Genomic DNA, 208,362 nt, shown 5'->3' on the forward strand with positions numbered 1-208,362 from the left:
GGATTTAAGTAGTCCATTTTTGCAAGGGATCCACTTAATGCAATATTTTGCTGCAAGGATTTGGTGTATTTTTCCCAAACATTCTAGATAGGATAATTTTTTTTCAGGCTTTGGGGCAGAGTAATCTCAAATTATATGGTGATCTTGAACAGCGAGGCCTTGTACAGGCCCATTCAACAATGTGAATTTAGATTTGTGGCAATTTCCTTTCTGCATTGCTTTCTCAAGGCATTTGCATCCTTGGCAAGCATTTCAACAAGTGTACTTAGAAGTTTAACTTTAGTTTTAGGGGTTATTTATAATCTCATGTCTGAGTAAAACGGTAAATCTTGATGAGCAGACATTAATGACTGCTGATTGCTGATTAAGATCTTGTACTTTCTATATCACCTCAAGTGCCTAAAACATTTGTTACTTGCTGTTGTTGTTCTTCTTATTTTATTCGGATTTTGTTTCTGATTCTCTGGTATTTATTGCCACTATCTCTGGATAGCTGTGTATTACTTTAAACCCTAGTTCTCCTTTTCTTTCTCAGATTAACACAGGAATCCCTAACAAGGCATCAGAGTTGCTGTTGAGGCAGTGCTCAGAATTTTGTGCTGTTTCTGGAGGAAGAAGAGTGCTGCACTTCATGGGAACAGTAAGGAAGCAGCAGGTCTCTGCTACTCCTACGTGCTGTCTTAGATCCATTGCAGCATCTTCCTACCTCAGAGCAGCTCTGGGTCCAACACTGCCAAGATCTAGAACTAGAAAATAGACTGCAAATCCAAAAATAGTAGGATTTGATCTAAAACAAAGTAACATAATCAGCATATTTGTCACTACTTTTCTTACTGTATTATTTCTGACTTCCTAGGTTGCCTAACTACTTTGAAGAGCAAAAGGCAGAGACCTTGGAAACTGCTTTTTATTTGTTCTGACTTGTGTGAGATACATACAGAAGACAAGTGTCCATTTGAAAAGTTAGAATTTACATTTTAAAAGTTACACAGGTGACACACTATTTTTACTGACATTTATTTTTAGATGATTTCAAATTACCTTAGAAATTGATAGGTTGGTGCAGTCCTATATCTTATAAAAAACTAAAAGACAGAGACAAAAGTTTACTAATGATTGCTATTTATTTTGTTAAGTCAATAAAAAGTGCATAGTACAAGCCCTTTATCCCAATCCAAGTACTCAGTAAAAGATTACTAGGAAACTGCAAATGGCACAGATGATTTTTTGTTTGGCATATTCAGATATTTTAAACCACCGATTTACATCAAGTACATGACATCATCACTCTTCCTTTTTCAATCATGAATATTACAAGGCTAAGTGATCTGCAGACAGTGCATGAATACATATGACTTCTCCTTTCAGAGTATAGTAATTGTGTTAAGCAGACTCTAAAAAGACTATTGTTTTAACAAAGTTAAGGTATAATTGTAAAATTCCCTCCCTATTTCCCAAGTTGCTACGACTTGCATCTCTTACTAACCAAGCTTAAAACCATCACTACAGAAAGGATCATATCCTGGAGCTTCGCATACCACTAATCTCTTCCACACCTCGAAATTTACCATAAACATCTGTAACCATGATACAATTATTTAATCACAAATTACATCACTAAAGGCCAGATTTCTGCCACCCTTACTAAAGCTGCTACTAGTACATTATCTCAGAGTAGTTCCACAAACTTCAGTGCAACTACTTGATGAGTAAGGCACTATTTAACACAAATAAGAGTGGCAAAATACAGTCCTATGGTTAGTTACTTTTATTTTAATTAATAGTGCTAATCTGAAGGTTATATCTTGGAGAGAGTATCTGAATTTAAAAAGCATACATTTTGATGTGGGATAGCGGCCTGGCTCTTTAGTAAAACGTTTTACAATAAAATATTTCCGATGTTTTTTTCTTTTACATAGAAAATTTAAAATAGCAATTTACATGAGGAAAGCATACATGTATAAAATCACTGGGACAATTAGAGGAATTTCAAGCAAAGACAGTTCATTTATAGGTAAACCACAACATTCCTCTGAACAAAAAGTTCATTTGCCAAGACTCTTAGAGCTGGGTGCACATGGTAAGTTTCATAAATGCATAAACAGACATTTAAGTGAAACTGCTCCTCACAAGTGAAAGTGCTCCTGTAAATCTCACCAACTTCCAACAGGATGAGGAGTAGTGCTCTGTCTGAATAGAAGCCTGTTTCAGCTGGCTTTTTAATCAATTGGAAGCTTGTTTCATGCCTCCACTAGTGAAGAATTCTGGCCAAAAATCCTTGGAGAAAAAAGGTCAGTGTGGGAGATTATATATGTTTCCTTGTGGGTTCAACAAAATGATGTTGTATTACTTGTTCTGAACGGTATCCCAAACATAAATGTACATGGAAGGCAAAAAGCAAGCCCAGGCAAAGTGCTTGTCCCAGTGACATCTTTACACAGTGTTTGTGGCCTGTACATTATTAGATGTAATGGGACAAATTCTCTCAGCTTCTCTCCTGTAGTTTCATTGCTTTACCTGGCACTGCACTGATGTCACTGAGAGCACCTGGCCCAATCTTCTTCTTCTTCTTTTTTTTTTTTTTAATTTGATTTTTTTACACATGCTCCCATGCTTGGGAGCATACTATTCCATAGAAATTCAAAGGTCAATTACATCAAATTACAGAAGCCTTTCTTCAGGTCTACACTGTACCTTTCCAAGGAGGCTTAGCTGGCTCACCATTTACCCTGAAGAGCAAAACGCTGCGTCTGTCAACCATGGGATCTGATGTGAGATTTTTGTTAGAGCCCGTTAATACAAACCTTTTTGAACTTTAACAGTTAGTTCCTTCATCTCCATAACTAAAGTCCTCATGAAATAAAGGTTCATACAGTAAGGCTTTGAATTCCCGTATGTCTGTTCTACTGACCTTTAACAAAAGAAGCTTCATGTTGGTAACATAAAAATGTTCTTTACATCATTCTCATCAATTTTTCAAATTGAACAAGAAAAATATACAGTGTTGCTTTTCTGTACATCTTTAAAATGTTCTTAAATTAATGTACATAAAAAAGTAATTCCCATTTGCCATAATGGGAGTTGTGCACAGGTGCGTGCATAGCCACACATACACACACTTAAACATACCACACATACACACAAATATTAGAGGGAGGAGACATGCCATATGTAGTCACCTGCAAGTTTGTTATTCTACAATTACAACTAGTAGATAAGGATGAAATGTTAAGAATTGCTGATAACATACAGGTGAATAAACCTGAATACTCCAATACATGTTGTATACCAAAAGTTGATAACCACGGTAACTTCTTGGTATGACTTCATCCTGTCCAATATACATTACATCATAGCCAAAAACTTAAGGTACCAATTACGAAAAGAGTATACCAGGACAGAAAATTCTAGCAAGTTTTTCTTACTAAATTTCTCTTTTGATAAAGTCTATAAGTAAGCACATCTGGGTTTCGAATATGTTTTTTTGACAACATATTGAATAAGACATACAATTTATTAATGAACAAGGCTAAATTAACTTCTTTTTTGGTGGTATAATCTTTTGTACAAAGTTCCCAATATATAAATCAAAGCTTTGACAGTGGCAATCGTCATATTCACTTACATGTGCACGCACACACACAGAGTACAATTCTAGTGGACAATCCATGCTTTTGCCAGCAACCCTGAAAACTGTGTTAGTGGTCCAAAGACCAGAATAAAAGCTGCTCTGAACCCAGGGCAAATATAAAACAATTTCTGTTTTTCAGCACATAACTAAGTTAATACTTCCAACCATAATACAACTCTCAAAATCATACTGGAGAAGAAATATGAATTAATCTGAAGAAAGGTCAGTAACCTTCCATTATTATAGATGGAGTGGGATTTTCTTTTTCTTTCAATGCATATCAGAAATCACAGCAAAGAAATTAAGATCACTGTAACAGAAAGAGACTGAGTGGAATGTCCACAGTAACAGCAACAACCAAAAAACCCCTGCAATGCCTTACCATTATTCAAATTACAATGTAATAGGAATTGTAACAATATACAAAGCAAAAATTAACTTAAAATTGAAGTCACTAAAAGCAGTTCATGAAAATTACTGCTGAATGATAATTCTGCTCTATATAAATGAGAAAACAAAAGCGTATTGAGTGAGGTTTAGGAGTAATCTGGTCACTTCGTTCATTTGGTCATGCAACGTTTTAGCTGCTGAACTTTTCCAATACTGAATGCTCTAGTCTACTGGTGGGGCTGGTGGTTCTTGTCCCTTGGGAGAAGAAAGAAAGAAAAGATTAAAAAAAAGCAGGTACAGAATTAGAAACAGTGCTTCACATATGAGGATTTAGCAATGAAAGAACTCAGAAGCATTACATTGTGTTTTCTTTTATAGCTTTTCAATATCTCTTAAATGATTAGAGTAAATGAGCATCAAAAAACTATACTTTTTCCTGTATTGATTGAGATTTTTCCATAATCTCACATCTAGGACAGAGATCACCATTCTCAGTATCATGCTGTAATTTTGTTTACTGACTTCTCTTAAAGCTGTGCTTGTCCCCTTTCACCTAAAAAGGCAGGAGGCAGTTTCAACCAGGGACTGACAATGTCCAGAGGACATTATGGCCCATACTTAGTCACCTGTAACTGCTCCATCCCACAGCAGGCCTCACACTTACAACCTTCATGATTCTACTTTCACTTTGGTTTAACTCAGTCTAATTTTCAATGGAGTTCCAAGAAAATATAGGGAAAAAATAGAAGAAAAAAATTACTTTGAGAAAGTCTGTATTAAACCAAAATAGATTTAAGTTATTACAGAATCTCCCTGCAGGGCACTTGAAGATGCACTTACATTGTGTTGGCTGGTTGGCTTTCCGGCTGTGTTTGATCCTCTTAGATTACTAGGTCTCAGTAAGAACAAGACAAGTGCAATCACCACCCAGGCCATCATTATCATGGCAAAGCTGATGCCATTGTCACCGGAGGAGTTTGGTCCTGGCACTACAGACAAGGCAAACTCAAGTTATAATAGAGTAACAGCAGAGTTCTTTTCGCCAAGTGAAAACAAAAATTCAATCTCAGAAAAAATCCCAGAAATATTTTTCAATGGAGTGTTCTGATTAGTCCCTCATTTTGGCTTTGAGACAGTAATACGGTTTTTTATCACATTTCTTATCCATTTGAAAAGAGAATCATCTATTTCATAATATTTCACTGGCATTCTCAGAATTATCATGAATATTTCTTAGTTCATATTAACTCCTAAGGAACTGGAGATGATAAACATACTCTTCACATTTTAAGATATCAAACCTGATTTTTAAGAAATCAAACTTGGTGCAAAATATATTTATGTAGGAAACCCCCCCATACATACACTGGTCTTTGTTTTTTGCCTCAAACAAACAAAAGAATAAGGCTAAACTGATGAAAGCTTAAGCTCCATTGTTAGGCCTTACAGAGACAACATGCTAATTCTAGCAAGAAGGAGCAAACTAATGGTAATCAATTTCTTGACTACTCTAAGTTATTTCTTGAGAGTTTGTTTAAAGATGTTTCAGTGTCAATATGCCAGATCTCCATGACTGATCATCTGGGTCATGTGGTATTTCTGCTAGCAACATATCTGCCAGCAGGGGAAAAACTGCTGCAGAGATACATTACGAAGTGAAGCCCAGGAACACAATATAAAAATTTTACACCAAATTTCCATACAGAATACCTGAAACATCAACACGCGGAAGTAAATTTAAGAAAATACCCTCAGGCTGGAAATGGCTGGTTGATCTGTATGGATCAAGAAACTCTTGCAAATACACATTTTAAAACAACTTTTCTCCTCTGAAACATAATTTCAAGTAATCAAACAGTAACTAATCTTGTCAGCTGAAGTGTAAACCCATGTATCGCTAATTACCTATGGTACTTACATGAATCCATTTATCATAGTGTCTAAAGGCCTAACATCTTCATTAATGATCTAGATGTTCAATTAATACAGAGCAATTAGTACAAAGCTAATATAATAATAAATAACGTTCAGAAAGAGAAAAAATGTTCTACTTTATTACTCAAGATGAAAATTTTAACATCCAGAAAATTCCACAGAGATACTTATATCTGTCATATTTTCCAGTTGTCTTATGTGGATCACCTGATTATGGAGCCAAGTCTGGATTCAGCACTGGTTGGATTGTTCTTATTTAACATTTACTTGATAACTTATACCTGCTGGAATCATTTCTTTGAAGATTAATGCTGATACCACAGAACCACCCTCACTGTTGCCATCCTGGGTAGCATTGCTAACAGAGGCTCTTCCATGGAAAGGATTTGTTCATAACACAGCAGAAGAGCCCTGCAGGGAAGCTTACAGCTATGCCATTCTCCACATTGATGCTCTGGGAATAAGGCTTCCTGAGTTGGGGCTGTTGGACTGATGTCCTTTACTGACATCACATGCACTCAAAAATGTCAAAGAAGAAAAAACCCCATGCATTATAGAAGTTCATGCTTCTCACAGTACAAACACTACCATTAACATGTATGAGCAAATGAGACTGCTTTTGCCTTTTAAATGTCCGAAATATAGACATTTCAAAGCTCGAGAAGTTGCTAATATAGAGGAATTTTATGATTAGAATTATGTGCAATTACAAGTGAGTATGGTGGCCAGTGAACATACATTACAAGGGACAGAGAGTTTTCTGTAAGACAAGTCCCTAGTACCACAAGAACCACTTTATGTTAGGGTGACCAAACAGGCTTCTCCCAGAATGCATTGTTCTGTTATGTTAATCTATCCCAGTTTGGATTCCCCAGTTGGCTGTTGGCCTCCACCCCTCGTCACTCCCCCAGAGCTTCTCCATTGGTCCCTGTTCCCTAATCCTGCCTTTTCCCTGCCCCCGGATAAAGCTGTGGGCTTCGGGATCATGTTGGTATTTGCCTCCCCAACCTTTGACAGTGTAGCAGCAGTAAGTGCTCCTGCCGGAACGCACCCAAATGCCCTTCTCGACTCTTTGCTACTGACTGTAATACTGAGCCCACCCGTGCGCTGTGGGTGCACGCGGGACCCCACAGAGCCAAGCAGGGATGCTATTAAGTGAGAATTATTTTGAAAATCTGAGTGAATAACAGGCTTTCTGTATGAGGAGAAGGCATAGTGCACAGAAAATAAATAAGAATGCTACAGCCTTTAATTCACTAAACTCTTACACATTTCATTTTGAAAGCATATGGAATTGTGAAGGTAAGAGTTTAGACCTTCAGTTTTGTTGACCAAAATATTATTATTATCAGCAGCATATATATCAATATTTTAAATCTTGGAAAATCTTTATATATGCAGTCCAGGAGTCTAGCATATAATTTGGCAAGAAAAGAACAACTGCTTCATTTTGGGGCTTCCAGACTACACTAATAGCCACTCTGAGACTACCTTCAGCAACAAGTAAGAAGGCCTTAGGTGCTTGCTTTGGCGAATATGTTTGGTAGAAGACTGAAAATTTAGATGACTTGTTAGTCAGAACTCCCCATAGAATACAGAGAAATGGATTTGTCCAACTGCCATGTGAAATTTTTGGTGAACATTAGTGCACTTAGGGTCTGTGGTTAAACAAAAGTTGGTGTAATCGAATGATGCCAGATCAGGACATGCTACAGGTCAGGGAAGGGAGCAGAAGGGACCGCAGAGGGAAACCACAGGTGTTCATTGCAAGACACAGTTTTTTCCAGCCTACATTGTAAGATGGTTCAGATGGAACCAAATGTGCTGAAACACGTTCTGAACTATGTTAAGCAAGACAATAGCTGATCCAACTGGCCCTGCACTACCTACTCAAGGCATGCCAGACACTCAGACACAACCATGATTACACTTTTCAAGAACCGTTAAACCCACATCTCTCACAAATGACTGTGTGCTTTAATAAGGACGTGAGATATTTCAGAATCTGTTACTTTAATCTCTTATGGAGAAGAGGATAAGCAATGTTTCACAAAGCTGGGGTGAATCCAACTTTTCAAAACTTTGCACCACAAATCAAGAGAACAGACAAGAAGCCATTTCAGCTACTGGAAGCAGTTATATGTAGGAGACAACAATCTTGCTACAAAGACCTCCATCCCTGAGATCATAAAATAATCTGATAAAACCATCTTATGGATAAAGAACAGTTGAGTGAAGCTAAAACCAAGCAGGATGGAATTCATTGTGATGGGCAGAAGAAAAAAAAAATCTTGTTTTTAAGAGTTCACAGCCACAGTGCCTTTATCTATAACTGGTATTTTTTTTGCAGGTAATTTAGAAGTGATGTTTTGATTCCTTGAAGAATAAAGGTTATCCTCTAAGACCCCCTGTGGATGGTATTTTCTAATATTTCCAGATGGAGAGAAGATTGTCCTGGTCTGAGATGAATGATCAATGATCCTGCTACCACGCATTTTGATGGATGGATCTGGTTATTAATCTCCAGTGCCCAGGAGACACCAACTAGTACAGAATGTAACAGTACATATTCCCATGGCACTAAGTGACATGACATACAGTCTCTAACCTACCTTTCGACGCAACACTGAATCCAGCCCAAGGTCTTTATTTTCAGAGTATCTGGTACCCTGGGTTTGGCATACATATATATCCACACACTTCTGAATGATGCCTGTGAGCAGTTCTGGCCCTGTGGTTACCTGGAATTTAGGTTTTTTTTACAGCATGGCTGAATTATCTCTGTGCAAAGAAAGCTTTATGAGGAGCTGGTCTGAGATTGTGAGATTAGCTCCCATGGGAATTAATGACTATGGTGAATCCTATCTGTTGCTTCATGTAGGAAATACAGTTTTTGGACTTGCTTTTTCCCACGGAATCAGAGACTATGCCACGCAAACTAGTCTTCTCTCAGAGAAAAATGGGAAGGGGAAAAAAAAATCTTTTGTGACAGGTGTTTGCAGATTCATTTGAGGTCCTAGAAGGCAGTCAAAGCTATTAAAATTATGAGTTTGGTAAAAACAGTTTTTAAAGATAAAAGGTCAAACACTTCCTCATGGTGCAACTGAAATCTCAATAATACAATATTAAAACTATTAAGTGCCCATGTTAATACCCTTACATGAACTTAGTTCTCCTCCTAAAGTGCAGTTTTTCCTTCAGAGTGAGGCTGTACTCTAAAGAAAGGAGAGATTTCCTTTCTTTTACTGTAAAAGTGTACTCCATGTGGTGCTTTTTGTCTGCCCTCTCACGGTAGAAATACCTTCTTTTGGACTACAAACAGATTGACCCTGGTAAAAACTGTTAAATATCTGCATGTGGAAAGGCAAAAGCATGCTCTCTGACTTGTGTGTCTTCTTCTCACAGTGCTTTAAGCCTTGCTTGTTCTGTGAAGGAAAGGCATGAAACTGTATGGAGAGAGGTATTTTAGAAGTGAATCATCAAGGAAGACAAAGAACCCGTGGGACCTTCAGCAGATAATGCCTGCAAGCTGACACTCTCAAAGGCAGGGATAAGGAACCTGAAGAAAGCCGAAAAGGACTTGAGCAGAGGCAGGGAGAAGGGAATTCCCAGAAAAGGGAGGAAAGAGTTGGCAGACATTTCATGCTGTTTGGTTAGTCTGCTGTGACTGCCCTAGATGAGTACAACTCAAGATGAATCACAGATATGTATTCATTTTAAATTGCATAAAAATTTGGAAGTAGAGTAGACAACATCTGAGACAGTCATCTCTGACCACATTACAACCTAACAGAACACTGAGAATAGTGCTGAAAATATGACTGTGGTAAATGGAGGTCACAACATCTGGGAATTGCTAGAACACAGAAAAAACTCAGGCAGTAGCCCCTCATTTCCTTTGACACGAAAGGCTGACTGTGAAGGACCATGAGCCATCAGAGTAGATCAGTACCAGCTGGGATCCTCCCTAGGCTGGGTGAACCGCTGATGTTGCAACTGCCAGAAGTCAGAGAACTCCTGTGCTCCACTTGCATTAGACAGAATTCAGAAAAGAATTATCACTCTTTTTCCTCATTTCAAGGCAAACTCTGTTGCTGCCTGTTCCGAGCTTCCCTTCCCCCTCCCCAAGACACTTGCCTCTGCCATGTGCTCTGAACAACTTTGTTCCAAGCAAGGGCAAACCCAAATGTAACTCAAACTCTTCAGCAGTGTCTGATTGGCCGGCCACCCCGGGTCCGCCCCCAGTTCCCCCCTTTCCCTTCTCCGAAAAAAAGAAGGGCACAAGAGGGGGCCTGCCCTCTTTGGCTTGCACCCTTTCTGGGAACATCTGTGTGTTTCTGTTTCTGTTTGAAAGCTTCTAATTGCAGGAATTAGGCAAGCTGGAAGCTCTATTTCTCCCTCTTTGTTTCTGCTGATTGTATCAGCTTTGCAGCTACTGTTTGCCGCTTTTAGAGCTACTGAAATGCTGGATTGCCCGTGCTGCCTCTCTAGGCTGCCCGAGGCTTTCTAAGGCATTGAACTACGAGCCTAGCTGGTAAAAAGCTGTAAGTATCTCCACAAAACTCTAAGATCTTCTGATTTGCTGAGCATTAACAATCCCAACAGAATATTAAATGTGTTGCCTATTCAAAACTTACAGCGGTTTTTTTCTGCAAGGCACCCACTGAAATTGAGGGAATGGTCATCAGACTCTTAACACATGCTTTAATGTCACAGCAGATATTCTGATGGAGAACCAGCAGACGAACAGCCATCAAGCAGAGTGCCCAAATGCTTGTTGAAGTGGTGCTCATATCTTCCTGTACCTAGATCCGAAAGCACTAGTCCTGGCCCTGGGAAACTCTGCAGAGACGTCACTACGACATAATGGTGCCAACAACCATAAGTAAGAATTTATAGATAATAAAAAAGTGAGTAAGGGAGACCTGGTACTACTGCCTTGATATGGCTCCAAAAAAACTAAAATGAGCTGAAATCAAGGGTTGAAAAAACAAAGCATGCTCAGGAAGAATCAACAGAGGGTGTTTCTGAGAATTTCCAACTGGTAGCAACAGCACAACACATGATGCTGCTGTGACATTGGCTGAACCCCAGCCCTACGTCTCCCAAAACAAAACCACATACGTCTCATCAGTTATTCCACAACCTTGCAACTTAAGAATCTGTGTATGACAACATTCCCAGCTGTGCTTCGAGAAGAAAGACCAAATGCCAGGAATGAGCAAATTGGTGGGAGTGAAACAAACTTGTTCATATCAAGATTCTGAAATGAGGAATCAAAGTCAGCAAATAACAGGAAATGGAGCTGTGGGACCTAGGGAAGAGGAGACCCACCTCAAACATAAGCTCATCACTGTACAACTCATAAAAACAGGATGAAGCAATGGACAGAAGACTGGCTCAGAATTGTTTGAATATGTTTCTGAAAACATCTCTAGAAAGCTTCTTCAGGCTCAATCTGTTTTTTTTTGTCTTTGACTCCCAGGGTCTTACAGACTGTCACAAGCACAGCATCACAGAAGCATCACAAAATAATGTGACAAATAGGCAGGCAGTGTCATTGCATCAGCAGAAAAATACCTTTGCTAGAACTAAATTTAAGGCAAGATAATAACATAGGAAAGGATTTACTATATAATTTTTGCTCTGGTTTTTGAAACAAACCACTGCTTTGGAACAATTGCTGCCAAATTGCTTGCATCTGCACAGACAGTTTGCAAGAATCTCAGAATGGAAAACTATTTGTTGCAAGCCATTCAAATTCTGACTATACTACAGCTTGGTAACGTGAAAGCCATCCCACAAGCTTTGTGCCCATACATATTAGAACTTACTACAGACTTACAGTCTTTAGTCTAAAAGCTTCATGAATACTGATGATCAAGACTCTCAAGGCATGAGTGAGAATGACCTACCACTGCTTGGTTTTGACCATGGACAAAAGAAAGATCCACACCCTGTCTGTGCCCCCTTCTAATATAGAAAATATTCTGCCTCCCATGAACCGCCTCTTTCCCTCTCCTACATGCCTATTATTTAAAAAAAGGCATAGAAGTCTAAGCTGTGGGAGACTAAAAAGTCTGCCCTTTGACAGGTTTATTTGGAAGAGGAGTGATGGAAGTCACAGACAGTGTAACTTGCAAAGCCCATAAAGAAAGAGCAAACCAGCAGCACTGTACAGCACATGAGCACCACACTGTCTTTTTCTCAGGGGTTATGTGGGACAGCTCAGTTTTCCCCCTTCAGCCCAGCATGGCACTGAATCTGGGACTGTTTCACACTGGCAGAGCCCAGTGCAAGTCTGAGCTGGATGCCTATCTCTAAAAACATTTTACAGGGGAGTGAAGAGGGAGGAACATGAGGGTGAATGAAGGCATGCACTCTCTCCAAGATGCTGGAAACCTTGCCTGCACTGTCCCTAGACCTGTAATAGATACAGGCACCAGCAGCTCTTGCTTACAGGAACACTGCTCAGGTGCTTGCTGCTCCCTCTAAACATTACAGCAGTCCTGATGCAAGCTGAGTGAGTTCACATGCTCAACTGGTAAAGGGATATAGGAAAACCAGATCCATTTTATTTTTATTTATAAACATTTGACAATCTTCCCTCTAGCTCACGGAAAGCATCTCAGGGAGTATCTCAACGCCTCAGGGCATGCTTACATTACTGCATAACCTCCACACAGTTGTGCTTCACTGCAGGTGCTGGTAATGTTTGACTGCCCTAGTACTGCTCACTGTTTGGGAGAGGTTTTTTGATGCATTTCACAGCAAATCCCAAGGAAGTGTACATATCAGCCCTCTGCTTCATTAACTACATGGGCACCAAATCAGCAGAGATGCAGTCATGGTGTATGTCAGCTTATGAATCGGAGCTGGTGGGGTGCCTCCTCTTCCTCACAGTGGAGTAGAGGGGTCACAGTACTGACAGTCCATCACCCAGCCCCAGCTGTGAACACGTGTCTGTGTGTCTGTGCTCAGTATCTAGTCTTCACTGGTTAGGCTGCTCTGAATCTGAGGAGGACAAATAAAGCCCCCTCCATATTTTCCCCTCTCATTCCCCAAACCATCCTATTTGGAGGCTAACAATCAGATTCAGTAAAACTTGGGACCTGATTAATGGTTATGCTGGTGAATTGATACCTCCAGGCTTCCCATCAATGCTACTTCCAATGTACAAATGTTAATCTGCATCCCAGATCCTCAGAAATTACCTCCCCAGCATATCAATTTTATTACTGTAGTATTTGATTTAATGTAATATGTTCCTATAACATTAAATCAACTGCTGCATTTTAAAGACCAGGCAGACTGTATTTTAATTACTGCTGTTTATTTTACTTTTATGAATCTGATGTGAACAGTTACTCACATTCCTGAAGGCATTCTGTGTCTGTGCAGTACGACTGGGATTGTCTCAGCTAAAACAGAGAAAAAGAAAAGCATGACACTTAACAATACGTCTTGGTCGGCTTTTACTGAAATCATGATTTAATATAATGTCAGAGTAAAAGTTCATGTATAACTGATCCTTCACTGGATCACACTTGGCTTATGGTATGTGAAGAATCCCAGGTATGGAGACAGTTTCTGAACACTATTTACATAATACCTTTAAATCACCTGACTGCAGTGTTATTGCTTCCAATTCAGCCATTGACTACCTTCCAAAATGCAAGTAAAAAAAAAAATCTGTAGTGCTATAGGAGCTGTTACAGATATACTCTCTACACATATTTTGGGATTCATAATGGATAGATAGATAGATAGATATAGATAACAGTTCTTATTGTTATCTAGATCAAGTAACATTAAAATCCTCTGTGATTACATCACAATAAATGATCAGACTGTGATAACGGTTATGCACAAAGAAGTTGAATTAATATTTCATATTTAAACTTAGTATTTTTTCCCCCCAGGACCTTTTTTTTAAAAGCAGGTTTTAATAGGTATTTTACTGGTTTTTCTCTTTACTGATGGGTAAAATTTAAAACATTTTTAGCAACTGTAATGACTATTTGATTTACAGACTAGGTAAAATTGCCAACTGCAAGACAAGTCAACACTGGCTAATCTGCAAATCAGTACAGCTATTTTACAGATGACAGAGCCAAAAAATAAAGACAAACATCACGTTCTTTATCAGGATCAGAGATGTTAAATAGATGAGATTTAATCTGCAGTACTATGGAAATAGATTCTGTCCTCTGCGTAGGTAAACTACATGGATTATTAGTAAAAGTTTTTAAAGGTACAGAATTGTTACACTGCCTTGGTTAGAAATGACATTTGCTTTTTCACAGGTTTTATGATACAGTTGTGTCATGAATCCCAACACTTTTTGTCACAACTGGCTAATCTGTTTATTACCAGTTAAAGAGAAGAAAAGATGATGCTCTTTATGTAAGAAATAGATGAATCATTTCCCCAAAACCCATTTCCCCTTATATTGGCATAACTGATTTAATGTATGTAGTCATATTATGCAAAACACATCAAGGAAAGATGAAGAACTGAAGAAGGAAGACATCTGGGAAAGTCTAAGCACCTTCTTTTGTCATAGAGTGTCAATGACTGACACATTTGAGAAAGGAAAAAATTTAATTGGAGATTGATCACACTAATTCTTTCATTAATATATTAAGATCTACTAGCAAATTTACTGAGACTACAAAGAAGTCCCTTAGGAAGGAACTGCGAAGGCTGGATTTAACCTTGTTTCTAGTTAAAAACAGCATTGATGGAAATTCAAGCAGAATACTTCTCTTTATCTTACTAAAGGAAAAAAAATCTATCAAACTATGCATATTTCCTGCTCTTCTTATATAAAAGCTCATTTTATTTTAAAACTTTGGAAGTAATTTTCAAAGGGGAGGTTTTATGTCAGCAGTAGTATCCATTTGAAATATTCAAAAGATTTCCGAACTGGGAAAACTGGATATTGCTATACCCATGTTTTAAAGAGATCAGCAACATAATTATCTTCTGTTTGTATAGGAGTTTAATTCTGAGAGGGGCTTAATTCATAATCTCTACTTAAAACACAATTTACAGATATTCAGCAGAGAAGGATGACCAGAATTAAAGTGGGCAACAGATATATGATCAGAAACATTGTACAAGCATCTCGTCTAGTTTGCCTAGACATACAACACTGCCTGGGGGTGTTCTAGCCACAGTATCAGTTATCCCTCATTCTAAGTCACACTCTATCCAAATACAACTTTTTAAAAGCTCTAGGATGGCTGTCTGAGCCAGGTAACAAATCTGTTTTCAACAGCTCAGTGAGAGGCTGCATATTGTCATCTTGCGATGAAAAACAGCAGCTCATGAAAAACGAGCAGCAGTAAAAAGAGGTTGTTCTTAATTCACTCGGGTCAACAAGTTCCTAACTGTGTAACCCAATATGAATCTGATTCCTTGTGGTCACTCATTTAGTGAAAGGACGAGAAACGATTCTGGCACAGGTATGAAACGCTTACGTAAATTGAATGGCTGGAAAGGTAATGCCTTTTGCTGGAACAAGAATGTTCCTTCTCCCAGTTAACTCTCTTTTGACAATTACACCCTTTACGGAACATAGCAACTCTTGGGAAAAACTGAATGTGCAACATTTCAATAGTAAGGTAATTGAAAAAAGAGCAATTATCAGGGACTGGAAATAAATAGTCCTTTGTATTAAGATTTTTCTAATCCAATGTGGAGGGGAAGTTTGGATGAAAGTTTGTGGAATAATGGTAAAAACTTGAACCAGACTTTACCTGTTCTCAACAAAACCCTCAAAAAGACTTCAAATACACTCAATGTTTTTCAGACTGGAAACACTACAGAGTTGATGAGAAAAATGAGAAGTAATTCTTCTAATATGTTAACTCTTAAAGACAATATTATTAACAATGATTTTGATTTTATTAATATTTCAGAGATCCTTGTGTCGTTGAAAGTGTGAATTTAGTGGAAGATTAATAGCTGACTGTCTGATCTGACATCTACTAAAGTCAGCAACAGCCTTTTCATCTTTTTCCATATATTCTAAAACAGACCCTTAAAAAGAACACAGAAATCAGGCGAGTTAAACATCAGGGCATATTCAACAAAAGAAGAAGAGAGTGAAAAATGTCACAAAATGAAATATTTATACTATTTCATTCCATTTAAATGAAAAGGATTATATCTGAATTTTAACCTTCTCTGTGCAGTTTGTCATTCAAATATAATAAATGGCTTAGTGCTTGTGAGCCAAACAATGAACTACTTTATCTTTTATCGTCCAAAATGAAGTAAACATGAATTTTAAATAGCATGAAAGCTAGAAGAGAGCTAAAAAGAATCAAGAATTTTCAGTTTTAGACAGTACGAACTTGAAAACAATAGAAGTAAAAATACTAATTATAAATGTAAATTATTTAAAATACAACTGTGAACTTTCATTTCCTCCAAGTACATTTAAAGTCTTGAATAACCTAAGTTAAAGTAATTTAAATTAATAATCCCCAAACCACAAGAACTCTTGGCCAATAGGAATATATGGTTTCCATGAAACCCCTCGTAAGTTTTTGGAAGAAGCACAAGTGGCTGAATCACAGCAAATCAGTGCTCACTTACTGACATACTGTGAATGCAAACTCAACACAATACCAAGTTACTTCCAGTGGTAAGAGAAAAGGGCTCTCCCTCACTCTTTCCCCATGACACTCAAATTTTGCATTGCAAAAATAAAAAGGGCACATTTCAAATGGCTCGTAGTTCCAATTTGAAACAGTTCTTCCCTTCTTTTCCTTTTCCAAAATACACAGCTTTTAGCCCCAGTTCACACTAACACAACAGTGTTTAGATCTTGCTCCTTTGAGACAAGGACAGTTTTAACATGCCATCTTGTGGATCAATGGCATCCACCCATCAAGCACACCTGAAACCTGTGTCCTGCTGCTCCTCTTACAACAGATGCCATGTTATGGCAGGAGTCTGCACAGTTTTTAGCAATGAGAGGCTCCACTTTTTAAAATCCTCAGCTGAGAACAAAACATGAACACAGTAAAGGGACACTGCTCTTGGCCTCCGAAAACTCTTTTGTGAAGTCACCAGCAAAGTTTGGTTTGGTTTTTTTTTCATATGCACACAAACATGCCACTGTGTGGTGAAAACAGGGTGTGAACTTTTACTGCATTTTAGCTGCTCCACAAAATCACTGAAGTCCAAGTGAAACAGTAAGCCCAGTGAAAACAGCTTCATCTAGCTAAACAGAGAACTTGTTTTTCCAACACAGGGACCTCAGCCATCAGGACCATTTCAGTCTTCCTTGAAAGAAGTTAAGCTACTTTGCACCACTCATTACAGATACCTGCTATAGAGAAGAAATTCAGACTTTGTCTACCTATAGAGTACCTTGTTCTTGCTTCAATTACTCTGTCTTCTCTTCAGAGGACTTTAGTGAAACTCTTCAGATGAGTTTTCAGAGTTTGCTGTGCCAGAGTTCAACAGTCTCACAATCTCTGGGACTGATCCTGCAATCTCTGCTCTGACAATTTTTTTAAAAATTAAAGTCAACAGCATATTGCCTGAAAAAAGATTCAGGGTTTCTATCCAGTGTGAACATCTTTTCTGAAGTGTTAAATATATTATTTAAGAGTTAAAAAAAAAAAAAGGACAGAGCATACAAATATCAGGAAGATACCAATGATCAGACAGCTCACCAGTTTGTCATTTTTCAGGAGAAATGGCAGCATAATCCCTGTCCAAAAGCACTTTCCAACTCTAGAAATGTTGTACTAAAGACATAACGAAACAAGAACAGCAGGACTAGTGGCAGGAACAAAGTGCAATAATCAATGCAGTCTAGTGTGAATGACAGATGAGATGAAAGTATATTATTTATGTAGGGATAAGTAACTACATTTCAGAATAACTTCTGAGTCAGCTCAAAGCAGATATAAGCCCCCAGAAAAGACAGAAATGAAAGATTAGTAAGTTCATGAGACACATCAGGAAAAGACCTCCATACAAGAAGTTGTGATGGATGAAAGCCCAGAGAGATACGTGAGAGAAATAGATGAAACAGGTACAAAGATAAGAGAGCAAAAATGGATAATGGTGGGAATTAAAAGAATAGTTAAGAAGGAAAACAAGGACAAATGACTAGCTTGAAACGGTCATTTATTCCATGAATATAAGTAAATTTAAAATGGAATCATAAAGACTGTTGATAGAAAATTTTATGTGATAATGAGGGCAAAGTATCATCCCTTGTGAAAATACTCTTTTGCCATTTAGACCTCTCTTAATGATGCCAGAAGATGACAATACAATGGCATACTCCTGATTGCATTCTCATTCTTCTGGGTAATGAAATCATTATTTAAGCTTTGTTGGCAGCCACGTCTGTTCTCTCCAAACTATATAAATGATCTAGTAAACAACATGATAAATAAATTGCTATGGTAGGATATGCCAGTCTTGAATACAAGCCAGGTTGCAAATTGAATTGTAGCATTATCTGTAAGAGTTCAGATTTAAAGATGCAAAAAATGACACCTACATGCATTATTCTGCTATAAGCTGGCAAAGAGAAATAAGAGGAAAAGAATGGCATACTGATGGAATTTAATTGTCTCTTAAACTACACTAGCTTCTCTTAGAAGTACAAACAAGGAAAAAGGGAACACTCCCTTCCCCACTCCTTCATTTTCTATGTGTATATGCAGAATTAAAATAAATGATTGTTCATACAAGGAGAGAATAACAGTCTGCAATAAAAATATAGAGCCTGGTCCTGTGAGGTGGCAAGTAATTTTCTCTCCCATCACAAATGAGAGACAAGGATGTGCTACATTTCAGAATATTCCTAGATCACAAACCAACTCTTAAGACCCAGAATCATCAGCCAGTTATGACAGAAGGAGAACATTAATTTTCATAATGAAAGACATGACGTTTTATGGAGGAGAATGCCTCAGAAGTCACAGGGCCCACTGCAGTCTGGAGCTGTGATCTGGACAGGAACACATTCTTCCCTTCATTTTTTCCATTTGTTCTGGGATTGCTGTTTCACCTTGGTGTCATATCGACCCTCCTTTTTCACACTTCCCTCACTTTTCTGAAATTGCCTGACTTACTGATACTTCATTTTATAATTTTGCTGACCTGTGATATCAATGACACCCTCCTTTTACTGCATGCAAAGCAGAATGAATTAGCAGTGAAAAGAAGATGAAACTGTGTGATGATCAGGACCATCAAGGAGCTCACAGCATCTCTGACTATGTGCAATACTAAACAACAAATACATGAGGCAGAATATAAAACAGAGGCATCTGAAAATGTGCACAAACAACATACGTTTCCCCCCAGAGGACATTTGCAAACATATCTAAAATGTAAAACCAAAATACACATAGGCTTTTTGACTAAACAGTTGAGTATCTTCTGCAAAATGATGCATATTAGCAAAAGACAAAGATACTCCCACATAGACAGCCTTGAGGAAAACTTAGAACTCGCAGTTCCAAAAGATAAGTAGTTTGCTCTGAGTGTTGATTACGTCCACATAAGGCCTGAGAGAAAAAGTGCAATTTTCTCATTTTTCCTCAAAAGAGATGGCCATAACACATCTCTGATCATCAGAGTTCAGCCATTCATAATACAGGTTCTAGCTATTAATTACTTCTGGAATACCAAGCTGAAAGAATTTCCAATGCATGATTTTTTACATTGCTTGCAATACACTATGCATTCCTTGAGATGATCATGAGGTGTGACTGAGATTTTCTTTTTTTTTTTATTTTCTAAATATATATTGGTTAAGAAGCAGCAGTTTCAAGCATACTACAAACTTCAGGAATGGGAAATGTAAAGAATGACAGACATGTTCAACAAGTCCTGATTCCTAACCCCTTATAGACCCAAGTGGACACCACTTTTCACAGCTTTTTTCTTTTTTAACATGTCTAGAAAATAGTCTCCTTTTACATTGTTTGATCTAGAATGAGACTCTAGGTTATGACACCCATTGGCAGTACATGAATTCTGTAATACAATTTTGCGGCCTTAGCCTGTGCAACACCAGCACCTTGAGCATTCAGCAAAAGGTAGGGAAATGCAAGTCAGTGGAGCAAGAGCACTCAGGTACAGTCTCATCCTCTGCCACTCCAACCCTGTGTCTTATTCTTTTGGCCTGGTGTCTTAGGAGGTGCATCAAGTTTTTTCCCCTGCATCTCTGAAGAATGATAGTTTCTTTGTCCTAATGAACAACCTAAAGTTGAGCTGTTAGGAAAGGTGTACGTTGAACCAGCTTGAATGCAGAGGGCAAAAAGGGCAAGTGAGGGTAAAATGCAGTTTTCCTGCTCTTGTAATGTTTGGCTAAAAACTACAGACTATAAGAAGTAGCACCTGCTATATAAAAAAATTAGAGGGCAAACACCATGTAAAAAGTCTCCAGGGTAACCTTCATATTTAAAGGACATTTTTTATAAAAAATGTATTTGGTATAGTTCTGGTGTGCTTTCAGTAAAAACCCACATCAACAGGGAAAGCCACTTTTGCTGACTGTTTAAGATGGGCTTAGCTGGGCTAACATCTTGAGAGCTTTTCAGCCATTTGCAGCACATATCTATTTTAGTCATCTGTGTTTATTTTGTGCCGCTTACACGAAGTCTCCCTCAGCCAAGACTTGTGGCTATGCTGGATACTATTTCAGACTATGCCAGTTCAAAACAGTAAGACTCTAAAATGACCTGGTCAAGAGAATTATGCAGAAACTTGAATGACGAAAGAGTGTTTGAACTAATTATGTTGAAATAGTTTGAGAATTTGCAACTTTTGCTATAAAAATCTAGTGACAAATCAAAATAGAAGAGAGATTAAAATAAAGAATGATTTGCTCTGTATCCCTCAGAGTTTTGATATAGCAACATAACTAAGCATGGACCATTACTTTGCAGTTAGCTACTGAAGAACAAAACACAAGTTTGCAATTCCCACAGTGGTTTGTAAGTAGAACTGTAAGCAGTTTATCAAAATGGGACCTTTTGCATTATAGAATTAGAAATGTTTTGGCTTAAAAAACGTACTGCTCATTTTCATAAAATCTAGTATGAGAGATTTCTGAAGTCAGTTTTTGTAAAGCAAATAATACTGCACCAGAAGGAGACAGAAAAAGGATGTTTACTTGACATATTACTGGCTTGCTCTGACATTTCTGGCCACTCTAAGCAGTCATTAGCAGGTTTCAATCTTCGTGGAAGATGCTCTATGTATGATTATCCCTCACCACCACATAAACTGTGCTTTCAGTCTAGTTTTCAGACTTGAACTGACCCTTGGGCCGAGATCAGCCATGCCTATGCACAGAGCATCGATACCCAGAGGAATAACATAAGGAAATCAGATTTTTATATTACAAAGTAAGTGAAAAAATGGGAAATAAAAAGGTTTAAATACAACATCATTCTTATCTAGAGATTTGCTGTCTTTTGCTAAAACTAAGACAGGAAGCATTTCCTCTGGGTACAAAGAATGTCCTTCACCATGATTCTTTCAAGTAACTATCCCCTTGCCTGACAGATTCCCCCCAATAAAACCACTTGCTGTCATTTGTTGTTCCTCACTCTTGAACTTTGGCTCTTCTTGTCAAAATAAGTTTTGCAGATGGAGGAGACTGAACAGGAGATAAAGTCATGCAAGCTAACAGACCTGTCATTGTCTTTTGACAACTCCTGTGCATCTGCAGAGGATGGAAAGTCTTGTGATATTTTTCTTCTATGCTTACTTCCTCTTACGGAAGTTCCCAATTAACTGCTATATCCATAGAGTAAATAGTGAACCTAACATACAATAGTCAAATTGTTACACACCACCACCAAATCATAACAGATGGTGCCATGGGTATTACATACTAGAAATGATTTTTATGAAGTCATAGCCAAAAATTTTAGATTTCTAGTGTTTCCTATGACTATTTGGAGATCATAATATGTGCTTATTATTTACAGTGGCCATATTACAGAAATTTACGTGTGTGAAATGTTCATATTTTGACACCAAGAAGAACCCTGAAAAATCCACTTCAGGAAAATGATAGAACCTTCAGCATAAAATAATTCAATGCTACTTAAGCATGTATACACATAAACATTCTAAGAACTGTGTGTGTGAACAATATCTCCAAGTTAACCTAATAACCAGCAAAATATCTTTTAAAATATTATGCATATTAGAGATACACAGTTCACTGACATAAAGTCTTCATGGTATTATGAATTAAGAAGGAAAAAACCAAACAAAACAAAGCCCTGCTTAGTCAAGCAAAATGAAAGACAGATAAATAATCAAGCCACATAACTAAGAGCTGGACTTTTTAACAGCTCTCGTTTGTAATCTTCTGTGGTGTTGCTAACAACACAGAGGAAGAAGAGTTTAAATGACAATAGCTTTTTTTCATTGTATAAGCATTAATTGTGCTATCAGATGAACTGAAGTCTGCATTTCAAATAGAGATTTAAACTATATGCTATATAAAACCCCAAAAGTAATGTATTCAACCACAAATTATACTTTGAATGCCACATACATTTTCTAAGAGTTTCAAAGTAAATATACCAATTAAACTAGAAGTTAAAATTATCATATTGGAAATTAAAACAAGAACTTCAGGTTCTAGAGGGAGACTTTTGGATCTCCTTCTGATTTTGGAATAGCAGTATCATTCAAATCTCCCATACAGTTAATTCTAACAGAAATCCTCTGTATTTGATTATGTATTTTTTAACTCTACACATAATAGTCATGACTGAATATATCATAACTTCTTCAATAGCAGAAGCCTTAATTCTTATCAGTGTTTGTTTAGATAGGTATAAACAAATTAGTCCATAAAAATTAGTTTATTTTAACGCAAATGCAAGTTTAAAAAATCTACAATCAATCATGTGGGTTTTGCACAATGTCATTACTGGATTGAAAGTTACTCCTAAAAGTAACATTTTCATATTTGGGCATCTCCTATAATTACACTATAATTCTGTTAAATTTGATCTCATCTCTGAACTTCTGCATTTATAATGCTCAGTCTGAAGACAATTGCAAACACCTTGTTATACAATTTGCTCCAAAATCTTGTCGAGTACTGACAGCTGTAACACCATTCAAATGTACTCTGGTGTGTTTTATACCTATCTAGGTTAAAAAGAATCAACCACTAAATACATATAGGGAACTCTTTTGGGTACACAGTCTGTTTGGATGTCTTTTTCTAACCCAGAGACAGAACAGATTGCTAGCTTTGTTTATCACAATGATTTTGAAGTTAAGGTTTTGAAGATCCAACTTTTAGAGGTAGTGGGCACCCAGTCTCCACTGAGGGGTTCAGCAATTTTGACAACCAGTGTCCACGTGGTTTTTTTAGCACAAATAGTAAAACTTCTGTTTCTTTATGTTGTGTAAAACTGAGTGACAAAACAGCAACTTAGAAGGCGAACTCTCACTGAAGCATAAAAGTTAAAGATGCAAAAATGGCTTAGCAAGTCTCCTGCTGAGATCATACAACAGGTTACTTGAGGATAGTCTGGCTGCTGACTGAGATTTCTGAGACTTTTCTTTTCTAGATTCTGCTAAATTATCCTAGCTAGTGATTTGGTCTTATAAATATTTAGGAGCATCTGCTTTGGTTTTTAGGAGAGATGAAGTCTGGAATTTCCCTTTACTCCTCACAGTTTCAAGCACTAATTGGTTTGAGCTTTTTGGAAAGTGAACACTGAGCAAAAAACTCCATTTCTGCAACTACGCAGAACATTGTTAGACTGCTCTTGGTGACTGCCCAAGAGCATGCACCTATTATGTGCTCTGTTCACATTCATAACACAGGAACTAGTGTTCCTCCAAAAGATCCATTTTTACCCACCTCACACTGCATGGAGCAGCCCAGGAACAAAATCTCACAGATGTTTGTGGCACTTGTAACTTTGGACACGACACACCTACACTGTTCATAACCAGAATCCTCCAGCCATAACAAACGGAACTGGCTGACCAGTGCCATTGAGTATCAGTATCTTCTAGCAAAAAAGGAAAAGATAAAAAAATGCTGAATAGGGGTCAAAATTCTGAACCGTGCTGGTTTAGATTTGCATCTAACAAGCCTAAGGAAAAAGGGCAGCCAACATGCATCCTCCTTTCTTCCTCCCAACTTTTGAACTTGGTCCTGGGGCTTCCTTTCTCACCACTTTAGCAGGTGTTTAGAAGCCTCAAGGTTCAGAATCAACACAACTGTGGGATATGGCACAAACATCATGTTGAGAACAAAAAAAATACTTCTTGAGAAAGAACATATGTACAAACATCCATGTAAGGGCAGCAGGGAGAGCTCAAAAGATTTTGAAATTGTGCCTCTAACTGGGAAGCATGAGCTAGGATGGCTAGGCCTGATGTAAAGGCTCCACAGTAAGGACAACTATTCTCCACAGAAGCCTCAATTCTCTCTGCCTTTGTGTCAGCAGCACTAAACTTTAAACACTGCATAAGCAGACTGAAGGATGCAATTACACTCCTGTACTCATTTTAAACTCTTATCTAGAATACTGCATCCAGTCTTGAGCTCTTCTACACCAGACATTTACAGATTGAAGTGAATTCAGTGTGGGGTCTCCAGGGGCAGAAGCACTTGCCCTGTAAGGAGAGGCTGAGGGAACTTGGCTTGTTTGGCCCAGAGAAGAAATGGTTTTGGGAGACCTAACAGCAGTCCCCAGTACTTACAAAGAGGTTAGTGAGAGGACAGAGACAGCTCTTTACAGCACTGTATGGCAAAGGGTATGATACATTCAACTAAAACATGGATAGAAAAAATTCTCTGTCACAAAGACTGCCAAATATTGGGGCAGGTTGCCCCAAGAAGCTGTGGAATTGCTATCCCTTGAAGGTTTTCAAGATTCAGCTAGAATAAAAGCCCTGAATGACCTGAACACTATCAGCCTTGCTTTGAGCAAGAGGTTGGCTTAGGTCATCTACTGAAGTTCCTTCCATCCTGAACAATTCTCGTAACACCAATAAATGGGCACACATCCCTTTTCACTTTTTAGTTCTCCAGTCCCCAACCAAACCTGTTGACTGTTCAACAGTAAGAAAGTGGATCAACCTGTAATGACTCTCGAGTTTCAAGAAAGTACTGGCTGTACCACAATTGGGAACTACCAAAGGAAAATTGTATCATTTCCTATAAAGCATATGGAACTGGCTATACAGACATGCTCAATTTGTCTGGTGTCATTTTGGACTTTGGTGCAGCTGGCCACTACACAGATCTGAGGCTGGCAACTCCAGTTTTGATGCTTAGCCCAAGGGTCTGCTGGTCTGTGAGATGGAAAGTGCTTGTCATTTCCTCTTGTCCTGTAGGGTATCACTCTCCTTCTGCTGCAGCCACTGACTAGCCCTCCCACTGCAAGAGCCTGGTCTGGAGTATTTTGGCTCCTAGTGTGGCCTGTGTATTTTGGAGACAGCGTTCTCTGTGCACAGGCCTAGGGTGCAATACGAGAACATGATGACACAAGTTCTGCAAGTGCTATGTTATGGACATGGGTGGGGAACTCCACTTACTCTGAGCAAAGTCATTCTGGAAAGTAAGATCAGCCAAGCTCTCTGAGAGTACACACTGGTACAGCATCTGCCTGGCTCTAAGTTCTTCCTCTGGCATTCCAGAAGACTGTAATGATACACTTCAAGACTAATAAAGTGTGGACACTTTGGTTTTTGTATTCAGGGTGAACCAGGACTATACAAGTGCAACCCACACATTTGCATGAACAAGTTATATATACCTCTTGAAAAGTGCCATTTTAAAAAAGTTTCTTCTTTTGTGGATGTATGCATGTGGAAGTGGTTTAAGGACAACCACACAAATTAAGGGGAAGCCATACAAGGAGCAGCTGAGGTCACTTGGCTTATTCAGCCTGGAGAAGAGGAGACTGAGGGGAGACCTCATTGCAGTCTACAACTTCCTAGTGAGGGGAAGAGGAGGGGCAAACACTGACCCCTTCTCCATGGTGACCAACGATAGGACCTGAGGAAACAGCATGAAGCTGTGTTGAGGGGTTTAGGTTGGATACTAGGAAAACAGTCTTCCCCCAGAGAGTGGTTGGGCATTGGAACAGGCTCCCCAGGGAAGTGGTCACAGCACCAAGCCTGACAGAGTTCAAAAAGTGTTTGGACAGTGCTCTGGGACACATGGTGTGACTCTTGAGGACGGTGCTGTGTAGGGCCAGGAGCTGGACTCAATGATCCCTGTGGGTCTCTTCTAACTCAGAATATTATGTGATTCTATGATTCCTTATACCCAGACATACATTCTTTGGGGACTTAGATACTAACTCTACTCTTATCATAGGCTAGTGGATGTCATATTTTCCTGATAACCTTCCCAAAATACTGTTAAGAAACCTCTTGAAGAAGGGCCTGATCCTAGAGAGAATCTTCTTCACACACAACTGCCTTGAACAGCTGATGTACCCAGTAACTTAAAATTATACTAATTTAGGCCCTAAGAAAGAAAATGTGATAGAAACAGGTTTATGAAAATCAACAAGGGGAAGTACATCAAATGAAGTTGATGTATAGTGTAATCTTGAAAAGAATTTAATCAAATTAGAGTTGTAATTAAGTTCACCTAATTGCTCACAGTTCATAATTGTTAATGTTATTTTAAAAAATATGTACTTTTACTTAGAAAAAAAAAGAAGCACTTTGTTGCTTATTTTTTCAATAGACATTGAACTAAGTTCAATACAGAAAGAAAGAAACGTTGCTATTTTACAGGTCACAGAGCAATGTACATAACTTGCTTGAAGTTGCTCAACCTATCAATGACATAGCAAGAAACAGAACTCAAAACTCAGAATCAGTGAATTCCCAACTTCAGAACTATTTAAAGGGTAGTTTTAAAAATTTAGACATCATTATCTTGCCGTATGAGTACATGGAACTTCATATGTGTGGAATTACCTTGACCACAAAGACTTTGCTGGGTAATTTCTCTGGCTTTATGCAGACTGAAAAAAATGCATATAAAAGAAACATTTCAACAGAAACACTGTCAATGCTGTCAAAATGCAGCTCTGGGAAATAAACAGAAAGCTATAATTTGTATTGACTATTCAAAAGCTCATCAGAAAGATGGATACACAGATTCTAACTGTACATGCAACTGAATAAGCAGATTCAAAAGCACCAGTAACTGCAAATCTGCAAGAGCTGAAGTAATGTCTGAATAACCACCCTTCCAAATATCCTCATGTTATCCTTACCAGATTAATCAGTCTTCGCATTGCATGTTCATGCGAGCAAATGCATTCACAGGGATCAAATCCACCCTCTGCCATGGTTCTCTGGATAAACCTGAACTTGTCTGTTAACACCTAAGAAGAATAAGAATAAAAGGACAATGAACTCTTTTTCAACTGACCTTATTTTCCAGAGACTCACACATGAAGTTTCAGTTCATTTAATGCCAGGGTGAAAAAAGCAAAACAAAGCAGGGTAATCCTATTATTCCTTTGGCAGCATGAATGAAGAAGTCTGGTATGTGCAGTTACATTTTGATGTTGCTGAAAACACTGTCTCACACAAATTTTTTTTGCAAGACTGTGTGTGTCTCCCCTGGGTTTTCTCACATACCAAAATGAAATGCATCCTAACAAACACGAAGCACAAAGATTAAATTCTTGTCTCTCATCTGCACAGTGGGACTCTTAAGTGTACATATACAAATTGAAAGGTCAGGGGAACTTGTACTCCTAAACCCTAATAAACTGCTGGCATTCTCCCTCCAGATCAAGGTACAGGAAAATAATTTAAAACTCAGTAAGTTCTTTGCTAAAGGAAACAATCATCTTTGTTGTATAATGAAAGCAAGCAGCAGGGGTACAAAAGTGAACTTGGAAACGCTTTAAAAATGGAGCTAGGCACACTAATTTTACATCAAAGAACTAGGTTAATCACTTAGCAATACAGAATGTTCAAAGAAACTGGAGTGGACATGGTAGGAAATCAATTCTAGATTATTCACCTGCTAAAACCACTTATACCAGACATGTAAAGTGTGTTCAAACGTATTCTTACTCTTTACCAATAACTTTTCAGTGATTTAATTGAGGGTCAAACCATGCAGCAGACTGCAAGGGATTTCTACCCTTATGGTCAAATCTGGGATTGCTTTCTCTCAAATGAGGACTCTCAGGATATATTAGGTAGTTCTGCAAATCCATACTTAAAAAATATTTTTAACTTGCTATCAGTAAAGCTGTATTCAACATGTGTTAGTGTTGCAGGCACTCAGGCTCTAATGTGACACAACTGGCAAGCTTAACAAACACAGCAGCCCAGAGCAGATACAACCTCCCAATTCCTAAAACGAGCAGTTTATGAAGGTACCAGCCATTTGATAAGGGTATGCTGAATCAACAGATGTGCTCTGCAGTCATTGCCTATAAAAACTTACAGCCTTGAGCATTTTACACATGAGCATTTTAATGTTTCAATGTCACTAGAACAAAGAGGAATAACCTGTATGTCTTCATTCAACTGAATATAACACCATTACAGTTCTACCATCTCAGGGGAAGAAAAAAGCAAATGCATTTCAGAAGTCCTTCCTTTGTTAATGTCTACTACTCTTCTGAATAAACCTTTACTATGGTGGAGAAAGCCAGAGAGTAAAAGAAGGTGAAAGATATGTGTATCTTAATTATGGAGTTTGAACATTGATGCCCTTAACCTGCTAGGGTCTCCACTTTTTAAAAAGAAAACTGAAAAAGAAAAAAAAAAAAAAAAGGAAGTGATGGAAGAAATTTTTTTTGCCTAGACATTAAGAAAGCATAATCTGGTTATGCAGTGAGAAGATGACTGAGAGATCACATGATCATGTAGTGCACAAGTACCTTAGAAAAGAAAAACAGGCCCAAGTATTGAATTCTTCAATGAAGAGTTAATCAAGAACCAGTAATTGGAAGATGTAATTAACCAGATTAAAAAGAAAAGTAAGGCATACATTTTTACCATCACAGTAACTGATCTGTGCAACAAACTGTCCAAGAAGCAGTGGATTTCCCACCACTCACTGCATTCAGTATGTTTCAGCAAAATACATATTACTAAGTACAGAAGCACCCAAGGTCAGATATAATGTCCCCCAATATAGAGGAGATCAGAGCAGATGATCTAATAACTTTTTTTGAGAGTTATTGTAAGGCTACTAGACTAACTTTCATGAAATTAATTCAGAACCACTAAAACCAGATGATAGCATAGAAGAAATTTTTTAACAGCACAGTCTCCCCGAATAATAAGCTCCTCTGCTTGGTATGGTGTTTCTAAAACTATCTTAGGATAAGGAACAGATAAAAGCACTGATTACTAAACAGTGCAAAATAGTTTCTCTGGATATAATGCTGACATGCACAAGAAGGTATTTCAACAAGTGCAGTTGCAAAAAAATATTTAATTGTAATTTGAAATAATTTAGGGGTCAGTAACACATAATAATGTCTAACAGACAAGTGTTTATATTATAGAGGACTACACAAACCCCAAACATCAAGTAAGAGTCATCACCAATGAAAACAGGCTAACATTCTCTATAGAACATGCAAGTGAAAAAGGTTAGACAAAAATGGGAAAAGTTAATCTATCATACAACATCATAAATTTAAGCGGACGTGCGCTAGAAGGAATTTACCCCAAGGCACTTGTACATGACAAATTACCTCAATGAGCTAAAGAAAGCACAAGACGCATCACCAAGTAAAATGCCATCCAAGCTTTGAACAAAAGATCTCTTACAAGCTTTCCCACCTTCACACAATGCTGAAACAAATCATCCTTTCTCTCCTGCAAGCTTATAACAAACTCTTTCATTGGCAAAGAACCAAAGATTGACCATGTATTTTGGGAACAGCACTAGGTTTTCCCCTAAAAAAGATGCTAAAATTGAGTTAATTTAATATGCTTAGAATCCAGGTAAGTAATTCCCCTTTATGCAATTATTTTTTGCCGAAACTGAAGAAAACAGTGATTTTATACATATCTGCCCAGTTATAAAGAAGAGAGAAACACTCTATACTATATGATGATTTTCACTTGTAAAATGACACTCTCATGTCCTTATTAGTCTTTAAAATATTCTTGGCTTAACTGTGTTATTTGTAACACATTTCAAATGCACAAAGCACTAAGCTCTGTAATCAGATTTTGAAGTTTATTAACGTTTTGTGACCCTGTCTAAGAATAAGACTTTTATATACCAAAAAGCAGGATTTCTTGGCTCCACTGAGTGCTCTTAGGCAGCCTGTTTGTATCAAAATCCTGTTCTAGAACTGCAGTGTGCTTCCTGCCTGCCTCCCGGTACTTGCAATTGTCTGATCTCACGTCAGCAGCTAACTTGTTCTGCCCAGCTCTGACCTCTTTGCTGTGTCACACAAGCTCTCCACCTTTTGCAAATACAGTTGTTCTACATACAATCTATCAAAGAAAATAGGAGTATGTGCTCTGTTCTTTTCCTCATGACCTGGAGAAAGAAATAAAATGCTTGTAGTTTTACTTTACTTATTTTTTCTTGTATGTTTTTCTGTTTGTCGTCACCTTGTTTTCCTTGGAGTTGATAGAGTTGGTTTACATCAGTTGATAGGACCTCAGCAATTCATAAGGCTATAATGTCAAATACCTGCAAGTCCTCTGACTGGCAGAGTGTCTTTTACTCAATTTAAAATTACCATATTTTGGATTGGCCATACTGCTAGCACAGTATTTAAATCACAGGGTTTACAAACAGCTGGAAGACATAGTCAGTAAATATGCCAAAGCTCTCTACAATAACAGCTGAGAAGATATCTATTATAGCCTCCAGACTAGCAAACTGATAGAGAGCATAATAAAGGAGAGAATTAGTAAACATGGACAAATATGATGTACCATCAGCGAGTCAATATCACCATTTCAGTGCAAAGAGGCCCAAAGAGGTAATCATAAACAGAACTACTGAAATTAAAATACTGTGGTCGGAGCTTGAATTACTGTAATTCCGGAGTGAAGTGGAGGATGGTCTCTGATGATTTAAGTCAGAAATAAAAGCCCCTCATTCCTTTTGACTTGAGTACCTATTTGAAATTGTAGTCAATGAAGCCATATGGAAAATATTTCTAGTCTCTCATGATTTAAAAAATAGCAATCTCATTTATAGTAACTATTGTAAACTGTTTATTTTATTGTCTTCCCCACTCCCAGCCCTACAGTAGTGTGTTATATTTTATATACCCTACTATCAAACCCACCGTCTTTATGGCTGAAATCTGGCTGGGGGGTTTTCATACCTGGAGACTGTTCTGTATTTTAAATAATTGCAATGACCATACATTATTTCCCAATTCTGCAACACCATTCCCGAGTAAATAGCATGCAACTGGCAGGCTCCAGGAGACAGAAATTATACTCTGCCTTGCTCCACTGTAATAATTATAAAACTGAATTCCTTTCTATCATGAAGGCAAACAAGAATTTTTGCCCATTTTCCATGCTCTAAATGCCCTCCAATGTTACTCTAACATGACGCTGATTAGCAGGATTGCCAAAGTGTACACATTGGTCATCTCTACTCCCTCATATAAAAGACTGCGTAAAAATATTTATCACTCCAGTATTCAAAGAAAAACTCACTTCATATGATCAATAAATCAGAGTTACTACAGATTTATCACGGACTAAACCAGGCATCTTCAGCATCAAAACATTAAGCTCATTAACTCTTTTCTTTCCTGGATCCAGGCACTTAAAATGTAGACTATCACAAACATGATACATACCATGGCTGGAGATTCCCCTGCTAAGAACTATTTTCTCTATGTTGCTATTTTCCTGAAGACTGAAGGGTAAGAAATCCTTGGGAGCCAAATACCTCATAGCACAGCAGGCAAGTAACAGAATCTTGCCACATTACTTTAAAGAGAAACAAAAGCCTATTCAGATCCTCACTACTGTTTTTCAGCCAACTGCAATAACAATATGTATCAAATTTAATATAAAATTATAGAAAAAAAGCAAATTAATTGCTCTGCCTCTGCAGGCATTATGAAAAATTATAAAGGGCTAAAATAGCCAAAGCCATACACAAAACATGAATCATTCACTGCCTCAAAGATAAAATGCTCATTTTCATCTGTCAGATGTGGAAACCCTCTCTCCTACACTTGTCTGTAATCTACTAAAGTATACAGGTTTCCTTAAAAATAATGTGTTCCCTTGCGTTTTTACCTGCATCAAAGCCACATTAGCATCCATGTCTTCTTACAATACCTGACCCTTTTTGTAATTATTCTATTTCACAGCATGCTCCAAGTTTGGTTCTTTTGTATAATCTTACCCATCTCCAAATGACCTCCAAATATTCTCTTCTAGAATCTAAAACCTCTTGCATGTTGGCCTCATATAGCATAACATAACACTCTTGCAATCCTGCACATCAAGTCCAGGAAACTACCAGGCACTGGGACTCTGTGACCATAGTACCCATTAACTCAGGGAGTGAAAAATTGCTTCAAGCAATAAGAGACTGATGTGATAAGCTCCTCCTAAGTCTCCTGATCACTGCTTTTATAGGAATCACTTCTCCTTGGCCACTCTGCCCCCCTAGGTACTGCTAGCACTCATGGGGCAACTGGCATCCCTGCTGACTCATTACTGGGCATTTCAAAATGCCTCTGGGTACAATTGGTCACTCCAAAGTCTGTGTCTAATCCTGCCTCTTCTAGGGAGTGGATCCACTGAACCCTGCCTAGTCATACAGAGTCCAACACAACACCTATTAGTTGTACAGTAAAATAATAGATAAAGATATCTGCAGTAGGGCAACATTGTTTACTAGTGACCAGCTAACCAAGAGAAGCCAAAATATTCAAAAACAGTGAATCCCAGACAAACTCGGAATTTTCTGTATTTGTTATATAATGCATTTTCCCGTTGATTTCCATGTTTTGTAGTATTTGTACTTCATGCACACCCACCCTCCCGTAGAATCCTGAGTGTTTTGTTACTCTTTTGATGAACTATCTACATCCAACTCACTAGACTATTATTTAACTTCCCATTATTTCAGTCGTACAGCTAAACTTTGGGAATAAGACAGGGCAGAGAATTTTATCCACTGATTTCTGCATCATGTGTTTCTTCAGAATGGATTGGAGCATAGAGGGGGAAAATAATATGCATGGATTTTGGAGTTTTCTCTTTAAAAAGTCAAACAGATTTATGTGTACATAGGACTGGCTGATTTCACCTGCACACAGCTTTGTGAAATTTCTAGTTCAATTGCTACTACTGCAACACATTTCCTATCACCAAAGTGATATAAAGGAGGAACAAAGCAAAAATGGTAGCAGAGCCATTCAAAAAGCAAAGGAAGGGAATAACTAAACACTGGATAAAACTCCAGGACAGTGTAAGGAAACAAAAGCATTAGTAGTTGAATAGGGAAGAAACTTCACAAAAGGAACTATGAGAATAGGGAGAAAAAAAAGAGAAAAATAAGCAGTACTTTAAAATAAATAAATGGTGTTCTGTCTGAAGTTAACGGGTGCACGATTCTAAGGCAACAGAACCCACACTAAAGACAAAGACACCACACTAAATCGAAATTAATCCAGAAGCCAAGGGCCTGGCATAAGAAACCAGTGGAATGGTCTTAATTTTTTATACAAAAGTTTTAAATTGTTAGGGTTATACAACTAGCAAAAATAAGCTTGAAGTTTTCTAGGAAAACTTCCACTGTTCAAACAAGGCTAAAAATAGCCTCTGTAAAGAAGAATCTTGTATACTAATTGATACTAATTAAAACATTCCAAGGATCCGTTCTCCTCTATTACTGTAATTTAGATAGTTCAAGTAAATATTCCCTCACAGAACTAAAGTCTAAAACATGGCAACATTATATCTGGCTTTTTTATAATGTTGATTTTTAATCCCTTTTATTATAAGGGATTTTATTAACAAACCAAGAGAAGCTCTCTCTCGTCATCTCTTTCACACTTACAGCTGCACCCTGCTTTTACTGGAACAAATACTATGACTCTCATAGGATTTAGTGCACCAGGATCTAGTAGTTCTTCTTGACAACAGATCTCTAGAGGACTACTGATGATCTTTTTTTACCAGGCCTCCTCCTGGGCATAAAACTGAATTTTCAGGACAAAAGAAAACCAACTGGCTGACTGGGCAGCAAAACCAAAACAGCAGGATATAAATGTGGGCCCTGCCAGAAGGAGAGCTGCCACAGTAAAGTGTGGCTCCAATTACAGCTTTCTTCAACTAATTGTCCCAGTTCAGATCATCCATTTAGCTTTTCTAGGGAAAAGAGCTGCAATGATTTTGATGGCTGATTCCAAAGTAGGTTCCTAGACATAGCAACACTTTCATGGTATAAAGCAATCATCTCCACTCTCCTTTTAACTCCAGGGGGTGGGGGGAGAGCAGCTGGTTTTGTACTTGAAAGCATCAGCCTGTCTCCCTGGACTTCCAGCCAGTAGCCTAATGAGTTGGCAAGTATTTTCTTGCACAACTTTTCTCAGGATAATTAACAAGATCTAAGATTAACTCTTCAATGCAGATTAAGCTAAACCAGCTCCTTTCCTCATAGAAAAGTCTGTGCTTACCCACACACACAGATGGATGCAACTAGTGGAGTTCTTGTTGGATTCAACAGAGACACCAAGTTGACTGACACTGGTCAAGGAGGAGTTGGAGACCCCAGGAGGAGCTCCACAAGGGAAATGCTCACCCAGCCACATCCTGCTCAAGGCATAGTAGTTGGGTAACTTTGCTACTCTCCCACAAACCACCTTGTAAGTAAACAATGAATTAATTTTCCAGTGTCATTCATCTGGTGTTTCTTAAAAATGCGAATATAATACAAAACAGCTCCTTAAATATAGGACAAAGCCAAAGAAACTAAGAAATGCTGAGCCAGCCACTAAAGGATACTGCAGTGACATCTGAAACCAGGGAAGGAGCTTTTGAGCAGGGACAGACTTGAAGGTGAGAAGTAAGTGGTAAAGCTCTCCCTGATGGTTTTTTTCTAGTGGTCTTACAAGACTACTGGAGCACTGATACATCCCTTGTCTCCACAGCACAACTTCACTACTGTGACCACCACAACATTCTGAGCATTGCTAACATTTTCACCCTGAAGTGGACAATTGGAGTTGCTCTGAGTGGGGAAGAATATTCTTCTGAGCCAATGTGACAACAACAGTGCTAGCACCTAGAGCAGTGAAGCAGGAATCACAGCATAAAAACTTCAACTACCTATAATAATGGTCAAAGCCCTTTCACAGCCAAGCATCGCAACCCGTCTCAAACTGAAGTATGTGAAAAAGTTCACACCCCTTCAAAGAGTGGCAGGATCTAATAAGAACCTGGCAGGAAACTTACTATTTTTGGGCTAAATTAACCAAGGTGACAGGTATGCTGAGGTGCATCAGTTCAACACAGAATGGCATATCAGGGAAATACAGAAGATTATACAGATGCTTCTTTCAGCTTAGTTAAGTCTTGTCAGTGTCAAGTACAACTCTCAGAGGACAAGAACCCACACACTGAAACTCCTCATTGTTCCATTACTCTTTCCCCCCTTCCCTTTCATGGCCAAATCCCAGTATATCAGGACAAAGAGAGATTTCAGGCTTTAAAGGCAATAAGGCTGATGTCAGTGACCAAAACTGAACTCCCCAAGGGAGCTAAGTAAGATCCACCAAGATTTAAAAAAGCTATTTACTTATTCCCATGCAGGTGGCTCAACATTTCCTCTGGGCAACACTTGAAAAGGAGCTAATTATGCACATACAGTCATGGACCAAAAAAGAAGTCCAGCTATTTTAGAATTCATTTACTGATATTTGATACAGAATGTTATTACCAAACTCCAGCTGTCAGTTTTGGTCATTCTTTTGTTAAAATGATGACATTTTCAGAAAGAAAGCTCTCGGAATATGAAAGCTAATTAAGACAAGATGTCAATGACACAGAATATTGTCCAAGAATAATACCCTCTTTCTGCTAAGTAAATGCTTCAGCTTCTTCTAGTGAAGGAGACTGACAATGGTCTAGGACAACAAAGTTATTCCTATTGCACTGAGCGACTAATGGCTATTAATCATTTTATTTCACATATGTTAATGCAAAAAGGTGAGTTATCCTCTGTAAAATTAATCACACATTATATTTCAACCAGTTTACAGAGCAAACTGCGAGCCCTCTCCTGTGGTCTTCAGTAAGGCAAGAACTCCCACTGCCTTTCATGGTTCTTCCACTTCAATAGTAAGCAGAAAACCTAGGCAAATTTGTTTACTCTCCTGCTTTTGGTTAGTGTCTGGCATTACAGACTGCCTCAATGCTTGCTGACATTCCTCTTCCCCTTCCCAAACAACTGCCAATCTCCTAAATTCAGCACCCCTGCAGCTGTGTGAGTGATGCACTGCTGCAGGAAGCAACACATATTGAACCCCAAAACGCTGCTGGAAGCACTTCTGCACCAGCCCTGCAGGACACCCATGCTGTGCCATGCCAGCCAGGGCCAAAGGCTTGCGTTGCTTTGGCAGGCCTGATTCTGAGTAAGTGGCTACACATGGAAGAGGAGCAGACATTCCAGGGGGCAGACCTGCTTTTGCAGGGAAGCAAGAAAAAAGAGTATTCCTTGCAGATGGAAAATGGCAGAGGTGAGGCTCTCATACCAGCCCCCCATTGGAAGTAGAACAGGGAACCTGACTTTGCTGTTGATTACCCCGCCTGAGAGATGTTTCGCGCTTAACTTTTGGGCTTCATAATACAAAACGAATAATTTACTTTAAAAAGTATTTAAAAAGTATGCTCCTGTAAGAAAGTATATAACCTATTGTGCTCGGTTTGGCCATTGAAACATGACTTTGTCCAGTCTGTAAAAGAAAAAGGTTATGCTGAGACACGTCAGAGGGGCCCTGAGCTAACCATGAGCAGCCAGGCAGTTACCACAGCTCAGGTGACCTGCAGGAACTCATTATTTCAAATTTTTTTTTTTGAGTGTTAATAATTCAGAAATTTTTAGACATTTTGTCTCTTTGCAAAATTAAACATGAAAAATAGTCTCTTATTCACTCCTTTACAAAAACCATACTGTTTCAAAACAAATAAAAATGAATTTTTTTCCACCATATTGAGGCAGCAAATGCAGTCCTAAACCATGAGCTATTAAGCTTTTTTATACTAATATATTAAGAGTACAATTGTTTACTTTACAAAATACCTTACTAAATCCTTAAAACTGTAAAAACACACTATTCCTTAATGTTACTCTGATCACATACAAACACAAAATTATACTGAAATTCTTTGGAATACTTTCATTTTTTTTTTCTCCAGGGATGACATATGTTTCTAATCACTTGCCACTGAGCAAACAGATTTAACAGGGTAGCAGCATGCTGAGAAAGATAGCAGGATTTTCAATTTTCAGATGAAAGCAGCTCTATTCCCTGGCAGCCCTACTCCTAACCCCTTCAGGCCAGATCAAATTTTATCTGAAGCTAGCTGGTGCCTGTCTTCAACTTCAGTGGAAGTTGAATCAAGTTTTTTACATACCTGCAGTAAACAATTTGAAGCTTATCAATTAGAATTTTTTAAATCAGTACTTGTACCAGAGGGAATCTGTAGCAATTAACAGGATTTCTGGACTTGGTTATTTACATATGCTTAGCTAACAGATGACCCGGTTTTTACCAGAGACTATCATCCATCTAATTCAGCAGACTCACAGACTAGTTTAGATTATCAAAAGGAAAGTGCTATGCAAATGACACAACTCTCCCCTGCACCTACTAGCAACAGATTTTTAAATCCATATTAATTTGCACAACAAAAACCTATGGTACTGTTTCACAAGATCAGGATTAGTTCACAACACACATCTTACCTTTGGCTCCACAGTTGTCACACAAAAAATATGCATCTTTCATCTTTAGACAGTTTTGTTCCACATACTAATTTGAAGCTAAACCATCTGACAATCTCCATGGCTCAAAAAAGTCTCTTTTATATAAGAAATATAATAAGAAGAATATTTCTAGATTTCGCAGAACTCTCTGATAAAAAGCTTACCTAGTATTTTCAAACAGGGGTGCTTAATTACAGGTGACATCTGATCAGTCTCATCTAGATACCAGGATGAGGAACCCCTAACAACACTATAATCACTTGCACAGGAGTTCTTGTTAAACTAAGGCTGCTCACATCAGGAACCCTTCTTTCACACTTGATTTAGTTTAACTGTTTGAAGAACCCCAAATGTTCTTCACATAGTCATGTAATTTCATTCAGACAGCTGTTATTTAGGTAAAAAAAACCTCTTAATGTGTGAAAAAAATACATAAATTATTTTATCAAGTTGTCTAAAAATATTGCCCTGCTAAAAATAAAGATTTTATTATTAACTAACAGGAAATATATGAAAATACACATGTGAATGTATGAAAAAAATAAGACCAAAGCTATAATACTAGAGGTCTGTATTTGACAAAGATTCAACAAATAAAGTAAATGAACATTGCGGCTGCTTATGTCACGTAAGTGGTTGGTGCAACATTTTTGTCCAGTTTTTCTGTTTTTTTTCTGATAAAAATCGTTTCTTTCTGAGGACAGCTCAGTGCTTTGGATCTGACATTTGTCTAGAAGCTTTATAAAGTAAGAATGAAACTATATTTAGCTCAAGAAAGCCATGCTTTTTAACGCATGCAAAGCTGCAGAAGAATCAGAACTAATCCTAATGAGGAAAACTTTTATCAAGCGTAATTCTAACTGTTCCCACCCAAATGGGACTAATTTGTTCCATTATCTGTAAAAATACCAGTTAGACACTTAAATGAAAGCTTCTGAAGCATATCTGTTCAATTAACAACAATGCAAATGTACAATTGTTCAATCATGCCAGGGGCTGCTCCCCCAAGCATCTTCAAATCTTTCATGAAAAGCCCTATCAATCATCACTAAGGGACCTTTTTCTTGCCTCAGCCTCAGCCAGTAGTATGGAATAGGTAGTGGGAATAGGGAAGAGGATAGAACCATATTTCTCCACTGTACTGCTCGCAGAGCCACTGTTCTGTCAGCAGAAGTAAGATTAACACAGCTAACACACGCTGATCCTTCTCATATCCCCGACTGTATTCATTCATGATGAGGAACTAAGGAGTCTTACTTCAAATGAGGCTCATTGGGAACTGGGGAAGCTAGCTGTTGATGAGTCAAGGCATCCAAGCTGAAGGAGCTCTTCTGGGAAAAAAATTCCTTTTCCTTTTTTCCTGAACCAGGACTGCAAGATTCAGCTCTGTGATAGAGCCCTAGAAAGTTTTCTTAGCTTCCACTGTACTTCTAGAGGGTTTGGGAGTACTTGGATTTTACAAGAAGTATCAGCATTTTGCAGAATCAGGGGCCTCATTAACAACTAGATAGATCTGTATGCATTCATAAATCGAATCTCTAACCTAGGAAGCTAAAACAGAGAGTGTGTTTAATATCAAGTATAATATCAGGTATGTAAATGCAAATATGCAGAGTGTTTAACAGCACGTATGCAAAGTAGGCTCACAGGCTCTCTGAGCTGTGTTCCAAGCAGAATATGGGCAGATGACATAAAGTTTTATATGCATAAATGCATCTGCCAAAACATTTTCGTATTTGTTGTGATGAACAATCTGATAAATGCTCAAAACATACAGAGTAAGAATTTGATACTTGGTATTGTCAGGGCACTGTACAGTTTTGCCATTCACATGCATTTATAAGAAGAGAAGATCTTGCTACTTTCATTGCACCGGCCCTGTGAAGGCTCATGTTAGGTCAAATTCTGGTATGACAAGCTACAGCAGAGACAAAACTTCGTCTTTAAGAATGTATGTCAAGTACCTATAATATCTAGGAGGGAAAATTCTGAAACACAAACATAGTTTTATTACACATCTGTTATGCAAATAACATTCACACACCACTTATTCTGAAGTTTAAATATATGAAGGTAGGAAATGAGAAGTTAATAACAAAACCAGAAGTCAGTTAGAAACTAACTTCCTCCAAAACCAAATACTAACTTTTTGAAAGCAGGTAAAATAGTTTCAAAATTATTAAAACATAATGAAATTTTAAAAATGTAGAATACTTCTTTAACAACAATTGTATTATTCTCGTTTTTGCCTTAGAACAAAAGAATATGGACTGCAGAATATTGGTCATGTAACTGGGCCATGCAGCTTGGAACTTAATGGACTTGATTGTGGTTTACGTAAGGTGTTGCAAAACCATCACAATCTGCACAATATAAGGAATTTCATAGAACCTTGTCTATTTATTTCTATAGTCAGCAAAATACTATCTAACTAGGCTAAAAAAAGATCTACCCAGAGCTACATAACTGCTGCTACCATCATCTCAGTTCTACAGTAGACCTCGGGGCTTATGCTCCCGAGTGGGTCAGGGATGTCCCTGCCTGTCAGGGAAGCACATGCAACAACTCAGTGTTATCAATAACACATCAGTAGAACTTTGCCGTTTTTTAGCTCCTTATACGAAATGACCTTAAACGACTTAAAATACAGAACTCTGTACCACACAAGAGTTAAGCAAACATTGTAAATCTTGTCTTTTACAAAGGGCAAAAAGAACAAAAAATGTTGGACTCACCCACCACAGTGGCAGGGGAAGGAACAGTGGTAAGAAGTGAACTAATGTACTGCTAACACTACAATTACTTTTATTTTGCAAACTGCTTCTACCATTTCAAGCCTCGCTGTCAGCAACAGGGTCACTTTTTAAAATCAAAGACTGATTTCTTTCATCTCATCAAGTCACAGGAACTGGATGAATTTATCACGGATATAGGAAGAAATAAAAAAGTGAAACTGATCTCTCACGCTTCTGATTTTTTGAGCTTATGTCTGCTTTTGGAATGTAACATAAATGAGTAAAGGGGGATAGCACTCTAACAGCCAAGCATTTAAAGACTTCTAATACATAACCCATATTACTCACTAAAGATACACACCATCCCCAGTAAGCACACTAACAACAGTAATGTAAAATCCTATAAAGACCAAAATGTTAGATGTCCTTGCCTCTAAAAACTGGAGATGGTTTTCAAGACTTATATATCTGCACAGATATGGTTGTTCAGACAGTATACAACACAAATAGTCTACAATCTAAAAGGCAATCCTGAAGACACCTGACTAGACAAACAGGTGTTTGCCAGGAAACCAAAGTTTTTGATGTAGGTCTTGCACCACGTTCTTGTAGAAGGGCTGGTTAGCCAAGGCCTCAGAACTGCTATGGAAGGCAGAGGCTGAGCTGCAGGGCAGGACAGTTGGGGAACCCAGCGCAGTAACAGCAGCAGAGAAATAACCGTATCTTGTGGTCTCCAAGGCCAATATACCCCTTCCCCGTGGATTCCCCAGGAAGCACATACTCGAGCACCCATGAAGAGTTCCCGGCAGTAACCCTATCTTTAATAAATTAACGGCAGTGTGATACTGTTTATCTTTCACATTACATTGTTTCATCTCTCCCCCTTCGGCTGCGCCCTGTTCCTAAAGCGGGGAGCAGCCTGGGAGCACATAACCCTGGTGTCTGCATGCCACTGCCAGCTTCTTTAAAGAGAGAAAACTAACCCTCTTTGGCTCAAAGTATCAGACTGAGATCCTTTAAGAAAAAAAAGGAAAATCGACAGAAGAGTGCACTTCGCACTAAAACCCCCAATAACCAGAAAAACCACAACCAGACCAGCTGTTAAGAAGACGAGCCGACGTTTTTCTGGTTTGGGAAAAAAAAGGAGAGCTGCCCAATACTGAGCGGAGCGGCTCCGGCTCTCCCGGTGTTTACCTTCCCAGACACCCGGCGAAGCGCCCGGCGGCGGGGACATTTCCGCACTTCAACAGGCTTGAAGTTACCCCGCAGCCCCCACAGGGGCTCCGCCGCCACTCCCCGGCCCGCGCCGCGCCCGACGGACGGAGGGTCGGGCGGGGGTGTCCCCACAAACCCTCGGCCGCCGCCAGCCCGCGCCCTCCCCGGCCCCGCCGCGGCGGCCCCGCTCACCGTGCTCTGGCCACCGTCGCGGAGGGCTGCGGGGGCGGGGGCAGGGCGGCCGGGCGGGCAGGGGCGGCCCCGCGGCTCGGCCCCGCGGCTCGGGCCGGCTCACACGTCAGCCCGCGCCACGAGACCCGGATCTGCCGGATCCCGGATCCCGGCTCCCGGCGGCGGGGCCGGGGCGGCGCCGCGCGGTCCCGCCCTCCGCTCCCGCCCCTCCGCCCGGCACGGGAGCCCGAGCCCTGCTGCGGGCAGAGGCAGTGGCGTTCCGGGCTGCGCTGTCCGGCCGGGCCGGGCCGGGCCGGACCGAGCCAGGCTCGGGGGCCGCGGTAGCGCGACGTGCCGGGCGGCCGCAGTGCTGAGCAACGCGTCGGCCATAAAATAAAGCTCCAGTAGGTTAGCTCAGAGAGATGCAGGGACAGAACTGCTCTGGGGCCAGGTGTGCCTGCGGGTCCGCCACAGCCCCCGCGGCCAGGGCTCCGCGGCCCGTCACAAACACGGTCACTTCGGCTGCTTGGCCCCAGCCATCCCCACCAAAGTACGAGGGAATTTACGGTGTAGTTTCTCATCTAGAAATCTAAAGCCTGTTCAGGAGCTCGTGACTCACGGGCTTCCGAACAATTAAAGCATCCATCAAAATAAGTATTTAAATGCTGTGAATGAAGTTATAAAGGAAAATTTCAGATTGTGGCCTCTCAGTCTGCCAAGGAGAGGGGGTGTCATGCTCCCAGTACAGAAAGATGGGCCACATCCTGTCTTGAGGACACTGATACCATGCAATAATGGAATGGGATTATACAGAGAAGAAAATCTTGTCCCCACAGTATTTCCAAGGCTGGGTTACCTCCTCCAAGGCAGGAAACAAGGACAGTACTGTAATTAGAGTGAGAAAGGAGGGTTGGATAGAAGTTGCAAGTGCTCTCAGGTTGGTACCTCTGACCACTGCTGTACTGTCTGATATGACCCACATACAGCTGTTCTCATTACTATTTGCAGTTGTCATGGGGTTTTCAAGCCTCCTTTCATGGCAACAGCTTTTTTCCTGAAAGTATTTTTCAAACTTTGGGTGTCTAGCCTATGTTGCTTTGCCAAGTCTTGGATGTATTGCCAGTTGGCAGCCTTGCATGTCCAACCATCATTGGTGTGCAGAGCCACCTCTCTCTGAAAGATGCAGGTAAGCTAACTCTGCTCAGTTAGGGTTGGCCCTGGACATATCCATTCCACTTCTGAGAGGCAGCAGGTAGGCTACCTTTGTCTAGCAATGCCACACAGTCCTGATTTGCTGTGGATCCCATGTTTCAGCCCTTTCTCTTGTCTTAGCACCCAACTAAACAGCAGCAATACTGAAAAGGGAGGCAAGGCACTGACACAAAGCCAGGCCATCACACAAAAAAGCTAAACTATGCAGAGTTTGTATCATCTTGTTTACCTCAATCCAGGGAATTAAGCCTCTGGTAAGGCACTAGGGATGCTAAAATTTATCTTTAATTTGGAAATATGAAACTATATCCCTACAATGTTTCTTGGGAGAACAGGTTTCTTGACAGCCTGTTCAGGAGTTTGGACTGCAACCATGAACATCATCAATATCAAGGTACACTTGGCTTGAAGTATACTTTGTCCTGGCCAACCACTAAGCTAATCCAGACAATGGTGTCAGATGGTAGTCATAGGCAGAATGATCAACTGTTAGCTGCATCTGTCCTTCCAGCTCTCCCTCAACCATCCTCCTAACCCTTCATCAGGAACAAGCCACCCTTGAAACAAGCAAAGGCAGCTTCTCAACACCATTAAGCAGTCTTGCATGTCTGTCTCCCACACCTCCTACACAGATTTTCTAGAAAACAGATCTGAGATCCTGAAATCCCCAAACCAGACACAGCTTACCATTAGTCCTGGCTCAAACAAGAGAGGAGAGCAGTGCTAACTACACAATAGCAGAGAGGAAGGTTTCTCCTGCCATGCTGAGGCAGGAATGCCAAACACATCTATTTTCTTGCCAAATAGCTCTTGGACAAAGTCAAACAGAAATTGCTGAAATGATAGCAGGCATTCTTGGAGCAACCATGGAAATTGAGAAGAGAATCTCAGTGATTGATTCTTGGAGAACTGAATTTGAACAATCCTAGAACTGGAAGGGCAAGACTAAGTGAGCTGGACCAGCAGCATGAGATGCCTTGTCAGAAATAATATGAGCCTGCAAAGAGTCTATATAGGAGAGGCAGGAATTGATGGTGATGACAACTGAGTGATCTACAAGAAAGCAGTATGCAATGATGGCACTTACAACTAGAGCTGGGATGTCTTCCTCACTTTGAATTAAATGCAGCCTCCTCAAACCTCAGCACATCCCATCTTTCTGGCTCATTTCTCACATCATCCCATCCAGGTACTTGTATTATGTCTGGTAATGTCTTGAAATTGTGTCTTGAAGAGGTGTGCAAGCAGCACTACCTGGCTGGCCAGCCAGCACCCCTAGATGAGATACAACTACCTCTTCCTACTCTCATTTCTTCACCCCATGTTGTTACTGAAAAGCTCAGCATATCTGGAAATAGTTTTACATAACTGGTCTCAGTGAAAAGCTGAGGGTTTTTCAGTATTCTGCATTATTTGCACTTTTTGACAGCAAAATAGCAATTATTGCCCTGATTATTTTTCTTTGTTCAACATATGTTTCCACTGGCATTCTTGGAATAAGGGAAGCTGATAGGCCTAATGAAGGATGGATTTGTGAAAGGGTTATCCTCATGTATGAAACTTCAGAGGATGAACTGTCAAGGAAGAGGGGCAGGCAACAGGAACCACAGAAAGAAGAGACCAGGAACAAGAGAAACAATGCATAAGCTTATTGCTTTCAAATCAGCAAGAATGTACACGTAAGCAGAAGTAGCTGGGTATTTTACATAAAACATTCTACCAGAGCATCCCTCAGAATTTGGCCCTCCTGGTTCCCACGGGCAAATGAACAAGCCATTGCAGGCACTGATTCTATCTCAGCTTCCTACTCCCAGGCTTCAGCCATCTGCTTCCCCTTACACACACAAATTTAGTGCACAATACAGCAGTAAAACAAGATCCTGATATGGAGGCTGTTTTCAGACTCACTCTATGAAGTCTCTGTTCTGGCAGTCAAACTATGATGAAAACAGTGATGACTTAGACTACTTTATGAACAAAGGCATGAGATGCATTCAAAATCAGCTAGTAACAAGGTCAGAATAGTGAATCCCCTGATTTTGGCACACTAGAAGAATTGTGATGCCCACTGCCAAGCTAAAACTATGAAGACAACTCTGCTTAAAGGGCGGAGGGTGGTAATATTCCTTCCACCAAAACCCTGTACAATGGAGGAGGGTGGAAGTTGAGCAAAACTTACTATGACATTCTCTATGTCCATCAACTCAAAGTAGTGTGGGTTGAGCATTTTGTGAAGCAACAGGCAGGTGTCACATTCCACATCACAGTGCTAGCTTTCAACTTTTCTACCCCAGTAGGCAATGGAAAAGTAGGAGTCATGTTGGTGATCTAACTTGCCAAATAATGAATGAGCTTGTTTACAGACACTGAAGAATGTTACTTTTCCTATTCTGAAGTTCTTTTTCTGCTGATGTTCTCATCTTTGCTGCATAAGTCATGTCACTAGGCATTGTATCACTGACATCCAGATACTCTGTGGAGTGGAAATTCTTCATCTGCAATTCATGCAGTTTCAGGAGATCTGAAAAATGACCTAGAAATGGGGCAACTTCTCTTAATGCAACTCCTTTTCTGTCTGCTCCCTCTTTTCTTGTATGAAGTTCATAATGAGTAGATAACGCTATTCCTAGAAGAAATCTGCAGAAAACTCTGCTGCAAATTTTGATACCAATGAGCCATTTGGAAGAGGTCTGCAAAATGGTCTGAAAATGGCACCTAGGAAGTGGAAAGGAAAAGATTATTAACTACCCTTGTTGTAGCAAGGTAAGAGAGGCCTTTTGGCAGCAACACTGGGATTTTTGGAAATGGAAATCTAATTTTGGAAAAAGAAGCCAAGTTCTTAGAAAAGTTGCCTGCAAGCATTCCTAGAATTCAGCTGGGCTGGCATCTCACAAAGCTCTGGAGAACTGAAAAACACTTTGGGACACTAGGCAGCAAGCCTGTGAATTGGTCGGCACAAAGTCTATATTGTGTACTTACGTTAAATTAACAGATATTTCTCATGTAATCACCACTGAACCAAATTTTTACTGCCAGATTTTGTGCTGATGTGCAGATATAAACTTAATGAACACTCAACCACAATCGTCAAAACTCACAGAAAAAATATGGCTCAGTGTAAACAAGAACGTCCATTGAAATTGTCAGAGGACCTATGGAGGATCATTTGTGCTTCTGAAGCATCCACACACCAACAGACTTTTGTGATCAATTAGCCGCAGTCCAGGGAAAATGACCACAAAGGATTGCTGCAATGCTGCCAGACCACAGCTGCCTGGTGAAGTTTTCCAAACTAGGAAACAGATGAAGGAAATCTGAAGTTGAGGGGATGACAAGGATTATGTTATACTTAACTAGAATATCGACTAGTAATTTAGATTTACTATGAAATGCAAGCAGGTCAGTTGGGACACTTACAAGGTCAGGTTTGCAAAAAGCAATTTAGAAATAGAGGATTAAGTCCTGAGCCACCAAACTGTTAATGATAACACTCACTGGTAAAGATACACCATCTGAATTAGGCTGAAATGGTTTTGTAATATTAGAATAGTAAGTTCTCAGTAACCACATAAGTTAATAGTCCACTAAACTACATTGATAATTATCCAATCAGTGTTGGGAACATTCTTTTGCAATTACTTTGGGCAATCCCCTCTAAAAATGTGGTCTAAATGAACCAACACTGGTATAACCTTAAAAAATTGTTTTTCCTCTGGAGCAGAAATCATAATAGCAGCTGCAAAATTGTGGTGGCTTCCTCACAAAGAACAGAATGAACTGCTTCATAAGCAACTGTAGTTCACATAAGCTATCTGCAGCCATAAATTTACCAGCAGCTAACGTTGCTATATTAATCTGAAAACTGCTGCCACTCGGGAAAAACACATCTCATGTCACCCTCTATGTTCCGAGCCATTTCAGCATTTAGTCTCAAAATGCCTCCGAACATGAGTCAGAGCCCTCAACTGTTACAGTTCTCACAGACTTGAAATAAAAATTAATCCCTGTTTCTTTCCAAGTGAATGCCTAATAGAAGAAGCCATATCTAACAGACAAACCACAACCTAAAATGCAAGCAAGCAGATTTGATATCAGGTGCAGAAAAAAATATGAGAAAAAATGAAAACAAGGTCCCAAAGGATTTTTTGAAGTAAACACTTTACTACGTATAACGAAGAAGCAGCAATGAGTTGAAATTTTCTGGTCATGAACTGAGAATTACTTTGATCTGAAATGGATATACACAGTTTGCAGTTAGTATCACTTGGTATATGACTGAAATTTAAGAGTAACCATCCATTAAAAAACAAGGTATTATTTACTAAGAAAAAAGATATGACAAAAAGAGAAGACATTTCACATGTTGCTGAGGAGGTGTATCAAAAGGCATTACTCTGCCAGTCAGTGCTTGGAGATCAGTATTTTACCACATAAAACGTGGCAGCATCTCTGTATGGACTACAGAGAACTAAATCACATTGTTGGAAAAGAATCCCATCTATTATCACTGTAAGCAATACTCTGGTTTCTGTAGCACATTCCACCATACCTTTTACTTCGGATATGAGAACATGAGTATTGACAAGTGTACAAGAAATGACTGCTCTCTCAGCTGGGCAAGATCTGTATAGACAAAATGCAAGGGTTTTAACTTGTGCACATTTGCTCTTAAACAAATTTTGTTTGAGGATGTGGTATGATGCAGCTGGATGTTTGCTGTAGTATGTCACACCTGTTGAAGAGGAGTTGTAAACCCTACAAGTGGTTTAGTATAAGAAAGAAAATTCGGCTTTACAGAACTTGACAACACTGTCTGGTCAGGAAAAAAGAATTCTGTAGTATACCCTCAGCAAGTTTGCTGACAACACCAAACTGAGTGGTGCGAACAACACACTGGAGAGAAGGGGTGTCATCCTGAGGGACCTTGAGAGACTTGAAAGGTGGGTCTGTGCAAACCTCATGAAGTTCAACAAGGCTGAGTGCAAGGTCCTGCACATAGATTAAGGCAATCCCAGGGACAAATACAGGCTGGGAGGAGAATGGATTGAGAGCAGCTCTGCTGAGAAGGACTTGGGAGTGCCAGTGGATGAGAGTCTGGACTTGACCCAGCAACATGCGCTTGCAGCCCAGAAAGCCAATTGTATCCTGGGCTGCATCAAAAGTGTGGTCTGTAGGTCAAGGGACATGACTCATCCCCTCTACTGTGCTCTTCTGAGACCCCACCAGGAGTGCTGCATCCAGCTTTGGGTCCCCCAACATAAGAAGGACATGGACCTGATGGAATGAGTCCAAAGGAGAGCCACGAAGATGATGGAGCACCTCTCCTATGAGGAACAGCTGAGAGCTGTTCAGTTTGGAGAAAGCTTGGGGGAGACTTTATTGTGTCCTTCCAGTACCTAAAAGGGGCCTACAAGAAGGCTGGAGAGACTTTTTACAATGGGTTTATTAGGATGAAATTTTTACTGTGAGGGTGGTGAAGCACTGGAACAGGTTGCCCAGAGAAGCTGTGGCTGCCACATCCCTGGAAGTGCTCAAGGCCAGGTTGAATAGGGCCCTGAGTAACCTGGTCTAGTGGAAAGTGTCACCCATGACAGGGGGTTGGAAGCAGGTGATCTTTAAGGTACCTTCCAACCCAAACCATTCTATAATTCAACTGAACTCACAGTTCATAAATTTTGCAAAAACACCATACAGATTGAGGGAAACCATTTTGGTGTTTGAAAATATGAATTTACATTTTTGGTGTTTAAACAGGTTATTGTGGTTATATTTTGTTAAGCTACTAAGGTAATTATTAGACATAGATGACATCTCTAAAACTGAAGGTAATTACTGAAAAAGAAGAATGGAAAGATTGGAAGCCAAAGCAATATTATAGCAGAAGCCTAACTCCTCTGTAGAGAAAATACTGAGCCAGTCCCTTCAAAATGGTGCCCAGTGACAGGACAAGAGCTAAACATATGAAAACATTTCTTTATTCTGATGCCAACTGACCACTGGAAGAGGTTGCCCACAAAGGCTGCGGTGTCTCATATCCATAAATATATTCAAATGGACATGGTCCTGGCGAGGCAACCTGCTCTGGCTGACCCCGCTTTGACAGGAAAGGTGGACTAGATGATCTCAAAAGGTGCCTTTCAACCTTGATCCTGCTGTGATTCTGTGATACTGTGCCGCTTAAGAGGGAACCCAGGAGCAGATACACCTGCAAAGCATTCTCACTGCAATTTCTGTGGGAGTAAAATTATTTGGAATGAGTGATAATATGATATAGTATGGCACCTATAAATATGTCTGCAGGAAGTGTTAATATCTTTTATGTCTGCTCTGTATTTGGGGAAGGGACCAACAGCGTAATGTCATAACATTCCTAGGACTAAGAATTAGAATCTGCAAAATCTTGAGAGACAATCGTACAGCATGCCTGAATATTTCCCAGTATGACTAAGCAAGGAGAAAGAAAGACACAGTCAAGAATACTGCCTTTAAAAGCTAGTTCCAATTCACCATGTGATCTTTTTGCACTGTCAGAAAGATGGGAAAGCTGTAACAGGGATTTTTATGAGATGGATAATACTTCACTGAAACAGCTATAATTACTAGCCTTCATTTGAGAAAAATGTTCAAGACAAGAAACCCCTTACATCTGAACTAGATCTTCCACCTAAACAAAGGCATATGCTATTACTGAAAAGAAAGACACACAGAATAGCAGGGATTTTCTAGATATTGTTCTGTGAAACATTGCATGCCTGGCAGAAATCCACAGACCAGAGAAATGGCTTGTATCTGCTGTGTTCAGGGAAACTGTACATTACTCAATACAGAACACTATTTGAGCCTTGTTTGTTTAAACTAACTTTATTCTCAGTTTTCTCTAGTAAGTTTCCAGGTGCTCTGTTCTTGCTAGCCACATGGACAAACTGAAGACAATCAGGTTAGGAAAATAACAAATCAGATTGTCTTGACTTCTATTCTTGAACAGATCCTTACTGGTTTCTATGATTTCAAATGCTGTTCAATTAACTTTTTTTTACAGACCTGTGGTGCAAACACTGACTAGGGATTTAGACTTAAGGATTTAACTCTAAATTATTATTCTACTGTAATAAGATCAATAGAAAAATTGGGATGTTTTTCCTAATACAAAATTGTTCTAATCTCCAAAATGCAGCTATTTTAGGATGGTATCAACATATCTACAACAACAGAGCCTGATAAATTACCCATCTGTCACAGCTGAGCTCTTTCTGGATGATCTCTGACAAACTTCACTATTTTGTAAATTTTTGTTGTAGACAGTTCCAAAAGACTTCCATCAGTTGTGGATTTGGTGCCCATCATGACAGATTATACTGTAGTTTAGCAAAATGGCCATCATTAGAAGTAAGTTCAAATTCTAGATACAATTTTCCAAAACCCTCAGAATCAAAAATTGCTGGACCAAGCAATAATAGCTGAATTCAAGAGCTCCAGATTGTTTTTTTATTAGTCCAACCTTTCAGGATCCCTAAAAAGTCTCATGCTTTACAAAACAGAGAGATCATTGAAGGAATTCTTAACAATTGATATGTAAAGTATGCTGGAGTATGTTGTCTCTGTGGCTTGGCTTCTAGTAGATTTCTCATTTTATTGCACATATTCTTGTATTACACCGTGGTTATTCATACATCTTTAATCCATATTCTCTTACAGCTGGAAACCTTTTTTGAGGTGGGACCACATGTACTTCATAAGACTATTGCCTGCAGGAGCTTAATCCATCTCTGCAGCCTGCATTGATGGCTCTATGTCTCAGGTTATGTACATTAAGAGGAAAGGTGTCCAGTCTCATCCTTTTCTCCCGAGAAGATGCAGCAGTGATTTAGGAGATGAGTTTGCAACATACACTCCCTGAATTAAGTGATGCCTATCTGCTCAAATGAAAATACAGAAAGCCAGGTGGAACCATCCCAGAGACACAAATTTGATATATATGATGGCAGTTGGACCACTTATACACAGTGAGCTTCCCAGCAGTCTGCTTATCTACATTGTTAGGAACATGAAAATATTTCAGCAATTAAAGACCACTACCAAAGGAAGTGGGTTTATCTTTCATTTATTCTGGATTCCCAAATTCATTCAATTACTGCTTCACAATTATTTGCTGCTCTAGTTCTAATTCCAAACTCAGATCTCCTAATGAGCAACTCTAACTCCACCCTCAAACAATCACTTCAAAATATTAATGCCATTTTATCTTCTCTCTAACTTACTTGCTGCATTTAAGCACTTCCCTAGCTACCACTGCACTGAACAACAAATTTAAGCTTCTAGCTAAAAGACTGATATACTTCAGTCCTGATGACTTTTATAAAATAGAGGTTTTCTGAGTATCAGTCTGGATCTGAATTTAGCCCCTACAGTCATTAAAATAGTAGCATTTTTTATTCAGTCACAAATCCTAAGGCCATGAGGAGAAGATAATGTCCAGCTGGCCAGGAAAAGCTATCCAGCTGGCCTTTTAAGGCAGCTCTAACTCCCTTTTGTACCTTTCTATGAAACTATGATCTAACTCCACTAATTCAGATGAATTGCATCATATGAATTCAACCTGAGTGACTTCACATCACTCTAATATTTAGTTAGAACCCTTACTGCCTTTTAATGCATATATATTTAATCTGCTAATGACATGAAAACTATAATTTGGTAAGTGCAGGCATCTTGAGTGAATACTTCCCCTCTCTTCCTGAACACCAAACAATTTCTGTTCTACTGGTTTTGGCATTTCTGCCTACAGAACTCCTACAGGTACGGCTGGACAAGGCAGTGACAGTAACATGAGTTATTTGTAAGGCAAAGAAAGCTTCCCAACAGAGGGATCGGTCTCAGTCGAACAAGGCAAACTGCCCTGTTCCACCCAGGAGAGGGCACTCTTACACCTGGCCACGCAACCGGACATGGACACCTATAGGAGGAACAGGAAAGTTAAGATGACATCTTAGAACTCGGTCAACTTGCACGACCAGTTAGTTATTTTTGTGATAACGCTAATCTCCAGGATAAGTTGAATCATCCAGACGCTGCCACAATAGGAACACAATATGACAGACAATAAACGTGCTGGCTAAATTTATTCTTAGTCTCCGAAATGGGCTGAATGATACGCAGATAAAAAAGACAATTTCTGCATTTCTCTGTTAAAAGCTGGGATCATAGAGAGCTATAGTCTACCTTTCGTGGAAAACGAAGGTTAAATTTAAAAATAACCTAGTTATATGAATATTATTTGTTGCCTTTTTAAAAAATAAAGCATTATTATAAATGAGCATACAAACATTTCAAAGCAAAGTGCATATAATCTAATACTAACAAAGCCTGTAAAGTTAATCCTTATATGGATATCCCATGAAATAAATAAAATAAGAATTAAAAATGCTACAAGTTCAACCCGTTTCTAAAAGGACTGAAATCAATATACATATCTCTTGAGATAGCTTTCCTCTCCAATAAGTAATCCTCCAGCAACAATGAGAGAAGATCAAGCCTGACATTTTTGATTTTTCTAAACTAAAGAAGCCAAGATGAGGAGGTGGTAGTTTTGTTATGCAAGACATAAAACAGTAAAAGAGGAATAGAATTCTGCATACTGGAAAGTTATTGTTTCAAAAACCTCATTTTCCTCTAATCACAGGGGACAATCTCAATAATTCCAAATTTTCTCTAAGTAATTCTACTAGAAAAATGTCCTATTGATATGAAAAGAATAAAATTAGGAAAATATTGAAATGAGAAAAAGATCACCAAGAATCTTAACTTGAACAGAAAGTAAATCATACTTAATGCTGTCATAAGCATCTTGGAGTCCCCAGTCAGTACACTGGGGCTAGGGGCATCCATAGTCTGAGAGAGAGAAGAACCATACACATGGTGACTATACTGGATGTACAGCAAGTGAGTCCAATGCACACAAAGTTTGCATGAACCATAGCCACTTTTCCATGAAAATGTGGGGAGCTGTTTCCTACATATAGGCTGCATGACAGACAGTACTTCCCATCTTACATGGGAAATGACACGGTGTTTAGGATGTTCGGTTATCCTAGCACTGGCTAGCGAATATTGTTAGTCTTTCCATATTGAGAACTTGGGCTGAGGCCTTACAACCACTGACCTTACATTATAGGCACTGATCCTCTCAACTTTCCTCCTGCAATAATCTTACGTAGTTTGAACTTCATTTAATACACCGTATCATCTGCTCCCACTTCCAGAAGTATTTCAAAATAATATGCCAAGCATAATAAACAATGCATAGATACAATTCTGAGTATCTCCCACTCTATTAGTTGTGATCAACACCAATGGGCAAAAGCATAAACCAATCTGCAGCCAGCTTGTAAAAGCTGATGTTGAAAGAACTGTTCAGTATGAGACTAAAATGATGATAGGATCAATGAAAGAACTATCTCCTGAAATCATATATACTACAAATTTTTTAAATTCAAAAAATGAGCTATATTCAATGGACTACAGCTGTACATTTTGTGTATGGATTTTCCTAAGGGCAAAAGACTAATGAGAACTTAATTCAGGGGTTTATTATCAACATACCATAAAATATATTAGGGAGTCAGACATGGAAGTCACTGAAATCACACAAAGAGGCTATGTTCTCATTTTTTGTCTAAGAATTTTCTTTTTTAATAAAGCAAAAATAAAACAACAGACAAACCAACCAACCCAACACCCCTGTTCCCCCCAAGCCAAACCAACCCCCAAAACACCTATTCGAAGTCTATGGTCCTGTTCTACCCTAAAACCCTGTAGATTCTTCTGTAAAATAGTAAAATATAATAAATTACAGAACAGTATAGGAGGTATAAATGATACTCCCAGCATGCTGATTATGTAAGGTACTGATTTTTATGTAGATTTTGATCCTGGCAAAACTCACCACTACTCTGTTCTACCAGCCAAAAAGCCTTTTTATATCTGTCTTTCAGCAAAGAGAAAATTAACACAGTATATGGTGAATATGAAACAGTTGTGAGGTAAGTGAAAAATGCCTATTTAAGGACAAGGGAAAGGAATACGGTATACCGAGGAAAAGAGATACATTAATTCATATTAATTTCATTTTTGCAGTAACAGGCTCTGACATTCGTAATCCAAATGAGCACATGGAAATGAACCTAGGTACAAACCAGGCAAAATCACTGCCCTTTACCATGGCTGTTACTGGATGTCTACTACCTATAACATAAAAGCATACTCACAGGAACACAAAGGATTTTGACACTTGATAAAGGTCATGTTTTCCACTCCATTCAGAGCAAAATCTGAATATTGGGAGCTTAGCTTCTTTCTATGAGCTGCCTGAAAAGACATGAAGGATTTAACCTGGAGATTTTATGTACTACCTGTATTATTTTTGTCTATAGTACTCATAGTTGCTCAGCACTCTATAAACCTAACTTTCATCTAAGAGGGAAAAAAGAGTTATTATCCTTTCTTTGTTGGTGAGAGCCAATGGCACAGAAAAGTCGTGACCTACCTCCTCAAAAGGAATTTAAGACACATCAGTGGAACTTGGATGTCTAAATTATTCTCAAGATGAAGGTCCAAGATCACACTGTAAGTCATTAAAAACAAACCAGGCCTACTGCAAAATGGTCCTTTTCATAAATGTACTGAAAACCTCAGCTGAAAAACTGGATTGTGTAATACATTTAAAAGTTTTAATCTGAAAAAGAACTAATTTGATGAACAGATGCACATGGTACAACATTTTTGCAGAAAAATGAACTTTTCCCAGTCAAACTACAGGGGAAGAGTAAACACATTAAAAGGACTATATGCATCTGTATATAGTTGACAGATTTTTAAAATTTATTTATTTTTTTGTTGCTTGGGCCTATACTTTCTTTATTGTGCATATGAGTCAAAATGCTGTGTATACTAATGGAGATAAATGAACAGCACTTGCAGAAAACAGCCCTACCAGAAGCTGACATTTGTTGAGATAAATGTCTATGTTGTACGTTGTCCTGCACTGCACCGTTAAAATGGGGCCCTATAAAATGTTTCTGTAAACCTTAATGTCTTGAAAGCCTCTGGTTCCTGAATAAACAACAGTTCAAAATGCAATCTCATGTTCCCCTCTGAAAATCTATCTATGCTCTTCGATAGCATACCTTATGTTACACACCTCAGGTTAGAAGTTATGGTCAGTTACCCTACTTCAGAACAGAAGCAACATCTGTGGGTGCCCGTGTTTGCTTCTGCGATAAAATGCCTATTAGACTGGGGTGACCTTTGCCTTTTACTCTACTTTTAAAATACTGTAGCAAAATCCGTGAAAATAAGCAGTTCCTTTCACTGTTCCCCGTAAGTTACCTGTTCCTGGGCCTGCAAGTTCCCCAGGCCCCGTGTGAGGAGGCACCAGCGTCTCCAGGGGGAGGGGGGAAGAGGACGAGGAGCAGGTCTGGGAGAGAGATGTGTAAAGAATAACATTTTCCTCTGCCGAGCATAAGGGGAAAAAATAGAGAGAACCGCCGTTATGGGCCCAGGTGGGCAGATTCTTAAGTTACATGAGAGCCCCCTGGTTCTTTTTGCTCGGGGGCTTCACCAGAAGACATACCAGCTGCTCCTTGAGCCAGCTGTTTCCTCAGCGACACCTCAGACATTTCTCCCGCTACCGCGGACCCGGCCCAGCCCTCCCAAGAGTGCTCCTTCACCCCTTCACCGGCCCGCTGCCTCAGGGCTCACCCCACTGCGGGTAAAGGGCCGGGCGGGAGCCATGACAACGCAACGGCCTCAGCTCTGCCCCGGGGCCCTCCCGCGGCGGGGCTCTGCCTGACAAGGTGTCTCCTCACGCTCTCGCCACGGGCCCGCCCGGCCAGTGACACGGCGAGCGGCTCGGGGCAGGTGTCTCCCGGGACGGCCGGGTGGGAGGCCAGCGGGGCGAACCCCTGCGCCTCCACAGGTGGGCAGCGCACCCTTTCTTCGGGGTCAGCGGGGAGGTGGCGGCCGAGAACGCCCGGGCCGCAACCACCCCATCGACAGCATCCAGCCGCGGACGCCCGGCCCGGCCCGGCCCGGCACGACCCCGCCGCCGCCGCCGCCGCCGCCCCGGTGCCGCTCCGGCCACACTCCCGCGGCCCCTCCTGAGGAGCGGCGGTGGCCCTATCGCGCATGCTCGGCGCGGGCGCCATTTTGGTAGGGCCGGGAGTTCTCCAGCGGAGCGGCGGTGGAGCTCGCTGGGCCCGGCGCGGAGGGGGCGAGGGGTGCCCGCTGCGGAGATGGCCAACATCGCGGTGCAGAGGATCAAGCGGGAGTTCAAGGAGGTGCTGAAGAGCGAAGAGGTCAGAGCCTCTCCCCCCTCCCCCTGCGCGCCGCCACCCTCCCCCGTGTGAGCGTGGGCAGCGGGGGACGGTGCGGGCGCCCTGCCGGCCTTCGCGGGGACCCCGCACCCCCCTCGGCCCCACCTCCCCGTGCTGGAGGTGGGCCCGTCCCACGGCCTCTGGGAGGGGAATGGCGATTCCCGGGGAAACGGGGCCCGCCAGCCGTTGGGATGAGGAGGAGGAGGGGGTCGCAGAAAGCTTGGCGGCGGGGCCCGAGGAGGCCGGGAGGGCCGGCCCCCGGCGAGGGCTCCTGGCGGTCGGTGCTCGGGAGCGCCGCCAGGCCGGAGGCCACGGGGCGGGGCGGGTGGGGCCGGCCCAGCCTCCGCGGGGACCCCCGGCACGCGCCCTCCCGCGTCCGCCCGCGCGGCACCGGGAGGGCCGGGAGGGATGGATGAGGTGGATTGAGGAGGGCAATGTGGGGGTACGTGATCCCGCACATCCCTTTCAGCTGACCCGTTTGGCTCGCCAGTGCCAGAGGCTGCAGGGTGCGGGTTTAATATTTGGTTTTTTTTAGCGGTTGCCATTAAACCCCCATTTAGCTTCCCTGTATACAGAACTTCCTTTATCCCACTGCAGGGTTACTCACCTTCAGATGGATGCTTTTAAAGCCTCACTCATTTCAGTCATGTTACCTCGTTTCCTGATCAGTATGTTCAGAGGTATATGGTGGTCAGTAAGAGAGGCTGATTACTTTCAGGGCAGCAGTAAAGAAGTTCTGATCAGTTTGGGGGAATATATAGCAGTGTTTGCAGGGTTGCATTAATACAGCTTTTGCTATGTCTGTGTCTGAGTTGGTGGACATCAGCCAGATGGGTTTTAATGGTTGTGTCGTCATTGTCGTCCTACTTGGGATGATGTTGCAGGTTAGATGCTTGTGAAATATTAATGTGAATATGTAACTCTTAAAGCTGGTGTTTTGCAAATCTGGACATATTCACTGAGAAAAAAGTGAGAGGATAATTTTTGAAAAGTGCTAATGGCTTAAGGAAAACACGTTTAGGGTAGCAGTAGTTGATGTACTTTTAAATTGTGTGGTAGCAACATTGTTGCTATGCAGCTTGAACTAGCCCCTAGAAAAATGTAAGGGCCTTGTTTTACAGCTGCCTTTAGAGCCCAGGCTGGTTTTGCAAAGCTATTGCACAGCAATACAGAATTGCATGTAGACCAAGAGAAATTTCTAGGTGGATACCTTTATACCAAAGCTAGAGAATGTAGACCTCATACCCCATATAACCAGCTGATACTGTGGAAACAAAGAAGTCTATTTGGAAGTGCTGTCTAGAGGCTTCAAAACCCTTTCCCTTTGCTTTATGTAGGAAGAAAAAGAAGCCTTAACTTACACAGGTTCTGGGGGAGGTCCACAGTAAATTTTCTTACTGTAAAGGTTGATTCCAGTGTGCACATTTTTGATCATTTCTGTTTGTTTAGTCTGCAGGGTTCAGTTACAGAATTTTGGAAATGAATATTATTATAAAATAGCCTTTGAGCTGCCTAAAGGTAGCCAGAAAAAAGGTCATAATTCTTATGAAATTCAATTAATGGAATTTCAAAATTATAGTACAGCAGACTCTTGATATTTCTTTTTCTTCTGCCATTAGCAAGCTACATGAGTGTCATGGTGATGTATGAGTATGTATAAAATTGCTATTTACAGACTATACGAACTCCCATGTCTTGTATGCAAAATTTCAGCATTACTCAATGGTTATCAAAGTTGCAAGCAAAGTTTTTTTGAATGTTTGTACGTTCCAGGGCAGTCAAACTATGGTGTCAATATCGCTGAGTGTAAAAACATACGGAGTGAGATGATGAATGAAGGTCCACCTAAATACTACAAATCACAAAACAAAAAAAGGAGTTTTCTTACTATTTACTAAAATTATTATTAAATCTGGTTTCTTTAAAAAGAAATAAATCTTTTTAATGAATGGCAATCCTATATTTGTTGTTTAGAAGTTTGTAAGTCCCTCTCTGAAGGCAAAGTGGCTCACATTATCTGTTCTTAAATTATTATTGATTTAATGCTTTGAACTACTCGAAGAGCAGCCCCCCCTGTTTCATTGTAGATGCAGTAGGAGCACAAATGCCTGGGAAGAGGATAGGCACACAGGGAGAAAAGTATATAGGAAGTTTGTTCTCTGTCTTCTTCCATTACGTTTATGCTGAAATAGAGTGGTGGAACCAGAAGTGTTTGTAAAAGGGAGCAGCTGGATGGCAGTTAATTTCTTCTGCATATGAAGTATGTATTGGAAGCACTAAATTCCAAATGAAGAAAGAATTCTGTAAAGTGTGTTTATCCTTGATATGATAAGGATCTATGATTCTTGCTACTCAGGACTAAATATACTTTTCATATTACTTAGCACTTTCTGTTTCCTTGACTTAAATGTAATTTCTGGGAAATAACTAAAATGTGAAATACTGCCTTGCTCTCTGGTTTACAGATAAGAGATGAAGGATCTTTCATATTTTTAAGTTTAGTCTGGGACTTCTTGAGTGCTTTGTAAAAGTATTTAAAGTCTTTTCACACTTGAGCAAGAGAAAAGTGTTTCTGCTCTGCTTGCTTTATTATTTCTAGTTTTATTATAAACATGGCATTAAGAAGTAGGGTATTGTTCATTTAAGAGAGATACTTGTAACTTTGCATCTCTTAAATATTTGAATTAAATAGATAAAACTAACTAAAGTTTCTTTGTCAGGAGTGCTTTCTAAAGTATGATTTAAAAACTTTTTACGTTTGTGTGTGGAGAAAGCTTTACAATTCTGAGGTAGCTGAAGTATTGTGCATCTGTAACAAAGATGAAGTTGAGTTAGTCTAGGTAGTAACTTGACTGGTTAAATATGTGTAGGCAAGGGATCAGATGTTCCACTTTATCTCTTTTCTTATTCAGTCATTTCGTTAATCTGTTATTTTGTTCACTTTATGGGCTGAAATTCTAAGCGGCAAAGTGTATTTTTAACAAAAGTGTGAAGCTGCAGCATGATGGAGAAACCAATAAAGAGTTGGAAGGAGAATAGTATCCTGCTTTTACTAAGTAGGAAAAAGTTTTAGTGAAGGTTAGCTGGTATTATTTTAAAATTAAGTTACTAGAATGCTGCAGTGGGTAGCCACATCCTTACCTGTTCTCTGTTTATAACCAGCTATCTTATGAGAGGGAGAACTTGTCTGGCATTTAATAATGAATAGAAACACATTGACTGATGCTCAGATGTATTGTAATTGATTAGGTATGTTAAACATTATGTGTGACTTGTTTTTGTATTTTAATAAAGCATCAGTGTTTCACTTAAAAAAAATTATACTATGCTAGAATTGAAGGATTCAATATTTAACTGGCCATCCGCTTTCTTTTATCATGTGGAAATATAAGGTGATTTCTCCTAATTGATACCTTTTGCCGTGAAAACTCTAATCACATACTGAAGGTAACACATTGGGAAACATAGCTTCCTTTTAGCAAGAAGAGAATTGCTGGTGTATCTACCATCTTCTCTTACTAAAGAGAAAAGACAGACATTTATGGCAGGTAAATCCAGGTAAAGCTGAGAGTAAATTAAACTCAGCTGCATTTACGGAATATGACTATCTTCATGAACAGATATCTGAAGAAGTAGCAGTTGAAATTTGTAACTTGCTTGAACCCAAAACAGCGTTCAAGTGAAGATAGTGGGTTAATAACAAAAACTTCAAGTACTTAATTTCCAAGAAGGAAGTGAGTGTTTGTTTTGGAATCTTGTATGTGTTTCAGTGATTTACAGGTGAAAGAGAAGGGAAAAATAACTGTAGTCTGCCATACCTCTCTTAGACTTGTAAAAACCTAGTGAGTAGCTGTGGTGTTGGCTTTATCATTGCCTGTAGTGGTCTTGTGATTTATGTCAGTATATAGTAAGATACTAAGTAACATCTCTGAAAATTTCTTGCTGTTTGGAAAAGCCGTAGATATTTGATCTTCAGACTCAGATAAACTTCACTGCTTTAGTTTGCTTATATTTGGGCAGTCTTGGGTGCTAGATACTGAATTCACCAATGTGGAAACTTTTAGTTGTAGTTGTGCTTTAGTGTTAGTAGGATTCTTGTTTTTCTTCCTATTTATCATGTAGGATCAATGCAGGTGTTTATAAGAATGAGATGTCTTCTATTATGGTTCCTGAGTCAGCAACATTTTTTTTTAAACAGTATCCATTTTATGCTGATACATGTGCTTAGCTTTTGAACTGTTAAGAATAGTCACATTGAAGCCGGTAGAGGTTTAGTGAGTGCAGTGGGATTGTTGTCATTGTTTAATCCCAGTGGGCAGCTAGGTATCGTGCAGCTGCTCAATCAGATGCCCCACTCCCCACAATGGGTTATGAAGGAGAATTGGAAAAAGGTAAAACCCATGTGTTAAGAGCAATTTAATAATTGAAATAAAGTAAAATATAATAATAATAATAATAATGGAGATGACAAAGAGAGAGAGGAATAAAACCAGAGAACGACAAGGGATGCACAGTGCAATTGTTCATCAGCTGTTCCCAGCCCATCCCTTAGCAGCAATCAGCAGCTCCCAGCCAATCCCCCCTCAGTTTCTATACTGATTCTTTGGGATGGAATATCCCTTTGGCCAGTTTGGGTCAGCTGTCCTGGCCATGCACCCTCCTGGCTTCCTGTGCGTGTGCTCGCTGGCACAGCATAGGAAACTAAAAAGTCCTTGACTTAGAGTAAGCAGTAGTCAGCAACATCAATGTGTTATCAACATTATTCTCAGACTAAATCCAAAGCTCAGTCCTGTACAAGCTACTAGGAAAAAAAATAACTCTGTACCAGGCAAAACTAGGGCAACTCTTTGTGTGAATAAAGCTTGAGGGTGCTTAGTCTATTAGAAGGTGTAAAGGTAAAAAAAGTATAAACATAAGAACATTTAAACTGTCATTATTATGTCGGTACCAGTTTCTCCTCAGTCTTTCAGAAGGCTTGTGTATGATTAAAAAAATGTGTGTGAGGGGGGGTTTCAGCACACTGGAGCTTGGGGCTGCTATGCAAAAAGGGATCTTAGTAGGCCGGAGAAACGAATGTCCTGGCAGGAACTTTTTGAAGCTCAGCTGAGGTAGGTGCCAAGTCCTGCACCTGGGAGAATGTAACTCCATGCATCCATACATGCAGTCTGGAGACTGACTGGAAATGAAGCAGTCTAGCAGGAAAAGAACTTCATGACCTAGTGAAGAGCAAGTTGAACATGATGGTGGCAAAGAAGTCCAACCACATAGTGGGTTAGCAAGAATATAGTCAGTGGGTTGTGCGAAGTGATTCTTCACCTCTGTTCTGTGCTTGTGAGACCGTGTGTAGTGTTCTGTGTCCAGATACATACCGAAATGAACTCAGCAGAACACCATCAAGGTGGGTAAGGGACTGGAGCACAAGGTCTGAGACGAGGGTGGAAGAGTTGATGTTGTTGAGAGAACTATTGAGAGGGACATCTTCCTATTGCATCTAAATACCTAATGAGAGGCTCTTGAGAGTAGCCAGACTTGTCTCAGAAATGCATGGGAATATGGTGAGGGGTGACAGACACAAGCTGGAACATGGGAATTTCTGACTAGACAGTGGGGAAAAAAATTACAGCTATAATAGTCAAACATTTAAGCAGTGTGATCAGCAAGATTGGAGAATCTCTGTCCTTGGAGTTGTTCAAAATTCAACAAATTCTTGAACAATCTGCTCATATTAGACCTGCTTGGGGCAGGAGGTAGGGACTAGAAGCTACCCAGCTGTCTCAACTTGCGTGATTACCGAATCTCTAGTATAAGTTTGGTTTTTAATTACTGTTTTGTTTCTGTTTGTCAAAGAAAACATACAAGGGTTCCAGCTCTGCCACCACATCTGGCAAAACCCTCCCCTGTAAATAAATTGAAAAATTTTAAAGTAGACCATTTCTTTTTCGTTCAAAAGTTTTTTCTATTGTAGGACAATAATGAATCCTCTTCATTTTCAAAATGGAGGCTGAACTTTTCTGGTAGATGCAAAGCTTTAAGGGTTTTTATGTTGAACAAGTTCTGGTTTGGATCCCTGAAGGTGGAGCAAATGTGAGATTTGTACTGCTTCTTTAAGCTTCATTCTTCTGAAATGTGAAGATTTTCTTAACTTTAAAATAGTTGTTTGTGGGATCTTTTGTACATTGCCAGAAATAATTTTTGTCTACTGTGATTTTAGCCATGCCGACACTTTTAGGCAAGACAAGGTTTAGACCTGTTTTATGTAATTACATAAAAAGGATAGTGAAATGCCATTACTGTGCGTCTTTGGTTTTCTTAATTCTGTCTGTGGTGTGTTGGTTATATCGTCTAGTTTGTACTGAAAATAATGGAGAATTGTTCTGTAGGTCTTTGCCATCAAACAAGTTTGTCCGTAAGGGTTGAGAAAACAGCCTGTTATTCTCGCTTCTGGGATGATCTTTCAGAATTATTAGGTTATTTGTAGTTTAATGCCTCTTTACCCGAACCATATAGCTGTTTTTCAAGTTCAGTGCACTTTTAGGATCAGTATTATGTAGGTATTAATCAGAACTAGTATGAATACTACTCAAATCTGTGATTTAAAATATAACATATAATGTCAGCGATCATTTGACCAGACCTATGAGTTTGCCCAGTACTGTCAGTGGGAATATTTGTGCAGAGAAGGCAAGATCTGTTGTTTTTTTCTGTGTTCAGTTAGTGACATTTTTTCATATTAACTTGTATCTGGTTGGGTCCAGATTTCTAGTGAGTGGTCTACATATCAGCTGGCAGAATCCTAAAGATATTGGGAGTAAGTGGAAAACAAAAAAAGAAAAACTTACGTCTTCATTGGAGTCAGACTCATTTGGTTGTCTTTGGTAATGTTGTATAAACCTAAGGAAAGAGAGCAGTCCCTGTTTACAGGAGTGGGTTAGTCAGTTTAGCAGGAGGGGATAGACTGTAGCTGATTATGGTACCCTCTGATCACAGCCCTTTGTGGACCTGAAGCAGTGCTAGAAATTAGCCAATCCTTTACTGATTCCATTCATTCTTCTGTGCTTGTTTCCAGGAGTTTGGCTTTAATAGGAAAGAAGTGTAAGAGTCCTAAGGTTAGTTCATTTTACGTAGTATGAGATTTAAATAAAGTTAACATTTTATCGTAGTAAATTTATGTTAATATAAATTGCAAGAAAGTGCTGGTTAACAATCCAGTGGTCTTTATTTTGCATTAAGCTAGTGCAGGTACTTAGGGTAGTTCTTAAATTTATTTACCTGTTAAATGTTTTCTAGCTTCCTAGATTTCACAGTCCTAATAAGGACAGTTGTCATTATTATACTTCATCACTTTTACACTAATAATTGCTGCTGGTATTAAATTGAGAAAATGCCTAAGGGTAAAGTTTGTCATTAAAATGCAGTCTATCTTTTTGTCTTTGACAAGCTGAGTAAAACTGCTGCAATTCAGATTTATAAAAATGAATCAATTTAGTTCTTTTATGGCAAAGAGTAGGAATTTTGGCAAATAATATTCTAGATGGCACTCTAGGGATGTTTCACAGAATCACTGAATATTCTGAGATGAATGTAGTCCACTTCTGCACTCTTGACTTATCCAGCATTCTCCCTTGAGATTATATCAGTGTTAATATTTGTAGTATTTGAGTTGGGAGCACTTGAATATGCTTGCCCTGAGTATTTAACAAAATAATATCTGCATCATAAATAAAGTTTCTCTGTGAGCAGCAAAAATAACTCTGTTTGAGGACCAGATCTGTGTTTGTTAGTCTAGTATATAGCAACAGAATTGTGCTAAGGTCATGGATTGCTCCTGTCCATCCTTCAAAGTGTCTGCCCAGGAGGGAGCTACTGTGAATATCCATGGCTACAGAAGAAGCTTCATTCAGTCCTTATGCTTTATTGGACACTGTAAAAGTCAGTCCTGCAGTATAACTCCAGTTTGGCCATGCCAGTGTCTGAGAGAGCTGAGCTCATCCTGTCTATCATTCTTGTGTTGGATTGCTAATAGGGGCTGTTCTATCTACCTTGTCACCAAACACATAAGAAACTAACTGAAGTTCATTATTTCATTGTTTTTATTCATTGTTAGTCAGTATGATCAACAGTTCATGGAGAAAGACTAATGAAAGACTGTAAGTCTAGTTACTTTAAAAAAGGCAAGTTTAAGGTAACATACCTTCAGATTCTAAAATACTTCTATAAAGTGTTTTAGGAAGGGTGGAAAAACCTCAAACCCACAAGTACATTAGTCCATATTTTACTTAAACAGGTATTTTAGCTCAAGCTGAATATATGTCACTTTTGATTTTTAGCTGAAAGGGAACTGTGAGAAAGTGTTTTTGAGTTTTTGTTAGGATGTGTTAAAATACAGGAGGCTATTATGAAATAAGGTAGCATACATGAATGGAAATCATGGTATCTGTGTTCTATTTGCTCCCTTTCAGAAGCTCTTAGAACCATCATGGTGTTTAAGTAAGCCCTTCCACTTTGGAATAAGGGTGTCCATGTGGGAAGCTGGTACAGAAAAACTGTTCCGAGCTATTTTTGCAAGTCTTCAAGCTCTGAGACTGTGAGTGAATTAGCATAATCAATTTAAAATGAACTGAATCCTGTGATTCTTTTATACGTAGAATTGCTAACAGCCTAAGTAGGGTAGATAGACGGAATTGACTGCAGAGTCTACATCAGATTGTTTTGTATGTTCATGAAATGGCTAATTCAAAGGATGGTTCAAACTTACTATTAAAGCATGCTTTATCTGCAGGGTGTTTCAGTTGTTCTGCATCAAAAACAGAACCATGCATAAAAAGATAGGAAAACCACATCTTTTCTTTTCCCCCCTTACTTTCCTGAAGGGAAGAGGAGTCCTTTGCACTCTGCCCACACTGATGTCGAGTATCTTAGTGGGCTCAGATCCCATTTGTGTAAGTCCTGTGCATGATTTATGCTCTGAGATGCTGTAAATATCTTGCATAGCTCGACACAGCCTGTGCAGGGGCCCTTAATAAGCAGTACAGGAGTGTACGTGTGCAGTTATGTACACACCTCTCATGGCACAACTTTACCAGTTTAACCACACTATCCCTTAGTGAGACAAGCAATGATTGTGTAACTGCACTTAGGGCTTGTGCCAGGAGAGCCGTGTCAGTTACACCTCTGGTCTCTGTGACTGATGCGATGGTTTTGTCGGAAATAGTTTAGACAGACACTAAAGCTGAAGTTTCAAAATTCTTTTAACTTGTCCTAAGGCAGTTCCAGGAAGTAGTGTCACATTCCTCTTCCAGACTCATCTCTTCTTCCTGCTTTTGTTCTCCTTCTCTTGCTTGCAGTGTTCGTGGTGATTCAAATCAGGAGTTGGGTTAAAATGAAAGAACTGTCTTGCTAATATGTGTTTACGTCAGATGTTTGCTGTGCAGTTGTGTAAATACTTAACACAAAATCTTACCCCCTCCTTTACATTAATTCTGTGATCAGAAGGGAAGTAGGACCGTGGCCACTGTTAGACTGGTTTAAGGTGCTGTGGAAGTACAGTCTCTTTTGTGTTTTGGTAGAGTGATGTTTTAACAGCTGAACATTAGCAGGAGTAGGTATTTACTTACCTTAAATTAAAAAAAATTCTACTAAAACTTCATGGTGCTCCAGGTCTAACTCTTGCAAAATGAAGATGGTTTTAATATTTGAGGTATTTTGTGTTCTGACAGGAAAAGAATATCTCTCAGTATTGTACTTGTAAATAAAACATGTAATAGAAAATTTTAAGGTTGGGACAGATTTAATCTCTTGATAATCTTTAATAAAATACTTCAACAAAATGGATTTAATAAGTAAAATTGTAATAAATGCAAAAATTCTAGACTGTCTAACCACCAGTAATGCGGAACTCACACAGTATTCATACTTGTAGCTCCTTAGATACATTAAAATACAAGTTATTTGTTAGTAACATAGTATTTTGATCAGTAAATGAAACAAATAGCATGCAAAAATAATGTCACCTACTTTTACTAGAACAGATGTAACTCTAGAAAATATATGTTAATACAGGGGGATGAAATAGAATGTGAAATGTGGTAGAACTTCCATGACTGACATTGTTAATAGGTTTAAAGAACATGGGAGCATTTTAAGAATTTGCATTTCTCAGTATTGACCCTTTCTTACCTAGGAAAACTGCTCTTTAATGTGCTTTGGACAGAAGTGTTTCCTCTTTTCTCTTTGCCTTGCCCCAGACGTTGGATTGTTTCACTATAGTGTTGCTCTGTGCTTTGAAGGTCAGCAGGTGCTTGCTCTGAGAATGCGGACGTGATCTGCTGATCTCAGCTGGTAGTGCAGCGTGTGTACTTCATAGCCCTGTGGTAATTATGTGGCATTTATGCTTCTCTTAATAACAAGCTCAGGCTTTGGATATGCACTTGATTTTGGCTTTTAAGCTGGAGTGAGTCTGGAGTAATATTTTGGAAGTCTTGGACTACTCTCTCTCTTGCTTTGGTAGCTCTTTGAGGGGGTGGCAGTGGGATTATAAAACTTTTTTTGGTAAATTGAATTTTCCATTTTGCTGCAGGACAGTGCACTGCACTTCGTTTCCTAGTTGAGTGCTGCCTCCTGCTTTTTTTATGTTTTCCCATTTCTTGTGAAAGAGTGAACTGAGTGGGTGCAGTGTACTTACTCTGGCTTACTCTGGGATAGCAAGGGGGTTGAGAAGGGAAGAGTGTTAGTTTGAAAAGAAGGGAGATGAGAGGCTGGTATTGACTTCTTAGACAGCAGCTGAAGAGGTGAGCTTTTATTAGGAATCTTCCTTTCTGGCATATCAGTGAAGGAGGAAGAGCTGAACCATTTGGACTAAGTTGAGAATGGTACCTTAGCAAAAGAGCATAAGAAAATAACAAGAGAAATATTGCAAAACAAAATTCCTTTGAATATTTATCCACAGAATTGAAAAGAGTTGGTAAAAAGTGTAAGAATGAACTTGGTTTTGTTTCTTAATTTATTTAAATAAATGTTTGATGGAGTAAACTGCTACTGAAATATTGGAGTCTTTTGCTCAATACATGTTGACTCAGTACTTATGGCCTTTTTCAAAATTGTGTTACGGATTTCACTGTGATAGTCAGGTGATCCTTTTCTGTAAGCCTGTTGAGATATGTTCATGCCAGATTTTGGTGTAGAATAAGACTGTTGTGGTAGAATATAAAATGGGTGGGAGGGTAAGAAGAGTTTATAAGGCACTAGTAACTTTATAGTATAACAGTTCAATTTTCCTAGCATGGCTTCAGACTAGGGTGAAGGATTTCTCACTTAATTTGGCTTATTAAATATTGAACCTTATAATGTCAGTATAAAATGTTTGGATGTTCAAAAGTACCTACTTCACATTTTTAAGTCATGGTTGTAATAAAGAAGTAACTAAATTTTTATTAGATTTTAGGTAGTTCAAAAGTAGTTATTGCCAATTTACCTCGTAGATGAATCAATAATTTTAAGATCCTGTCTGAAAGATAAAGTAATTTTATTTTGTTGCTGTGACTGGGGAAACCATTAGTGATTGCAAACATTTTGCATGTACAAAACCTCCTTCACAAACTTTGTCCTTGGTTGAGAAAATTCCAGAGAAATTTTTCAAGTTTATTCCTTAATCTTCGCTGAAATTTTTGCATGTATAGACTTCAAGATTTTTGTCACTTTCTTAAAGTGTAAGGGGCTAGTCTTAAAGCCCTGAATGATTACAGAATTTTGATACTTAGCTGCTTTTAGTGCAATTAGACGTGTTTATTTATATGCATCATTTATCACATATACATGTCTTTTCAGGTTAGTTTTTTCCTGGTTTAGTTGTGTTTATATATGTATACATACACATTTGTTTCTAGAGTTTTCTGTGATTTCTCTTCTGTAAAACAAAGTAAATTAACAAAAAATAATAGTACTCGATCCAATATAGAGTAAGTTCCCTTTGAGAGAGAAGAAAATAATTTTATAAAACAAGTAAAATCACAGACTGCAGGTAGTTAATTGCTGTATGGAAGAGCAGGGTTCTGTGATTTTGTTTGGTTTTGTCTGTTCTTGTTGTTGTAGGTTTTTTGTTTTTCCCCATACAACATAATTCAGAAGCAGCCACTGAGTTTTTAATTCCAGATCGAATTTTGTTTAAGGTGGTTTTGTGTGTGTTGCTTTTTGTTTTTGTAAATCCTATTTTCCACCTTGGCCTTTATACCCAAAGACACTTGATAGGAATTTGCGCATGGTGTAAAGAGAGACAGACCTAGAACATGAAAATAATAATTCAGTTTGACACGACTTTATTATTTTTAGAATAACATGCTGAGTTATTAATATTGTTAATAAACATGATTTCCTTTTTCAGTTTTGACACCAATAATTAAAAACATACTTGTTTGCAAATGGATGCATTTACATTTCTGTAGAGTAATTTATTATACAGGGATTAACAATCTAATGTGAAGATATTGTCATGGGGGAAGTAAGCAGAGATGGGTAGTTCTAGGAAAACCTCACTCACAGCTTTTTTTGTATGTCATCATCATCATCCAGTATTAAGTTTATAATGTTTGGTAGCCATGGCTGACATGGAAATGTGAGGGATTTATTTGGGATTTGGGTTTGGTTGGTTTGTTGGTTGTGTTTTTTTGTTTCTACTCAAGAGGGTTCAACACATGTCAAGACTGCTGGCCATGTAATTAAAGAAAAATTAATTAGAAACATCTTATTCTTGCATTTTTAGTTCAACATACCAGTGTCTGTCCATACATCACCAGCTCTGATAATAGGCATTATTATGCTGATTGCTTGAGACTGACTCTCTGGTAGTCTCCTTATCAAAGTAACTGAAGAATTTGGAGGCTTTTTTAGAAAACAAAAAAAATCCTGATGCACTTGTAATTCCTATTTCTAAAAAAAGGAATTTCCTCTACTTCAGTCATTATGAAGTAGACTTATACCAGGATCAAACTTTGAATATATAATTTTTTTTTGCTTTTAGTAAATATAGTAAATAGTATTTTGTTTGTGAGAAATAAAATTTAGAAGAACAATGCAGTTTTTAATAACTTGTCTTAGTGTGCTCCTTTGTGTTGGTATGTAATGGTTTTGTCTGCTTATTTTATATGAAGGAAAACTTTGGATTTTTAAGAGTAGAGGTACTGGACTAGTGAAGAGGATAATAGGCCATGAAGAAATGAAAGAGGTTTTTAAAGGCTGGTTGAAGAAGAGAGAAGGAAGTGGTACGGAAGGCTCAGGAAAAAGGTTGGATTTACTGCAGAAACAAGACTGGCCCTCATATTGGACAGGCCCTCTTTATTAAGGCCTGTAGACTACGGTGGATAAAGAGAACAGACGAGCTTCTTGTCTGCTGAGAGTAATATTACAGAGTCGAGAGCTGCTCTCTAAAATGATTTTAGTAGAAGTGAAGATGTGTGCTAAAGTCTTCACAGTGGCACAACTTACTCTTCAAATTTTCTTCTGGAGTGGATTGCGTTCCTCTGCAAGGAAGTTACTCAAATATAAAACTACACAGTATAATTCTGGATTTTTTTTTTTTTAAGAGGAAGCAGGTGAAGACAAGTCAAAATATTATCAATCAATGGTTACTGTGATAAATGTGATTGAGTTTCCTGTCTTTGGAAGATGCTCACAGAATGACACTTCATGAAGGATTGGTTCATTTGGGTTTCTTTTTAGAGATAAAGCTTTTAGTAATGAATAAAAGCATAATATGAATCTTCCCCAACTTGGCTGCATCATACTTTTAGTTTAATCTTTATGCTTGGGTTTAATTTCCACAAGGCAGAATAAAATTGGTTAAGCATGACTCTAGCAGTGCAGAAGGAATCTTGGCAGTTGAGTTGGTCTAAAAGACAATCTTTTGACTAGACCCTAGTATGAATTAAAGGATGCATTTAAAAATAAAAATGGCTATGCATAATCAAGAAAAGAAGAGGGAATGGCATCATGCTTTGTGTAGTAGGTTGCATCAATTTCCTTTCTCTCTGTCTTGTGTTCTGTTTGTTTGTTGTTTGCGTTTTTTTGGTCAGTCTTGATAAAAATAATTTTCGGATGTGATAATGGAAAGTTCTGCTAGTGTTGGACTTGCAGATTTCTAGAAAAGGATTTTGCTGTTGGGTTTTTGGGCATTGTGTTGTTACAGAATTTAGCTCTGAAACTGTGGAAATAAATGCTGCAAGAAATGGCATGGCTCGTATTTCAGGAATTGCTAGCCCAGTGAATTGTTACTGAATCAACAGGAGGTGATGCTGTTTTAGATGTGGTATGGAAGTGTATTGAGGTCTTTGTAGAACTGCTTCTGGAAAAGCAACTTGGGGTCTGAGATCACAAGTTGATTCATAAATTCTGTGCTAAGATCATTGGTATTACAGAACTTTTGAAGACCACTGTTGTTGGTAGAGGTGGAGGCCAGGGATTTATTCTGTTAGAACTGCTAAAATTAAGTAATTTTATCCTACATGATCCTCATTAAAGAGAAATATTGTAGGAAAACACTCCAGATTTAATTTGGCTAGTAATCGCTTTGGTGCTGTTTTTCCAGGCATGAAGGATAAAGCAATACTTGTCAAGGTGAAGCTGAGCTGAACCTTGGGAAGTGTCAGAATAACATAAAAAAAAGGATCTTCAGCTATGTAAAGAAAAAATTAATTTGGTATATAGAGGACATGGGAGAATTTAAGCATAAATGCAAAATTAAGTTAATCCCTGCAATAAAGCAGTGCAGTATAACCTTCTGTTTTTCTCTGAGGTTCTGGGCAAAGCAAATAAGGGCATGGAGACAGCTACAGCTGTAGTAATAAAAGCAGTCATCTCAGAGGGGGGAACCAGGATCACTGACTCTTGAAAGAAGCTATCTTAGTGATAGGCTGTGTTTGATTGCTTTTTAACAAATTTATGGAGTTGGGAAGGATTTGTTGTGAAAAACAGCTAGTGTGGTACTAATTGAAACTGAATATGGAGGAGAATATCCAGGCTGCTACAAGAGTGTGCAGGTCACTGAAGAAATGTAGAATGCTAAGTAGAAAATGAAGCAAGCTGCAGCATAGATTAACCGTAGATTGTATCACTGAAATTCATCCCATTTGCTATTACCACAGTCCTCTAAATTAAGTTATCTGCAAAGAACGAGAACTCCTCCTGCCAAGGTGGAGCTTGCCTGGTGATGTTGGCAGAGGAAGAGCAGGAGAAGCTCAGCTGACGTCCGAGTGACTGCAGTACCTGCACAGATAGTTACGGTCACTCATCTGTATGGGTTAGTTAAACCAGTGTGCTGCTTTGGGAACAAAGAGGCCATGCACAGGGGCAGTACCTCTGAGAAAGCACTGTGCAGTCACTGGAGAGGACAGAAACTTCTGCAGGAATCTTTGCTGGCATTCTTGTCTCTTAATCTGAGCCTCGTGTCATGCTGCCATGAAAAAGACAGATTTCATCTTTCTTAGATGTGATGTATCTTAGTTGTGATGTATCTTCAGTGAGTGCAACAGAGTGCTTGTGGCACATATTCTAGGACATCATCTAAATTTGTTTATGCAGGGCTGGTTAGGTGATCATGGGACATAGAGAATTTTTTTTAAAAGCATCAGTATGCTGAGATTAGAATTTCAGCTTGTTTAGAGCAAAATTAAGGCTGGAAAATCAGTGTAAATGCCATATTATTTTGCAAGGGGAATAAATGCTAGATATATTAAAAACTTGTTGAAGCTGGGAAACAAAGCTGTCACAAGTGGGCATAAATAGATTGTAACTTTACCCAATTGTACTTCGGAAAGCTTTTAAAAACTGTGAGGTGTTGGAACAAGTTGCCAGTTGGAAGTGTGAGAGCAAAAAAATTAAAAGGCATGTTGGAAAGCTTGCAAGAAGATACGTCATGTAAGATCAAGTTTGAATTCAGAGAGGAATTTTTTTACAGTGCCTGGCTGTTGTGGAGAGCTGCAGGTGCTGCCTCATTTGTGTGGGTTGAAGGGATTTCAAGTTCTAAAGACAAATGTATGTAACTACAGATGTTAAAAGCTCCCAGTTCACCATTGGATTAATTTAGTGAATTAGGATTTTTATATGGTGAAACTTTTACCTAATGTTTGATTTTTCTTTATATCTCTGAGCATCTCTGGTCAGAAGAGCACTCTTTGTCTGGAGGGATTGATTCTGTAGAACACTTGGAGGAAAGAAACAGGTGATTTCCCAGCTGTTGTCCAGTCAGAATTCTGTGTCCTTAATGGTTCACATCACTGATGGATTCAAGAACCAGTTGATGGCACCCATCAGCTTCATAAGACTTAACCCTTCTCTAATAGCTTCCAGCAACCACATTTACTCTGAGGGTGAAAAGAAGCACAGCTGTATATAACTAGTTGGAACAATTTTAAAAGGGAAGTTGCTAAGAGTTCTTGCAAAAAATAACACAGGAATCATGAAATCTGTATTGTAGTCAGTGAGCACCATATGCAGAGGTAGCAGAATGGAAAAACCTGTGATTACTTAACTCGAAAAACTTGATGGTACATCTTTCTAAAAGGAGATTTGGCTTTGTGACCCCCCAATAAAAGTGAACAGCTGGGAGATTTATAGGACTTTCACTAACACTGCTCTCTGGACCTGGAAAGCAAATTCAGTGGAATGAGTAGCTCTGGCTGAACACTTCTGAGAATCTGTTTCTGGAAAACATATGTTTTCTCCAGTATCAAAGTACAGTGTTTTTATTTTGTAGGGAAGTTGATGCGGGGTGTGAAAATGTTGAGGAGGTGACAATGAAATTCAACTGTATAAGTAAATTGTATCTTATGCCTAAATATTAAATATATACGTGATATTAAAACTACAATATCCTGTTTAGATCATTGTAATGTTTAAAATACTACTCCATTTGGGGAAGTCTTTCTGTATTCCACTGAAGGTGACAAACGTGTCTATTTTTAAATAAACTGGTCTAAATATGAAAAGAACTAATGTGTAATTTGGTCAATTAAATTTTATAGTTTAAGACATGTAGAATTAATAGCTAATTTGAAAGATCATGGTCCTTTTAAAATATAGTCAACTTAGAAGTACAATTATAGATACACGTTGCTGGATTGCTTTGCATATTCTAGTGATAGTATAAATAATATTGAAGTTTCTAATTGTTCACAAGTAGTCTATTTTTAGTGAAGTAAAATTTCAACTGGAAGATAGCTATTAACTTCAGGCTACTATATTTTTAAATGCTTACTTACTTTAAAGTACTGTTCTAAAAATTTAAAACAACATATTTTGGGGGAAATTTGTATGTCAAATGCTTACTTATGATTCTTTGTTTCTCTGTTTATTTTTAAGACGAGCAAAAATCAAATTAAAGTAGATCTTGTAGATGAGAATTTTACAGAATTAAGAGGAGAAATAGCAGGACCTCCGGACACACCATATGAAGGCAAGTAAAGTTTTTGTGAATGCAATCACTGTACACTTCAAGTCATATGTCTTGAGATGCTTTGTTTGCAAAAATAATTACAGTATAAAATGTAGACGTATATGTTTTAAAATGGTCTGATTTTTTTTTTTTTAAATACAGATTTTAAGCTTAAAAAACTGTTTCAGGTCAGCTTCTGTGTTGCCTGAAGAGATCTGTTCTACAGTAAGGTAGACTGTTCCATATCAAGATTAATTTAGAAATATAAGCTGTGTGGTTTAATTGGTATAATTCTGACTTGTAGTTGTTTGTTTACTGTCTCAACAGTTTAAGCTCCTTAACCATTAAGCATCAAGAAACTGAGCTTCACACTGTACATGTATTTCTGTGATCTAGAGTGGTGATCATTCATAAACGTTGCATTTCTCCTATCTCAAGCAGAGATGCTATTGCAAGTTAAATTTGGGATTAATCTTGGGCATCCATGTGTCCCAATACTTAATTTATACTGACGTGGGGGACTCTCTAGTAGAACTTCGTATCTTTAGCTCTCTTCAAAAATTACACCTTACTGACTTTCTAGTTTATTAAAGTTGGTATCAGTAATTATGCATCTCTTACAGTCTGGTAAAAGCAAAGTAACTTTGATAAAGAAGCTTTAACAGAGGCTAATATAGCATGCTTCTTCAGAGATACAAAATTACTCAGTAGTGCTGGTAGTTGTAAACTTTGTTTGTGTACAGTGTATGTGGAACTGGCAGACACACTTCTCTTTAAAGTTCTTTCATGGTAAGTAAGGATTTTTAATTTAATTTTTAGAGTTTTTGGATAGCTTTAAATTGTTGTTTTACTCAAATTTCCCGTGCCAGATATCTACTTTGATTTGAATTTGTACTTTCAATAAAAAAAGTATCAAGGAGTGTTACAGGCAAATAAATTGTTTTGTTGGAATCTGAAACAGTTTTGCAAGTTTTTCAGTTGCTCTAGTTGCTCTGTGCCTTTGAGCTAAGAATGGGACTTCAGTATTCCCCTGAGACTGGACACATTGCCATTTGTCATTATTTTGAAAAAATAAATTCTCATCAGGTAGGGAAAATATCTGAAAGTTGTTTTGTAGATATAGAAGTATATGCACATGAAAGCATTACATGTGAAAATCTGGTTGTCACATCTTCCCTAATGGAGGACATCCCTTGTGATTTGCTTTTCTGGACTAGAGGCTGGTGCAGCAGCATTGGACTTGAGAGCAGGGAGAGTCTCCACTCCTCTACCTTTGGGGCCCAGGACAGAAAAAAAAAAAGAGGAAATAGCCAACATTGGTTGACATGGAAGAATATTGGGCAGGGGTAGATGTCAGAAGCTGACAAGAGGGGAAATGAGTCTGGAAGAAAGCAAGTAGAAAGCAGAAGCGGCTGTAATGGTAGGGGTGCTGCCCTGCAGAACTTTATTTCCAGAGTTCCTCAACAGTCTAGTAAATAATGGTGGTTTTCCCCTCTCCCTCTCTTCCCCCATGTGACTGCATCTCATCAGCTGCTGATATACAGTTGACAAAAGATAATGTCTGGAAACAATTTATTCTGGTTGTAATATGTGCCTTCAATTTAAAAGGAGAACTACTCCGCCTGAAATACAGACTTGTGCTAGTGATCTATTTGGAAGTGAATAATTCTATTTAGAATTTAGTATAATTGTTATTGTGCGATAGTATGGTTTGTCTTGTAAAACCAAGACTTAGTATTGTAATAATTTAACATCTATACGTAAGAAATTGGATACTGGGAAACATCTGAATGGTGGTAGGAGTGTGTTGGTTTTGGTGTTTGTTTTCCATCCAGAGAGAATTTAACCTCCTTGAGTGAGTTGGTTTTTGAGGTCTTGACATTTTTCCCCCTCAAGGTCATTATTAACTCAGCTTATAAAATAGGCCTTTTTTGGAGAATTATTTGAAATTAAAGATGTATGTGTCACAAAAGTTAAAAGCTGTACAGCAGGTTATGAAGAGGGTAAAAAAAGATTGAAATGTCTGTCTGCAGAACTGGGTTCTGTGTGTTGCTAAATGCTTCAGGTAGACAAGAATTTCAAAAGCTGGGCAGTGTCTGCTCACGTACTCAGCATATCCTGCTAGTGAAAAACAGCAATATGTTTAGTGCAGAATTTGTTGATGTGAAATGCATGCATACTTACATACCTTTGAGTACATTTAATTATGAGGATATAGTAAATACCCCTTTTGGGGGGGCTAAGCTTATTTTTTATTGTGATTATGGCAGGGATCTCATGGAAGAGTAATGTGATTGTATGTTTACTTTAATCTAGAAGGCATATGCATTGAGGAGCAAAATGAGAGTTACTGCCAGCCCAATTTCTGGTGTTTCCTGACATTTTAATAATTTGCTTTGGAATGTTAATATTTCTGTTATATAGTTATATGCATTTATTCCCTTACGTAATTATGAAGGGCATGCCATTGTGTGTTGTCTGCATTTTATGACTATTGCAGTAATGCATGCTGCATAATTACTGACTGATGTTTTGTCATCTGTAATCTGAACAGTGACACAGCAAGTAGTGATTTATGAAGAAGAACTTACTAATGCAGTAGTTCTGGTCAGACAGTCCCTGTGATACATGAGGGAATTCTAGAATCATTGGGAAGTGAAAGAACAGTTGTTGACCATAGCTGGTGAGGTATCTGAAACCAAACTGCTGCTGCAAAATTTTTTATAGGTGATGTTGGAACATAAGTTAAGAATGACTGAGAGGGAGAATGCCGTCTATTGGCAAAATTTACAGCTTTTATTTTTCTTATTCTTTCTTATATTTCTTCTTTATTTTTCTCTATGAGTGTCAACTCATACTGATCAATTATCAGAATATTGCAAGAATATTGAAATGCGTTTACACCCCATGTTAAAACGTGTTTGGAGAGAGGACCTTTGAGAGACTCGATAATGGCTGCTGGGTTTTACTTGATTCAAGAGCTTCTCAGTAGATAGGTTGGGGTTTTGTGGGTTTGGATTTTTTTTTTTTTTTTAAAGCCTGTATAATATTGGTGTTAATTTCAATCCAAGCTTGCATGTGAGCCACAGTAACTCCAAAATTTATAATAGGGTATTTCTTCAAGGGAAATAGCTAAAAATTGCTCTAAATCTTGTGAGACCTGTTCCAGTAGGACTACAGAAGGAGTGTTCTGCCATTACTGTTTAATTCGGTTTCAAGCATTAAATAGCTACAAAAAAGCCATACATATGCATACTCTTTAAAAAAATTGCAGAAATGTTCGTATGCAGAAGTCAATATATTAGTCATTTGCATTTTAAATGTAGTATTAAGAAAATTATAGATTTGTTTAGGTTACCTCTTTAAGCCTATATTTTTAACCGCAAACTTCAGTGTGAAACAATACTATATAAATAATACTACCAGCTCATCAGTCTCTGGTGAAAAATATTGCTGGCTGAATATTCTGCTAGGCAGAAGACTGTAATAGTTTGTGGTAAGCAGAAGAAATGGTAATACCTAAGCATACATTTCATATTACCTTACAAAATGGTGTGGCAGTAAAATCATAGAAGGACTGATTAATTTTTGTAATCCAGGCACAGTGTAGCTGTTTCGTTTCTTAAAAACAGTTGCTGAATTATGCTTCAATTTAGAGAAAAGGAGAAAGAAACTTCTTTAAGGTCTCTTATTGGTGTATGTGTCTTCTAAACTCTTTCTCCTGTACTGTCCTGTAAGTAGACAAGCAATCAATACAGACATTGACTATTATAATTTTGGATTTATTTGCCTTTCTTATATAGTATTTTCTGTTAAAACTTCTCAAATTACTGTTAAGTGAGAAAAAACCAGCTGTAGACAATAGTGTAAAATACCAAACTGATACTAAATAGTTTCAGGTGGAGTGTATTAGACTGAATTACATTTCAAAAGTGAGAGCTCTTAGTAGCTACTAATGTGCTTTTTGGCACAGATAAAGAGATGCCACATACTGTAACTGCGGAGAGGATTGCTTTGAGGCTTTTTTCCCCTGTGCATCTTGGTGCCAGTATTGTAACTACTTGAGAGTTGGTTTTGTGTAGCCTGATTTGCAGAGTAAATTGCTCTGGAAATCTCAAAGAAAATAGATTGCAAATACTTCAGCTTTGATTCAAGAAAATGTATAAATTGTAACACAGTATGCTGACAGAGGGAAAAGGTTTCTGAAAGAAGAGCAGCAGGTTGAAGAAAAAAATTGCAAGTGAGGATAAATGCTTTCAGCTTTTATAAAAACTAAATGTCTAATTTGGTGCATATGTTTTTTTATACCCTGTTCTTTTTGTCATTGAACTGCTGCCTGGCAAATGGCCTTCACTGGGCAGGCAGAGATAGTTTGAGATTGCTCCAGAAGACATAAGTATTGGTAGTGAACTTGAATGTTAACAGAACTATAATGGAAATAGGATAGAGAATGATACTGTGACAAACAGATAAACCTGAGAAATGTTTAAAACTGGGCAGTAGGAGGGGTTCTGTCTGCCAAGCTCATATTATCCTTTATTGTATGCTCTGGTCCTTCATATTATATTAATGGTACTGGTGTGTCAATTGTTTGCAGAATTGGAACAGAAGTAACTACTTGAGGGAGTAATGTAGAACATAATAAAAGTTACACTGGTGCCTCCTTTATTGTTTTATTCCCAAAGTCTGGGAGCTTTTCTTAAAGAGTTACTTGAATATATTTGAATTCCAGAAAGTTTAAAATAAAATAACAGGTAATTTAAATTGTGTAATTTGAAGAAAATTTGTCATGAGGTATCAGAAAAAAGTCAAAATAATGTAATATCCTATGTTCAGCCTGAATATTCCTGTGGCCTCTTTTTTCATCTGTTGGGAGATGTTTGGTTCATATTTTGGTATATTTTACTAAAATAAAGCATGGAAATTATAAGATTGGGAATGAGAATGTACACATTAAATATACCTAAGAAGTATAGATATTGATTTGCATAAGCAAACACAGCTTTACTAACTGACTTTATATGCATTTATTTATGAAATAGATGAAATCTAAATGTATCCCCTAACTAATATTTCTGAGTAAATTTGAATTACTTGAAAATCTGTCCATCTAAATGTGTAAGCTTTAGTGTCATGAAAGACTAAACTTGACTAATTTTCTTCTGGTTTAATTTCCAACTTGTTCTTGTCTTTTACAGGTGGAAGGTATCAGCTAGAGATAAAAATCCCAGAAACATATCCGTTTAATCCTCCTAAGGTACTACAAATGCATATTTTTGGAAAATACAGTTTGGCTAACAAGTTGGGTTTGAGTATTCTTATTTCCTTGTTCGCATGTGTAGTCTCTTCTTATTTATTTTTTTTTTTAATTCTCTTCTAGACAAGGATTGGAACTATTATCTTTAGGTAGAAATAAAGCAGGATGCAAAGCTGTATCCAGTCAGAAGTATACTCTGATTGTTCCTAAAAGTACAAACTGGCAAATCCTGGAGAGAAGCTTGTGTATTATTAATGACCCTAATGTAATATCTTTTTGACCAGATAAATACAGTTTTCACGTAGTTTTAAATGTTGTAGAGAGTACAGCTGTCTTCCCTCCCTGTCAGCATTGTTGAAGAAATGTCATAATAGGTAGTTATTGGTTCTTTTAATTTCTTGAACTCTGTAAGTATACTTAAAAAGTTCTTGAATCTAACCTACCAACTTTCTAGTCATAATTAAACAGTGGCATGTACAGTGTGTCTCGAAGAAACAACAGAGAAATAGAAGTCTTACTGCAACTCTGTTGAAGGACTAGATAACATGCACACGGATAGGAGATGGCTGTGGTAAAGTCACTCATATGTTTTTCACAACTTATTGACCTTTTAACTTTACTGCATCTTTCTAGAACTTCAGATTTGAGATTCCACTCTGAATAATGTTCTCCCTAGTCATGTGCAGTGGCAGCTGTACATTCCTGTGCCCTGATTTAGTCCACTCTTCGGTGGCTTATGAATCAGTAGACACCTCAGTTGTCTGACTCAACTTCTTGATTGGTTTTCTGTTTGTCTGAAAGATGTCTTTGAACCAAGAACATGTCCTAGATCCTTATTATTTTCACCCTGATATGTAACTGGGGAAGAGGAGGAAGAGAGAGGTGCCAGTAGCTCATAGGCTCTTTGAATTACTTCCTTGAGGTTGGAGCAAAAGACTCAGAAAATCTTAATGAAATGTCTGTTGGTCTCAGTTCTTTAATCTGCACGTGTTCTGGTGGGAGCTAAAAAAAGGAGAGCTGAAGCAGGTTGCAGACACTGAAAGATGGGTCTGTATACCATGATTTAGTTGCTGCTTTAGGGCTTAGTGGTCTTCATTTCCGGAGTTCATAGGCAGCTGTTAGAAACTCAGTGCACTGTAGCATAGTACTGCTTGTTCTGGAGTCTTGAATTGGAAGCTTTTTTGCTTGTGTCGGGCCCTGCCTTTCATCTGAAAGATTTCTTTAGCTTGTTCAGTATGTGCTTTGACAGCCATTGTTAGCAGTCATTCACTGTGAGAAATTATCTAGTATTTACATTGCTTTTTACATTTTCCAAGTGATTTATAGAGTTGAGGTAGTTAATAAGTGCCTCAGCTGACATGATAGCTTATTTTTGTCCAGGAAAGCAGAACTGTTCTGGTCTTGCCTGTTTAGACACCAGGATTTTAGCCCTGTATGTACAGTCTTTTGCTGTGATGCCTGACAGATGATGTGTTCTCTTCACTGATTTGCTTGCAGGTCAGGGGCAAAAGTTGAAAGATCTGTGCTATACATAAAATGTTTTTCAGGAGTTTGGGGTGAGGAGGAGATGAGAAACAGACAGGTCAAAATCACTAGAAAGCAGTTAAGGTGCAATCTGAAATCAGGGGTTTGAAGAAAATGAAGGGGGAATTTCCAAAGGCATGTATGTCCTTTCTGAGGACAGCTTTGGTCTCCAAGACCTTTAAGAGAAGATGCTGCTTTTACCTTCCTCAGTGTTTAAAAAAACCTGGGAAACCCAAACCACCAAAACCTGAAATTAGTAATGCTTTGTGAGTGTGCATACACTTTAGTGTGAAATATGGACATGATCAATGAGTGAATGCTGGGACTAGATCCTTTCAATAGCAAAGATAAATAATAGTAATCTAGTTAAGTTTTGGGTTGGTGAACAGCTTTCTGTATATGGGGTAGTGAGACAGAATGGCTGTAGAAGTAGTAGCATCCAGCACAGAAATTTTTGTAATGCTTCTGTAGCTAACCATTTAGCTCAACAGTGAGTGATATCCAATTCCTATGTTAAGAGTTCAGGACTTTGTTTAACTTTGTGAAAGCTAGAAAGCCCACTTTTAATAATGTTGGAAGTTTTAGGTCTGTATTTGACCATCTACTTGTCAAAACACTTGTACTGCTGGAGGATATTTCTAACTAGCTTTGTGTCATGCAGGGATGTAAACACATGACATGTGAAAAAGCAGTTAGGGATGAGTTTGGGGAGCTGGAATAGGCAGTTGCCTGTTCTGAGTAAGGCAAGGCTCTAACAAACAGCCTTACAAACTTCAAGCCTCCTGAAATAAGCAGTATCACATCTTACTTCCATTTTTAGTATTACATTTTCTAAATTAGTATTTCTTCATAATATTATTTAAAATGGTGGATTTAAAATGTTTACTTAGTATACTGGTTTTAATTGCTGTTTTTGTTTTTAAAAATTGTCTTGTTTTTTAGGTGCGGTTTATCACCAAAATATGGCATCCTAATATTAGCTCAGTCACTGGGGCCATTTGTTTGGATATTCTGAAAGATCAATGGTAAGATTCCATGTGGGTTTAAATGTGCAAAATCAAGTATACTGGTGTCCTGGATAGGAGACAACAGCTCACCTTGCTTTTAACCTTGTGCTTATAATTTGAGATGTCCTTAAAGCACACATTTTGGTATAGTATTCTGAGGTGCAAATATGCAAATGAAATGCTTGGGTGATCATTTTGGAAAGTACTAAGTACATATTATATACACAGAGAGCTCTTCCAAAAATTTTTGCACTAGGATGAACATTTCATTGTTGACATTTTGGGTGTTTTTGCATAAGTTAATTTTTTATTTTAGTTCTTTACTGTTAACAAATACTACCTATTGCTTCCTTTGATCAGTTAATGTTACTGCAGAAGTTTTAATAGTGAAAATCTGTGGAATAGACTTGTGTCCAAACTAACAGCTGCACTCATTGTTCATTTCGTTTTTCAAAGTAATTGATTTCATGTGGTTTGAAGATTGTGTGTAACAGTTGTATGATAGATGTGATACCTAATACAGATGGTTATTTTCCTCCATGTCTGCCCCAAAAGAATAGGACTGTAATTGCCCAGCAGATCATACCAGTATCTAATCCATACAAACTTCAAATACTTGTAACGTCAACAACTTTGTCAAGAGTGCTGTTGGCCAAGCAGACGTCAGTTGGGTTTGAAAGAGAAACTTTAGAGGAGAATGCTGGAGTCTTGCAGGTGACACATCGAGTGTATTAATCTTTTGCAGATGTACAAGATTATAGAAATCATCTGGCACACGATAGTGTAAATTACTGAAATGAAATGATAATGATGATAAGTTCTTGTCTAACTTCTGGAATGGCATATTTTTTCTTACCATCTGAGAACACTTGATGTTCTTTCAGGCAATAGAATCTTCCAATATGCATGCCATGGTACCTGGTATAGTTTTTCTTATCAGTAAAGCCAGTGCACTTTTGTACCTGCCTCTTAAGTATTCATACCACCCTCCAGTTTTATTGGAGATTAATGACTCTTTAACTGTCTGTCATGGTGTAGCACAGCTTGGATTTTAGTTAAAGAGAACTCCATCAGATTCAGTTTAAAGGCACAGAAAGGCACAGGATTGATTTTCTGGGCATAGAGCAGTGGTAAGGATACACATCATAAAGTCACCCCAAGACACTGTCCAAGTACAGTCTCCTGAGAGGTCACGCTCTGAAGCAGGTTAGTGAATTGCCATGAGGTTGTCAGTGAGTATCAAAAGGCAACAAAGACCTAAAAAAGTCATGAGCTTCTACTTAATTTATGTACTTTTGGGGTTTTTAGTCTAAACCTTTGATATTTGAGAAGGAAGGACAGGAGAGAATAGTTGACCTGTGTTCTTGTAATCTTTGAGTTATGTCTAGCACAGATAATTTGATCTGTGTCTTATTTCTGTTATTTCTGCTTGATAAAAAATCCTCAAACATTCATGTCTTCCTTTGCCAGGATGTATATGAAATAGGAGTATTGGACCAAGAATTTGACTTCTGTATATTTAAACCAGCTCACACAAGAAGCACCAGTATTATTCCAGTTGTATAGTTTTAAAGTCTTCCTTTGAAACACTGTCTTCATTTGGAAGCACTAAGGAGAGAATTTCACAGAACCTGGTGGTGACAGGGGGAGATTTCCTATATACTATTAATCCCTCTTCAGATGATTCTTAATGTAGTGTGATCCCTTCATTTTCTAGTGGTGCTATTTGTAATCTTTGTTTCTTTTCAAATCATAGAATGGTAAATGAAAATCACTTGAGCATTGTTGAAGTGCTTATCAAAGCCTCTGATCCTTTGATAAGAACAGACTTACAGCTGCCTCTGTTGCGTACTTTGAAGCATTTCTGTATTGTGATAGATAAGACTGCTTTTTTCCTGAGTAGCTTCCTAAAACTCACTAAGCAATATGAATGGTTAATATTGTTGAAACAAGTTGTTTATTGTTCTTCAATATATGCAGCTTTAGTTAATTAAGAAATGCCTACATCATAGAATCATAGAATGGTTTGGGTTGGAAGAGACCCTAAAGATCATCTAGTTCCAACCTCCCTGCCATGGAAAGGGACACTTTCCACTAGACCAGGTTAAATCTGAAGTGGCATCATTCATAATATGTGTGCACACAGACAAAAAGAAACATGTACAAAGTTACACTCGAGAAAAATTACTCTTGAGTTCAGTGAAATACTTGCAGAAGCCTTTGGATCTTCTCAGTGGGCAAAGGATTAAGCTTTCAGGAATGGTGAGGGTATTAGCCCAGGCTTCACAGGCTTTCCATCACAATGCTCAGAGTCTCACTAACTTGAGAGTTTGCTGGATCTGAGAGTCATCCCATTCAAGGAAATGCTGGTCACAGCCTGCTGTGGTCCAGGAGAGCTCAAAGGGTCTCAGTACCACTGTTCATAGATAGGGTCACAGGATGACTATCTTAAATCATCAGTAAATTTCCATCCTGGCCGCAAGGATGAGTTGGTAGTTACTGGAATATTCTTTGAAAAGTCCAACAACAAAAGTACTATTCCACTTGGTCTGTTGTTCAGACACAAGGAAGAAGTCTCAAGGCTATTTATTGGAAAACAGGGGCTTGTGAGACACCAGAAGTTCTGGGAGCAGATGGTGTTTTTGATAAACTGAAGGGAACCTAACTGTCCAGATGCCATTAATCCAGGCCGAGACCTAACAAGCATTCCTGAGACCACAGCTGGCCTAAGGAGGGAGCCAGGGGGAGGATGTACCACCACACACCACCATATTTAAGTTTTCTGCATGTCTAGGTTGAAAAGTGGTTTGAACAAAATAGCTTCATTAGAAAAGAAACAAAAAATAAGCAATACACCCCCCTGATTAATAATTTAATCTTACATTGTTTTATCAAGCATTCAAAGGTAAATTGGACAAATGCAATTCTGAAATACACCTGTAGAAGTATTCTAGAAAATATATTTAGTTCCACAATGCCTCTTGTCAAATCTTTTAGCAACAAGATCTGTTTTTGAAGTGCCACTTCACTGGCTTTCAATGCTCCTCTTGTTGCTGTGTTTTAATATAAGTCTCAAATTTCACTGCGTATCTTTTTCAGTGAGGTTTGAGAATTAAAGGACTGGAGAAGTTTGGCCTATGGGCCTTAGCAGGATTTCTGAAAGAATTAATAAGCGGATAAAATACTCATTTATAGATGGTAGATACTAATACTATTAAAAAAATTTAATAGTTTGTATAGTTTTAAAAAGTCTCTTCCCTACTCTCCCATCCTCTGATAATGATTTTCTGTTCTAATGAGTATAGTTGAGATGATACTCTGCATATTGGCAGGAGGTTTTATCAGTTTGCAAAGTAATGTCTATAAGTTATTTTTGATGAGTTTAATGCAATTCTTTCTCCACATTGCATGCTTGATGCTGAAATTCTTTGCAGCTGTGGATTTTCTTCATGTTTAGATTTTTAAGTACCTGATATGCCAGTTTGTTTGCAAAGCAGCAACTGTTTGCTGGTAGAATTAAAATAGGGGTATGATTTTGTAAAAGGAATACTGTTTATGCTTATCTGACATAATTTTCGTTATGTGGTTTCGCTTACTATGGCCTGTATTTATCTTCCAGGCCAGTACTTGGTCTCAAGGTTTTAATTTTAAATATACAGTGTATCTAACACAGTTCATTGAAACCTGAGAACTAAATTACTTGAAAGCTGTTCCGCATAAATCCCTTGAGCAGAGATTATTAAATGAATGTGTCGTGGCTGCGTATATGGCTACAAAAAATCTCTTGGCTTTTGTGGTTTTGACAGTCAATAATAAATAATTTTTTGTTGTAGTGACTCTACTGGAGGATTCATGCTTCAGTTTTAGTTGGGATGCAGAAATCATTATAAGAGATAATACAATTTTAATAGATAAATAAGCAGCAGCCAGCTTGTAATCATCTTCCTGGGCACCCAGAACTGCTGGATTTTGTTCAGGGTGTTTGAGGAGCACTGAAGCTTCTTAAAGCTTTGAGAAAATTGCAGAGAATATTAACATGGTTTGAGGGAACCCTTCAGCAAGCAGGCTTTCCCCTCTGTGCTGTGTGAAAGCTATTCTATTATGCTTTTTAAAAAATTTTCTCTGATGCGTGCCTGGTCTTGTATTTGTCCTGTAAATATGCAACAGGCTTCTACTCAAAGGCCTTATTAATTTCCTTCCAGATTCCATAAGCCATTGGAACAAGGTGCCAGAGATTTTTGCTTGGATTAACAAGCTTATTTATTTCACAAATGGAACAAATATTGCAGATTATTTGGAAAAAAATGTTCCTGTAGCCATGTTTGGTTGACAGAGTAGAGTAGCAATCTGCTGGCTGCAGCTGTTCCCGGCATTCTGCTGGGTTACCTCTTGGAATAATGAAAGAGATTGTTTCCTAGAGAAGAATGTAAAGAACATAAGTAAAAACTTCCTAAATGGAGAATTAGTTCGCCTTTAAAACTGAAGAAGAAAAATAAAACCTGGCAGTGTTTTGTAATCCTCTTAGGACTCTCTCAGCCCATCAGAAGGTAAAAGAGATTTCTTTCCTCGGGCATGCTGGGTACAGCTGGCTTGCTGTGCCTTTTAATGTTAACACTATAGTCACCCAAACTAGGGGTGCTCTTTTTTAATGGAAATGCCCTAAGATATTATCTAAAAAAAGAGGAAAAATGTGTAAGTGAACAAAATGTATATCAGCTCTCTTTGTTCTGTTTCAATCCAGATTTTCCTTGTGGTTTAGCAAATGCAATGCCAATAGAAAGCCAAGCTTTTGGTTTGGATGTCCAGAGTGGAAGCTTTTAGTTTCAAGTTCTCTGAGGGGACAGTGCCCCTGTAGGGAGCTCTCTGCAGCTCACTGGTGCATGATAGTGGCCTACTCCCGTTTTGCAGATGGCAAACCTGCAAGCTTGCATGATAGCTAAGCAACATTTTGGGATGGGAGTGGGAGTCAAGGGTTATTGTAAGCTTTAGGAGCAAACAGGATCCAGTAATGTCATGGGACAAAGGCAAATAGGAAATTTTACCTTTAAAATTCATTCTACAAGCTGGCTGCTTGTTCCTGGTGATTGGTCAGGCTTTCATTGAAGTAGTGTACCCGCTTAGAGAGTTGTTGTACAAGAAAGATGGGAACCATAGGAAAAATCCAGAGTGAAGTACGCAAGAATAATGGTCTAAGCAAAAACAATGTACAGTGAAAGATGGGGAAGCCATCTCAGCGTGCAGAATATCAAGCATGGTGAAAAACTGAAGTAAATTTTTCAAGAGCCTTCTAAGGCTTTGGTTAAGAACAGATCAGACAGAAGTCTGTCAGGAGTGATACAAAACCTTGCCTTTGGCAAGGAGGAGAGAGCAAATGTAAAACGCAGCCATGAAGCTCACTTGAGTTACCAAAGAGAATTGCTTGAACTCCATGAGCTGTTGCGCATAAATCCACCCACACCTGGAAGTAAACTTCAAATGTAAGAAGAGTTGGAAATACCTAATTTTTTCAGGGTTCTATTCTGGATCAATAAACCTTCAAGGTACATTGGAAAATTCAAAAGACCTGTATCTTTGCACTGGAAATTCGTTTTAAGGAAAATACAGCTTGCTTATTTTTTTTTTTCTTCCCCTGGACATTCTTCTCTAGCTTGTGAAGATGTAGGGGAGGGGATGTGTGTGTTTGTGTGTGTGTGTTGGGATTTTTAGCTTTGTGGGACTATCAGTATAGATTTTCTTTCAGAATTGATGATCGGAATTGTTTTTGCTTTTTGCTGATGAGGAACAGGTCCTGCCCTACTGGTATCTGTAAATACAGTTCTAGGCAGTCATTTCCATTCACTGTGTTCTCCCAAAAGAAGGTAACACTACTTTGGGAGAAGTGAAAAAAGAAGAGCTTTTAAGTTCATGGGAAATCAGAATCTATTTTTAGCTGTCCCTTCAGTTTCTTCTGTGAATCTTAATATATATCTGAAAAATTCGACTAAGCTATTGTAGAAAATAATAAGCTTTTTTTACTTTCTTTGATCAGGAAAGCTAATTGGTGTTCTAAATGTAGAAGATTTTAGATGGTTGTATGATAGTTACACAAAATATGTCAGTTTTTCTTTACCATTAATCACAAACTTTTAATTTCTTCTTTTACAGCAATTGAAGCTGTAATGGATTTTCTTTTATGATTTAAGGATACTTCTTTCAATGTTTATGTCCAATAAAAACTGTGTTATGATGCATGAGATGGGAAAGCCGTTTTGAGATACGAGACTTGAAAATAAGTTGTAAGCTACATTTTTAAGACTTTTTACAAATGTAGCTAAACCAATCTTGTCTGAAACTTACGATTTCAGAGTTTAAATTCTCTGATCATACAGTCATCTGTATATCTAAATGGATAAGTTGTTGCTTTTTATTGTTATTTTGAAATTGGACTGTGAGAAGTGCCAGTATGCTTTGTATAAAAATCTACAAATATAACAGATGAACAGGATTGAAAGGACCTGGCAGTCTTGAAAGGCAGAGACAGCTGGAGACAGCTGGTGTCCATGGCACCTTTGGTTCTTAGTGATGCCCCCTGCTCCCCAAAGTGTATTTTATACTCCTAGAAGGTACAGTGGAAGTGGAAGTAAATTGCATGTAAAAGTGGCACAAGAGGCTGCAATCCTTTTTATGTCATCTTGTCTACATTTTCAGATGTATCTAAAGTAGAAGGATTTCTGCAAAGGAAAGGGCAGAACAGCTTTTATTTGGAGAAAATAACTATAACATTAGTTATTGTTGATAGATATTTCATGGGAAGTCTGTCTTTAAAACTACAGTAACTAACATAATAAAATTACTTAACTGGGAAAAAAGACTTTAGATTTTATAGTGGGTGTGGTAGATACTATAGTACCTGAAATTCACTGCATAAAAATAAAAATTATTAAATCCATTTGAGCATAGTAAGGCCTGAATGACTTGGTGTCCCATGACACCTGAATGCTGGAATAGTAAATATGTTTTATTACATTCCGGTAATACTAGCAGATGAGACTGTGAATTATGTCATCAATGTGTACATTAAATAGGTTAATTTCAAGATAGTATAAACCAGTAGAGATTACAAACCCAAGGAAATGATAAGAGCAAAATAGCATCAGGTACTTGTAAAGAAAAGAAAATTACTGAGGAATAGATTTGGATGAGGAGAATTTTATGTTGTGATGGTTTTGTGATTTTTCAGAACTCAAATTTAAAAGCATAAGGATTTTTTTTAAGATTTAAGTCTACGAAGTTCAGCTTAAGGGACTTCAAGCCAGTGTGGCAGTTGGAATGAGACACTATGTGCTAATTAAAATCTCTGTCATTTGGGATGTTTCTCACTTGCAGTTTGATGTAGAACACTGCACTGCGAAAGCTCAGCAATAATTATCAAGCTAAAAAATAAGTTACTGAGAAAAATCTTCTAGAATTAGAAACAATTAGGGGAGAATGGCATGTTTGAATGGTTAGTGACACAGCAAGAAAGCTGTGAATGTAAGCATCTAGGAACATAATATTTGGGTGCCACAAATGTACCTCTGACCTTTTACCAGCATCTATTCTTTGTTCATTGGTACACACTGCTCAAGTACCTTAATACAGTGACTCAGTACTGGAAAATACATAAATTTCTGAAACCTAAGCCTGGAAAGGGATTTGCACACTGTTTCCTTTGTAGCTGGATCAAACTGTATCAGGTCAAACTGTTCCCCACCTATTCTAACAAACTCTTTACATTTATTTGCAACCTTCTGAAAAAAAGAAACTGTTTTCTGTTGATTGAAAATTGAGCTTTGTTTGTAAGAAATTGGATGTCTGTGTTTCACAACTTCGCTCTGGCATTCATGTGGCATAATCACTTTGTTCAAATCTAAAATGTTGCATTTTCCCTACTCACCTTGCTACTAGTTCTTAAGCAGAGTAAACAGATCTGTGTATTGGTTTGAACGTCTGTGCCATTGCCACAATGATTTAAGAGTTCAGTTAACTCTTCAAATCAGAAATACTCAACTTTCTCAGAGTCTGTGGGGTTCTTACTTGGTTTCCAGTGTACGCCAACTGAAATGGTAGATCAGAGGTTTTATTTATGATTAAAATATAATGAAACTGTGTAAGTGTTACAACTTTCCATACTTCTGGTGTGTAAGAATTTCATACAATTGCTTTTAAGGGTTTATTGACTTCTCTGAGCATACTGGATTTTCCCGTACTAAATTATTGAAGTGTCTTATTCTAAATACACTTGGAGATCAGGATAAATGATAAGAACCTAAAACCTTAGAAGTTCCAAATCCAGAACTGTGCTACCTTCAACAGGGTTCTTTCACAGGGGCAAAGAGTGACTTTACAGGACCATTGTGACTGCAGAATGTTTCTGGTTGCCGACAGTCATGTCAGGTCGTAGTGAGAGGAAGCCAAGGAAGTATTTTGATAGCACATTCCATAATTAGCCTAACCATTTTATTATTGTAGTAGTAATTAACTATGTAAATGCTTCAACTTTGTTGAAAAATGTCGTATTAAAACTGGTGCAAAGAGATCTAATGTGTAGAGTTCCTTACCTGTTACACGTTTAAAATGTAGGTCACTGCTCCTGCACGAGGAGTGCCGGCAGAGGGAGCATCCGCAGCCTGCCGGCCCCGCCCCGCCCCAGGACGAGGTGCTGCTACCGGCAGTGAGGGAGAATGACACAAGCCATTTCGGCGTTGGTTTTTTGCGGTTTTTTTTCCCCCAGATGAAATTAATTACATTAAGTGGGCATGGTGAAATGTGTAGGTCAAGGTACTTTCCAAAAACTTCAGAAAGCACTGTTGATAGGAAAGTCCATGTATAAAACTTTATTTAAATATATATACAAAGCAGTATTTTGATAACTATAAGCTGCAGCAGTTTAAAATTATGTTCCTTGGACTTACAATCTGTAGACGATCCCATATCTTCTATGATAGTAGTACAGCCACAAGAGTGAATACAGACATGGGATATGGTAAAGGATTTTTTTAAATTTTCAATTTCAGGGCAGCAGCAATGACTCTAAGAACAGTGTTGTTATCACTGCAAGCATTGTTGGCAGCTGCAGAACCAGATGATCCACAAGATGCGGTAGTGGCAAACCAGGTAAGATACTCAGTTGACTGTGATTTTTAAACACTTCTGTAATCTTTGCTGAGTCAGGTGAGGTCCCAAGGCTTACAGGAGATAAAAGATTTTAAACAGTTTATCATAAAATTGCATATAGTAAATGTGAGCTGCTACAGTGTTTTGTGCTCTTTTTGAATTCTAGAGTGAGTATTAGTTACTCTACAGCGTCAGAAGGTTTTGTCCTTTATTTATATCACCTTGTGAGAAATATCAGGAGATAACAGCATAGTAAAATGAATTCCAGTATACCTTGCCTTTTAAAATCTAAAGCTTCCAGTATAAGAAAAGCAATATGCTGTTGGTTTAAAATGAGTTTTAACTTGGTTGTGTTAGTTGTATTTGGCTTGGTATGAAGCTCCTCTTCTGGATTAATATGAATATTGTTGAGCACTGTATTTGTTTAATGTCAAAATATTATGAGTAATAACTTGGGGATAACTGTTTTAATCACTGGTTGAATTGCTATCAGTAAAATTTTGTAGTCAACAAGGTTTGTTACCTTTCAGACATTAGTGATAACTTTTAATACCAATAAATAAATGTCAGTGGGATCTTAGGCCATACCTGGACTGCCATGATTCTGTTTAAATTGTTGATGAAGGATAGAAACAGTCATTCCTCTGGCGATTCTGAACAAGGTCCTAAGTATGTGTGTGTTCTCCTTTCTACTCTGGGGCGAGAGAGAGAGGCAGCCTGGCTTCCCCACTGACTGGCAGTCAGGGTGTATTTCAGTAAAAGAAGAACAAAGCAAGTTGATGCTGGAAGAACCTTCTATCTCACCTGTGTCTTCTGTAAGTCAGAACCCTCCAGGATAGGGTGACAAGGTGTGCACTCCTTCCTCTAAAACTCAGTGCAGGATGATAGATAAGCATTTTTCAGACCTGTCGGGATTTGGGGGAAACGTGGAGATTAGAGGTAGTCCATTGCACTGCTGGGTGCATGAGAGCTGTGTGCTACCACTCTACTCAGTAAGTACAGAAGGCTTGCTTGTGGGATTCTGCAGTAAGGCTGCTCTGAATAAATGTCCATGAACAGTTCTGTCAGGCTGAATTGCTCTGCCCAGGGAGAAGTGTTGTAAAGGCCAGAAAGGCCACCAGGCATATCCCTGCACTGGTTTTTTTCTGGATGTATGCCCTTGCTGTCACACTCCCTCTTCATTAAAAAAAAACACTATATCCTTTTTCACAAAGGTAGTGTTTCCTGTTCTGGCTCTGATGGTAGAATTTTGTGTGGGAATCATAACAGTAGAAGCACTTGAGCTGGTAAGAGTTTTTTCTCAGGCAAAAAACTTCATGAAACTTTCTAGATTCCAAAGAGCAATTTTCCAGGCTGCCCCTCAGGTGCTTGTGGGGGTGTGTCCAGTGTGACTGTGGGACTGTGGCATGGCTGATGTGGAGAGGATTCTGTTTACCCTGTTTCCTGCAAATATCTGCATGAAAACTATACTGGGGTTTGGCCTTGAGTTACAGGCATGTGTAAGTAGGAAGTGATTATAATGGTTTTGAGAGATATGTTGGTAAACACCTGTTTCCTTCATGTGTTTATTTGGTGTTGGGGTCTCTTTTACTTTGTTAGGGTTTGATTGTGTTTTCCAAAACAAAAATTCCCAAGACATGAATTTATTCTCCACACTTGCGCTATTTTACTAAACTGTGTGTCATCCAGGTAAATGGCAGTGTTGTACAAGCTCTTGAGCTGAATCCCAGGGAGAGCTCCTGTTTGAGTAAGAGCAGTATTTTCAGACACCAGCTGTCTGGTGTGCTAGTTGCTCTGGTTGCTGTTTTTTTTTTCAGTACAGCAACATGAGCTGCCTCAGATTCCTGATACCAAAACATCAGCAAAAGTTGGCTTTAGGCTTTTCTCAATTCAGTGAGAAAATTCAGGATTATTTACAGATACCCAAGTAAAGGAATTCTATTAATAGAGCACTGAAACCTAGTTCTGAGTAAAATGCAGTTACGACTAATCCTTTGGACTAGAAAGCTAGTTGCTTTTTAGGCTTGGCAGTGTTCTCAAAAATATTTTAAAAAAATTAATTGGGGGAAGACCTCTTAAGAGCAGAAGAAAATAGTACTTCAGTATGCTACTGGTGTTTACCTTAATCCTTCCTCTTTTTTAGTCATTACACCAAAAGAAATTTATTACAGACCACTGTATTCATAACAGTGATTTATTTCCAACAATAGATTGCCTCCCATGTTTGTTTTAGTGCCATTAATGCCACCAGATAGTAAATACACAAATTATGACCCGTGGATCAGATTTAGAGGGAAGTGGGCAAGGCACGCAAAGCAGTGTAGTTGGTGTGGGTTGTTGTAGGAGAGGCAAAATGAAATGTACTGCATTTTACATGCTTTATAGATCTAATTATTATTTTCATGTATGAATGAAATGTCTAAGAATGATAATCAGCCATGTTTCTGTCCTTAAAATGTACCTAAATATTTGAAAAACATATTTGCTAATATCTTGTTTTATTAAAGTGATGATTTAAGGGAAGAGGGATTTTTTTTTTTAAGACAAAAAACTTGATACTGCATACCAAAGTTGTTAAAATGGGAAAATTATTTAACTTTTCTGAGTACAGTTTATGACAGATGACCCACTTTCTTGGCAGTTGAGTTCTTGGCACACACTAAAAATTCTCTGTGATATGGTCCAGTCTGTTGTTTATTGGAAAACTAGTTAGTGACGAGATTGGTCTAAATAATATAGTTACATACTGGCATGATTCCTTGCTTTTTGCACTTGCTCACCCATTTTTCAGCCCTTCTTCTGTCACCTGTGTGATCAAGATCTTTGTTCTCAGGAAGAAGTCTGGTAGTAGAATGTTAGTCCAGACTGAAAAACTGCAGACCTACTTGCAGTGCGTAAAACCATATATTTTTTTAGTGATTAGAGAAATGCATTAGAGTAGTACACAGTACCATGTTCAGGAGATGTTAACATAGGGATAATTTGTACTCTGTCACACTGAATATAAATTTTCAGCAGCTGTGCTAAATATAGCTACTTCGCTTGGGTCGGTGCAATTGAGAGCAATACCTGGTTGTACACAACAAATACCCATAGTGCAAAATTTGACCTGAAGACAAACTCATTATATCAAATGCTTGCATAGGTTTACTCTTTGTGTAATCCTCACCTCTAAATTTACTTCAAAAATAGCAGCATGATCAGTATGAAACACTGTGGAAGATATTGTAGGAAGAATGATGGATTGCAGTTTGCCATATTGTCTTGCTGTGTGGTTGGATTGCTGAGATTTAACTTTCACCTTTTTCCCCCTCTCTCTTTTGTGTAGTACAAACAAAATCCAGAAATGTTTAAACAGACAGCTCGACTTTGGGCACATGTGTATGCTGGAGCACCAGTTTCTAGTCCAGAATACACCAAAAAAATAGAAAACCTTTGTGCTATGGGCTTTGATAGGGTAAGTATAAATAACTTAAAATATTTTTCGCTAAGGGCAGGCCAAGTATATGTGTATAAATACAGGAAGTCATCAATAGCATCAGAATCTACTGAAGTAGATTTGCTACTTCCATGATGTTGTGTAGGTCTAATTATTCTATTTTGCTTATTATTTTTAAGAATTGGAGTTTTAAAATACTACGTTACAGATAAATCTTGTGAGCTACCCCTGTCTTTTTGAAACAATTATTCTATAAATTATTATTTGGTATTTAAGAAATGGTAAACTCATGTGTTTTGATTAATCTGTGAACTTTTCATTCCACCTTCTGGAGCTGCAGGTTCACGCACTGAAAATATTATTGCTTTTGTTTTCTCATTGCAGAATGCAGTAATAGTGGCCTTGTCTTCAAAATCATGGGATGTAGAGACTGCAACAGAATTACTCCTGAGTAACTGAGCCATATAGAGAGAGCTGCTTCTGTAGTCCAGCTTGCCCCTTCTGGAGGAGCATCACCATCTGTTATTCCTAGGATTCTATATAGATTCTCTTTCAAAACTGGCACTCTTGCCTGATGATGCTATCTAGGCACTATTGGAGACTGAAAAAAAGCGCTCTGTAAATAAAGCTAATTAAACGTCTGTGTAAATTTAAAAAGGGGAAATACTTTAATTTTTTTTCTTACTAAATATTGTAAAAATTCTTTGAGCTCAGCTAAGATAATGGGGGAAAACCATGCCTACTTTAGTGTTTAGCAGTGTGACAAAGACTAGCAGGAACTTGCTTCAGGATTTTGATTTAGTAATTCAGAAAGCAACATTTTGAGTGTTAGTCATCAAAATTGTTGGTGCCACTCATCACAGTTATCTTACTGTTTTTAACATGGATCCTATGTGCCTGTGGATTGACCTATATTTGCATGCTTGTACTTAATAGACATATTAGGTAGGGTCGCTGAAGAGAGCACCATTGAAATACTCAATTGCTTTTGTAATTTTTTTTCCTGACAGACTTTCAAGACTTACCCAAAGTTCCAAATGGTGACCTATTCAGAACCATTTTCTTTCTAGCTTATTAATTGGGAAACCTGATTCTCCTCTCCCTTACATCATACTGTTGATTATGTTTCATCATCTGTGGGTATTATGTGTGCCATTGCAGTAGTCTAGGCTCCCCTTTAAAAATATAGATTTTGATTTATCAGTAGTGATTTTCATGCATCATGTTTTCTACACAATCATGTAAGGAGTATGCTTTGATACAGCACAAAAAGATGGAGCTGGTTTCATTTCCTTTTTTTTGTTTTAAATAGCTGTAAAGTATTCGTCAGTACATTCTGGATAATATGATTTCACGCAGTTCGAAGGAAGACAAAGCTGATTCTCCAGTGTACTGAGAATGAAAAAAAATTTTTTTGAGTACTTGATATGATGCAATCAGCTGTTTTTTGCAGCGGTTTTCTAGCTTTATTTTGGGCTTCAGTTTAAGGATTGCTTACCAGGTACTTTAAAATTCATCCTTGCTTGCATTTTTCTCTGGTTAACACATGGAGGCTGTGTTGGTGTTTTTACTGTACATACTTCAAATGCACATAGAAGTAGAAGTGTGTTCTCAATTTAGCTTTTTTTTGGATTGATGTTTCTGATAAACGAGAACTGAAATCTTACCTTGGCTTGTACATACAGTCAGTCTTTTTATTTGTATTAAAATGACATTTCATCCTGAGTGCAAAAGCTTGAAAATTATTAGTCTTGCAACTTCAAACACTAGTACATCTATTTAAAGAGAGCTGTAATGTCTTTGTGAATATGATGCTAACTTTTGAGAGTATATCTGACAAGGAAGTTCAGAGAAATCCTGAGACTAGAGAGTGGGGATTGTGGATAATGGAGTACTGTATCAGTCATCTTTTCTATTACTCTTATATTTTGTTCTGGTTTTTTTTTCCTCCTAAGCTGTGGATTAATAGGGTGGGGAAATATATGCCTGCTTGGGGTTTTTCTAGAGCTATGAAGTACAAATAGAAATAGTTTTGTACTTCATAGTCTGTTTATAACTCACACTAGATGAAATCAGGAACATTATGGTATCTGTTAAATACCTGGAGCATAGTAGTGGGGAACAGAACCAGAAAACAGAGCTGTCGAGACCTGGCTAGTTCTGGGATGTTCCCCGTACTGCTCTGTCTGATGTGTCCAAACTTAAAACAGGGCACAGACAGTAAATACTTTGAACTCATATCAGTGCAATACTAAATGCATTTGCTTAGTGTTTATACTTACTGCTTTTTAAGGTGTAGTCAGTGATCAGTTTTCTTGGGTTTTCTTGAGTTAGTGTAAATCATTTGCAATGATGCCAAAGGAAAAGAGTTGTTTTGACTTTCCGTATATTTATTTATTTTTTTAACAAGCTGCTACTGTTCAGCTGGTTTGCTAGATGAAAACCAGGGACGGTAGGAAACTGGCAAAATGCTACTTGTGTTAATCTCAAGTTGCTGTCTTTTCTGTTATACAGGCTAAGAACTTATTGATTACATCAACACCTTTTTTTTTTTTTACCCTGGTGGTAAATACAAATTGCTGACTACTTTCCCTTGTTCTTCGCTGCTATTTATCAAAAGAAAGAACTTGGAAATCATTGTCGGGGACATAAAACTACTCAGTTACGGGCTTCTGAGCATGTCTTTTGATAAGACCAGTCTCCTAAGAACAGCAGGCTTCTCCAACAGTATGTGAAGTGATAAAGGAAGCCAGGGAAAGGGGGAGAGGCAAAAAAGAGGTTCTTAAGTGAGCATGGTCACCTCTGAAAGAATGCCCTGTTAAGTTTTACTTCTCTCACGAAGTTACCTCATTTTCTTCTCTACTGCAAAACAGTTGTCTTCCCCTTCCCCCTTATGTATAAATGTTGGATTCTGGGTTTTGCTCTCCATCCATGTGCTTGGTAGCTTAATGCTAGCTCAGGTGCTGGCAGGAAGGAAGCTGGGAAGGAAGCATGACCCAGCATTAAGGAGACATCTTTGGTCTGACGTCCCTCTGAATTTTGACATGTCACTCCTTTATAAGGAATGTTTTTGTATTCTTGGTAATTATCAGAGTTGAATATAGGGATAATGTTGTACGAGGTTAGTTTAACTGCAGCTGGGGCTGAGCCCTAGGAATTTTGCTGTTAGTGTTCAGCTTATCCTTGTGAGACATTGTACATACAAATGGTAGTTCCGTTTTCTGTATTGCTGAACATCGCTATATTCAGGGCCCTGTGCATTCACAGACGTGGAGTTGCTGTGCAGCCCACTCCAGCTGTGGACTCAGGCTGCACATTTACCACTCCTTGCAACAAGACATGAAACATGGGTACAGTGGCTTTCTAAGTACAAAGAAACCATGCGTTGTCTTCCTCTATTGTGCCAGAAGATGGCTTCAAACAGTCATTTTGAAGTCCAAATGGCCCCATTTTTCTAAACAAGGTATTGGTAATAACACGGATTGTCAGAGCATTCTTTGGATTTCACTGCTAAACATTTTAACATGCATCCAGCAAAAAGGTTTATCCATATTACCCAGTTCCTCCAAGAGCAAAGTACAGCTTTGTTCAGAGGTAGAGAAATGCCCTTTCCTGTTGCCAAAAGCCTCCATTTTCCCATGAGTACTAAAGGCCCTGACTGTATTCCACCCCCTTGCCAAATTCACAGCTTCCTCCCATTCCTTCTGTGAACAAGCTGTGTTCTCAGTGTGACAAATTGGTGCATTTTGGAGACAAAAACCTTAGAAACATATCCTGGAAAGATATGTCATTTAGTGCATTCTGCATACTCCAAACTTGATTATTTTGTTTGAAGCTTGCAACAGAGTACATGGGGCCTTGACTATAATTGGTTCGGTAGTATTTATGAGCAATTAAGTACTATTGGTGTATGAATATGTCTTAGTTCTTTTTCTAATTATCACTGTATTCAACTGTTTTCCATGTAAATTGGTATTGGAACACTGACATAAGGAATATAGAAACTTTTTTCGTTGTTGTCTGAAAGGAGGAATTAAATAGCCAGAAAGAATCTTACCTTGTAACACCACATCTGCATTAGATGGTGTGGGTAACAGAAACATTTAAACTATGCAAATTTAAGCCTAACAGCTGTGACTCAGACTAGGCACTTCAGAGCTTATGGATTGCTTGTGTCATTGGGGAAGGGAGAAGGGGAGCGGGGGCAAATCAAAACACAGATTCAAGCGCAAATTCTTGTTTACTGCATTGGTCATGCACTGTGTCAGGACGTTCCATTTTTAGCACAGGGGAAGTCAACTGTGCATGTCCCTTGTTCCCTTCTGAATAACCACCAGAAGCTGGCTTAGACTTGGAGGCTTGCCTGAAGTGGAAAACCTTAAATTATTTAGCAAAAAAATTGCTTTTATTTAAAGGCTGATGAGCAATGAGAAGATGAGGTGTCCTCTCCTGCTCGGTTTTGTTGATGGAGTTGATGAGTAGGGGGCAGTGATTTGTGACCAGGTGCATAGTTTTGTATGGTTTTGATGAGCAGCTGGCTCAACAAGAGGTAGCAAAAGTGCATTTCATCAGTGTCTGTTGCATCACAGAACTAAAGCATGAAAGTCAAGATGCTTGTGGGTGCCTAAAGCCTCTTCTGGGAAGACCAAATAGATGTTTTCAGTGTTAACCATCCTCGTTTTCCAGGCACAGCTTTCTCCTAGGGCTAGGCAAAGGGGCAATTACTTCTTTCTTGCTAGTTTTCTGATCTGTTCCAATCCTATCTGTGAATGATGTAGGTAGCTCTTCCTGCTTGTGGTGTTTGTGTCATCAGCTGATTCATCATCGGACTCACAAGACCAACTGTCGTCAATGCATTTGGCTTCTGGCTTGGTTATTCCAGCTGCAGTGCTCTGTTGGCAGCAACCTGACTTTGGATTTGTTCTCACTGGACAAACCCTTGCAAATCATTTGCCCTGTACTGTGCTGTGATGTTCGATCTGTGCTGTTACCTGCTTTGTAGGCATCAAACTGGCTCCAGGATCACTCATGGTGCTGAGCCCTTCATCGATAGTGTAATTTCAGATCCACGGCTCGACAGACGAGGAACTGTACTGTGACAGTGCTGTGCTTGTGTGGTGTACTATCTGCAGCACCTGCTGCTGCTCTGGTGCAGTGTCTGAAGAAGGCTGCCATCATAGGAATGCTGATGTCAACTGCTGAAGAGTCCTGCTTTTCACTTACCTTTTCCATCCTAAATTCTGACTTTTCTAGTAAATGAGTATTTACCAATAAATACTGCAGAAGGTTGGTTCCTGAGCATCAGCCTTCCTGTGGAGGAGGAACGGGGGTGGGGAGGCTGGAATGCAGCATCAGTATTTTTTGTCTTGAAAATAAAAACTACACAAACACTTTTGTACACAAATGATTTTTTAAATAAACACACATTTTAAAAGATGTTGATTTTTCACTGGGAATGCTTAACAATAAATGCACGTTTCCCTGAAAACAGTTTTATTTCTGGCAATTCTGATTGTTCTAAGATTATAGGGTCTACTGCCTCCATGTCAGTAACAAGAGCGAAAGGGATGATCATTTTCAAGGTGCACACTAGAAAATTTTGAAGAAGAAAATTGTGTAAATAGAAGTTGTGTAATGGAAGCATGTGTTATTTCAACAAGGACTGCCTCACGTGATGGCCTGAAAACTACATGTACAGCCACACCACCACTTGTCTCCTTTCAAAGGTTGCATCTGAAGAAACAAAGCCGGTAACTCACAGAGGAAAAGTTCTCTCTGGATTTTCGTGCACCGCTTATGTTCATGTCATCACATTTTAAACTATGTACTTCAAACTGCAGTTGGTTCATGCACAGGGAGGTGACAGCCTGGTGGCTAATGACACTGCCCTGTTGTTCAGCTCTGGAAGAACCTAGGAGAGATGATGACTATGGATTTACTACCAGTACAAACTTCACTTTTTTGGCATTTGTCCACATTTGTTAAATGGAGTAAAGCAGTTTGAAGGCAGCAGCTGCACAGCTGAAGTAATGAGCAGTGAGTTTGCTGTGGAGCTGGTTGTAGTACTCTGTTTCAAATCTGCGTCCCATCTTCAGGTGCATGTTTATCCCTGGGCAGGTTTTGCAGGTTTCTGGGCAGGCTCTACCAGCTGGGATAGTACTGCACAGTTTTATGGTGTAAGATGTTGTTTGGGTTTTTTGTTTCATTTTACTGTCATCAGGAGCTGTGTCGTTCTGTGGTACCTCATTCTTTAACGGGGTGAGGGAGAGGGAGCACTCCTCAGTCCCTCTCCTGCAGGTCTTAGCCTGATACTAATTCAGAGAAAAAAAAAAAGGTCCATATTCCCCAGTTTGTGTAGTTAGACACTGACATGAGTAACTGAGAGCTGCTTTATACTGAAATACTTGTGAAGTTGTCCAACAGCCTTGTCATTCCTTCCAGCACCCCAAAACTGGAAGCGAGTTCACAGCTGAAATGGACTGATGGTGCTTGCTAGCTTGACTTGTCCTGTACTTAGTTTTCTGTTTCAGTGGCTGTAATACTGACACATTTGGCTCTCAGACGGGTAACTGATACCTCCAATACAGCAAATCCAGGATTTTAAATTGTTTTTAAGGTCAAGTCTGGATCTGGAGCACCCGTGTCTGGTATAATGTCAAATAAATTACATTGCTTCACTTAGTGGCTGCTTTGTGTTGAAATACATGAATTCTTTAGGTGGGTTTATGACAGCCTGGTATAACATAAAGGGTAATAAGCTGGGCTGGTGAGGAAAATATGGTGGGGGGGAGAGGGGAGGTGGGAGAGAACCTGTTTTGTGCTGATGATACCTGAGCCACCAGACCCCTTTAGCACTCCCAAGTCCTCTGTGTACAGCTGCCTTTGCCTGCAAGTGGTGCGGGGCATGGGCTTGTGGCCCCCTGCTCCTGCAGGGTGGGGAGAGGGACAGTGCCCTGGTCACTTTCCTTTGTCTTTCCTGAAACCTCTTCTCAAAACTGGCAGTTTAAAAACATGATGATGGTGAATAGTCAAAGCTCCTGCTGACCCTGAGAGGTTTGGGAAGTTCCTGCAGCTGAGCCACATTGCTGTATCAGGGCAAAGCCTGCTATCCCCATTTTTGTACATTTACCTGCTGCCTAGGTTCAGAGGTGGGTGGGAGGGTGTCTTTCTTGAAGGAGGAACCTTTTGCTGGTTACAGCCCCAAAAAATAGGAGCCAGTTACACACCAAGATGGATTTTGGTTCAAAAGCACACCTACAACTGGCTGGTCCCATTTCACACTGCAGTCATAACAAAGAGCAGGCACTGGAAATGGTGTCACAGCTTTAAATTTCCATCAACATAAGGCTGGAGAACAACCACCAAACACAAAGTTGGTCCCGGGTGTTTCTGGAAGTGGTGGCCATCACATCTTCACCTTGCTGCAAGAAGCTGTTGGGTGTGAAGCAGTTTATCTGTGTAGATAGTGGCTTAAAGGATCCAAAGCCGTCAGTGCAAATGGAAAGAAAGCACTTGATGTTTATGACTTTTAAAGAGGCAACTCCAAGAAATGAATCCTGCATATGAACTTGCTATAGGTGAATGACCTGCTGGGATGGGGGCATGTTCTCACTCTTTGCTTTGGCATATGTGTTGCCCACTATAGCTTATTCCACATTCCAATCCTTTAATGGTCTGAACTACATCAAAAGTGCTGGGATAAACTGTCTCCAGGCCATAGTTATCAGGAGAGGGAACTGTTGGGAAGAAAACATGTATAAACAAAGTAGTTACCAAAATTCACTGGGTCAGACAATGCTGAGGTGGAGGAGAAAAAAAACAAAGCACAAACCAAACCCCCAAAATTTCTTAAAAACTAAGGGAGAGTCATTCTTTGTATTTATTGTTTGTGTGCCATTCTTTTCACCTGTGAATGGTTCTTATCTGTGAGGAATTCAGGAAGGGGAAGTGCAGAGTCCTGAACCTGGGGAGATAAAACCCAGGCACCAATACAGGCTGGGATAACTGGAAAGCAGCTTGGCAGAAAAGGACCTGGGGGTTTGGGATGTGGACCAAGCTGAACGTGAGCCACCAACCTGTGCTCATGGCAAAGGCAGCAAAGTGTATGTTGGGCTGCATGAGGCAGTGTCAGCAGCAGGCTGAGGGAGATGATCCTGCCTCTCTGCACAGCCCTGGGGAGGCCATATCCAGTGGGAAGCCACGTCCTGCTCTGCTGAGATGGGCTGGAGGGAGCCAGCTGTCCACATAAGAGACTGTGAACTCAGGGGGCCTGGATCTGTTCGATGTGACTGCAAAAGAAGCAAATACACAAAAGGGGCCACATCCTGCAAGTGTGAAATGAAAAAGCCCTCTTAATAGCAAAAAGGTTAAAAAACCCCACTATCAACCCAAAAGAAGAAACAACCCATGTTTTGGCTTAAAGGTATGTTTTGGAAAGAAAGCAGCTCAATGATGCAGAATCAAATGAAATTCTGTTATCATTTTGGCCAACTGCTTTGGGCAGCTTCCAAAACCACCCTCATAAAACAATGTGTGCAAGGGAAATGCTTAGAGCAGGAACCCCGCCCTGCTCCCCGGCCAAAGGCAGTGAGTACCCACCCCCCTGGCACGTGGTGCAGCTCCCATGAGGCAGCAGGAGGGGGCTTGGGCACAGCAGGGTAAGTGGTCTTCTGGAGGAGAAACGCATTACCATTTCAGGGCTGAAGAGTGACCAAATAAAAAATAGACTTGAGCTCTTGAGGTCTGAGGAAGATGGCAGATCTGTCCTAGTAAATTTAACAGAAGGCCCCTATGCCTCTGACTGTAGCTCTGGGGGTAGAGGTGCCCTCAAAAATGGCCAAACAGCATCTAATATACGGTGGTTATGTGGGAAAATATTGTGTTGGTCAGACACAACATTCTTGGAGAAAGTGTGTAAGGAGATGGAGGAAGGCAGTGGGGAAGAAGTGGTGCCACAGCACTGGCAGTGCCCATCCCCCTGTCCACAGGCACAAGAAAAGTTCCAAGGAGCAGAAGCCTACAGCCAGGCCGGGGGGGTGATGAGTCAAGGGAGTGGATGCAGTGCTGGGTGTTTGGCTGTGACCAGTCACCTACAAGAGACGTGATCTCAGGTTGGTATTAATTGGTTGGGAGTAAGTTTGGCCAGGAAATAGGAAAATTTTTCTGTTTCCATTCATTTCTCTAGGGCTGTACCTCTGGCTCTATTTGTTTACACTCTCCCATTCAGGTATTTATACACATTGATACACTCTGAAGGATGATCTTACCAGGAAGGTACCTGAAACTTGGAGAGCCAGAGATACAACCACATCTACCTCATGGCCAACACACCAGGACTGCTGTGAATGCCACCATGATCTTCTGCGTGCAGTCTGTGGGGGGTTGGTGTTTCTTAAACGTGTGGAAGCTACAAAGCATTAAAAATACACCCTCTTTCTGCATGAGGGAATGCTGGATCTTCTGTCATGTCTTGTAATAGTCCAGATGACTAGAAAACTTCCCTAGAGCATTGGAGATTTGGCCATTTAGTATACTTTGACAGACTGAGGCAGCTCCAGAACCTGCATGGCAAGTGCACTGTGAGTAACAACCCTCCTGACAAAGGGAGTGGTAACAGCAGGAACCAGGTGCTGACTGAGGGAGGATGGAGGATAGCAGTGCTGAACATGGGGTCCTTGTGGGAAAACCAGACCTTAGAAGCTCGTTACTAAAGCAGAGCCTGATAAACTGCGGTGTGCAGGCCCCCCACAAGCCTCAGAAATTAATCAAGGCAGAGTCTGCTTTCTTCCCAAATCCTTTTATGCTCAAAGCTAAGCTTATATAAGATTCAAGTGAGAAGGTAATGCAGAAGACACAATGTGCAGGCATGGATGGATACAGCAAAGAGGGCTTTGAATAGCTGGGAACCAATGTACTGCAAGGCTGAGAAAAGGTGACTGGAAAGGGCACTAAGGAAAGGCACCAAGGTACTCTGTCAAGCTCATACAGCAGGTGTGCAGAGCAGCTCCCTTGTCCATGCCCGAGCCTGAATCCTGTCCTGTCCTACCAGCATGAGGAAGGATGAACAGTGTTTGCTGCACCACCATCCAGAATAATTTATCCAGGTTACAGATTACTCTCTCCTTTCCTGGGAACACTCAGGGATGGAAGCAGGTGATGGCTTGAATTATGTGGGCAGTGACAGTCTCTCCTAATTTCGTAGGAAGTGGAGAAGAGCTTATGTGTGGGCAGCAAGGAGCAGTGAGCTGCACAGGGGACCCTGCATGTGCTCTGGAGACAGCACATAAACCTCCTGAGAGGAGACTGATGGCTCAGACCTCTGCCACCAGCATAAACCCAGCTTGTCTCTGGTTTGGGGACAGTTGGGGCACACAGTGACTTCCCACTTGCTTTACAGCCATTGGACCCAACACCAAAGAAACAGCCATAATCACCTTCCATCTCTTGCTTCAAGAGCTCCTTGGGGCATCAGAGTCAACACATCAATTTCTGCTTCCAGGGCAATGAGAGAATTAAATGCTTGAACCAAGGAGCAGAACATGTATTTCTTGTTCTGGAGCATGCCCAACCTGCAGCATTATGATTTGAGCTCTTGCAGCTGGTAGGGCTGTAGGAGGATGCTCAGTATTCCAGAGCTATTTGGTCAAGCTTTTTGCCTGAGCTGGCACATTGCTGAGACTACAAGGCTGCCAGCATGACCTAAGTGAGTTACAAATTAGCTTGGATAACCTGTGCTCCCAGTGAAAAGCAGATGTCTCCTGCTGGCTGTCCCTCCTCACCAAGTAACACAAGACTCAACTGCACCACCCACTTGCATTGCCCATAGATGTCTTGGCTCTGCTGACCATGGATAGAGCTGCACAGTTGGTGACAAATCCCCCAGGTTCAAAGTTGAATGGCTCCTTAGTAATTTCTTGCCAAAGCTAAAGAGGTCACCACAAGCCTGACTTCTTCCTGTTGGCTCACAACACCCAGCCACTACAGGCCCACAGTCCTGATAAAAGTGTAAGGGGTCAGGACTTTTCCTAGGCAGAGAGAAGTGGCTCTGGTGCAGGTTGGAAACGTCTTTCCATCAGGTAACAGGAGGATTTGTTCCAATGGTATGACGACTGCCCTTTGCCTGACATGGCACCAGGGCTCTGAGGAACACGCTCACAGCATCTCCCAGCACAGGTGATGCTGACCGAGTTCGGCTGCAGAGCTGCTCCTACCACTCACCGCAGCACATGGGGCTATGCCTTCAGCTCTTCGGGCCTGAGCGAGCAGGAGGTCTCAACTGCAACAAGCCTTTGGCTGTGGTCCCACTAGTTTCTTTACAAGCAGGTGCACATGCCAGAAACTTGCTCATCTCCTTTCAGACTGCAAAAAATAGTGCTGGGAAGTTCCCTGGAGTCAGAGATGTTCCTGTTCTGAATCTGAAGTATACTAGGGTGTGATTTGTGGAAGTAGTCATCCTGTGGGTCATCACACTGACTTGGTGCTAAGGAATCTCTAATGGGAGCAACTGGGTCATTTGCCCCCTTTGGTTTCTCATTTAGAAATAAGAAATAAAAGGACATCCTGGATCCACTCTCCTGACTCAGGCTGTGCAGCTGGGAAGGGACAGGTTATCAGCAACCACTTCCAAGTTCTGCTCCTGAGGAAGTCCGGTCTTGTTCTCTGCCTTCGAGGAACTGAGGCAAATCAATCCACAGAATGTCTGGATTAAAATCTCTTAAGGAATGGAAGCTACTGTCGGTCTTTGAAGTTTAAGAGTATTTTACAGTATTATTTGAGTTTCCTTCTGGCCATCTGAATACCCAGGATACTCATCAGCCGATGATTCCCTCCTGTCAGAAATTCAAGAAGAGAAAGGCTTCAAGGGACACAAAAAGTGCTGCTGTACAGAAGGACTTTGCTCCCTGCTTTTTAACACCTTGCTGCTCCTTGTGCAGATCTGTTCCTGCACTGAGATACAATGCCGTGGGCTGAAACCAGCCACTCTGTGACTAATGCTTGGTTACCAGCTCTGTGCATCTGCAGCCAGGCTTCTTCAGTTTGGGCTATTTCCCTGAGCATCAATTTGAGGTTTGATTTCCAGGCACAAACAGAGCTATTACTGCTGATAAAGACAATAACAACACACACATGCAAGAGAACTAGAATCTGCATGGATGATTTCTTTAAGAAGCAAGTTTCCCATGTATTGTAAATGTTTGGTGATCCTGCATCTTACTTCATCTTTAGAGGAAACAGTTCAGCTGTGACAGCCCCACCAGTTAACTTGACACTCAATAACCAGTCTGATGCTGCACTTGGTCCAACAATGTGAGCTAAGTATCTAACAGCTAGAAGTACATTTTAGGTAACATTTTTTTGTTATTTATCAGTACTAAAATTTACAGGGCTTGTCAGCATGTGCAGAAAAGGTTTGTAATGCATATTATTTCTCCTGTTTAAGATTGCTCTAGACAACATTATTTCATCCAAAAGAACTATTCAAATTTAGTTTTGTTGAGTGGTAGAGCTTTAATTGAGAACATTACAAAGTATGTTCTCAGAACAGCTTTCCTGTCTTACTGTGATGAAAACCATGCAATCCAGGCATCGGAAGACAGAAAGAAACAGAAATAAATGTATGTCTGCTAAGAAACACAGCCAGACTTTTATGAGGATGGGAACTTAAAAGATGGTAAGAACTTTGCTCTAACTATGTAACTAAATGTGAAACCTCAGCACCTTTAAATCCTACACTGGTAAAAAGCCATAAATACTGTGTTTTATTGGGCTTCCTATTATTCTTAATCACACATTAACAAGTGAAGAACTCTGAGCATCAGTTTCCTTATTATAATGGGAGAATCCCCACTCATGTACAAGATTTGAAAACTGATATATGGCCAAGTACACACACACACACCCTACCACCCTCCATTTTCTTCAAAATACTTTGCCTTCAATTCCAGAGTTTTATACTCATTACTCTTTAATAGATCTTATTTTTAAGGCCTCAGCAGCACTGGCAATGCATAAATTATGTCTGTGTTAAAACGGTGGCGGTGCCTTCTGTCCTGGTTCTCCAGGCTGCCTCCTGTGTGCGGTCAGCACTCAGGGCCCCTGGGTGCAGCTCTGACACCAAGGTGCCCACCCATCACTGAGGCAGCTCGTGACAGCACCACAGCTGCCCCGAGGGCTTGAACGGGAACAGTGCGGGCAGGCAGGGAAATTCCGAGTGCAGCCTTGTCTGGGGCAAGTTCTGAGAAGAGTCAGTGGGGGCCACCGCTAGACCCCTCTGGTAATTCTTGTATGCTGCATTTTGGCTCAGCCAATTATGCCCAGAATAAATTTGCTCCATGAATGTACCAATTGACTCTACTGATAATCAACATATCAAAGTAACTCAAATGTCCACATTAAAAAAAACCAGAGAAAGAAACTCAACATAATCCCAATCTGAAGAAAGACAATTGAAAACCATGCCCTGAGCATGGCACTGAACCTCCAGAAACCCCTTCTAACCTAAATTATTCTGTGATGATTCCTTGAGTAATTTGACATTGTAACTAATTAAAAACTGACCAAAAGAGGTAAAAAGGAAAAAATCCAATAATTATCCACTCCAAAAAAAGCAAAGCTTTTGGAAACAAATCTGAATTGCTTGCAGGATTTGTCAAGTCCAGATTTCAGATCACTGTTAAAGGCACACAACTAAGTACCAGAACTCATTTTTAAAAGCAAGTATCTTTTTCAGGTAGCACTAAAACACTTTAAAATTAGTTTAAACCAAAATACTCTAACTTTTGTGAGAGGGAAGTATTTGACCAGAGCACCAAAAAGAAACTGCATTCTCATCAGTAAATCCACCTTGTGAAATTATTTCAGTTTTAGAAATCAAACCCCTGACAGATGCGTAATTAAATGATTTTAAAAACTCCCGGCCTCCCTCTGTCAAAAGCATTTCAAATCCTTCAGGTCAAAGCACTGCAGGTTGCTTTAGAAGGGGAGCTGCACACACTGCCTTATGCACAGAAGAAAAATAACATCAGCTGTATGCTTGCTAAGAGAGACTCAACTCATGTTTGAGAGCACACAACCGCACCCTACCCATTTCAGGAGCACAAGCAATCCTTAACTAATGCCACCAGTATCCAGCTCTTCTATATGAATCAAGGGATTTCAAAATTTGCAAAGAGAAATAGGGAACTGAGGCAGTGGGAAACAAAGCAAACTCTTCACTGTCACTCTGCAGACCAACCCAACCCCCTTCACGAGATAAAGCACTGTAACTTTACCAAAAAAACTTAACTTTTAAACTACGTTACTGTCTGCATTACAACTCCTTCGCTCTGTACAATACTTCTGTGAACGTCCAAGCCCATATACAGATATAGCAATTAGTATTCTGTGAAAGAAAAAAAAAAAAAAATCAAAAAAAGGACCACCATATGACACCTAGAAGCGTTTATTTTATGCAACAAACTTAAATATGATCATGTGTACATAAAAGTGTACACTGTATCTATGCTGAACAATGCCAGGAAACATAATATTGATGCAACAATCTTCTAAAATAAACATTAAAAAATGAGCCTGGACAGGAAGACAAAATGCAAAACAGACTTACTTCCAATCAGCACAATGCTTAAAATTGAGAGCAATCCTAAACATTTCCAACTTTCCTTACAAAGCTGCCAAAGTCCAACTATTTTTAAAAACTGATTTTTTTTTCTTTACATCAATAATAAAAATCTGGTGACAAACATTATAAAATCAAATGCTGGACTGCCTTTACTCCTTTAAAATTTAGAATATTCCAACAGAACCGCAGGAGTAAAAACACTTAAAAGTGATATATGTTTTTATAAAACAAACATCAATATGTACATTTATTGCAAATTATATTAAACTAAAATGGAGGGAAAATTAAAAAATGAAATGTCTACTTGCAAATTAATAATAATTTTAAGTGATTACTTTCCCACTCTGATAAAAATCAGAAAGCAACATTTATAAAATTGCCACCACATGACTTTTCATAGCAGGGAACTGAAATCTGTACATCTTATTTTTGCAGAAAAGTAGGCAGGCAGAAAGAATTATACATAAAACAGTCTCCAAAAGTAAAGCAAAAAAATTTTTTTGTGGTTTTTTTTTCCTCTAGTCTTGTTTAAAATCCATTCAGTAGACTTCTACCTTTTCTGTGAAACATGGGAATACCTGGCTCTAGGATCATGAATTTTAAATGTCAGTGTAAGGACCTTCTCTGACTTTCTTTAAAAAAAAATGCAGCATGAAAGTTAATGGTGTAAATACACTTTTAAACTCCAGAATGCAGGAACTGGAACCAAGTGTTAAGCAATTTGCTTAATTATTGACTTTTCATAAAAAAAGTCTCTGGGGAAATAAGTACAGATGCTTTTAGCCTCTTTCTCAAGAGTTTCTGCTTTACATTTCCATTGAGAAGGATTAATTTCATGTGAAAGGGAAGCATAGTTTTCCTTCTGGTTTCAGAGCTGAAAGCTGTGTGTTTTGAAGTAATTTCAGTTCCTGTACAGGAAATTTCTGAATCCTAGTTTTTGCAGAAGCTTGGAGCATGCCTTTATTTGGCCATCATTTCCTCCCTTTTCGAGCAAGTTTTCTTTTTACCTTTATGGGGGGAAAAAAGGAAATGAAAGTTAATCGTAAGGATATGGAAATTCCAAGTGATTCTGAATCAAAATCCTATTAAATATTGTTTACATTTCAGCTTTTACACTCTTTATACTGTGATTTTTCCAACTCCATCTCCATCTCATATCTTCTCAACAATTACATAATTAATTGAATACAACTGAATTTCCTTACTGTATAGCACAACTTCCTGAAAAACTTGAAAGTAACACAACTTGAGTTGTGCATTTCATAATTCCATAACTGAGTAATGTTTTTTCAGCATAAATATAAACAGTTATCCCCTGCTTTCACTGGAATCAGAGATTAAGAACAGTAACTTGATCTAGTTAACTGGAATTACCCAGGTTTATAAAAACAGCCCATTTTACTTTAGAATAGGCATTACTTCAAATATTTTCCAAGTACTTACAGTAACTTGTACATGTCTACTTAGAAGCAAAAAACCTATCAGACACAGTGTTTTTTACACACAAATTTCTTTGATTCCTTACTGTATAAACTGCAATAAAGAAGTAAAAAGAGAGAATTGTCCTATACAAGATGCCTGCTACACCTTAAGGAAGCCTCCCTCTGCTATCTCTGTATCCTCAGTATCTTCCTGGCTGCTCCCACAGGCCTTAAAAAGATCCATTGCATTCTGAGAGTATTCTGAACTTGAGTCTATCTCCAACAGTGAATCTCCATCACTTCCAAGCACCTGGCTTCTGAAAAACGTTAACAATGTTTTGGTATTTTGTCCAAGAAACACTGAGATATTACATATTTTAAAGATGCTATCTGATACAGTAGCTTATTAAAGGATATGGATAGTGCAATTTGTTCTGAAGACTTAAACAAGCATTGCAAAGCAGTACACAAATATTACACTCTTGACAGACAGAACATTTTACTGGTCTATAAACCTTGCTCTAAGAAGGTAACTATTTTTGTTCAAAGTTCTTTGCAAGATCTTCAACTTACAAATCTCCAGAAAAACTATTCCAATGATTCTTTCTTCCTTTAGATTAATTTGTGATTCCTTAGAGCACACTGGTCTGCAGACCTTATTGCTCTACGACTTTGGACACTTTTGCATTAATTAGGTACCAGGTCCAGCAAAACAGACATCTCGTGTTTATGTGCATTATGAATTGCTTATATTGCAAACCAAGTCAGCACGTTTAAACACTAAAGTAGCCCGGATTATCATCCAAAAGCTGTTCTGTAGTTTACGAAGTTCCAAATGTTATTTTTCAGTTACTTAAAATAGATTACAGTACTGCTAATATTAAAACAAACACAGACCCAAAATAACCGAAAACAGTCAGAATTACAATTTTTCCTCTTAATTAAAGATAGTCAGTTTCCAAGCCTTTGCTACCAATGAAGTGAAGCACAGCACAGAACCCAAATGCCTGTGTGCCTGGGATTAATGAATGCACTGAAACAACCTCAACTCTTAGTTGTTTTACACAGCAATGCCAGGAAGGGAAATGAAGAGGCAACAGACATAAAGTAACATTTGGCGAAAACAGGTAAAGTTTATCCTGTTCTGACCAAAGAAATTCATTTCTCCAACACCAGCTACCCAGGTATTCACTTTGAAAAATAGAACTCAATGCAACATATGGTGGACCATGGCATCCACTGTGGTTTAGTTGTGCCCTTAACTATGCTAGGTCTGTTGTAATTGCAAATTCAGGGTCTGACTTTAGATAGGAAAGGACCACCGCCTCCCCCCCCGTATTTTATTATTTATTTATTTATTTTTACCTCTGTAGATCAATTTGTCTCTGTGCTGCTGCTGGCTTTTTTGCTGTGTCTTGCTGTTTTGCTGCTTTGGCATTACCTGCCTCTAAACTCCCTGGACTTTCTTGATTGGCTGCTGCCCTCTTCCTTCCCCTGACAGGTGGTTTATTTGTTTCCTCGTTTTTTGCAGTGGTACCCTGAGGTTCCGGTTTGGTTGGTCGCCCTCTCCTGGTTTTTGCTGCCAGCGATGGGCTTGTTTCTTCTACACTTTTTTCTTCTGTTTTTTGATGAATATTCTCAGTTCCAGATGCTGTTGCTGTTCTTTTTTTCCCACGTTCAGTACTATTTCCTTGTGTAGTCTGATCAGAATTAATCTCCTAGAAAATAAAAATCATGAATGTCAAGAAAAAAAGATTCCCAAAGGCAATCTCAAACGGTTACCTTCCTTCAAGAGAAATACGAGTTTTTAAAACTCTAAGTATTGTTACGAAAACACATCACGTGGTCTTAAACCTAGTAATAAGTTTTACTAAATGGGATTCTGAACCTCATCCTTGCAAAAATATTTTCTACATTGTGTGTAATGTTAATATCTGCACCCAATGTATCTTTTAGTTGTGTGGGACAGAGATTACAGTAAGCCTAATTATTTCAGCTCCTCCCATGATGGTTTTTCTGGACAAGCTCCTTTTACTGTCTCTTTGTCAAATGACAGGAGAGGAGCAGAAGAGCTATTCCTATACAGCAATATTTACTATTTACTTCCACACATGCAAATCTTGAGACCAACATTCAGTGAAGGTGCTGTTTACCAAAGTCCTAAGTGCCAGTAAAGAAAAACCCAAGGCTTGTAGGGAATAAAGAAGTAAGACCACACCAAAGATGAAACTTGCTGTTTTTTTAAATTCTTTGTCATGTCTAAATAGGTATGGCCTACATGCATGTTTTTCTCAATACCCTGAACAAGGTAAAGAAGTGATTAAATACCATGAAGAGGTGTCTGTATATGTGAAAGGGTCAGCAGTGTACTTCTCTACACAGAGCAGTATTCATATGGAATCAAAGAGGAAGCAATTGGATGCTAAGCCTTCATTTGATCACTGACTTCCAAAGCAGTTGGGAGAAGGGGTAGAGAAAAGGATACTGAAGAAGCATGGCTGGGATGACTTAGTAATTTCAAACAAACCAATGTCACTATACTAAGTGCTGTATCTGAACCAAAGACTTATTTTGTTAAATACTCTACTATTATTTCTTATGTGTTCAAATGAGTCAGGCAATCTCTGTAATCTTTACTACTGTTCTAGCAGCTTCATAGCAGACACACGTGCTATTCATATGAACTTTACAGATATCCACTCTGAAATTTCAACTTCAAGAACCTAGAAAGCATTTTTTTAAAATTTACTTTTTATGTGCTTTGCCTAACTTTTCTATGTCACAATACAAATACAAAACACCTGCTTATTACTCTGATTTAATCTAATAAAAAGAGATTAAGCAGATATTTAACTTTTTAAAAATCATACAGCCTAAACTGTCTATGTATCCCTACATTATTACAAAAATCTGTTTTGAATCACAGAATCATCTAGGTTGGCAGTGATCTTTGAAAATCATTCTGTCAAATCTTCTGTTGGCAGTAGGGCCTCAGTGGTTATCTAGGGCCTTGAAAAGTCAAGCCATGAACAGTGATATTCCACCACTTTTCTGGACAGCCTGTTCCAGTGTTTAAATTTCTTCACAATGTAGATTTTTCTTTTTTTAGTATTTTTTTCTGCTTGCATCCAAACAGAATCTCCCCTGAAGCAACTTCTCCCACTAGCCTTTTTTCCTTCCAGCAAGCAGCCTTGAGAATACTTCCTTCCATCCATCTTTTCCATAAATACCTTTTAGATACTGAAAGACTGAATGATCCTCTCCAAGGCTTCTCTTCTCTAAGCTGAACAAACCCAATACTTCAAACCTTTCTTCACACAACAACTTCTCCACACCTTTATAATCTTGGTGCCTCCTGCAAGGCTCTCTCCAGTTTTTCAGTATCTGCATGAAACTGGGGAGGACACAGTATTCCAGGCATAGCCTAATGAATGCCAAATAGGCTGGAATAAACACATCCCTCAATCTGCTGACTACTCAGGACACAGCTTGCTGCCCTCACTGCTGCCAAGACACACAGCCAGCTCATGCTCTGTTGGTTGTTCACCGGGGATGGTCCCACAGGTCCTTCCCAGCCAGGCAGAGCCCAGCGTGCTGTACAGCTGTTTGAGTTTAATCTATCCCATGGGCAGGACTCAACTGTGTTAAAATTCATGCCATCGTATGTTTTGTAAGTTAAAAAATCATTATGATTTACACATGGTGTTCTCTCTTTAATGAAAGAGGGGAGAACCGTAAAATATATTTTTAATAGTTTAATTAAGATTTTAGTTGTGACAAAAATCCAAAAATTAGATGTTTATTTCATGCTATAGGACCACTTGACATTTTCTTGGCAGTAACTTCCATTAAAACTTTTTACAGGTGTGAACTTCCACTCTAAATCCCAGCCTCACTGTTACTTATTTTAGAAAACGTGGAATAAAGGTGGGAGTAACCTTGGAATTTTAAAAAAGAAGGAGGAAGGCCATTCAAATGAGCTCTATAAATTACTGTGGATAAAATAAACAGCAGTTTTGAAATTAAAGGGTCTTCTGTTAGGCTAGGAAGCTGATAGAACTATATGAAATGAAACTGGATGTTACCATTTCCTCAGAGACCGCCCGCAGTGATGTGGACTGAAAAAAGGCCCAATGCCAAGTTTATTATAGAGACACAGTCCATAAAATCCCTGGACATACCTTGTTTTTCACAGGTTCTGTCTTTGCTGGCGTGACTGAAATAATCCTCACAGGATTTTCATCATTTTCACTGACTCCGGTTTCTGATATATCTGAACTTTGTTCCCTGGGAGCATCATGGAAGACATAATAAAACAAAAATATATAGAAAAGAAGAAAAATGTTTGGAATTATTGGGGGGGGGGGGGGGGAAGAAGCTGGGGGGAGGGGGGGGGGGGGGGCGTGGGAATCAACACAATAGGCTAAATTAGTTTAAAAACATTTGAATTTGGCAGAGTCCACACTTATATTTTCTTTCCCAGAACTGGGAAAGGTCTGAAAGGAATTGGCTGGTCATTGAGCCAAATCCCTTACCACAGTCACATCACCATATAATGCCTTTTGCAAACTTAAGACCAGAGCTGTAAAATAGGCTGTGTTCTTTTTCCAGATAGAACGAGCCAATACTGGAAAATGTGGTGAAGAATAATAAACACCAATAATGACCAATCTTCATAGTTTTAAAAACAAAGTAACAAAAAAGAAAAAGCCAAGATTATTACAACTTGTATCATGCACACTTACAGAACAAATTCTCAACAGTTATACTTCCTTTTGGCCTTATGAAATTTAGCAACTAGAGTTAACTTTCTCTGCTTTCTTTAACCCTTTATTTTAGTCACATAATCAATTCTAAACCAAATTAAACAATACTAAAATCTGAAAGTGTAAATTGTTTCTCCAGATTTACAACAAATTTTAAAACTCTGGATCCATGTAAAAATAATGCCTGCTAGAAGAATCACTGAATATTATAATCATATGGTCCACCTTTCCACTGAGACCCTGGCCTGCTTCAACAAGCTTTTTTTATCATTCTTAATCTTATGTAGATCAGAATATTACATCTACATCAAAAAAGTTTCTTGTTTCCAATCAGGATTAATCCTAATTTATACATCCTAATATACATCAAATCATCAACTGCACAAACTGAACCAAAAAGCAAGTATGGAGATTTTACCTGTTGAGAACTACTACATTTTTTAAAACCAGACAAAGTAAGGACACTCCTCAAACACATAAGCACACAGACTAAATCATCTCCTGTCCTAAAACTTGCAAGCACAGTGGAGAACATGAAGTAAAGAGCTGATGAAAGGTATTTTGAACTGCCGTACCTTGATCTGTTTCCTGCAGAAGAGCTCAACTCAGAGTTTACACTGCTTCCAGTCTCTGATCCTGTAGTTCTAATATATGGTCTCCTTCCAGTTGCAGATAATGGTTTGTTTACTGTACCTAATACACCGGTTGGTTTTGGCTAGAAAAAAATGTTTACATCTTAAAAAATGCAAACTTCAGATACATAATTTTACAAATATTTTCTTGAGTATTTTAAAATACTTTTTCTGGATTAACAGTCTTGATCACAATGCCATCAGTTTAGAGCGACAAACCTTATCTTTACTTAAAAAACACTGTTTAATCCTTTTACTTCTTGTCATTTAAGAGCACTTCATCAACTGCCCTTCTCTCTCTCTCTCATGCTTTGAAGGCACACTAGCTGGAGAAGTCTCAACAAAAGCCAAAACGTTAGGCAATATTAGAGTTGAGAGCCTCTGGGTAAGGATGAATGGGAAAGCAAATAAAGCAGATATTGTTGTGGGAGTCTACTACTGACCACCCAGCCAGGACACTACCAGCAATGAATAATTCTACAAGAAATTACAGGATCTTTCTGGATCAACTGCCCTTGGCCTTACGGACAACTCTGGCCCTGTATACGGGGACAGCAGACTTTAGATGCTGTAATACTTTTGGATGCTCTGGGAATCTACTTTTGAAAGTACTGCAATCTATGAACGCTGGTCACTTTTTAAGAACCATCTCTTAAAAGCACAGGAGCAGGCAATCGCGAAGAGTAAGATGTCACACAAGTGAGACAGAAGTCCAGCCTGGCTGAGCAGGGATCTTCTTCTGGAACTTAGGCAGAAAAGGAAAGTATACAGTATTTGGAAGCAACAACAGACAACATGGCAGGGTACAGGAATGGTGTTCACCACTGCAGGGAGAAAATTCATGTGGCCGAAGCTTGATTAGAGTTCAAGTTGGCCAGCACCATAAAGGTCACAAAAAGGGCTTTTTAAGATACATCAAAAGCAAAAGGAGGATCAGAGATAACACTGGGCTGTTACTTGATGAGGCTGGTCACCTCACAATCAGGAGGTGACAAAGCAGAAACATTTAACCCCATCTTTTTCTCTGTCTTCAACCCCAGTGATGGGCCCTGGGACCCCCAGAGCCCTGTGTTAGAACACTATGTCTGGGGGGAATGGTAACCCCATTTTCCTCAGCTGCTCCTCATAAGACTTGTCCTCCAGACCCAACCCATCACTCATTTAGTTTTCCTTCTTTGGACATGCAGTAAACTCAGCTACTCAGTAAACTAAACAAATTATTATATTAAAAGAATAATATGTTTAAGTAAATGCTGTGCAGAATAGCACTAGGATGATGCAGTCACTGAACATTTGTCCAGTAACAAGCCATTTCTACAGAGATTGTTGCTTTTTTTGCTGGCCAGTATTTTCCAGCATCTGTAATATCTTTCTCCTGCCTGCTCCATCATAGCTTCCACACATGGGAATTATTTTTTCTTCTTGAGAATGTCTTAATTTGTTAACTTGGCCTCTAAGGAAATGTAAAATTACATGAAAAATGTGACATGCCAGCTACGAAAACTTCCTTGACTGCTCTCCAGTGACAAAATAAAAAACTTCCTGTTGCCTACTCAGCCTGAGCACATAGGTCAAGTCATCAGCCACAGCAAGATCTAAAATGTTGTAACTGTATCAGAGAACCCCGAAGAGATATGTTTACTTCTAAACCACCTTTCTGCATATAACTATATAAATATAATATAAAAATACGTAATAAATATATAACAGTTCATTTAAAACTCAATCTGGCCACTGCAAAGGAAGATAATAAAAAGTGTTTTTACAAATACACTGACAACAAATGGAGGGCCAAGGAAAACCTCAATGCCTTACTGGGCATGGAGGGGAACATTGTAACCAAGGACAAGGAAAAAGCTGAAAGACTTAATGCCTTCCTTGTCTCTTCTTTAATAGAAAGGTCAGTTACACTCAGGCTACCCAGCCCCTGAACTCATAAGACAGGGACATGGAGCAGAATGGATCTGCTGCAATCCCAGAGGAAGTAGTAAGCGGCCTGATGAGCCACTCAGACACTCACAAGTCTATGGGGCTGGATGGGATCTCCCTGAGGGTGCTGAGGGGGGCTGGTGGAAGAGCTCACCAAGCCACTCCATCATTTTCCTGGTTAACTGCAGAGGTCCCAGATGACTGGAGGTTGGCCACTGCAATGCCAATCTACAAGAAGGCCAGAAGGAGGATCTGGGAGATCTACAGGGCTGTCAGCCTGACCTTGGTGGCCAGGAAGGTTATGGTTAATCTGTTGGTTATCTTGAGTGAGATCACATGGCGTGTACAGGACAACCAGGGCATCAGGCCCAAACAGCATGGATTTAGGAAAGATGGGTCCTGCTTGACCAACCTGATCTCCTTTTATGACCAGATGACCCACCTAGTGGAGGAGGGAAAGGCTGTGGATGTAGCCTACCTGGACTTCACTAAAGCTTTTAATATTGTCCCCCAAGACATCCTCTCGGAGAAGCTTGCAGCACATGGTTTGCACTCTTCACTGGGTTAAGAAATGGCTGGGTGGTCAGGTCCAGAGAGTGGTGGTGAAGGGTGCCACATCCAGCAGTGGCTGGTCACCATTGGTGTTCCCAAGGGAGCAGTGTTAGGGCCAGTCCTGTTTAGTATCTCTACTGATGATCTAGAGGAGGGGATTCAGTGCCCCCTCAGTCCATTCATAGATGATACCAAGTGGGTGGCAGTACTCTCTGCTGGAGGGCAGAAGGCTCTGCAGAAGGACCTGGACAGGACAGACTGATGGGCCAAGGCCAGTGCTATGAGGTTCAACAAGGCCCACTGCCAGGTCCTGCACTTGGGTCACAACAACCCCAGGCAGTGCTACAGACTGGGGCAGAGTGGCTGGAAAGCTGCTCAGCAGAAAAGGACCTGGGGGTGCTAGTGAACAGCTGCTGAACATGAGCCAGCTGTGCCCAGGTGGCCAAGAAGGCCAATGGCACCTGGCCTGTGTCAGCAATAGTGTGGCCAGCAGGACCAGGGCAGTGACTGTCTCTCTCTACTCAGCACTGGCGAGGCCACACCTTGAATTCTGTTTCGGATTCTGGGTCCCTCACTGCAGGGACACTGAGGTGCTGGAGTGAGTCCAGAGAAGGGCAACAGAGCTGGGGAAAGATCTGCAGCAAAAGTCTTATGAAGAGCAGCTGAGGGAGCTGGGGGTGTTTAAAACTCTCTACAACTGCCTGAATGGAGATTGTAGCCAGGTGGGGATTGGCCTCTTCTCCCAGGCAGCAAAAGACAGGAAAGAGGAAATGGCCTCAAGCTGTGCCAGGGAAGGTTCAGGCTGAAAATCAGGAAGAATTTCTTCACTGGAAGGACTGTTAGGCATTGGAATAGACTGGCCAGGGACATGGTGGAGTCACCATCACTGGAAGTATTCAAGAAATACTCAACATGGCATTTAGTGCTGTGGTTAGCTGCTATGGCGGTATTTGGTCAATGGCTGTAATCGATGATTTTGGAGGTCTTTTCCAGCCTTAATGATTCTGTGATATTTCCTACTGTTGTATTGAACCTAACTCTGCATTACATTTTGGAAAGCCTCTCCCAGAGGTGCTTTGCTTTGCAAATACAGGATGTCAGAATCATAGAATATCTCCAGTTGGAAGGGACTCCCTGAAATAGAATGAGATGTTCAAAAGAACATAGACATTTGCAGCTGAATTTAACAGCATTACCAGCAATATTAAAAATGTCACAACTGAAAATTTAAGATCTCCAATGCTAGTGTTACCACAATTCTCTATATGCATCATAACTTTATGCCAAGCTTATTTCAGTAATGGAAGAAACTGTAATCAAGAACCTGTACAGATAACAATATTGGTGTTGTGTATTCATCAGGTAGTATGTTCAAGGAATTAATTATATGTCATCAAATAAAAGAGTCAAAAATTACTGTACATGAGCTCTTAATATAATTTTTAAACCATGACAGTCCAGAACATTTTAAAAATCACAAGTAATATTCAAAGACTTGCAACTTGTCAAAATACAGTACCTTTCCTGTCAAAAGAAGAACCCTTGTCTCTTCTGAAATGTAATTCCTGTCATTGCAGAAATCCTGTATAAAAGTAAAGATTAGTTTGTGTTTGATGTCTCAATCTCACCTTTTTTCTTATATGCAACCGACTTCTCAAATTAGATGCAACTATCAAGTGTTACACATACTTCACACCATGCAACCTGCTGACCAAGGAGTCAATCTAATAAAGATAGGTGAAACTAGTATTTTGGTGGAGATCTGCAGTGAGCATTACTGAATGACAGTATGCCATACCTGAAATTGGGATGAACATTTTTCCTTCTATTGTGACATGAATTGTTTCAAAATGATGCAAAACTGCTCTCCCTATTTGTTCACTTGCACATTTTTAATGGGAAATCTTAACAAAGGAAAGGAGGTGCCATTTTCTCTAAACAAGTTGAAAGTTGCTACCTTTGCCACTCAGAGTATTAGAATTTACACAGGCTGAAATCCTGTAACTGAAAAAGGTAGCTACCACAGACACCAGCTCACTGTTACATGGCATCTGCCATTTCACAATTAAATAGGAAACCAAATTCTGCTTAAACAAACTCTGGAAAGGCAATTAACACTCTAAGGTACTGAAAAAATGTCAGCCAGTACATTCTCCAGGACAACCAAAACATCAGGTCTGGTCCACAGAATTACTTGTGCTCCCTTTACACTTTTCAGAACTTTGTCTCTTGGAGAGCAGTAGTGCCACTGCTGACAGCAGAGCTGTACTCACCAAGGCGATTACTAGGCAATAAGAGGACCAGCTTGTACAGCCAGCAGAACAGCTGAACAACTACTGACAGACAGAAACATACCACAGGTAACGTAAAATAATGTTCCCTTTTTTTGGTCTGATTTGCATTCTAATACAGAAATACAGTCAGAAAATATATATACATATTCTCATATATTCAGATGCACTTGTAAAACACACTAAAGAAATAATTCAGCAATACATGCTAGCATATCAGTATTAATTTCAATTAGCTCTCACCTTGTTACAAGCATTCCTGTCACGTGTTCATAATACATAGATAGCACAGCATAGAGCTGACAAAAATTAATTGCTGATAATAAAAGATGCATTTTCCCACTCATTATCTTATGGAGATAACCAGCTCTCAATCAAAAAAAAAATGCATTTCCCCTTACTACTTTGGAAATAAAATTAACAAATTTACCTTTTCAGGTTGTGTAAAAAATTTGGTTGGCAATACAGGGTCCTTGGGTGAATCTGCATTGCACAAAGCACTTTTGCTGTTGATTACACATAGTGCTACATCACACACTGTGTAAAGTTTCTAGAGAAAAAAAAAAGAAAAGCATGCTTTAGTAATTACTTACTGTTTTTACAGCGTAGAAAGAACGCAGTACTTTAGAAAGTTTAAACTATGCATTTAAATAACCACCACTAAGGACATACTTTGTAATTATATCATTAACCATACTGCTGGGTCTTAAAACACACAGAGAAGTCCTCATTTTTCATATGATACTATTTATAAAAACTAGTAATACTTTACATGACTATGCTGTACAATTCAACCTCTTGCTCAATCAAATCACCTTAAATGGTTTCTCATCTCTGCTAGAAACTAATGGGTTTAACAGCAGCTGTATAATGCAGTATTTCCACCCCCAACAGCAGAAGATACTTATGTCAGGAAACTAGGCAGGAGTTGTTAAAATAAGGCAGGCAGTAACAGGAATATTTTTTAAAATTGTAGGTATTATGTACTGGCTGAGGTCAGCAAGGTTTTGTAAGAATGAGATTGGAAACACACAGACAGTGCTTGCAATTAGCAGTCTCTCTAAAAAACCATAAAAATGTCAGAGCTAGTTCTTTCAGACTTTCTGCAAATCCTGCTTGTGAAACCCTCAGCTCATCACCCAGCACTAATCTCAACTGCATTTCTTACTTCATTGGCCTTTGGCTCATCAGGAGACTGAGCATCTCGGGTAAGCTTGATGTTTTCTGACATCTTTTTCATGAAGGCATGGCTATTGTTTTCGTTCTTTGTCATTAAAACTTCAAGCATGAACCACAGGCACCTAAAAAGCCATAAAACCACAAGCAATTACACTCCAGCTTTCATACTACAGCTCCTACATACAGCAAAGCTTTACGAAATTTTCTTAACTGTACTAGCTTTTTCTTAAGAAACCAAAATCAATTTGAAGACATAAACAGGTAACATCATATAATGGTGTAAACAGAGTCTAGAGCTTTACAACACAGAGTCTTAACTGTACTCCTTGGAGTAAACCTGCCAAATTAGTGTGCTTATTATTACATCTGTAAATACTGCCCAGCCAATCAACTTTTTCTCTCCCATACATGAATAGAAGCAGGAATTCTGGTGCTATCATCACCCAAATGAAATTCTGTAATCACTAAGGCACTATGTCCCTGTCAACAATGTACCATGAGCACACTCAAGGCAGGCTTAAACAAATCATGCTGCTGCTAGACAGTTACCCACACAAGATGGATTAATACTGCAGTTCAAATAGGAGAGGAGATCCAAAAAGCAGGTCAGATTCCTGCTAATGTTCCATATGGGACAAAAATTCTCCCAGGTAAAACATAATGAAATTAGCTTTCCTAGGTTTCTTTCTTTAAATCTAGCTTATTTATAGTGAGAATACATTTTATTTTGACTGAAAGTTTGTTTTAAAATTTTTTCAATTATGATATAAAGCACAACTGGTTCATCCATGCTGTCACCTGCTATCAAGATCCACAGCTGCATATGGTTAGAGGGTTAACAGTCACAATATGATAAAATAGTACTTAGTTGTAAAGACATATGGGTGGCTCTGAGAAATGCAGGCTTTGCCAGTAGCTAATTTAATTCTGAAGCTTTGGAAGAGAGATTATTTCATAGAAAGAGATAATAAAACTCAAGAAAAACAGGATGACTGAACATTAGAATTCCCTGTTCACAAAAGCCCCAATCTTCTTAGCTGATCCAAACTGTAATGAAAGAGATGAAGGGACATTTCTCTCAAAAGCTCAAAGGCTTGTGCATCAAAATACTTAAAAAGCTATCTGATGTTCAAGAAACTGTCACTAATCTGACTTGCATCCAAGAGCTACAAAGGCTATAGTAAATCAATCTGTTAGACAGATTTACATCCATCTATCCACTATTTTCAAGAACTTGAATAGGATGAATGCAGGACCAGTAACATACCACCCTGGCCCAAGTTCTGCAAAATCCAGCGTCACCCAAAGATTACTACTTAGAACACATTATACTCTGGTAATTCCAGTTAACTCATATTCAGTATCTTGACTTTCTCATTAAATCAGCAAATTACATAAATAATTATCAACTCTGAACAAGACCTGTCCAAAACAGCAGTGGGATTTTATGTAAAAAAAATAATATGCACCTAGAGGAACACAGTCACATAAAATCACTCTTTGTATCCATTTCAGTAATTTCAGAATATGAATTAGAAGAGAGACACACTTGAGACAGTATCAAGATAAAAAACAACCAACCCCAAACATACCTCTGGAGGATAAGCTTAAAAAACTTCATCAGTAAGTATCACAGATTATGGTTCAGGAACTGTTAAGTATGCATTTACTGTACATCACTGTATCTAGGCCACGTGAACCAAAACGAACTAGGGAGAAGCCCACAAAACACACTGCAAAGCCTGTTTTTCGAACTTTGCAAGCATCTCTGTTAACACTTTAAAGTGAACACTAAGACACTCAGAGCTGTTAGAAGAAACACTGAATCACATTGAATAGAAAACATTTTTCTCATATCTCAGGAGACTCTTCAGAGAAGTATTCCTGCCAAAATTCCCCTACAGAGTATTTCTTTGTTTGGAGCAGTCCTTTCTGGCTAGTTCAGCCAGTCTGTGACAAACATGAGGTAGGAAATTCGACAACAAAGAAAAGCTATACGAGGAGCGTCCAAAAAAGCTCTGCACACTAGAAAGTGCTTCTCAAAGAAAGTATTAACTCAGTGACTGAAAATCAGAACTTGTTCCCATGCATTTTGGATAAAGCACATGCTGTAGAATGCTTTCAGATGTTGCCAGGAACAGGAAGTCCTGGGACGAAATGTAGATTTGTTGATCAGGTAAAAAATCTTCACTGACTTCAGGTCTGACCAGGTGTGAATCAAGTAACTCAGAAATCAGAGCACACCACGCTTTACATTTAGAGAAAGAATCAGACTTGGACTGTCGTAAGTGAAGGTGCAAAAAGAATTAAGATCTGAACCAGCTTATTGGTGCCAAAAAAGAAGTGCTTTTTGGATGATGTATGTTGCAGTATGTGGTTATAAATGCCTAATACAAAACCAACAAAGCTCAGTTTCATCAAAAATTAATACAACGAAAAACCAAAATACTAAAACCAGAGCTGTGTGGTGGGAGACACAACATGCTTGAACAATTTTTAAGTGTTAACTATATTTTAAAATTTTTAAATTCATTGCAAGATGTAAGGAGCAAAAGACGTTATAATTAAGATGTGAAATATTATTTGAGGCACAGAAGAAGGTCTGAATCTGGAAACAAGCTCCTGCCAAGTATGACAATATTGTGTACAGTAATCTGTGCTGAATACATTAACAAGTACTAAGCCTGCACCGCTGATGTACAGTGCAAATGGTAAGTCAGCAGTAAACTTAGAATGAATTCTAGTAGGCTTGCATAGGAAGGGGAAAATAAGTTTCCAGTGAGGCAGGACTTACCCAGCCTCACTGTTTTCGAGCCTTGGAGAAATGCTCTATTTTACAAGTTCCAAAATATTTGAACTAACATTACTTGACATCCTATAAATATTCCGAGGCACAAAGACAAGACTCTAAAATCATTACTTACTTCAAAAGAAGCATACACAGCTCACTAATTTGGTATACTACAGTATGACCTACAGGTTACCATTTGGGCTTTCAGAGTATACTGCTAAGCAGTTGTTGATGCCTTCTTCCCATGATTAAAGTGTTCCATATTTCCATTTTTTCCATTTATTGGTTTGCAAGATACTGTTGATAAAACAAATTTTTCTTCTTCCTAATTAGTTTTTTCCTCTTCCTAATCACTTTCTTTCCAAGTGCAGAAAATTCTCAGCATAAGAATTCTAGAATCACTTGACACTTACTCTTTGACATCACGAAGCTGATCAACATCCTGAGGTTTTGTGAAATCTGGATCATGTGCCAGTAAGTGAATCATATATGGTACCACATATTCAGGCAGCAAGGACAGCAATTTTTCTACAGTGACAAAGACAACAAAAAATCGCTTCTATATTACATACATACATCATAAGAAAAACTTTTTCAAAGTATAACTTTTTCAAACACTAAATGTAAAATTTTGATGTGCATTTTCTTCCTACAAATTTTATTTTTAATGAATCATTAAAAATAAATGAACAGGTTTTACTACTACAAAACAACTTGGTCTTGCTTCAGGAAGAAGGTCATAAAGCCTAAAAATATCAGGACACAAATTTTTTTTTTGAGCACAATAACTACAACCATAAGAGCACTGTATTTTACATCTGTAATTATCAGCAATGTACAGCGGAGTATTTTATGGTTTATGCCAATACTGAACTAAGTAAATTTAGGTTTGAATGTGTCTAATACAAAGATGAGAAACAGATTAAACTTATCTGGTGTTTCTTTACAAAAGCCAATTGCTTAAGGTTTAATATTTATTCCTTCCAGTTTAGTATTATTGTATTATTAACAATTTTACTGAAATACTAACCGTTAGCCATAGGATTCTGCTTAATATATTCTCTTCGTATACTGATGTTTTTGAGCAAGCACTGTCTGGCATGTGCTCTTCTCTCCTTCACAGGGTCTTTGGCACACAAAGCAAAGATTGCCATATATTCCAGAGGGAGAAGTAATTTCACAAGTGCCTTATGCAGCTTCTGAGCGAATATCTGCCTCACTTGGTAGCACTCATCCTACAGCAACACAAACCATAAAAGTGCAACCATCAAAATGCTGGTCTTAAAAAAAAAAAAAAAAAGCACTCAAGGTGGAATTATGAGGAGGTATTTTAAAAATACAAACAGGAGCAGCACAATAAACATTTGAAATTGAGATTTCAATAACTCTTGTGAAAGCTGCGGTGAGGAACAGAATATACTATGTAGAAGCAACAAAAGCTCAGATGTAAGGACTCAGAATTCAATTAAGGGTCACTTCAATTCTAATGCAGTTACTTACATTAATGACGAGAGCACAGAGCTGGAACTGTTCTGGGGTAATTATTTCATGGTAACAGGGTTCCTGTGCAAGCTTCATTATTGCACTACCAGCAGCTAATCTCAGTCGAGACATATCTGATTTACTACACATACCAGAGAAAAAAACCCCAAAAAATTAATCACAGTTCACCACAACTATCCTTAAATTACCTGCATGTCTCAATTTCTTTTTACAAGATCAATGACCAATCAATGAGGTTGCAGTAATATAGCTTTACCTCAAGCCAAACTAACCTTACCAAATTTGTGAAAAATAAAGTGCTCTCCTTTCCCCACAAAAAACCCCTATTTCCAGTAAAACAATGAAATGAGATGAGTCAAGTTTCTTGTTTTCCTATCACTGTCTAAATGAAAGCAACGCTTTTGCCACAGTTTTTCTTTCTTTCCTTCACCCTCACAATGAAGTTGAGGAGCAGTTACCTCATTAGCTGGAATGAAGAAGCTCCACTCAAGATAAAATCTAACATGCTTGGGAGTTGGTTAACACTCAAGTGTTTTCAAAGGTACCTCTGCAGGTGTTTTATTCTCTACAATGTCTTTTACTAGGAAAATAATCTAATTCGGAACTCTGTAGGCATTAGCAAATTGCAAGAAAGAAGGAGTATCTAATATAATTTTATGCTGCCATTCCACTCCTAATATACTCTGATCGTATCTGCAGCCAACATTGTGCTGACCTTAATATTCGAAAAGCACTCTAAAAGAACCGACATTCTTTGAAATTCTACAACAAAATTTATGGAAGCCTGAAAGGAACAAAATCTGACCTGATTCGCTTCTGTTCTGTCAAGTCTCCTTCACTGACGAGCATGGCTGACAATAACCGGAGTGTGGAATTTGCGGATTTTGACTGGTTGTTTTTCATACCCAACAACCAGCGTACCAAAAGTTTAATTGCTTGCACCTATCACACACAAACAAATCAACAATCAACTTACTTGCCAAAGCTGGTAAGTTACTAAAACCTACTGTTGTCAAATTGAAACTCCCATAGATTCTTGTGTATTAGAGATTTTGAAAGGAACAGAATGAAGCAGTAAATATTTAGAGTGATGAAGGAAGAAGCAGTCTTTGTGATCTCAGGACACTTCAACTATGGTCCACTGTCTTTGCAGAAGTGCATCTAGAGGATGCAGGATACTTGCTATATGATTAAAAGTAAGAGCAACTAGATAAAAATTCCTAGAAATGGCCATAATTAGATTCGTATTTGTTAGGGTCTCAATTTATTTCATTTATTTTATTTATTTGTTTACAAGTCAGTAAAGTCAAAGGAAAGTTACCTTCATTGTAAGGAAAACTAAAATTTTTGAATCTCTTGTTTTCTCAACACTCAGAATAATTAATATCAGTAAGTGAAGACAACAGAATGCATAGTTTCTACCAGTTTTATCAGTTCTGTGTATAACCCAGAAAACCAATAATATTCTAATAGGACTAATACAAAAACATTTGAAGGGATTTATTCTAGTATTTCCCATTGTGCAACTTGAAGAAAAGTAAACTTTAATTGCAGATATACACATTATTACTGACAGCAGATAACACACCTTTGCTAGTACTTCTGGAGAGACTTCTTCATCTGGAGACCACAATTTTCCATTTTTCTCACCTGTTGACTATAGAAATTCATGTAAGTTTACAAACTGGTTCAATTCATACGAAAAATAAAGATGCAAAAATAGAAAAAAGTCACGGATTAGGCTTTCTTTCACCAAAATACCTTTTAGAATGCAATTATCACTGTACTAACCACTTACAGTGCATTACTTTATGGACTCATTTGACAAAAAAAGCTCTATTCCCCACAGAGTTCATAACAGGCAAAGAGCATAATAAGCACTTTAAAAAAAAAAAAAAAAAAAAAAGATAATCTTACCCTGTCATTCATTAGGAGATCTTTCACAATGAAATTTGCAACAACAGATTTCATTGGAGAAGCAAACTGGTCTGGAGCCAACATAGAAATATGACCCAAAGAGACCAAGGGAGTTATAAGCTGTTCTGGTACATCAGCATTCAAACTTCTACTAAGAGGCTGAGGAAGGAAAAATAAAAAAATATTCAAAATTCAACTTCAGTTAATAAGCTAGCATGTCTTAAAATAGTTTATTTTACTGCTGGATTGCTGATGCATTTCACTGTTTTTCCAAAAGAATGAATAAAATTAACAATCAAAAGTATAAAGAATACCATTCCCTATTCAACAGAGTAAACAAAAATCTCATGTAAGTTAAGTGCAAAACAAATACTGTATTCTCTTCTTGTTTTAACGTGAAACACATTCAAACCTGAGAGACGTGGGAAAAAACTTTGACTCAGTTCTGTTCAGAATTTGTGAAAACCTGAATCCCAGCTGCCAATGGTCAAAAACAGCAGCCAAAACCTTGGAAACCAACGGGGACATTTCTACTAGCCATCAGCATTTACCTTCCAGGTAACAGTCACCAGGACACTTCCTGTATCACCCCACAACCATTGCATCATATTCTGGTACTGGGGGGGAACAAGCACTCTCACAGAAGTCTAAGCAGAGATCGAACTCTGCAAGCTTTTCACACTTATAAATGATGCACAGGTTCAAAGACAGCCAAGATTAAGAACCTAAAATATTTTACAAGAGCAGATTAATAACATTATTATTTGAAAGATAATAATAAACTCCCTGCTCTGTATAGAAAGTCTTTTTGCTTAATTACTTGTCTGAGGAAACAGTAAGTGAGCAGTAAACTGATGTCTGAGCTTACAGTCAAGTTGTTCTGCACTAACTGCCTTAGTGAGGCAAGGCTGTATGTGCAAAGACCTTAAGGCAAGGTAACTCAATACAGGTGGAAAGTAGGGGATGTTATCTCTCATTTAGTATCCGCTAAATGTGTCCCCATGGGATTTGCCGTGGATCAGTCCAGCATTTTCAGCTTACTTCCCCCAAACTTCTCCCATGTAGACAAAAAGGAAAACCTTTCTCTATCAGACATGAGAATATTAGTAAATCATGACTTTAAGACACAAATATTAATAACTTGCTATTGTAAAATTAATGACTTATCTCAACTACCATACACCTGTAGGCTTCCTGACCTCATAAACATATGTTATAAATTCCTACGGTTTATCTGTTAATAAACAGTAGGAATTCATTTTAATGACCAGTACCAATTAATAACAAACAAATCTTAAAAACAAAGGCAAGACATACCTCAAAGATCTGTGCAAGTTGTACTTCTTTATTTGAAAATATGGCATGTATACAGTGAACAGCTTGTTTTGCCTGATGAGGAGTGCCTCTTTTTGCTTTCTGATGCAAAATTGGAATTAGTGTTCTGTGAACATTAAATAGAATACTTCAAAATGCAATTTGCAATCTACAAAAAAATATCTTCACACATACAAATCTATCCTCACTGTCTTATAAATCAAGCGTTCCTTTGAAGTCTGTTCAGGAAAGATCACAATCACAAACTAAAAAGCGGGACAGAATTGTATTTAGTAATACTTGTTGAATATCTGACCACACACATACAAGAAGAAAACAGCTCACTGGAAAAAAAAAAAATCAAACATGAAAGAAATTAATGGTCAAAATAAAGCTGTTTAGGAAGACAAATAGAAGGTGGGGGCAATATGACAATTTCAGTTTGGGTGAATTCCTGGACTTATTATCTGAGCCTGGGAACGACAGGGCTGAAGAAAATCTGTGAAAGCTAAGAATAACCACTAAATATCAGTGTGTTTACAGGCTTTTACAACTGGAACTTTTAATTGCAATGTATACCCAAGTAAACAACTGCTTTGTTGTGAGATTTTGAATTTGAATCTCCTGAAATCTCTCTGCTGATCAGAAGGCACCAAAGGAAAGTGCAAGGCAGAAGCCACTCCAGAGACCAGGTCCAGGCTGGTCAGATGGTTCAGTTTCCCTCCCCAGGCAGTGCTGGAAGGCAGGCCTGTCCCCTCGGAGCTCAGCAGCCAAGACACTAACTCGGGAAGCTCACCCAGCAACTGACAGAAAAAACAAAATTGCCCAGGAGTCTGACACAGAAACATCCCCAAAATTTTCCCTGCTTTCCTGAAAAGCTCTTTCACAATACAGTATTCAGTATATGGATTATTCAGCATCCACCATTCACTGACACATTCTACATAATGAAAATCAGCGACCACAGGCTAAAGAGCAACTTGCCGGGTTGAAAGAATCAAACCTCAAACATTTTCCTCAAAACCCCCACAAAATCCAAAACTAAACCAAAGACCCTCAGAAACATGTTAACAGTATTGTGAAGTAGAAAATCTCTTCCCAAACATGCCAAGATTCCACAAATTGGATTAAGAACCAAAATAGTAAAGAATTCAGTAAAACCTACAGAGTTGAAGTAAGCTTCAATGCCTAATCTACAGTTTTCATGGTGTTAAAAGTACATGTACATTAAAGTGTCTTTGCCAGGTCCTGGTGCAGCAGTTACAAACCACACCTCAGCACATCCCGACTCACACAAATCTGCAAAAGGTGAAACCTGACACACTGACATGCACCTTTACATGTTTACATCTACAAGTTTACACATGGTCCATAGGCTCTCTTTGAGCATGGCCAGTGCTTCCATCAGGCTCCCGAGTCATACGGGTAGTCTTTGTCCATGAACCAGTACAAAAGCCCTATTCATTTCCTGTACAAGCAAGAACTTGAGCAGCCACAGGTGAACACTGCTTCAAAGGACAGCAAGTAGCCTGCTCACAGCAGCCTTTAAAAAAACCCCAAGCCACAAACAGGTCACTTGAAACAAACTATCTTGTTGATTGTATCAAATCTTTCATTTATGATAAAGATTTCTGAATACATGAAATCTGGAACATCTTCTTGTCCTCAGTCTTCTTTTTCTTTGTGTCAAGTGTAAACACTGACATGGCTTTTGGCTTTCAGAACGCCAACCTAACTTGCCTGGAAACCATGCTACGTCCACTTTGACAGTTACATTTTTAAGTTGAGACCTCCCAGACTAAACTTCACCAATACCTGGTTAAGGCACAAAGTCAAAGAAAAAGACAGCAACACTAGATCCTTTGAGAGAACATGATATAGCCCAGCAATACAGAGTCTTGATTCAATTCTGGCAGGGAACCAAAGACACTTGGGACTATACTGGGAACTGTACTGACAATGGGGACTACTGGGCTTTTCCTTCTCTTTACCCCTACAGATGTCTTAAAACCTATCTCATATACCTGAATTTGTAGTATTTTCCTTTTGTCCAAAATCTGATCCACATTCCGAAGAATCGCTGAGGTTATGGCTTTAATTTACAGCAAACTTAGAAGTGGAGATTGGTATGCATTTTAGCATGGCAATATCCAAAATGCTATTTCAATATACGAGAACTTGAAACCCATGATTTATAATCTGGACACGTTAAATTACTTACAGGCTGATTTTAAGGTTTCAGATGTTACTCACAAGGTATTTAATAGTCTGTGAATAGTACATTATGCAGCTTTAATCAGCAGCACAGCATGAATTGCATGACAACTTACAGACAACCAATTATTCCTTGCTAGAAATTCATGCCTGCTTTTAGACTTTGTTTCCCATCTTGTTTAATAACAAACAGAGCTGTTAACCATATCAGAGATTATATCTGCATTCCTTACAAAGATAGAAAAATTGTGTGAAGGACAGATATGAGTAGAAATTATGCCAAGGAATTATATCTGCTGTATTTTTGCTGTTTCTTATTTCGTAAGCTAGGAAATTTGCTATGCACTGGTTTTAATGTGTCTATTATAAGAAGATTTTTAAGAAGTTCCTAAGATGTTCAGTAAATATGCAAAAACTGCGAGAGCACAGAATTTAAAAACGAAGGGATGGGGACAGAAAGATACTGAAGGAAATCAAAACCAAGAGAAGCTGTTCATATTAACAAGACTATACAGGGGCAACACACTGAAAAAACCATCAAGAGGGAGAATTCCAGATATGAAAAGCAGCACGTAACAGAATACTCACGATCGTATCTGTGGCAAGTCTGTTTCTATTTTGTGACCCGTGTTTCTGAAAATCTGTATGGCTGCCTCAGCTACCTTATCATCTTCCATCCTGAGGCACTGCAGTAGAGACTCATAGGTCTCTGCAGAGTGGAACGAGGTAGGATGTGTAAAGGACAGAACCTGCAGATACACATTAAAACAAAGGTATATTTATTCATAGTAAATTAATAATCAGAAAAACTAAATGATAGCTGTTTATTAACATTACCATCAATATAAATAGCTGTTAGATGCCCATATGAAACTATTACATTCAGTAACTGAACTGAAATTTTAATTTCCCCAGAATCTATAGTCCCTGAGCAGAAAAGAAACCAAGAAGGTTAAGATATCTACAAACAAAACATGGGATACTGTTTTGCAGCTATTTCAAATCCTTCTTTCTCCCCCTTCCACTTCTCAGCACCACAGAAAACACAAGTTCCCTTTCTTTTGCTACATGATGAGGCTCTTGAGCTAACTGCTTGCTTTCCTTCCATTGTCATACATGCCCCAAAGAAGGTCTCTCCCAGTTTCCCTGTTCTCTTCCTTTCACTTCACCTCTACACCATCTTCTCTACTACTTCCCTAAGCAGGAAACAAGTTCTGCTTTAACATGTACATTTCAACTCTTGGCACCCTTTTCAAAACATACTTCTTCCAACAAACCATCTTTTTCATTCTTCTTCTTTCAAGTGAGTATTAATAACCAGTTTCATACATTAAAAAAGTAATTATCTAAGTAATAACTATTAAAGCCATGCTAACATTAATTCTTACTCATACCACTTTTGTTCCGTCCATTATAGATTACAGCTGCATTAATGTAGATTACCTTGAGAAGTTCAAGTCCTGCACGAATAGCAGTATCAGGACTTACACCCTCCTCTTCATCATCAGCTGTCCCCTCTATGGATTTATTCATTAGTTTTACTAGTGCACTGAAATGAGAGATACAAAAAGAAACAAACAAGTATGACAGTGTTAAAGGTTGGAGATATAAGCAAGATTACTTGGTTTTCACAACATATAAAGGGAAGGCAAAAGTCCTTTGGGGGTGGTGTTGGCATTGCTGTTTCGTTTTTGCTATTTTTATTTGGGTTATTACATTAGTCCTTTTCCTTCTAATTTCACTTTCTGCAAAACTAATTCTTTAGGGGGAAAAAAATCCATCCCAAACCCCCCCACCATGCTGGTGGCATTAGATCAACACATACTTGCACAACTTTCAGAATGTAATTAGGTTACCAGACAAGTCTCAAAAGGAATCAAAACATTCTCTTACACAATCTCACAAAAGCTAATTAATTCAGATGCTATATGGAAGACTGTTGCAGTTAACTATGTGAAAATTATGTTCATAGTTTTCACCTGAAGCCCCACAAATAGAATTTTCACCATGAACTACTAGATTTTTAAAATAATTTTGCAGACGGCACCACAAAACAGCATCAAAAAAAGCTGCATCCTCTAGGTTGCTGGGAATGAATACATCTACATAATTTAATTAGAAACTCACCCACACATTCAGTGCTACGACAGACCAATTCAAACCCCAAGAAAACTATTTTTTCTTTTGCCATTTCTATCACCTTTATAATCATCCACGAGTCAATTGCTCATGATCTTTCAAACTTACCTAATGGCTTCTGAGTCAATATGTACAGGGGCAATTCTTTCCAAAAGAAATTTGACCATTTCCAGAAAAGGATTTGTTGGCTGCTTAGGATTTGCAAGTTTCCGGGCTATCTCCCTCTACAAGAATGTTAGATACAAACAAGAATTATACTCCTTTTACTTACTTCTTAAGTATGTTGAGTAAGCTAAATATAGTCACTTCTTTTTACCACAGTCCATATAGTGAAACATATTTTAAGGGGCGGGGGGGGGTGGTATCGCCACACCGCTCTTTATCATGTTATATTCAAAGGATCAATACTTTACAAAACTATTTAAATAGGTTTCTAGTTAAGAGTTCTTCAGGGGTTCTTAAGAATTGCAGCCCAGATCCAGAACACAATCAAGAAAGAGTGCAGTGCACAGAATGTGTGTTTGTTGTCAAGTGTAATCCAGAAAACTGTGGGTAACCCTGTAGTACGTGAAACCTCATAGGAATGAAAAAGTTGTCCTGCTCCCTTCCCTGCACAATTTCTAGGCTATTAGACAAAACCCAAGAAGTCTATATTTGTTTGTAGATACTCTTTGTGATCATTGTAATTTCTGTCAATGAAATTGCTTACTCTGCTTTGGACCACATAAAAAAAAAATGTGGTGGTTGGCAGAGTCTGGAAAAGTACAATTTAATACTAAGGTGTGTATTTTCCTCAAAGAGGTTAAAAACCATGAGAAAGACTGACCTCAAAATATTATTTTGAGGATATAGGAAGAGGATATAGGATTCATCATATAGGATGAAAAATAAATTAATAATATATAGATGGTAACAGATAACTTGCTGGTACCTGGAAGCTGAATCAGGGTGAGAAGACAGTTTGGGAACTCTACCACAGAAGAGGCACTCAAAATAAAATATTTTAAAGAAATAAATTAGTCTTTTAGACATTATGCTTGTTGCTCATAATCCCAAGAAGGAATAAAACTAATGTTTTCTTAAGATGGTGATCCTAATTATCTTTTTCCTAATCTCTACAGGTTAACCAAAAAGGCATTTTATGAAAATTGGAAACGTGTAAAAACCATGTTTAGGTAATTAAGGAAACCTCTAATTCCAGGTAGCTATTTTAAGCACAAATACTTATTGTATAAAAGTCTGCTTTTCCATTTCCTTACCACACAGACATCTGCCTGTTTACAAGAACACGTAGGGCTAATTAACAGTTCAAGCTGGGACCGAAGTTTCTCATCATCACCCAAAACCTGATTGAATTTCTTCACAAAATCTTGTGCCTTTCCAGGATCTGGAAGGTTTTCTGTATGATTAAAAACAGTTTAACATGAGATAAATTTGCCACTTCAGCATGCCAAGATTCACAGAAATAGTTTCCAGGAATGCTGCAGTAGTTTATAGAATGTTTACAGAAAGTTAGTAACACTTACTTGCTATGGTCATCAGCTTTCCAAACATGGCGGCACTGTTTGCTTCTGACTGAGGACAACAGCAAAAACAGACAAACAAATCAGCCATTTCTCCTTTATAAAATACACCTTTAAGCTGGTCTGTTAGTTCTTCTGCAGCACTACTTTCTACTCCTGAATCTTATGTTTTTGTTTTAAGAATAGATACTAGAATAGTGTAACTACGATTAGCAGCTACTACACACAGAAAGGGGAAAAATCTTGTAACATCAAAAAAACGCAAAAATTCATTAATTCACATAACAGGTCAAAATCAATTGTTGGAAAAAGACCCCATTAGCCCCCAAAACAGGAAATTTCCACAAGCCCACTCCCTCACCAAAACCCCAAAGCAATGCCCTTCTACTCCTTCTACCTAAACTTTCTACTAGTAAAATTCCAGTAAAAATACTTAGAAACTTGTTTTTTCTAAGCAACAAAGAAACCACTGCTTTATGCTACAATACATTCCATTTTCAAAACCTGTTAGAAAGTGAAAAAGAAAAAAGGTCTGTCAAAAGCAAACAAAAAAGCTTTGAAACTTTTTAAACTTCTTCCGAAGTTCTTCAGTAGTACTACTACGAAAGGATGTTCAACAGAAGGTCATATACCTTCAAGTATTACAGAAAGCAACTTTACTCAATGAGAATGGAACGTTGTCTACATACAGAAATCAGCGAATAACAAAGTTACACTGAACAAATAATACAGTATTAAAACACCCCAGTAAATTAGTCCAAGAGGTCCACTTGATAAAGTATAAATATTTTCAAAACCGTACAGTGGGCTGCTTATGCAAATCCAGCAATTCTCGTACATGACTCCTTAGCATGTTCTGGCACTTCCACATCTCATTCAGTGCTCTGAAAAAACGGGAAACCAGAAAAGAAAAGCTTCTTCATGACAAGAACATGCTGGATGTTTTAATAAACAAGATTGTTTATTTACCTTAGAAGTGCAACGCCTGCTAGGTACAATCAAAACTTAGTGAGTATTAAAAATAACTGTTCAAAATAAGGTGGAACTGATTTTCTCTTTTTACTGAATAGCGTCTCTCTTGCAACAATGCAACATATGCAGGACACCCACAGTATTTCTTAAAACCACACAAATAAAAAACGGGCCACCATCAACCTGAATTCAGTTACAGGTATTTTCATCATGGTCCCTAATATAGAGCAAACCTAGAAGTCATCACTTGCACACTTTTAAGTCTGCATTGTTCTTATTTGATGAAAAAGAATGGATAAAACCACTCTTCTCAAATATCATGGGATCTTTTTGTCTAATGGATGTATTGAGTTTGTATATAATAGGAAAATGTTTTGAAATACTATGCTACTTGCAAATAATGCTAAGCATCCGTTATTTTTATTTTTATTATATAATACAAGTAAGATAACAGATGTTAGAAAAGCCTGAGGAAGCAAGTATTTGTTGAATACAAACTATACTCACTTGACAGCATTTGGATCCAAGCTAGCATACAAATAGTACAAACACTTCATTCGCTCTTCTGTTTCCAAATTGTGTGGAACAAGATACTGAGCAAAGATTTTCTCTACCAGTAATCTGCACAAAAAGAAGAAAAAAACTCTACATGCTGAACAGCAGTGATACCTTTCAGACAAGCTAAAAAAGCAAGAAATAGTCAAGTCATTAAAACTAGATTTTTCAACAAAGAAGACAAAATAGTAGTGGCCTTTTTCTCAGCTGTAAAGATTCCTTCCACTGCTAATAGAAAGATTAGCAAGAACTGCTCCTTGAGAGCTTTTCCACGTTCTTTTACCTCTAAGAGGGAGTAATCTCTCACCATCCAAATTCTCCCTGTCTTTATGATCTGAGAACTTCCCTTTGTTTATTCGAATATTTAGAAGGAAGGAACACAGTAAAAAACTCAAATAAAGGAGAAAGAATAGAACTCAAAGGGGAGAAAAAGAAAAAATCTGAAGTATCCTCGAGGGAATGGTTAAGATTGACTGTTGTACCCGAGAAACTACTCATTATTCTTATACACAAGCTAAAAATCAGGAGTAAAAAGGTGGAGATGAAGGAACACCAAAACATACACAACTAAAGGGGCAAAAGGAAAACTAAGTGAGAACAAACCAAACCAGCAAAAGCATTCTCCAATTATCTTTCTTAAATACACATTTAAAGTTTTACACTAAATACCAACTTTGAACTACAAAATACAAGTGAGTAGTAGTTCATCTAATCATAGCTCCTCCAAATGAAAGAACATTCAAACATTAATTTACTTCATCCTACTGAAAGCTGTGCACAATGTTCAGCTACAGAGTTTGATATTTATGGACAAATACTGTGTGTGCTTGAATTTTAAAACTTTTTCACTATGTACTAGTACTAGCAAGTACTCTGGGAGTACCTTGTACAGAGACCACAGCTGCACAGATCAAACACACCTTATTTCTGCTCACACAGCTTATTTCTGTTCAAAGAAAATTCCAATAGACATGATGGCAAGGCAGAGAAATAAAAGGATGACCATGAATATGTATACAACTATTTCAAGACAGCTCATTAGTATTAAAGAAAACTTGGCTTTGTCTCTTTAACTGTACACTTTCCCACTGGTAACTCCAAGAACTAAATTGTTTGGGGAACAAGATCTTCAGATCTCAAGGGACTATCTGTTTAACACACTAGGAGATTGGAGGCATCAGAGTTCTTATCAATTTATGAACATTGCTCAAGCCCATGCCTCTATAGATACATGTTCTAGAAAAGCTGTCAATACGAATGGAGAGACTGTACCAGCCCTTCCCTGGTCCCTGTTGCTCAGAGTCAAGATTTACAAAGCGGGCATAACTCCAAGCCACACTTCTCTCCTGTGAGGAAAATGATTGGCTAGCATAACAATAGTTGGTAACAGGGCACTGTTACAGATGTGGTCATTTCACTCCATTCTTTATGTATTAATTGTAAAACAGAGAAGCTCAGAGAACACATGAGAGGCAGCTCTTACAGTTACAAGTCTTCAGTCTTGAGTAGCTGTGTACATCAACAGTCAAGCCACAACAAAAACATTAACAAGTGACCGAATTATCAATTTGTGGAAAAAACATCTATTCTATTCCACTTCATGCCTGAACTCTGTGTGATACTGCACTATTATCTTCTGAAAGACCTGCGTTATCCATGCAGCCTCTGGAAAATACTCCAAGGCTCAGAGCTGTCCACTGCTACTTTTTATCCTCTCTGCCAAATTACTAAAGGAAAATAGGCCAGAGTCAGCTAATTTTGTCTCATGCTTGCTTATGTGTTTGAAGGATTGGATAGACTCTGTCTTAAAAGATCATAGCATTTCTACAGCTCTTCAGGTGTTAAATCTTTAAAATCTTGACAATAACAGAAATACATTTATCCCTCCCACTGAGATCAGGAAACCAACCCAATGGTGTGACTGAGCAAGAACTTCATTGTCAGCCTTAAAAACTAGTAGAATTTGAATTAAAATTCAGGGTACCTAGAAGAACATTAAAAATCAAGCCACCAATCTTTCTGTGTGGATACCCAGAAAACAAACAGGATACAATCCATGCCTCCTCATGAAAAAGCTAGTTTCAATGGTGTAATCAGACTTTCAGAAGTCATGTCAGAGAAAAGAAACTCAGCTTTGATGACACTGTCCTTAAATTTCCTTGCCTCGTTTCCAACAGTGTTCTGCATTTGCTGTGAGCAGAAATACAGAAAACATCTGCCTCATTCACTATACAGCTTTGATTCATTCTCTGTCCACTATCAAACCTGTGTACTGACAACAAGATGTGAACAAGGTAGAAAAACCAGAAACCTCTCAATGCAAACTACAGTATATTTTTATGTACGTGCTGAACTAGCTTTGTATAAACTATGTGAAGATCTCCCGAGTTTCAAAAATGGTGCCAACTAATCAAATATGTAACTCTTGCCCACTTATGATCAGCCAGATGAACAAAACAAGAGCCTTCACCACTGCAGTGGCTAAAAATTTAGTATCATAACTGGCAACCGAAGAAGGCTGTTAGCTCATTCAGACTAACCACCAAGATAACAAAACATACTGAAATAGCAGACTGTGTAAGGAAGGTGCTAAGAAACACTATAAACAATTTTGAGTCTACCATACTAAAAATCTAGGCTGAAATTCTACCTTTGTGGAATCTCAGAGTTTCTTTCTGAAAGACTATTAATAATTGTCCAAAACCTTGGCCAAAATATGTTTTTCAACACCAAAATGGTGTTTCAAAAAGTCAAAGGGACTGAGTGACAACATACAGAAGATGAAACAAATGTGAAAGCTCCGGTGATGTTTCTTCAGCTTTTGGTCTACCTAAAGGGTCCATACCAAAAGGAGAGGTTTGTGCATGTACTGTGGTGTGCACACACGTAACACTCACAGATCATGGATTTTAACAGCCTGGCCTCTGGAAAGCAGTGAGGCAAACAAGAACTGGCATAGTAAATGCCAAATCTGACAATTTTTTTTTTTACACAGTACTTAGTTAATGAAAATCTACTACCATCATAGATCTAGTCCCACCAATATATAAAAATGAATCCATGAAAAAACAATGCAACAACACTGAGTATCTGCATATATATCTTCATGATTATTAAATACACCATACATCAACCCACAAATACAGAATACAACAGCTTTCACAACATAAAGACATATTTTCAGAGTATCTCGCATCACGATACAATTAAAATTAGAAAGACTTAGATTGACTCACTTGTCATCAATGCTATTTTGATAATATATGTGCAAAAGTTTATCCTTTATCCAGCTCACTTTCTCTGCAGCATCTTTTCCAGCCTCAGCATGAAGACAATACTTCTTGTACAGCTGCGCAAGACCCATCATAGCTTCTTTTCTTACTCGCCACTTGAGAGGGAAGAAATGAAAAGAAGTTGGGAATTGATTTTGGTAAATAAATAAATAAATCACACATACAAAACAGTAAAGATGTAGAAACATGAAAGACAAAATAGCCACTTTCTGATCTATATTTAGACACTTCAAAAGCTGAAAAATGCTGTTTAAAACCTCTAGATGAGAATTTGCAAAGCCTATATAAGGGTTTTGTTCCCAGTACTGTGCAGATTAAATATTGTCAGTAACCCAGAATCCAGTACTTCTCTGTGCTGAGCAAAGAACATCAGGGAGCTAGCCAGCAGAAAAGAAGTTAAGTACAGCTTAACATGTACGCCTGAATAAGTGTCTTACTGAGTCAGGATTTGGAAGGCTTATCTATTCAGAGACAGGCACAAGAGGTGGCAGACTTCTTTCTTCCCATCTTATAGCAGCCTTGCCTAGAAATGGGAGATCTGGAGCCTAGGCCGAGCCAAACCTGCTAGGGCTTGAACTCTTAGGCCACTTTCCAGGACAGTGGGAGTGGCCCATTTTGCTGAAGCCTTGAAGCAATTGCTCTAAGACTCCAGGGATTAAGGAAAAAAACCCCCAGAGTACAACAGCTACAGGAGGAGTTCATGGGTTCTCACCCTTGCTTTTGGTGATCATACTTTATCCACTCAAGTAAACAACAAATATCCCATTATTAAACAATTTACCAGACAAGATCCATAAGCTCTCCTATGCTGACCTGTGTACGGAATCATACAAGAACTGATTTGAGGATTAATTTAGACAGCATAGTGTCTCATGCTGAATGATTTACACAGAAAACCTCTGAAGAAACTTGTTTTCCCACATCATTTAAAAGAAATGCATGAAATTCAAACTGAAAGAGATAATTTCTTCCAGAACACACTAGATATCACTTTTGGCCTTGAACTCCCAAGGACTAACAATGCTGAGATCATTTCACCCTAAGAAGCATAAATGTAGATAGTATTATTCATACTGTGTATAACTTCCTCAATCTTGTTAAATGGAAGGCTTGTCTCAATAACACTGAAGTACTGCACATTTAATTTCTTAATAGTTTTGCTAAATGAATTCCTTTGCTTGAAGGGAAAAGAAAAGACAAATCTTGAAGATAATATGGCTTATGTCATCACAAGACACCACTGGCTGTTGGGAGTAGGTTATAACAGTAAGATGGGAAAAATGAACTTGTATTTTGTTACGTATTTCTTAACTATTGAAACTGTAAATGACAGGTCAAGATAGTAATGACTTTGCTAGAACATTACATAGTAATTCGTTTTCACAAAAGAGAAAAACTTTAACTATAAATAGATGTTATTGTTTAACTTTTCTGCAGGAATTTGTTCACTCCCACTGTGATCTAAAGCACACTTTAACGAAAAGAAAGGCTGTCATGGGTTGGCAAAGCATAGCCCCGGAAGTGCAAAGGGGTGTTTACAGCTTCCTCTGTGACCTGACAGAACCTATCAGCTGGCCAGTTTGAATATGGACAATTCTTCAAGCCACTTAAAGTTGTGACCGCCTCTGTGATGCACACTTAAGAATAGAAACCCTGAGGCAGAGCTCTCTCTCGTTTCCAGTGCTGGGACAGGTGGCTGCAGGCCCCATGGGGAATAAAAAGAGTAAGATGCTTCTGAGAATTAAAGCCAAAACAGCGGGCCCGGCCATTCTGGAGTCGATGGGCCCTGTTCCACCCGCGGAACCCTCCCACAGCCCTGCTGTGGGCAGCCAGAGCGGCTCGGCTCTGCCCCCTCTCCATTGCGATAAGCCACATTCCAGCTGCAAGGCCTAGGTGAGATTAACCCTTTTAGTGCTGTGAAGAGCTGAAAAACTAGGGAAGAGGAAGAGGAGATACTTAAAGCTGAAATTCTGTTGTGAAGCTATGATATATCAGAGTACCCGCTGTAATTTCATGAAGATATGGGGGGTGGAGTGTTCAACTTGTACTTGTGAGCAAAAGCACCTGCCCTGAGATAGGCAGATGCTGACGCAGCTGTAATTTCATCAGAAGTTTGGACAGGGAGAGATGGAAGCGATGAGGACTTTTGCTCCAAATGGGAAAGGAGAAAACCTCAGTTCCTAGAGATGCTCCCAAAGATTTCTTAGAGATGAAATGCTCCCAGAGATGGGTGAAAAGAACTTTTGTTTCTGAACGGCTCAACCTTAAAATTGTACCCCAAAAAACTTCAAGAGTGGACCCTCGAAAGCAGTTGTGGGAAAAGCTGCAAGCTGGAGCGAAGGGACTCACATGCGAGCAGAGAGACTCCTCTTCCTAAATGGACTGAACAAAGTTATTTGGAAGTGGGCGGCTGTCTCGTTGTGATAATGTTTTCATAGCATGAGCAGAGAGACTCCTCTTCCTAAATGGACTGAACAAGGTTATTATGGAAGTGGTAAACAGACTGAACATCTCAAGGGTTGTCTTTTTACATTGTCAGTGGGAGAAGGGAGGAAGGTGGGGGGAGGAGAAGAGTCCTGAAGGTGTGGTATTTTTTTTTCTTCTTTTAGGTCTGTTAATAAACTTCTTTATATTCTTTCAAGTTTGGTGCCTGCTTTGCGTTTCTCCTAATTCTTATCTCACAGAAGATAAACAGTCATGAATATCTTGGACCAAACCACTACACTAAATTGGTGTTTCCGCCCGGTTACAAACCCAACCCGCTACAAAGGCCTAAAAGGGAAACATTTTCAGAAAAGTATTAATACTCTTCTGCATTCAGATACACCCTTCCAATGCAGGTGATAGCTTCATCAGATCTCCTATAAGAGACAGGAAGGATGGCAAAACTTGTCAGAAAACGACAAAAAAAAAAAAAATCCTAGAAATAATTCCAGAAAATTTAAGCCTAAAATGAAGGAATAACAAGGGGTTACAAAGGAAAGGAGGTTTGGATTGCCAATAGAATTCTGATTACTGAAATTGCTGTAGAGTAGACCTCAGAGCACGTAGAAAGGCAGTTTCAGACTGACAATAGGAGACACTGGACAAAACCCCTTAGAAAATGCTTTGAGACACCACGGAAGTAAGTCACTGAACAGGAGATACATGTAGGGAATAAAAAGAGTAAGATGCTTCTGAGAATTAAAGCCAAAACAGCAAATAAACAGAAAGAGGAATGTAATAATCAATTTCAAAGGCAGCATATGAATAAACACAGCTAACACAATTACTACCCTGATTTAATTAACAAAATAATTTTGATAACCTTAGCTTCCTTGGTTGACCAACATAATTAAATTCCTCCACTGATGACTGTTGGATTGATTTTTGAAAAAAATTGTTATTGAAAGTTCAATACAATCCCTTACCGATTAGAATAACTAACCTATTCCCTTCATAAACATCTTACAATTGTTCTCCATCATCTGGAAAAAGCCACAATGGTTTTCAGTACAGTTAAAACTAACACACATGCAGAAAAATGCGTAAAGAGGAACCAAAAATGTGAGTCTGTTTCTATGGCTCCTCAATCTATAGCTTTTGACTTCAAGCTGATGATGTGCAAGTCACTTCTCATGAAGGGCCAAAGTCTCTACTCCATAAAGGCTGTTGGGAGAAATACCAATGAAGTCAGATGTCAAAACTCTCTTCTTAACTTTTCAGGTTCTTAAGATTATTCCAGTATAACAGAAAACAATGTTTTTGTTACTTGTTTTTAAAATGTCTCCTAGTTATTCTGAAAAGTGAAGATGCTGGAAAGACCCTTGAGACAGTGTTCCAAGGGAGCTTTGCTCAGAACAATTATTACCAAAGACTAGATTTCAGTTTTTGGGAAACATCTGTTACCAGAGTTACTTTTCCATCTGGAGCAATACAAATGGAGTTGAAAACTACCGGTGATTTGAAAACTGCAACTATCATGCAGATGTCTATACAGATCAAGTCAGCTAAGTACACTCCTTAAAAAATTAAGTAGTGTCTTTTAGCCAGAAACTTTTACTCTAGAAAGTGTTAAGACTATCCTTACTAATACTGCGTCAATTAGAATATGGTCAGGAGAAAAAACAGATCACTTAAATGGTGTACCAGTTAGCACAACTTAAATTTTTTCCCTGTTTTAGAAAGATAAAAGGTAGAATTGAAATGACAGGTTGGCAGTTTACTTCAGCCTGTTGGACAAGAATTCTTTTCGTAGTAATAATGATACTCATTTGATAGGTGATTACAGGTCTAAAAAGATGAAGTCAAACAGATGAACAATCATCTAGGAGTCTGCAGTAGATGTGTCCAAAAGAAACCCAGCTACGAAGGGTAAATGCAGCCAGCAGAATAAAGAGTTCTTTTGAAGAAAAAGAATTATTAAAATAGGTATAATGCACTCTTCCCAGATCTGAGAAAATCCTATGCAGAAAACATAAAGATAGTTACATGGACATTATCAATGCTCCTCTCCCAAACTGGAGAAAAATCCTAAAAATAAAACAGATGAAAGTTTACAAGTCCTTGATCCTAATTTCATAACACTAATTACATATACAAAGACATCCTATATTGCTAAGGCCTACTTCAAATACTAAGTATTTGTTGTAGTCATTTCTAGTCTCATTTCAGTGCTCAATTTTATTTTCTCCTCAGGTTGTATTTTCATTGAAGCTCTCTCCAGAGATTTTTATAAGAGAAACATCATGTACAGATGAAGTTATTCTTCACTGATTGCCTGAAAAAGCACCTAACCTTGAAATGCAATATATCAAACCTATCACTGGTGTGAAATGACTTAGTCAAACATATGAGGAACATTAAGTGCCGCCACACTGGATTTAAAGCCACACAAAAAAGACCTAGCTCTGTAGAAATCAGTATTACAGCTGTGCAGTAATAGCTGACTGCCTCTTACTGACAGCAACATGCTAAAGGAGAACAGAACAGAGACACTGTGTTGAAGACACAATAACAATTATCCCATTCTCACTAGGTGGAAGTCCCAGTGGGAAGTGGTGGTTATACTAAAAGTTTTTAAATCTCATAGTTGACCTTTTAGGCATGTTTAGTGGCTGAAAAAGAAGGAAGGTGATCTTAATCACTCCTGAGAAACATGCAATGTCAAGCTGCAAGTACAACTAATTGAAGAGCTGCTTTATAATAGCGAACATACTCAAAATCAGTATTTCTCTGTAAAGATGACATCCTTTTCCCAAAATCCATTATAGTAACATTCTCACTTAAAAGGGGAACAAAGCAATGTAAAATTATTTTGAAATAATTAAACTAACTAGCTAGAATGACATAGGGGCATCCTTTCTATAGCCTATTAAAAAATAACAATAGTAAGGAAAAAAAAATCTACATGGCTACATAGCACAGAGAAGTCTGCTATTAAACATCACCCTTCAAAGAGCAAGGAGCCACATCCAAAAAAATGTTAACAGGAAACAGTATAAGCTCTGGCAAGTTGAAAGTAAATCCTTGATGAAGCATGGGCAACAGCTTCAAAATGAAGTTATTAAAAGCATACTAACTAAACATCTTCATCAAAGCTTCCAGAAGCAGGAAGCCTTCCAGACCCTTTCTGAATGGCTGAAAGACAAACAGATTTGCTCCAGGAGAGAGGTCTGAAGAGGTTTCCTAAAGTATCATTAAGAGACATTTAAAAAAAATTAATAAAGCAAGCAGGAACAAAATCATTAAGACCAGGTGGTATCCCATCTATGACTTTTACAGGAATTTAGACGTTATATACCGAATACCTATTATTCTATTATTGCAATCTACCAATGAACAGATTGAAGACAGCAAATATGAAAGAAACCAAAGGGTCTGAAGAGGAACAATGCGCCACTCATCAGAACATCTAATTCTGAATGGGCAAACAGGTTGAAATAGAACAGTAACAGAACAACAAAGAGCTGACACTACTGAAAAATAAGTTAGGGAAATATGTCATTGAACTTTATATAATGGGAAGTTTTATCTTAAAAAAACCCCCAACTTTTAGCAAACGGAGAAGTACATCAGTAAAATGCATTAGGATTCCAAAAAAATTTCCAACAAAGTCTCATACCAGAGGGCCTTAGAATAAAAATTCTGTTGTAAATTATTATTAACTAAAACATAGAGGACAAGGGGTGGAAATAAATGACCAATTTTCACAAAGGAGGAGACAAAAGGAACCTATCGACAGAGTCAGAAAGGAATCTCTGACACTTAACATATGAAAAATTATTAGAAAATGAACTGAATAGTGTGTATAAAATTTAATGAGGTAGTCAGATGTAACATTATAAGGAAGAATTGCAGAAAAATGTCATGTTACTGAATTGTTACAATATGAAATGTAAGAAATTCAGATTAAGGATAGGTTTGCCCACCAGCATTAACTCTGCATGTACAGTATTTGGCAGTATATCATCTAAAGTTATTCAAGCAAAACACTGAAGTCAACGTGAATGTTTTCCAAAACTGTCAGCTCAGTGCTGGGAGAGAGTGTATGAGACAGATAGAATGTTTCAGAATAAGGAAAAAACTTATCATCAAGTGTGTATACCACATGGTGTGAACTGTGAATGCCATTACCAAGTCTGGTCACCTTAGTCCCAACAGGCTATAGAACATGCAGCCAAGAATGATCAGAAGGTATGCAATAATCAATTTGTGGGGAAGTTAACCAGGTGATTCTTTAGAATGGAAAACAAAGAACTGGAGAAGATATGGTATTCACATTTATTAAAAACAAATGAGTCAAAGACTGTCTATTATTTTATGTGGTCCAAGAACTCAGATACCCAGTCTAATTACCAGACAAGTTTAAAAACAAACAAGTGAAGCTACTTTTCCCAAACATGCTTTAAACTTGAATTTACTGATGCATGTGCCAGAGGCTTATAAAGTACTAATAAATTCAAGAAAGAACTTGATAAATACACGGAATAAAGTTCTGTTGAAATTTATTATGAATGTGGGCCAGTGGACTTAAGAAATCCTTAAATCACAACTTGCTGGAAGCCAAAATTGACCACTGTTAGAATTATAATGGTTTATAGGGACCGTTGGTCTAAACCTGTCTGACCATTCTTATGTTCTTACAATATGACTGTGTTTATCACAAGTCAGTGACCCTATTTGCTTGACAGCACTTGATTGATGCCACCATAATAGGGAATTTTCATTACGATGTTCTCGTAAGAAAATAATTTTTTTCCCTACAGCATTCTTGTTAATAGTCAACTCTTAAGATTCTCTGATTCTGTGGCTTTGTTTTTTTTAATTTTAGTTTTACTAAAGTATATTAGAAGCAGGTAGTTGCTGAAAATACAATATTAACACTTACCCTTTTGTCTAGCGTTCTTTCCCTTACAAAGCCAAGCAGCTGGTCATTGACTAAAGAGAGATCTCTCTTGCCCGCAGTAATAATTGTAACAATAACATCATGTCGAATGGCTTCTTCTGGGTCATGTGATCTAACCTTCAAATATTCTGTTATGAGCAGAAACAAGAAAAATCTTGGCTTTTTTACATAGGTGTGATGTATTCTGATTTATTAATAATGTTAAAACAATTAAATGTCAGTCATATATCACAACCATGTAATCTATAAAATACAGAGCTACCCACAGGAAACAACTGTTCCGATGTTTTCTATGTTAAATATAAAACAATTAGATAACTGTAAGTATCAGAAGAATATAGAATAGCTTTTATGATAACCTCATTTGCAAGAAGCAATAAAGTGAAATAAAGTTGACTAGAATATATTCTAAGTAAAGGGGGTGAGGGAATAAAAAGAAATAAAAAGAGAAGAAATTCTCATTGCCAGAGTAAATCATAAATGAAAAATACTGACAATTGTTGTAGAATAGCTTGCATCAAAAAGCAACAGTATTTTCAGTTAAGCCTGAAAATCTTCTCATAGTTAAAATGATACTGTAGTGAAAGAGGAAACTTCATAGTTTTCATCAGCAAAAAGGCATTTTCTAAACTCAGTGGAAGAGAGTCGTGGGGAACACAGTGACTGGTTTTGAACGTAAAGTCAGGATGTTGCACCAATATTTGCTTTGCCTCACCAAAGTTTCTTTAGAACTTGAAATTACTTTAAAATTCATTCTGCAATGGGTAGCTTCTTAACCGCTCACTCTGACTAAGTCCACACAAAATCACACACTCCTCTCTTTCTAGTAACTAGCACTTGTCTTCAACAGAAATCAATTACTCAGCAGATACCTCTTCCATCCAGCATCAAGCACTGGACTTGATACATTTCAGAACTACACTGCTATGTACAAAAATAATTATACAGTTCCTTGCTCATTTTGTACATTACTCTAAACCCCTGTATGAGCATCTCACCAGTGAGGTCTTTTGCTAAGTCTGGATGGTTCATTAAACAGTGACTGGCGAATTTCACACTCTCTAATCTCACAGGGACATGGATATCATTGAACCTAGAGGGATAGAAGATGACGAATGTTAATTTTTAATTAGCTTTGCAAATCAGTACTATTCTCCATGTAGTAACATGTGTTGATAGTATGTCCTATTAACAATTAGAATACTTTTATATGGCAAAATTATAGAATATAAATGTTCTGAATTTATCTCCATAATGTACCTCATACAAATATTATTTCTAATAAATTCAGGACCAAAATCAAAGAATGAATACGCTGTATGTGGATAAAACGTTGACCCAATGGATTTTGCCCACTGACTTCTGAACACAATTCTCCATGCAATGTCAATTGTGTGTATGTATAAAAATTATAGAAATGTAAATTGGCATCTAACACGTACCATTTGAAAACACTCACTTTTTAAAAAAATAGAAACTTCTACATTTACTTAAATGGATGTATCTCTTCACTCAGAAAGGTAAATGCCAAGCAAAACAGATAGATACAGTTGCACAGTATGAAATTTCAGGCAGTGCTGGTATAACTATTGTGTAATTTCTGTTATGCATATAATGTGCTGTCTATCTAATTTATATGCCCCATAGCTGATAGCAATATAGCCGCAGTCCTTCAGGCTTCTTCCTTCTAAAATAAAACTGTATGCAGTTTTCTGTTTTGCAGGTCTAACAAAGTAACTTGTTCAAATACAAACAGTTACATCTTCTAAAAACACAATGAAAAATGCAATACTGTAAGAAAATTCACAACAAAAAGAACTGAAATTTGGAATTCTATCCCATTTCTCTTACCGCCCAAGAAAGCACTGCCAAAGAGGTCGATTTTGTGTGGCCAGATCAGAATCTTTGGAGCCAAAGAGTTTAGCCAGAAGTCGAACAACAGCCAAACGTTCTTCTCCATCATTGCTCTAAAAATCAAAACATGAAAAAGGAACTGTAAATAATTATCTGTAATATCTTAATAATAATTTCTGGCTTCCTTTTATTTCTGTTTTTTGAACAGATAGATTTAAAACTGAGTTTGAAAATATTTCTCATAATCCTCATTCTCTTTAATTATCTTATTGGATTAATATGAGGCAAGATATACAAATACCTATTAAGCTGATATATTACAGACACTGAATAGATGGCTGTGCTTGGAAAGTGCCCTCTTTTTCAGGAGCAAAAACCCATACACAATACTCTGACTAACATATTTGACAACTTCAACAATTAATGATTTAAGACATTCTTTAAGACTATTTAATGTGTGTGGAAAAGACACCAATTAAGATGTTATAAATAGATGTGCACTAATGAAAGCTACACATAACTTCACCAAATACCCATTTCTTGGTTACTTGTGTATGTTGCAGCCATAGCCTACATGTACATCCATCCATACAAAATTATTTCTCTTGTCCACTTACAATCTAAGGAAATACAAACAGCTTTTTAGTTAAAACTCCCACAAACCTCTAAATCAGGATAAATTAAGTATCTTCAAGGATTCAAAAGCAGTCAGCTGACAATAACAAATCTGATAAAATATTAGGAAATACTTCCCCTTATTATTAAAACATTATTTCATAGAAGAAAATTCTGCAAATCAATACTGAAGCTGACACATTTGCATTTCATAAGATAAGCCAACCACAGCCTAATTACTTTATAAATTTTGGGTGTAATCCAAAGATTAAGTACATAAAGCTTTTGCATGAGACTGCATTAATTTATCATTATAATGATTATATACATTTTGTGTGCATAACACATTTGCAAGCACAATAAGCACATAATTGTATACAGATTTCCAGTATCACTTCTTTAGTATTACATTTATCTTCAAAAAAAAGCAATAAATACAGAAGTTTTATCCCTCTAGTAGAACACTTATTAAATCTACAGTCCTGCACTTCTAATATCTCCAGAAATTTTACTGATTGTCCAAAGCTACATTGTAACTCACCTTCAGCTTGAATTCCAGCTGTGGCATGACAGACAGTAGTAAGTGAGGATCTATGGCAAAAAGCTCTTGGATCAAGTCAAACACATGTTCTGATAAGTCACTTACTGAAGACTTTCCCAGTACCAGAACCTGGTTAAAAAACTAAAATACAAACAATATTATGTAGTGTATTTTCCTTCATTATTGCAAACATTATTTTAAAAAATTATTTTAATGTAGTATCGTTAATGGTTTTATACTAATGGAAGACACTCAATGCACAATTTTTTCATTATATCAAAGTATTTCACCCTTACAATTTTGGCTCAAGCAAATTACCAACATCCTTCTCAGTTCAGTTCTATTAATTCTATCAAGATAGTTTAATACATGACAATTTGATCATTTCAAATCTCAATAACTATCTCCCAAGCAAAATTAACAGGTAATACAGAATTGTTAACTTAAAATGCATATTCATCCAGTAGAACATTGACAAAAAAAAAAATTAGTACTTTTAAGGAATTTTGTTGTAATTGAAACCCATTCCAACTGAAGATCATCAAATGCTGAAAAAGAAGGTTCTCTGCTTCAACTCCATTTTAAAGAATGTCAGAGGTCTTTATGTTATGTCTTGCAACATTTGACAAGTAATGTATCAGGGTCATTAGTGATCAAACAGAAACAAACCAAAGTAGCCTAAATTGTGAATTGTTTATTTTTTTATTTATATAAGGTATATTAAAATTTAATACTTCCTATTAGATACTGTGGGTTAATATTATTTAAGCAGTGCAAATGCAATAGCAAAAAAAATATTACACACTTGAAAAAGAAAGTAAGGAGAATAGTATAAAACCAACTTAAAGGTTACTTTATGTACTATCCTGCTTCCAGATATGACTAATTACAAAGCTTAAAAAACCAGGAGAACTGGAATGTAACTGTTAGTGAGACTCCTGAGCTTTTAAATACTTACTGATTTATGAATTTGCCTAATTCCCTTTTAAACTACTCTGAATTTTATGAATTCTATTGGTTTCAGAACCAAGGAAAGGCAACAGAATGGATCAGACCACACCCACCAAAGACTGCTGTATTAATAGGCAGAACATACAACACTCACATTCAATAAGAAGGAATTATAATTTGAAGGAAGCCTTGTAAAAAGCATAGTTCTTTTACTCTTTATGACTACAAGTCATAGGAAGTTTAGGAAGGGAAAAAAAAGCTAGCAAAGAGACTAGTTTGAAATGCTTCATCCTAAAGCTTGGTATGAAATGAGGCTGTCTGGTTGCTGGACATATGAAGTATTAGTAATTCTTTTAGTTTTAATAGGATTTTTGGTGGTCACCTATTTTCACAGCCTGGATTTAGGCTGAACATTAGACTGAGATGGATAAAAATTAATTTCCTCTTCATTTATTTGAAACACTCCACATACTTAACAACCAAGCCAACAACATCCTATTTGGAAACGGTATTCTTGTAGTTGCATTACAAAATGTAGCTTCCATAAACAGTACTTAAAAGAATAAAAACCCCTACCACAATTCCAATAATTCAAGACAGTAACAAGAATACTTGCAGGTAATGTGGATTAATTAATTTACATACATTGGCAATACATGGTTCAATGGTCTGGACAGTCCTTTTCAACAGGACTTTTGCAAGATCAAACGCTTGTTTGTTAAGGTTCTGAAATAAAGAAAATATAATAAAATCTTACATTTTCACATGCAATAACAAATTTTGAAGAAACATTACCATACCTCCATACTCTGAAAATTAATGTACACCAAATTTGGAACTGAAAAATGAATGAATTTAAATTAGTATTTAAATGTGGTTTTGTTTGCCCCTCATACTCATTAGGGTTACACTCTGTAGCAAGTTCAGCCTTGTCTAGAGGGTAAAACTGCACTGCCTTCTCCACAGACTGTACCATATGCTCTGAGACAGCCCACAGTGAGACTACAGAAAGCACCTACACTTGGGCAGAGTTAGCAATTAACTTTCCAAGTAAGCATTTGATTGTAACATGACAAACCTGAACATTGTTTATATTGCTCTTGAGGAAGAAAAATAATGTAACCGCAGATCTGAAAAATTTGACTGTCCAAGTCTGCACAAATCCCATATGCAGTATCTCATATCATCTAAGGATTAATGCAGCTTGGAGGGAGAAAAAATAGGAACAGATGAGCTGATTGCCCTGAAAATTACAAATCACTGCAGACAAAATGCAGGTAAAGCCTAGGGATGACTGATTCTTGGAAAGACGGTATTTGGCAAGTCTACATTAAGAACAACTCCCTCTTGTTCTTATAACTAATGAGATTACAAATACAGTTCACCAACAGACAGTAAAGAGAAACAAGTGGCCAAAGGCTCAAATAAGTATCTCCTCAGTCTCTGAAGCACTAAACTGATGGCTCATTATAGAAGACAGATATGTATAAACTCTTCTCAAAAAATATCCCAACACTTTCTCTCCAAATCAGGCCATGATTAAAATCTTGTTGACTGGTATGCTGGTATTAAACTAAAGGACTGCCAACCTCAAACTTTAAAATACATTTTCTATGGATCTTCCACACAACCAAACCAACAACCCAAATACACACCCAAACACAAAACACCACAATACCAAAGAACCAAAACAGCCTAGAAAAGTAATGTATATCTTGATCAAATAAACAGCTATTAATAAATAATAAACAAATAATCTGTTGGGAGAAGAGAAACCTTGTGGGTCTGGATTAGCCATGCTGTAGAACATGCAGAAGAAAATGCAGATTTTTAACACATGTTTTTAAGGAATAACTTAAGTAAAAGTGTGAAGAAAAATATTCACTGAATAGCACTGCATTTGAAGTTACTAGAAAGGACTACAGCCTGAGGCCAAAGGTCTGAGCAAAATGTGACATATGCTACTGCTATTGAAAACCTGGATTTACTAGATGAGATCTCGTCCCATTAGCACACATAGAGAACAATGTACACCACCATCGCTTTACTAAGAATGGACATACAAATTAATATAATCTAGATTCTGAGGTAGACTGTATATCATGTCTAACTAAAAACCAAAACCAGACTGCATTATCCAAAACGCATTATTTCAGCTTCTTTACAAAGAAACTTCCATCAAGTCTTGCCAGACTGATACTTTTCTTGCATCATAGCAGAGAATGACTGGTATTTGACTGCTTTACACAGACCTAAAAGCATTGCTACTGAATGCATTCTACAAGAGAATAAACTGTGCTCTTAAGGCTACAGGGCTTCTGATTTACATATCTAAAGACAAGCAATATAATCACAGAATTTTCTAGGGGATCTGTTCATGAAAGGAGAACATAGTTACAACAGTCAAACTCTACTAGGCAGATTAGACAAAAGAACTGTTTGGTTTTTTGGATTTGAACTAACATAGTAAAGCAGTATTTTAAGTGCTGTTGTTAGAGGAAACAAAGTAACACAGACCAACATACTGACCAAATTACAATACTGAGCACTGACTTACTTGCTCAGTCCATGACCAAGAGCCGGTAAGAGTGGCACCAGTCCTCTAAGTGATATTATATATGCCTTACAACCCAATATTTACACCAAGTTTTTATCTCCATCTTTATCAGAGCCTTGCTTGAGAATTTTCTTCATGAGGCAAAACTATAACAATGTTAATGCTAAAAGATCACATTCACTTTTACTTTGCCTAAACCAAGTAGTCACAACACACTGTTAGGTTGTACAAGGTTTTACTTGGCCTTTGTACCTTCAGAGCAGCTTCCACCATTGTTAATAGCATCACCTGACATACATATTGCCACTCTCTGCTCCCATTCCTGGTATCTAATGCCTATAATTCATTAGAAGCAACTTACAAAGAACAGTGTACTTTCAGAAGGACTCTTGTTACAAGAGGCCTCTCTGTGTCAGCAGTTTCAAAAGACATTATCTCACTGCTGTCAATAAAAATGATTTGATAGAATGGCATTCCTGTCTCATGATTATGACAGAAGGAATGCAAACTCATCTCAGACAATAGATACTTTTATATGCCTGATGAGATTTTGCAGGTAAATGACAATGGCCACAGCTTAGTCAATCCCATGCTACACATTTCCATGAATTCTCCCTCTTTATGCAACCGAAGGAATAATCCCTGCTTTTATGTACTAATTTAACTTTAATTATGTAGTCATGGATGGACCTGCCTTAATTTTTGTTGCTATTTTAAATTAACAAATGAACAAACAGAAACACATACTTGGTAATCAGAGCACAGTTCATCTGCTATAACTAATAACTGAAACTTACAATACTCCATACTATTTTTGGTGAGCACAAGTGTTTTAGGAAGGGAATTTTCTTGGTCAATGTAAGGCATCACCAGCCTGCATCTCATTTTCCCTTATTTCACAGCTGAAGGAGTTCTGTTTATTCTCTTTTCAAATCTATTAAGGCATTACAGAGATGGTACTTTAAAAGCTCAAGTGCAGACTCAGTGACACCCTCTCTGAGGAAGAGCTTGTATAAAATTCCTCTAGGAAGGGGAGAGTGTGTGTGTGTATTATGTGTCACTTTGTCCCTTTATAAGTGAATTAAATGGAGAAAGACAATGGAAGGGGTGGGCAGCATAACTAGGAAGGTGGAGCAAAGCTTGACTGGCAAGCTGAGGAGAACAGCAAGGCACCACAGAAGTCTTGGGGATATCTTCCCCATCGCCCTTTTTTCTAATTAAAAAATACTTCATATCTTCTCTATTAAAAAAACTCCAACATATCCCAAAAGCAAAACAACCAACTATGCACAGATCCTCAAGATACAATGTTTACCTATTATATTTGCTTGAAAACACTTTATTTATGTTTCAGTACAGAGATCCTGAGGTGGCACAATCTCTTTGTGTCCATATCTAGACACAGCTAATGAACAGTACCAGGCAATTCCCAAATGAATGTGAGAAAATAAAACAGTCATGATAGCTAAAGTGTATAAGAGATAAACATGCAAAAGGTAATAAGACTTATTGTTATTATAACAGTATACTATGAGAATGTTTTACTTGGCAGACCTTGTGTGCAGGAATGAGGTTAATCAAAATTGAGTCCAGCAGCTCCTGAGTTACTCCATCGCCTTCCATGATGATAGAACTCATCAAATCCAGCATATGCATTTGTACCTTCTGGTTGTGGCTATTACTAAGATCATAAAAAATATTACCAATATGAAATTCTCAGACCCTGACAAATATTAACAGTACAATCAAGAAACAATATCTAATGCCACAAATATATGTCCAGTTTGCTCTCCCTTACATTCTCCACATCTCAAAACTATTTTATGTGCCTTTCGTCTCTTATGGAAAGGTTCAAAAACCTAGAACAACCTAGCTCTGCTTAAAGAGAATCAAAATAAAAAAAGGACAGTAACAACCAATACAAAAATGTAGATAAACTAATCAGAATGAAGTGTACTGTTGTAACATGGACAACAAATTTTAAAACACATTTACTTTCAGACACACACCCCTCCATAATGTCAGCAGTTCACATTGATTTTCTTTCCCTGTAGCTCTTTATTTAGAAAAATAAAGACTCCTGCTCAGACATATTTATCTGTAGACTATGCTATGATTCAGTCTACCCCCAAACCTGATGTTATTTTGACAGTTCAATATAATGGAAGTGATTCAACTTACTTGATAACTGAAAAAAGAGTCCTAAAAAGCTGAATAAAAATTTCATTGCAATCTTCCAACTCAAAGCAGATGTTGTAAGATTTGACCCAAGCTAAATTCTAGAACAAAAATTAGGATATTCAGGCTAGTACAACTTCACATTAAGTCACACAAATATAATCATGTTAGTTACATTTTTTTTTCTATTTAAGGAAAAATAATATACAATAGATGCAAATGCTTTGGGGAAAGAGACTGGATATTTGCTTTGCATATAAAGAGCGCCTAACACAGAGGGGCTTTGCAAGATATATCCAGAAAAAACTAAATACAGAATAATCTGATTTCTTAAGTATAAAAGCTGATTGACAGAATGGCAATATAGTAAGACCCTATTTTTTCTTCATGCTGTGAAACAATACAATTTAAAACATCATGTTTTAAACATCAAATATCTTGTTTAGAAATGAGATATTATTTCTAAAAGCACACGGAACCCCACCACTCAGTTATTGTCAAGAGTATGGTTTTGCAATGTTTTTAAAGCAAAAACCTTACATTCCTTCTCCCATCTCCAATATAGACACATCTGCATTTTAACCAGCATTTGAAATTTTCTCTCTTAATAAAAAACCCTCAATGTATGGAATTGTAGGATAAAGGCTAAATGTTAATAAATACCAATTGTTTTAACATGTCCTCAACTACAGACTGATGAACTAATTAAATACCAACAGCATTATAAGTATTAAAAGAAGCAATTCACTGAACTTTAATGAGACTGGTGTGATTTACAGAATAAAAGAAATTTGCCAGGCATACTGGCACATCAGGAGAAAGACTGATTACACTTGTTAGGCTTACAGAGCTAATACCATCTACTGAAAGTTACAACTATTGTGTTACCTCTAATAAGTAAAAGTATCTGTTAAATTGAGGGCTCTTCGTGTCCTCCAAGCCTTTTAATTGTCTTGTAATAAACAAGAATATGTCCTGTCAAAAAACAAAGTTTACAAGCTTGATTCAGCAGAAAGTAAAAATACAATCCTTTACTAGTGACATCTACCTACATTTTCAAACTCATGAGAACATTAAATTGTCTTCTTTAGGCACTGACAGAAATCTATCACCAACACAGATACTGGCCATCTAGCATTCCTTTACACATCTCTGGCCCTTTAGTATTACACTGACTTACAGGATTGAAGAAACGTCTCTTTAATAAAACTGAAAATCAGTATACATGGGAATAAAAACATTTTTTTCTGTTGGTTTTTTGGGTTTTTTGTTGGGGCGGGTGGACTGTTTGGTTCATTTGGGGTTTTTTGGGGGAGGGGGTGGTTTATATTTTTCTCAGTAAGAGTAAGGTAGGAGAAAAGCCTTTAGTTTATGAAGCATTTTACCTTAAGTTTGTCATGGGAAGTATATGGAGCTTCAGGAGCATAGATACGAAAGATATCAGCCAAGCAACAAGCTACAAGGAGGCGCACATCTTTATTGGGATTCCTGAGGAAGAATTCAGATGCAAGGTGCAAGGCTAATGGGAGATACTGCTGCTTCTCATCTTCTGAGTCCTGGTCCATATCCATGAAGGTTTTTACCACCATCTGAAAAACACCAGAAAAAAAAAATTGAGTTCTTTCTGCTTTTATTCCTTATTACTAAACAAGACTTTTTAAAAGGATGAAGTGCTATCAATGTATGTTCTGCTGCATAATCACAGTTAGTACTTGTACAGTTAGGATAAATATGAGAAAAAGGGAAGTGTTAATCTGATACTTAAAGGTTTATTGATATTTTAGATTAAGACACTGAGAACCACTTTGCAGTTCTGCTTATTTTGTCAATCTTGACCTGGAGTACAGCTCAGAAACTGCTGTGCACAGATCGAGGTTGGAGATGGCAGAATCTCTTCCTCAAAGCAGTCCCACTGCAATTCCAAGTGAGGACTCACCTCAGTATGAATAGTGCAAGGGGCTATACACACGGCTACAGTACAATGCAGCTGCTTTAGAGCTGTGCCAGGACTAGAGGAGCCTAAGAAGCCACTCTTAATACTCTGCCTCTATTGAGGCACGGACCTCACAAAGTACTTTATATATGCACAACCTCTTTATCTAGTTTAAACAAACTAGATACTGGATAATTTAATCCCTCATGTAGAGTAAGTCTTAACACTACAGATCTACTCCTCCTGCATACTCAGAGCTGCATCTTTAGCCTTATCAACACTATGTTAAAATCTAACCACATGGTTTTCTTGTTTCTTCTAGCACAGCTAAGAACTAATAATTGCTATGAAATGCCACCAAAATAGTTTATTTTTAATTATTACACAACCCCAGTTAATTGAAGCTTCTCAACACAATGATTCGGCAAAACTGAAAGTAAGAATTAAGTTTGAAGAAATAAAAAGTTGCAGATTTAACTTTTGGAATAGTGTCTGTTAAAGGATGAGAATGACTTCTAGGATGTCAGCACAGAATAGGCAGATGTGCCAGAGACTCTTAGTAGCACCTTAGTGAAATCAGTCTTTGTTCCATTCCTCCATGTCACTTGAGCATCCTCAGAGTTTTTCAAACTGTGAAGGACAGCCACACTGCATATCAACAGGATTTGATATGCCCACTACAGACACAGTATACAAAGTACACACAATAGAGATACAAGAGAGAACACAGAATGATAAACCTTGATGGGTCAAATTCACCTCTAAAATAATAACACTAAAACACAAAAGAAGACTGAGCTCACACAGCTAATAAATACATCTCTTACTCTAACCAGATTTTTTTTGTTATGGTGTCATACAAATGATTCTAGGGTTGCTTCTCCATTATTAATCATGTCCCTGCCTCCAACATGAAAGTGATGTCTTAAGCTTTCTCTCCTTCCTGAGTTTTGAAATATAGTTTTAAATCCAGTAGATCTTATAAACTAAAATAAATGTTTGACAACAACCTTTCCTATAGTACATTACTTAAAAATCCTCCTCCATTTCTATAAATGTACAAGTATAATCCAATTTGCCACAAAGACAAAAAAGAGGAGACAAGAACACAGAGGAGAAAAACCCTACACAGCAACAAACAGGAAAAAAGAGAACTTTACATCTACAGCCCAGAAAGATACAATTTGTATCTTATTGGTCCATTTCCTTAAAAATATTCTTAAGCTATGTTTTAAAACCATCCTTCTACTGACAACTCAGGTCTGCCTGTTACAGGGCCATTTGTCACTGTGTCCTGGGGTGCATCAGGAACAGCACTGCCAGCCGGTCAAGGGAGGGGATTGTCCTGCTCTGCACTGGTGTGGCATCACCTGGAGTCCTGGACAGCTAAAAATTGACCTGCTAAAACAATCTGCTAATGAAAATGAAAATCTAAAATAAACTCTAGATACAAAAGGCTAAAAAGCCAAATAATTTAAGGTTTTTAATGTCCAAACTGGAAACCACTCATTATCATGCTAAGACAGTTTTTATTCCTGAAAAATGTGATCAAACTGTAACAGGAACTCACTAATTTTTCAAATTACAGTAGCACTGTCTAACTGAAATCTGGCTGTACAGTTGAAACTATCTAGAACACTAATTAATGTTCATTTATATAAAAACATACAGACTTCGCAGCTTTCATCACAAAACCTGTTACTGTACTCTGTGCAAAAAGCAGGCGACAAAAAAGTATTCTTTAACAATATGAATGTAACAATATTAATGTAACATCACCCATTCTTTTCCAAACAACAAAGCAGTCAATTTAAACACTAATTCTAGCAAATGTAAACAGAATACAGCTATGCACATTTATGATTAAATTCATTCTGCACTGCTCTTGATTGAATGCATGTCCATTAATTTGTCAGATACTGGTACTTTAGTTAGCTTGAAAAAAATGAAAGTATTGTAACTATTCTAGAAATTGACTTTATTGCCATTTTTACCACACTGCCCTGAAATTCTAATTATCAGAGCAAGATTTTACTCTCGCAGGCTCTGCAAACATGTAAGTGAAATGCTTGGATTATAACGTTGAAGGAATGTAAATGCCTTCATTCAAACTAGCAAGAACAGCTAAATGAAGACTGCTGAAATCACTCTCAGCACGTTATGAATGTACTGAAAAGTGGAAAGTTAAAGCTTTCAGGAAGGTGTTCATCTGATTTTATCAACCATGCAGTGAGAAGCCAGTCACTCTTGGTTACCCTTTCACCCATCGGAGAGAAATACACAGACCCTGAGTTCAAGCACAGATGTCTATGATGACATCTACAGATGGTGGCCCAGTTTTGCCCTGGAACTCTCCACCAACCATGAAAGCAGCTCAGTGTGACTAGAGGCCTGAAATGAGGCGAGAGGAACAATACCTGCAGCTTCTTGTGAGACTGTCAACCTTTCAACAGCATTGAAACATACACGAGAGGTTGCCAAAAGGCTGTTCATACACTGCCCATGTCTCCCATGCAGCTTACATGGGGCCTGTTTTCAAAGACAAAATCAGCATGGTAGCTTGCCCTTATGTGACTCAGCTGTGGCTCTTGTGCAAGACCCTATGCCTCAGACAGGAATACTAACTTCTGCTGTTCAGATCTGCAGGATTTAGGAAAACGGTTTGTTGGATCAGGAAGCCCATCTACTGCTGAAACACACTGATGACTTCAGTACTATAGGGAGGGGAGCTATATAAACACCAAGAGAGGACAGGGTAATCAGTATAGACAGCGAAAAGACTCAAACCAGCACCTGGAGAGAGGAAGAAGCAGGGAGATCTCAAAAAGCCTAGCTGCAGTTGGCAGGACAAGCACAAACCTCCAAGCCAGTCACAGCAGGGGGAAGGTTTGTGGACGTTGCATTTGTTTTACTGTTCTTACACCATCTTATTCATAGGGTTCCAAAGCAGTAATGTCTAACAACCCTTGTCTTCTAAAAAGACCAGGGAAAGATACTCAGTATTTAAAAGATCCCTTTGCAATCACTGAAAGAAGAAATTCAACAATTGAGAGAATTTTACACCATTTGTTGTAAAAGGGATGATATTTTAAATTAACTTCAGTACTAGCATTAAATACAAAAGATATTTGAAAGTAAAACTTAACCAAATGGATGTGAACCCAGATGACAATTCAAGAGCTAGGACAATTCAAGGGGACATGCCAAGAAAACACTGAAAACACAGCACACCCAAATAATGCAACTCTGCCATCAGAATGTTTTTACATCTTTCCTCACATGATTTATGCAGCACTATAGGTGATTCTTGCCATTAACTATTAATAATAAATTAAAATTTTGTCTCAGATCTTATAGTAAAACATAGCAAAATGTTTCACAGACGTGTCTCTGAAAAAAATACTTCTATGTGGTGCAAATTTAGGATGAGAAGTCTTCGCTGGCCTCAGATACAGTCCTACCTCCTATCTATTAGCCAGAAGCATCAAACAAACATGAAAAAAGGAGACTTTAAAGTGTGGAGAAAAAGAAAATAAATAAAAACATCCAAATCAGGAGGACCAGATGATTGTTATTTCAAAATCTTTAAATTCCTGACAAATGAAATCACAAATGTAGTAAGTCAGGTTTTGTTGGCTTTTCTTTAAACAACAAGCAAAATAATACCAAACAACAAACTATACACACACACCCCCACCATCACCACCCTCCCCACAAGCTAAAACCCAAACAAGGGAGATACCAACTAAGCAGAGAGCACCAAATATTGATGTAATAATCAAGAAATGACATCCTGCCAATACATCCAACAGGAGGACACCAATAGAATTTTATAATACGAATCAAACCTGGAAAGGGTAAATAAACCCAGAAATCAAGAAAAACAGGATAACACATAAAAAGCAAATTACTTTGATAACCCTCATTTCAAAACAGCTCATGCCTTTAATAAAGATAATCAATACTCTACACAAGACTGACCACAACCAGAAACTTAGTTTGAGTGTCAAGAACAGCATCACACTGAGTCACATCACACTGAGCCACATGGAAAATGAGGAGCTTGAAAGAGATGAAAATTAGGCCAATATTGTCTCCTTAGCCCCTTCCTTAAGTGATAAACTTAAAGAACCTTTTGAAAGGGAATGAATTTATTGGTGGACAACGGTGTTAAAAGTGACCCTATTTCCATAAAAAACTGTGGTACAAGGAGTAGGAATTGATGGTGTTGACACAGTTACAGAATGGCAGTAAAGGACAGAATACTCTATGAGAAGAACAGAAATACCAAAAAATCACCACTGGTAAATCCTCATATGCTTAGTGCTTAAATCCAAGACCTTATGCTATTAAGAGCTTATCTGCTGTAAACAACAGGAGAAAGATGGACATTTAGTAAGCAGTTGTAAAGAATTTATGAGCCAACAACAGGCTATGTACCTGAAAACAATGAAAATGCAATTGCAGGAAATGACAGAAGAAAGGAAAAAACAGCAATACAACTCATGAACTGCTAAAAATACTAAATGCTGACTGTAAACACATTACTTAATCCTGATTACCCTCATTAATTTAAAAAAAAAAATTTAAAAATTAGGTACAGAAGGTATCTGCCAAAGGAGTCTTAAATGCCTTTTCTTGTAAGGAGACATTTACCAGACTGTGCTAATTAAAAACAACAGCTGAAAACCTCTCTTTGGGGCCAGTCCTGTTTAATACCTCTACTGATGATCTGGACTAAGGGATTGGGTGCACCTTCAGGAAATTCACAGATGACACCAAGTTGGATGGGAGTGTTGTCTGCTGGAGGGCAGAAGGCTCTGCAGAAGGACCTGGACAGGACAGACTGATGGGCCAAGGCCAGTGCTATGAGGTTCAACAAGGCCCACTGCCAGGTCCTGCACTTGGGTCACAACAACCCCAGGTAGTGCTACAGACTGGGGCAGAGTGGCTGGAAAGCTGCTCAGCAGAAAAGGACCTGGGAGTGCTGGTGAACAGCTGCTGAACATGAGCCAGCTGTGCCCAGGTGGCCAAGAAGGCCAATGGCACCTGGCCTGTGTCAGCAACAGTGTGGCCAGCAGGACCAGGGCAGTGACTGTCCTGCTATACTTGGCACTGGTGAGGCCACACCTTGAATTCTGTTTCGGATTCTGGGCCACTCAGTTCTGGAAAGACAAAGTGCTGGAGCAAGTTGAGAGAAGGACAATGCCCCACTTTCACTACAAATTCTTTAATCTATACTCTCTGACAAGACATTTAACTGGCTTTGGATAACCTGGGGAAGGGAAAAAAGAAAAGTTGAACAAAAGATGATATAAAGCATATTGTACACTCTATAGGGCAAAGACTATTTGCTTTCTTCTTTATATCCTGCCCACCACGTGAAGCCAATGAACAAGGGTTTCCAGATGTGATTACATCTCATATGATACATTTGTAAAGTTAATGCAGCAACAGCAATATAACCAAGTGATAAACTCTTTGCCCAATCGGAGGGGTAACCGGCTATTCTTCCCCTGGGGACTGACCTACACTAGGGCTTTGGTCGGTTGGCCAGAACTCCAAAGCAATCACAAGCAAAGAAATCACATATTGGTAATTTACCACTACATTCACATTGGTGAAACAGCATATTCTGTATTATTTTACTTACATCAAGCAAGTCAGTCTATTTTCCAAGAGCCTAGATATTAAATTGATCTGACATATGAAAAAGCAGGAAGAGTGACTACTACTTGTAATAAAAGCAGCATATGGAGCAGATAGTTCATGGATTACTTGAAGTAACTTCCTTGATATACATTTGAAGTAACTACAAAATGAATTCAAGCATCACATAAATGGGACAAGTATTGTTACCAAGTTGGGAGAGGGGTTATACAATTACCCACATATCTTCATAATCAACACACAGTAGAATTACAGTTCTGTAGTAAAGCTGTAAGATTCCTCATAGTAACATGAATGCAACAGAAGGGGGGAACAAGGCAAATAAAATGAGAAAAATCAGATCCCTTAATCCAAAGTAATTTTCATGGCACAAATTAGAACATGCTTTTAAAATAACGCTTGAATATTTTGCTCTGCAAAAATTAGTCATGTAACATTGACATCTTGGTTACAGCAACTCATATGGACTGCTGAAAGGAAAAGTTCCAAGAAAGTATGCATCCCAAGATTACAATAGTGCAAAAGGAAGCAAAACTCTGTCCTTCCTGCCCAGCAGAAGATAATCCTAATGCTGTTAATCACTGCATGTAATAAATCTTGTACTCTTTGGCCGTGAACAAGCCCATGGGAAAAATCAGACTCATGAGGTGCAAAGAAAATACTACATGCCTTTTCTTATCACTACAACCTTGTCAAAATATATTTTGCTCAGAACTGAGTATTTTAGACAATAACAATGATTTAATATTTTTATTAAAGCAGGATTTGGAAGATTCAAAACCATTTTTGTACACCCTCAGTTCCTTCACCACTATATGCAACAGTAATGTCCTTTTTTCTCCAAGTAAATGGTACTTTAAATCCAAGTCCATTTCTCTTGTGTTTAAGCAGGTACCACTATGCTTTATGTCAGAACAACCTGTAAGTTCATATATATTCACATTAGTGCAACAATATGCAATCTTTATAATCTCTTCTTTCTTTTGAAATGAGGACTATTTGAAGTGATCGCATGCAACCAAAATCGTAGCTATCCGGAGACAGGTTTGAACTGCATACTGCTCTGACCACTGGTTGGCAAACAGGTTTGAATTTCTGTCTGGTTTTGGCTCCACGTGACATGGAGATCCCGTTTAACCACTTGCAGCCACCATCTCCTTCTCCCTTTCCTATTACTCACCCTGCCCTACTTCTGGCCATGCAGTGCAAGTGCACTTGTTGAACAACTCCGTGATTAAATTTAGTTTACTGATCTGTCTGAAAAGACTCCTGGGAAAAGTCCTGGATAGTTTTCTGACAGGCATAGTTAGATCACAGACAGATCTGATACATTCCAGAACCAGCAGCAGGAAGGTAGTTAGACTTCAATGGCCAAAACCAGGAAGAGAAGAACTTAGTCTGCCAGTGCATAAACTTTTAACAAACAACCCAATAGTGGCACAAATTCTTAACCTTACAAGTGGCAAGCTCAGGAAGCCTGATATGGGCAGCTACAGATAGGCAAATCCTATTAGATCCCCAGAAAATTTACCTTTACCTCTCTTTAGTAAAAACTGGCATAAGATGTGATCAATGATCATTTTAAATTCAAGGTCTCAGAAATGTGTTGCCACAGTAATTTTCAGAACTTGTATCCAATGTATCAATTAACTTACTCATTTTAATTTAATAATCTGTTTCCTGGGTTTTTATCATGACCTGACACAGCAGAGGTTTCCCATTTACCTTTTTGGGCCACCACTTTTTTTGCCTTCCAGGTTCACACTATTCTCATCATATCCTCATCTCGTGCCTTTGGATGCAAAGGTTCACTCCAACTTCAGTATTGCACAGAGTACATTCACACAGTATGCAAGCAAGCATACACATATGATTCATAAAAGGGAAGCATAAGATAGTATTCACCATCTGGCTCCTTACCCAGCTCTAAATTCTATAAGGTTTTTCAACAGAAGCTGTTCAGTCAAAGATTTCATTGAGTAGCCTCAACTGACGCATCAGAATTCCCTCATATAGTCCTTTACAACCCCATGAAGTCATAGTTTTATTTTCTCTCGTTATTCCTCACCGTGCTTTAATCAAGCCTAAAAGCTCCCACTGAATCAATTCCGCTCAAATTATTTGACTTAATACATACTCTGTGAAATTCTCCTTGGCTGTGACGAAGAAAACCAACTCACCTCATCACGTTTCCCAAACAGCTAAAAGGTTTTCAAGTGTGCAAAGTTCTACCTAACATAGGTCACTGTACGGTTTGTCACCAACAAAAATTATTTCTTGATATCTGCTTTTTATTTACAAGCAGCTTTTGATGCATGACAATACTTGGTTAGTCAATCCAAGACCTTTTAAAATTATTTTAATGCAAGAAACATTGAGAAATATTGTTAGTTTGGCTGCACCAACATTGCAATCCCTGAGGTATTGTTATCCCAGTTTTAAACTGGTTCACACAATTTCTCTATGACACAAACTATAGTCACAATCAAATCCCACGTTTTAACAATGGATGTATACTTCCTCTCAAATAATGAAATGAGAGTCCACATATTCATCAGCACATTATCTTTTCATACTCACACTACTCACCATCTCTTACACATCTGTGATTTAAGTGTGGTGTCACAGCACTAATTTTCATTTTATCAAGTAATGCAGTCTTCAGCAGTATCTAGTCTTTATTACTGGAAAGATTTGTAATGGTATTCTTTCCAATTTTCCTGCCAAAGACTAATAATTGTTTGAATACCCTAAGAAGGTTCATAAAGTCATCTAAATTACCAGAAACTTTGCTTCCACATAGATACATAACAGAAGAGTTTTGCAGGGGGACTAAAAAGAGCTTATTTTTCAGATGTTCTAATGATAATTCAAGACATTATCAGTTAGAAGCATTTCATTAAGAAGTCCTCCTCCCCTATGTATACTGGAAAGTGTTATATAAGGCTGGGGCAAAACCAAAAAAATCTTCAAACCGTATTCCCCATGGTGAAGGGGTTTCCATATGAAGTTTTGCAAATACTTTGATAATAGCCTCCAGATGTGACAGAGAGGATTCTTCATAACCAGCTCAGTGCTGTGTGTTAATTCATTTCCTCTGCCAAAGAGAAGGTGGTGCTAGGCAAAACAATGGCTTCGCTTTTCTACTGTGAATTGACTGTAAGGACTCATTTTGAAGTGATTATTTAAGATCAATTCCTACAACACAATCATGTGTTAGGATTTCGCATTAAAACACACCTAGAGAGCTATGCTGCTAACAATACTGATGTTGTAAATACTATATCCACATCTATTTCTACACTATGGTGCAGGTGCATCCCCTGGTACATCACACAGTCTTCTGACTGTCATCCAGAAGCAGGGCATATATAAAGAACACCATGCTTTTTCCTGCTGGTGTTCTGCAGCAGGTTCATCCTAGCTGAATGCCAGACATCCACCAAAGCCTATCACTCCCCGCCACAGCTGGAGAGGAGAGAGAAAACATAGCACAGGGTTCACAAGTTGAGACACCGACAGGGAGAGATCAGTCACCAAATACTGCCACAGGCTAAACAGGCTCAAACTAGAAGTATTAACTGAATTTCCTACTAACAAAATCAGAGCAGGATAATGAGAAATAAAACCTTAAAAATGCCTTCCCTCCTATCCCTCCCTCCTTCCCAGCTCTACCTCCTCTCCCAGCAGCACAGAGAGACAGGGAATGGGGATTATGGTCAGTTTGTCACATGTTGCTAGTCCCACTGCTCAGGAGAGGAGGAGTCTCCCCGCTCCAATGTGGGGTCTCTCCCATGAGAGACAGTTCTCCATGAACTTCTCCAACAGAAGTCCATCTCACAGGCAACAGTTCTCCACAGGCTGCTGCAACACAGGTCACTCTTCCACGGGGTGCAGTCCTTCTAGGACAGGCTGTTCTAGCGTGGGTCCCCCAAGGGGTTCCAAGTCCTACCAGCAAACCTGACCCAGCATGGGCTTCTCTCTCCATGGGTCTGCAGGTCCCTGACAGGACCCTGCTCCAGGACAAGTCTGCCATGGGGGTCACAGTCTTGTCTCAGGCATCCACCTGCTCCAGTGTGGGACTCTTCCATAGGCTGCAGGTGGATCTCAGCATCCCCGTGGTCCTCCATGGGCTGCAGGGGCACAGCTGCTTCACCATGGTCTGCACCACGGGCTGCAGGGGAATCTCAGCTCCGGTGCCTGGAGCACCTCCTCCTCCTCCTTCTCCACTGACCTGGGTTTCTGCAGAGTTGTTCCTCTCAGATATCCTCAACCCTCTCTTTTCCTGGCTTCCATCTGCACAAGTAAGTCCTTTTTTTTAATCTTCCTAAATCTGTTATGACAGAGTTGTTACCACCATTTCTATCTGGCCCAGCCCTGGCCAGCGGCACGTCCATCTTTGGAGCTGCCAGGGATTGGCTCTGCCAGACATGGAGGAAGTTTCTGGCAGCTTCTCACAGAAGCTACCCCTTTAGCCCACCCCTGCCCCCCCACTCCCTCCATGAAAGCTTGGCCACGCAAACCCAATATATGCTTTAACACAATCAATAAATGAGACTAATAAAAAAATGTTTCTTCCAAGAAAAGCGTTTTTTCTATTTCAGCAATCTTGTAAGCTGTGGTGAGCTGAACACCTCCTAAAGCAGAAAATTATGTGAAATATTTGTACCTTGATCTTTAAATGATTGCACAGTCTGTGACAGGAAAAGAAAAAAATTAAAATTCCTTTCATCTTTGGCAGTAAGAGAAGAAATAAATTAGAATTTCTTTCATGGAACTGAATGACTGGCAACTGCACATAATGCCATCATATGCAGTATCAAAACAAAGGTACCATGGGTCAACAAGAAAACTCTTTAGCCATGATGTGAATTTTCTGGTTTGTTTAAGAGCCAGATTCCACTGTGCCTTAGAATTGAAAATCAGGGGCAAATCATGTGAGACCCTAGCATGAACCATATCTAGAGTGACAAAACTTCACTGAAGAATTTTGTCTCTTGTCATCTACTGGAGTCATAGTACAAGACTGTCATATTAACGACAATTATATAGAATGCAGAAGCTGAGAGCTCCACTCTCAGTGCAAAAGGCTGGACAAAAATCTGAATTGTAAAACTGTAAAAATCTTTGATCTTTCACAATCAAAACCTATACTACCAACCAGTAACAACAAAAACAAACCCCTAACAAACCAGCACATCAAAACAGCTCCTCAGAAGGAACTGGCTGACATGGATGTTCTCTGCCAGCAGCTGGTGAGGTGCCAGCTACCACGCTTACCAAGTGAGAGGCACTGCTACAAAGAATTTCTGTTCAGACAAATTATCTTTCTCCAACAAAGCACTGTTTTACCAGATAATTTTGCTACCTGTTGAGCACTATTACCTGTATCAGAAACACAACACCCACTCCTCCCCCCTCTGCCAGCTTTGTCTTTAGGCAGGTACCAAGCTCAAAACTAAGGCACTACAAAATGGACTGAATGCAAAATTCAAGAATTTTCTTACTTTGTGTGTGTCTGGTGGTTTGATTTTATTTTTAACTAGTTCCATCAAAAAAAAAGTTTCTGGAAATTCTTAAAGCACAGGAAAAAAATGATGCAAAAAAATTGCACCTGAAACTTACCTGGAGTGGTTTCCTGGCTTTAAGTCTTAATTTTTTAATAAGGAGGAAGAAAATTATTTCTAATAAATGTATGGAAAGTATTGTATTTGTACAATTTATTTAGCAAGCTTAAATTATTTTACTGTGCATAATGACAAATAACCCTAAGTAATAGACTGACTTCCGATATATGTGAAATTAATAATATTTTTAAGAAATTTTCCCTTTAAAAATTGTCATTAAAATGGAGTGGGGGACTAAACGAAAAATAAAAGGCACTGATATTCCTGATATAAAGACAGGAAAGTCAAATCCACAGTGCTCAGCAAAAGGATGATGCTAAAGACATAATGATTATGTGTAGGATATTCAGTTTCTGAGAAATAAGCCTGTAAAATCAATATAATACATCTATGCATGTGATTCTAATGTAGGTAGCAAAGAACAATAAGTAAAGTCTTCAAGAAATTCATATTACCATCATAATTGCCAATATTAAAAGCATGGAAATATTTCAAATAGAATATATTATTTACAGAAAGGATTTTCCAAGACTTTACAGGCCAGTACTTAAAATGTTGGGTTTAATGTTTTTACTGTTCATTTTATGATACACTATGTAGACTTTTCCATTTTGAATATGGGAGTAATGTGCATTTGTATGTTCAATGAAAAGTAAAAATGAAAGGGCAAGGACAGGAGAGCAACAACAACAACAAAAAGACAGAAAAACTCAGGTATTCCCATTTGTGTCTCTGTATCATACCTATTTTTATTTGCTGGGTCTTGACATTTACACCCAATCACCAGTAACAGGGTTTCACTTGTTTTCACTTGTTTCTAACTTTTTAAAACATTTTAATAGTATTTTCAAGCAATACAGCTACCTTGAGCTGATTGAAAATTATCTCAAATCCAGAATATTTACTGTTTATAAAACCATGACTTTTTCTAACCTAGTTAAAGAAAAAAAAATACAATTCCTGCTTCTAGAGAGCTCTAATATACCTTTCTGGACTAGCAATATTGTTTTAGAGGATGTTATGTCACATATCCCAGAGCAGTGGTGGCTTTGCTCTGATTTTCTGCAGTTATTTTAATGTCAGGCTAATAAAGTCTTGTCCGGGAATTTTTCTCTAGTATTTTGAGAACTTAAGTAACTCCTTGTTTCCATCATAAGAGTTCTGTAACTATTTTGCCTATCAGTTCCATCAAATTCCTTCCTTGTAGGTAGCTAGAATATGACCGTAACTGCTGTACCTGTCCCTCAACATTCCTCGCATGTAATCACAGTTTTACAGCTACTGATTTTGTTAAGATAAGAAGCAGGCAGTATATCAGATCTAAAGTGTTAATGCAAGACTTTTTTTTTTAAGAATATTTTCAAAAAGTGACTGACATTTTTTAAGAAGTTCCAGTAAGGAGTGTCTTCTACTAAAACTTCATTTATGAAATATGTAAAGCTCACTGAGGTCCCCAGAATCAGACAGCACTACCATTTCCTTGCTCTCCTAGAAAGAGACTTCAGATAAAGACTATATATATAGTGACAGTATAACCACTGTCACTGCAGACATCAGGTATCCATTATGAGACAGTTTCCCCAGACTATTCTTGGTGAACCTACTCATATCACCTGTGTTGTGCAGTATTTACTCATTTTAACCTCTACATTAATTTCTGCTTTACTTGGATGCTCTCCAATTAGTATAACATTTTCATTATCTGTGAATAAATTTTCTGAAAAAAAAAATTCACGTAACTATGCAAGGAAGAACTCACATCTGGCAAACTTCTCAAAGTTAGTCTGGAAAGTATTTAACATTTTTTATTAAAAAATACACATTATGTATTTAATGCTTAATTTATATATTTAAATACATCATTCAAGTCCAGTCTCAGAATTGATAATGCTGAATTTAGCTGAAAATAACATTTAACTAAACTACTTTGCTGGAATCAGCAACCTGCAAGTACCAAATACAATTTAAATAGCTGCCAGCAATATCCTCAAAGAATGCCTAAAACAGAAGTCACACAAAATTTCTGAAGGTCCAGCATACTTCAAGAAAGCACTTGAGGCATAGTCGCTCTGTATTTGCAAAACATTTTGGCATGTTCATCCAGAAAAATCACTTATCCTCACCATGACAAAATTTGAGAAATTTCAATGCCAAAAGTACAAAACCACACAGGAGAAGAGACTTGAAGAGGTTCTTAAGGTTATACCCCTTAAATTACTTTAACATCTAGTTTAGTCCTTCATTAGAAATGTTTTGTTATCCACTGAGTTTACAGTTTCTGAGTGAGTTATTTAAACTCATTCAGTAAATTCCAGCACTACAACAGAACCAGTGTCTCAAGACAGCGCATGCACTGCAACAATGAGTAACTTTTTCCTTCACTTGAAATAGCTGGAAAATTCATCTGATTCCCTTTCTAAGATCAGACAGTTGAAACAATGTCAATCTGTACCCCACGCACAAACATAAATTTGGTACCCAGTGGATGGGATTTGGTCACTTCATAAATATCTGCATCCATGACACAGCATCAAAGAGAAATTTGAGAAGCTTGCGAAGAATGCACCAAGCCTCAGCCCAAAAAATTATGATTGCCCAGAACACATAAGAAAGCATCCACTTCACCAACAGTACTGGACTGAAGAGGCCTGAAGCCAAAATAACATCTTATTTAAAAATTATCTTTGTTTCTCTGACTCAAAAATTACAGAGATTTCACTTCACTTGCTCAGCTGCAGTGATCTCAGAACAGTAGCCCACATGCATGTGCTGCAGGTTAAATGTATCATAAAAAACCCAATGATTGGGAAAACTAAAAAAGGAGGGGAAATATTACCTGTAGGACAGAACAATCTCTTTCATATACAAACTCTGCAGGAGAATGACAACCAGTTGACTAAATGACTGTCAAAGTAAATCACTTGGTCTTTCTTAAGCATACATAAGGCATTACACATAGGCACAAAATTTAACTTTTCTTATCTAAAACCATTCTAGACTGTATAGTTATTGCCTTCAGGTCCTGAATCCATACAAAAGTATTACGTCTTAAGTTTCCATATACAAGACTTTAAATACATGAAGCTCCATTGCTCTTACTCTTCAAAAGCCATTAATGGCTTTTGAAACCATGAAACCTTTTCGTTCATGTTTCGTAAGTTGTTTTTTTCTGCAGGTTTTTGAATATATATATTTTTAATCACTCTCATGATTATAGCATGTAGATCATGTACTGGTATACTGAACCCATTCACAAAAAACCCCCTGTGGAATGTACTTTGCTGTGTTTGCTTTCTCATCTTCCCATCCTAAAAAGAAAACTGTAACACCGCAGTATTTTATTCTGATTGAACTGGTGGTCTTGTTTTGGTTTTTTTTAAATTCAAAATCAACACATTTCACAATTCATCTTCATAGCAAGGAAGAAAACTTCAGAATGAACTTCAGAATGCAAATTGTAGAGGTTTGCAATAGTCGTCAAGAGCTGCAAGAGTTCACTGGACATCCTAAAAATACTGTTGGCTAAGATTTATGGTCAGGAAACAAAAGCTGTCAACTACAGTCTTTAGCACCTAAAACTCAGACATTAAACTGAAGCCACTTAGCACCTTAAAGAAAATGGCTGAGACCTAATATTTTACTATGAATTTTATTGGAGAGTAGTGGATGAGGAGACAAGCAGATGCTGACCAAGTAACTGATCTTGAGGAAAATGCTTCAGTATTTTTATTCAACAGTCCCAATCTCATGATACATTCATGAGATTAATTACAGAACTCGGTTCCAGATGTTGAGAGTAGAGCAAATAACCTTAATCCAGATGGGGCTCAAATTCCTAACCAAGGAGAGAGGCGAAAAGATGTTACTCCCAGATTCCACTATTGGCAGTTTCATTAAAGGTAAGTACTGCCTGTACTAAGGACCAAAAAGAAGTACTAAATGGAAACATCCAGCAAAGAAAACTGACGGATAGAGAGAAATGCTTCCTGTTGCCCGCCTGAAACCATCCCCATGTTCTGCTTTAACTTTAGCATCTTTCTTTTGCCAGAGCTCTGACTGCTCACATATAGGGTTAAAAATGGTAAAATCATGGGGCCACCTGCATGTTGTTGACACCATGTCTACAGTATTTATTTTGAATTTGCCTAGGAGCTGACTTAGAGGTCAAAAGACGGCTGATTCTTGTGTGAATGAGGTATTGAGAACCCAAGCGGTAGGAAATTAGTTTTCCATCACTGAATATAGTCTTCCAATTTAAGCATTTTGTATCCTATGTGCTCATCACTTCTCTTGGGTGAGAAAGCAGTATCTCCTAGTCAGCAGTCTTAGAGAAGCCCAGGAAACCCAGAACATCTTCCCCCCTCATTTTCAGTATGATGGCTTTGCAAGCATTCTGGTCAGGATTAAGACAGCACAAAGTCAGTTTATAGTTAAATAGGTATTAGCTTCCGTCTAGCTTCCCATAAATGTATCCGAATTTCTTTGTGTTGGTCAAATCTCTGAATGGTATCAGTTACTTGCAGGTTTTTTTTCATACACTATCAAAGGCATGCCAGGTAATTACAGATTTTTGAATCAAGAGACACTTAAGGTCTCCAGAATTTGTACACAAACAAAAAGACTGAACCCCAGGAATACCAATATATTCCTCAGATGTGAATATATGCAAAGCATATCCACACATTCATTTCTTAAACATTATTTTGAAGTTTTCTGAATTGAAGAGTAACAGTAAAGGCTTACTTCAATAATAATACAAAATGAAACAACTAAACCCAACAAGCCACAAACTAAATGATAAGAGCTGAAATCAAATTATTTCAAAGTAAGGATTTGTATAATCAAAATTATCTATATAACTTCATCCAAAAGTTTCTGGCCACATTCCTACACTGCTATTTTCATAGGAGTTTCCATATACAAACAAATTACTACTAGAAAAGCAGGCAAAATTCAGGTCTAAGATTAGTTGAAGTTTGGCAACTACAGAATTTCAATGCATACAAACCTCTAAATAAGTGCAAATTCCTTGTAAACACTATCTAAGAAGAACAAACAAAATTATATTCAAACATATTTCAACATCAGCTGGATTTTTGGCCTATTGAGGAGTCCTTAGTATGTTCTGCACAACTCTCAGGTCCCAAAGTGTAAAAAATATTACGTAAATGAGCTACAGAAGAAGGGTTTTCACTTTCTATGAATACTTCTGGAAGCACTTCATGTGCAAGAGTAAACTTGGGGTCTATTCCTGCTGTAAGCCCCATGGAGTGTTAATAACTGGCTTTGAAATGAGACACACACAAAAAAAGAGTCTCCTACTTGCATTTTATCAGTTCATGCTTGGGGGAGAAAGCTATTTATGGGCCTATCTGCTGGATAGTACAATTTTTTTTTTTGCACTTGTGATTATCTGAAAATAAAAGCTTCATCTCTGTCTATGTGCACGTATGTATACAGTTACTCCCCTACAGACAGATACATATCCTGTAAGTTAACACACATCTTTGTTTAAAGAACAATCAACTACAGGAGGCATTAGGAAGGGGAAAAAACAGTAAGAATGAGAGCCAGCATGAAGATAAATCTGTTTGTAAGCACTGGCCTGTACCGCCTACTCTAGTTCAAGTCACAGCACAAGACTCAGTAGTTTGGACTGCAGAACAGGAAAAGATCAGTCTTAACATCAGACTGCATCTCATAACCCTAATACTGGTACAGAACTGTGAGCCATCATGTTCAGATATGCCTGAAAAACACTGAAACCTCAAATTCCTTCTTTTGTACAAATAGGACAGACAATAAGCAGAAAAAGAGAAAACTAAACAATCCTAGAGAAAGGAGAGGTGTTATCTTCTTCTCTCTACTTATTACTACATCAATTCTGAACTCAAATATAAAATCAATTTATTTTGAAAGCAATTATGTATTAGGATGAATGGTATTTATAACTGCAGTTAGCTAAACATTAGAAAATTCATCGTGGATTCCCCAACATGAATGTTTGTTCAAAATTACTGGCACCAGCAAAATCCACACATTTGTGTATAAACGCAGCATTGATTTCAACTGTTTGTAACCACAGAACATTCTCCTCTGTTTCTTAGCTTCTTTTTTCAGACATGGAACGTCAGTACATCACTCACTGCACTGACATTTGCAGCTCCCTGAAACAAGGGACATACTTCATTTTGTTTAGATACTGCCTCAAAAACAGAGCAGGTGGAGGGGCATTTGTAGAATTTCTTAGGGCGCAGTTTCATGGGTGTGTGAGTCAACCCAAATCTGCCAGATCTGTCCCTCTATTATGCCAGCACATATGTGGCTGCTAAGTGACACTACTGAAAATTCCCTTTTTCTGCCCAGGTTATTTTTCAGATGTATCTGCTTCTTGCAGCTCATTACACGGCTGTAAAAATGACAGGAGAGAGTGAGAGTACTTCAGACCAATCTCAGGGTGCAGTTTAATGACTTAAAAGTTGATTTAGTAAGGTCAAACCCTATGAACACAGTGCTCCAAATTAAGCTGTCACTGCAAACAACAGTTCACCCTGATATTGTCATAGAGCTTCTGCCAAAGCAAGGAGGGGGTAATAGGTGACTGTGCACGCTGATCCAAATGAAAACTTACCTGGAAAAAGGTAAGTGCTTTTGAATAGGATGACTTCCACAATCCAGCATCCTGCAAGCCACAGATACATCTGGATTGGCAGGGGAAAAACTACGGCACACAAGTAGCAAGAGTATTTAACTGGCTCAAAATGCTCGTTTTGGTGTTTGTGCTTCCATATGCCAGGGTCTGATTCAGGGCAATGCTCTACCTACTGGTATAGCAACTCCATCCTTTCCAACTATACTAGTTTTCCCTCTTTCCCTACAGTCACTATGTGCCTCTATTCTTTACTTTTTCTTGTATTACTCTTCACAAACTTGATTTATTTCTATGACTTTAAGAGTGCTGGTGATGCAAATAAGGAAAATTACTTTGAACCATTACTCTTCCTGAACAGCAGTGGCAGCAGCAGTGAAAATGAGCAACTGTTTCTTCAGTAGCAGCATCAACCTAAAAGTACTCAAAAGTAGTCAGATACAACAATGCCAGGATGACAAGCTTCCAGAACACAATTCTGGCAGACTATAAAGAGAACTAGATGATTTTTTTTTTTTTAAGATTTTATTTTTAAGATAAACTAAATTGATTTTGACTGTGTTAGAATACCCACTATGCAGGTCAGCTCAGATTACTAAACTGACTTGCAATACTCTACAGAACCAACCTGTCATTACTTACTCCTTCACCTTTTTACCTTCCTGATGAAATTATTTTTGCCCACAGCTTTGTTTTTCAACAGAAGATTGATAAAGATGATGAAAAATAATGGGAAAACTCTCAACAAATCTTCTAAAAACACCAACTAATATTGTCTTAATTTCTAAAATTTTGAGGCTAGTTTTAAAATTAATTTTCTGGGGATGTTGCATGATGCCAGGCTTTTAACTGTAATGCTGAGAGGCATCAATTCAGATACTGTACAGAAATGAATGCATGACAGCCCTCACACAGACTGAAATTGTTGTAACTCTGAGGAGTCTCAAGACAGTGTGAATTAGGGCACAGCTCCACAGTATGAGTTCTCAGGAGACAGAGCCTGTGAGAGAGAGTCCCTCAAGGCATTTCTCAACCAGCTTCACTGCTAGATAAAAATCTAATGGAGGGCTCCATCCTCACAGACATACACAGGTATCGGAAACCAATTTTAGCATCAGACATGGAGTGACATACAGAGCTTCAACTCTAAGATGAGTATTCTTTAATCTATGTAGCGTATCCAACTCAGACCAGAATGCTCCAATTTGCACAAGAACCTAAACTAAGAACAGCATCTAAAAATGTCAAAGTGAAACAAAATTAAATAGCAGCTTTTTAAACTGTAACCTGACTGAAGGTGATTTAACCTTTAAAGGGAAGCATAGGCTGGTACTGAAAGACTGTAACTTTGGAAAACATTACACACCACCCCCGCTTTCCCAGCTGAGCTTTAGATACATAGACATTAAACTCGGTTTTTCCTCCCATTTCAAAGTGATTTTTTTAACGGCTTATTAAGTTTTCTACTGACCTACTTCCAGTTCTATTAATGTGTATATATTCTACAAAGATACAGTTTTTGTACTTGGTGAATCCTCCATTTCCTCAAGCAAAAGTCTCATGATTTTACAGCAGTCTAGACTACTAGTTTCAAGTGGAACAAAGCTGAAATCTTATTGCCAGATTTCCCAATTTCCCTTTGGCTACAAAAATATGCCTATTTTCATATTCTACATATATTTTCTAAGAAAAAAATGTTACTAACAGCTCACAAATGCAACTCCTAGACCTTCATTTAGTGATTTCACATGAGCAAAAATAGTACCTCTTGCCACTGACATTCTACTGGCAATAGCAGAAGTCGGAGCTTTTGAGAAGAGAAGGATTAGAATTTTTCTGGAATAATGGCACATGCCAACTACATTTACAAAGGATGACTGAATTAGGCATTTAAGTAAGCATATATTTTCAGGGAAAAAAGCTTCAAAGCTACTTTGCATTTCTTCATTTGTCTTCTAGGTGAATGAATGTTAACTCTGCAACACGTCAGTGATGAGAAAGAAACACCTGTCAAAACCCATACACGCAGGGCCACTTTTTCTATCTCTCCCAGATCACTGAATAGTTTTTACCATCATAACAAAGTACTGAGTTTACTTGCTTTATTCTTATTACTGCAACACCTTAAGAATTAAACTTCCCTTCATGTACTCCACAATATATTGTGCCATTGTGAAAACAAAGCAGCATAATTTCTGAATTATTCCTCTTCACTACTCCATGAAATCAAAGTTTTTAAAAGAAAAATTATTTCCTTTATGACTGACAGGAGTAAGGCCCACAGAAAGGCACTGCAGTCAGATTTAAGTGACTGAATATCAGGTTTTAGACTCTTAAATCACATGAAAAAACAATTTTTATATTATACAAAATCTACTTTCAAGTAATTCCCTACTAAATTATGAATAGCTTGATTGAATTTCAGTAATGAGTTTATTACAGAGAACCATTACTGCATTTGGATAATTAAGTACATGCATGTATTTTCAAATGGTACCAGAAGAAAAGCACAGTTAAAACACACAATTATATTAAAATAACAGGATTTACCACACTTTGACTATCCTGTGGACTAAAAGACAGTAAAAATTTTAAGGTGAAATAACCAACCACATCTTCCTTACATTGAATTTGTAACAGAAGTCAATTAGCTCATTTTTTCAAGGAACAACTTATAACAAATACCTTTTCACATCCACATCACTATTGGCATCATCATAACACTCATTTTGCAAAATTTCTTTATATTAATCACTTCCTAAGTTCAACTATAGTTTCATTGCACACATTCTGCTTCAGCATTTGTACCACAATCTTGATTCTAAGTAGCCAGAAAAACTCAAAAAAGCTAATTATGTAAAAAAACCACTATAGAAAACATCAACTAAAGAACCTACTGTTTGTCTTTTGAGATTTTAAGCTACTTTTCAGTGATTTGGGTTTTGCTGGTTTTTAGGTTGGCTGTTTTTATTATTGCTTTATCCTTTCAATAATACCATATTGCATAAGCAACTTTCATCAAGATGTTCACGGAATACAGGTATCATATTCAGTTGTTAAAAACCACCACTTTAAGTTTAAAAACTAGTAATATTCTTGAATGCCATGAACCACACACTACCAGTTTGTGGGTTAAGAGAGTATTAATAAGTTTTTGTGCTTTATTTTACTTGTTTATCTCCTGCACTGCTGCTATGTGAAATTGATTTTATCATAGGCAGTAAAATTGCCACTGGTGGGTTTCCAACAGATCTCATCTCCATCGCTCTCCTCTCAGAGAGCTGCTGCATCCCTCATCCTCCTGCATTACTTGCCCACTCTCCTTTGGGTGCTGTGTCCAGGAAGCTGGGGAGGGAGCAGCAGATCCCCTAAAACATTTGAAACACCCATGAAATAATTAGCTGCATTTATTCCAGCTAGCACATAGGCTGCCTTTTGAAATGTCTGAAGTGCTGTGTCCATGTTCCTTTGTGTAAACAGAATTCGGATGTCTCTATTCTGCTCAGCACCAACTAGACAAGTGTTCCATCTCTGAAACTTCTGTCCAACTGCCAGGAAGTTCTGAACTAATGTAACTTCAGGAAAGATCAGTAACAAAGAAATTAAACTTATTTCATTAGTAAAGCAAGATGAAAACATTTTTCCAGGCAAAGTTCTATTACATATACAAAGTAAACTGGGCCCACAAATATTTTCTTCCAGTTTTTGAGAGATTGATTTTTGAGTACTTAGAACAACAGTAAAAAGATTTTCATAGTAAGCACAAGTTTACAGCTGGTCTTTCGATGGGCTTTCATATTAGATGCACTGATAAAACAGTTTTAAGATCAGTAAGTTACATAATATTTTTAAAATATTGTAAACCAGCAGATGTTAAGCTATTTCCTCATGGTCAATTAGGCTATTTCCATAGAGAGCCACAAGAAAGACAGCAACTGCAGAGGAAAGGGCAATTCTTTAATGACCACAAGCAAATTCTAATACTACTAAGTACTAACTAATCTGGCTACTTTTTTTTAAGCATGTGCATTTTTCAGGTACTGTAGACACCAAAAAATGGTGTGCGGGAAAACTCACACACCATCAGTCAGAAGTATCTGACTTCTCCAAAATCTTTTTAAAAACTGTTCTTTCTTCTTCTCTTTCATCTTCAATATCTGTATCTGTTCAAAAATTACTGGTAAATAGAAAAGACATGTCTCTTTAATGCTTATGAATGTATTTTGCCAGTCCAAAACTTCTTCTCTGTTTCAGTAGTTTGGAAAGTTTTGATAAATCTCATGGAGATAGATGTCATAACTTCTAGCATTAGAAACTAAAGACATGAGGCCTAAAATGCTAATGACTTCCAAAATGTATTCCAGCTAAACGTGACAGGCTGTACTCACAGAAGACAATAGAGTACCATTAAGACTAGGTAATATAACTGAACAACTAGAAAGAAACAGGAACTCACTTGAGAGTAAGACATTAAAAAGGCTGATCAGCCTTCACAGTAAATTTGAAAGAATTTTTCCCCCACTGTGGCTGCAAAACTCATCCCAACACTGAAGCTCTGACCCCTCCATCAGGTAAGTATGTATCTTCTGTCTCACATAAATAAAATGTATGTTTAGAATATCCCCATGCTATCCAGGTACCAGAAAGTTTTCAATCTTCACTCCTGAGCAGAAACTACCTTGTGCCAGTTTTATCTTTGTTTATCCTTAGCAGTATTTCATCATGCCTAAAAGATCTTTAAAACAGCCAAATTCTCATGTCAGCACAGCAGTGGGAATACAGTTCATTAGCTTACTGCAGCTGCAAAGCCAGCAAACACACATTGCTTTGAGTGACACCACAATAAGCACATGTTTTAGATTTCTAGGTGACAGTGGGGATTAACAAGATATTGAAGCCTGGGAAAAAACCCTCAGATATGAAGAATGTTTAACATAGACTGGGGACTAGACAAAAGTTTGGTTTCTTTAACTCCAAAAATGGCTAAAATATATACTGTGAACCAAGATTTGCTATTTTGTCTTTTGTTTTTCCTTTTCACAGCAGAAGATGCGCATTGACATTAAGCAGACAAAATAGCATGAATTGATTCAAGTAGACAAGGAAGAAAAGTAACCACATTTATGTTTGATTTCCCTTTCTATCAATCATCTCCATATTACTGTTTGCAAGCCCAAGGACAGTTTTTCTTTCACTTCATATTGCTGGTAAGAGATTAACACTTCCTTTTTGAGTCTTTGAGCACAGCTAAGGCTCCTGCTGTTTTGCAAACTTAGGCATACGAACTCCTTATAAGAATGCACTGTCAAGGATTTTGTATCCAAACTTTATTTAAAACATTTGAATTAACAAAAACACTCCCACATTATACACATAAAAATACAGACTGACTTGTATATCCACCTGAAGTGATTTATATGACTAAACAACGTCACTTATACTGAATACAACATTAGTAGAGCTCTGGTCTGCCACAGGCTTCCAGTACGCCCCTAAATAATATTTAGCCTTCATCAGTTTGTTTCCATTTTAGAAGAGGGGGACAAACCCAGAAATCTGCAATTTAGTATTAGCACAACTCTTACTCATCTCTTTTCCAAGGTAAATAATCCTGTATTTCTCAAACTTCTAATCAGTCTTTGTAATACTAATGTTAATACAGTAGTTGGTAAGTGATTACACACACACACTCACAAAAGGAAACACCACAATCAAAATCTTGAAGCCATTACTTGGTTCCGTTCACATCACGAAACTTGTTCTAGAGTTAATCAAGATTGTTTGATAGAGAAGCATCTTGCTCAAAGACCATCTTTCTTATTTACTGAAGATGTAATACTATAACTGAAGGAAAATACGTGAAGAAAAGGACTATTCCATGCCGTATTTTGAAACAGTAAAGTCTGAAGACTTGCATGCCAGCCTCACACCTATTACAAAGTTTCTATACAATGCCTGTTAAACAGCCTGTAACACAGTTTTCACAGAAAACATTAGTCATTTTCTGGGTTTTTCAGGAGAGATGATGAGGCCCGATTTACAGAAACCCTGGGTACTCAGAAATGTAACTGAAATCAAAGAAACTTGAACAAATGAAGCGCAACAGAATGCACTTCACTTCAGAAGTCACAATTCAGAAATACCAAATCAGACACATGAAGTCAACTCGTCTCTCTGGTATTGGGGTCTGTTTTTTTTCCTTTCAGTAGCTCATCAGCTCCCCATCTTTTAACTGTGATTAACATAATACAGTCACCTCACAAAAAGTATTAGCAAAGAATAAGATTAAAAATTCTTTGAGGTTTATAGTAGAATAAATGAGGCCATAAAGACTTCTGAACTAGTCTGTCCATTTCAGTGGTCAGACATCAGAAGTTATCACTTCTAATTCAGCAACCTTTTGGGTTTTTCCCCCCTTTCAAATGGGGGCTTTTTTCCCTTTCAAAATACGTTTATCTTAGTGTTGCTGGGAAACCATTCGAATAATACTGTACATGTGAAATTGCCATTAATTACTGACGCACTTGTAACAAAAGAAAATTATCAGATACAAAAACAAAGGGTGTCATCGTCAATCAGTTTGAAATTCAGTAACATCTGGGCAAACTTGGTAAGGCTAGATGGTTTGTTCCTCTAAGGACTGACAAAACTGGGGCATTTACAAAGCAGTTGGTTAATATTCCATTGGCAAAAAAAAAATCAGAACACAATTTCTTCTTCTCCGACTAGTGGCCTGTCCTAGTTAATGAAAAACTTGATTGTTACAAGACTCAAACTAATTAAAAAGATTAAACTATGAGCAAAATCAAATTAAAAATTTGGCTTTAGGCTTATGTGGCCACCAATAGCTCAAGAACATTGCAACTGCAATCTGCAGTTAAGTACAATTAATGACAGGTTTTTAAATTGTTAGAATAATTAACTGTGGATCATTTCTGTAACCTGGCTATATGACCTCCAGAGAATTACTTATAATTCTTAAATATAAGCATGTAAATACATGCAAGTCACCCATGTCATCTAAGTCTTGCCAGCAAAGAGCACTTATTAGTTAATATACTATCCAACCCACTTATTATGTATATACCTTTTCTCCTCAAACATACCAAATTCTTGTGGGTGACACAACAGATTTTCTTCTACTAGATGACATTTTAATTTGCATTTTTTAGTCTTGTTTAAATCAACTGCATAGGTAAAAGCCAGGTCAGATCAAAGGTCCATCTAACTACATGACCTCAGAGAGCGGCCATTAACTTATGCAGAAATATCAGGGTTAGTTAAGAGTAACTTTCTTTTCCTCTCACATAACTACAGCCTACTCAAAAACATTTAAGTAGCAACAAGCAACCTTTCTCAGTTTTAACATGGTGTAACAGATGCCTAAAAGACATCCGTGCATGAAATGACAAATTATCAGCATTACTTATTTCTAGTGGTATGAAGATAGAGACACAACAGGCCAAACTACAAAGGGGCCAATACCTAATAACCAGAGGAATGTGCAAAAAGACAATGGAAAAAAGGAGAGGGAGAGTGTTTGTTTCGTTCTGGGACAAATACATATAAGATAACTAAGAAATGCCAAGGGACAAGATAGGGAAGACTTCAAGGCACACCTGGATTGCTAACCTCTCCAGATGATCACAAGCTAGGCCTTGGCGTGGGGATGGCAGGGGGAGAATTGGAGAGAGGATGAAAGGGTGTGGTGGGCATTGAAATCAAAAGCAACTTTCACAGCAAATGCCTTGCCAAACTGTCACCATGGGAAAAGGAACGAGACTATTGGACTGATTGAAAAACGAAAGGACAATAACTCTTCAAAAAAACCCAAACCCCCACAAAACAAAAACCAGAACCCTAACCCAGCTATGATAAAGAACTCTATCTCCCTCATTAAATTCTAACCGATAAAACTTAATTTCACAGAAACATATTTAAACATTGCCTTAAACCCGTGTTAAAAATCTCCATGCTGAAATTAATTTATCACTTCCTTTCCTTTGAAAAGTTTCAGAAACTTTTCTTTTACTTTTGTATATTTAGCATCTGATTAAATGTGCTTTTTACAGATTTTATCAATTAGTGTTGCTTACACTGATATCTCCAGGTAAAAGAAAATGTGCACTGTTAAGTGTTTTCTTTTTTTCTACAAACCTGTCTTACACTACCAAACTGTACAGTTTTTAGTATAAAGCTGTATCTGAACTCACCATCATGCATTATTTCTTTAACATTAAAAACCCTAGCAGGCGTGATAGCTTTCCAGAAACAATGCAAATGTCCCCATCTCTATCTCAAAAAAAACCATTTGCTAACTTTCACATTCAAATTGACTCTGAAGTTCCTTCAACATTCTAAGGAAAGATTGCCACAAAAAGAAGTTAGTTTTTCCCCTGTGCCTGCCCAATTGTTTGTGAGTTCTTGTGATAAATTACACAAGAAAACGGTTCAGGTTAAAATTAACATAGTTGGGGAGGGGTGGGTGTTCTGGTGTTGGTTGGTTTGGTTTTTTTTCCTGCTAAGTTTAAACCCAGATCTGTCAACCCTTCCATTCTGGTGCGCAGCAAAACAAAATGCTTGTAAAGAGAGTACAGAACAGAAGCTGGGACAAGCACGTGAGAGCCCCACATATTTTGGTGGGAGTTCTGGCTTTGCCTACAAGGGCTGTGTATGTCAGTGACTGAGAAAATCAGTCTCTATGCATTTTGGATTGATGGGGCTATTTGTAACGTATCTGACAATTAAGTACACTACTATTAATCTTACTCATAATGACTGTTTTATATAAATGACACTTAAATATTCTCTTGTGATCAAAGTTATATCTGAGATTTAATAGTTTACTGACAGCAATATACAAGTCTGGAGTTTAACGAGGCAGTAAAATACAGTCAATCTTGAAAAAATTTCAATAGCCATAAAGAAGCTTTGCAGCAAAGCAGATGCCAAGTTTCTAAAACTTCTTTCAAAACCTTCAACTATCTTATTGAAAAAAACATAATATTGCTAACACAATTGCTCTCAAGTTTTATTTAGTCTCTGGCTTGATCTTGGAACAGAAGGAAGGCTTCTTGGGTGCCTTAGAATTGTTTGCTTTCCCCTTCTATCACTTGTTTAAGTCAAAGTTACTATTCCTCTTCCACAAGCCTTACCCAAAGTGTCAAGCAGCTGACTTGCAGCCCTGAAACCAATCATTATATTGTGAAAAACTGCCCTGTAAAGAGAAAGACTGACCTAAAAAAATTATATATTTTGTAGTCAAAAGTACAGTAAACCTCAACAGTCCGCTACATGCTAGCTGCCTAGTTTGCTTAAACTTAATTGGATCTATTGAACAGACACTTGACCCCAGCCACAGTACACCAGTTAAAATCACTTCCTCAACAGCTGAAACTATATAACACATGCCACTCTACAGCACCAAACCATCAATATAATCTAGCGTACCAGAAACTACCTTTGACTCAATTAAGCACCTGAACTTGTGCTTCATCTGCCATACATATGCAATCCTGAGGCATTTCCTTTCTACGTCCCTCAAAAGATGCATGTTAATTTTAAAATTCTCAATGTTATCATACAGATATATCAAAACACTTTAAAAGTATCTGGCCTACATTTTATTACCCACAACCCCAAGCAGAAGGAGGGAAAGGATATAAAAACATTCTTTTTCAAAGTCCTTGGCATAAAAGCTGCTGCTCAGGCACTCTGGGACAGGTGCCCAGAACGTCTCAAGTTCCAATAATAAGAAAGGCTTTCATTAGGAGAAGAGGTCTGGACACAAAAATATAGATGCGATATCAGAAAACTTGCTAATAAGGACCCAAATTTGTAACCAATTAAGTTGACCATGACTTCACCAAGCTAAAAGAGCAAAAACTTGCAGGAACTGGCCCACAGCCTGATGGCCAAAACTCTAAGTTGAACATTTTCTGTAAGAACTATCTTCTGTAAGAGCACTTTTGGCTGACACTTGGCCAAGAAGACAAAAAAATCTACAATTTCATGAACTGATTCATGCCTGAGCTTATACATTCTGTTAAAGCTAGCTTTTATCATTAAGTCATATTTAAAGTTCTGGAAGGCTATCTTTTGAAGAAAACTTGAAGAAATTGAACTAAACTTTTTCAAGTATTTCCATCTCAAGCAAAGCGTCATCATAATATTCCACATTTCAAAATGAATTTGCTTTTATAAACTAAGTCAATATAAGGAAGCACGGACTTCATAAAGAACATACATGTTATACAAATGCACGAAGAAAAATATACTTGTTGGTTTAGTTCTATAGTGTACAATACTTCCCATTCTCTTGATCCTTCAGTAAAGCCAATACCTGACAAAAAAAAATTCCTCTAACTCAGATTAAACAGTACCAATACAGTAAGAAAAATCTTTCTCTGTCTTTTCAGTGATGCTGGGTGCAGTAGCAAAGTATTTGTTCCCATTTAAAGTTAGTCTCAAATCTTTCGGCTGTCTGAATTCTGTAACAATAATTCATTAGAAAACAACAAAAAAAAGTCTGCTTGTAGCCTGAAGATTATGTCTAATACACACACATGTGAATTCAGCAAAACACATATACATGATTTTGAAGTTCTATTATTTCTATTATATAGGAATGACACAGTTCACCACTGCAAGTCCACCAGCTGGGACAAAATAAAATACCTGTTTCAAGGATCACCTCAAAACTGCATTCCTCTACACTCCACAGACTTCGATCCAAGGTATCTGTCTAAACAATCACAACTCTAGTATCTTCTCCTGTAACTGGAAATATTCCACTGCAGTTTTGAAAATACTAGGCTGGACTTGTCCATTCAATAATTTTCAAAACTGTAAATGGACAAAAAGGCTAATTTTCAGAAAAACCACTATGAGCCTTGCTGCTTAAAAAGCAAAGCACAAAGCCTACGTTCTCTTCACATTTATAGCCAAGAAAACTTTTCAATGTACTAACTGACTAGTCAAGACCACGACTGCTATTTTTCAGTCTTTGTGGGGTCACTGCTGTCATGGGAAACAGATCATCAGATGACAGGATATTTCTGATCGCTATAAATTATTACTGCATCTCCACCCGGGGCACAGGACCAAATCCCAGGTTACAAAAACCTTTGGTCCAAAGACCACGGTGTTAACAAACGAGCTATGTCAATATTTGATCAATGCTCAGCTTAATTCTCTATTTTCAGCATGGACTTAAGAAATAATACTAATGAATCACAGTAGCATTTCGGTTTTTTTTCCAGTGGAAAAAGGGATTAACAAAATAAAAAAGAGAGGCAAGACTCACAGTCCCCCAGGATGCTGTGAAACAAGCAGAGAAGATACTTTTCTAATAACCCCTTTTGCTTATGAAAATTCAACAATTTTGTCAGTTATACTAAATAGGAAAAAACAGATATGTATTACACTAAATTGAAAAATCTGAGGCAGGTTTTGAAACAATTTCAAAAGGCCATCCATAAACTCCAGAAATTAAGCTTTGCATTTCGCCAACAGTGTGATCTTTTCAATCAAGAACAGCCTTATGCAGATCTACTTGTCTCCCCCGCTCAACTATACTTTCTTCAAATGCCGGAACCCATAAAACCACCTAGCTTGCCAAAAAATTTTGCTAACATATCCCGTAATTATTACTTGTGATTCCACTTCAGACTTCTCCTCTAAACTGTGGATATGTTTCATGTACAAATTAGCACTTAATGTATCAACTCTGGCATTGAGAGAACTCGCAAGAGAACAGTAATGAATTACAAAAATGGGTCCTCCTCTTTTAAGGAAAAGCAATGAAGTCATAATCCCTTAAATGTCTGCAGGCAGGAAGGACAACAAAACTCTGGCAGTTCTCCATTCCAGTGATAAAATGTTTACCTTAACAAGCAAAAGTTGCAGGGAAGGGGGTGGCGGTCAGAACTGCTCACCTTTAACCGTTTAACCACTTCATCGTTGGTAATTTTGTCCGTAATCTCCTTCACTCCAGGAGGATAGTAGATGATTTTACCGTCGGCAGCAGGTTTTGGTTGGGTAGCAGGGAAGTCCATCCTGGCGCTGCTGGTTACAAACTTTCCTTCTCCACAGTCCTCTACCGGCCTCTATCGGTCAGAAAACAAAAGTTCAGCAGAATGGAAACGACTTTCTAACCCTCTTTTTCCATTCCTCACCCTCAATTCGCTGAAGGCCCCGGCTACCGCCCCGCTGGCCGCGCCCCCCAGCGCTGTCCCCGCCGCATCCCGGCGGGAGCGAGGCCCGGCCCGCCGCCGCTCCCCGCGACTCGGGCCCCTCCGCTCCCCTCCGGCGCCTCCTTTCATTGCGGGGCTGCTCCAGCCCAACACTGTTAGTTCGCAGCCGACGGTTTTACAATGAAATCTGGGGCCCAATCGAGGGGTACCCCGCGGCCGAGGGCCCCTTACGGCCTGGGGGGTGGGCCGGGGCGACGTTCCCGGCCCCAGGGGGTGGTTCAGAGCCGGCACACCGGCCCCAGAGCCAGGAGACGAGGCCTAAACAGTTAGGCCTCAAAACTATCGGGAGGCAGAGAAGCCAACAGGAGAGGGGGGGGGAGGGAGGGAGGAAGGGAGGGAGGCGGCGGCGAGAGCAAACAAAACCCCCCCGCGACCACCCCGTCCTCTCAGAGCCCCCCGCCCGCCCTCCTGCGCCTCCAGGAGCCCCCCCGGGGAGGGGGCCCGGCCACTCACCACTTTCCATTTGTTCCCGCAACTTCATGTCCCCTCAGCCCTCGCCCCGCACCCCCCCGCCCTCCCGCCCCGCTGCCCCGCACTCAGCCGGGCCCACAAAGAGCCCCCCGCAGCCCCAGCTCCGCGCATACACCCCCGCGGCCGCGGGGAGCGGGGAGAGAGCACGGGGGAAAGCGGGACCCGGAGCCGCCTTTACCTCATGCAGCTCCGGAAGGTGCAGCATTGAGCAGCCTCCGTGCCGGGTGGTGCTCGCCGCTCCGCCGCCACCCCGCCGGCCGCTGCCCTGGGGGCTCCCACCGCCTCCTGCTCCGCGGCGCGGCAGCTCCTGCTCGGGAGCGCTGGCTGGGGGAGGGGGAGCGGCTCGGTGGCGGCAGCAGCGGCAGCGGCGGCGGCGGCCCGGAGAAGGGGAGGCTCGGGCGGAGCGTGCGCCGCGGGGACCCAGCGCCGCTCTCCGCCCGCCCAGGGAAGCGCAGCCCGGGAGGAGCCTCCGCGCCGCCGCCGCCGCCGCCCCCGCCCCTTCCCCTTCCCCTTCCCCTGCCCGCCCGCGGCCCGCGGTGACGCCCCGCCAGGAGCCCCCAGCCCCCGCCCCGGAGTAGGGGCGAGGCCGCCCAGTAAGTCTCGCACCGCGGGGAGCCCCGCGCTGGGCGGGCAGTGCCGGGCCCGACCGGCGCAGCGCTGCCTCAGCTTGGCGCCAAAAGCTCCGGAGCGGCCGGGCCGGGCGGGCTCCTCCGGGGCGGCAGGGGCACGGCGGGCGCCGAGCGGGCATGCCCGGCTGCCGCCAGTGTCAGCGAGCGAGCGGCGGGTTCCCGGCTGCAGGGCGGGAAGGCGAGAGTTACGTTAGTGCTTCCTTGCAGAGCCGGGGCCGCTCATGGCTGCACGGGCTCGTCTGGCCGGTCCCTCAGACATATGAGGCCTGATCAGCGTGATAGAGAAGAAAGAGTGGGGAAACGGTGTGTGGGGTGGCACGGTGAGTGCGGTGGTAGGTGAGAGTGAACAGTCCTTCTTCAGACAGATGAGGAGAAGCCACATTTTGGTTATAAATCTTAGGGAGAAAATTGAATATGCAGACCAAAGGAGCCCTCGCCAGCCAACTCAGGAAATCCTTCCCTTCAAAATGTCTTTGTAATTTAATATTCATATTTCCAAGGGATGGGGTATGTCTGGAAACTCAGTAGCAAAGTGGGATATATCTGTCTGTTTTGAATCTGCAGAACGTACCCTGCCTGTTGGAAGTGTAGTGGCTATGGAGTGTTTTCTAGATGCCCGTGCTGCTGAGAGAAGGTGTGTGACAGCTTAAAGAGGACTTTTAACCCATCAAGACTAATTTCCGGTCTTCAGCTGGTTATTTTTGTCATTCAAACCAGCTAAAAGTATTATTTTTCCTAATTCTGATAATCTCTAATGAGTTTTCCGTAGAGCAAACTGAAGGCAGGAGGTCAGGACCAGTCTCCATGGAGGGACGTTTTTCTCCGTGGGGGTTGCACAGGTATGAGCGGAGCCTTGCTCGGCACAGCGGAGTGGCTGGCATGGCCTGGCAGTGGCAACGAAAAGATGCAGGAGGGTGAGGGGAGGGGAAAGGGGTGAGTAAGTAAGATTATGGAGAAGTATGCCAAATTCCAGCTTTACAAGGTGTGGGTGGAAAATGTACAAAGACTTGAGAAGCTCTCTGGAACTTGTGGTGTAATAGCATGTGGGTAGGAAATTACTCTCCTACACTTGTGTTCGTAGTCTCCCTGCAGTGTTGTTCTAGGGGAGTTAAAGCCTTGAATGTCCACAGCCTCTATGAAACCAGTTTAGGATTATGGTGAAAATGACTGAGAGTTGCAAGGAACATTTGGAGGATCTCAGACACTGATTTTGAAATTTAGAAGAGTGTCATCAGGCCAGGCATTTAAATCTGGTTGTGAATCCAGACTTAGATGAAATTATTCTCTCCACGCTTAAGGATCAATGGATTTGGGCATTCACAATGGACAAGCGACCCTAAAGTTGTACTGATTTTAGTAAATAAATAAAGCCAGTACATGTAATCTTTTTTCCTAATCCAAACTAAAAGGGCCGTTTAGATTTGCCTTAGTGTTGAAGGACTCAGACTAGCTATCAACTTTAATTTGTTGTCAATCAAATAAAATGTACTGTCAGAACTAATATACATTGAACATATGTGGGTCTTCTATCCTTATATTTGTTACATAAAGTACTTTCTTCTCAAATCAAATTACTAATATAAACCATTTGGTGTAGGTTCCTTATTTTTAATACACTTGTATTAGCACAGTAAATTAGAAACAAATCCTAGAAGACTATTCTGTAACTAAATAAAGTATATATCAAAAACCTTTATGAGCTGGTTTCAGTTTAAATAGAAAAAGACAGAATCTAAGTTAGTAAAAATGATGCAAGAAATAAATTTGAAGTGTCTGTTGCTAAGGGTTTTTTTTCATGAACTAAACATAAAGCTAGAAAGATGTTAGGCAGACTTCTCTTTGTGCAGAATTGAAGTATTATGGGTGTTGGCGTTCCAGAAATTTCACCTAAGTCTCTGAACTTCCTGGGTTTTAATATTTATTTTCAAATATTCTTTAATTTTATTGAAAAGCACTGTTTTATGTATATCATTAGTGTGATCTACAATGTTATAACTTCTTGTTGTAATCTTGTAGTTACAAGATTTTTTCTTTCACAAACTGACACCATCTTTACTTAGAAATGTTTATACAATGGGTTGTGAAGTAGGACTAAGAATGTAATGGTAAAGGGCTATGCTCCAACAACTTGCTTTTAGTCTAAGTTGAGGAGAAACACGGTGCAAAGCCTCTAGTATGCACTTCTAATCGCTTTTATTTTTCACCAAAGAGTAAAATAAAGTCTTGCATTGTAAGGAATATGTACATTGAAAGTAGCATGTAGTTAGACACGGGAATTCAAAGATTTGACTTGAGAGTGCCAGGCAAGATTTGTTCATTCAATTAAAATTCTGTTTCATCTTATGCAAGTTCTTTGTGAATCCCCACACTGAAGTACTCTTGGTCATGGACCAAAGTTTCTCTGTCTTCTTGCGGATTTCGGATAAATAGTGAAGTTAGAATAACAAAAAGTCTTGAAAGGCATCAGTGGAAGGTTGACTATCAAGGAGTTCACACAAGATTCCTGTTTTTACGGGTAATGAGTGATTAGTCAGCAGTATGTTAGCCAGATATGTGGTGTTTTGAATGAGTTTTGGACAAATCATATCAGCAAAGTGGCTGAGAGGAATAGGTGCTAATTCTGAAATCATGGGCTGATTAGGCAATGGTCCTATCTTTTCTCAGAAGAGAAGCAGTGGGATTCGTACTTCTGCGCCATTTGAAATTCTAAAGGACTAAAACAGAGCACGTGGTTCTGATACCACACCCAATTAAGGGAGGTATGAATGAACACTGAACTGCCAATTAGCTTGAATATATGCATGGTATTTTCAGAATGTAAAAACATAAAAGCTTCAGATAATCTGACCTGTGGTACTCTGTAATCTGAATTGTCCTGAAATCTGCTCTCATCAGATATGATTACAGCTGCTAGTGTCTGGTTTGTTGCTTTTGCTTGTTTGACCTTCACCCTTCTAATTTCAGCAAGCAGCTGAGATCTGACTTGGACTGCGCTTGTACAGCTGTAGCTGGGTTCACATGATCCCTTGGGTTTTACTGGTTGGCTCTAATAATATGACTGAGTCCCTTAGTCTTTACCCAGATTTTACTGTTTCCACTGGAATTTTATTACCTTTACTCACATTATTTTTATTGGAATGTATTTACTCTGATCTGCTCTTGGTTTTTTTTATTATATTTTAGACTATGGTTGCAAGTGTTATTCATAAGCAGACCGAGAGGGTGCTGAACAGCTGTGGGGCAGCCTTGTGAGATGCTTCTTTCTCTGTATTGTGATAGGACAGGTTCAAGGAAAGGATCAAGAAAGGAAAAATGTGGTGTTTTTACTGGTGGGGGAAATACTGCAGCACAGGATTTTCAGAACAAAATGTCTTTCAGGTGAAACAGAAGAAAGTATGGAGTGATTACTTCAAGCACAGAAAATCCTTTAATTCATGTTGATTAAATTAAGCTACGCTCATATGTTTCCAGGAACTGTGTAGTGGTTGTCCTCAGGTCTTTGTTAATACAGTAAACATGGATAGTAACAATGACTAAGAAGTAAACAGTCACATTAAGACATGACAGTGTGTTGTGAACTGCAGTAATATCTGTCATTCAGCTGGGCAGACAAGTTAGAAATACTATCTAGTGGGTTAGGAAAGCACTTGTCCTCCTAATAATAACTATGCTCTTGAAAGCTCCCTGTTTTGCAGGACCAGGTGGTGGAGTGTGGTCCTTCAGTATTAAATTTTTAAAATCACGATCAAACAGGTCAAGAGGCAAACAAAAAAAATGCTTAAATTGCTTGTTTTCTACTGTAGTATCTGCCAGTTCTTGACAGATATCTTGACAGATATCTCTGTCAGGTTGCTTCCTAATCATGAATGCTGGGTTTTTTTCCTCTCCTTTTGAAAGACTATTTCTTTTTCAATGATAAACATTTTTTCCTGCAATACTCCAGTTCCTCTGCACTCAGTAAAAAACAAACTCTGGAAAATAATTTTTTGTCCTCAGTTTTGCTCAGAGGCTTTTTCTTACAGCTCTTTGACTGTGGTATTAGTCCTTGTTTCTGGCTGTCTTTCCTCTTTGTCCATTTGTTTATTCTCTCACACATGCAGTTAAGTGCAGCTCGTCCAGTTAAAATTATAGCCTCTAAGTTTGCTGCACTGGACCTTCAAAGTTCTCCCTGATGTTTCTAATTAAATGTTTCAGTATAACATATCTTTGATAACATCATCTAATTGTTTTAACTGCCTATTTTAATAGTTGATGTATTTTACATCTGCTGTAAATTGAGGTGGGTCAGAGATGAGTTTCTTGACAATGTGCATTGCCATAATGAAAAAGCTCCAAAAAGTGTTCCATTCCAGAGGGAATTACAGTGAAATTATTCTTAGAACAGACCAGGAAGTGAGCTTTGTCCAAAAACCAGGGACTTGTGTATCTCCCATTTTCTACATTGACAGGATAAAATCTGTAAAAGGGTGCAGGAGGACTTATGTGGATTACATCATAAAGATAATTAGATGGAGACACAAAGTGCTTCTGTTGGAGAGTCCCACAACTCACTGAGTCTTCATGGAGTAGTACGAGTTCTGAATTTAGGGAAGGACCAAATACTGTATGGATTATAAACTCTTTTGAAATTGCTCCCTAGCCATGATTTATCTAAATGTTATTTTTGCTCTGGTTTTGGTAAGGAGGACTTCCCCCTGTGCTGCCTAAAAATGCCTTATTCTGAACCATGTTTGGAAATAGGGCAGTTATCATAGAACCGTAGAATAGTTTGGGTAGAAAGGGACCTTTAAAGGTCATCTAGCCAGTCCAGCTCGCCCGCAGTAAGCAGGGACATCTCCAACTAGATCAGGTTCCTCAAAGCCCTGTCTAGTGTGACCTTGAATGTTTCCACAGATGGGGCATCCATAACCTCTCTGAGCAACCTGTTCCAGTGCTTTAGCACCCTCCTGGTAAAAAATATTTGCCTTATATCTGGTCTAAATCTACATTCTTTTGGTTTAAAACCATTACCTCTTGTCTTATCTGCGAAAATGAACATCATTCTTGTAAGTCCCCTTTAGGTACTGGAAGGCTGTTTTATCGTCACCCTGGAGTTACTCTTTTCCAGGCTGAACAACCCCAGCTCTTTCAGCCTTTCCTCATAGGAAAGATGCTCCAGCCGTCTGATCATCTTCATGGCCTTTCTCTGGACCAGTTCCAGCAGGTCCATGTCCTTCCTGTGCTGGGACCCCAGAGCTGGATGCAGCACTGCAGGTGGGGTCTCACCAGAGCAGAGCAGAGGGACAGAATCCCCTCCCTGGCCCTGCTGCCCACGGTGCTCTGGATGCAGCCCAGGACATGTTTGGCTTTCTGGGCTGTGAGCACACATGGCTGGGTCATGTCCAGCCTCTCACCCACCAGCAACCCCAAATGCTTTTTGTACAGGGCTGCTCTTGATTGCTCTTGATTCGCTAGCTCCCCAGCCTGTGTGTTTGTGTGTGTGTATATATATATATATATAGCCACTGAACTTTTGTAGTGTCCTGGTGCATTCAGAAATGACAAGGATTGTCACTTTACATAACATTTAGGCCATTGTGAAAAAGTGTATATTTATGAATACATTTGTAATTTACAAACCACTCTATTGACAGAATGATTGCACTACTTTCATTTGCCTGCAAGTGAAGTCAAATCAATTTATTGGCACCTGCAGATTGGCGATTTCACAGGAGAATTTTTAGAAGCCTCCGTGATCCCTTGCTAGTTTTGAACATTCAGAAACTGAAGTTACAGCAGCCTACTGCATGTCATCTATCCACCTCCTTTCTAGCTGCTCTCAATTATGATGACTTGTCACCATTCTCTCCATAATTACATTCTCAAGGTTATTTCCATCTCTGCTCCTGATGTGTCCAAAGCACATACATTTACACCTATTCATTTCTGACAACCAAGTCTACTTTTCTCCAATAATATATTTAATATGTGCATTTATCATCTTTTCTGTCCAGAAGATGTCTTTGCTTGCACCATATCGCAAAAGCTTCAATTTTCTTTGTCACTACCAATAATTTCTCAAAAGTCACATTCGTAAGTTGCTACAGCAAAAAATTAGGCACTTTACCAGTCAAATCTTTCTACTTTCATGGTGAAATTTTTTTCCCAGGCTTTTATAAGGGAAGCCATGGATGGATCAACTATTCTTCAAAATTTTCCAGTTTCTATTGGACAGATTCTGATTGAGTAGATTTGATCCCAGGTAACTGAATTTATGAACAGTCTCTATAGCTAGACCACTAATCATGAATACTAATGAATACAATGAATACAGCTAATACACTATTTTTATTAATTAAGTAAAGTTATTTTATTTATGGCATACTCAAGAATACCCTGTGTTTTTCATTAGCCTTTTATTATCTCTCTAATACTTGGTGTACAGCAGAAGCAGTTGTGACAGTGCTATGTCATCAGCTGAAGATCATTTAAAAGAAGTCAATTTCAAATTTCAACTTTTCCATTCTGTGAAGTCCTTCTGAGATTTTTTTTTTTTTTTTGGTCCCAGCTGGGCTACAAGGAAATTTGCAATTACCTGTAGTTTTAATAGTAGCACATGGTTCTTTATATTCACTTGATATTTTCCAAATAACAAGGCATATTTGGGAAATTCTGAGTGTTTGGGACTGCTTAGAGGAAATACTGCTGGGGAAATTGGGAAAGTTTGGCAGTATGTTTAGCCCATGGCAGCTGTTTTTTGGAGGCAAGACAATGAATCTCTCCCTGTGCCCCATTAAATAAGAACTGTCCTATGATCTATTAAAAAATGAGAACGTGTGGTACTAACAAGTTCTGATTAAGAGGCTCATTTGTGAAAAGTATCAACTGTATTTATGATGCTGCTGTTGCTAATTCTTCCACAAATATAATGTCTGCTGCTTGCAGTAAAGAAAACAATGATATGAAACTTTACAAATGAATATGAACTTGAAATTTACCATTATGGTCAAAGAAAGATGTTTGATGAATGGATGTGCAGCCTCAGAGCTGTACTGTAATGACAGGGTCATTTCACGTTGATGGATAGGTTACGTGGTGTATTATTCAGAGGCTTAAAAAAGGGTTGCATTTATCAAGCCTGGGGAAGCATCAAAGGGTGTGGGTATGACTGTGTGAGCAACAGAATCATTATAGTTTGCCTTTGAACAAAGTCAGGAAATATATTGATCATATAGGTTTATGCACTAGGGGAGCAACTAATGATGATCTGTGGACGGCTCAAGGGGATAATCATTAAAACATTACACCACTACACCATTTTGGAACCTGAATATGAAAATTGGATTTCAAACTCTCATAAAGAACAAGTTGCATTTGAATTTATAAAATAAAATTACTTGTTTGGTTTGTGCTGCTCCAATCACTTCATCCTTACAATTCCACTTCAGTTAATGCCCTGGACGTTTGCATCCAGGTCATTAGCCAGCATGACAGTAGCAGCACACTGACAATGTAGTGATCCAGCAGCAGGGAATACTGAGTATCAATGGAAGAAAATTTTCCTAAATTTGGGATATGTGGCAGCAGAGAAGCTAAATAAGGTTATTTGAGCCAGTACTTGCATGGATGCTTGACAAAGCAAACATCGAATTGTTATCTAAAGAGAGCACAGAGTATCGAGTAGACAAAGCCAGAAGTAGCCTAGACAAGGCAAGAGCAAATATAGAAATGAGAAAAGTATAGTCTTGACAAAAAGGCTTAGTAATACAAAAACTGTGTTAACAATATTCAGATTTTTAGCCAAAAATTCTTCATGATGCAATATAAAAAAGTCCATGATGGTGGAGTGATCAATGAAGGTGATACTAATACTAGCAGAGGGATTACTGCTTGTAGAGTGGTATGTATCCACTTAGAATTTCACCGACATCTAATACCACTATTTATATCCTATGTGAATTGAGCAAGGCAGCTCATGTATACTCTGTGTAATATACTATAACTACACTATATCAAGCACATAAACACTTGCTTTTTTAAGTATATCTCTGTACTGTGCTTTTTATCTTCCAGACACAGCATACTTATACCTAATCATTTATATTTTCAGGGAAGCACCGCCTAAAATTGTAAACTTCCTTCTTCTAAGTCCTTTAATAAGGCAGAAAAAGACTTTTAGCCACCACATGAACATTTAAGTCACTATTTTAGATGTAGTCAGGTTTTGTTTATGAGATGCCATTGACCTATATTTAATCAATAATTTTTAAACCTTCTAGATCTGCTCAGCAGGCACCTCCAATCCAGAAGAAAACTGGAATGAATCATATTTTTCATCCATTTTCAGTATCATTCAGCTGCCTGGATGCACTCCGTTAGGCATTAATTTTTCTTCAAAAAACTGTAACAGTATGTTCTCTTATACAGCTTCACAGTAAAAAAAAAAGATTTAAATGAAAAAATATGTTGACAAGTCTATCAGATTCTGGATATAGTAAGACAGAACAGAATAATGTTACTTCTCACGGAGAAAAGCAATAGATTCTTAAATCCCCTAAGGAAGCAGCTTCATACAGCAAGTATGAAATAACACCAAAAGAAGTACACAAATGCTGACATAATCTGTGAGCAAAAAAAACCCCAAAGCCTCTACAGTTTCCTGAATTTAAGCAAACTTGCAGTAATATTTTGTTTGTCTTACCACAGCCTTATTTTGGTGTTTGTCTCTCTGTTCCTTTCCAAAAGATTTGTCCCTTGACCTGCTGCTGGACGTGGGAAATGGGAACACAAGAAAAGGTATGAATGAACAGGAGAAATGGGATGAGCAGAGATGTAGGAAAAAAATCTGCAGCTGGCTGGGCAGTAGGAGCTTCACGTGAGCAAACAAAATGTGCAGAGACAGAAGGTGAAATAAATAGCACTGAGTGAATTGTAAGTATCTTTTAAATATTTTAAATATTTTAATATTTAAATTTATATATATTATTTATATAAATAATATATATTTAAATTTATAATTTAAATATTTTAAATATTTGTGGACTGTAAGTACAATTTTGCCAAATTCAAGATGAACTGGAGAAGCCACATTTTCAGAACAATATAATTAAATGTTCTGTTATATATCTTAAAATGAGTTACACCTATAGTTCTATTTACTTAATATAAAGGCTCCTTTCAATTTTGATTTTGGCTTTGCATACTTAGCAGCCACTAAAATAATCTCTTTGGAAACTAGCTGAACAAACTTGCAAGAAGATTTTTAAAAACAGAGCATACTATTAAAACTCAAAAAGGAGATGGTTGTGGATTTCTCTTGCCCCTTGTTTACATATGAAGAGGAGTTTCAGGTCAACTGGAGAGCTACATCAGAATATACTGGGAGCTTTTATTTCTGTGTGCATATATCCTGCTTGCTGTTTTGATGCTGCTGGTTAGTCTTCTTGCTGAGACCTGGGAAGAACGTATGTGTGATAGTGGCTGCAGTCACACTTGGGAGTGGCACAACCGGCCATCCCCAAAGTGGTGAACCTGACAGTGCAGAGTTTGGAAAAGTAAAGGAAACAGGCTTAAATGATGGAAATGTTTGTTTTCTATTTCATCCCATTAATGGGTTTAAACATAATCTAGATACGGATTTACTTGTACATGCCTTTTATAATTCCTGAATTTGAAAAGTACATGTATAACCAGAAAAAATTAGGAAGGTCCAAAAACATGTGTCTTTAAGAGTCATCAAAGTGCACAAACTGCATAATGCTGCTGAGGAAAGTAAGTACCAACACATGTATGGATGTTGTGGTTTAACCCCAGCCAGCAAACAAGTCCCACACAGCCACTCAATCATTCTCTCACAGTGGAATGGGAAAGAGAATTGGAATGGTAAAAGTGAGAAAACTCATGGGTTGAGGTAAAGACAGTTTACTAAGTAAAGCAAAAACCTCACACACGAAGAAAACCAAGGAATCCATTTACCACTTCCCGTGGGTAGGCAGGTGTTCAGCCATCCCCAGGAAAGCAAGGCTTCATCACGTGTATTTGGGAAGTACAAGCGCCATCGCTGAAAACGTCCCCCTCCTTTCTCATTCTTCCCCCAGCTTTAAATACTGAGGATGACACTGTATGGTGTGTATTGGCCAGTTTGGGTCAGCTGCTCCAGCTGTATCCCTTCCCAACTCCTTGTGCACCCCCAGCCTCCCCACAGAAGATGCCTTGACTCTGTGTAAGGGCTGCTCACCAATAATAAAAACAGCTCTGTTGTATTCCTGCTTTCAGCACAAATCCAAAACACAGCCCCATACACTGTAAAGAATATTAACTCTACCCCACCCAAACCCAGCACAGTGGATGAGGGGGAAATTGGCAATTTGTTCTGCTGAATATGTAATCTTTTCTTTTTCTACTCTTCTACTGTGTAGTATATTTATTTTTTGTACATGGAAAATAGGCAAGTTCGTAATAAAAACTGATATAAAGATAAGACTCTAACTTAAGTTTTGAGGTACACATTTTTGTCTCCTAACCATCACCACTGCACAGAAGAAGAAATACTCAGAAATTGAAGAACTACACAGAAAATATGAACTACTCCCATTTAAATGTTCTTTTGTGTATTCTTTCTTCCAGATTTTGGGGAATGTAATCAGAGGAATAAAGCAGTTGAAAGAGTTCTGTGTTTGATCATCTATTTGAAAAAAGCTTAAACGTGTTTTCATGCTGGTTGTATCAACTGTTTTGGTTTGGGGGTTGGTTTGTTTGTCTGGGTTTTTAATAAGTTGTCTATTACAGATGGGCCCAGATCCAAATGACACCACCTCTGCTCCATCCTGAACTGCGTGTATCAGGTTGCAGATACCAATCTGAATGTCATGAGCTAGTGCAGGGTGGAATGGAGCTTGTCTTAAGATATGATTCCCTCATTCTTTGAACTTGGAATTGTCATGAATTTGACAGGTATAAGCTAGCTAATTTTTGCCTAGTCCTTAAATAAATTGGAAGCTGTAGACTGTCCTGTTAAAAGGAGTGAGTGTCCTTTTATGTCTCTGAAACTGTAAGATGGTCCTTAGCTGCCTGTGGCTTTCTAAATTTGAGTTTCTTTTGTTGCTGATGTTATTCACTGGAAAAAAATGTGGCCCCATTTGCAGTGAGAGAGGGTATGAAATGTTAAAAAATAGAAATGATAGGTGGATTTTAAAGAGACTAAAAAGAAAAACCCCAAGACATCAGAACTTACAGGAAAGCAAAAGAAGGCTTTCTTCCCCATTCAGCAACAACCAAATAGCTATGGAGTTAATTTCCTATCTAAATAATTAGATTCTATCATGTAACAGTTACAAAGAAGCACATAATGAACAAAGGATTTTCTTAAAAAATTGTAGTCTACACAGCTGTTTTTAAATGCACATCACTCACTCCCTGCTCCCTTCCCCCAACTCCTTGGCTTCTTGTTTCAGCATAAGACATCTGGCATACAAGTTATTCAAGTTCAGAAACTAGTTACTGAAATCTAATTAATAAATGAGTGTTAGTGGGTTTAGACCATAACAAGTTCCCTAATTTATTTTTACAAGCAGTTGGAGTAATCCACAGATGTTCATGACAGATGTCAAGCACAAGGATTGCTGTAACTAGCAGCTTTTGTGTAACAAATGGTAAGTGAGGAAAACTGACATTAAGCAGGATACCTGCAAGATATTGTAGAATTTTGAAGCCATTGAGTTGTGGTATCAGAAAATTCTGTAAAATATTCATGTCTGGATAGGACATGTATTGTACATATCTGTACTTGAGAATAAGGCCTCCGTGAAACTATTTTGGGAAAGAAAGAAAATAGATGTTTATCTTGTTTTAATCTTATATTAATTGAAGGTCAGTCACTTGGAGGAAAACAGGTTTGTAAATCAATTGTGATTGGCAAGCAATTAACTTCTGGTAAATGAATTGCATGGGCAATGGAGTACAGTCTGTCTTGACAGGTAAAAGCATTTTTTCATTTGAGTAACATTAATAAATGATTGAAACTTGCCTAAAATTCAGGCTTGTACTTAACGTTAGATCTACTTAGAAATTCCATCCTGCAACAAGGTCCAATATTTTAACATTTAAAATTTCTGAAGCAGCGCAAACAAGACATCTCAAAATTTTCAGGAGAGTGGAAGTACTGGTTTTTATTTAGAATCACTGACGAGTCTTAATGATTTTTTTCCCCAGAACTTAGTAAGGTGAAATGGATTGATAACTTATTATCACAAAACCCATAAAATACAAAAATATATAAACTAATTTTTGCTTATACTATTACATAGTCAAAAGAAAATAATAACTGATAGCTTTTTTGGTTTTTTCCCTTTTCTTTCAAATTGATATTTTAAATGGTTTGTTTCCAAGTGTTTATTTCTGAATCTTAGTATGATGTGGTCTCATTAAATAAACTTGGGTAATAATATATTTGAGGAAATGCATCTCTTTTGCTCTACAGAAAACGTTTACTTTAGGAGATATAGAGTACCTTAACGTGATAAAATCCTAATATGAGCAAGGTAGCTTGTAGTTATTACATGCTATCCTGATGAAGGTAAACGGGTAGGAGCATAAGATTATTTTAACCATCTAATACATGTAATGAGATACTGTTCTAACTAAATGAAACAAACTTGTTTTCCTTGCTGCTTCTGCCCTAATTTTTCCTTCGTGAAGACAAAGTCCAACATGGAATTCTTTGGATTTAGTTGCTACCACTTATGCTAGGGATTTGACTCTTAGTAAGATATCCCAGGAGAAGCTCAGCTGCCCAAGAACATAAAATGCTGAAGTGTCACTGCAAATTCTTGAATTATGTTAGTTCTGTCTTAACCTAGAATATTTTAGCCTAGTTCAACATCAGTGACATTTCTTCTACAACTCTGCCTGTCCTCTTGCCTGTCCTGAAGGCAGATACTTTGCAGATTGGAAACCTGGAGGTTTTCTGTCCTGTGGCAGTTTTGTTCTTACAACTCTGGCTTTACAATGAATGGAGGCCGTTAACGATACTGTTCCATGGAAACATCCTCTATCTTAATCAGCATACAATAATTGTTTTGTAAAAAACAGTAAGTAAACTTTCACATCCTGGTCAAATTCCAGTTTAGATAACAGCACCTTGCTTACTAAGTTCCTACGATTTCAGATGGATAGTAACTGCCTATTAACCTACTCTGTGGTATTGCATGGCATAGTTAAACAGCTGTTGTATTTTGTTTGATGTAGATGTATTAAGTGAATCCCCCGTGTTTTTGTTGTTTTGTTTCTTTTAACATAACATGTTGGCAATGGTATAAGTTGCAGAAGTGTCAACCATTATGGATTTTGTTCCTGTTAAGTCTAATTCCTGCAGTGATATACATGAAATCTGTTTTTTAAAAAATAACACAAATATGCAATTTTACTGCTAACCTTGTTCTTAGGCCACTTAAATATGCTGATCTCTAAGATATCTGATATTAAATTTACCATAGGATAGGATCAATGCAGTTTTTAAAAATTAAGTGATATTCAACAGATAAAAACATGACAGATACAATGAAAGTCAGCTTATTACTTTTTATCATACGCCAAGGTGGCATGTTAAGGATTGTTTGTTCTACATTTCTGCAGTTTAAACAGATTAGGTTGGACTTTTGGTATCTATTGTATTTGACATATCAGATTAATAAAAACAGCAGAGCAGAGAACATCCAATACAGGAATCAGATTCACCACAAATCAAATCTGAAGTGTGAGCTTATTCCAAATTCAGAAGGTCCTTGTAGCAGTGAGGATTCTGTCAGCTGTATAAGCATGACCTCATTCTGTACCTGCAGAGAAAATACAATGAAGTATAATTCTTCAGTTCTTTGATAATAGCACTTACTGTCATTATCTCTCTGCACCTCCTTTCCTAAAACCCAAGCATCTTTACAGTTCATATATTCCAGAGATGTTTAGCATAGCAGGTATAATGAGCAAATTTTATTTCTGTTTTGCAATATATCTGGAGTACCTCATTAAAAGCACAGATACTTTAAATGAAGAATAGTAATATGCTGCTTTAGAATGTGTTTAAACAAGAATTTGAAAATTTGCAACTATTAACATTGAGTGGTAACATTATAAACTCCTTTGATAGTTTACTGATGGATAGGTGAACCAAAGTACTGATTTGTTAAGTGACTTCTTTAGTATTCATTAGTGGTAATGCTGGAATAAGAGTGACCTGTTTACTTAAAAATGCAATCCTATTGATATTAGCAGAATTTTTGCTATTGTCTTCAATGGGGCAAAAATTGCCTTAATGATCTAGATTTCTGCTGCTTCTAAATACTGGGTTTTTTTCCTGTTTAAAATAATGCTGAAATAGAACCCTGTATAAAGGGAATTAAGGCATTATTTTAATATAGATATAATAAATCTGTACTACTTGGAATTAAAAAATGAATTTGTGAAATAACTAACATTACTGCAGTGATACCAACCTGTTATTTCAGTTAACTATGGAATCGATAGCTATATGGAACAGAAGATCAATATCCTGCAAGTATAGAAGCCAGATATGGAGCTTCTTAATGGAGATAAAAACCAGTATTCACTATGCATTTGACTTGAGGAGAAGAAGAGATAGGTATGTGAGTTACTCGGCACACATTTCTTTTCATAAAATTTCTCCCTCCCTTTTTTTTTTTTTTTTCTTAAGAAATTAAATTTCTACTTCAGAAATCACATCCTAGCACAGAAGAGTTATCTTCTGTAGAAACACAAACTCTAAGATCATGGACAAAGTAGTATTAACAGGAGACACAGGCATTCCAAGAAGCCAAGTTAAACATCTTAAATCAGCATTAAGGTAAATCAATTTTAAAAACTGGGAGGAGTAGCTAACACTCTTTAGTTTCTGCAATGGTAAATGCAACCTAAAGCTGGCAGCAGATTGTGGAAGGCTCCTTAGGAAGAGGGTTACAGCATGGAGGGACTGGATCAACTTTTATGAAAATGATTTCTGCAGTGACTAGATGAGGGCTATTTTCATCTCTCCTTTCTGAAGGAAGGAAAAATCTGTGACGGTTTGGGGCTTTAATTACATATATTAACGGTCCAAAGTAAAATTCTGAATAATGATAAAAACTTTAGCTCCTGGAAAGATAACTTATTTCAGATTTACTGCAGCAGGCATTAATTTTTAATGCACACTTATTCCTCAGGCCTTTTCCTACAATATTTATTATTGTATATTCAACATATTACTGTAAGTAATAACAAACCTTTAAACCTGGCAAAGTTAAACATCTTTCTTGCCACACCACTACACTCTTCAAGCCAAAAGTTTAGTGGCAAATTGTTCTTGCAAATCAAAACCTTTTTTTTTTTTTTAACTATAAAGACACTTTGAATGTACAAGAAAGGAAATCACAATTTTCTGAGTAGACGTAGGCTGTATATAATTAGAAACATTATAAGGGTCTGACATTTCCTTGTTTTATGGCTCAACTCCAGTAATATTAATATTTTAATGTGATTTATAATAAAAGCAAAAACATACTAAAGTATTTTTACTTTAAGAAGGCAGCACTGAAAAAACTAAAATGGAAAATCTGTTGTTAAAGTATTCAGCGAAGACCAGACTGAACACTTTAGCCAAACAGCACAGATTACATGCTGTATGTTCAAGCCACTCCAAGTAAAAACAAGCCAAGTGTAGACATAAGGAGAGGCAAAGGAATGGAAAAAAAAAAAACCCAACCCAAACCAACAGCATATATAATAGGTGATTATGGTGTTGTTTGAAAAAGTTGTGTGAAAAATCAAAAAAAAGGACACAAATACTTGAAAGAGCCTCTACTACAGTGATTATGATTTTCTAATCAAAAATCCCTCCTATTTAAATGAAATCCCTCCTATTTACAGTGTTAACTGTGGTAGTGAGAAATCTGCCAGTGCCCAAATTAGTATCGGTATTTTCATGGTGTCAAATACTGTAATATGTACAACTGCCAAAGAACAACATAGTTTCATGCATCAAGTGCCAGCAGCAACACCCCTCTAGCAGTGCAGTTTAATGGAGGCTATCACACTAGAGCATACTGCAAACCTCTCTCTTCCTCTTTTTTTGGCAACCTTAAAAATATAAAGACACAGTCATTACACTGGCATTTACATGACCTATTTTTCCAAATGTATGATTAACACATTACCAGCATCACACCCTTAAAGAAAAACTATTTTGTTTCTGATACTTGTCCAGACACTGAACACATGAAGTAAGGAAACAGCTCCTTGAACTGTCACTTGACACCACACGCACACACAAATTCCAATCAAGGCAAATTTTCCTCCAGACTTTTTGACACGTACAATAGCAGTGTAGTGAGTAATTCTTTCTTTTGCTTTTGTGAGCCATGGCAAGAGACAACTTTTTTGAGGCTTATGAGCACATCCTTTGGATGAGTATGTATAGGCTTTATGTATTGTATTAGAAGTATAAATGTTCTTGTTTATTTAAATATTGCACACTATATAGCTACAAGGTAAGTACTGAAGTGGCAAAGTCACAGGCAAACTAGCCATGCCTAGATCAATTTATTTCCTAAAACATTAAATGTTTTGAATACGAATTTCAAATTTTTTTACATTACTTTTATTGAGGAATACATACATTGAGTAATCCTACATAAAAAACTAATTTACCTTTCTGTTGCTGTGCTACCAAATAGCCAGCACTTTGGGATTGTGATCGCTACGAGCTCTAGACAAATTACCCCAAGCAGCCTTCTGCACTTTTCACAGGACAACTATGGTGAGCTACCCATACGTACGTAGCTCACCCTAAAACTAGCTATTATTTTTGCACCTGCTTATTCATTATTGGCATTAAAATTAAAAATTACATCTATAATGGAAACAGTTAGGTCCTGGTGGCAGGAGGAGGCTTTCCAGGCCCTTAAGAAACCAGAATGGGAATACCTGTAATTGAGACACCAAGCTGGCTGTGACTTCTTGGTCTTTCTTGTGAAGCATCTAAGATAAGGTGCTAAATAAGCAGAACTTTACTAGTCTGCTGAAGGCCACGTCTTCCATGTTTCCCTCTTTGAAAGAAAATGAAGGACAAATGAGTCTCAGGGATGCCACCTCCTTTGAATGGGATGAATCACACTATGAGGGATCTGTGGGATGGGAGACAACCTTGCTCCCCTTGTGGAGGACCAGACATAAGCATGTAAGCATGTTTTGCCTCAAACATTCTGACTGTTTTGACAGGAAAGTTGTGACTATAAAAGAGGGTCCTTTGGAGGTGGGGCTGTGCTGTACAGAGACAACTTTCTTTTCTGACTTGAGACTCATGCTCAGTGTGCCTGCATCAAGACAGGGATTGAGTATCTCACTACAGGGCACCTCACTACAAGGAGCTCCAGGATCACCACAGACCTCATTTCCTGGAGGGCTCTAAAGGGCTGACTATTGCATGCATGAACGAAATGGTGCAAAAATCTGTTTTACGTAAGACATGTGTACAAGATAAACTATAAAAAGAAGTGGATTAGTCTGTCTCTCCCTCCTCTCTTACCCCCAGGGAACTCTTTCCCCTCTCTTACCAGGGAACTTGAAATGTTGTTAGGACTGGGAGCATATTAAATTGTGACCTTGTTAGCCCTGAAGTTTGTTGTGGGAGTTAGCAGCTTGTTGAAGTTTGTTGTAAAAGTAAAGGGCTCGTTAGCCAACACTTTTGAGACTAAATAGTGGACTATTTGATGGAGTTAAGATGATTATACAATAAGACATAAGAGTTCCCTGACACATGAATTGGTGTTTGAATTTGGTGATGAATTTGTTCATTGTGATGAGAAGTTATAAAGAACTTTTCCAAGTGGGTCGTGACATCCTGTCAGGAGGGAAAATGCTTCTCCCCTTTCACGGGAGTGTCCCATTTCTGTTCCCTAGGAGGTTCACAGCAGGACACCCCCAGCAAATGTCCTTCTGAGGCGTTGTGCCCTGATGGGAGGTGGCTGCCTCCATCTGGCAGGGAGGTATCTCAAGACAATGGGGCATAGAAGTCCATCTCCTGAGAATTGGATGTACAAGCATGAAGTAGTGGAGACCCTGCCTCTTATCTTGCTGGGACAGGCAGGGAGACAGAGCTGACAAGGATGCCTATGGCAATGTAATGAAGTCCTATTCTCAGACACCAGTAATGCATAAACTTCATATGTAATTTTCCAACTATATTCTAAAGCCCATTTGGTGACTGTGAAATTTCTCAGATCAACGAACTTCTATAAAAACTACAGAAAAGTTCTCCCAGTAGAACCATCTTGAGTGTTGTTTGGGTTTTTTGTTATTGTTTTTTAAAATAATTTTATTTGAAGAGCTCTGCCCCTAAAACTCTTTTGCACCTTGTGTATCAACACGTGTCAATAAATTCAAAACTCTTGTTCAGATACTTAGTCACCTTTCATGGTGACTTCACAGCAGTTCTAATTCAGGGCTACTTATCATCATCTCAGTCCGTCAAGAGCAGATCTCTTTTCTTTCTGCCTATAATCTTCCACTGTCCATCTCCACATCAAGTGTCCATTGCTTGTTGCAGATAATGAAGACCTCTCCTCCTAATCAGCTGCTCCGTTGCAGTTAATAACTTCCACAGCAATCATTGATGCCAGATCCCAGCAGACAGTCCTCAGTTTCCTTAAAACTCTCAGTCTCGTCCGCCGTTTACATGCCAGTTCCCCTTCAGTATCAGCCTACAGACCCACGGGATCATTCCAGACTATGGGACCTATCTCTCCTCAACGCTAAAAATTGCTTAGTAAAACAGGGCAGCAGCAGCAGAAACTAAACACTGATGCTTTCTGTTACAAGTGTGAAACCTCTCACTACACAGCTGAGACACGTCACCCTGCTAGCTTTCGGGGACCCCCCGCTGTTCCTGACCTCACCCCCCGTACCATATCCAGCAGTGCAGCTCCCACCGCCGCTCTGCCCTCCCTCCCACGCTAGTTTCCAGCCGGCTTCCGGGGCGGAGCTGCC

At 38.4% G+C, this 208,362-nt stretch overlaps 3 protein-coding genes across 6 annotated transcripts; 1 reads left to right on the plus strand and 2 right to left on the minus strand.

The window, feature by feature from the left end:
• Positions 1 to 1,105: 1,105 nt before the first annotated feature.
• SMIM14 (small integral membrane protein 14) lies at positions 1,106 to 56,576 on the minus strand. 3 transcript variants are annotated; one of them, XM_048303486.1, is made up of 5 exons: positions 42,086 to 42,189; positions 27,244 to 27,354; positions 13,329 to 13,377; positions 4,862 to 5,010; positions 1,106 to 4,276 (listed from the first exon to the last, which is right to left on the minus strand). In XM_048303486.1, exons 2-5 carry the CDS (start codon positions 27,316 to 27,318, stop codon positions 4,244 to 4,246), a joined length of 306 nt encoding a protein of 101 aa, XP_048159443.1. In that variant the 5' UTR covers positions 27,319 to 27,354; positions 42,086 to 42,189; the 3' UTR covers positions 1,106 to 4,243. The 3 variants fall into 3 exon arrangements, with proteins under 3 accessions (XP_048159443.1, XP_048159444.1, XP_048159442.1); XM_048303487.1 differs by lacking the exon at positions 42,086 to 42,189 and adding an exon at positions 41,873 to 42,010; XM_048303485.1 differs by lacking the exons at positions 1,106 to 4,276; positions 13,329 to 13,377; positions 42,086 to 42,189 and adding exons at positions 55,661 to 55,748; positions 56,263 to 56,576 and having other exon boundaries at positions 4,868 to 5,010.
• On the plus strand, positions 56,547 to 101,108 carry UBE2K (ubiquitin conjugating enzyme E2 K). The gene is made up of 7 exons (XM_048303484.1): positions 56,547 to 56,628; positions 73,993 to 74,086; positions 79,264 to 79,322; positions 81,789 to 81,871; positions 90,889 to 90,988; positions 94,317 to 94,445; positions 94,812 to 101,108. Exons 1-7 carry the CDS (start codon positions 56,566 to 56,568, stop codon positions 94,884 to 94,886), a joined length of 603 nt encoding a protein of 200 aa, XP_048159441.1. The 5' UTR covers positions 56,547 to 56,565; the 3' UTR covers positions 94,887 to 101,108.
• A 7,743-nt stretch (positions 101,109 to 108,851) lies between these two features.
• On the minus strand, positions 108,852 to 189,105 carry PDS5A (PDS5 cohesin associated factor A). Of its 2 annotated transcripts, XM_048303481.1 has the most exons (34): positions 188,901 to 189,105; positions 187,934 to 188,104; positions 157,504 to 157,707; positions 157,007 to 157,093; positions 156,122 to 156,219; positions 155,495 to 155,621; positions 152,029 to 152,109; positions 150,433 to 150,573; positions 149,274 to 149,389; positions 148,421 to 148,515; positions 147,405 to 147,550; positions 139,979 to 140,130; positions 136,695 to 136,808; positions 136,018 to 136,099; positions 135,219 to 135,267; positions 134,952 to 135,091; positions 133,801 to 133,916; positions 132,997 to 133,102; positions 132,142 to 132,302; positions 129,343 to 129,466; positions 128,026 to 128,184; positions 127,697 to 127,765; positions 126,914 to 127,050; positions 126,106 to 126,229; positions 125,636 to 125,840; positions 125,019 to 125,133; positions 121,804 to 121,936; positions 121,066 to 121,185; positions 119,864 to 119,926; positions 115,807 to 115,946; positions 114,647 to 114,752; positions 111,831 to 112,183; positions 110,632 to 110,782; positions 108,852 to 110,051 (listed from the first exon to the last, which is right to left on the minus strand). In XM_048303481.1, exons 1-34 carry the CDS (start codon positions 188,925 to 188,927, stop codon positions 110,016 to 110,018), a joined length of 4,248 nt encoding a protein of 1,415 aa, XP_048159438.1. In that variant the 5' UTR covers positions 188,928 to 189,105; the 3' UTR covers positions 108,852 to 110,015. The 2 variants fall into 2 exon arrangements, with proteins under 2 accessions (XP_048159438.1, XP_048159439.1); XM_048303482.1 differs by lacking the exon at positions 110,632 to 110,782.
• Between the last annotated feature and the right edge of the window lie 19,257 nt (positions 189,106 to 208,362).

The sequence above is a fragment of the Corvus hawaiiensis genome, chromosome 5 (genome assembly GCF_020740725.1).
Source record: "Corvus hawaiiensis isolate bCorHaw1 chromosome 5, bCorHaw1.pri.cur, whole genome shotgun sequence".
Lineage (NCBI taxonomy): Eukaryota > Metazoa > Chordata > Aves > Passeriformes > Corvidae > Corvus > Corvus hawaiiensis.

What these genes read in the sequence shown, in the direction of transcription:
- PDS5A (XM_048303481.1), bottom strand. Translation starts at nt 188,927, where the DNA reads ATGCTGCACCTTCCGGAGCTGCATGAG. An exon ending in CTTAGCAAAAGACCTCACTG is followed by an intron (nt 147,551 to 148,420) that starts GTGAGATGCTCA and finishes TGCTCATAACAG; the next exon opens with AATATTTGAAGGTTAGATCA. An exon ending in CAGCTTCGTGATGTCAAAGA is followed by an intron (nt 121,937 to 125,018) that starts GTAAGTGTCAAG and finishes ATGGCTTTTTAG; the next exon opens with GTGCCTGTGGTTCATGCTTG.
- SMIM14 (XM_048303485.1), bottom strand. Translation starts at nt 56,576, where the DNA reads ATGTTGGCCATCTCCGCAGCGGGCACCCCTCGCCCCCTCCGCGCCGGG. An exon ending in ACTTGCAGGCCCAGGAACAG is followed by an intron (nt 27,355 to 55,660) that starts GTAACTTACGGG and finishes TATTCTTCTTAG; the next exon opens with GTGTTAACAGACAAGTTCAG. An exon ending in TGCGAAGACTGATTAATCTG is followed by an intron (nt 5,011 to 27,243) that starts GTAAGGATAACA and finishes CCTTGTCTGTAG; the next exon opens with TGCCAGGACCAAACTCCTCC.
- UBE2K (XM_048303484.1), top strand. Translation starts at nt 56,566, where the DNA reads ATGGCCAACATCGCGGTGCAGAGGATCAAGCGGGAGTTCAAGGAGGTG. An exon ending in TCCGGACACACCATATGAAG is followed by an intron (nt 74,087 to 79,263) that starts GCAAGTAAAGTT and finishes TGTCTTTTACAG; the next exon opens with GTGGAAGGTATCAGCTAGAG. An exon ending in GTGCTATGGGCTTTGATAGG is followed by an intron (nt 94,446 to 94,811) that starts GTAAGTATAAAT and finishes TTCTCATTGCAG; the next exon opens with AATGCAGTAATAGTGGCCTT.